This window comes from Leptidea sinapis, chromosome 2, assembly GCF_905404315.1.
Source record: "Leptidea sinapis chromosome 2, ilLepSina1.1, whole genome shotgun sequence".
Lineage (NCBI taxonomy): Eukaryota > Metazoa > Arthropoda > Insecta > Lepidoptera > Pieridae > Leptidea > Leptidea sinapis.
The window spans coordinates 25,634,470-25,922,827 of NC_066266.1; the positions used below are offsets into that span (position 1 = coordinate 25,634,470).

General features: G+C 36.0%; 5 protein-coding genes across 5 annotated transcripts; 3 read left to right on the forward strand and 2 right to left on the reverse strand.

Annotated features, from left to right (window-relative positions):
* Nucleotides 1–42,411: 42,411 nt before the first annotated feature.
* Nucleotides 42,412–56,359, reverse strand: LOC126974054 (uncharacterized). Its single transcript, XM_050821434.1, has 9 exons — nucleotides 56,306–56,359; nucleotides 52,816–52,890; nucleotides 48,678–48,776; nucleotides 47,475–47,573; nucleotides 47,086–47,230; nucleotides 45,546–45,637; nucleotides 44,461–44,975; nucleotides 44,295–44,353; nucleotides 42,412–42,770 (listed from the first exon to the last, which is right to left on the reverse strand). The coding sequence occupies exons 1-9, from the start codon at nucleotides 56,357–56,359 to the stop codon at nucleotides 42,709–42,711; spliced, it is 1,200 nt and encodes a 399-aa protein (XP_050677391.1). The 3' UTR covers nucleotides 42,412–42,708.
* Nucleotides 56,360–99,806: 43,447 nt separating this feature from the next.
* LOC126974059 (zinc finger protein ZFP2-like) lies at nucleotides 99,807–128,153 on the forward strand. The gene is made up of 7 exons (XM_050821447.1): nucleotides 99,807–100,096; nucleotides 111,131–111,334; nucleotides 113,447–113,548; nucleotides 114,050–114,145; nucleotides 115,468–115,621; nucleotides 119,263–119,270; nucleotides 120,889–128,153. The coding sequence occupies exons 1-7, from the start codon at nucleotides 99,929–99,931 to the stop codon at nucleotides 121,036–121,038; spliced, it is 882 nt and encodes a 293-aa protein (XP_050677404.1). The 5' UTR covers nucleotides 99,807–99,928; the 3' UTR covers nucleotides 121,039–128,153.
* Nucleotides 128,154–129,043: 890 nt separating this feature from the next.
* LOC126974068 (lachesin-like) lies at nucleotides 129,044–217,322 on the reverse strand. Its single transcript, XM_050821460.1, has 11 exons — nucleotides 217,305–217,322; nucleotides 213,034–213,088; nucleotides 163,415–163,504; nucleotides 161,534–161,661; nucleotides 146,975–147,169; nucleotides 143,164–143,305; nucleotides 138,639–138,736; nucleotides 137,525–137,646; nucleotides 135,381–135,561; nucleotides 134,171–134,338; nucleotides 129,044–132,671 (listed from the first exon to the last, which is right to left on the reverse strand). The coding sequence occupies exons 1-11, from the start codon at nucleotides 217,320–217,322 to the stop codon at nucleotides 132,507–132,509; spliced, it is 1,362 nt and encodes a 453-aa protein (XP_050677417.1). The 3' UTR covers nucleotides 129,044–132,506.
* Nucleotides 217,323–224,180: 6,858 nt separating this feature from the next.
* LOC126974165 (protein enabled homolog) lies at nucleotides 224,181–262,845 on the forward strand. The gene is made up of 2 exons (XM_050821603.1): nucleotides 224,181–224,226; nucleotides 261,305–262,845. Exons 1-2 carry the CDS (start codon nucleotides 224,181–224,183, stop codon nucleotides 261,985–261,987), a joined length of 729 nt encoding a protein of 242 aa, XP_050677560.1. The 3' UTR covers nucleotides 261,988–262,845.
* Nucleotides 262,846–273,944: 11,099 nt separating this feature from the next.
* LOC126974173 (uncharacterized) lies at nucleotides 273,945–277,912 on the forward strand (the record flags this gene model as incomplete). The annotated part of the gene is made up of 3 exons (XM_050821614.1): nucleotides 273,945–274,179; nucleotides 275,736–276,016; nucleotides 277,519–277,912. Coding segments are annotated over 3 exons (822 nt in total), but the record flags the coding sequence as incomplete, so codon positions are not given.
* Nucleotides 277,913–288,358: the final 10,446 nt, after the last annotated feature.

Sequence of the window (288,358 nt, forward strand, 5' to 3'; positions counted from 1 at the left end):
CGTTGTTATCACAACGCCGACTACAATGCGGTTTATGATGAATTATCAAAAATTTACTGGGTTGAAGAGCTCTCATCAGAAGATATAACATGTGCCGTAAGAAAATTTTATTTTATACTTAACCATATTATAGATCGAATTGTCCCTACAAAACTAGTGCATGAAAATGATAAGTTTCCGTCGTGGTACTCTAGATCTTTAATAAAGTTAATTAAGAAAAAACTGAAAGCTCATAAAAAATGGAAAATATACGGATGATCTAGTGACTATGCTAGGTTCTCGGAATTACGCCGTGAAACAAAACGTTTAGAAGCAGAATGCTATGATTTATTTATTGATAAGGCCGAAAATAATATTTATAACAATTCTAAAAAATTCTGGGCATTTGTAAAATCTAAGCGAAGTAGTAATTGTATTCCAGACTGTCTGTACTATGATGATGATACTGGATCAGACGGTCAAATGATAGCTAATATGTTTAACACATTCTTTAGCTCCGTTTTTACAGCCGATTCTAATACTAGATTTAGCCATGATAACTTACCATTAAGCTATACTCAAACTTTTGCGAGAACAATAGACATTACACGTGAAAAGGTAGAAAAGTACTTGTTAAAACTTGACCCATCCAAAGGAAGTGATCCCGATTATTTACACCCAATTTTACTGAAGGCTTGTAGTAGACAAATTTCAATACCTTTAGATATACTCTTTAGGAAATCATTACATTCAGGTAGTTTACCATAAATATGGAAAATGTCTTTAATTGTCCCCATTTTTAAAAGTGGTGACAGACATAATATTAAAAACTATCGTGGGATTTCAAAGATATCGGTCATCCCAAAATTATTTGATAAAATAATCTATGACACTTTATTTCCTTTATTACGACCACTAATTATTCCACAGCAACATGGATTTGTAAATAAACGCTCGACGGAAACTAACCTTTGCGAATTTCTAGATGAAGTAATGGATGCCTTAAACAATGGATTCCAGGTAGACACAATTTATACCGACTATTCAAAGGCGTTGGATAAAAATTCGCATGCCCGACTATTATTTAAACTTGAGCGTATCGGTATTCAAGGAGACCTTCTAAGATGGCTCGAGTCGTATCTCCGTAACAGAACACAAGCGGTAGCTGTTAAAGGATTTATTTCTAGTTTTGTCCCTGTTACATCTGGCGTTCCTCAGGGCTCTCACCTTGGCCCATTCTTATTTAACATATTTATTAATGATGTTTTGCAATCTTTTCAAAATTCTAATATTTTACTTTATGCGGATGACACCAAAATATTTAAAATAATAAAAGAAAAACAGGACTGTGTTGAACTAGCGAAGCGATTTAATTGAGTTAGGAAACTATTGTTCCGCTAATGACTTATACCTCAATGTTGACAAATGCTGTATGATAACATTTTCGAGGAAAAAAATGCAAATTTTATTCAAATATAAAATAAACAATGAAGCCCTTAAAAGGGTGTCAGAAATAAAAGACCTTGGGGTAACGCTAGATTCGGCTCTCTTATTTGAAAATCATATAGACAATATGACAGCAAAAGCTTATAAAATGCTTGGTTTTATATTCAGACAGGGAAATGACTTCAAAAATATTCATACTTTTAATCTTTTATATAATGCTTATGTCAGACCATATTTAGAATATGCCTCGACTGCTTGGAACCCACGTTATACAAAATATATAGATGCTATAGAAAGTGTACAAAATAAATTTATTAAAAGATTAAATTATAAGTTTCAAAATTGTAATACTCCTCAATTTAATTACCTATCTTTACAACAGCGTAGAGAATACAGAAATCAAGTTTTCCTTTTCAAAATATTACATGACTTAATTGATTCCAATCGTATTTTAAGTAACATTAAACTTAACTGTCCAAAACATTATACACGTTCTATAGATACATTCTTTATCCCTGTTCGTAGAACTAACTATACTAGCAATTGTTTTATTATAAGAGCATGCAACACTTATAATAATAATTATAGTCACTTAGACATTTTTCATAGCAGCTATCCAACTTTTACTAAAAAAATTAAAGAATATCTTAAACATTCTTAAATTATGTCCAACCGATAAATTTGATAAATTTTGTTTCATTTGTATTTTTGTGTACTTTTTTCGCCTTATGTTTAATCTTTATATATATATAATTCTTGTGTGCGTGTGTATGTCACTGAACTCCTCCTAGACGGCTGGACCGATTCTAATGAAACTTTCTGTGTGTATTCAGGTGGATTCGATTGGTTTAGATTCACAATTGAACTACCTCCTAAACGGCTGGACCGATTTTGATGATATTTTTGTGTGTTCCAGTGAATTTGTGATTGGTGTGTGTCTTCAGGTGGATTCGAAAATGGTTTAGATTCACAATTAAACTACCTCCTAAACGGCTGGACCAATTTTGATGATATTTTTGTTTGTTTCAGTGAATTTGAGATTGGTTTAGATTCTCAATTCCGTCCATATAATATAATTCTCCTGCTCATGTGTATGTAAGTGAACTCCTCCTAACGGCTGGACTGATTTTTCAAATTTAAGACGTGTGTACAGGACAACGTCTGTTGGGTCCACTAGTTGTATATAAAATCGTTATATTTTGTATTATATTCACTCTTACTTTGTTTATATTTAAGTGGAAACTTTATTGGCTGGTGTAATATAAATTATGTGTTACAATGTGTATATAACTTAAGCTGTTTGTTTTCCAATAAATAAATAAGTAAGATAACAAGAAAACACATAAATATCAATTAATAATTAGTCAATAATTCTTTTTCTTGAAATATTGACTTTGAAAAAACTCCCGTGGCTATATATTATGCTATATATATATATAGGCTATATATATTGTGTCTCATTCATGCATGGTTTTATTTAATTATTTGCCTGTCACATCCAGGCATACACTTGATCCTAGGTTTGTTCGACGACTTTTAAAGTTATATTTACGACGGATACTCACTAAGTATATATATTTTATTAATTATTTGGTGCCGACTGCCGATATTTCGATCCAATTACATGAATCGTGCTCGCGGCCGAACTGCGGAGGCGGTGAGAAACGCTTGACACATTGACACTAATGGCCGTTCCCAATATTCAGTCTATCTCTTACTTGAGATCAAAATCGTAACTATCGTTGACTTTTCTGTCCCAATAAACTTATCGACGGTAACTCACCTTATCCGTGCACGCTGTCTGTCAATCGGACGACGTATAGCTGACCAGCGATAGAAGTTTTTATGGATTTTGCAATTCACGCGTCCCAATATAAGGCGATAAGAATGACTTATCGGGTATATTGGGCCAGCTTTAGATTATTGACAGCTAATTACTGACAGTAGAATCTGTCCACGTGACGCCTAATTCGTTTTGGTCTTTGATTCCCTGATTCACGACACACACTACTGACGACGTCCATACTTTCGGGTCTTTTTGTTGCATTCGTACTGTAGAGTGAGACCACGGGATTCCATATTTGCGCTAGTCTAAAACCACGCTCCCTATTAAAATTGATATCAATCAATTTCGATAGCTTCTCTAACAAGCAGTGAATACTTAGTGTTTGCCTGCCATAAATCGCCGCCATATTCTACTGTGAGCACTGGCGTTTTCGAGGTACGGTACTCGCAGTATTTTGATCACGTGATCAGTCAAAACCACTCGAGTGCCTAACGTTTTATAAACAATACCTACAGTTTAATCCCAAATATTTTTAATTTGACAGTACTCCAACAACAGTTATCATTATATATAAAAATGAATTGCTGTTCGTTAGTCTCGCTAAAACTCGAGAACGGCTGGACCGATTTGGCAAATTTAGGTCTTGAATTATTTGTGGAAGTCCAGAGAAGGTTTAAAAGGTGAATAAATAGGAAAATGCTGCTTAATTAAATAAAAACAACAAATTTGTTTTTCCTTTGATGTGTCCATACATAATTTCTATGAGAGAATTTATTGACGCACGGTTTGACAGTTCTGCTGTGAAACAATTTCATTACGACAGCAGGGTGCATATTTTACGAAGTAATTTTTGATTTTATGATATATTATTGACAAATTCATATAAAAAAAAATATTTTATTTATTATATACAGAACAACGTCTGTCGGGTCAGCTAGTTTTTTAATAAACTAGAAAACTTTAATACACTCATTTGAATATTGCGTTCAAAAAATACGGCTGACAGTATACGGGATTGCGTTCCGTTTTAAATAGTAGCCAGTATAACTGGCTATAAAGGAACGGCTTCACAGTATACTAAATTGACGCCACACTGTACAGTGGTCGCAGTGAATATCGGAACAATACCATTAGTATCAATGTGTCAAGTGTTTCGCGCCGCCTCCGCAGTACCGCCGTCACCACGATTCATGCAATTTGATCGAAATATCGGCATCAAATTAATAAAATATGTATCGTGAGTACCTTTTAATAATAATATTTACAGTGTAGGTACTATTTGGTTGGTTACAGAATTATTCGCATTATATTCCGTGTGACTTGTGCGGAGTTAAGTTCAAAGACAGTGCCGCGCTCACACGTCATAAAGAGTTCGCGTTTGGCGGGAAATGTGACACTGCCATCAAGTGAGTATCTTAACACGGAGAATAATTCAAATACTTTTATTCAAAATAGGACATGATATCACTTATTGGAAGCCAAAAACTACCGCCCATTCCAAAACGAATGCCCTCAGACCTGAGAAGAATGGGCGCAACAAACGCATCGGGCTATTTTTTTTTTCTTAAAAAAATATGTTTTCAATGTAATATCGTACAATAAAATTATTATTGAATAGCTGTAGGGTAGTCGCTCCATTCCCAATCTGTGGTATCATTAAAAAAATCATTTATGTTATAGTAACCTTTACCTTTTTTAATAGGCTTAGGTCTGCAGCATATGCGGTTAATAAAATCAGACGGTTAACTGACATAGATACTGCGAGATTAGTATACTTTAGTTATTTTCATAGTATTATGTCCTATGGTATATTGTTACGGGGCAGTGCGGCCGATATTAATACTATCTTTGTGCTGCAGAAGAGGGCTATTCGCGCGATTTATAACCTAGGTCCTAAAGAATCATTAAGAGAAAAATTTAAAGAAATAAACATTTTGACTGTTGCTTCTCAATACATTTTTGATAATGTTTTGTATGTTCATAAGCACATTGAGGAATTTTCTAGAAACTGTGACATTCATAATGTTAACACGAGGAACAAACATAAACTTGTTATGACTACTAATCGGTTGGGTCGAGTTATTAAGTCTTTTGTTGGGCGATGTATATGCTTCTACAATATGATCCCAGAAAATGTATATGCTTCTACAATATGATCCCAGAAAATGTACAAAACAAATGTGTTACGAAATTTAAAAGAATTGTTAAAAAACGTTTGTGTGGGAAAGGTTATTATAGCATAAACGATTTTCTTAATGACACCACGGACTGGGATTAAAAGCGAACACCCTCAGGCTCTTTAATTATAAGTGTTTATTGTACGATATTACATTGTAATCCATATTTTATATAAAAAAAAAGCCCGCTGAGTTTCTTGCGCCCATTCTTCTCAAGTCTGAGGCAGTCTCTTTTGATTGGGTGGTAGATTTTGACGTTCAATAAGTGATTATAAATCCTATTTTGAATAAAAATATTTGAATTTGAATTTACCACACAAATGCTTTTTAACATTTTTTTTTTGAATTTTGTAATACATTTGTTTTAAACATTTTCTGGGACCTTGTTGTAAAAGCATACTTATACATCGCCCCACAAAAGACTTACTAACTCGAGGTGGACGTGGCGTCTAAAAGCAGATTCCCATCAACATCCGTCTGTACCACATACATACATACAATAACGCCTCTTTTCCGTAGGGGTAGGCAGAGACCACTTCTTTCCACTTGCTACGATCCTGTACCACACTCTCTCATTAATCGCACACACAAACACAATCAGCAAACAGCGACCTCAACATGTGGAGTGGGTCCCGGCATATCTACCGTACATGAGAGGAGTAACGGATCAAATTGGACACCTTTTAGATATTACTATGGCGTAACAGGGTATAGCATCAGGACAATTTTCCACCCCCTGAGACTTCTATTCTTTTTTTTTATGAAAATAAGGGCCGAGACAAGCAGGACGTTCAGCTGATGGTAATTGATGCGCCCTGCCCATTACAATGCAGTGCCGCTCAGGATTCTTGAAAAACCCCAATAATTCTGAGCGGCACTACATCTGCGCTCGACACCTTGACACATAAGGTGTTAAGTCTCATTTGCCCAGTAATTTCACTAGCTACGGCGCCCTTCAGACCGAAACACAGTAATGCTTACATATTACTGGTTCACGGTAGAAATTGGCGCCGTTGTGGTACCCATAATCTAGCTGGCATCCTGTGCTAAGGAGCCCCTGGTGAAGTTCTACGATCACTTAAGGATCGGGACCCTCTGGAGAGCCTGGGCGTCTAGGAAATTCCCTGCGAGTGCGGCAAAAGCTACATTTGTGAGCGAGTACATCCGCAGTGGCAGAGCATGCCCTAAATTCCGTCACCTCATTATATTAGGTTCGATAACGTGAAAGGAAGCCATAGAAAAAGACAAGGGTTGGGATCTGCCACCTACTTGGAAACCCGAGTTTTTGCGCATCTCGCAATTAGACCCATAGTACCGATGATCACGTAGTTGACATTGTGAGTACATTTTGTGCACCCGTGGACATTACACACGTTATGACGTTATTACGCACTTAGCCTCTCGATTGGGCCATTGTGCGTTTTTTAAAAATGTCTTCTTACTCCAACCAGCCCAGATCATTCCAGAAGTCTAGCAGTCTTTTTAAGTTTCTGCAGGCATCTGGAAGCGATGCTGGTGATTGGAGTATTTGTGCCCGTTGTTCGGCTACACTGCTGCACTCCATAAGCATGTGTTCTGGCGTTTCCTTTGCCTCCATGCATCCTCTGCACAAGGGGCTGTCTGTTACACCTATGATAGACAGATGCTTGTTCAAGGGATAGTGCCCGGTGACTACACCTACAATCATCAGGTTGCGGGCGAAGCTCTTTGGGGCCACCGGAACCGCATTCTTTGTTTGCCTGATACCTTTGCTGTTTCTCCATTTGTGGACACCAATAGTGACACAGTGTCAGTGATACCGTGCTCGTCATCACCACCGGCGTCTCCCGCCCTGTCCAGCCGCGCACTAAAATTAGGGGGCATTGAGATGGCGCAGATGGGGCGTGGGTAGATTAAAAAATATAGTCTAAAAAGGCAAAAAAATACACGAAAATACTCAAGAAAAAAACATATTCTCAAAGTGGGCGGTGAGCAAAATAAGGTTGAGAAATTATGCACTTCACTCACCCTGATGACGGAACTCGGAATGGTCCGAAACTAGAACTTAAGTAAAGTCGTGTTAATAAAAGGTATTGTTTCAGAGCTTGCAAAATCTGCGGCGGAGGCTTCCTATGTGAGCAAGAACTGAAGAAACACGCTCGCCAACATTCACCCACAAAAGTTCTCCCTTGCTTTGGTGTGAGTACCTTATGTTAATACCATAAGAACTAGATTATAACCACCGCGCGTTGATAATGGGACTGGCGGCCATGTTAGTGACGTCATATGTTCAATCGTTACGCAGATGTTATATTTTTATGATAAGAGTCAAAGTCACAAATATCTTTATTCACTGTAAAACTTTATCAGTTATTTAGTGCAAGTCAGGATGAAGTACAAAAGTTACAATAGCATTCAAATGAGTATAACAATATTCATTAACAAAATTTAGAACATTAATTCTAACTATCTTCAAATAATCTATCACATTATAATAGGCCTTAGATGTTAATTTATTTTTTACGATACATTTAAATTATTTAATAGGTAATATTTTAATTTCATCTGGGAGTTTATTATAAGATATAACACAATCCACTTTAAAAGATTTAGCAATTCTACGGAGCCTAGTAGATGGAATTGCGAGTATATGTTTGTTTCGAGTATTGACATTATGTACATCACTATTCTTTTTAAATGGGCTAATATTATGTTTTTGAGCGTATAGGAGGTTCTCGTATATGTACTGGCAGTGTACTGTCATAATATTTGTTTCACTAAACTTTTCTCTCAATGAATCCCTTGAACGCATTTTAGAGACAGCTCGAATTGCTCTTTTCTGCAGCACAAATATAAGTTACGAGACTAGCATGACGTTCACTTGCTGGTAAGTGATACGCCCTACCCATTACGATGCAGTGCTCGTCACTTTTTCATTGAACCCAAAAATCTGAGCGGCATTTCAATTGCGCTCGTCATTCTTGCACAATACAAGTACTAGAACAGTACCTACTGGTGTTGCGGAATTATTTAGACTGTATGCGGTGGTTGAAAATAAAAAAGTAGGTATTAAGTCACGGACTAGTAAAAAAAGAAGGATTCCGCGCCGTGATATTTTTTTTTATGGAATAGGAGGACAAACGAGCGTACGGGTCACCTGGTGTTAAGTGATCACCGCCGCCCACATTCTCTTGCAACACCAGAGGAATCACAAGAGCGTTGCCGGCCTTTAAGGTGTATGCGCTTTTTTTGAAGGTACCCATGTCGTATCGTCCCCGAAACACCGCACAAGGAAGCTCATTCCACAGCTTTGTAGTACGAGGGAGAAAGCTTCTTGAAAACCGCACTGTGGAGGACCGCCACACATCCAGATGGTGGGGATGATATCCTAACTTGTGGCGTGTCGTGCGATGGTGAAATTCGGCGGCAGGAATCAGGTTAAACAGCTCCTCGGAACACTCCCCGTGATAAATGCGGTAGAAGACACACAATGAAGCGACGTCTCTACGCAACGCCAAGTGATCCAGCCGTTCACAGAGCACTGAGTCCCCGACAATTCGAGCTGCTCTACGTTGCACGCGGTCAAATGGATCGAGCAGATACTGGGGTGCACCAGACCAGAGATGACAGCAATACTCCATGTGTGGCCGGACCTGCGCCTTGTAGAGCGCTAGAATGTGGGCCGGCTTGAAGTATTGCCGTGCTCTATTGATGACGCCCAGCTTCTTCGAAGCCAATTTGGCTTTGCCCTCCAGATGGCCATGGAATTGGCAATCGCTCGAGATTTCGAGACCCAGTATTCCGATACTAGGCGCGGCTTTAAGAGAAGTGTTCTCGAAGAGCGGTGATACGACAAATGGGGTTTTTTTAGTGGTAAACGCGCAAACTTGAGTCTTCTGGGGGTTAAATTGGACAAGGTTCAATTTACCCCATTCCGCGACCTTCTCGAGAGAGGACTCGACAGAAGACACAAGTTTCTCCCGGCACTGGTCGACGATTTCCCGAGAGAGACCTGCATGGCCCGTGTATACGGCATCACCAGTGCTGTCATCTGCATAGCAATGCATGTTGGAGGTGTCCAACATATCATTGATATGCAGAAGAAACAGCGTAGGAGATAGCACACAGCTTTGGGGCACTCCAGCATTCACGGGCTTCGGGTTCGAGCAATATCCGTCGACAACGACCTGTATGCTACGCCCAGTGAGGAAGCTGGAGGTCCACTTGCACAAGCTCTCGGGAAGCCCAAATGATGGAAGTTTTGAGAGGAGCGCCTTGTGCCATACACGATCAAAGGCCTTCGCTATATCCAGGCTAACTGCCAGGCCTTCCCCCTTGCTTTCAATAGCCGCCGCCCATCTATGTGTTAGGTATACCAGAAGATCACCTGCCGACCGTCCATGGTGAAACCCGTACTGTCGGTCGTTGATCAACTGGTGACCCTCTAGGTATACTAAAAGCTGGTGGCTAATTATGCTCTCCATGATTTTGGAGAGCAGGGAGGTGATAGCAATAGGCCTGTAGTTCGCCGGATCCGAACTGTCTCCTTTTTTTTGGATCGGATGGACAAGGGCTGACTTCCATGAGTCAGGGACTACGCCTTTGGAATAAGAGTGCCGGAATAAACGCGTTAGCACCGGCGTCAACTCAGGGGCACACGTTCTAAGCACGATTGGAGAAATGCCATCCGGCCCGCTCGACTTCCTGACGTCCAACGAAAACAGAGCTCGCCTAACAGTTTTCTGTCTGAACTGTACTTCAGGCATAGAGCTCTGACACCGCGGGATGGTCGGCGGTGTTTTTCCGTTGTCGTCAAGAGTCGAGTTGGAGGCGAAAAGAGCGCACAGGAGCTCGGCTTTCTCTTTTGCCGTATGGGCCAGGGTGTCATTCCTCATGTGCAACGGCGGCATGGACGGCTGGTTGAAGTTACCAAGAGCAGCTTTCGACAACGACCAGAACTTGCGTGTTCCGGTCGGGTAACTGGAAAGCTGCTCGCCGATTTTGACGACGTGCTTAGACTTCGCACGGGCGATTTGCCGCTTAAAAAATCTGGAGGCACGGTTATATTTCCTCTTAAGAACTTTGCAGTTCGGATCCTTTGTGCCCAGCGCCGCAACCCAAGTTCGATACGCCTGTTTTTTGCAGTCAGATGCTGCTTTAACTGACGCATCGAACCAGGGCTGTGATCTGCCACCGATCGGTACTACAGAGCTTGGTATAAAAATATCCATGCCCTGCAGTATCACATCGCCTACTGCAATGGCGCAGGCCCTAGGATCATCCGAAGAGAAACAAACCTTGCCCCAAGGGTAGGATGCAAAAAAGGAACGCATCCTATCCCAATCTGCTGACTTGTAGTGCCAAACGCGGCGGGTCGCTGGTGGTCTGCGACGTTGGCGTCGGATAGGCACTACACTCCTGACCAGGCAATGGTCGGACGTTCCAAGAGGGGCGTCGACAACGACCTGGTAACCATCGGGATGTGTAGTCAGCAGAAGATCTAATAAGGACGGCATGTGGCTATCCACATCCGGGAGCCGCGTTGGCGACTCAATCAATTGGGACAGACCATACGCCAATGCAAAATTATGCACAGATCGCCCTGCGTAGTCTGTGGTACGTGATCCAAGCCATTCGGCATTGTGCCCGTTGAAATCACCCAAGACCACGATTTCAGCGGAGGGGATCTGTGCAAGCACGACGTCAATTGCAGCTTGAACGCAGCCCATGAGATGATCGGTTTCTGCGTTACCACTATGGGACCTGTAGACACACGCATAGATACGGACGCGGTCGTCTAAATCTACGCGGAGCCAGAGAGTAGACAGGTCCCTACCCTCAAAATTGCCGAGACGGCGACAGCAGATATCCTCCCTAACGTACACACATACCCCGGCATGAGGCAAAAAGTTGTGCTCAATTTTGTACCCGGGGAACGTTAAATATGACGTATCGCTAGGTCGAGATATCTGCGTCTCCGTAAGGAAACACAAGGCCGGCTGCGCCGTCTCAAGGTGGTGGTGGACGGCGATTAAATTGGAGTGAATTCCCGTGATATTGCAAAAGTCCACGTTGAGCGTGGAGCGGGGTGCCGTGGTGTTACTGCCTCGTTTGTCCTCGGTCATGCGCGGTTCTGTGCCCACCCCAGAATACGAAGGGCGGCCCGAGCGAGAGTGCTCGGGGAGGGATTCTCCGGCTCTGGTAGAGCTGGTACCCTCCTGGGGTAATATCTTTTTACGGACCGCTCTCATAATTTGTGTGGGGGGGGGGAAGGAGGAGGGATGGCCTCCGGTCCTCGACACTAACCTATGCGAAACATAGCGGCACTAGGCCGCTACTTCACGCCGGTATTCTGTGCGAGTGTGGTAATTAACCCGGACGAGTCTGGCCCGATTGTGCTGACGTCATAAGACGGCAGCGTGACTCTCCCACTTCTAAAAAGCCCTTAGTCGCCTCTTACGACACCCATGGGCCTGGGACTCCCCTATTCTTTTTACGCCCCGGAGAAAGTACAGGGCATTAGCAAGTGAAGCACCTTTATGCTAGTGTGTGTGCGGTTACGGGGTATACCTGTTACACAATGTTTTTCTCTCTTAAATAATCATATATCAACAAATACTTTTATAGTATTGTTTATACTCTTTTTCACAACGCACGACGGCATTTTTAAAATATTTTATTGCGACGCAAACTGATCTGTCACAGACGATGGCAAATCTCATAATGGTGGCCGATCGGCTTTTATTAGTGTAAGTGTGTGCGTGGGGTTATGTATTTACACGTTTACCGGGTGTTGCCTCACTGTTATGTAAGGTGACACGGAGTCCCTTATTTTTTTACTCGTCTATTATGTCTATTATGCTTAAATCAGTTTTATATATGGGAAGGCAACGTACCTACCTTATTTGATGACCTCGTTCTTTCTTCTCCACCTGATCTCCAAGTAGGTAACACTATAACTAACACTTGATACACATACACAGGATTTTAATCTTAATATATATAAATTACGTGACACGTTGTTTGTCCGCGATGGACTCCTAAACTAATGAACGGATTTTAATGGGGATTACTTCATGGAGTGCAGTTTGGTCCAACTTGAGAGATAGGATATATTTTATTTCGATTTGGGAGACATAATTATTTTTATTTTCAATATTTGTTTTGTATAGACATATTTTCTATGAGAGAATTTAGTGACACACGGTTTGACAGTTCTGCTGTGAAACAGTTTAAATATAACAGCAAGGAGCATACGTTACGAAATAATTCTTAATGTTATGAAAAATTATTTAGAAATACATAAACAACAGTATTTTATTTATTATGTACAGTACAACGTCTGTCGGGTCAGCTTGTTATTTTATAAAATTAATGCGGTGATTACGCGAATCTCAATATATTATGGTAGTGGTCACTCAGCGGCACTTCGAAGGCAATAATAATGTCAGTCCTTCGATTCACCTCGAGTAATTATTAGCGTTTTTGAAGGCTTTTGCGAACGACTAGCGCCATCTCTGTGGCCTTGTATCCTGCCATTAGGAAATGGAATAATCTTAAGTATATAAGAGCAGTAAAGAAGATACTGAAGGAGGAGTAAGATAGTAGGAAATAAACGTACATAATAAAAATATATATGTCGCCGCAAAGTTCTCGAGGAATTCGTGCCTGGAAGGGATCCGGGAGCGATGCAGGGCACGCATCGCGCTGCAGAATGGCCGTGTCGCCGCGATATTCCGTCAAGAACTAACATTTAAGTTTAATATTGTGTTAGGATTTAATTTCAAATTACTTATCATCGTTTGCATTGGAAACCGTTGGAGTCGATCGATATGTCTATTGTTATTAGAATCAGCGCCACCTATCGGAGGTTTCATGTACTTCGAATTAATAATAGCGCCATCTGTATGATTACTTGTGCAACTGCAGGCATTGCTCCCACCGCCGGTAATTTTTCATGACTTAGCGTCCGGTGGTGGTGCAAGTGCTTGGGAAAGGTAGGGCTTTGAGACGGGGCGGCACTTTGGCTCGAGATTTTGGAGAGAGACGAAAAGAAAAACTAAAAACTGCAATTAATTTTATGAACTTGCTTTAAATTCACTATCTCAAAATGATAATGCGATTAACTTGTTAAACTAGCTGCTCGATACTTTAAGTTTAAAGCCTCTTAAATTATAATTTAAGCTCCCTAATTCAATTTCTATCCTAGATTATTTATTGATTACATAATCTGAGTAATAGTTAGTGCAGTACCCTCAGATCTCCGATATACATATTCCGCGCAACCTACTACGTCTGGGCGGAGCGCTAGGGTTGGTACAAACAATAATATTGACAGGTCACGTGTCCTGACGCGAGATTAACATTTTATACCCATCCAAAGAGAAGTGCTCAACGCCGCTAAAGAAATTTTCACTACAAAAAAATTAAACTGCCAATACTGTATTCAAAATCCCTTGTGAATCCCAAAAAGACATTGTGGCAATAGTTCCCAACTCAAACTCAACTTTTGCTGATAGACAGTTCATTGAGCGCTCTGCCAAATTATATCTAATATATAAAATTCTCGTGTCATGGTGTTAAACTTTGAACTCCTCCGAAACGGCTTGAGCGATTCTCATAAAATTTTGAGTGCATATTGGGTAGGTCTGAGAATCGGACAACATCTATCATCCCCCTAAATGTTAAGTGTTTTTAACGAATTTTTATTTTTTTGGCATTTTTTTAAGTTTGATTATGAGTCAGTATTTAAAAAATACATACAACTTCAAATTTTCACCCATCTACGATCAACAGTTACTTTTGTACAGCGATTTTAATATCGTCAATACAACGTTTGCTGGGTCAGCTAGTAATTTAATAAATAAAGAATTACAGATCTATTCAAAAAACATATATGAATGTAAAAAACTTGCATCTAACAGGCTAGAACCTAAATCCTATGTCTGGGTAGAACAGTTGCTGAGTAGCTATTTACGTATGCTATAAGTATATATATACACACACACGCACACGCACACACACCGACACACACACACACACACACACACTCACATGCTCATACACACACTCACACACAACACACACATTTCCCCCTTCTCTGATCATGTCTATTTTGTAAATAGTAGTAACGTAAAGTATAATGGTAGAAGAAGAAGAAGAGAAGAAGAAAGAATATTTTTAATAGTTAACTTTTACTTGTATAAATAACTCTTTAAGTATAATATAATCTTGTTTGTTATAAATAAAAGTATGGTATATGCCCTTTGGTGTCGAGACACTTGGCCCGTGGGGCCCAGAGGCGTGGAGAATGTTCAAAATACTATCTCCCGCTGGCAGCTATCTCGGTCAACGGATCAGCCTAGCTATCCAACGCGGAAATTCTGCCAGTATTCTTGGTACCCTTCCACGTAATGAAAGTTTTAATTTTATGTACTTAGTCGTAGTATTGTAAATATAGTTATAAGAATTGTTTTGTTTGAATAAAACTTTAAAGGCTACGCCGGCGGTGGTTCACGACAATTCCGCCGGTGGTTAGGACGACAGACTGAGGAACTTCCGCACGATGCCTGCCGTTCCCAAAACAGGTGCTTTCTGTAACTGACCCTTTATCCAGTTATTAAGTGAGAGCCTCTTAAGATGATGGTCGAAGCTCTTTGCTATAAGACCGTTAACATTATTAAACGGTATTATTATTATTATGAAACCGCAGTGCAACAAACGATTTCGGAACGAGCGCACGTACGCACGCCACGTTCAGCAAACGCACGGCACGGTCAAGAACTCGAAGTACGCGTCGCGAATCGCTCGTGGTGCCATCTGCGAGATCTGCGGTCTTAAGAGTCAGGTGAGTATTTATCCAATAACTACTAACCCCTAGTCTTTTTATTTTATGTTGAAAAGAAAACTCACAGCTTAATTTAAAGAAATAAGTCAATAAATACAGAAGAAGAATATAAGCTAATTACAAGTTTCCACAGATAGAATTTACGTATGAAAAAGAAAAAAAAAACACTCAACTGGGTGAAAGAAAAGTAATACAGGGGATATTGCAAAAAATAAACAAATAAATACAAAAGCTATTCAATTAGCGGTAATAAAAAAAAGAGTATGTGTACTTATGTTAGAAGTTATACTTCTTTGGCGTATGGAAAAATAAATCAAATTTTAATTAATAAATGGTATAAACACTCAGCATTTAAGGTTAATATAAACAAGTATAGAAAATTAATATTGTTTTTATTTATACATAAAATTTGTTAATATACCAGAAATAAAATAAAATGAAAAAATATTTTTTTAGATAATAATGTAATAATTTTTAATTAACGATGTAAATAAATTATACGTACCGACAATTAACCTCAAATCTATAAATGTACTCAAAAAAGTACACAATTGATTTAATAAAAACACCAAAATAATATTCATTTATTCACACTGTTTAATTGTACTGTTACTAAACACGTATTCTAAATATAATAATACTAGAATATACAACTTGAACATAGTTTTTCATGCCACCTAGAACTAACTTCACGATGTAGAATTCAGGTGTTGGTGTGCGCGCGCATCGTAAAAATTCACTCTCATCATTTTTCTCCATCGCGCCAAAAGAAGAATAACTTCAAAAAGCTAATACAAATAGTGGCAAACGAGTTTCTTAACAAGGTTAAGGAATTATTTTATAAGTGTTAAAGAATTCGTTTACCAGTATTTTACGAATGGCAGTGATGCAAAAAAGGTCAAAATTTTTATAAATCATAAAAAATTTATTCAAAGATAAGGCAGCTTAATGCATATGCTATGCTATTTGTTTGTGGAGAGGTGGAATATCAATTTACTTTTTTTGCTCTTAATAGTTTTTTTTAAAGCGGAGCGCGGAAGTAGTAGGCGGGTAGACGGACCTGTCGGCGATTGCGCTTGACTCGCGCACGAGTCGCACACTCGGCGGTGATTTGATCGCACTTCATTATTTATAGGGATATTTGTTCAAATATTTAATACTAAATTTGATTACATGATTTGAATCCAGAATTTAGTACAGATTCTCTTTAGTATCGTTGGTATCTCATAAGTCATGTTGTATTTATGTACTAGCTGATTTATATATATTTATATATATATTTATTTATATGGCAAACGTTGTTTTGTCATATAAATTATTTTTAGAGTTAGACCGTTTCTTGGACATTGCAACATTACTTTATTTTTCTAAAATAAAAGAATTTTTCTTTTTATTACATCAGCTACCTGCCAATAAAAATCCCGTCAAAATCGAAGCGGGCTCGCGTGGAATGGTGCTCACAGATGCTAATGAAGTACGACCACGGACATTCTAATGCTGTTTATGACATTGTAACAGGAGACGAAACGTGGATTTATTGTTTTGAACCCGAAAAAAAACAGCAATCTTGTGAATGGGTGTTTGAAAATGAGAACAGGCCATCAAAAGTGAGGCAGGCGTGAAACGTTGGTAAAAAAATGATCGCATTTTTTTTCTCAGCTTCGGGTCCCATGTGCACAATTCCACTTGAAGATCAAAAGAGTGTTAATGCCGACTGGTATTCTACCATTTGTCTACCTATGGTGTTAAAAAAATGACGAAAGACTACCAAAAAGCCGCGTTCTCCTACATCATGGCAACGTTTCTCGACACACGGCCAACAAAACTAAGTCATTTTTAGCTTCCGAAAAAGTACAACTCGTCATCCATCCTGCACATAGCCCCGACCTTGCACCCAGTGATTTCTGTATTTTCCCCAAAATCAAAGATTTGATGAGAGGTTTCACTTTTACCAATTCCGAAGAGGCTGTGATAGCGTTCAATCAGCATGTAGAATACATGCCTTCAGATCTGTGGTCCTCCTATTTATAAAAATGGCTCGATCGCATGAAATAATGTTAAAATGTAAATGAGGGTATTTTGAAAAGCAATAAACATAATATTCTGGTTATAAACAGGAGGACTCCACGCCGTGATATTAACAAGTGAAGCACCTTTAAGCTAGTGTGTGTGCAGTTACGGAGGATACCAGATAACACAAATTATGTCCCGTTATTAGTCATAGTATTATAGAGCCACATAATTTTAACTCCGAATTGCTAATTTCTGATAGTCAGATGGTTTCCTAAATTAACATCTTGAAAGTAAGGATTGCTGGTTTTATTTCTGTTATCATGTCTTGTTTGCAGTTATCTTTGTTTAAATGATTAAAATAACGTACTAACATTTCTTATTTTTAAAAATACCTACACAAAAATCATTCTTAAATTTCGTTTTTTGCCACTGACGAGGTATCAAATAAGTACACTTTTTAGAAAAAAAATAACTATGTGCTTTATAGTGATTTGGTTGCTAGGTAAATATACAAGCGATGGAAATTTTGACAGAGTACTGTATCCTCGACAATTCGGGTAGCTTTGCGTTGCACGCGATTTAATGTTTATAACTGATACTGGGATGCACCAGATCAAAGATGAAAACGATACTCGTATTGAAGTAGTGTTCCACAATACTTTAAAAAATATTGATTAAGACATACCTGTTATCATAAATTATGTACTTAGAACACCATTACATGGATTACCCAATATTTAGGGTAAGTCCCTGTTTATTTACCGGACACACTGGATGTCACTGTCCGTCACAGACGATGGCAGATGTTATAATGGCGGTAGATCGGCTTATATTAGTGTAAGTGTGTGCGTGGGGCTATGTATTTATACGTTAACTGGCTTGTTTTGATGCTTCACTGTTATGTAGGTGACATGAAGTCCTTATTTTATACTCGTCCGTGGTTATTATAACATGTTGTTTTTACACGCTTTATATTAGCTTCACTTGTATGTATGTATGTTTCTAACCGAGTCCTTTAGACGCGACTATGACCCACTTTAAATGGCCAGGTTTCATTCAAACTTCATAGATATAGCGAGGGCCGATGACAATACACTAATTTGATAAGATTATTCAATTTTCAAAATAAGATTTTTGCAATTTTATATGATTTTATAATAAATAAATCACTAATAAGCGCCATCTAGTAATTTATTGTAAACTACAAAGGAACCGCGCGACATGTCAAGACAGTTCCACAAAATTATAGTATCTAATTCGTTTAGAAGCAAATAGATGGCGGTGAATTTGTATTTCACGCCATCTAGCAGCACTTTAATAAACTCTTAAGACAATTATGAAATGACATCATGGAACGTACGCGTATTCAAATAATTCTGTAATGATGAAGTAATGTTTTTATTTACGAAAAGATGGCGCTGTTTAACTAATCTGTTTCCATTATAAATTATTAATGCGTGATTTAATTGAGCCAATTATTATAAGAGCTAGTTCGGTGATATCCGGCTAGCTGAATTAAGTGATCTTTTATTCAATCTAAAAAAATTAACTAAATGAAAATTAAATTATAGTTTAAAAAACCTAAAAAACACCCTTTATATAAAATTCTTTATAAAAACTATAACTTATACTAAATAGTCATTTTCATTATTAAACACTTGCAATAAGGGATTGCTTGTACCTAATTGAAGTACGCTTCATAAGATAGTGTTTAATTAATAATGTTTAAATGTTTACACTTTTATAATACAATCCCGGTCGCTGTTCAGGCATTATCTTTTTTATTTAAACTGGCTTAAAACTTTTATTAAATTGATTTGTATTTTATTTTTAAATTGTGGTTTGGACAGTCGGAAGCTGCTCTGAAGAATCACCTGAGGATTCACACTGGGGAGAAGCCGTTCGCGTGTCAACATTGCCCGAAGAAGTTTAGGGTACTAGTGAACTTAAAAGTGAGCATTCTTTACTTTATATTAGTCTGAGATTTATTATGTCTTGTTGACAGAATTAAAAAAGAAGAGGCTATGAAGTGTTTATTACTAAATTTGGATTTTTAAAATGAAACTTTTATGACATTGCCCCAAATTTTTTCGTACTATTTATCGCATGTTGCATTACAGTCGGCCGCGTAGTAGGGGTCAAAATTAATCATTTATTTTAACACCATGGTTCCGTCCGAGTGCTCTTACAATAGCATTTGCATTGCATAGATTTTATTTTAAATAATTTATTACATTGAGACGAGCGGCAGTGAGGTCCTTGGTACTTGTTCTCATCAAAGCTCAGCTGTTCCAAATGAAAGAAATAAAATCTGAAATATGTTCACAGATTCACGTGCGCACGCATACGGGAGAGACGCCGTACAAATGCGAGACGTGCGAGCGCGTTTTCAAAAACAAATACAATCTCAACAGACACTACCGGGTGAGTGGTATAGCGGGATATAGATAGCCCACTCAAAAATAAGTATGAGGCGGTAAGACGCAAACCAATAAGGTGAATGCATTCACCTGGTGTGAAGTGGTCACACCCCACAGTCTCTTGCAACACCAGAGGAATCACAATAGCGTTGCCGGCCTTTAAGGAAGGTGTACGCACTTGTTTTCGAAGGTGTCGTATATCGTATCGTCCCGGAAACACCGCACAGTGTAGCTCACTCCACAGCTTTGTAGTATGTGGAGGAAAACTGTGGAGATTGCCTCACATGCAGATGGTGGGATGATAACCTAATTTGTGGCGTGTCGTGTATGAAATTTGACGGCAGGAATCTGGAGTTGTACTGTCAGAATTGCGGCCATCTTCGTTTTTTACAACATTATAGCCGTCATCTGTCAATCTATCAATTATTGCACGTTACTACAATCTGATTTTTTCTTAGAGAGTTTCTTTTTCCTCATTGATTATTAAATCAGAAGCGGGATGATTATTTGCTACTTACATATTTACGTAATTCCACAATAATGTATGCTGAAATTATTTAATTGAAACACTGTTCTCTATGCGCCATCGCATCGCCAATACGCCATCTATGTTCTATTACGTGAATTGTTATTATTATCGTTTGAATATTAATCCGTGATATTTTGCTGTTTCTAATATAAGCAGATTGTTGCTCAATTTGGAGTATTTTTATTTAATAAATAATTGTGGAATTACCTAAACGATTTCATAAATTATCAATGTATAAAGCTTTTGTTTTTTTTATCTATTTTGTTTATTTTTTTTGTTCTATGATTCTTAGAACTAAAGGAGAATAAATATAGTTATATTATGCTTTATCTATAGTTTCTTACCCGAAAAATTTATATTGCATCAGGTACACACAGGACTTAAGCCGTTCCATTGCTATCATTGTGGCACTGACTTCACTCTAGCCAACTCGCTGAAGGTCCACATCAACACGGTGCATCTGAGACTTCCACAACCTCATAGAAAGAAGAGGAAAAATAAAAAAGTTTTGTCGTATACTGTTTTTTTATTTTATTCTTTGAATATGAACTGTCAATAGTTCCCGCGTGTTGCGATTGGACGCCATCTTATTGACGTAGTGACGTCATTTCTAATCAGGCACTTCGATCGCCAATCAAAAGTATCGCTTAAATAACGAATGCCTACTGACGTAAAACGTCAATTTTCCGTCCCAATTCTAACGCGAGGGGAATATGATATAAGTTCAATACATAATTGCAAATATAAATAACCTTACGATTTAAATCATCCCTATTATTTTTTATTATGTAAATATAAATCCATTTTATGAAAAACAAGGAATTACGATAGTAAATGATATTCATAATTTTTTTTAGTTAAAGGAATTCGATGATAACATTTCATTATATTACCAAATTTAATTCAGAAAAGGTATGAAAGAGAATAATTTGTTTTTCAAAATGTATCTATATCATAAAAAAGTTCCCAATGCTTTATATCTAAACTTAATAACAGTTTATCCAGGCTATTCGGATCCAAGCGGTTCCACTCATCAGTCGCAGTAATGTCTTTCATAGCCGTTGCAATCTTGATGTGTCATCCTAGTAATATGCACTTCTGAGTGTGAATTTCACACATTTTTTTTTGACCGAGAGCCAAGGAGCCGAAGGAAAGCATACAGACATTTCGCGAGATGTTATGCACTTAGAACTTACTGTAAATAATTTTTTGGTCTCTGCTAAAACAAAATAATCGAATGTCGATTTTCTAGGGTTATATATCGATTCATTACTGGATATCGATTTATAAAATCGACCTTTACAAACTTAAATTATCGATTCTTCGATCTCAGATCGCCATCCCATTGCCAAAGAGATTAATAATACTAGGCAAACTCTAAAAAAAAGCGATTGTATCAAACGTGAAGTCTTTGATAGATTGACATGACGACTGCATAAAACGGAAATAGCTGATATCCACTACGGTTTACAAAATTAGCCGGATTATACTTCGTCACCATAATTACTATTTCAAACTTATATCTAATCTCACTGCACGTTTCATCTTCAACAAAATTTCAATTTTTACGGCAGTCCAGCTGCCTTACGTAGTATTTACATCCTCTTTGATTTATAGGGAATTGACAATTAAATTTTCAATTGACCGTTTCGGCCTTATAAACTGTTCTACCTCTGAATTTCAAAACAAGAGACTTGGCTTTTAAAAATATGATCGGACTTGACATAATATTGCGAAGAAATTAAAAGAACAAAATCCGAATACATGGCTGTATGGGCTTGAAGCCTTTGCCTGTCCTAAGATTTTATGAATAAACTAAAAAAATGTATTTAAATTCTCTTTGTTAACCACGAACGTAGTGTATAAATTCTCTTTGTTTGACCATTGTCGATTTATAGACTGTGTTTTGTTTTGGTATACTATATATTTATGTTTATTAATTCCTACTGTTTTATTATATCATAAAATATAATATATGATGTATAAAACTTATAGGGTATTGTTTATAATAAATCATACATAATTTATGAAGCATAAAATTGTAACAGTTATTAACTGATAATAATGCTTAAATGCACATAAATGAAGTTGAAATGGATGATTTATTAGGTTGTAGAGTATGTTTAGCAACGGATGACGTTAAACTAATTAAGTTTTCTGCTAACGAACAAATCGAAGAATATTACGAAGTTCTGACTGGTTCAAAAGTAAGTGGAAACTCTTTAATCTTTTAATCTTCTACAAATCAGATCGAATTATAGTTTTAACGGTACTTAATCTCATGATTGGGCTATCGTGCAGGTTCGTACATCTTTTTCCGCAAAAAGCCTATATCGTTACAGAAGTGTAGCATTTTGGATAAGCATTTATACCTGTTGTTTGGCCACACTACTACACTATCTAAGAATCTGTTAAAGGGTTTCCTGTGCCTCCATGCATTCTCTGGATCAAGGCCTGTCTGTCACCCCTGTGGTAGATATTAAATAAATAAATAAAACTTTAATTTGGAACAATTTAACAAAGCTAATACAAACAAGTAAAAACGATGATAGCTGCAAAAGTATAAACTGCAGCGCAGCTAACAGTGCCGTTCTCCATTCTAAGGAATTCCAACAATTCCGTTCTAAGGAATGATGTTCCATGCACAAAGATCTAAATAGTAAACAGAGTATGGTAATTGATAACAAGACATTAAAAAATAGTACAGTACATGTGATTTGAAATATAATTTTTATTATAATATTATGTGTTTAGTTTTGGGTGAGTGTTAGAGATATGTATATAGTAATTGTGAAGTTTGTTACATTTGTGTTGTGTGTGGTTTTCAAAATCCAGCAAATTTAAGCATAAATTAATATATTAAATGGAAGGGTAACCAAAAGAAATCCTTTTACTAAGACTTCGCAGTCCGATCGTCTGTCCAGTCTGTTAGTCGGTAAGCTGCTGTATCTCATAGTCCCGTAAATTGAAAGATATAAAATATGTTGACAGAGTAAATTATATAACTATAACTACGAATATTAAAAACTAAAATGGCTAATTTAAAAGGTATAAAATAAATAAATAACGAAGTATTTAAAAAGTAGGTAATACTGAGAGCAGTGTATATCTTTTATTATATTTTTCTTCTTAATGAAAATAAGGGACAAGACGAGCAGGACGTTCAGCTGATGTTAATTAGTATGCCACACCTATTACTGCTTCACAGCAGAAATAGGCGCCATTGTGGTACCCATAATCTAGCTGGAATCCTGTGCAAAGTAGCCAAACTGGTAAATATGGTATATCTTTTATGGTGGTAGGTATGTAATCATTCATGTTATCAGTTGTTTTTATGTGATTTGCACATTTTAGTCTCTTTACAAGTTGAAAGTGATGAGCAATAAGCATGACATTCACCTAACGGTAAGCTCCCTATCCATTACAATGCAGTGCCACTCAGTATTATTATTATTATTCATGATTGAACCCAAAATCCTAAAAAAAAAATTTCGCTCATCACATTGTGACTTAAGTATCACTAACCCAATAATATTAGAGAATCGTAATCCTAATATATTTTTGTGTAGGTAAGTACTTTCTAAAGTAATTTAGATGGCAAGTAAACAAGAAAATTCTCTTATGTTATTAATGTTATTAAGTACTTGTAATTTAATTAATTAATTGCATGGAGAGTTAGCCCGTAAATGGTGTATATGATGTTAAATATAAGTAATCAATGTGTAAATATACCATAAGGCAACACATTGTATACAACTTGGGCTTCCTATTAAATAAATAAATCCTTCAAACTGAAACAATAATAATGCTTGCATATTACTGCTTGATCATATTAAAGCAATATCATTATTCTACCCAACTTACGACCAATTTTTGACATTAGATCAGTTTCATGAAGTGCTATTTTAAGGATAAATAAATACAATGTTCACTTCTTCAATGGTACATGATCATTACAACCCAATTTAATATATATTATACAAGCTGGTGTGTGCTTTGTTTTACTATATATATATAAATGAATTGCTGTTTGTTAGTCTCGCTAAAACTCGAGAACGGCTGGACCGATTTGGCAAATTTAGGTCTTGAATTATTTGTGGAAGTCCAGAGAAGGTTTAAAAGGTGAATAAATAGGAAAATGCTGCTAAGTTAAATAAAAACAACAAATTTGTTTTTCCTTTGATGTGTCCATACATAATTTCTATGAGAGAATTTATTGACGCACAGTTTGACAGTTCTGCTGTGAAACAATTTCATTACAACAGCAGGGTGCATATTTTACAAAGTAATTATTGATGCTATGATTATTGACAAATTCATATAAAAACATTATTTTATTTATTATATTCAGAACAACGTCTGTCGGGTCAGCTAGTACAAAATAACAATAAAATAATCTAAACAAATATAAAAAAATATTTTGTACAAGCATATATACAAAAATTTAAACAAAATTTAAAGTTTTTATTGTTTATTACGAAATTTGTAGAAGTACAATCATTAAAACAATAATTTTTCGTAAATATTTATCTCATACATTTATCCGTACAGAATTAAAGTTTAAAATATATTAAGTGGCATATTTATCCTATCCCAATCAAGTTTGACCAAACTGCAGACAGTGTGCTAAATTTAGAATTATGTAGAATCAGTAGTTTAGGAGTTCATCACTGACAAACAATGTGACACGAACATCTTTATAAATAAAATATTTGATAAACATAAATTTATTTGTTACAGATACTTACACATGATGGCCTTCCTCAATACATCTGTATGTACTGCTGTGCTACAGTCAAGAAGTTTATTTCGTTCAAAGAGAAATGCTGTAATTCACAGAATATACTAAAATTTACAATAGACACAAAGACTGAGGTAGTTTTATTATTCTTTTCTAAGGTATCCTACAGATAAAAGTGTGGTGAAGCCCTTATATCTGAAATTGACCAACCGGCTTTGGGCCTACAAGGGCTTGGACCCCGCATGTTCTCGTGCTATTTAGGCGCATAGTAGTTGTCGGATCTCAATCATATTGTCCGGAAAGAAAGTAGAAAGCCAACATAAGTCCAGATGATGGGGTTGATATCGTAATTTATGGGGCTTCGTGTAAAGGTGGTATTTTGCGGCAAGAAACAGTTCAAATGCTCTTCGTAACACTCGCCGTGATAAATGCCGTAGGAGTCGCACAATGAAGCCATGTCTCTACGCAAAGCCAAGTCATCTAGCCGTTCATAGAGTACTGGAACCCCGACAATTGTCAGCTTTGTGTTACATGCGGTCAAGTTTTCAAATGTTCGAGCTGATACCTGCTGGAGATATATATATATCTATATCTGATATTGGTTTGCATTATATTAATGGATTAACAACAAACAGCTTACTGAATCACATAATTACAACTCATTTTTATCAATCTTTCAGCTTAAACATACTGATCTGCATGATCTACGGAATACATTAAAATTAAAACAATACTCCATATCACACAATGAATCATTCATTGACATAGAATACAAAGAACCGGAGATAAAAGAGGAATTGATAGATGATGTCAAAGAAGAATCAAAAACAAGGAGTTGCAGAAGAAAAATTGAACCGACAGAGTACAAAACTGAAATTGATGATGACTTACTTGATGCAGATTACAAATTGGATTCAGATGATAGTGCTAGTATGGAAATAGAAAAGCCAAAACGCAGCAGAAGGGTGAAGAAAGTAAAAAAGGAGAATGTCTTAAAGAAGTCGATGGAATTTGAATATCACAAGAATTATGAGGCTATTGTGTTGTCAAAGGAAGAACAAATTGCTGAAATTGAAACTCGGAAGACCTCAAAGAATTATTTGAATGGTGTTTATAAATGTGAACAGTGTTACAAGGGTTTCTTGCTGCAGTCAACATATAATAATCATATGAAGCGACATGATCCAGTAAGTGTTGGTTATAAAATTAACAAGGTTTTTGAAGTAGTATAGTAGATTATTTATAGACAATAATGATGCATGGTTCTTGTCTTGTTCTGCTCAGTTCACCTACAATTGTTTAATCTTATATTAAATAGGCTAAGTTGTTATATGATTTAAAAGATTAGCTGGGAGTTTCTTCTCAGTTCTTCAGATCCCCATGGCATAGCCCCTTTACAAATTTATATACCATTATGACACTTACAGAGTATTATTGCAATATGTTATGTTATTGTCACTCCCTATAAATATTTCTATTTCTGTATTAGGCATGTCATCATTCCTCTTGATTTTGGCTGGGGTGCCTCAAGGTTCAGTATTGGGGCCTTTACTCTATACTATCTATACATGCAACCTCCCACAAATGGATTATATATATAGACTATACTTGCTTGTAGCAACTGTCCTATCGAAGCATCAAAGATCCTGCAAAATAATTTGAATTCGATTGAAATGTGGCTGACTAAATGGCTCATTAAAGCTAGTGTCTCATTATCCGTACAAGTTACATTTACCTTACGCAAAGGAACCTTTCCACCTGTCACCCTGTGCAACAGCCAGTTATCTCAAAACTACTTAGTCAAATACTTGGGCCTTCATTTGGATCGAAGAATAACATGGAACAATCACCTACAAGTCAAAAGAGATGAAATAAACTTAATATATAATGGACTCTATTGGTTTTTTCGTAAAAACTAAGCTCTCTCTGGAAAATAAGCTCTTAATAATTTAAATCAGTACTATAACCTATATGGAAAAAAACTGTGGAGATCAACATGTGACTCTAATTATAATTATATACTAGAAAAGAAATATAGGTACAATTCTCCATGGTTCATAAAAGTCAGGGAACTGAAAACCTAACTATCAGTACCAAATTTTTTGAGTGTTAATTCTGCCAATATCTGTCTTAAAACAGTTCGACACGCGTTTCGCCTCTACATGAGGCATCTTCGGGAGATATTAACGCGCCAAATTCTGGCATAAGACTGAATTGAATGAGCCGGAGCTGTTTTATATGCTCGTCGCATGAGTTGGCGTGCTGTGATTGGTCAGCTGTTGTGGCGTATTACCCCTGAAAGAGATACGTAACAATTTTGAAGAGACCAAATTTGTTTGTTCATTCAACAATGTAAACATGTTGTTATTGTGTTTTATTATTTCTTATTGTTTTAACACATTTAAGCGGAATCATTTTTCACATGTATATAAAATATTAAAATGCGTCTGGTGACCGGTGTCAATTAAATTTTTCGCGAAGTGTGAAAAACGTGTCGAATTGTTTGAAGACATATTGGCAGAATTAACCCTCAAATAAACTCAAAACATTTGGATAATTATGAAGTTCCGCAAAGTTACGCCTACTTCAATAAATTTCCTAAATATCAGTACAGTCAAGGAAGAAATTAGTCTCACTTATGTTAAATACAGAGCAAGACTTGAGTACAACTTACTGTTCCTGAGGCCATGAGAAAATTTAATAGAACTCCATTAATAATTGAAGAGTGTTTTTCCCATTGGGGATTCTAACCTAACTGCTAAATAACATTGAACACATCTGCTCATCCGTCACTGATTGCATGATAATTTATATTTAAAAAAATCTTTATCATTAGCGCAATACTTGTTTTACCAATAAATTAATCATTCGCCATAGATATGAGTCTATAGTTAGTGCTTAAGCTTTAGGGCTACTGAGAATTTTAAAATATGATTTAGAGAGATTTTATACAGTAACTTTTTTAACATAAGTATATACTTAATATTTAAAGTTTCAAATTTGAAAAGTGTTATTTATCTTAAATAAGTAAATTAGTATTTGTAAATAGACAAAACGTAGGTTTGTTCAAACCGTGGAATTTCTACATATAAATCTTCATCTTGAATAACTCTATCCATTGCTGCATTAAAATCTGTTGAGTAGTTTAAAAGCAACTTCATTTTATTCCATGTAAAGGTGTGCCTGTATCCGATAATTTAGTATCTTTAGTAGTCTAGTAGTTTTTTATGAAAATTACCGAAAGTTCTGGTATTTGATATGCCCTGCTATTTTACATATGTAGTGCCGCTCAGGATTCTTGAGCAGAAAAAATTCTAAGCGGCATTACAATGAAGAATGTTAATGGGTATGCGAAATCGCTTGAAACTTTGTTACAATAAAGTTTATATGTTTATAAATAGACTGGTCTCATTGGTGGTTTCATTTCAAAATACCAATTAGTATAGACTTTACACACATCAAAAGTTCCCATAAATATAAGCGGCTGTGTGACGTCATAGGTCAACACTTACTTCTTATTATCCTTATTTAGAGGTTTTTTTTTAATATTGACTATCTTGCAATCTGCCTAATCACTTGGCATTTGGCTAGAGGTTACACAGTTCAAATTAGTCTTGGAATGGTCCAGTAGTCCAGTGACCAATCTATTTTTTTTAATGCCAATATCTTATACAATATTGAGGTCTTGAGGGGCTTTTCTCTTTAGTCTGTTGAAACAAGTTTTACTCATCAAATTGCAGGCGAGTGCGTTTGGATGGGCTTTAATACGTTTTGCATAAGACTTGAGTTTATTAAGAATCTCCTGTTTGACCATTGGTACAAGGTCAGGTCGCGGTTCAGGTCGCGGTGAAGTTGGATGTTGGTGATATACCAAGGTGAATTTGTTATGATCCGCAGCATTTTAGACTAAAGCGTTGGAGTATTTCCAGGTTTGAATTTGATGCAGTTCTCCACAACTCAATTCTGTAGAACCACATAGGCTTTAAGATACTTTTATATAGGAGTAATTTATTACAGAGAGACAATTTTGAGTGCCGTGACATTAGCCAGTACATCTTTCTGAGTTGTATGCCAAGTGCTTTTCTTTTATTGAAAATATGTTTTTTCCATGTCAGTCTTCTGTCCATGAGTATACCCAAATATCGCACTTCCTCGCATTGGGGTATTTCAATGTTATTCAATTTTACTGGAGGGCATGAGCCATGTCTAAGTGTGAAGGTCATATGAGCAGATTTCCAAATATTTAGAGGTTGTGCTTTTACATTTAGGCACAACACATGACTTTCTTAAATTTCAATTAAACAATTTCAAGGCTGAAAAAGGCGCAGTTGTGGTACCCATATTCTAGTCGGCATCCTGTGCAACGAAGCCTTCCACTATTAGATGCCCTTAGTCGCCTCTTACGACAGCCTTGGGCCTGGGACTTCCCTATTTTTTTATGCCCCGCGGAAAGCACAGGAAAATTGCTTGAATAACTATGATATTGGTGCTCTCTGATGCAGAACAGCGGTCACCTTTCGTGTGAAGTCTGCCGCACCAGGTGGAAAGATGACGCTGCCCTGCGAGGCCACATAAAGCACACACACGAGAGGAAGTTCCTCTGCAAATTATGTGGATATACCTGCCCTTACGGGTGAGCTGCTTCTCGTATATAATTAAAAAGCGATTTTGATTTGATATCCCAAGAATGTATGAGCTATATCAGATGATTGTTATCTAAACTGTGTACGTTATTTTCAGGAATCGAGCCGAACATAGTAAATGGCACGACGGTGTTAAGTTTGACTGCAAAATATGTGGCATGTCCTTCTCGTAAGTGATATTATATATAATCATGTTTAAAAATATATGTTGTTCAGTAGCAGTTGCTCTTACCCGTTTGCCCCCACTTATACAGGGTGTAAAACAACTACACCCTAAAAGTGGGGGGTTGCAATTTGACCGTGATTCAATAAACCGTATGTAGGTTAGTCTATCGCTTTCGTATAAATTCAACTTACCATCTGTTTTTTTTCATTCTTTCACAGTGTGTTTCTCAAAGACCTTTCTTCAGAGAACAAATGAACTCATTTCACCGGGTCTACCAGGTAGCTGAAACATGGTCACCTGATAGGCTGGCAGCGCTCCTCTGCCGGTGTGGCAATAGATAAATTTTCCTTTTTATGGTTTTTCAGTAAACTGACAACCCAGTTGACACATTTACGCACGCGCCACCCCACAAGCCACACGTGTGACATTTGCGGGGAGTCTTTTCTGGGCGAGATTGGTCTCCGTTCTCATGTCAGAATGGCTCACGGTGATGACCAGGTGAACAACTTTTATTTTTACGTATTAGTTTATGTTCGAAATAACTACCCATATATATGAATCTTGCACATTTTTGGAGCGGGGGCTTATTTATATTATATATAATTGCTCTGTCAGTTTTGGAACGTAATTCTTTATCTCCGCTGCAAAATTGTTATCTAATTCACAAAGTGTTGAATTTTTCGTGAGTTTAAACAGCGTGTAGAATAACTTAACTTAAGAAAAGCAATACATAATTCACCTAAATAAATAAATTTTCCATAATATCATTTCGCAACACCCTGTAAGTTATCTGATTATAATTTTGTTTTTAAAAATATTATAATTATCAGTTGCCAGGGCATCCCGTTTATTTGAAAATTTGAAAGTTTCAAAAATTCTATTATTTTATTAAATTTCAGATTATTTTTTATAATTACCAGCGTAGCAGCTCTATCCAACTGTTAATTTACTGTACTACTACCACTACTTTATGTAAAATCGTTCTGTTACTTTTGGAACGTAATTCTTTATCTGTACTGCAAAATTGTTATCTAATTCACAAACATCCTATTTTTGAATAAAAAATATTTGAATTTGAATTGCAGTCTTGATTGTAACATATCGCCATGTTTCTTTAGGTAAGTTATATTCAAAACTCAATTACAACTGTCATTGCTGTCAATCACCCAAAACATTTCAATAAATGACGCTCAATACCTACGTGATGGTCGGAAGTAAAGGTTGCTGTAGCAATAAACAAAACGTAGTCATCTAGGTAAACACACAAAACAGTAATTCAGGACAAAATATATTGTTTTTATCGCATTGACATACTAAAAACAACTAGACTCACAAACGACCAGTAAAAGCCCGTCCAAAATGTTCGAGCGGCGTTGTATATACGTATACATTAACTTGTATAGATAACATTAAAACATTCATTCAAATTGACACCTTATTTGGTGGAAGTAATGTTCAAAGTCTATTGTATAAACTAATAATAAGCTCATTGATTATGGTGTGAAAAATCTGTGTGCTCATTTCGTCGGCAATGTATTTTTTTCAGCAATTGTGATTAAAGATATCCGGTTAGATACATAATATTGTTAATTTAAAAGGGCACTTACCTGAAATACGGCACTCCATCCTCTTAAGTTTGGATATGCTGTTTGTTGGACATTTTTTCACTTAACTCTTTCTTTGTCATTGAGAGGCGTTGTATTCAGTAACGGATTAAGCTTACGCGGGGCTAGTAGCAAATTCTTTCAATGAGTCCTAGGTATATATTGGAAATAGTCAGTTACCGAGTGTCTGACGTGGGTTGTCTCAGTAGGAAAAGTTGTAACGTTTCACGTTATTGCCACATCAAGAAATTCAATATCTTAATAAGTTTCTCTCAAAAAATAATGCTTAGGCAGAGATGAGTGGGACATGCGGAGCCCCATTTTGCACGGGACCCGTAGCAATTACTACACTTGCTATATGACTAATCCGGCACTAGTTGTATTCAAAGCGCTGTCAAAACACAACTGACCAAAAACTCTGCTAATAGACGCGTAGGCAGAGTTTTGCATCAGAGAATTTTTGAGCTTGATAATTAGTCTTACCCCCTTATTCATAATGGTCCGCTAACTTAAAACAGCCGCTAAGGAGTGTTTTTTCTCATTCTAACTTTGGTCAATAGAAGAAGATAGAGTGAGAATTAGCAATGCTTTAAGTTAGCAGACTATCATCAATAAGGGGCCTATTATTTATAGAACGTCAATGTGCTGAACTTTTTATTCCTAATAGTTTTTATATGTTGAGATCACATTCATGCACGGTATTTTTATTTACTTGACACATCTAGGCATAGACTTGACCCTAGGTTTGTTCTATAAAATATGCAGTTGTAGTATGAGGTACTTCTATCACTGATGCGTGTTTGAGATCTACGAACTACACCCTAGTAAGAACTGCGAGCATTGTACTATTTCGTTGGTTTCAGAACGGTTCGCATTATGTTCCGTGTGACTTGTGCGGAGTCAAGTTCAAGGATAGCGCCGCGGTCACACGCCATAAGGAGTACGCTTTCGACGGGAAATGCAACGCCACCCTCAAGTGAGTATCTTACCACGGTGAATAGTTTACTTATCTATAAATTATAAATACTAACCTCAAACATTGTTAAACAAATAATTTATTTTATATATTATATTAACTTTTAAGTGATATTCCTCATCTGGGATAAAATCTACAAATGTAATTTGTACCATAATTTATAGACAATACGGGAGTCGAACTCGCTTCTCTGGTTCCCTCTGAGCGCTCTTACCAACTGAGCCACTGTCCGCGTGACGCAACGACGCTAAATCTTGGTATGACTTGTTGACCTCTCAGGTTATATTTCAAATTCATATTTTTAATATCAAATAGCTGAAATATACATAACAAATTAGTTTGTAAGGTGATATACAGTATAGGAATCATGTTATCATAAAAAGGAATAAACAAGATACTGTATAAATATAAGTTATCAACCTTTGGAGCTTGAATTAATTATTTGTGTAAGGATGCTACGTTCTAGAGTGTAGAAGTGTGGCTACATAGCGAGCCAAACACCTGGGGTCACGAAGGACTCTCCCTGAGTCCATGGGTGTCATCAGACGTTCCATAGACCTTGAAGAGTTTGGATGGCAGGATTAGCACACTCCACCACGCAAAATACGCGCGCTGTAGTCGTCGAGTTGCGGATAGTAGCCCGTGATAACCTATTACTATACGGTCACATTATCTCTGGATCTCGTAGGAACGTGAAGCCCCCTCCCGATGCCCTTTTACCCCCTCACACTCGTACAGTTGCGACAGTACGGCTTACAGATTCATTATCGTTATGCACGTGTCGTGATATTTTCGTGCTATCACTGCTTTGTTTATGAAGTTTTCATTGTTACGGTTTGACTTTTGCTGTTAATAGTTCTGTGGTTTCTGTTGTTTAGGCGCTATAATAGTTCTATCCTAGATATAAATACTTTTTGTAGTATCCCAGATTCATTTAATGACTTTTCATCATTATAATAATAATCAGCATCAATCTTTACATCAATCAATAATACTGACTAAATAAATCTTTGCTTATTTACTAATAAGAATATCCTATTCACTCTTGTTTTGCGCACCGTACCCAAGCAACGATGTGACGTCAGCGACGTCAGGTCGTGATAGGTTCATGAACTTCGTGAACTAAGAGTGCTTGTATTGTTTCAGAGCTTGCAAAATCTGCGGCGTGAGCTTCATGAGTGACCAAGAGCTGAAGAAACACGCTCGCGAACATTCACCTACGAAAATTATCCCTTGCTTTGGTGTGAGTACCTTCTGTCAATGGAACAAGAACTAGATTATCACCACCGTGCGTTGAGAATACGACCGGCTGCCATATTAGTGACGTCATAGTGACGCTATGTCCAATCGTTAAACAGATGTAATTCTTTATGAGAAAAGTTACGAGACTAGCATGACGTTCACTTGCTGGTAAGTGATACGCCCTGCTAATTACGATAAATACCGAACAACCTAGCTGAATACCTAAGTGATCGGAGAACCTGGGACTAGATTATGATTATGTTGTAGCAATAACTATGACAGTAAGTACAATATTGTATATTTTATTAAAAAGAGCGCAGAAAAAAGAATGCTGGGTGAGTTTCTTGCGCCTCTTCTTCTCTCTCAGAGAGTCATTTATTTCCGAAACGGTGGTAGTGCTAGAAATGATTACAAAACTGATAGAGCTGAATTTCTTTTTAATTACTTTTATAGGTAAAAAGGGAAGAAATGACCAAAACGCTTGGGAATAATAAAACTTTATGAGCGTCGCAATAAATTTGGAAATAGATTATTTCAGGATTTTTAAAATAAAAACGTACATAATTTTACAAGTATGTCCCACCACCATATAGTTGAGTTAAAAGTAAAGGCGGGTACTGACTTGAGGGAGCAGCCTCGCGTGGAAGCCTCCGACGTTTGCCGTGCAACGATTGCCGCGAGGGGACTCCTCGGTCTGTATATTTATTTCATGAGGCAACCGAGCCATGAGCCAGCATAGAGCTATGTTTAACATGAAGTCGAACAGAGACTGCACTAGCCTAACGTGGCTTATATTATAGCTAGTTTTGCATGAGACCGTCTGGAAAGCAATGGCCAACACTGCCTTTATATTATTTCTTCGGCTTGTACAAAAACGACAACAAATTTCATCTGTCCAGTGCTCTTGCAGTGTGGAGAACGCCTTGTAACGTCTGTGTTCAGAATGTTGAGGAAACCCTGTTAAAACCAGAAAAAAATTCGGTCGTTCGGCTCGCACCGCGGCACGCTCGGGCGAGGCAACGCGTGCGGGCGACGTACGTCTTGACCGACCGAAGATTTTCCTCGCACGACTGCTTCGTGGAAATAGAGCTCGCGAGCCATAACCATCGCCAAACCGAACGCACAGCGCACTCCGGGCACCTTTGAGTGCGTTCCGTTCGCCGACAGTCGACGGCTCGAACCCGAGGCAGGTTCGGTTGAGGCAACTTACCCCTGAGCCACGTCCACACCGGCTGAGGCATTGGCCGGTGTTTGATCGGTCTGGACGCGGCTTATAAGGAGCTTTTACTCTAGAAATACTTAGCTTTCATTTAAACAATATGTCAATACTGTATCTAAATCGCAGTGCAACAAACGGTTTCGTAACGAGCGCACGTACGCACTCCACGTTCAACAAACTCACGGCACGGTCAAGAACTCCAAGTATGCGGCGCGAAACGGTCGTGGCGCCATCTGCGAGATTTGCGGTCTCAAATGTCAGGTGAGTATTTATACAATACATAATTACTCTACCACACTAGTTAATGTAGCCATCTCTGAAGCGATAACTTCTTTAGCTGCGTTGGGCACTTTTTGGAAAGTTGAGTCCTTGAAGACTTTTGGGAAAGTCTTATGTGTTCGCATCACCGACATGCTCATGACTGGCGCACGCGATAAATAAATAGTTAAAAAAATCAATATAAATAGTTAGACACTTTTGGATAGGTGAAATCTCGTGAGTTTGAGTCACCGAAATACTTATAGCAGTATATCTGTAGCTATACAGCTGACGTATTGTGCAATATTAGTGTTGTGTATATATTATAAGTGAAATTGAGTGGATTTAGTGAAAAGTTCAATCAATAATTATTATTGAACTTTTCACTAAATGAATTAACTATTATAATACTGTGCTTTATTGATATGGTGTTTTTGTTTCTCTTAATATTTTATTGAAAATAAGTTTTAAAAACAAATTGAAATTAATAATTTAATTCTTTTTTAACCATTATAAAACTTTAATACTTAAAGTTTTAAGTTTTCACTTCTTTCGGCAGACTCTTGAACTGTCATTTTTCTTTCGAGTAGAGGAAAATATATTTACCTTTTTGCTTTAAATAGTTGTTTTCATCACTATCACATATGAAATAAGGGATACCTTCTAACTAATTCTAGTAGGCTTCATAAGATATACCAGCATGACTGCTTTAAGGGTAAATTTGGACTTTAGTAAATAGCGACTGGGACTTTATAATAAAGTCCCAGTCAAATATAAATGTTTATTAAAAAATGGTTCCAAAATCGTAAATATGAATTAATACATTATTAAATTAATTTATAATAATTCTTTAAATTGTGGTTTGGATAGTCGGAAGCTGCTTTGCAGAATCACTTGAGGGTTCACACTGGCGAGAAGCCGTTCGCGTGTCAACATTGTCCGAAGAAGTTTAGGATTTTGCTCAACTTACAAGTGAGTATGAGTTTAACTTTAGATTGATCTGTGATTTATTATAGTATCTTGTTAACAGAATTTAAAAAAGTGATTATCAAGTGCTTATTAGCAGATTTCGAATTTTAAAGATATTTTTTGCAACGCCCGTTTTTTTTTCCATTTATCGCATGACACATTACAGCCAGACCGCGGAGTAAGGGTGAAGTTGAATCATTAAATTTAACTACTTGGTTACGCCATCTTTTTTTTTGTATAATTTAATAAAATGTAGATGCGATCACAATTCGTTCCCGCAACCATTTCCCCGCATCCTTAAAGGCATAAAAGGCATTGATTTTCTCAAAATTGATTCCTTTAGAATTCTTTTTGATGTCATTTCTTATACTACTAGATACTACTACCGAGAAGAAGCGGCGCAAGAAACTCTCCCAGCATTCTTTTTTGCGCTCTTTTCAATAAAAATATAGAAATATTGTACAGTCATTTCTATCGCTATAAAATAATCACAATCTAGTCCCAGGCTGTCCGATCACTTAGATATTCAGCAGTGGAGTAATAGGATTTACGACACGACACTTTCGACATGCCTACCAGTAATCTGCTGAGACTCGCCGCGTATGAACGTCGAATCGGGCCTGCTAGTTATTGTGCACACTCATTGTGCCAAACGGCTTACTTTAATACTTAATTATTGAACCACCAGTGAGTTGTGATTTTGCATGTGATTAATACTTTTCACGTCCAGATCGCATCTCTCTGTTTAGTTCTACAGGCGAATTACCAGCATCTTTCTATATACAGTCCACTTCATTTGAAATATTATTAAAACCGCTTTTCGCAAATTCGCCTAAATAAATGTTCATTTATCACCCAATGGGTTTAACTTTATATTGGTCTGAGATTTATTATATCTTAACACAATTAAAAAAATACGATATCAGGTGTTTATTAGGAGATTTGGAATTTTAAAGATTTTTTTTGCCATCGCCCCAAAATTTTTTCGTCCATTTATCGCATGTCGCATTACAGCCGGACGCGGAGTAGGGATGAAGTTGAATCATTAATTTTAACTACTTACTACTTCCAAGTCACGGTGGCCGAGTAGTCTAAGGCGCCGGATTTCAGTTCTGGTTCCCTAGACGGAGCGTCGCTTCAAACCTCACTCCTGACTCATTTAGTTGAACCGATTGAGTATTTTTCACTTGGCAAAGATTTTATTTAAAATAATTAGCAAAATGATGAATCGTCATGCGAAACTGACGGTAGGGAGTTCCTTCGCCCTTGTTCTCATTAAAGCTCAGATGTTCCCAAGTAATATATATAGTAAAACTAGCTGACCCAGCAAACGTTGTATTGCCGATATTAAAATCGCGATACAAAAGTAACTGTTGATCGTAGATGGGTGAAAATTTGAAGGTGTATGTATTTTTTAATGCTGACAAATAATCAAACAAATTTAAAAAAAATGTCTAAAAAAAATAAAAAAAAAAATTTGGCGTGGACTACCCTTAACATTTAGGGGGATGAAAAATATATGTTGTCCGATTCTCAGACCTACCCAATATGCACTCAAAATTTTAAGAGAATCGGTCAAGCCGTTTCGGAGGAGTTTAACTACAAACACCGCGACATGAGAATTTTATATATAGCCCCCTTATTCATAATGGTCCGCTAACTTTAAACAGCCGCTTAGGAGTGTTTTTTCTCATTCTGACTTAGGTCAATAGAAGAAGTCAGAATGAGAATTAGCAATGCTTTAAGTTAGCAGACTATTATGAACCTTAGGTGCCAACCTTAGGTGAATGTTTTGACAAAATTGGGATAAAAACTGAAAACATGTCCACAGATTCACGTGCGCACGCATACCGGAGAAACGCCATACAAATGTGAAACGTGCGAGCGCGCTTTCAAACACAAATACAATCTTAACAGACACTACCGGGTGAGTGGTATAGCGGGAAACAGATAGAATCTATAGTATATATATATATATATAGTAGGGTCGAAAGAATCAATTCCCGAGGTACTTAGACGGCTATAGTCCGAGTATGGATTGATTCTTTCGACCCGTGTTAAACACTTTACTTTTCATTTCGAATATGAGGAAAATAATACTAGTTGTTTATCTAAACTATTTATTGATAATATTAGTAGTACCTATTTAAAATTAATTGTCAAAAGTACAATTTGTGAAATGAATAGTTACATTTTTGTTTGGAATGTTTATGCTGTTTGATATATTATAACAAATTTCGTCTTTCTGGATATCTGTAAAAGTAGGCGATTGCTATTTCATCAGACGATGTATTCCATGGCGGATACTGCCTGGAAGTTGTCGGCTGAGGCGAATTGGGTGGTATTTTTATAGTTTCAGTTAATTTGGTTGAAATTTTTAATTTTATTTTGGACTGAATCCTCAATGTAGCCTTCGGTGGCTGTGCTGGATTTCCAGCCTCCAGTTTTCTTTACATAAAACTATTCACAGCTGACAGCAGTTCTATTTTTAAAGTTAATTCCGGCCCTTGGGTGGGAAGTAATTTGTATGAGTTTTTTCCCTCTCTACGGAGGGAAGCAGCATTTTCCACCCAATAGTCAGATCAAAACAATATTACTTTCCTAGTATGAGAAATGAAAAGTGTTTTTGTGCTTAAAAAGCGAATGCTATCAAAAACATTGCTTGTTAAAAAACCAAGTCTCGCAACTCAGTTCTTCTAAGGTTAAAAGTTGTGAGATCCGTGTAATATCAAGCCGTCAAATTTGGACGACGTGTGCGAGCTAGTTTAATATTTTATCTACACCCATGCTTTAAATCCTCTATTAAAGATTCTGAAACAGTTAGTTTATTTCCAACATTAAAACACCCAATGTCCTAATAACCATTACATCATCCAAACGGGTGTTGTAATGTTGTACTGAATTTCATTACAACATTCCTTTGATTTTTTTTCGATCCCTTCATGCGCAAAGAGTTTTCAACAGACAGCCACATTCTTATTGCTCGATGCGTGGTATCTGTATGAATTTCAAAAAAAGAACATTTTCGTTTACGAGCGTTCCTCACTACCAGAACGTCCCGCGCCGTAAAAAAAGTAGGTTATTCGAATCACCGCCATTTTTCTTCGATATTGTTATTGTTTGGTTACAATAAATGAGTGATTTAAGTTTTGACAGCACACCGCCAGATATTTTAAACGCTGCAATGTAAACTACTACTACAATAAATAATTATTTTATTAATACTAAGTTTATTTGTATATAATCACTAATGGATGATATTAGGTTACTACTACGACTGGCTGTTTTAATGTTAGCAGCAAGCTATCTGTTTCGGAATCTTATAGAGGATTCATATTATGGGTGTAGATAAAGTCTTGTATGCAACTGTTGATAATTAGTTTTTATAACACTCATGTGATACTATTATCACACTCAGTTTCGCCTCGGGTGATAATCCCACATTCGTGTTTTAACACCCCTTATTACACAACAGTTGCATAAATAACTATTAAAATACTAAGAAGCGTGGCTAACTGTTAACGACTTGTCGGTAACAGTGGCAATAAATTTACTTTACTTTTCTATCTCGCTGTTTTCGTTACAATTGTTATTTTCTCTCGCACGCTAGTTCGTTGTACGCTAGTATATTCATCTATGTTAATGTATAAAATTATTTTCATATAACTGTTTATTGTGTTTGCTGATTTTATTAAATAAATAACTAACTAACCCTGGACAGAAGGCCTACCACCAACTTTTGATGCGAATCCGATGCAGTTCAGTTTAGGTACCCAAACTGAATCACTAAAATTCGTACCATGAAGTGCCCTTTACTAAATGGATCGCTTATGAAGAATGAACGAAATAAAATTGCGTTTTGAAACCTAAAATGATATGATTTTAGCGTTTTTTTTTGCGTAAAAAATACTAAAAATATATTTTATAATTGCGCAATTGCGTCAAATTATAAACCATTAAGCCCTTTTTTACTAAATTAAATAATAGTAATATAAATAAATATAGTTCTTTGAATTACAAATTAAATGATTGCTTATGTGTTTTCGAAAAAATAACGAGTTATAAACGCATCTCAATTGATCATTCATTTTAGGTTGTCAATTGAATCGCAATAAGAGTTCAAGGTAAGCCCGCAGTTTGCCATCATAGTGATGATTTGTATACTGGCGACAATCAACTAACATCACGGAACTGTTAATATGTTCTGTTTAGGTACCTGTTCAAACGCGCCGGGATATTTTTAATAATATTTATTGGTGTTAATATTTCCAACATAATTATTATATAGTATTATTCTGAGAAATACACAGAACGTCAGAAGCTAACCCATTTAAGTACTATCTTACACTAGCCGCGTTGAATGGTGTAGTTACTGGAATGTGATTTTCAGAAGTGGGATGATAAATATTTGATAGGTACTTGCATATTTATAGTTACCAAAAACCGCCGAATATAATACAATTGTTCGGGACAATTTTGACGTTTTTCTCTTTGATTCTTAGATCAGAAGTGGGATATTATTTATGTTTTGCCAAAATAATGTCAACATCAAAGCTGCTTTTGTTCTATGATCCTTAGATCTAAAGTAGAATAAATATTCTTATATAATGGTTTATCTACAGTTTCTAACCCGAAAATTTTATTTTACACCAGGTACACACAGGACTTAAGCCGTTCCTGTGCCCTCATTGTGGCAATAATTTCACGCAAGCCAACTCGCTGAAGGTCCACATCAACACGGTGCATCTGAGACTCCCACCACCTCATAGAAAGAAGAGGAAAAATAAAAATGTTTTATCGTATACTGTGTTTTATTTATACTTAGAATTCGAATTGTCAATAGTTCCCGCGTGTTGGGATAGGACGCCATGTTTTTGAAGCAATAGTGACGTCACATCCGATCAGGCACGTCGAAGATCGCCAATCATATGTATCGCTTTTACAATGACTGCCTTCTGACTTAACATCGTATTAATATAACAAGGTTCCATCCCAATTTCAACGCGAGGGGACAATGACATAAATTCAATACAGAACCTTACGATATAAATCGTATTTAAAAATTGTCCTAACAGCCTAACTTGTCAGCGAGTATAGTTCCAATACCTTTGTAGATGGGTATTTTTTTATGGAAGATAAGGACAAAGTATGTGATCATCGAGGCATATACTCCACCTTCGCACGACACGCCACAAGTTAGGGTATCATCCCCACCATCTGGATGTGTGGCGGTCCTCCACAGTGCGGTTTTCAAGGAGCTTTCTTCCTCGTACTACTAAGCTGTGGAATGAGCTTCCTTGTGCGGTGTTTCCGCGACGATACGACATGGGTACCTTCAAAAAAAGCGCGTACACCTTCCTTAAAGGAAGGCAACGCTCTTGTGATTCCTCTGGTGTTGCAAGACAATATAGGCGGCGGTGATCTCTTAACACCAGGTAACCCGTAAGCTCGTTTGTCCTCCTATTCCATAAAAAAATACTCTCTTATAACGCCATAGGAATCACCGGAGCGATGCTCCTCTTCCTCCTCGCGTCGTATTTCTCATTGCTGAGTGTCGTGATTTCTCTGAGGATTCAACTTATTGACAATAGTTCGCCATCTGTGTCTGTCTTTGGCTGCGTCATGAAGTCCGGTATTCAGAGATCTGCGGATTCGGTTCAGACCATCTTATAAGGCTGCGACCTCTGGGGCGTCGTCCGTCTACCTTCCCAGTAACCATCAGTTATTCGAGGTTTTGGCCATCTTTTCTGGCGGTATGTCCAAAGAACTCTATGATTCTATGGAGGCAGATGGAACGATGCTAGGTACTTATATAATAGTATGCATTCGAAAACCGAAAACACTTTGTACGTGGCGAGCGATTTACGCCGTCAATGATTTTTCTTTTAAAGTCGTAAGTAGCGACGGGTTATTTTTATAATGTTACACTCGACATATTCACAGAAACTTTTAAGAAACATGTGTGTAGGTGGCGGAAGTTGCGCATATGTACTAGTAAAAATATATATTGTTGGTTGACAAAATGGCGGACATTGAAAATACTGGTAGTGTGTTCGTGAGGTTAGGTTATCATATGATCAAATTACTAAAGTTCATTTTATTTTATTTTGTTCACTTGCATAATTGTTCTTAAATAACAATCACTTATAACAATTACAATAACAATGATTATTTATAGTTTAAGATAAGTATTCAACTAGAATTAAAGGCGTAGGTACATAAATATAATGAAACTGACAAGTTCAGATGTATTTTAATGACAGTTGACATTCAACAAGTTGAAGCGATAAAAGTTGAGACGTTGAAAACTTTTATCGAACCAATTCTTGTTGCTTCGATTTTGTTGAGACGGTTCAAATCGCAATTTAGGAGTTTATAACTACTTTTTGTTCGCGATGAACAAAAGAAAGATTGATATATTCTTATAGATTTATATTTCGTCTAAAAAACAGGATTACATTAAATTGTTTTTGTGTAGTTCAGGTGTCGCGTGCAAGTAGTTGAAGTAGAAGTGTGAATGAATGAATGTTGTATTTGACAGATAGATGAAGGATGAAGTTTGATTGACAGAGTAGGTAATTAGAGTAATTGTTTGATAGGTTTAGGTGTATGACTCGATATAATAATTGTACGTTAATAATTTCATAATTTATTATACTTGTTTCAAAACGTTGTTATTGAATATCCAATACACGGATAAATACACCGTATCGTCTAGGAATGGTCGCACGAAAGAACGTATATAGGAGGCGGTGACAGCAGAAACACTGGAGTATCTGCAACAATGTAAAATGGACATGAAATTGTTAAAAGAAAGAAACTCCTTATTTGTTAAACTTAAAACGCTTCTGGAGGGTAGAGATTAAATAATAATAAGATTAAAACCAGTGGGAGGCTCCTTTGCACAGTAAGCCGGCTAGATTATGGGTACCACAACGGCGCCTATTTCTGGCGTGAAGCAGTAATGTGTAAACATTACCTACTGTGTTTCGGTATGAAGTAACTAGTGAAATTACTGGGCAAATGAGACTTAACATCTTGTCCCTCAAGGTGACGAGCGCAATTGTTGTGCCGCTCAGAATTTTAGGATTTTTCAAGAATCTTAAGCGGCACTGCATTGTAATGGGCAGGGCGTATCAATTACCATCAGCTGAACGTCCTGCTTGTCTCATCCCTTATTTTCATAAAATAAATTAAAAGTTTTAATTGAGGGCCCTACCGTCGCAAATGGGTAAATTTTAAATAGAGCGCCAAATTTAAATTATTCATGTATTATAAATAAATTAATGCAAACTTTTCATGAATTTTTATGTGATTACTTTGACAAATATAGTTGTTTATGAGTAATAAATAAAAAAATCCTTCTCAGCAAACTTCGTCAACAACGGCTAATTCGTTTCACACCCTCTTGCTACTCTAGCGCCATTATGGAGATATTTGGAACTATTATTTACTGCTTGCAGCAGGACATTAGCAACTGTTTCCCACAGAAACCATACAAGATAAATATTGATATAAATCAGCTATACAGGGCGTCCCAAAGTTATGGGACATGAAGGGAAAGTACCTTAAATATCGTAGATAGGGTATTTTACTGAAAGAAGACTTTATGTTATTTTTAAAAGTTAGTAATTCTGCATTCAGAGTTTTTTTTTAGATATCGCTACTTTTCGAACGTCGTCGTCGGCAATAAATAACATTCTTGAAAATGTACTCAAACATTTTACGTTGTTCCTTTCTTTTAAAATACAAGTATACTTAAGTTATTAATATTACTTATTAGTTATTGGCCATTCTTTTGATTGGCATCATAAAGTAGGGGTGTTTTTTTTACATTTATGTCGGTTCCGATTCCCAGACGAGGCAAGTAATTTTTAGAAAATATTTGAATGCAGAATTACTAACTTTTAAAAATAACATAAAGTCTTCTTTCAGTAAAATACCCTAACTACGATATTTAAGGTACATTCCCTTCATGTCCCATAACTTTGGGACGCCCTGTATAGGATAGGATGTTACTTTTTAGTTTTCAGTTCATTACATAGACGGTTTGAAACAAAATCAATTCAGTTTGAATTTTGCCACTGAACACTTCAAATTTTAGTTATATGTCCCTTTTCCGTTAGTTTGGAGCTGTCAGTAATTTTAAACTCCAAAGGTATGGTGTAATTTATGGCATGTTCCATTACTTCAGCGTTGTTTTATTACGCCGTGATTTGTCTATAGGTATGGGATGTAGGTGAGGTTATTAGTGTGACTGTTGTATAAAGACTGTAGATAAAATAAAACTGTTAACATACCACAAGACATATTTTTCACTAAATTGTCAACTGAGTTGCTGTGTTGCCCATTACTGCAACTGCAATAGGAATATTCATAAATAAAACTTTTCTGTATCACTTTTTAAATCTATCAAAATGATAAAACATGACATTTTATTTAAAGTAACTCATTTATGATACATACCTATGCTCATTAGAATTAATATTATTCATTGATTTTGACAGCTGACATGACTGCAGGTTCTGTAAGTCAGCTAAAGAACAGGCCTGCCTCAGCCGCGCGACCAATTTATGCTGTAGCATACATTTGCTTGAATCGTCTATCTCCAAATTAATCCTCGGAATTTCCATCGGACATTTGGCGCCATCTGTCAACTTCTGACAGTGACAGCTCTGCATCTGACAGCGTGTTTGATGCATGACGTCAGACGGGCCGTCAGTTTGACTGCACGAATCCGTCCGAATGTTATGACTTTGACCGTTGTGTGTTTTGAGGTTTGATTTCGTTTCCGTGCGTATCGTGTGTATGTTTGGATCCGAAGAGTATTTCTCGGCGTACTGTGTTCGTCTGTTCATCATAGACAGCTGGTACTGTCCTTTTCTGGTGGAAATTTGAGGACTTCTTGTGGTGTATGTTGAAAATTGACATTTTTTCGCCGGATCCTTTATTTCGTATTCTGCTGCGATCGCTTCGAATACCTGTAAATATTTTTTAAGTTCGATTGAAATTGAAAACTTTTGAAGTGAAGGTTTTTATAAGGTATACCCTAACGACTTGATCGTCAATATTTCGTGCTGCTCTTCCTAAGGCAGAGGTGTAACTGTCAAGTGTCAATAGACAATTAATGTGATGCCAAATATGTGGCTTTACAGTTGCACGCGGTGGCTTGAAGTAAAGCACTGTCTCGCCTCCCTTAGTTGTTTACAGACTAATTTGGTCTCTTTCTTTCAGATTCCAAGAGTTACGTCTTTTGCAATACTTCATTATGCACATCTTGTTTACCTAGTTTACGTTTTACATGCAATGTATGTATACTTTTTAATATTTCAGCCAGTTCATTAAATAATTTTTATCGAGTTTATCTTATCAAATTCAAATATAATTATTCAAAATAAGATTTAAAATCAATTGTTAACGTTCACAAGGAACGCAACAGGATTTTTTTTCGTATATTCCCTTACAATAAAATTTAATATTTAATGTTCCGGGGGCGATCCCTCTATTCCCAATCGGGGGTATCATCAGGATACTTATTTTATAACTCTTACTTGTTCAGCAACTAGATTTTTTGCGTAGGGCGAGTCCTTAGAAGGTAGTGGCTCTCTACACAGAGCGCATTTATCCAAACGACTCCAGCATCCTAAAAAAAAGGACACCAATTAAAGAAATAAATATAATGTTACCACTAGCTACACATGGACGAATCAAAATTGATCACGCCGGGCAGTTAGATCGTATATACTCTATAGGTTCCTATATTAGTATTGTAGCAAGGAGTTCTTATGCGTATATAAGAACTCCTTATTGTAATGTTAGTCGTGAAGTTAAAGAATATTTTATTTTAAATTTAAATATTGACGCGGATGAGAAAATAATTGAATAAGTCAGAATAGGTCGGCCCTCAGCCTAATATTTAGACGTTCCTGAGTTCCTGAATAACATTCCAATCCACAAAAATCACATTTTAAGGAATTTGTGTTTAAAGTTTAATAAATATTAGTGTATTCCATTCTTTATTTTATTTATTTTTAGTATTCTTCTTTTGGGTTGGGCTACTAAGTCATTTTAAGAGTGTCAGCAGGGCTGCCATTTTTTGTCAGTCCGTTAATATGAATCACGTGACTAGATTTGTCTTCTTAACTCAATTTCGACATGATTATGGTTTTTCTGGACAACGACCATTTAATATTCATAAAAATGTTTAATAGAAAGTGAAAGAATAAGAATATAGAAGTACCAAAGAATATAAGATTGTTTCTGTTGTCTCACGCGCTACAGTAGGTATATTTCTTTTTCTTTTTTTACGTGAGTACAGAACCAGCCATGACTTTCTAACAAATATTATTTATTATGACTGTAGGGTGTAGGTAAATGACATTTCAGTTTTATTGATAGTTCGTGGAAGAATGATCCTTCGTACAGCTACAAGTTGACACCCGTTCATGAGCGTGACATATGAACCCACCGTCGCTCACCTCGGCCAGGTATCGGAAGATGTATATTTTTTATGACAATAAGGGACGAGACAAGCAGGACGTTCACCTGATGGTAATTGATACGAACGAACATTACATTGCAGTGCCGCTCAGGATTCTTGAAAAACCCAAAAATTCTGAGCAGCACTACAATTGCGCTCGTCACTTTGAGACATAAAATGTTAAGTCTCATTTGCCCAGTAATTTCACTAGCTACGGCGCCCTTCAGACCGAAACACAGTAATGTTTACACGTTACCGCTTCTGGGTTGAATTCGCTATTATTTGGCAGGAGTTTGAGGGTGAAAGGTGTTGTATTTGGTTCCTGATTAATACAATACCACTGGTGTTGAAAGGTAATGGTTTCTGGAAAGTAATAAAAACCTATTTTAATCTCGAAATGGATAAAACAGAAAAACGAATGCATTATTATTGTGAGAACAGGATGTCATACATAATTTTGTTTAAGTGCCCCTATACTTTCCAAATGATTCTGAATTTTTACCCCGCTTCTCGGCAAAAAAAGGAGCCGTTGTGGTACCCATAATATAGCCAGCATCCTGTGCAAACGAGCCTCCCACTGGATGTTTTCAGCATGGACTTCTTGTACCCACCATCGCAGTAAAGATGTGATCTCGCACACGACAGGGCCCTGGTGGCCGTGGCAGCACAGACGCAGCAAGCAAGTGCCTTTACCACGCCTGATAAAGCTCTCCGGGCCCTCTCACCTCGGGCTCCGCCTCCACAACTCCAAAGCAACTTAAAAACAATAAAAAAATATCTAACTTTTCTACACTAAATACATTCAATGTTACTTATAAGATACACAGCACTAATGTTGAACAATAGGTCAGCTGTATAGCTACAGATATGCTGCTTTATGCATTTCGGTGACGCGAACCCTAAAAATTTTTCCTTACCAAAAAGTGCCGAATGCGGCTAAATAAGTTTTTACTTCAAAAAGTATTATGAAAATAAGTACTTATTCTAAGTTGGTGCGTACCTCTGGGTCATCACTCGGATCGACGCCACAGTTCCATACCATCAAAGACACCCCATGGCTGGCTCCGTCACCACGTATCATACCAGCAACTTGACCAACCTGAAATAAGTAAAATTACATCTATTGCCGTCTCTTTTACGCTCACTTTTAATGACAGTGACAAAATTCACTTGATACCTATAGGTTTTATAAAGATACAATATTGTTCTTACACTAAACACTCGTGTAGGTATGAAATCGTAAGTAAGCGCGGCGGCCTCTACAGAGTAGGCTAGCCAGTAGGGACTCACAATCGAGCAGTGACGCACGCGCGAGTTTTTTGTCACATACTTCACAGATCCAACCGATTTTTTAAAAATGGAGAAACTTAAATAATGCAAAGCATATTAAAGGTCATTTCGATCCAAATTTATATTTTTTAAGCTTCCTAAAGACGCTGAAACAATCTAATTTAAAGTGATTATTATTTAATGAAATTCACGAAAGCTACCTATTTATTTCCTAGTATGTGGGTTTGACTACACATACATTACTATCTGCAACTAATGTAGGTTTGACATCGAAAGAACACTGATTTAAAATTACGGTTACATACCTATTAATATTATCGAAAAACTGAGCTATTTTTATAAGATGACCTTATACTATGTACCTACATGTTTGGGTATTGAAGTCAACCCTAATGTCGTCAGAAGAGAGTCACGCGTTAGAAAGAGAGGTAACTTCTAGGTGAATAAAAATGTAGGTTAGTAGCGCTGTGCGATCTGAATTAAACCTAATTGTATGACCGCAAGAGTCTCTATTTCTTTAATTGCTTTTGCAGAGTGGGACATGCGTACTGGTACTATCTTTATATTCTTTGCACTAAACAATAACTAATTAATCTTAACGTGACAGCTATAATTTACAAATTTATTACAAAAAGTTACATGTACAGCTGTGAAGATACACGAATTTTTGGCACTAGTAATTAGCATAGTAAATAAACGAAAATTAAATCTATATAGAGTAATTATTGTAATGAGTTTAATTCCCAAATTTTCTCAAAATTTTATTGCTTTTCAATTCTTTTTGATCTGTTATATCACTACAAATTTAGAAATAAATGGCGTTCTGAGGCCAAAGAAAATAAATTAGTTTAAACTAAGCTTTTCGGTCTATAGACATATAGTAAGTAACCAGTAAGTTCATAGTCTTAGTTACCGGCATGCCTAATAAGTCCTTCCCCTCCGCCTGCAACAAACAGTCCCCTGTCTTCAACCCAGCAGCATCAGCTCTGGATCCTGGTGTCACATCATGCACCTGAAATATGTCAATGATGAACTAAAATACATTTAAATAAAACCCCTTTTAAAAGACGCAAACGCGAGTAAATATAGTAACTGTGTTTTTACGTTAGTTTTCGCTTAAAAGTTACATTTTTATTATTATTTTAGACTGCCCGACGATTCGTGACCATTCAGACTACGTTTTCAGGGGACCACTTAGAGTACCTTGATATATACTAGCAAAGAGGATGTAATACCTAATAAGAGGCGGTATGAATCGTGCAATGATTTGACATAAGTTTGAAAAAGTAGTAATTACAATAGGGCGATTGGCCACGAAGTATAATCCGGCTAAATTTAAAAGCGAACAGTTGCATAACGTATTGGATATCGGCTGTCTCCGTTTTTTACAAGATAATAGCCGTCATCTGTCAATCTATCAATGACTGCACGTTTCATACAATCGATTGAATCGCTTTTTTGTTAGTGAGTTTCGCTAGGCTGGGTATCAGAGGGCCTACCATCAACTTTTAATAAGCGATGCGATACCGATGCAGCTCAATTTAGGTACCTAAACTGAATCAGTAAAATTCGTACCATGAAGTGCCTTTTACTGAATGGTGTTTGGATCGCTTATGAAGAATGAACGAAATAAATTTGTCTGTGGTCCGCGGTGTGAGAAAGAGATCACGCTCTACAGTCGTTGCATAAGTTTGTCTCTCTTACTCGAACCATATGCGTTGCGTTTCGAAAACTAAAATGATATGATTTTAGCACGGACTAGTAATAAGGACTCCGTGTCACCTTACACAACAGTGTAGCACCAAAACAAGCCGATTAACGTGTAAATATATAGCCCCACGCACACACATACACTACTACAGGCCGATAGGCGGCCATTATGAGAATTATCATCGTCTGTGACAGGTCAGTTTGCGTCTCAATAAAATATTTTAAAAATGCCGTCATGTGAATGTGTAAAATCGATACTATATAAGTATTTATGACCATATATGATTATTTAAGGGAGAAAAAATTGTGTAACTAGTATCCCCGTAACCGCACACAAACTAACATAACGGTGCTTCACTTGCTAATATCACGGCGCGGAGTCCTTTTTTTACTCGTCCGTGGATTTTAGCGCGTTATTTGCGTAGAAAATACTAAAAACATATTTTAAAATTGCGATTTATAGCGTCAAATAATAAACCATTAAGCCCTTTTTTGTACTTATTAAATAAAAGTAATATAAATAAATATTGTTCTTTGAATTACAAATTAAATGTTTGCTTATGTGTTTTCGTAAAAATAATAAGTTACGAGGGCTGCACTAAAAGTATCGGGAATGGAATATTTCCACTGTTCCTGTTAAAATAAAATTGGAATTGACTAGAGAAAATTCTAGAGCGATGATTTATTATGACTTTCGAAGTGGTTTAACACAAAACAGTGTGTTGACCGGATGATTTCTGCATTTGGTGATGAAGTCCCATCCAAAACCACAATTTATCGCTGGTTTGCTGAATATCAACGTGGACGTGTCAAGCTCAGTGATGATCCCCGTCAAGGTCGTCCAAAAACTGCAGTCACTAAAGAAAACGTTGATGCTGTGCGTAAGCTGATTGAGGAAGATCGACATGTGACATACCGCGAAATTCAGGCAACTTTAGACATTGGCGTGATATGATTATGATTATGATACAAATAATCTTGCATGAACAATTATATTATATTCCACGCAGGATCCTTAAATGCTGTATACAACATTGTATCAGGTGACGAATCCTGGATATACGCGTACGAACCCGTAACAAAAAACCAGTCACGAGTTTGGGTGTGCGAAAATGAATTAAAGCCAACAAAAAATGTTCTTTTACGGAGTGTTGCGATAAAAATGGTGGCCACGTTTGTCTCCAAAACCGGATGGAATGGTATGTCACCATTTCGCTGTATAGTCTTAACAGAGTTATCAATGTCATTCCTCTACAATATATTTAACATATTAAAATCTATATATATAAGAGATTTCCACGTATATAGTCACTCATCACGATATCTCTGGAACCATTAGAGCTAGAGACTTGACATTTGGTAGGAATATTCTTTTCACCGAGTAGAGGTCAGCTAAGAACGGATTTTACGAAATTCCAAGTGTTTTTTTTTTATTATAAACAGAACAACGTCTGTCGGGTCAGCTAGTTTAATATAAAAAAACTTTTCATCGAATATTAAAAGATCCTTGAAAGTAATATCTTATAGGATCCTATTCTAATACAATATATATGTGCGAAGGGAACGTTGGCTGTTCCATGCTTCAACTCTTGATCGGGTGCTGCTTGTGGTGCCAGGTCGACCTGTTTTGCATTTGTTGGAAGCAATTACTAACTGTGACAGTAATCACGACCGTCATGTTTACGAAGCATCCTTACACAAACAATGAATTTAGGCTCTAAAGGTTGATGCATCCAACATACGATAATTTAGATTTATACAATTTATTCTTAATTACTTTTTATGAAATATCCCCCTTATTCATAATGGTCCGCTAACTTTAAACAGCCGCTAAGGAGTGTTTTTTCTCATTCTGACTTAGGACAATAGAAGAAGACAGAGTGAGAATTAGCAATGCTTTAAGTTAGCAGACTATTATGAATAAGGGGGTTAATGTTTAAAACGCTTTCAACTTTGAACATGATTCCTATATTAAATGAAGCACCTTACAAACAAATTTGTTATGTATATTATAGCCATTGTAAAATACTCTATTGATTGAAAAGAGTGGCCGTTGAGTTTCTTGTATGTTCTTCTAACAAGATAGACTTTTCACGAACATAATTTGGTAGGTTTAGTATCCTTGACAGTGACGGGCGTACTGCTGGCATGCAAACAAGGCGTCGCGTTTGGTTTATTAATATAAAATAATTCACAAAGCGAATTGATAAAACCCACGAGGAATATTTATAAATACTAATAAACTATCGAATAAAATAAGTTTTGTGTTTATAGCCATCATAGTTTTATCTTAATACTAGCTGACCCGGCAGACGTGGTTTTGCCATATAAAGTATAATTCATGCGATAGTTTTATAAGTAATAAAGTATTGCCTATATATATATTGTACATCATTTTGTTCTATTGTCAATAGTTTTTGCAATAGGTTTTCGATTTTACACCTTGTGTTACAAAATAGCAATTTTATTACGGATCCCTAATTTTGAAAAAAAAAACATAGCCTATAGCCTTCCTCGATAAATGGACTACCCAACACTGAAAGAATCATTTAAATCGGACCAGTAGTACCAGAGATTAGCGCGTTCAAACAAACAAACAAACACTGCAGCTTTATAATATTAGTATAGATTTAACAATTCATATAAAAAAGCCTATTTTTCCAAAAATAAATCTATTTAATTTTTTTTTCGTAATCGTGTTTTCTAAACTGCAATAATTTAGATAAAGAAATGAAGATAAACATGTAAAAAAATTGGAACCGTAGTATTTGTAGAAGTATTTTAAGTAGATTTTCAAAAATCTTACTTTTTAGGACTATAGCGCCTTAATAGAACTATTTATAGTGACGATTCAAAAGTGCTTATTTTAAGCCAAGGTAATTAAATAATCTTTATAATATTTGAATAACATTTTACATTGAATTTGATTGTATTGTATTTCACGAATTAAATATGAAAAAAATATTATGAACGATGCGGGACTCAAACCCGCGACCTCTCGCGTTCCTTGCGAGCGCTCTTTCCACTGAGCCAACTGTTCGAGTGACGTATCGTTGATAAAATCTTGTATACTTTGTTCGACTCTCAGATTGTGGCTTCATCTACAGGATATACTTTACAGTTGATAACCTGCTCAAATCCAATATTTGCATATTAGGAAATTGACTTGAGATGTTACTCTTTCAAATCTAAAACAATTTTTTTATTTTTTAATGTGATTATCCTGAATTCTGGACTTAATTACACAAATTAAATTTGAATATAAAATTAATAAGCGATGCGGAACTCGAACCCGCGACCCCGTGCGATTCGTGCTAGTGCTCTGTAATGTATAAACTTACCCAGGGATATGGATCCCATAGCGTTCTGGTCAAACGGAAGCCAAGACCTTCACCTTCATCTTCAGGTAGATTTAACTGAAACGTAAATAACAATAATTTAAGTAAGTAGTTAAAAATTAAATTGGCAATGGGCCGGACACATTTCCAGACTAACAGACGCTAGATGGACCATTCAGACCACAACATGGAAGGGACCTGCAGGAAAGAGAAATGTGGGCAGACCACATAAAAGGTGGACCGATGAGATTAGAGAGATTGGCGGAATTAATTGGCTCGAAAAAGGAAAAAATGAAAAGGAATGGAAAGCAATGGAAGAGGCCTTTACCCAACTGGGATCCATTTGAAAATGATGAAGAAAACTAAAATAAAAGTTAGTATTAAAATTATCATGTATGTCGACTAACCGTACTAACATACTAATACTAAAATGTAGAAAATTCAAATGGAAAATCATTAATTAAGTAGTTGAACTTAATGTTATTACATTCACACATTATATGATTAAGCCCCAAACTAGGCATTAGGCCTGAATCTTTTCCTAAAATAACTGTTTGAAACTGGCAACAAGATCACAGTGCCGCCATTCATACTAATAATATATAAAAAATCACCCATGTATATATTTTTTATTTGGGCCTTAATAATAATGGTATATCGTAATTAAAATTGTCACAAGATTATAAGGCTTACGGCCCGGTCGTTCCCAATATTCAGTCTATCTCTTACTTGAGATAAAAATCGTAGCTATCGTTGACTTTTCCGTCCCAATAAACTTATCGACGTTAACTCACCTTATCTGTACACGCTGTCTGTCAATGGGACGACGTATAGCTTACCAGCGATAGAAGTTTGTATGGAAAATGCAATTCACGCGTCCCAATATAAGGCGATAAGAATGACTTATCGGGTATATTGGGACAGCTTCAAATTATTGACAGCTAATTACTGACAGTAGAAGGTAGTAATTTATCTCTGTAGATAGTATATTGGGAACGGCCGTTAATCGTAGGTACCTACAAATATATCTAAACATTTTTCATTTTTGTCTTGAAGAAAAGATATTTGAAGATTAGAAAAAAAATTAAAACACTGTTTTTTTTTTAATATTTTTGAAGCTGTCAAAATTAGTTTAGCTGTAGAAGTTAAAATTTTACTATTTATCACCACTTCGAAAATGTTCTGCCACCCTTTGAAATAAAAAATTAGAGTATCATCACTTTACAAAATATTTATACAATCTAGAAAAATTATGCACTAAAAATACTCAAACGTAGAGCTACACTATTCAGCTTCAGCAAGAAGTGTGGATTCTGTATGCATCTTGCACCGCATTTATCGCATTCCAGCGACCGAATTCCACTACCGGACTTTACGTCAAAATGCTAAATACCTCCCACATCACGTTAACGTCTGGCATTCCACGGTCGCGCGTTTTGCAAGAAATTTCTTGCCTCGCACAGCACACTTTGTGGGATTAATTACCAGCTGCTGTTTTTCCGAACCGATACAACTTAGGGGACTTCAAGAAAAGAGCATTCAACCACCTTAAAGGCCGGAAATTCATCTGTTGACACCTGTTGTTGCGGATGTTCATGAGCGGTTGCCTCACCAATCCTCATCCCGTGAGCATCTTGCCTGTTTACCCCCTCTTATATGAAAATTATTTTGTAACGATATCTGAGTCTCTGGCGATCCACCTGTAGAACGTACTTGTAAGCATTTTTTCATACGATCGAACCATTTTTTAAAACAGGAGGAGCACAGACCTGAAGGCATGTTTTCTACGTGCTGATCGAACGCTATCGCTAGCCCCATCTATCGAATTTGGTAAAAGTGAAACCTCTTATCAAATCTTTGATTTTGGGGAAACTACAGAAATAAGTACACAGGTCGTGGCATGCTATGTGCATGATGCGTGACGAGTTGTTCTTTTTCGGAAGCTAAAAATGACTTAGTTTTGTTGACTGTGTGTGAAGAAACGTTGTCATGTAGGAGAACGCGGCTTTTTTGAACGTCTTTGGTAAACAAATGGTAGAATACCACTCAGCATTAACACTCTTTTGATCTTCAAGAGGAATTGTGTAGATGGGACCCGATGAGAAAAAAAATGCGATCATTTTTTTACCAACCTTTCTCGCCTGCCTCACTTTTGTTGGCCTGTTCTCATTTTCGAACACCCATTCACAAGATTGCTGTTTTTTTTTCGGGTTAAAAACAATAAATCCCTGTGACAATGTCATAAACAGCATTAGAATATCTGTGGTCGTACTTGATTAGCATCTGTGAGCACCATTCCACGCGAGCCCGCTTCTGCTCCGCTGTCAGTTCATAAGGTATCCAACGACAACAAAGTTTCCGAACTTTCAATTCTTCGTGTAAAATTTTCTGAATTTGGCTCATACCAATACCCAATAGTCCTCGAATTGTCTCATAGGTAATTTGCGGGTTTTCTTCACGGAGCCGCTTAACAGTAGCCACATTATTTTCGTTGACGGCAGTTGAAGGCCGCCCTTCACGAAATTCGTCATGTAAAGAAACCCGACCTCTCTCAAATTCAGCAAACCATCGCCTCGTGGTGCTCAAGCAAGGTGCTTCTCTCCCAAAAGCATTTTGAAGACAAGCGGCACAGTCTTGCGAAGAGAGAGAACTTTTAAAATCATAAAAAATCATCGCTCTAAAATATTTTCGACTTAATTTCATTCTCGTTGCGTACGTAGAACTTAGATGTGAGATAAAAAAAAATGACAAAAACAACTGATTTCTAGTCAGTTGTTTTCTTTTTATTACTAAGAAGGTTGCAACGTTTCAAAAAATATAACATTCGAAATTCAAATAGTTGCGATTAGCTAGAAGTCCAAAACTTTTAGTGTGCCCCATGTATAATACAAATTAAATTCGTTTCATGTTATGTATTAAGCTAAGACAGTGCAAATTACATAAATCAACTTCGCGGTTTATCAAATTCAGCTAAGTTTTATACTTATAACACGGACGAGTAAAAAAAGGACTCCGCGCCGTGATTAAGCAAGTGAAGCACCGTTATGCTAGTGTGTGTGCGGTTACGGGGGATACTAGTTACACAATTTTTTCTCCCTTAAATAATCATAATATATGGCCACAAATACTTGTATAGTATCGTTTTTACTCTTTTTCACAACGCATGATGGCATTTTTAAAATATTTTATTGAGACGCAAACTGATCTGTCACAGACGATGACAATTCTCATAATGGCCGCCTATCGGTCTGTAGTGTGTAAGTGTGTGGCATGGAGCTATGTAATTACACGTTAATCGGCTTGTTTTGGTGCTTCACTATTATGTAAGTACACGGAGTCCTTATTTTTTACTAGTCCGTGACTTATAAGTAAAATCTGAGGAAAGTCTACGTTTTATCGATATCAACCTAAGATTTTGTACCGAATTCCTTGCAGTATGAATCATAGAGGATCTGCTAGATAGAGTAGGTAAGCAAAACGTTCAAATACTTACAACAACTATACGAATACCCGCGACTGCGTCTTCACACGTCGAAGTAGACTCCATATTTTCTGTCCCTCGGTTTACTGCCACCAAAATATTAAAAATCACACACACCATAAATAATTAATATTAAAAAATATATTTAATAATAAATATATTGACACACTTTTACACAAATTCTTGCCCCAAATTAGGCATAGCCTGTGTTATGGGTTGCAAGACAACGATATATTTAATACAATATACATACTTAAACATACATAAATATATATAAACATCCATGACTCGGAAACAAACATCCATATTCATCATAAAAATGCTTGCACCTACCGGGATTCGAACCCGGGACCCCTAGCTTAGTAGGTAAGATCGCTAACCACTCCTCGGCTATAGAGGTCGTCTATATATATTTATAACCACAATATGTAAATGTTTTAAATAAGTAATGATATGCTCACAAATAAACCGAAAAATTTTTCAGTTTTATTTTTTTTATAGAAGACGAAGGCAGATGAGTAATCTATGCTGAGATAATAAACTAATGGTCGATCTTACCTTTTCTTACCCGATATATAAATACCTAACCCTTACCCCAAACACAAGTAACTTTGTTAAATGCTTCATCAATTTAATTAAAATATGAATAAGTAGTTAAACTAATATTTCATTCTCAATTACTGCAACACCATGGGTATGTTCCGATATGCACTGCGAGCATTGCACAGTGCTATCACTGTAGAAAAATTCGTTCTGTTATGAACTGCCAGTATACTGCCGCAGTACCCTAGGGAAATATATGACGTCATAAATCGCCGCCATATTCTACTGTGAGCACTGGCGTTTTCGAGGTAAGATACTCGCAGTACTTTGATCACGTGATCAGTCAAAACCACTCGAGTGCCTAACGTTTTATAAACAATACCTACAGTTTAATCCCAAATATTTATTATTTGACAGAAAGTACTCCAACAACAGTTTTTTTAATGAACTAGAAAACACTCATTTGAATGCTGCGTCAAAAAATGCGACTGACAGTATACGAGATTGCGTTCCGTTTTAAATAGGTTATAACTGGTTATAAAGGAACGGCTTTACAGTATACTAAATTGACGTCACACCGTACAGTGCATATCGGAACATACCCAATATAATGACAAAACTTAAACAGACTTAATACCAATGATATTATATACAACTAGCTGACCCGGCAAACGTTGTTTTGCCATATAAAGTATAATTCACGCGATAGTTTTATAAGTAATAAAATATTGCCTATATTATAGCCTGTACATCATTTTGTTCTATTGTCAATAGTTTTTGCAGCGCACGCAAAAATCGGTTTTGGATTTTACACCTTGTGTTACAAAATACCAATTTTATTACGGATCCCTAATTTTGAAAAAAAAAAACATAGCCTATAGCCTTCCTCGATAAATGGACTACCCAACACTGAAAGAATCATTCAAATCGGACCAGTAGTACCAGAGATTAGCGCGTTCAAACAAACAAACAAACACTGCAGCTTTATAATATTAGTATAGATAAAGAGGCTTAATACCTATCAATAGGTACCACATATAAATAATAATATTTTATTATTAAAAGTAAAGGTTTGCATAAGAGGTGTATTAAATAAAATTATTAGTTATTTGATACTTTTCAGTTTTTGAAGTCGGTTTTTTTTTAAACGTAGTTTATTTTTTGTTTTTTATCAATTTCAATGTAAAATAACACGTCGCGTATGTTACAAATATTTGAAAGATGCCATTGAGTATTAAGATGCCTAATAGTTGCCGTAATAAAAAAGCTATTGTTTAGTGCGGTATCTAGTTCGAGCGCAGCGGAGATCAATCCTCAATCTAAGGTTTGACAATTATAAATTTTGGATTTAGGTCAGATAATTTAAATACACTAACACAAATTAGCAATGTTGTATTTGGTAATAATTAACTGTTTAAGTAAAACAATATTTGGTAAGCATTTTATGCATTTTGGCCATCAAAATGAATATTTAAACAAAATTATTCTGATGTGTGTATATTTATTTTAATGAATTATTTTAATTATGTATGAACGGGACACACCCTTCGGGGTATAGACAAATAGAGCAAATGTATCTGGTATCCCAGAAACTTAAAAAGGAAACCGGGGGGACAATACAGGAGATGGTCAGACGAACTCAGGACGATAGCAGGCTAGACATGGTATAGGTTAGCTAAAGATAGAAAAGAGTGGAAAAAGTTGGAAGAGGCCTTTGTCAATAGACAACCAGATAGCGATAGATACTTAGTTAAGGATAGTTTGTGAGTATATATGTAAATGATACTATCTGAAAAAAGGCTTATATTATTAATATATTTATTTTAATATTTAAAACGTTTTACTTTAGAGACCTCGGTTTAGAGTGATAAAACTGAAAACACGATTATATCAACGATGCGAGACCAAGAGTGACATCTCAAGTAAATTTCCTAATATAACAAATATTGGAGTTATCAACTGTAAAGTAGATCCTGTAGATGAAGCCACAACCTGAGAGTTGAACAAAGCATACAGGATTTATCTACGATATGTCACTCAAACAGTAGGCTCAGTTGGAAAGAGCGCTAGTACGGAACGCGAGAGGTCGCGGGTTCGAGTCCCGCATCGTTCATAAAATTTTGTTCTAAGTTTTACTTGTGTAATTAAACCCAGAAGTGAGGGTTATCACTTTAAAAACACAACAATTTGTGTAGACTGGGTTTAATTACAATGAAGTTAATTTATTTTACTTGACCGTTGAAATTATTTTAGTGAGCACTTAAATAAATAGTACCCATTAAAAATTTATGAAATGTTTTGAGGGAATGGAAACGGGCTGTGTTTGTTTTACTTTCGTCACTTTTATAGATCGTCTTTTGAATTATCTTAGTCCTACGGTATACTATTAGGGGCATGGCATATTCACACGATGTGTTTTTTTATGAAAATAAGGGACGAGACGAGCAGGACGTTCAGCTGATGGTAATTGATACGCCCTACCCAGTACAATGCAGTGCCGCTCAGGAGTATTGAAAAACCCAAAAAGTGACTGAGCGGTACTACAACTGCGCTCGTCATTTTGAGACCTAAGATGTTAAGTCTCATTTGCCCAGTAATTTCAGACCGAAACACAGTAATGCTTACACATTACTGCTTCACGGCAGAAATAGGCGCCTAAGAAGTTGTGGTACCCATAATCTAGCCGGCTTCATGTGCAAAGGAGCCTCCCACTGGTGATCTGATCGTTTCGGTAAAGGACTAAATATCCGGTTACCGGATATCCGGCCAAACCACTATCCGTTTCATTCCTAATAGCAATTTATAAAAGCGTGTGTAAGTGCAGCAAGGCTCCTGTGATACCTCTGGTATTATAAAACAGTGTGGGTCGCGGTGATAACTTACCATTCAATTAACCTTGTTGGTCCCTGTAAGTACTACTCCATTAGATAAAGATAAATATTATTAAAAATATAAACTTACATATTATTCACTACACAACAACTTATAAACAACCTCCCGCACACATAACTGTTAACACTGTGTCAATATGTTAACGATATCAATAAATAGTGTTGTGCTTCATCGATTAAATTATATCGATATTACACAAATTAAATTTGAAAACAAAATCTTATGAACGATGTGGTACTCGAACTCACGACCTCTCGCGTTCCGTGCAAATGCTCTTCCAACTGAGATAACCGTTCGAGTAACGTATCGTCATAAAATCATGTATGCTTCCTTATCTTATTAATCTTGAGTCCCGCATCGTTCATCTGATTTTCTTTTCAAATTTTCTTTGTTTATTAAACCTAGAAATGAGGTTTATCACTTAAAAACAACAAATTGTTATTGATATTATTTTAATTTTTTTTTTATTTACTTTATTTGATAAGCCAAGGAGCGTTCTTTCAAGTACTACAAAGCTGTGGAATGAACTTCCTTGTGCGGTGTTTCCGGGACGATACGACATGGGTACCTTCAAAAATAGTGCGTACACCTTCCTTAAAGGTCGGCAACGCTCCTGTGATTCCTCTGGTGTTGCAAGAGATTATGGGCGGCGGTGATCACTTAACAACAGGTGACCCGTACGCTCGTTTATCCTCCTATTCCATAAAAAAAGGCAACAATATTCATGCACAAATGAAACAATATCAATAAGAAGACTTTATACTAAAAGACATAGCAAAAATATAAATAACTGGCATCTACAAAAGATTTAGAGATAATACATTTAATTGAATTCGCCAGTACCTATACCTACCTTCCAGTATATTATGTGTTTGTGGGGCGGGGATTTTTTTTATTAGATAAACTGATGTAGCGAACAAGACATTCTGAGCGGCACTGCAAAATCGCTCAGTTTGAGACAAGACCTCTTAAGCCCAGTAATTTCACTAAGTTTTTGTAAAATTGTATTAAAATCAATAAAATTGTATTAAAATCAATAAAATCCTCTTTTATTTCTATTATTGTAGCTATGTCTATTTCTTATACATAACTCACAATAAGTAATAATCTTTGATTATATATAATCAAAGGTATAAATAAATCTTAGACAATTTATACATCTTGATAGAGTATCTTGCTGTTCCCGAATAAGTAACCGATAAAAACAGGCCAGGAATATTAGTTTAGTGTGCGTGACAAGCTACGTCTTACACTCGCGATTTGTATGACATTTTTTGTTAGAATGCGTGAATTGCTCAAAATAAAGGTTAGTTCTAAAGTCATTTTATTCGGCGTTTTCACAGCTGTCATCTGTTAAATTTTGCTAATAATTGAAACAAAACTGCCAGGTGGCGTAGTAAAACTTTTTAAAACTAATACTACAAGAAATAAAAAGACACTGGGATCACATATTATGAGTACTTAGGTATTTTGAATTTTATAAATTTCAATGTAAAATAACACGAAGCGTTTATATAGTTATTTATGCAACTGTTGTGTAATAAAGGGTATTAAAACACGAACGACGAAATGCCTAATTATCAACAGTTGCATATAAGACTTTATATACAATGTATGATATTAGGTTACTACTAGGCCTGGCTGTTTTAATGTTAGCAGTAAGCTAACTATTTCAGAATCTTTAATAGAGGATTTAAAGCATGGGTGTACCTAGATAAAGAAAATTATAGGGTTGTAAAACTCCGTGACATAGCATTAAATATAATATAATATAATTGTATCCGCGTAAAAGTATTCATAATACATTTAGCAGACCTCTTATAAAATCAAATTTAGGACTGAATTCGCCAATTATCAGAGCTGGTGAACAATATAACATGCTTTTTAGAAAACACCCAAATATATATTCAATGACACTCATGGCTCACTTAAGAATAAAATACTAACATACTTTTAAGTCATTCTATAATCTAACCTAGTAACTAACTTAAATTAATTTTCACGTTTAATTTTATTTGTACTTAGTTATAAATCACCTGCTTTAAATTATTATTAGTCAATGCTGTGCATTTCTTTTATAGGTGTGCATATTAGAATCGTGAATAATGTTAAGTTTATATTTGTAAATAATTCTGTTGAAGTGCGTAATAAAAATAAATAAATGATAGCTAGTTCGATATAAATACGTGAGTCACATCACTACAGAAACACGTTGACCTTTCGTCAGGGCCGCTAATGTAGAATGCAATGTCGTAATTTTTGACTCTTGATCTGACCTTGAGTGATCAATGCATAGCTTTCACGACGTAACTATACCTATGTGTCACAGAAAACTTCACAACTTCAATGTCCCACATTAATGGCAAGTTTATTATTATTTACAAGTTTGGATATCACTCGATTGAGTAGATTGAGATTAAGCAGGAACCCTTTAATCCGAATTCCGAAAATATATCCTGGAGCGATGCAACATTTATTTAACTTTAAAAAATATCGAATATTATAGTTTGTCGGGAGGTATTTACTTATATAATATATAATTTATTAATAAATTTGTCTCGCAATTTACGTTATAAAAAGCATTCTGGTACAGGAATATATTTAGTGTCATGTCTTTAGTGAAGGGGTTCGGATTAAGGAGTTCCTTAATATTAATACTGATACACTTTTACACAAATTATCTTGCCCCAAATAAGGCATACAGCCTGTGTTATGGGTTGCAAGAACACGAAATATTTAATACAATATACTTACTTAAACATACATAAATACATTTAAACATCCATGACTTGGAAACAAACATCCATGTTCATCATATAAATGCTTGCACCTACCGCTTAGTAGGTAGGATCGGTAACCACTCGGCTATACAGGTCGTCGTCAGGTATTAATGGCAAGTTTATTTTTATTTTCAAGTTTGTATATCACTCGATTTTCGATTCTTATTTTATTCATTTCGATTTCGATCGCAAATTGAGATTTAGCAGGAGCCCTTTAATGCGAACTCCATTAAAATTTATATCTGGAGCGTTCGAATCTACAGATGATTTTATATATTTCATGTTACATCTAATAAACTTTTAAACAAATCGAAAATTTGTTTGTCGGTATTTATAATTTATTGTTAAATTATTATTTCTATTATTATTATTATGATTTGGGGATTTCAATGCACTAAAATCCTAGGATCTATTGTGCCCCCTTCTTGCGCTAGCGCGCCTGTTCTCAAACTTATAAGTTAAGGAGGAGAATCGACGCTACTAACTAGGAGAGTGTTACTGTGCCGAGATTTAAATTATATCCTCGATCCTCAGAGGATCCAGGCATGGCACGTCCTCTGCTTTGAATGAAGGTGTTTTAAGACACCCCAGCCTGATTCTGGCAATGGCTTCGCATTCCACAAGAATCTGTATGGGGTCTTCAGCGGCTTCGCAGCAGAATCTCTACAGGTTTGATTCACTGAGACGTATTCTGGCTAGGTGCCCATTTAGCTTGCAATGGCCGGATAGAACCCCGTGAGGGCTCTCAGTCGTGTTCTGTTCAAGCCTATGCATTTGTAATGTTAATGTTTAATTAATTTATTTCGCAATTTGCGTTATGAAAGCATTCTGGTACAGGAATGTCTAGGTATATTTAGTGTCATGTATTTAATGAGAAAGGGTTCGGATTAAGGACTTCCTTCTGTAAGTAGTCGTCGTTTAAATATTAAATACTTAAGTACGAGCGAATTCGACAGGCGTCGTTAAGTCTGATATTTATTAATAAGTTGTAATAATCTGGACGGTTTTGATAAAATGTTTTACAAAAAGTGTTATTACAACAATCGTGACCCAACTCAAGGTCATTTTTCTGCAGCCAGTGCAATTAGCTTGAATGCATACATTTTCTAACGCCCGTTCCCAATATTCAGTCTATCTCTTACTTGAGATAAAAATCGTAACTATCGTTGACTTTTCTGTCCCAATAAACTTATCGACGGTAACTCACCTTATCCGTACACGCTGTCTGTCAATGGGACGACGTATGGCTTACCAGCGATAGAATTTTAGTATGGAAATTGCAATTCACGCGTCCCAATATAAGGCGATAAGAATAACTTATAGGGTAGGTATAATGGGACAGCTTCAGATTATTGACAGCTAATTACTGACAGTAAAAGATACTAATTTATCTCTATCTGTCGATAGTATATTGGGAACGGCCAGAAGTCTGCAATTTTTTGAATAAGTTGTAACAATTTGGACGGTTTTGATATTTTTTTTTTATAAAAAGCGTTATTACAACATCTGGATGTCAATCGACATCTCGTGTTGGTACTTTCGACAAAATTGTATCGTGACCCAACTCAGTCATTTTTCTGTAGCCAGTAAAATTAGCTTGAACATACATTTTCTATGTAACTGTCATTATTTACCGACTTCAAAAAAGGAGTACGTTCTCAATTCGACTGCGTTTTTAACTAAGAAAACTGAATATTTTCGAAAATTCGGCAAGTTATTGGTATTACCTACACCGTTTTTCGAAAATCGAGTTTTTATCAGATCTCGACGTTTTAAGGTTCTAGGAAGCTTCTCTGACTACATTTCGAATGTTGTACATTTTCAAATTAAATTTGGCGTCCAAAATCTCAATCGATCGCTGTATCCGATGCTAAATTTACATTAAACCTCTAAACTGCATATGAAGTCCTGGTAGATTTTGGTAGGATAACTCAATATATTCAAACGCTATGAAAGATATTATTATCACTGCTACCATAATCATGTTCTCCTGGTGTCTATGTAGTAATACGTCAAGCGCATGACGTCATAATATATTAAGTTCTAATCATAAAACCAAATATATTACATTCACCACGCCAAATGTCAAAAATGTAGATGCGAATATTTTATTAAATGGAGAGGTGGTAAAACCAGTGGAATCTGCTACATTTCTTGGCATTACTCTTGATTCCAAATTGCAGTGGGGCCCCCATATTGAAGGATTGGCGAATAGGCTTAGTTCTGCAGCATATGCGGTTAAGAAAATTAGACGGTTAACTGACATAGATACGGCGAGATTAGTATACTTTAGTTATTTTCATAGTATTATGTCCTATGGTATATTGTTATGGGGCAGTGCGGCCGATATTAATACTATCTTTGTGCTGCAGAAGAGGGCTATTCGCGCGATTTATAACCTAGGTCCTAAAGAAGCATTAAGAGAAAAATTTAAAGAAATAAACATTTTGACTGTTGCTTCTCAATATATTTTTGATAATGTTCTGTATATTCATAAGCACATTGAGGAATTTTCTAGAAACTGTGACATTCATAATGTTAACACGAGGAACAAACATAAACTTGTTATGCCTACTACTCGGTTGGGTCGAGTTAGTAAGTCTTTTGTTGGGCGATGTATATGCTTCTACAATATGATCCCAGAAAATGTACAAAACAAATGTGTTACGAAATTTAAAAGAATTGTTAAAAAACGTTTGTGTGGGAAAGGTTATTATAGCATAAACGATTTTCTTAATGACACCAAGGACTGGGAATAAAGCGAACACCCTCAGGCTCTTTAATTATAAATGTTTATTGTACGATATTACATTGTAATCCATATTTTATATAAAAAAAAAGCCCGCTAAGTTTCTTGCGCCCATTCTTCTCAGGTCTGAGGCAGTCTCTTTTGAATGGGTGGTAGATTTTGACGTTCAATAAGTGATTTTAAATCCTATTTTGAATAAATATATTTGAATTTGAACTTATGGTAACTAAAGTATGAAATAAATACTTAGGTCTTAATATGGTCTATATATCGTTGAAATACTTCGTCAATTAATGTTTTTGGTACATTGCAACTTTTGCACATTTTCAAATTAAATTTGGCGTCCAAAATCTCAATCGATCGCTGTATCCGATGCTAAATTTACATTAAACCTCTAAACTGCATATGAAGTCCTGGTACATTTTGATAGGATGACACAATATATTCAAACGCAATGAAAGATATTAATTATTATCACTGCTACCATAATCATGTTCTCCTTGTGTCTATGTAGTAATACGTCGTGCGCATGACGTCATAATATATTAAGTTATATTCGCGTCATACATAAGACAATCTTTTCTTCAACTATGATCGCCTGGTACCAAAATACTGTATAATGCTTCTTATCTCATTATCTCGCCGGCTGAATCCTATATAATTTACCTATTTCTGTCTCTATCGCCTCGCTTTTACGTTTCATCAGTTTCAAATCCAAACGATTTTAAAGAAGTTTCACTTCAACAAAGTGTGCGAGGGAGAACATCTCTAATCTCTCTCTCTACAACAAGATAAGAAAAGGTAAGCGAGTTAATTGTGACTGTAAGCGACATTTATTACACTCCACTTAACTTAGTCGTCTAAATTCAGTAGCATCTTAAAAATTAAAGGCTTCTGAACACACTGTCCTAAATCTAGTTACTAAGTCACTAGCCACTTAAAGCGCGACAAGACCAACGTATCGTATACAAGGATGGCTCCAAACATCAAAAAATTCGCCTTTGCCTAGCCCTGGCCGTTCGCTCAAAATAGAAAAAAGAAAAAGAAGAACATGGAAGAGAGAATACTTACGCAAATATAAGATTCGAGATCGTTTGAAATATTATTCTATCTTATGACACCGTTTATTCAAAAGCAAGATACTATCCTAAGAGAAAGTATTAGTGCAAAAGAAAGATTAGTAGTAACAGTAAGATTTATTGTAACAGGAAATTCATGTCAAGATTTTAATTCAGTTATTTAATATCCCAACCCCTGACAATAATTATCCCTGAAACTTGTTGGGCTATTAGTATTATTCGGGAACACAAAACTTCATTGGTCAAAATAAAATAGCCAATAGCGACTGAAATCAGTAACTTAATGCGATTACACCTTCCTAAATGCGTTTCTAATTAGGCTTCTAAATGAATCAGTCAGTCAGCAACCATCCTTAATTCTGAATTTAGAATGCTAGCTTGCTGAATACGATTATACTTGTCTAAATTCAGTAACAACTGAATTCAGACGACTAAAATCAGTGAAGTGTAATAAGCGCTTTTGACGAGTTCTTACAATTTACGTCACTGCCATACGGCCGTTCCCAATATTCAGTCTATCTCTTACTTGAGATAAAAATCGTAACTATCGTTGACTTTTCTGTCCCAATAAACTTATCGACGGTAACTCACCTTATCCGTACACGCTGTCTGTCAGTGGGACTGTATATAGCTTACCAGCGATAGAAGTTTGTATGGAAATTGCAATTCACGCGTTCCAATATAGGCGATAAGAATGACTTATCCATATTCAGGGTATATTGGGACAGCTTCAGATTATTGACAGTAGAAGGTAGTAATTTATCTCTATCTGTAGATAGTATATTGGGAACGGCTGTAAGTTGGGTCCACTTTGCGTACAGTATTGGTGAGTTACTCCAACCAGCCCAGCTCCTTCCAGAAGTTAAGAGCAATCCTGGGGTGTTCGTACACTTCTTGCAGCGAACTTGTTTTAATTAAGGCTTTTCCCCGTTGCTGGGTCACCCCTGTACAATTCAGAATTACGTGAGTGATCGTTTCGTCAGTTTTTCAGAATTCTAAGTCTGATAATATCTATTCACATTTAGGTAATAAATAGTATACAAATGATTTGAGTTAGTCTCGCCAAAATCTGGCACGAGAGTCTCGTCAACAACACAACACGTCCTGAGGATGCCTCGTGTAGAGGCGAAGCACGTGTCGAATTGTTTAAAGACAAATATTGGCGGAATTAAGAAAAAAGAAAACTCAAATCATTTGTATAATTATGGATTTCCGCAAAGTAACGCCTACTTCAATATTTTTTTTAGTAAATAGTAGTTAAAAAAAACAAAAAAACACGCTTTTTATAGACAACTGATAGAAAAATTAGAAAATTTATTCTCAAATTTAAAATTAACATCAATTGCTGCCTTAAAAACGATAGATGAAAATTATATTAATAAACAAAAATCTTTTTTTTTTTGCAAATTGAAAACTGAAATAATTTTATCAAATTAATGTATTGTCATCGGTCCTCGATAAATCTTCGAAGTTTGAACGAAATCGGGCTGTTTAAAGTGAGTCATAATCGCGCCCAAATCAGTCGGTTACAAACAAACATACATACAGGTGAAGCTAATAAAAATCGCGTAAAAACACTTTTGCTTTAATGAAATAAAACAAATCAAATAGCGATGTATTTAATTAAATTTTCTTTCTATTCCTATACGGCGCCGGCATCTTGAGATGTACTGTGTTCACGTGGAGTTTCATCGAGTTGGATTGAGAGAATGCCTTACCGCACTGCGGGCAGACGTAGGGTTTGATTCCCGTGTGAACCTGATTAAATAAATATTATTATTGCAAATTACCACAGAGTAAATAATTATAATCGTACAACTGGACTTCTAATCGCTTATTAAAAGGTCGTCAAAAGATGTCTGAGCGGCGTTGTATATATATAATAAAAATAATATTATATTGACACACTTTTACACAAATTATCTTGCTCCAAAATAGGCATATATATATAGCCTGTGTTATAGGTTGCAAGACAACGATATATTTAATACAATATACTTACTTACACATACATAAATACATATAAACATCCATGACTCAGAAACAAACATCCATATTCATCATTTAAATGTTTGCACCTACCGGGATTCGAACCCGGGACCTCTAGCTTAGTAGTCAAGGTCACTAACCACTCGGCTATATAGGTTGTATACTATTACTATATATATAGACGTAGGTATACATTAATTTATACAGATAACATTTAAACATTAATTCAAATTAACACCTTATTTCGTGGAAATAATGTTCAAAGTATATTATAACGCGCGAGACGGACGAGAACACAAGGCAAGAAGATTTTTTTACTCAATAAAATATTTTAAAAATGCCGTCGTGCGTTGTGAAAAAGTGTATAAAAGGTTACTATATAAGTATTTGTGGCCATATATGATTATTTAAGGGCGAAAAAGAAAATTGAGTATCGAGTCCTTTAAAAAAAATACCGTTTTGCTCTACTAAAAAAGCAACTTGCTGCGGTGAAATTGAACCACTTTCACTGGAAATATCTTTCTCTAAAAGATTTTTTCTGTGTACGGACATAAACACACGCTCACACTCACGCACATACGCAAACACACACATACATACACTTGCAAGGGTAATCAGAAAACTTTTTTTTTCTAATATTACATTTTATAAAAAAAATATATCTTAAGTACGTAATCAGGGAGCCACAATACTTCCACTCCCGCTGAACACCTTAGGGAGGAGGGGATGACTGAAAAACAGCGCTGCATGGAAACATAAATCCATGATTCCATGTCAGGTGAAGCTGAGCCTTTTCTTTTGCCTTTTATTTCATCGCGTATCCTAATTGTTCATTTTATATTTGTAATGATTTGTATGGCAATAAAGAATTTATTATTATTAAAAAATTGTGTAACTAGTATCCCCCGTAACACACACTAGCATAACGGTGCTTCACTTGCTAATATCACGGCGCGGAGTCCTTCTTTTTTTAATATTATAAATGATTTAAGAAGTATACTAGTGTCTCACCCGGTGATGTCTGTTGAGGGCCGCCTTGTGCTTAAAAGCCTTCGGACAATGCTCACACTTGTACGGCGCTTCGCCGGTGTGCGTGCGAACGTGTATCTTAAATAATAAACATAAGCGAATTTAGTTCTTATGCAGTACCCTTACAGCATAATTTGGCAGGTGACAATAATCACGTTTCGAATTAATATTAAATGATATTCATTTGAATTTAGTTCTTATGCAGTGCTCATAGAGCATAATTTAGCAGGCGGCATAAATCGCGTATCGCATAAGTATTAAATAATGCTTTCCAGTTTTAAAATAGTAGGTTATCTTAATTTATATTATATTTCTTATGTGCGTCTGTTGTAACTGAACTCCTCCTAAACTGCTGGACCGATTTTAATGAAACTTTCTGTGTGTCTTCAGGTGGATTCGAGAATGGTTTAGATTCACTATTAAACTACCTCTTAAACGGCTGGACCGATTTTGATGATTATTTTGTGTGTTCCAGTGAATTTGAGATTGGTCTTTGTCTTCAGGTGGATTAGAGAATGGTTTAGATTCACAATTGAACTTCCTCCTAAACGGCTGGACCGATTTTGGCGATTTTTTGTGTGTTCCAGTGAATTGGTTTAGATTCTCAATTCCGTCCATATAATATAATACTCCTGCTCATGTGATAGTGAACGCCTCCACATCACATCTAAGCCTGGATCGATTATTCAAATTTAAGACGTGTGTACAGGACAACGTCTGTCGGGTCCACAAGTATGATTATCTTTATATATATAAACTACGTGACACGTTGTTTGTCCGCGATGGACTCCTAAACTAATCAACGGATTTTAATGGGGATTACTTCATGGAGTGCAGTTTGGTCCAACTTGAGAGATAGGGTAGTTTTTATTTAGATTTGGGACCCATAATTATTTTTTGTCCAATATTTGTTTTGTATTGACATATTTTCTATGAGAGAATTTATTGACGCACGGTTTGAAAGTTCCGCTGTGAAACAATTTCATTATAACAACAGGGAGCATTTTTTATGAAATAATTCGTGACGTTTTGAAATATTATTGGCATATTCCTTTAAAGCAGTATTTTTTTTTATCTACAGAACAACGTCTGTCGGGTCCACTAGTATGATTATAAATATATAATAGGTTATTTTATCAGCTATCTAACATAACGACCACCTCTACTTAATAATGATTGCTTTTTTGCACAGAATATCGGTTTAGAAACCACATATATAAAACATATAACTTTCGCCATGTTGTTTTTTATGAAAATAAGGGACGAGACAAGCAGGACGTTCAGTTGATGGTGATTGATACGCCCTGCCCGTTACAATGCAGTGCCTCAGGATTCTTGATGAACTCGAATTGTCGGAGACCCATTCCTCTGTGAATGGCTGGATCACTTGGCGTTGCGTGGAGACATCGCTTCATTGTGTGTCCTCTACCGCATTTATCATGAAGGAGAGAGGGGGTGTTCCGAAAAGCTTTTTCACCTGATTCCTGCCGTCGAATTCCACCTTCGCACGACACGCCTCAAGTTAAGATATCATCCCCACCATCTGGATGTGTGGTGGTCCTCGGAGGAGGAAGAGCTTTCTTCCTTATTTTTCTCTGCGGCGGTGATCACTTAACACCACGTGACCTGTACGCTGGTTTGTCCTCCTTTTCCATAAAAATAAAAGACTCAAAAATTCTGAGCGGCACCACAATAGCGCTCGTCACCTTGAGACATAAGATGTTAAGTCCCATTTGCCCAGTAATTTCACTAGCTACGGTGCCCTTCAGACCGAAACACAGCGATGCTTACACATTACTGCTTCATGGTAGTAATAGGCGCCGTTGTGGTTTGAAGTTACAATACAATTGCAAGAGAGCTGTTCGTGCTATATATCAGCTTGGTTATAGATAGTCTCTCAAAGAAAAATTCAAATAAATAAATATTATGACTGTTCATTGTGAAATTATGAAAATTTAATATACGTTCACAAAAATCGTCACCTTTTTGCTCTTAATAGTGATTTTCATTATTATAACACTAGAAATAAGGGATTGCTTGTAACTAATTCTAGTAGGCTTCATATTATGATACATAATAGCTTTAAGGGTAAATGTATACACTTTTATAATAAAATCCCAGCCACTGTTCAGGCATTACTTATCTATAAATAATGTTATGTTAAAAAAAAATAATATCTCAGTGATCGGACAGCCTGGGACTAGATTATGATTATTTTATAGCAACAGCAATGACAGTAGCAATATTGTATATTTTATTAAAAAGAGCGCAAAAAAATGATGCTGGGAGAGCTTCTTGCGCAGCTTCTTCTCTCTCAGAGCGCCATTTGTTTCCGAAGCGGTAGTAGTATCGGTACATTGCTATGCAGATGACAGCACTGGTGATGCCGTATACACGGGCCATGCAGGTCTCTCTCGTCGACCAGTGCCGGGAGAAACTTGTGTCTTCTATCGAGTCCTCTCTCGAGAAGGTCGCGGAATGGGCGTTTACCACTAAAAAAACCCCATTTGCCGTATCACCGCTCTTCGACAACACTTCCTTTAAAGCCTCGCCTAGTATCGGAATACTGGGTCTCGAAATCTCGAGCGATTGCCAATTCCGTGGCCATCTGGAGGGCAAAGCCAAATGTTTGGATGATGTAATGGCTACAAGGACTGCCGTTTTTAATGTTAGCAGTTAGCTAACTGTTTCAGAATCTTTTATAGAGGACTAATATTGTGGGTGTAGATAAAGTCTTGTATGCAACTGTTGGTAATAAGATATTAAAACATTTTCATTAAGGTTTTAATACCCCTTATTACACAACAGTTGCATAAATAACTAATTTAGTCACCTGTAATCGTTGCAAGACTCCGAATTTCTTAGGGCATTGTCCACATTGGTAGGGCTTCTCTCCTGTGTGAATTCTCTGGTGGTTAATTAAAGAAGATTTCGTCTGAAATAATACAATTCGTTATTTTATTATAGTGATAACCCTCACTTCTGGGATTAATTACTCAAATTTAATTTGAAAACATAATTTATGAACGATGCGAGACTCGAATACGCAACCTCTCGCGTTCCGTGCGAGCGCTCTTCTAATGAGCCAAGCGTTCGAGTAAAGTATCGTTGATAAATCTTGTATGTCTTGTTCAACTCTCAGGTTGTGGCTTCATCTACAGGATCTACTTTACAGTTGATAACCTGCTCAACCCCAATATGTGCATATTAGGAAATTAACGACTTGAGATGTCGCTCTTTCAAATATAAACAATTTGTTATTTTTTTTTAAGTAATAACCCTCACTTCTGGCATTAATAACACAAATGAAATTTAAAAACATATTATTGAACATTGAGCAATTCTTTTTTTTTTTCAAAATTTTGTTGCAATATAATATTTAGTATCGAGCACTAAAATTTATAATTAAATAGCCTGAGAGCGTTCGCTCCATTACCAAGTTGTAGTATCATTAAGAAAATCATTTATATTATAGTAACCTTTACCGCACAAACGTTTTTTAACAATTCTTTTGAATATCTATGATATAACAATGGTCTAAAAGCACAATCATCGCCTAATAAAAGACTTACTAACTTTGTCTTTAATCGAGATCAAGACTCACAATGGCTTAAGTAAAACTGAGTTTAATATAACTCAGTTTGAAGTGTCATTGGTGAAATCGCTTTGTCTTTAATCGTGATTAATACTCGCAATGGCTTAAGTAAAACTGAGTTTAATATAACTCAGTTTGAAGTGTCATTGGTGAAATCGCTTTGTCTGTAATCGAGATCAAGATTCGCAATGGCTTAAGTAAAACTGAGTTTTATAAACTCAGTTTTAGGTGTGATCAAGGATGGCTGGTCCATGCGTCAACTCGTGAACGGGTGCTGCTTTTGGTGCCAGGTCAACCTCTTATAGCAAATAAATCATTGAATTTGTTGGATGCAATTACTAATTATGACAGTAATCACGACAGTAATTACTCTATTTGACTGAAAAGAGTGGTCGTTGAGTTTCTTGTATGTTCTTCTCACGACCTCATTTTTTTACGAACATATGGTAAATTCAGTAATTTAAAAGTTTAATATAACTCAGTTTGAAGTGTCATTGGTGAAATAGCATTGTATTTAATCGTGATTAATATTCGCAATGGCTTAAGTAAAACTGAGTTTTATAAACTCCAGTTTCAGGTATCAGTTTCAGGTGTTATCAAGGATGGCTGGTCCATGCGTCAACTCGTGAACAGGTGCTGCTTTTGGTGCCAGGTCGACCTCTTATAATTAATAAATCATTGTATTTGTTGGATGCAATTACTAATTATTATGACAGTAATAACTCTATTTGATTGAAAAGAGTGGTCGTTGAGTTTCTTGTATGTTCTTCTTGCGACCTCAACGTTTTACGAACATATGTTAAATTCAGTAATTTAAAAGAAATATAATTAATATTTATAATATATATATTAATTAATAATTCAAAAGCGCTTAATTTTAGCCCAATTGAATAAAGTTTATTTGACTTTGAATTTGTATTGGTGAAATCGGGCCTCAGAATGAATACTCACATTGCATTCCTTCCCGCACACCTCGCAGATGACGTTCTCGATTTTGCGTTTGTTGGGTTTGAATGTCTGTTTCATTTTAATACCGAGGTGGACGCGTTGGACGTGAACTGTGTATGACCGTTCTGTTGTGAAACTCTTCTTGCACTGGACAAACGGAAATGTACAACGTTATATAAATAACGATTATAGTTATTTACGCAACTGTTGTGTAATAAGGGGTATTAAAACAGGAATGTGGGTTTCTTACAACGGCGCCTATTACTGCCGTGAAGCAGTAATGTGTAAGCATTAGTGTGTTACGGTCTGAAAGTCGTCGTAGTTAGTGAAATTACTGGCCAAATGAGATTTTATTTTTACAAAGTGTTAACCCTCACTTCTGGGATTAATAACACAAATTAAATTTTAAAAAAATTTATTGAACATTGAGCAATTCTTTTTTTTTCTAAATTTTGTAGCAATATAATATTTAGAATCGAGCACTAAAATTTATAATTAAATAGCCTGAGAGCGTTCGCTCCATTACCAAGTTGTGGTATCATTAAGAAAATCATTTATATTATAGAAACCTTTACCGCACAAACGTTTTTTAACAATTCCTTTGAATATCTATGATATGACAATGGTCTAAAAGCATATACATCGCCTAATAAAACACTTACTAACTTTGTCTTTAATCGAGATCAAGATTCGCAATGGCTTTCGTAAAACTGAGTTTAATAATTAACATCTTATGTCTCAAGGTGACCAGCGCTGTTGTAGTGCCGCTCAGAATTTTTGGGGTTTTTCAAGAATTCTGAACGGCACTGCATTGTAATGGGCAGGGCGTATCAATTACCATTAGCTGCACGTCCAGCGCGTCTCGTCCCTTATTGTCATAAAAAAAAACTTAAAACCGTGTGTATTTATGTTTGCACGTAAGAAGTCATATTTCTCTGGCGTAACAAAACAGTAAGTAATCCTTATTTTTTTTTATTCTTCGTGCTATTTTACGTCTGTAGAAAGAACAATTGCGCTCATCACCTTGAGACTCACCATGTTAAGTCTCATTTGCCCAGTAAATTCACTGGCTACGCCCTTCAGACTGAAACACAATAATGCTTACACATTACTGCTTCACGGCAGAAATAGGCGCCATTGTGGTACCCACAATCTAGCCGGCATCCTGTACAAAACAGCCTCCCACTGGTAAGTAATAAAAAAAAATCTGTTTATTTCAGACTGCTTGCCCATAAGTGTTAGTATTAGAAAGTATGTTAGTACATAATATTTCACAATAAAAACCAGTTTATTTGTTTTACAATAACGGCGTATAGCGGCGCAAGTCTGTGCGGTGATAGCACCGCACAGACTTGCGTAGGCGGCACGCGAACTATGGAGTAGACTCGGTTAGATTCGGTTATTTTAGTTAATGAGCGAAGTTAGCAACCTCTCAATGCAGAGAAATAAGTATTTATCCATTATAATTTGCCTTTAGTGCAGTATGAGTACTAATTAATTAATTTTTTTCTATTACATTCATCAACTAAAACTAATTATATTTCTTAAGTGATACTAAAACTAACTAAATAAAGCAAATAATTGCTTAAAAATATATTTTTTATACAGATTTTTTTTAATTCAGCCTGATGCCTATCCGGCCGAATAGTAGTAGGCTGTTATCCGGTATTCGGCCGGATAGTATTAAGGCCGCCGGATAGGCCGGATAGTTACCGGATATCCGTTTCATCTCTAGTGTATAGTGTAAATAATACATACCTCGAAACAGGATGTCAATGAATGTTCTTTTTTTATATGCTTCGTGAGAGAATCTTCAGTGTCGCAGTTAATACCGCAATGCGCACAGGCCCTAAAAAACATTTATTATTTCATAAAAAATCTCAACTAATCAAAATCGACCAGTGCCATTTGCCACTAGATCTTTCATATACACCAAAATCGGAAGTGCCGTTTGGCACACTTCGCCCTCACCAAGTTCTGACTCTCATTTTGTTTAAAAGATTTTTTATGTTACATGGTGTTATGAATTTGTCAATAATATTTCATAACACCAAGAATTATTTCGTAAAATATGCTTCCTGTTGTTCTAATGAAATTTTTTCACAGCAGAACTATCAAACCATGCGTCATCAAATTCTCTCATAGAACATATGTCCATACAAAACAAATATTGGTAATAAAATTAATCTTTCGTCTCAAATCGTAATAAAAACTATCCTATCTCTCAAGTTGCACTAAACTTCACTCGATGAAGTAATCCCCATTAAAATCTGTTCAATAGTTTAAGAGTCTATCGCGGACAAACAACGTGTCACGTAATTTATATATATTAAGATTATATTATATTATATCTTAGTATTATTATTAGCAGGTATAATAAGCAATTCAACAGTACTGAACTTTTTAATAACAGTAAAGGCTTTAAAAGGAGTGTTAGTAAAAATCTAAAGGAAGGTTAAATTTAGAGTAATTCACAAACACACACATACACATACAAACACGCACACACATGCACACACACAGACGCACGCACACACACACACACACACGCACTCTCACCAAACGAGACGCAAAACTATCATGTCTTAGTATAAATATTGTAAATCCGTTATTAGATGTAAGTCCTACAAAATAGTATTATTATAACCTAATTTAATTTCTGCGGATTTTGTGATGTTTTAAATAAATAATAATAATAATAATTAGTTCTTACATTGTTAAAATTAAAAAATAATGTATGTTTTACTTGCAGGTGGCCGTTGACTGTAAGTGCAATAACACTTATACTTAATTAGAATCATATTTAATGTAATTAGTGATTATTGTGTTGGCGATGCTAATAAATAAATTGTATATACAAAAATGAATTGCTGTTCGTTAGTCTCGCTAAAACTCGCGAATGGCTGGACCGATTTGGCTAATTTTGGTCTTGAATTATTTGTGGAAGTACAGGGAAGGTCTAAAAGTTGAAAAAATAGAAAAATGCTCGGAATTAAATAAAAATAACAAATTTGTTTATCCTTTGATGCGTACCCCGTCGAATTTATTGACGCAATGGTTTGACAGTTATGCTGTGAAACAATTTTATTACAACAACAGGGTGCATTTTTACGAAGCAATTCTTGATTTTGTGATACTATTGACAAATTCATAAAAAAACATTATTTTATTTATTATATACAGAACAACGTCTGTCGGGTCAGCTAGTAAATAAATAAATAAATTCATTTTATGCCCCGGGGAAGCACAGCATCTGGCCTGTGGAACATTAAAGGACCACATTCAGAGAGGATATACAACGAGGTTTCATTTGCACTAAACTATATTTTAGGGCAAATTATTCTTACCTACAGCTTGCGTTGCATGTGCCGTCGGCCGCCTCATCTAAATGACGCTTTATCGCATCCTTATTCTTAAAGCTGGAACCACAGCCGTCGCATATAATTAATGTTGAACTTTTCATGGGCTGAAATGAAAATACAACGAGTGAGAGTGATCATCTCCTAAGGGAGACACAGCAAGAAAGAAAAGGAAAGCGTACCGTACATTAAAATGTCGTGAGGCATGCTCAGATGTTGACTCGCAAAATTCTAGCACGAGACCGAATTGAATGAGACGGTAACCACTCTTTTATACCCTCGTCCCATGATTAGGCGCGCTGTGATTGGTCGGCTATAGTGACGTATAGTGGAATTACCGGAAGAGATACGTAACAATGGTGAAGAGACCAAGTCTAGAATTTGGCGAGTCAACATCTCCTGAGTATATCTCTTGTAAAGGCGAAACACGTGTCACATTGATAATTATAAAATTCCGGAAAAAGACGCCTAATTCAATAAATTATCTTAAGTCATTAACAGTCAACAATTCGAAAATAACTCACATCCATACGAAAATAAGAGAGTGGATCAATTTAAATACCTAGGGTATGTGGTAACCCAGGAGTGCTCAAATGGTCGATCTCGAGAAAAAAAAACCGCTATAGAACTACTCACAGATTTCGTTTTAGTAACTAAAATCGGTAATTATTTACCATCTTATAAAAAGTATGCTCAGGACATATAAAAGAGCGGCAATGAGTTTCTTGCTACTTCTTCTCATTAGCTCAACCCTTTACGAAGTAGCGGTAGATTCAATAAGAAAAATATTTTTTTTTGACATTCATAAGTGTCATTTTCTTGACCTACATGAATAAAGTTATTTTGATTTGAATTGATTTTGATTTGACATGCAGATTCAACATACTAAGTCACTCTTTAGTTAAGTTTAGAACTTTAGACAATAGAACGCGTTTGTTTTGTAAGAACGAATAAACTCGCAATTTTGAATAATTAAGAGTTTTTTCATTGACATTTCAGAGCAGATCTACCTTGAGTAAAACCGCATATTATTGTGCGCAAAATTAATATCTATGTCGTCGTGACACCCTACCAAGACGACAACCCTTCATCACACATACTTGAAGCCTCTCAGAGTCGATCGATCGTAGTCTAACAATTTTGAGGTAGATCGCCAGCAGTTCATGCTTGAGCACCCAGGTGGCACCTTTGACCTGATACAAGACTATAATAGCTCAGATGGGACATTGGGTGATCCGGAAAGCAGAAGACCCCGGTTCAAATCCAGGTGTCCTATTAGTCTTTTTTTGTTCAAATTTTGTACACTATTAAAATCCAAGCAAGGCTATTAAATGGCTATATATCGTCCGGATATTATATTGTTAAACATCCAAAATCGGCGCTCATGTTTAGGCTTCACAGCGTTAAGTTTGTGTTGGTGAAACGTGAACTGAATCTGTAAACTCGTTTACAGGCGGAAACTACCAGTGGGAGGCTCCTTTGCACAGGATGCCGGCTAGATAATGGGTACCACAACGGCGCCTATATCTGTCGTGAAGCAGTAATGTGTAAGCATTACTGTGTTTCGGTCTGAAGGGCGCCGTAGCTAGTGAAATTAACGGTCAAATGAGACTTAACATCTTATGTCTCAAGGTGACGAGCGCAGTTGTAGTGCCGCTCAGAATTTTTGGGTTTTTCAAGAATCCTGAGCGGCACTGCATTGTAATGGGCAGGGCTTATCAATTACCATCAGCTGAACGTCCTGCTCGTCTCTTCCCTTATTTTCATTAAAAAAAAACTTAGTTAAGTTTTCTAATCACGTTCTACTTCGATGGTGAAATCGGCCCTTAGCAAACTCACCTTAGCATCAATATGAGCCTTCTTCTTGTGCATTCGAAGCCCAAATTCACCCAGAAACGATTCCCCACAGATCTCACATGAGTTATCTGTTGGGTGTTGTAACCTCATGTGTGTGAGATGACTCGTGGATTTCCTGAAATTAATATCGCATCTTATATGTTTTTTCTCACAAGATGGCAGCACATGTTCTGTAGCACGCGTTATCGATTTTTTTCTATTGTCATCATGCAGGATAATTTGCAGTTAGTACTTGATACGATCACCTGACTACATAAAACGCATGAGATTGAAAGTCTACGTTTTAGAACTGGTTGTCAGCGACTAGAAATGGTCGATATTAGATAACCATCGATGTTAACATCGAATCAAAAGTATCGATGTACGATAAATATCGATTGAAAAACATCGATATGTCGGAAAACATCAATGTTTTTGGTAACATATAAAACTATCTATTATATGTATTGAGGAAATGTGTTTGTTATTATAGAAATTCAAAAGGTTAAGAAGAAAATTAACAATCCCAATAACGAACTTGATGGTCAGCTAATGACTATGTAACTTGATAGCTGAACCTAGTACATCTGATGCATACCCTGATGGCACAGGATAGATAGATGATCGATTCTTAAAAAATCGATGTGCCGATTATATCGACGTCAACATATCGATATCAAAATTTATTCACCATCGATGAATATCGATCATCCCTAGGCGCGACAAATGTTTGTGTATTTCTCTCAGAAGATGGCAGCACATGTTGCATTGCACGCACTATCAATTTATTTTTATATTTGCATCATAACAAAATAAATTAGTTAACCATAGGTACCGAGTATCCAATTATAAGTGTTTAAACTTCTAGGAGACTAAATGACATTGAAGCAATAAAATCGATTCAACAATTAAAATTTAGCAGCATTCAACTCTTGAAAGTTGAAACCAGAGGTTAGTCATTGAAGGTTTTTAAATTAAATTAATTTAACTGTTTTTTGTCAATGGTCAATGGTCAAGGTTGAAAAACTGTTAAATCGTCAACGGGTTTTTGAAAAATCGGTTAATGCATTTATTAATAATTTAGGTTTTTATTAGGTTTTTGTTTCGTCAATATAATATCAAGTCAAACTTTTTTGTTCGCAAATTTGTCAACTGTTTTGAATTAAGCTGTTTTAGTGAGGCATTCAATTTCTTCATTTATTGCGAGTTACGGGTGAAGACGTTGATTGAATTTATTAGCTTATTATGTTCAACAGGCTTTTTCGTTGAAGAAAAACAGTTAATTCGTTAACGAATACAAAACTGTTGATAAAAACAGTTTATTGATTTAACGACCACCTCTACTGCATGAACGTTAAAGTTAAAATATAGTTAAGTTAGTGTTATAATTTCTGGTAGTTTTTAACATTCAATAAATGGTTTTAATCTGTTATAAATAAGCTCAAAAATTAAACACAAAAACCAACTCACGCGAATCTTGCACCGCAAATTTTGCAATCGAATGTCGCTCCATTATGCCACTTATTGTGTTCTCTAGCTCTATGTCTGCAAAAGCCACATTTTCACATTAAAATATATATAGTAATAAACAATATTACTAGTAAGTGTAGTTTTATGGCTTATGGGGAAGGAAACGAAATCATTTAAGTAATGGTAGATTTGGGGCTTGAAGTAAAGGAAACAAAGAATTTTTCGAGTATTTCCGACTTTGAAGGTTGAAGGAAAGGGAACAAAAAAATACATTTTTTTGAGTGATGGTGGTTTTGGATCTTGAAGAGGACAAATTTTTGAGTATAATGGTTTTAAGGCTTGATTGGAACAAGTATCTTTTTAAGTAAAGTAGTAATGAGGCTTCAACGGAACATACAACTTTTTGAGTAAAGTCGTTTCGAGGCTTCAATAGAACAAAAATATTTGAGTAAAGTGGTTTTAAGGCTAGAATGGAACAAACGACTTTTAGAGTTAAGTCGTTTTGAGGCTTGGAGGGAACAAACAGATTTTTCAGTTGGTTATATCGCTTGCATGAAAGGGAACGAAACATATTTTGAGTAATGATGGTCTTAGGGGGTTGAAGGGAAAGTTACAAAACATTTTTTTTAGCAGTAATAATTTTGGGGCATAAAGGGAAGAAAAAAACCAATTTTTCGAGTTTTGGCGATTTTCAATTACGCTCGAGAATTACAAGTGTGGAACTAGTAATAACTTCACTATGTGAAGTATAAAACCTGTTCACAGATAACATAAAATTTCAATTTTAGAGTATGGTAGATTAGTCTTTACTCGGATGCAGGCTAGATTATGGGTACCACAACGGCGCCCATTTCTGCCGTGAAGCAGCAATGTGTAACCATTACTGTGTTAAGGTCTGAAAGGCGCCGTAGTTAGTGAAATTACTGGGCAAATGAGACTTAACGTCTTATGTCTCAAGGTGACGAGCGCAGTTGTAGTGCCGCTTAGAAATTTTGGGCTTTTTCAAGAATCCTGAGCGGCACTGCTGTGTAATGGGCAGCGCGTATCAATTACCACCAGCTGAACGTCTTGCTCGTCTCCTCCCTTATTTTCATAAAAAAAAAACGATTCATCATCATCAGCCGGAAGACGTCCACTGCTGGACAAAGGCCTCCCCCAAAGATTTCCACGACGATCGCTCCTGCGCTGCCCTCATCCAACGTATTCCAACGATCTTGACCGATCGTCGGTCCGCACTAAGTCTTCCGTTACATGGTCACCATTCGAGGACTTTACTGTCCCAACGGCCATCTGTCCGCCGAACTATGTGCCATGTCCACTGCCACTTCAGTTTCGCAATCGTTTGGACTATGTTAGTAACTTTGGTTCTCCCACGGATCTCCTAAAAAAAACCACTAGCCTAACTTAATTACTGAGATAAAAAATATACTTACATAGATCGCGAAACAAAGTCACACAGTTTGCAGGTATATTTCCTCTCATGAGTGTTAGCTACATGCGCGCGAAGAGATCTTGAATCAGGCCATCGAGATTTGCACACCTCACATTCATAAGCACCTTTTGCCTGAAATGCATAACAGAATATCTTCATTTGCATGGCTTTATTACGGCCGCTCCCAATATACCTATCTACAGATACAAAACTATCTTCTACTGTCAGTAATCTGAAGCTATCCCAATATACCCGATAAGTCATTCTTATCGCCTTATATTGAGACGCGTGAATTGCAATTTCCATACAAACTTCTATCGCTGGTAAGCTATACGTCCACCATACCATTGACAGACAGCGTGTACGGATAAGGTGTGTTACCGTCGATAAGATTATTGGGACAGATAATTCAACAATAGTTACTATTTTTATCTCAAGTAGGCCACAAACGGAGATAGACTGAATATTGGGAACGGTCGGAAGATTCATTTTCCACATAAATGGTGACCCAAATAGCCCAGTAGAATTTTAAATGAAAATGTTTTCTCATACTTAAAAAAAGTACGTGTAAAAAAACCGCCTTCAAAACCTTAGAAGTATAAAATAACTTAAACTTTAATTTAATACACATCTTATTTCTTATGCAAACCTGTACCTTTAACATTAAGAAAAGATATTGATAGGTTTCATATAAATTTCAACGACCGTCTTACGAATTTTCGATCAGGCCACGTGTCCTGACGCGAGTTCAATATTTTATACCCATCCCAAGAAAATTGCTCAGCGCTGCTGAAAGAGTTTTCACAAACCAAATAATAAGTAACACAGAAATACAAGTATAACTATCGCCTTAGCGAGAGCCTTCGCTAACGACAAAGCTTAAAAACCATATAATTAAACTGTAAAAATATGGACGTTTTGAGAAAAGGAGAGGTCCGAAGCACCCGCAACCGGCGAGCATGTATGAAAAGAGTAATGAATGTAGAGGAAGCGCGTGATGTTTGTAAGGATAGAAGCAAATGGCATTCTATTGTCTCTGCCTACCCCGACGGGAACAAGGCGTGAGTGTGTATGTGTGTAAAAATATTTCACGACTGAGATTCGATCCATCGACCTCGCGGTGTTTCGGCCTCGCAATCAAAATGATTCAACCATTGGTCCAATCATTAGGTTGAAATATCCGCACTATAATTAGTTAGAAGCAACTGTCCATTTTGGATGCTCGAGGAATTATGGCTCGGCCTGGCTCGCGAGGTTCGCCTCGGTGTTTCTAGGCAAACTACCGAGACTGCCTCGCGAGGTCGAGGCGTTCGCAACAAAACACAAAACCAAAAAATATATATAACATCGCGCCAGCCACCCCATATTACCTAGTATTAGAACCAACTATGGTAAACATAATATAACATTTGCAGGAGAACAGCTATACAATAAGCTACCGAAAACTATCAGAGAAGCGACTTCGCTCAACATCTTTAAAAATAGGCTGCTTTATCATATACAAGCCAGTGAATAAAAAAACATCATAATAATATAATAATAATAAACCATATCTTGTAACTTGGACCATCGCCTTAAAAACCGGAAAGCAGCAATGAGCAAATTCGCCTCTCATTCACTGATTTTATGTTCTCATGTAAGAGACGACTGTCTTAAGTTATTGAAACCGAAGAGGCAAGTCGAAATTCGACTATAATTCATTTAATTTTTAACTACATAAGAGTTTATTTGTCAAAGATCTCTATAATGTAGGCATTCAAGCAGTAGTGTGTAATATTTATTTGTATCAATTAAATGTACCTAAGGCATTTTATATAAAAAATAAGTTCATGGACTTTTTCTCCATACAAACTTTCGCAGTGGTTAATTTCACGCTCTTTGTACATGATCCAATTAGTTTATGGGTACTACAACGACGTCTATATCTGCCGTGAAACAGTAATGTGTAAACATCATTGTGTTACGGTCTCAAGGGCGCCTTAACCAGTGAAATTGCTGGGCAAATGACACTAAACATCTTATGTCTCGAGATGACAAGCGCAATTGTGGCGCCGATCATAATTTTTGGGTTTTTCAATAATTTCATATTTATTCACCTTTTAAACCTTCTCTGGACCTCCACAAATAATTTAAGACCATATAGATTGTCAAAGACTATATTCTTTGACAAATAAACCCAATAACCTCTATAATGTATGTGTGGGTCATTCAAACAGGGTGTAATATTTATTTTAATCAATTAAATGTAAGGCATTTTATATAAAAAATAAGTTCATGGACTTATTCTCCATACAAACTTACCAGTGGGAGGCTCCTTTGCACAGGATGCCGGCTAGATTATGGGTACCACAACGGCGTCTATTTCTGCCGTGAAGCAGTAATGTGTGTAACCATTACTATGTTTCGGTCTGAAGGGCCGTAGTAGTGAAATTACTGGGCAAATGAGACTTAACATCTTATGTCTCAAGGTGACGAGCGCAGTTGTAGCGCCACTCAGAAATCTTGGGATTTTCAAGAATCCTGAGCGCCACAACATTGTAATAGGCAGGGCGATTCAATTACCATCAGCTGAACGCCCTGCTCGTCTCGTTCCTTATTGTCATTAAAAAAACTAATTAACAATATCCGGCTTATATTAACATGAAACATATTAATAATTAAAGATAACTTAACCCCATCAGAAACTATTTACAACGAAACGAAACTATTGAACATTACTCAACTTTACACCTACTACACATGCACACTTATATATAAGATAACTCATAGACTCATTCACTAAAATACAACATTCACAACAAAACCCAAAACCAACACACACATATATATAAATTCGCGCCAGCCACCTCATATTACCTAGTATTAGAACCAACTAAATCAAATGGTAAAAATAATATAACATTTGCAGGAGCACAGCTATACAATAAGCCACCGAAAACTATCAGAGAAGCGCCTTCGCTCAACATCTTTAAAAATAGGCTGCTATATCATATACAAACCAATGAATAAAAAAATATCATATTAATATAATAACAATAAATCATATCTTATAACTTGGACCATCGCCTTAAAACCGTAATGCAGCAATGAGAAAATTCGCCTGTCATTCACTGATTCTATGTTCTCGTGTAAGTGACGACTGTCTTAATGAGAAATAAAGTTATTGAAACCGAAGAGATAAGTCGAAATTCCACCATAATTCATTTAATTTTTAAGTTTTAACTTATTTTTATTTTTTACTAGCTGACCCAGCAAACGTTGTATTGCCATATAAAGTAATGAGAAAAAATCAATAATTAAATTAAAGTTTGTTATTTTACCTCCTGAGAAAGTTAGAAAGATGTAAAGATTCTAATTAGTTATTCATTTTAAACTATTCTTTCAATTTGATTTCTGAACGACAGGGGACAAAAAAACAAAGTTGTGGTTTTTATTTAATTTCGAGCATTTTCATATTTATTCACCTTTTAAACCTTCTCAGGACCTCCACAAATAATTTAAGACCATATAGATTGTCAAAGACTATATTCTTTGACAAATAAACCCAATAACCTCTATAATGTATGTGTGGGTCATTCAAACAGGGTGTAATATTTATTTTAATCAATTAAATGTAAGGCATTTTATATAAAAAATAAGTTCATGGACTTATTCTCCATACAAACTTACCAGTGGGAGGCTCCTTTGCACAGGATGCCGGCTAGATTATGGGTACCACAACGGCGTCTATTTCTGCCGTGAAGCAGTAATGTGTGTAACCATTACTATGTTTCGGTCTGAAGGGCCGTAGTAGTAAAATTACTGGGCAAATGAGACTTAACATCTTATGTCTCAAGGTGACTAGCGCAGTTGTAGCGCCACTCAGAAATCTTGGGATTTTCAAGAATCCTGAGCATCACTGCATTGTAATGGGCAGGGCGTATCAATTACCATCAGCTGAACGTCTTGCTCGTCTCGTCCCTAATTTTCATAAAAAAAATAAAATATTCCGCATTGGTTAATTTCACGCTCTTTGCACATGATCCAATTAGATTATGGGTACTAAAACGACGCCTATATCTGCCGTGAAGCAGTAATGTGTAAACATTCTTGTGTTTTGGTCTGAAGGACGCCGTTAAGTGAAATTACTGGGCAAATGAGACTTAACATCTCATGTCTTATGGAGACGAGTGCAATTGTAGTTTCGCTCAGAAACTTTGTGTTTTTTAATAATCCCAAGCGGCACTGCATTGACATTACATTGGCAGGGCTTATCAATTACCATCAGCTGAACATCTCGTCCTTTTTTGTCATGAAAAAAAAAACAAATGATTTAAGTTTTCTTTAGTGTGCGCCAATATTTGTTTTTAAACAATTCGACACGGGTTTCACCTCTACACGAGGCATCCTCAGCACGTGTTGTTTTTAAATTAACACTAAAGAAAACCTAAATCATTTGTATAATTATGGATTTCCGCAAAGTGACGCCTATTTCAATAAATTTTATGAAAAGTTAACAATTTTAAAATCAGTTAAAACGCAACTTACCGGGTCGTGTTTATTCATATGATTCTTATAAGTGGCCGCTGTTATAAATCCTTTGTAGCATCGATCACATTTATAGCTACTATTCAAATAATTATATGTATCTCTTCTCGCCTCAATCTCCTCAATCTGCTGTTTCTTCGTCAGAACAACAACTTCGACATCCAACTCACTTATATCATATTTAACTTCTTCAGTATTGCTTCCAATAGATTCAAGATCATATTCTGCATCTATTTCAGTTCTATATTCATCTTTCACATCTACATCAAACACATTATTCAGTTCTTCTTTTATCTCTGCTTCCTCTCTTTCTTCTGCTATTTCTTCTTTGATTGTTATGTCTATGTTCACGTTTTTTATTATACTCAAGGGGTGTAGGTTGAGATGTTGTTTTACATTTTGTATATCATTTATTGTTAGCTGTGGATGAAAAAATATTATGGTGAGCAACAGAAAATTGTGTTCAGAAATATATAAAACAAGCTGACCCGACAGACGTTACGTCTGTAGGTAAAAAAAAACATGCTGTGTTCATCAAGAATTATTTCGCAAAAAATGCTCTCTATTGTTATAATGAAATTGTTTCACAGTGGAACTGTCAAACAGTGCATCACGAAATTCTCTCATAAAAAATATGTCCATACAAAACAATTATTGAAAATAATAATAATTATGGGTCCCAAATCGAAATGAAAACTATCCTATCTCTCAAGATGGACTAAACTGCACTCCATGAAGTAATCCCCATTAAAATCCGTTCATTAGTTAGGAGTCCATCGCGGACAAACAACGTGTCACGTAATATATATATTAAGATTTGAAAACAAAATGAACTATACGGAACTCGAAACCGTTCGTGTGACGTATCGTTGATAAATCTTGTATGCTTTGTTCAACTCTCAGATTGCGGCTTTATCTACAGGATCTACTTTACAGTTGATAATTTGTGCAAGCCCAATATTTGCATATTAGGAAATTGACTTGAGATGTCGCTCTTGCAAATCTAAACAATCTATGTTTATGTAGAAGTGAGGGTAGTGACTTTAAAACATAAGAAATTGTTCAGAAATAAACTTAAAGAAAAAATATAGATATCTTAAAGTCCACGACACAACTAGGATTTTATACTGTCACTTTAAATTACAACATTAGATCATATGTGAATCTATATAAACTGTATAGCCGAGTGGTTAGCGATCCTACCTACTAAGCTAGAGGTCCCGGGTTCGAATCCCGGTAGGTGCAAGCATATATATGATGAATATGGATGTTTGTTTCCGAGTCATGGATGTTTAAATGTATTTATGTATGTTTAAGTAAGTTTATTCAAATTCAAATATTTTTATTCAAAATAGGATTTAAAATCACTTATTGAACGTCAAAAACTACCACCCATTCAAAGGAGACTGTCTCAGATTGTATTCAATACATCGTTGTCTTGCAACCCATAACACAGGCTATATATGCTTAATTTGGGGCACGATAATTTGTGTAAAAAGTGTGTCAATATTATTATTATTATTATATATATGTGAAAACGTCGAATAAAATTGAGGACGACAGTTCACCTCTATTTTGAGCAATGAACGCGCACTTACACAAAGTGTCATACGAATGGCACACACAAAAGTTGTAAACCTGGCCTGTTTTCGTCGGTTGTCTAGCAGTAAGAAGCTCTATCTAGGCTTACAACTATCACATCTACCTAATTGAGGTTTTATTATGGTGAGATTATATGATATAGAAGCAAGCATATAAATCAAAATGTACTGATCAAAGTTCATCCACAGTAGATAGTATTACAAAAGTCAAAGTCAAAAATATTTTATTGACATAAAAATCGAAAGATTGCTCGTCAATGTTAATCACTAAATATACAATTCAGATACAAACATGTAGTGTACTGACATCTAGTCTTAACAGAGTATGTGTTAACTATCATTGTCACTGTCACGACATCGACAGTGACATTAACCGTGTGACGTTGAATGCTCTATAAGGAATGCACAGTATAGCGGAAGGCCATCCCAGGGGAAACTCCATAGGGAGTGCCGCTTGCGCCTCTCTCTCCCCAAGAGAAGGTCGCCTTCGATGTAGGCTTAGAGGGCACCTGCCCAAAGCCAACTGCAGGTGGTGTTTAGTGGGTAGGCACCTAGGTTTTCACGTGAGTCCCACATAACCAACGCAGACTTAGGCTGCGTTGGTATGCATGAGCATTCACCACCTCCCTCCCGTCGTTATCCCGGAGGGTAGCCCATTCCCTTGCTTGGGCGCAAAAAAAAAAAAAAAAAAAGCGGAAGGCCAGTTCTAATCGACTATTGGTTGCGTGTGGACGTATCCGGGTGTACATAGTAAAGATTAGTTGTTTCACTCGTGAGCAAACGATGAACATTACAATACATATTAATTACACAAAAGATTAAACTTAATATACATATCTTTAAAATAATTCAATCCAGTAAAACAATACAAGGCTGAACCATAAAATCCATAAAAAAACAACTATTCAATTCCATATTGTAATATCGTTTACATAATCTTCAATACTGTAATAAGCCTTCGACATAAGTCTGTGTTTAATAAAAGATTTAAATTTATTTATTGATAATTCAGATACACTTTTTAGTGATTTATTGTAAAAGAGAACGGCAGCTGGGGGTTTATATTTTCCCAACTTTAGTATTTCGCAACTGGCTCTTTTTTCAGTTTTTCAAATATTTTTTTTAAAGTAGGGGGAAGAAAATAATTAAATAAAACACAATTTACAAACAGAAACGGACGCCATTTTTTAAATTATTTTACAACCTTTTTCGGGGATGCCCATTTCGATTGTTTTAAATCTTGAAAGCCAAAAAAAGAACAATTTTGTCATGTCAAAGTGAAAATCAGGGTATTTGAATTTCACATTTACAAAAACGTGAAACTCTATTTACTATCTGTTTTATGTCGTGTACTGTGTGTTTTTTGAAACATTGGCTTTTTTATTACTACATCTTTTCCCAACGACGTTGAGTTGAGTTTGTGCTCCTTCATTCAAAAAACTGTACAGTTTGCGAAAGGACGCTTATTACGTTGTTTTGATTTTGCGAAAAGGACGCTGTGTTGTGTTAATACGTCTTATTTTGTGCTGTGATTGTGGAGTCGAATATGAACTATTGTAGAAAAAATGCCGATCGTGCGTGTGGCAGAAAGCAAGTGGCAGCAAAAAAATCAATTGTTGCAGATGGTACTCTTGGGGACCCTGATCTTCCGTCAGAGCAAAAACCAGCCATTACAATCACAGACGCAACATACTTATACACTCAGAAGAGTTCCAATTATATGCTTCAAACTATGGCCGACTTGATTCTTTTTGCTTGTGGCACCTATCAAATAAAGCAGGCGCATTCATATGTCGGTGAACATTTCAGGTTTCACGGTATTTACACATTAGAAGTGAGCCGTGACCAAATACAATCCAGGTATTTGGGCAGGGAATAAATCCAATGCTGCTTCGAGCAAATATAAAGTCTCGCCACTCTTCAGGAAAAACTTACTTTGTTTTTATTGTAACTGAAGTAGGTAATCGTGGCAGAGAAGCAATGGGCAGGCTGAGAACTGTGGGGTGTTGCTCCCATGTGATGAGTATCATCTGGTACCTGGGCTATGCTCGCCATGAGGGAGTGACGCGACCAGCTAACTTCTTGGATGACGTTATTTTAAGAGTGTAGTTGAAAAGGCGCCGCTATCCATACGTTTCTATACTACATGTAGATAAGATATGTCTCAATAAAGACCATTTAATGAAAAGTTGTTTTTGTTATTCAAAATTTACAAGACTTAGTATATTATGTAGTAGTAGTAGACTGCCTGGTGGGAGTTCTAAAGTATACAAGAACATGAGAAAATTGTGGTTTTACACGAAGAAAACCGCTGTTGCTAGTTTTGCAGTAGGTAGCATTTAACAGACTTCAAAAAAGGTTTTTTTTTTATGGAATAGGAGGACAAACGAGCGTACGGGTCACCTGGTGTTAAGTGATCACCGCCGCCCACATTCTCTTGCAACACCAGAAGAATCACAAGAGCGTTGCCCGCCTTTAAAGAAGGTGTACGCGCGTTTTTTGAAGGTACCCATCTCGTATCGTCCCGAAAACATCGCACAAGGAAGCTTCTCAATTCGACGCGTATAATATATATTTTAGTTCAGTCATGTTTCTTGCTTTTTTATCTGATTTTGTTTCAATTATTTGTGTAGGTATTGTTCTCTAAAAGTCAAGCAAACGGGGTCGTAACATAACCCCAAAACTTCTTAAAAAAAACAAACTTAACTTATGACTCCCAGCTTTATAAAAAAAAGAAAATTAATACCACATATTCTTATACAATGATCTACTAAATGTAAATATTTCATGTTTCAACGCGACTTTTTTTTTGGTGTACGAGACTTCCACCTGCCTCCGAAACCTGCCATTCGCCTTTAATACCATCGCATGCAAAAGAATCGTTTATTTTACAGAGCCTAGTAAGAGGCACTACTATAAGCTTGTAGTTATTTCTAGTGTTTAAATAATGTTTGTCGCTTATTTTACTGTATAAATTATAATGTTTATGTACGTGCAGGAGATAGTTATAAATATATTGACCGTACATGGTCATAATATGAATATCTTTTTATTTTTCCCTTAGAGATTCTTGTGGGCTCATTTGGTATATGGCATGTACAGCTCTTTTTTGAAGTATGAAGATATTCAAATAAAATTTGAAAAACAAAATTTTATCAACGTTGCGGGATTCGAACTCACGATCTCCGGCGATTGTAAATCTAAACAATACAAGAGCGACATCTCAGGTCAATTTCCTAATATGTAGATATTGGGGTTGAGCAGGTTATCAACTGTAAAGTAGATCCTGCAGATGAAGCCACAACCTGAGAGTTGAACAAAGCAAACAGAATTTTATAAGGAGGCGGTACTCGAACGGTTAGCTCAGTTGGTTAGAGCACCGGCACGGAACGCCGTAGGTCGTGGGTTGGAATCCCGCATCGTTCATAAAATTTTGTTTTTCAAATTTTATTTGTGTATTTATCCTAGAAGTGAGGGTTATCACTTTAAAAACATAACATATTGTTATGAAGATATTATTTACTTCCGCTGCACTGCCCCATAGTATAATGCCATACGACATAACGCTATGAAAATAGCTAAAATAGAAATTTTTTGCTTAATAATATAGCTACCGTTTCCAAAGTTTATATTTGGAGTAAATATAATTTTGTAGTAGTTATTAAATTGCTTAATAGTGATTTTCATTATTATAACACTAGAAACAAGGGATTGTTTGTAACCATTTCTAGTAGGCTTCATAAAATACACAATAGCTTTAAGGATAAATGTATACAATTTAAAATAAAGTCGCAGTCACTGTTCAGGCATTATCTATAAATAAATTTAAATGTTTTATTAAAAAATCGCTCTGTCCTAAATCCTACTACTCCACACCTGAATATCTAAGTGATCCGAAAGCCTGGGACTAGATTATGATTATTTTATAGCAATAGCAATGACGTTTCAATATTGTATATTTTATTAAAAAGAGCGCGAAAAAAAGAATGATGGGAGAATTTCTTGCGCGGCTTCTTCTTCAACAGAGCGCACTTTGTTTCCGAAGCGGTAGTAGCAATATACTAGATATTAGAAATTAATTCAAAAGGAAATCAATTTTGAGAAAATAAATGCCTTTTATGCCTTTTTAAATTAACATGCTGCATATTATACTTAAACATAAATAGACAGTCAGCTTGGAAAAAGCCTTTAATATGCTAAGATAGCCATTCGCACAGATAAATTCAAATTTAAATATTTTTATTCAAAATAGGATGTGACATCACTTATTGAAAGTCAAGAGACCACCTATTCCAAAATGAATGCCTCAGACCTGAGAAGAATGGGCGCAACAAACACAGCGGTCTTTTTTTTTCATCAAAAAAATATGTTTACAAAGTAAAATTGTACTATTATTAAACTTATTATTTAATAGTCTGAGGGTGGTCGTTCCGTTTCCAATCTGTGGTATCATTAAGAAAGTCATTTATGTTATATTAACCTTTACCACACAAACGTTTTTACACGCTTTATATCATATATAGCTTCACTAGTAAGTTTGTATGTTTGTAACCTACTTCTTTGGGCGCGATTTTGACCCACTTTAAACGGCTAGATTTCGTTCAAACTTTGTAGATTTATCGAGGACCGATGACATTACACTAATTTGATAAAATTATTCGATTTTTCAATTGCAAAATTTGATTTTTGTTAATTTATATAATTTTTAAATAAATAAATCACTAATAAGCGCCATCTAGTAATTTATTGCAAACTACAAAGGAAATGTGCGACATGTCAAAACAGTTCCACAAAATTAAAGTATCTAATTCGTTTAGAAGCGAATAGATGGCGGTGAATTTATATTTCCATTATAAATTATTAATGCGTGATTTAACTGAGCTAATTATTATAATAGCTAGTTCGGGGATCTCGGGCTAGCTGAATTAAGTGATCATTCAATATAACTAAAATATTTTTACTCGCAAATATTAAAATCCTTTCAATCTAAAAAAATTAACTAAAAAATGAAAAATAAATAATAGTTTTAAAAAAAACTAAAGAACACGCTTTATATAAAACTAGCTGACCCGGCAAACGTTGTTTTGCCATATAAAGTATAATTCACGCGATAGTTTTATAAGTAATTAAATATTGCCTATATTATAGCCTGTACATCATTTTGTTCTATTGTCAATAGTATTTGCAGCGCACGCAAAAATAGGTTTTCGATTTTACACCTTGTGTTACAAAATAGCAATTTTATTACGGATCCCTAATTTTGAAAAAAAAAACATAGCCTATAGCCTTCCTCGATAAATGGACTACCCAACACTGAAAGAATCATTCAAATCGGACCAGTAGTACCAGAGATTAGCGCGTTCAAACAAACACTGCAGCTTTATAATATTAAGTATAGATTCAAAATTTTATTCAAAATTAAAAGCGTGGGGTGCCCCACGCTTTTAAATTTCTTTTCTATTTTTTAGTTGAATTTTATATAAAGCGTGTTCTTTAGTTTTTTTTTAAACTATTATTTATTTATCAACTCTTTTAAATAGCTTTTGTTTTGAACATTTTCTGGGATCATGTTGTAAAAGCATATACATCGCCCCACAAGAGACTTATTAACTTGACTTAGCCGAGTAGTAGGCATTATTAGCTTATGTGTGATCCTGCTGTTAACATTATGGTTATGACAGTTTCTCGCAAATTCACTTATGTACCTATGAACAAACGTTACATTATCAAGTCTAAAATGAGTATCGAGTCCTATAAAAAAAAATACCGTTTTGCTCTACTAAAAAAGCAACTTGCTGCGGAGAAATTGAACCACTTCCACTGGAAATATCTTTCTCTAAAAGATTTTTTCTGTGTACGGACATAAACACACGCTCACACTCACGCACATACGCAAACACACACATACATACACTTGCAAGCCACAATACATCCACTCCCGCTGAACACCTTAGGGAGGAGGGGATGGCTGAAAAACAGCGCTGCATGGAAACATAAATCCATGATTCCATGTCAGGTGAAGCTGAGCCTTTTCTTTTGCCTTTTATTTCATCGCGTATCCTAATTGTTCATTTTATATTTGTAATGATTTGTATGGCAATAAAGAATTTATTATTATTATTATTATTAAGAACTAGCCGACCCAGCAAACGTTGTATTGCCATATAAAGTAATAAGAAAAAATCAATTATTAAATTAAAGTTTGCTTTTACCTCCTGAGAAAGTTAGAAAGATGCAAAGATTCTAATTAGTTATTCATTTTAAACTATTCTTTCAATTTGATTTCTGAACGACAGGGACTGATCAAAGGAAATACAAAGTTGTTGTTTTTATTTAATTTCGAGCATTTTCATATTTATTCACCTTTTAAACCTTTTATGGACTTCCACAAATAATTCAAGACCAAAATTAGCTAAATCTGTCCATCCGTTCTCGAGTTTTAGCGAGACTAACGAACAGCAATTAATTTATATATATATATAGTTAATAATATAGTATCGGTGTTGACATACTGACCAATATATTTTGCTCCAGCATATATCTAAGCACCTCCTGAGCGTGGCAACATTTATCTCTAAACGACTTGTATTTCATTAGCATGGCAGCACAGTAACTACAGATGTGTTGTGGTAAGCCGTCCAACGGTTTGATCTGAAAACCAAAAATACATATATCACAAGTATGACTCTATTTAAAATACCCATTTATTCAACTGTATTTGATTGCAATGTTGTAATTATTTTGCCAAACTCACTCTCAATCTATACATATAAATCAAATTAGGGTGTCTGTTTGTAATATTGAAATAACCGTTTTTAACTACATTTATATGAATATATATACAATACATACACCAAAATAACATTGACCCTGAAATGGCTGGACCAATTTTGACGGGACTTTTATTGGTAGGTAGCTGATGTAATAAGTAGTAACTTAGGCTATGTTTGTTTTAGAAAAAAATCTTTTGGTTTAGAAAAAAAAAGTAACGTTACATGTTATAATGTCCAAGAAACGGTGTAACTCTAAAAGTAATTAATATGGCAAAACAACGTTTGCAGGGTCAGCTAGTTACACAATAAAATTTGAAAACAAAATTTAAGGGCGATGCGGAACTCGAACCCGCGAACCAAAAGTTCGAGTGATGTATCGTTGATAAATCTTGTATGCTTCACAACTCTCAGGTTGTGGCTTCAGCTTATCAACTGTAAATTAGATCCTGTAGATGAAGCCACATTTTTTGTGTTATTAATCCCAAAAGCGAGGGTTATCACTTTAAAAAACATAATTAGTTTAGATTTGCAAGGGTGACATCTCAAGTCAATTTCCTAATATGCAAATATTGGGGTTGAGCAGGTTATCAACTGTAAAGAGGATCCTGTAGAAGGTTATCACTTTATAAAACATAACAAATTGCTCACTCTCATCATGTTGAGTTAATGGGTATTATGACAAATAAAAGCTGCCCTATAGCTTACTTTTAAAGTAATTACATACTCACTTGTCGGATTTAAATATACAAAATTTAATATGTGCCAAAACGTATGGCATGGTGAGTTTAGAACCCAAAAAAGATAGATCAATTAAGATACAGGGCCTGAACATCTCAACACATTTATATGATGAATATTGTTTCCGAGTCATGGATGTTTAAATGTATTTATGTATGTTTATATGTATGTTATATGAATTAATGTAACCCATGTCTGTATGTAATGTCTTGTAACCCATAACACAGGCTATATATGCTTAACTTGGGGCAAGATAATTTGTGTGAAAAGTGTGTCAATATTATTATTATTATTTGGCTATGAATGTGTTCAAGTAATGAACTACATTCGAAGCTTAATCGTTTCTGTTCCGAGGAACTCAGATCAGGCAGTTTGTTTTCTCAGATCGGCATGAATTTGGCGCTCAATTTCGTTCTGTTAATGCTTATTATTTTATGTGTATTAATAGATTGCTTATAATTAGGATAATTTGAGTAAATGTATATGAAAGCTCTTGAAACGAGTCAAGACTAAGACAATGCAAATAAATCATCTTATAAGCAAAAAAAGGGTAAAAACTTGGTAGGGGAATAGTGTGCTATATGGCACTCTCGGCTTTGGTGTATCTCAAAAATCTTGTGTCGTAGGGAACTGCTGATTTTGGAAGGTTAAAATTACTTTTGGTACAATTTTATTGTAAATTATAATAAAATTGTAATGTTTTTACTAGTATAGGGCCCATTGAGTCCCTCAATAGGTTCTGTTGCTAAGGTCACCGGCACAGAAGCAGGCGTTTCTGAATACACTGTACGTATCAGAATCGTAATGATAGCTACCTATATATTACATATACTAAGAAGGTTTATTTGTTGTTTTGAAAGTTGTTTCTTATGGTAAATATTATACAAAATCATATCTGGCTTTCTTCATAGTTCTGTTCAAGCTCATACATACTTAACAACATATTTAAAAGCGAAATTTCCAGTAAAAATATTGCAATCTATATTGCATTTGTTCGCCGTATTTTGGAGTATTGTTCTGTACTATGGAGTCCTCAATGCCAAAATTACAATAGTAGATTAGAAAAAAACTCAAAAAAGTTTTATATTGAATTTTTCTTATCTAATCTAATCTATTTGACAACTATTTGGTATAAACTGCAGAAATTGATATGTTGCTAGACAGGAAATTAATTTTTTGTTCAACAAAAATTATTCATTTTCTTTATAGATTTTTTTTTTATATAATTGTATTGTATTTTATATGGTATCTTAGTATTAGTTCTTATCTTGTACAATTAAAATTTAAAAATTGTGTATGGGTATGTTATACTTGCATGAGGTTGTTGCCTGTAAGTGCACACTTAGATTTAGACTTATTTAGAATCATGTTTATTGTAATTAATTAGTGATTATTGTGTTGGTGATGCTAATAAATAAATAAATAGTTCCTACTTATTGAAGTAAAATGAACAACTTACACTATGTTGTAGTCTTCCAACACATAAATTACTATCTACAACGAATGTAGGTTCGTCAACAAATTACAAAGCCTTTTATGCCTTTTAATTACAATTACATACCTTTTCATATACATAAAAACCTGAGCTATTTTTATAAGTTTATACTAGGTACGAGCACATACACCTTCCTTAAAGGCCGGCAACACTCTTGTGATTCCTCATATGTTGCAGGAGGATGAAGGGGGCAGTGATCACATAACACCAGGTGGGGTCACCTGGGTATGAGCGTACGGATGTACACTTGTGTGTCCTCCTATTCCATAAAAAAAAGGTAGGTACAGTTTTAGGTAAAGCAGTCATCAGAAAAGTAAAGAGTCATGCGATAGAAAGATTGCCAATTCTACATGAATTTTGATGTTGGTAAAAAGGGCTGTGTGATCTGAATTGCACCTTATTGTTATGCCACAAGAGTTACTATTTCTTTCATTGATTTTGCGGAGTGAGCCCATTTTACTTGTACTATTACATATTCTTTGGTATAGGGCTCATTGGTTCAAGATGCAGCAAAGAAGGGTCTGTTAAGAGGGATGCCGTTCCAAGGATGAGCAAAATAAGAAAGCAGAATATCCCTTGGCAAGATTACTAGCAAATATTAAAAAATAGAAATTGTTACTTTTACTCATACATAGAAAATACAACAATAACATTTGATGTAGCTGAACTGAAGAGATTGAAACAAAATAATGTCCCAAATTCTCAGCGCATTACAGAATAAAAATTAAAATCAATAAATAAAAATTCTTAAAATGCATATAATTTTGTCTGTTTTTTCGTATAATAAATAAAACATGTGTAGTGTTAATAGCTTACCTTCGTTCCCGTAATTAATTCATAGCCAGTCAGAAGGTTAGAATTAATAATTCTACACAACTTTACGTTTTCTGTCGCTAAACAAACTCGGCATACGCTTAAATGATTCATTTTGAGCTTAAAAGTAATTCCAGGAATTAAATACAATCATATTATAATATACTACTCTCTAAGTATCTAGCGAGAGATACTGTTTACATCTAAATTGTTACATAGATAAACTGCAAAACCAAATTACTGTAAAAACTAAAAACTCTAATCAGCTAAACTGAAAACAAAACAATACAGAGCAATCCAATATAGAGTTTATTTATTATTGATAAAATAGTATTCTATTCCTTCGTTTCATCCTTGCTTATTACACTATATTACATAGTGTTTAAATTCTCTTTGCTATATTTTATACAAAGATGAAAGAATATAGTGCATAGAACAATATAGTGACTCTAACGCGCAAGCATTTTTTCTATATTCTATAGTCTACGGCTGTAATCAGATAATAAATCAATAATCATCATCGTCATCATTTCAGCCGGAAGACGTCCACTGCTGGACAAAGGCTTCCCCCAAAGATCGCAATGACGATCGGTCCTGCGCTGCCCTCATCAAACCTATTCCGGTGATCTTGACCAGGATCGTCGGTCCATCTTGTAGGAGGCCTGCCAACACGACGCCTTCGGGTTCGTGGTCGCCATTCGAGGACCTTACTGCTCCAACGGCCATCTGTCCGTCGAGCTATGTGCACCGCCCACTGCCACTTCAGTTTCGCAATCATTTGGGCTATGTCGGTGTCTTTGGTTCTCCTACGAATCTGCTTATTTCTGATTCGATCTCGTAGGGGAGCATAGCCTTCTCCATTTCCTGCTGAGCAACAATATGCTTCCTCATAGACCACGAGACGCGACCACGTCTGCGTTCTGTGTGTCATCACTGGCAGCACACATTGGTTAAAAACCTTCGTCTTCAGACACCGGTCTTTCGGACGAGAAGATTTTACGGAGCTTCCCGAATAATTAACTATTGATCTAGATCGAGTTTTGTTATACTATACTGAATAAATACAAATATGCTAAATATTTATGATGTTAAATTTATTTTAAATGTTTGATTTAGTCTCGGCCAATGTAGGTTTGGTATAGTTCTTGGTGGAACGTCAGTGCTTTCAACAAGCACTACTAAAATTGTCCTAAGTCACACACAATTATCGTATTTTTATCTCATCATATGTAACAATAATTTGGTTGTAGAAGTGAAGTATCTTTAAAAAAACTCAAAAGAGTAATGAGTGCAGTAGTTGTATCAATTGGTATACACTGTAAATAAGTAAAAGTATTATGCGAACAATTATATTCACGACCATGACGCATGGACTAATCATCGATTCCCTCGCACATATCTTAGTGAATGTAACGTCCCGACTCGATACAACTCTAAGTAGTGCCATTTAAGCGAGCTTACTAGCCCTGCCTCGGGAACTGAACTAAAAACACCTAACAGATGTGTGATATATTTGCTCACTTAATACCTGACTCTATATATAATATTATACGTACTAAAAGCTTAGTTGATTGTGTTGGTATATAAGAAATATAGTAGGTAGCGTTAAATTTGATATGCTGCGTACCCTCTGTGTTCTCAAAAATATCGATATATTGAATAAATTATCGTTTGAACACTGTAATTATTTTATATCTAAAACTATTTCTTATTTAAACTTTCGATAAGTATCGCATGGTTGTGAACGCTGCGGAACGTCAATGCTAATATTTAAGTAGACAGATATAAATCTGCGATAGTGATACGTGTTTTTGACACGTCACAAAAAGGTAGGCATAACCATCCCTACTCTGTGGTAGCGGAAAGCGGGCTGAAGGATCGTTAAATCAGCAGCCACAGATATTGTCATGGCGTCTGCGTTGCATAGAAAAATATAAAATTATCATCATCAAGTCTATCAAGTTCAAGTAATCTGTGGCGATAAAATATGAATAGCGGCAAAGATCCCAATACAGTTTATTGTTCATTTGTAAGCATACACTATATTATCTGTGAATGCGGTGAAACATTTCCAACAGAAGAAGCCTTGAAGGAACACTTGGAAACAGATCATAACAATGATATGATCACTGAAAATGAATATGTCTGTGGCACGGTATGTTGTAAATAAAAAAATAATTGTTACAAATAATAGTCTGTTTGCTTACGTACGTAATTTATCACAATTATAATTTTGAATTTATTATGAAATTATCTGAATAAATCTAACTAGATATCCCCAGGCACTTCACAAACACTGATGCTTGCTACTACATAGATTTTTATCTAATGTTGACTTCTTTAAATAACTTTATAATTCATTGCTAAGCTTTCTTTACTTTTTCGACACATGAGGAAAAAATAAAAAAAAAGTAAAAAGTCCATTGTAATCGATATACTAATATGAAAAACAAAAATTTGTTGACACCAGCAAAACAATTCAAACCTTGTTCTCTTCTATAATAGTTATCTAAGTCACGTATTTAACTATTATTTTTTATAAAAATATGAGCTTTGTATAGTTTGAAATAATCTGTGTAGTTTGGAACCATGGACTAGTAGAAAAATAAGGACTCGGTGTCATCTTACATAACAGTTTACACCAAAACAAGCCGATTAACGTGTAAATACATAGCCCCACACACACACTTACACTACTACAGGCCGATAGGCAGCCATTATGAGAATTGTCATCTTCTGTGACAGATCAGTTTGCGTCTCAATTAAATATTTTAAAAATGCCATTGTGTGTTGTGAAAAAGTGTAAAAACGATAGTATATAAGTATTTGTGGCCATATATGATTGTTTAAGGGAGAAAAAATTGTGTAACTGTAGTAACACATTAGCATAACGGTGCTTCACTTGCTAATATCATGGTTCGGCATCCTTCTTTGTTTACTCATCCATGTTTGGAACATAGTTATTAGAGAAGTGCTGTGAGATGTTCTAGAAGGAACATTAAGTTGTATAGACTGAGGGTAGTTTAAATGCATATGTGACATTTCTGTACAGTTTGTCCGTATACAATTTTATACCTCCTCAAATTCCCAGTCCTACATCCTTTAATTATCTCCTTTCCCTGTTTTTTACTCCATTTGTAAATATATATTATTAATATTGTCACAAGAGTGGGTCAGGGATTGGAAAGTAATACACAGCTTAAAGGAACAAGTCGTTCACTTCCACGGTCTTGCACTTAGAACAAGTACTAACAGCTTATATACACCCAGGTCTATCTGTTCTATTTCCAAAATGATTCTCTTTTATATTTAAATTGTACTATGAATTTTAGTTAACACTTTTCCGCTGAGCTACTGTATTGTTGACGGAGCTGTCAAAATTTTCAATGCTTTGAAGTTTGACAACTCTCCTCATAAACTAATAAATAGATACTAGCTGACTCAGCAAATTTGTATTGCCATAGAAAGTAATAAAAAAATTCGATAATTAATATTTTTAGGGTATAAAAATAGATGACGACTGATTCTCAGACCTACCAAGTATATCGTACAAAAATTTAACGAACTACAATAGTCATTATACTCGATTGCCATATTGCAGCTCTATTGCGTTTCTATGGATGGATTAGAATAATATTAAAATTGCAATACAAAACTATGTGTTGATCGTAGATGGGTGAAAATTTGAAGTTGTATGTATTTTTAATGCTGAATCATAATTAATAACAAACTAAAAAAAAATGTCAAAAAAATAAAATTTTGGACTACCCTCAACATTTAGGGGGATGAAAAATAGATGTTGTCCGATTCTCCGCCCTAGCCGATATGCACGTTAAGATTCACGAAAATGCCAACATGCATTGCTATGCAGACGACAGCACTGGTGATGCCGTATACACAGGCCATGCAGGTCTCTCTCGGGAAAACGTCGACCAGTGCCGGGAGAAACTTGTGTCTTCTATCGAGTCCTCTCTCGATAAGGTCGCGGAATTGGGTAATTTGAACCTTGTCCAATTTAACCCCCAGAAGACTCAAGTTTGCGCGTTTACCACTAAAAAATCCCCATTTGCCGTATCACCGCTCTTCGAGAACACCTTAAAGCCTCGCCTAGTATCGGAATACTGGGTCTCGAAATCTCGAGCAATTGCCAATTCCGTGGCCATCTGGAGGGTAAAACCAAACTGGCTTCAATGAAACTGGGCGTCATAAATAGAGCACGGCAATACTTCAAGCCGGCCCACATTCTAGCGCTCTACAAAGCGCAGGTCCGGCCTCACATGGAGTATTGCTGTCATCTCTGGTCTGGCGCACCCCAGTATCAGCTCGATCCATTTGACCGCGTGCAACGCAGAGCAGCTCGAATTGTCGGGGACCCAGTACTCTGTGAACGGCTGGATCACTTGGCGTTGCGTAGAGACGTCGCTTCATTGTGTGTCTTCTACCGCATTTATCACGGGGAGTGTTCCGAAGAGCTGTTCAACCTGATTCCTGCCGCCGAATTTCACCTTCGCACGACACGCCACAAGTTACGATATCATCCCCACCATCTGGATGTGTGGCGGTCCTCCACAGTGCGGTTGTCAAGGAGCTTTCTTCCTCGTACCACGAAGCTGTGGAATGAGCTTCCTTGTGCGGTGTTTCCGGGACGATACGACATGGGTACCTTCAAGAAAAGCGCGTACACCTTCCTTAAAGGCCGGCAACGCTCTTGTGATTCCTCTGGTGTTGCAGGAGAGTGTGGGCGGCGGTGATCACTTAACACCAGGTGACCCGTACGCTCGTTTGTCCTCCTATTCCATAAAAAAAAAAAACAGTCTAAACGTTTCGGAGGAGTACAATTACGTACACTGTGACACGAGAATTTTATATATTAGATTTCTTTCAGAATTTATAGTAAAATAATAAGACTTGTAAATTGACATTGATCATTACAGTTAAAACTGGAATGCTCTTTAATACAATATATTATTCTCATTACTTAGTAGCCTACATCAACCTGACATTAGATAAATTGTGGTGGCCCATAGAATAAAATACTTTCTTCCCATAACTGTCACATGAACATTGTTTTGAAATTGCAGTGTTTCCAAACAGATAATAATAATAATAATATTGACACACTTTACACAAATTATCTTGCCCCAAGTTAAGCATATATATTATAAATCCTGTGTTATGGGTTACAAGACAATGATATATTTATACAATATAGTTGCTTAAACATACATAAATTCATATAAACATACATAAATATATTTAAATCATATAAATGTTTGCACCTACCGGGATTCGAACCCGGGACCTCTAGCTAACTAGGTAGGATCGCTAACCACTTGGCTATACAGGTTGTAATTTTTCCAAATTTTTATTTTATTTCCAAACAGATATAGCATAGATACCATAAAAAACCACATAGACTCACATAAACAGCTACATTATTATTAATTCCTCAAGTGTAGCAAAAGCATGTTTTCTTTTTGGCGGAAAATTGGGGTAGTAATAGGTATTTACAGTTTATTTGCAGGAATTTGATGTCGCCTGGGCCTTTTTTGTGAAAACAGTCCTGTGTTCAAACCCTTCTAGTGCTGCAGTTTATACCATGCTATTTATTTATTTATAGGACAACCAGTAGTTGTTACATTGGTATTGGTATTGGTAAAGGGCTCTTGTTTCCGCAATTAGACCGCTTAATTGGGTCCATTTTGCGTGCAGTGTTGGCCAGACATTCCTACGAGCCCAGCTCCTTCCAGAAGTTCAGAACACTCCTGGGGTGTTCGCAGACTTCCTGGAGCGACCTTGTATTTACTAAGGTTTGTGCCCGTCTGTTGGCCACCCCAGCACATTCCAGGATTACGTGAGTGACCGTTTCATCTTCGGTTAGACAGCCCCTGCACTTAGGACTGTCCGTAACGCTGATTGTAAATAGGTGTTTGTTCAGTGATGTGTGACCCGTTAGGGTGCCGACCATAATTCGGATGTCATGTCTGTTTAGGCTAATAAGTCGACGTGTCAGTTTGGGCGATAGTGTAGGAATCGCCTCTTTCGACTGTCTGCAGCCTGAGACATTTATCCATCGGGTTCCATGTAGGTTGTTGGTGAGAGAGCGTATCCATGACCGCATTTGGCTGAAGGGTAGCGGCAGGACTGGCCCTGGGCCAGCCACTTGCGTTTCCGACCCCCGCCTTGCAAGTTCATCCGCTGCATCGTTCCCCAACGAACCGCTGTGTCCTTTGATCCATTGCAGAGTTACCCAGTTGTTAGAGGCAGCTCGTTCTAAGGATCGGTGACACTCGTATATCAGCGCTGAGTTATAGGTGTTGCTCCCCAGCGCAGTCAGTACTGCCATACTATCGGATAGAATACGGATATAATATCCGTGTATTTTCCTTCTTAGTATCGCGTCTGCAGCTTCCTTGATGGCTATGCATTCGCATTGGAATATGGAGCTGTGTATGCCTAAGGGTATAGAGGTGTGTATATTCAGTTCCTGTGAGAAGATGCCAGCTCCAGTTCCGGCTGCCATTTTGGAGCCGTCTGTGTAAATTCTGAGTTCATTTACACCTGACTGGTCTGCTCCCACTTCGAACAGTTGAATACGGTAATTCTTTTGAAAGATGTGTGTTTTGGGTATTCTATCACAGGGTGCCTCACAGAGTGGGAAATCCTTCCTTACTCTGTTCCAGAGGTTTCCTGTGAGGCAGTCGTCATTCTTGCATACACCCATCAGCTTCAGGCGGAGAGCCGACATTGTCGCCTCATGTTGGATATGTATGTCAAGCGGTGTGAGCCCTAGAATGGTTTCTAGGGCAGATGTTGGCGTAGTGCGCATGCAACCAGTTATGGCTGTGCAGGCCAGCCGTTGGAATCGCTGCAGCTTGGTTTGTACTGTTGTTAGCTCTGTCCTGGGCCACCAAGCTATTGCTCCGTAGGTGATAATTGGTCTAATAACTGCTGTATATAGCCATTTACATATCTTTGGAGCAAGACCCCAGGTTCTCCCTATGAGTCTTCTACACTGCCAAAATATTATACATGCTTTTTCCAGCTTGTGGTCTATGTGTTTATTCCAAATTTTATTTGTTATATGTTTATTCAAAATTCCAGTAGTTGTTACATTCTAATATGCTTAAAATATATCAAATATTAACAAATAATGAGTTGAATGTACAACAAATTAAGGTGTCACAACATGCACAGTCTTTGCTTCCGTGACACCAAGAAAACAATTATATAAAATAAAGCAAAAATTATAAAATCAAGATATGAATTTGAAAAGAAGAAGAAGAATATTAATCATATTTTGGCGCCTAACAATCTAGTAATATTTTTTTTAAAAGCAGGTAAAGAATCTTTAAAAATATCTACTTCACCACAGATGGAGTTATAAGTTCTTGATAGACGTGGTATGGGAGAAAATTGCTTAAGGTTAGTTTTGGCTATGCTGTGCACTAGAGTCACTCAAAGAAAAATTTAAAGAAAAAAATAGTGTGACTTCATTGTCAAGGACGGTGGGCGATTATGAGATATACTAATGAAATCATCTAATATATAAAATTCTCATGTCGCGGTGTTTGTAGTTAAACACCTTCAGAACGGCTTGACGGATTCTCATGAAATTTTGAGTGCATATTGGGTAGGTCTGAGAATCGGATAACATCTATTTTTCATCCCCCTAAATGTTAAGGGTGGTCCACGCCCAATTTTTTTTTTTCCAAATTTGTTTATGAGTCAGCACTACAAAATACATACAACTTCAAATTTTCACCCGTCTACGATCAACAGTTACTTTTGTATCGCGATTTTAATATCGGCAATACAATGTTTGCTGGGTCAGCTAGTTTGATTATAAAAATGTCTCGAGATATCTCGATTATAAAAATTAGTAGTTACTGATTAAGTAGGTAAGTGTGTCTGTGAGTCCACACTGATACAACTAAATAATTTAAAAGGTACAAATTGTCTTTATTATTAAAAATACCACAAACGCAACGCTGAGAGAGAAGAAGCGGTGCAAGAAACTCTCCCAGCATTCTTTTTTTGCACTCCTTTCAATAAAAATATACAATATTGTACAGTCATTTCTATCACTATAAAATAATCACAATCTAGTCCCAGGCTGTCCGATGATTTAGATATTCAGCAGTGGATTTATGACAGAGCCATTTTTTTTATAAAACATTTAAATTTATTTATAGATAATGCCTGAACAGTGGCTGGGACTTTATTATAAAAGTGTATACATTTACCCTTAAAGCTATTATGTATCTTATGAAGCTGTCAGCAACTCTAGACTTCGAGTCCCTCTAACTCTAGTTATTACAACAGGATTAGTAATACTAATTAGTAACGTCATTCGATTATGAAAATAAGTTTGTTACCCACCGCTGATTGTCAGTACATTTATGAAAATTTAACACACATTCACAAAAATCGTCACCTTTTTGCTCATAATATTGATTTTCACTATTATAACACTAGAAATAAGGGATTGCTTGTAACTAATTCTACTAGGCTTCATACGATACATAAATAGCTTTAAGTGTAAATGTATACGCTACACACATATACACATACCACACTAAAACAATACTGGGATACTTTCTTGCGCCTCTTCTTCTCTCTCAGAGTGCCATTCCGAAGTGGTGATAGTATTAGAAATGACATCAAAAATAATTCCAAAGGAATCAATTTTGAGAAAATAAATGCCTTTTATGCCTAAACTCAAACACCTGGTGCCACATTTACACTCTACTTTTGAATTTCTTCACAATTGTGGTGTTGGTATCCTCAATTTTTTTTTCTATCATTGAGCATCCGATAAACATAATAATAATAATAATATAAGCCTTTATTGAGACAAGTTATACAAAGTGTTTTACTTAACCTAGAATATTTATATTTAAAATGAAATTTAAACTCCCTCGACAACCTCGTCTGTTTGCCTATTGTTGGCAAAGACCTCCTCTAATTTCCTCCATAAATTTCTATGCCCCGCAGTTCTAGTCCATGTGCCTTCTGCCACAGTTCTTATTTGGTCCATCCATCTTTGGAAAGGTCTACCCCTTTTTCTTTTCATGTGACCTGTGTACCAATTCATTAATGTTTTACTCCATTTTGCCTGTCCTCTGATTGTATGCCCTGCCCACTTCCATTTAAGTTTCTTAATTGTTATAGATACGTCTTTCGTTCCTGTGTGCTTTTGTATGGTTGATATCTTTAATCTATCTAAAAGTTTATTCTACCCTCCAAATCCAATAATCATACATACATTAAAAAAGATGTGGTGTCGTGGGACACCAGGTAGGAACGAAGTTCCTTCGGCTAATGCAGAATCGACACAATTTGTAAAAAAAAAATCGTGTTCAATTTTATGTAGGTTTTCTTGATTTTTCTCCTAAATTTTGCAGATTAGTTTTTATTTAGGAAATTCAGTATTTTAGGTAATAATAAGTTACGTAAAAAAAAAGAATCGTAATCCAAATTATCAATTAAAAAAACAAAATGCTTATGACTCTTTATTTTTATTTGACAACATAAAATTACACAGAAATAGAAATAATTAAAAAAATATACACTACTTGCTTGTGTATGCGACTGTCGCGCCTGCGCACGTCTCATTTAACGGTTTTATTCCACGGACTTTTTCTTACGGTTTTACTATCACATTTTTTTCAGTTCAGTCCCGCAGCAAAATCCCTATCTCCTCCAAGTCTGCCGTAAGGAACTTCGTTCTAAAAAAAACAAAAGTAGCACAAAACTGGCCTTTGGGAGGAATCAAAAACTGGCACCTCTCAGAAGAGAAGCAATGGTTCTTATCGTTGTGACCCTCTTAGGCCTACATTATTTTATTTAATTAACTAAAAAACAATACAATACATTTTTTAAAAACTTACATTAATAAAAATAATTAAAAAGAAACAAAAAATAATTAAAACAACTGAAAAATAATACAATTAAAATACAAAATGAACTATTACATATAATCAACACCTCCTATAAAGCCTCGCCTAGTATCGAAATACCAGGTCTCGAAATCTCGAGTGAATGCGTATTCCACGGTCATCTGGAAGGCAAAGCCAAATTGGATTCGAAGAAGCTGGGCATTATAACTAGACCTCGGCAATACTTCAAACAACAGGTCCAGCCACATATAATATTATAATAATAATATTGACACACATTTCACACAAATTATCTTGCCCCAAGTTAAGCATATATAGCCTGTGTTATGGGTTACAAGACAATGATATTATATTTAATACAATATACTTACTTAAACATACATATATTCATATAAACATACATAAATACATTTAAACATCCATGACTCGGAAACAAACATCCATATTCATCATATAAATGCTTGCACCTACCGGGACTCGAACCCGGGACCTCTAGCTTAGTAGGTAGGATCGCTAACCACTCGGCTATACAGGTCGTCAACATATAAAGTAATGCTGTCATCTCTGGTCTGGCGCACCCCAGCATCAGCTTGAACCATTTGACCGGCTGCAACACAGGACTGCTTGAATTGGCGGGGACCCAGTGCTCTGTGAAAAGCTCGATCACCTGTCGTTGCGTAGTAACGTAGTTTCATTGTTTGAAGAGAGCTCAGATGATCTGTAGATAAATCTCCATGCGAAGAAAACAGGCGTCAAGTTCTATGTTGTCGCGTTTCGATTGGTCAGTGAGAGTCCTGGAGGCCCACTCCCTTTACCTCCACCACAGTCCCGTAGGTCCACTCTGCTTCCCTTTCCACACCTTTTCCTGAAAAGCCAGTAACGCATCTGCAAGCCCTCCGGTAGTGCAGTTTTCCAAGGATGGCTGTGATCACTTTCCATCAAGAAAACCTCATGCCCGTTTGCCCTCCTTTTCATATATATATTTTAAAATAGACCTCTATTTTAAGAAATACTTAATTCAAATCTCAACAAATCAATAAATATATTCAGCAATATAATAGTATACAATTTTTTTAACCTAATCATATTTAAGTTGATATTATTGGGAAAAAATTATTACTAAAACTAAAAGTTGCTTAATTCATAGTTCTGGTTTTGACATCTTGCAGTAAACCGGACGATACGACATGGGTACCTTCAAAAAAAGCGCGTACACCTACCTTAAAGGCCGGCAACGCTTTTGTGATTCCTCTGGTGTTGCAAGAGAATGTGGGCGGCGGTGATCACTTAACACCAGGTGACCCGTACGCTCGTTTGTCCTCATATTCCATAAAAAAAAACCGACGATTTGTTTGATGAAGATACCACATGTAAGAAGTGTGCTATACTTTTTGGTAGGTCTAGCTTAGATTCTTCAAGATTAAGAGGTTAATAAGGGTTATAAAACAGCTCCCATAATGCTTACATTCCTAAAATAATTGATAAAAACCAATTTTCTCCAAATGTCTCCTTTGCCGGCTAGATTATGGGTACCACAATGGCGCCTATTTCTGCCGTGAAGCAGTAAAGTGTAGGCTGTATATTACTGTGTTTCGATCAGAATGTCGCAGTAGCTAGTGAAATGACTGGGCAAATGAGACTTGACATCTATCGTCTCAAGGTGACGAGCGCAGTTGTAGTGCAGGTCAGACTTCCTGGGTTAATCAAGAATCCTGAGCGGCACTGCATTCTATTGGGCAGGGTGTATCAGTTACCATCAGCTGAACGTCCTGCGCGTCTCGTCTCATAACTTAATATATATAAATTACGTGACACGTTGATTGTTCGAGATGGACTCCTAAACTAATCAACGAATTTTAATGGGGATTACTTCATCGAGTGCTGCTTAGTCCAACTTGAGAGATAGGATAGTTTTTATTTCGATTTAGGACTCATAATTATTTTTATCTACACCCATGCTCTATTAAAAATTCTGAAACAGTCAGCTTATTGCCAACATTAAAACACCCAATGTTCTAATAACCATTACATCACCCAAAAGAGTGTTGTAATGTTGTACTGAATTTCATAACAACACTCCTATGATTTTTTATCCCTTCATGCGCAAAGAGTTTCAACATACAGCCACATTCTTATTGCTCGATGCGTGGTATCTGTATGAATTTCAAAAAAAGAACATTTTCGTTTACGCGCGCTCCACAATCCCAGAACGTCGCGCGCCGTAAAAAAAAGTAGGTTATTCGAAGCCCCGCCATTTTTCTTCGATATTTTTATTGTTTTGCTTACAAAAATGAACGATTCATTTTAAACGCTGCAAAAGAACATTATATTCGAGTGAATTTTAATTATTGCACTATACAAAATGTAAATTACGACTAAAATAAATAATTGTTTCATTAATACTTATTTTATTTGTATATAATCAGTAATGAATGATATTAGGTTACTACTAGGACTGGTGTTTTAATGTTAGCAGCAAGCTAACTGTTCCAGAATCTTTTAGAGGATTCATATTATGGGTGTAGATAAAGTCTTGTATGCAACTGTTGGAAATTAGGTATTAAAACACTCATGTGATACTAATATCACACTCGGCTTCGCCTTGTGAGATAAATCCATATTCGTGTTTTAATACCCCTTATTACACAACAGTTGCATAAATAACTATTATTTCCAATATTTTTTGTATGGACAAATTTTCTATGAGAGAATTTATTGACGCACGGTTTGACAGTTCTGCTGTGAAACAATTTTATTATAGTTAACAACAGGGAGCAATGACACGTTATACACTACTAGCTGACCCGGCAAACGTTGTTTTGCCATATAAATTGTATTGATCTTGTGCTTGCTAGTTGATAAGAGATGGCGCTAGTTGTATTCATTAGTAACAATCACACTTCTTTTATATTTTGTATAATACACACTATAGTTTTATAAATTATAGCCTATTTGTTATTCTGGCATGTAAGCTATATTATTGTAAAGTTTCATCGAGATCTATTCAGTAGATTTTGCGTTAAAGAAGTTCAAACATACATCCAGACATACAAACTTTCACATTTATAATATTAGTAGGATATAGGACGTCATTGAGAGGGAGAGTATTTTACAAAATAATTCTTGGTATTATGAAATATTACTGACAAATTCATAAAAAAACAGTATTTTATTTATTATTTGCACAGAACAACGTCTGTCGGGTCAGCAGGTTGTCATATAAAATAAAAATTTACAACCAGTTCTAATCCTAACTTGGTACTATATTTTGATGTTTGATTTTTCAGTGTGAAAAGGTGTTTAGTTCCGAGAAAGCATGCAGTCTGCACCTACAGGTCCACATACAGCCTAAGCCTGAACCATTACCCGAGCCAAAGATCGAGCCAAATCCCCAGTTGATGTATGAACCTCAACATATTACTCGACGCATGAGGAAGAGATACCAGAACACCAAGAATATTGTTTGTGAAGTATGTGGAAAGAGATATGCGGTAAGTAACCAGTTCCAGGCTCCACTGCACAGGATGCCGGCTAGATTATGGGTACCACAACGGCGCCTATTTCTGCCGTGAAGCAGTAATGTGGAAGCATTATTGTATTTCGGTCTGAAGGGCGCCGTAGCTAGTGTAATTACTGGACAAATGAGACTTAACATCTTATGTCTCAAGGTGACGAGCGCAAGTGTAGTGCCGCTCGGAATTATTGGCTTTATCAAACTTACATTCATTTACATTTATAATATTACTTGGGATACAGATTACGCACGAGTTGAATGCAGAGTACAGAAATGCGATAGTGTTGTGACCTTATTATAATTGATGACGATAATCACGAGTGTGTCGATAAATTTAAACAATGCTTCAAAGTTATACCATTTTAACCTAATAATTAAATCTCATATTTTTGTTACGCCTACCTTCAACACACATGTCTAAACATTTTTTAACCTGAATGTGACGACGGATATATATATGAACTCCCGACGAATAAACTCCCAAATGATATTAAAATATTACCAATTTTTTTTTAAATGTAACGTAAAAAGTAAATGAACACCTAAGGCCTATTATAACGTGAAAGATTATTTGAATGATAAATATAGTTGGAATTAATGTTTCTAAATTTTGTTAGTGAATATTGTTATACTAGTGAAATTACTGGGCAGATGAGACTTAACATCTTATGTCTCAAGGTGACGCGAGCAATTGTAGTGCCACTCGGAATTTTTGGGTTTTTCAAGAATCCTGAGCGGCACTGCATTGTAATGGGCAGTGCATATCAATTACCATCTGTTGAACGTCCTAGTCTCGTCCCTTCCCTATGATAGTCCCGCTGATAGGCGTAAAAAAAGGTAAATTTCACTCAGCTAAACTTACTGACTGAGCTAGCAGGCTGCGAAGCTGAGACGGCCGAAGAATCCGCGCGAAGTAAATCCTCGGTCCGTCAAATGTGCCTCGCAAGCGGTGCCTTGCCTGAATCGAACGTTATCGGTTTTTGTCCATGCTCAAAAGCGCCTTAAAAGGCATAAAAGGCATTTATTATCTGAAAATTCATTCCTTAAGAATTCTTTTTGATATCATTTCTAATATACTAGATACTACTACCGCTTCGGAAACAAATGGCACTCTGAGAGAGGAAGCGGCGCAAGAAACTATCCTGCACCTCTTCATAAAAAATAATTCCGCTGTTCTCTAACTTTATATTCCCCTATAATTCCTCTGATTTCACCTGCAAAGTTAAACCACATTATAATTAATAGAACTTTCTATGCACTTTTTAAGGCATAAAAGGCATTTATTTTCTCAAAAATGATTACTTTAGAATTCTTTTTATGTCATTTCTAATATACTAGATACTACTACCGCTTCGGAAACAAATGGCGCTCTGAGAGAGAAGAAGCGGCGCAAGAAACTCTCCCAGCATTCTTTTTTTCCCCGTACGCTCGTTTGTTCTCTCATCCAAAAAAAAAGCACAGAGCGCAAAAATAAAAGTGTGTATGTACTTATATATGCACGCAAGAAGTTATACTTCTTTCGCCTAACAAAGCAAAAATCCTTAAAATGATTTCATGCTATTCTACGGTTGTAGAAAAAACAATATTGTAAAAATATTGCAACGATAGCTTTGACAATTAATTATTAAATAACGAATACGGCTGTACGGGCTTGAACCCTTTGCCTATCGACGACCCATATAGCCGAATGGTTAGTGACCCTGACTACTAAGCTAGAGGTCCCGGATTCGAATCCCGGTAGGTGCAATATGGATATTTGTTTCCGAGTCATGGATGTTTATATGTATTTATGTATGTTTAAGTAAGTATATTGTATTAAATATATCGTTGTCTTGTACCTATAGTACAGGCTATGCCTAATTTGTGTAAGAGTGTGTCAATATTATTAATAATATTATCCTAATAAGGGACGAAGAAACTAAAAAAAAAATAACGAACGCAAACGTCAGGAAATTTTAGGAACCAACTTCACCCGGTTACTTTAGTGTTACGTTGATGCGCGCGCATCTTAAAATTTCACTCTCATCATTTTTTCATAACGTGCCTAAAGATGTATAACTAAAATAATATATTAAGTGGTTTATTCCAGTCAAATGCAGCACTCCGTTATCATCAGAGAGTCCACACTGGCGAAAGACCATACTCTTGTCCACTCTGCCCAAAGACATTCACAATGCCACTGTTTCTGCAGGTAAGGAACTACTTAATGAACACATAACTTGTGAGTTGTGATATCGCCTTGTAGAGATTAACAGCCTTACAAATAAACAGGCTTTCCGCACTCGTAACGAAATATACTATTATTTATTTATTTATTGGTAAAATTGCCGAAAGACGAACCCCTTTACCAATACAATCATATCCTGTTATGAATAAAAGTATTTGACAAATAAAATTTGAAAGACAAAATTTTATCTAACAGTTCGAGTACGTGAGAGTTGAAAAAAGCAAACAGAATTTTATAAAGAGGCGGTACTCGAACGGTTAGCTCAGTTGGTTGGAGCACCGGCACGGAACGCCGGAGGTCGTGGGTTCGAATCCCGCATCGTTCATAAAATTATGTTTTTCAAATTTTATTTGTGTATTAATCCTAGAAGTGAGGGTTATCACTTTAATAAAAAAACATAACATATTGTTTAAAAGTAATTGAATTTCAATCTAACAGTACCATATCATTGTATGTTTATTTCAGATACACGTGCGAACACACACTGGTGAAAAGCCTTACCAATGTTCAGTATGCCCCAAAGCGTTTGGAAACAGAGCCGCGTTGTTGAGGCACGATCGGGTGAGTTTGTACAACAGGCATATAAGGCATTTATTTTCTCAAAATTGATTCCTTTAGAATTCTTTTTGATGTCATTTCTAATGTACTAGATACTACTACCACTTCGGAAACAAACGGCGCTCTGAGAGAGAAAAGTGGCGCAAGAAACTCTCGCAGCATAGTTCTTTTTGAGCTCTTTTCAATAAAAATATACAAATTGTACAATCATTTGTATCGCTATATAAAAATCATAATCTTGTCCCAGGCTGTCCGATCACTAAGATATTCAGTTGTGGATTAATAGGATTTACGGCAGAGCTATTTTTTAATAAAACAGACCTAAAAGAAAACCTGAACAGTGGCTGGGAGTTTATTATAAAAGTGTATACATTTACCCTTAAAGCTATTATGTATCCTTTGAAGCCTACTAGAATTAGTTACAAGCAATCACTTATTTCTAGTGTTATATTTCAAATTTAAGTAATTTACAATCACATATGACACTTCTAGTAAATTTAGATAATCTGTGTTAGGAGAGAATCGTTCGCACGCGAAATTAGTCATTAATTGAATGTGGATTGGGCACATATTAGTATTGTGCTGGCCGTAGGTATTCAGCCGGAGGACCACATAAACATGGGAATTGGGACTCATGTAGGTGCGACAGTTTTTTTATGATATATTAAAGGAATTGGTTATTTACCAGAGGATTTGCCAACTTTTATTGAGTGTGTAGTCTTTTTTATTTGAATCTTAATAATTGTCATATAACATACAATATTTTTTTGATGAAAATAAGGGACGAGACGAGCAGGACGTTCAGCTGATGGTAATAGATACGCCCTGCCCATTACAATACAGTGCCACTCAGGATTCTTGGAAGACCCCAAAAATTCTGAGCGGCACTACAACTGCGCTTGTCACCTTGAGACATAAGATGTTAAGTCTCATTTGCCCAGTTATTCCAGACCGAAACACAGTAACGCTTACACATTACTGCTTCACGGCAGAACTAGGCGCCGTTGTGGTACCCATAATCTAGCCGGCATCCTGTGCAAAGGAGCCTCCCTCTGGTAATTGGAAAATTAAACTGATTACACAAATAAAACTGAAAACAAAATTTTACGAACGACGACCTCTCGCATTCCGTGCGAGCGCTCTTTCCAACCGCGCCAACCGTTCGAGCGACGAATTGTTTATAAAATCTTGTATGCTTTAATCAACTCTCAGGTTGTGGCTTCATCTTTTTTTATTTGTGTAATTAATCCCAAAAGTGAGCGTTATCACTTTTAAACATAACAAATTATTTAAACAGATTTTTATTATTAATTGTTGCTCGGTAGGTTCACACCGGAGAAAAGCCATACCCATGCCCTCGCTGTGGAAAAAGTTTCACACAGTCCAACTCCATGAAACTACATGTCAAGACTGTTCACCTGAAGCAGCCAGCACCATACAAGAGCAAGGCTCGGAGACTGAAAGAGGCGCAGAGAAAAGGTATACAACCGTTCATTAACTTATCTGCCATCAGCATTGACGACAACAACTAAACTCACAATCACGCTCAAAAATGTCTGAAGCTTAAGTCCACCGACGCGTCTATTAGGCAGAGTTTTCGTTCAGTTGTGTAGCGACCGCGCTTTGAATGCAACGCCACGCAATGTTAGTGTTGAGTGAAAAACTGTCCAAATAACGGCATATCGAAACTTAAAAAGGATTGAGTGTCGTATTTCAGGTAAGTGCCCCTTTAAATTAACAAAATTGTGGAACTTACTTGACATTTTTAATCATTTTGCCAAATAATTACATTACAATTGCTAAAACAATTTGTTTTTGCCTCGTGTTCGCGTGCGAGCTTCTAATGAGCTTATACAATTGACTTTGAACATTATCTGCCACGAAATAAGGTGTTGATTTGAATGAATGTAAGTTATCTATATAAGTTAATGTAGATATGCGTAATACGTCGAGAATAATATGCCTGTGCTGGCTCGATGATGACGAAACAGTGTTAATCACATGCATTGGACCAATCATATCCAATTGCAATGGGGCCCGCATATTGAAGGATGGACGAATAGGCTTAGATCTGCAGTATATGCGGTTAAGAAAATTAGACGGTTAACGAGCGATTTATAACCTAGGTCCTAAAGAATCATTAAGAGAAAAATTTAAAGAAATAAACATTTTGACTGTTGCTTCACAATATATTTTTGATAATGTTCTGTATGTTCATAAGCACATTGAGGAATTTTCTAGAAACTGTGACATTAATAATGTTAACACTAGGAACAAACATAAACTTGTTATGCCTACTACTCGGTTGGGTCGACTTAGTAAGTCTTTTGTTGGGCGATGTATATGCTTCTACAATATGATCCCAGAAAATGTACAAAACAAATGTGTTACGAAATTTAAAAGAATTTTTAAAAAACGTTTGTGTGGAAAAGTTACTATAGCATAAACGATTTTCTTAATGACACCACAGACTGGGAATGAAGCGAACACCCTCAGGCTCTTTAATTATAAATGTTTGTTGTATGATATCACCTAGTAATCCATATTTTTATATAAAAAAGCCCGCTGAGTTTCTTGCGCCCATTCTTCTCAGGTCTGAGGCAGTGTTTTTTGAATGGGTGGTAGTTTTTGACGTTCAATAAGTGATTTTGAATCCTATTTTGAATAAAAATATTTGAATTTGAATCAAATGTGGTTCAAATAATTAAGTATTAAAGTAAAAATAAGCAGGCTTGATTCGACCTTCATTCGATTAATGTAGGCATGTCGAAGAACGCGGGGATAGGTGGGGGACGCGGGAGAATATAGAGGTGTGATCGCATCGGTACTCATATTAAAAAAAGAGATAGATTAAGGGTATGTTCCGATATGCACTGCGACCACTGTACAGTGTGACGTCAATTTAGTATACTGTGAAGCCGTTCCTTTATAGCCAGTTATACTGGTTACTGGTTTCAAACGGAACGCAATCCCGTATACTGTTAGCCGCATTTTTCGACGCATTCAAAGGAGTGTATTAAAGTTTTCTAGTTCATTAAAAAAAAACTGTTGTTGGAGTACTGTCAAATTAAAAATAGTTGGGATTAAACTGTTGGTATTGTTTATAAAACGTTAGGCACTCGAGTGGTTTTGACTGATCACGTGATCAAAGTACTGCGAGTACCTTACCTCGAAAACGCCAGTGCTCACAGTAGAATATGGCGGCGATTTATGACGTCATATATTTCCCTAGGGTACTGCGGCAGTATACTGGCAGTCCATAACAGAACGAATTTTTCTACAGTGATAGCACTGTGCAGTGCTCGCAGTGCATATCGGAACATACCCTTAGAAATAGAATAAAAATAATTAAAGAAGTTTTGTTAACGCCTGTCAAAGTCACTTGTACTTACTTAGGTACTCTGTGGTAATCATAAGTATTGTAATGTGAAATGTTGATACTCTTTGATACAATATATTCCTACCTACTCTCGAGATTAAACTATCCAGGTCAATTAAAATAGTTGTTTTATTTAATTAATTGATCTCATTATGTTCACAATCCCAATAAATCCGAAAGCAATTTAAGATCCACAGAGTATGTAAGTAAAAGTGACTTTGACAGGCGTTTACAAGTTTGTTATGTTTTTAAAGTGATAACCCTCACTTCTAGGATGAACACACAAATAAAATTTGAAAAACAAAAAATTTATGCTCGATGCGGGATTCGAACCTACGACCTCCGGCGTCCGTGCCGGTGCTCTAACCAACTGAGCCAACCGTACGAGTGACGTATCGTCATAAAATCTTGTATGCTTTGTTCAACTCCCAGGTTGTGGCTTCATCTACAGGATCTACTTTACAGTTGATCCCAATATTTGCATATTAGGAATTTGACTTGAGATGTCGCTCTTGTATATCTAAACAATTTGTTAAGTTTTTAAAGTGATAACTCTCACTTCTGGGATTAATACACAAATCAAATTTGAAAAACAAAATTTTATGAACGATGCGGGACTCGAACCCCAATTTTATTTGTGTGTTAACAAGTTTTGTTTATACTTTTCAGCTATGAATGCAGCCTTAAATACGGGAGGTCATTTTGAAACGGATTTAAGTGACCTAAGTTCAAACATTACCGTGAAGTGTGAACCATCAATCGTATACGACGCAGAGTTGGAAATTGAGCCTATACCTGAGGAGGTAACGTACAACTTAAATATTATATGTTTTTATAATTAATGAAACGAAAAAGCGACACTAAAAAGAGACAGACACATAAATTCATAAGATCTAACGTGGGAGAAAATGAGATAGGAAGTATTATATAGTGTTTTGGTACCAGGCGATCATAGCTGAAGAAGAGATTGTCTTATGTATGACGCGAGTATACCTTAATATATTCTGACGTCATGCGCACGACGTATTAGTACATAGACACCAGGAGAACATAGATATGGTAGCGGTGATGGTAATGTCTTTCATGGCGGTTGAAGTCATGTGTCATCCTAGCAACATGTACCAGGACTTCATATACAGTCTAGAGGTTCATGCACAATGCAGATTTCACTTCTGACATGTGTTCTTTGTACGCACGCATTTTTTTTTCAATAGAGCGATAATGAGATCATATCTTCTGTAAACGACAGAGGTTTTCTTAGTATACTTTTTTTTAAATTTGTTTTTAGTCCGGTCAATTTAGACATCCGAATATCTTATATCGTAGTTGTATCATAGATGGCGTGAAAACGTGTGCATATTATGACGATAACAACTTTTATAACTTTTTGAATCGTTATATCTCAGAAACGGTGGTTCGTAAGAATAAAAGTATTTACACATTTTTTATAGATAATTTTATGATCTAAAATTTTTGTCCGAGGTACTTTTATGATAAAACTTACCGTTTTGCTGAAAATCGCGAAAATCTCGAATAATTTTTTTTCCATACACGGGAATGATGTTTTAAACATTGTTTATGATTATGTTTTGAACAATTTCACTGATTTTCAGCTTGTTGGGACTTTGTGTAACTTCACTCTCATTTTTTGGTCTAAATTGACCGGACTATTTGCTTTAAAACCGTTTTTTAAGGCAACATTTAATAAAACATTTCGTTGTCAAACTTACATTAATTTCAGATAGTAATGTATCTATGTGTTGGAAGACCACAACATTGTCAAAATAGTTATTTTTTTTTACTAGGAACTATTTAAATGAATTGAATGAATTGAACCCGAATGTCCCCTTAGATTTTTTATTATTTTTCAATCGATAAATAAAATACCTAAACTTTTGTATAAAATAAACTTAAAACAAATAAAAGGAATCCTTTTTTTATGTGTTGTAAGGAAGTTTATTTTATACCTCCTGAGAAAGTTAGAAAGATATAAAAATTCTAATTAGTTCATTTTAAACTATTATTTTTTTTTTGATTTCTGAACGACAGGGGAGACTTCCGAGGAAAATAAAAATTCTTGTTTTTATTTTAATTATTAATTAAATTCAAACCTTTAAAAACCTTCCCTGGACTTCCACAAATAATTCATGATCAAAATTAGCCAAATCGGTTCAATCGTTCTCGAGTTTTAGCGAGACTAACGAACAGCAATCCAGTTTTATATATATAGATAATAATTTTTATTGCGGTTGGCATTTAGTAATGGTAATAACTATGTAGCTATCATGAAATACCAATCATATTAATAATATTCATTTTAAATTAGATTTTTGCAGCGTGTTTAGGAAACTTAATAAATTTACTCTCTAAAGTGCTGCTTTTGGTGTCAGGGCGACCTGTTAATAAATCATTGTATGTGTTAGATGCAATTACTAATTGTGACAGTAATCACGACCATCATGTTCACTAATGCTTAGTTCCTTACACAAACAATGAATTCAAGCTCTTAAGGTTGATGCCACGGATGAGTTAAAAAGGAAGGACTCTGCGCCGTGATATTAGCAAGTGAAGCACCATTATGCTAGTGTGTGTGCGGTTACGGGGGATACTAGTTACACAATTTGTTTCTCCCTTAAATAATCATATATGGCCACAAATACTTATATAGTATCGTTTTTACACTTTTTCACACGCACGACGGCATTTTTAAAATATTTTATTGCGACGCAAACTGATCTGTCACAGACGATGTCAGTTCTCATAATTCTTGTATGTTCTTCTCACAAGCTCAACTTTTTCTGAATGTTACATCAATATTAAAGGTACTTCTCCTCATGTGGCATAGCCCTGGGTGAGATAGTGATTTTCATTATTATAACACGAGAAATAAGGGATTGCTTGTAACTAATTCTAGTAGGCTTCATAAGATACATAATAGCTTTAAGGCTAAATGTATACACTTCTATAATAAAGTCCCAGCCACTGTTCAGGCATTATCTATAAATAAATTTAAATGTTTTATAAAAAATGGCTCTGTCGTAAATCCTATTACTACACTGCTGAATATCTAAATGATGGGACAGCCTGGGACTAGATTGTGTTTATTTTATAGCGATAGAAATGACTGTACAATATTGTATATTTTTTATTGAAAAGAGCGCAAAAAAAAGAATGCTGGTAGAGTTTCTTGTGCCGCTTCTTCTCTCTCAGAGCGCCATTTGTTTCCGAAGCGGTTGTAGTATCTTGTATATTAGAAATGACATGAAAAAGAATTCTGAAGTAATCATTTTTGAGAAAATTAATGCCTTTTATGCCTTAAAAAGTGCATAGAAAGTTCTATTAATTATAATGTGGTTTAACTTTGCAGGTGAAATCAGAGGAATTATATGGGAAAATAAAGTTAGAGAACAGCGGAATTATTTTTTATGAAGAGGTGCAGGACTCTGAAGTGGTGTATGAAGAGGTCTACGAGATGGATGGAGTGAGACTAGAAGATTTCATGCAACCAGAGAATTAATTGTTATCAGAAAATCAAATACATTATCGGCCGTTCCCAATATTCAGTCTATATCTTACTTGAGATAAAAATCGTTTCTGTCCCAATAAATTTGGGAGGCACCTTTGCACAGAAAGCCGGCTAGATTATGAGTACCGCAACGGCGCTTATTTAGCTAGCTAGTGAAATTACTGGGCAAATGAGACTTAACATCTTATGTCTGACGCAATTGTAGTACCGCTCAGAACTTTTGGGTTTTTCATGAATCCTGAGCGGCACTGCATTGTACTGGGTGGGGCGTATCAATTACCATCAGCTTAAAAAATAAACTTATCGACGGTAACTCACCTTATCCGTACACGCTGTCTGTCAATGGGACGACATATAGCTTACCAGCGATAGAAGTTTGCATGGAAATTGCAATTCACGCGTCCCAATATAAAGCGATAAGAACGACTTATCGGGTATGTTGGGACAGCTTCAGATAATTGACAGATAATTACTGACAGTAGAAGGTAGTAATTTATCTCTATCTGTAGATAGTATATTGGGAACGGCCGTTAAAGAGATAAACCTTAAAACAATTGGCTTGCGCTTAACAGAAAGGAACCAGTCCACAAAATCATAAAAAAATTACTGTTTGACACCCCGAACAAAACTTATCCGATATTTCTAATTCAAAAAGGAAGCAGTTCACTTCTCGTATTTGTAGCAAAGATATTGAACACAAAAATAAAATTTGAAAAACAAAATTTTATGAACGATGCGAGATTCGAACCCACGACCTCCGGCGTTCCGTGCCGGTGCTCTAACCAACTGAGCTAACCGTTCGAGTACCGCCTCGTTATAAAACTCTGTTTGCTTTGTTCAACTCTCAGGTTGTGGCTTCATCTACAGCATTTACTTTACAGTTGATAACCTGCTCAAAATCAATATTTGCATATTAGGAAATTGACCTGAGATGTCGCTCATGTAAATCTAACTAAATTTTATTTGTGTATTAATCCTAGAAGTGAGGGTTATCACATTAAAAACATAACATATTGTTTAGATATTGAACACATCCACAAAAAATATACTTAAAGTCCCAAAACAAAATCTATCCTATGAGTTTGGACCTCAAATACTCAGCCTAGTTTGCATGTGGACTGGTTCCATTCTGCTAAACTCTAGCCAATTACTTGGTCGCTAATATTTCCTCTTGTACAGCAATCAAGTGACATCTACTTACAAAATTATGTTTTATATCAATTCAGTCGGCATTCAGACCCAGAACTTGCAACAAAACAACAAAAATGCCAAATTGTACCATTTTGTGGTGAGAAATACGAACAGTAGTTCTAAACCTTGTTCTGTGCTTCCCCGGGGCATAAAAAGAATAGGCCCAAGGGTGTGGTGAGAAGCAGCTACCAGTGGAAAGCTTCTTTGTACAGGATACCGGCTAGATTATGGGTACCACAACGGTACCTTTTTCTGCCGTGAAGCAGTAATGTGTAAGCATTATTGTGTTTTGCTTTAAGGGCGCTGTAGCTAGTGAAAATGAGACTTAACATCTTATGTCTCAAGGTGACGAGCGCAATTGTAGTGCCGAGTTTTTCAAGAATCCTGAGCGGCACTGCGTTGTAATAGGCAGGGCGTATCAAGCACCAGCTGACCGTCCCGCTCATCTCGTCCCTTATAATCATAAAAAGTACCAAAGCTCACTGTAACATTACCTGTCAATGTTGAGTACATTTGACTTAGAAAATTACTTACTAAGGAGTAAGTAATTTTCTTTTTTAAATGTGAATAAGGGGCAAGACGAGCAGGACGTTCAGCTAATGGTAATTGATACGTCCTGCCCATTTCAATGCAGTGCCGCTCTGGATTCTTGAAAAACCCAAAAATTCTGAGCGGCACTACAATTGCGCTCGTCACCGTGAGACATAGGATGTTAAGTCTCATCTGCCCAGTAATTTCACCAGCTACGGCGCCCCTCTGACCGAAACACAGTAATGATTATACATTATTGCTTCACGGCAGAAATAGGCGCCGTTGTGGTACCCATAATCTAGCCGGCATCCTGTGCAAAGGTGCCTCCCACTGGTGAATATAAATATGTTATTGTGTATAATTCTAAGAAATCATCAGAGCTATTGCTGCAACACAATTATGATTGAATTTAGTAAGGTCATACATACCACTTATGGCGGGAAGCGATGTGATTGGCTAATTTTGGACGCCACGCCCATATCCCAAACAACGAGTAACCTTTATAAATGTCTTTGTAGAAAATAGTGAAAGTATTTTATTGTACAGTGCAGTGGTCTTTAGTGATAAATTATTTGTGAGTTTATGAGTTTTTTTTATTTGCAACGAGTAATTGGTGAGGATTTTAATGAAATTATAGATATTCATTAAGCTTATAACCCATGAACGGCTTATAAAGCTCGAAAATTTTATTGCTTCATTTGCTTGGAACGGCTCCAATTATAAAAAAATCAAAACAATATATGAAATCACTTATTGAAAATCAAAATGAGTGGTAGACTCATTCGAAAATGAATGCCTCAGACCTGAGATGAACGGGCGGTAATCAAATTTATAATTTAAAACAGTTTCTAGAAAACTCCATTCTAAATGGTTTGGTTTAAATATTTTGAGTTTATTTACACTGATGTTATATATACACTAATGCTTACTCAGCTTTGGCTCAACACCAAAAAAAAACTTACTTTTACCAACTAGTGGTAATTGATAGAAATAAATTTTTTACATCACATATCTATCATGTATATGGAGCACAATCAGTTTCTACCGGTGGGCGGCTCCTTTCCACAGGATAGATTATGGGTACCACAACGGCGCCTATTTCTGCCGTGAAGCAGTAATGTGTAAGCATTACTGTGTTTCGGTCTGAAGGGCGCCGTGGCTAGTGAAATCACTGGGCAAATGAGACATCTTTTGTCTCAAGATGACGATCGCAATTGTAGTGCCGTTCAGAATTTTTCCGTTTTCAAGAATCCTGAGCGGCACTGCATTGTAATGGGCGGGGCGTATCAATTAGCTACAGCTGAACGTCCTGCTTGTCTCACATATTATGTTTAGATAATTTAGTAGTATTTAAATTTTATGTGGGAAAGACTTGATGTGCAAATAAAGTTTTTTTTTGCTAACGGTACTTTTCAAGTGTACTTGCCAGACGTGCGTATTTGAATTGTATAATAGCAAAATATTTCTGTGGCAAGAGAAAGCAAACGCATGCAACAAAGTTTTATATACGGGACACGCCTAACACGAGTACCGATGCGCAGATGAATAAATCGTATCGCTCCCCCACTCTTTCGCTGTCTAGTGGCCGAGTGGCAGTCACTCTTTGTATTTATTACACATTGTATAGTATTTAAGAATGGCATAATATTAGAAAATATTATTTTTAAGTTAGTTACCAACACTACTTACTAATACATGCATAATTCACAAATTAAATTTTAATCAATATTTATCTCGTATTGTAAATAAATTTTGGTATGAATGTGTACTACAACGCGTCATTATCTCTGGACTTCGTTGGGACGTGAAGCCCCCTCCCGTTGCCCTTTCAACCCCCCGCGCTCGTCCTGTTGCGTCAGTACGGTTTGCAGTTTCATTACCGTTAGGAACATCTCGTGATATTTTCGTGCTATAACTGCTTTGTGTTTGAAGTTTTCATTGTAACGTTTTGACATCTTGTTGTCAACATTTCTGTAGTTTGTGTCGTTCTGTGTCGCTATTATAACCATAATTGACACCTGTATAGCCGAGTGGTTAGCGTTCCTACCTACTAAGCTAGAGGTCCCGGGTTCGAATCCCGGTAGGTGCAAGCATTTATATGATGAATATAGATGTTTGTTTCCGAGTCATGGATGTTTAAACGTATTTATGTATGTTTAAGGAAGTATATTGTATTAAATATATCATTGTCTTGTACCCATAGTACAGGCTATATATATATGCTTAACTTGGGGCAAGATAATTTGTGTAAAAAGTGTGTCAATATTATTATTATTATTATAGTACTGCCAGAAAAATATTTTTTTTCTTCATTATAATAATAATATTTTTACATCAATCTATAATACTGACAGAGTAAATTGTAGTTTATTTATTAATAATAATATCCTAGTAATGCTTGTTTTGCGCACCGTACCCAAGCAACGATGTGACGTCATCGTCGTCAGGTTATGAGATAATATGACCGGGCAATAATGGTAGTCTTGGAAATCTAAATAAGAAGTGACATAGACGCATTAAATATGTGGATTCATTGGTGGTAGTGATTTTGTATTCATTGGAACGGCGGATGTGGAAAAACGCGGAAACTCGACCAGCAGTTACACGAATTAAAATATTATTACATTTTATCGGTCTTTTATAACTTAGCTAGCTGACTCGACAGACATTGTTCTGTACTTAATAAGTAAAATACTGTTTTTTTATGAATTTGTCAATATTTTATAACATCAAGAATTATTTCGTAGATATGCTCTCTGTTGTTATTATGAAATGTTTCACAGCAGAACTGTTAAACTGTGCAAAACAAATATTGGAAATAATCATTATTTTGGGTCCCAAATCGAAATAAAAACTATCCTATTTCTCAAGTTGGACTAAACTGCACTCCATGAACTAATCCCCATTAAAATCCGTTCATTTGTTTAGGAGTTAATTGGAAACAAACATCAGGACACCGGATTTATATACATTAAGATAATGATTTTGGACTATTTTGTTGTAGTACCCTCATTTTACTACATTTCACGCCATAGCTGCTTAAATCCCTCAATATCTGGAGCGTTGTAAGCAGTAATTTAATTTATGTATATACTAGCTGATGCCCGCCACCTCGTTGTCGTAGATAAACAAAGGGTTCTTAAAAATAATAAGCAAGTTTTGAATTGAAGATTATCTCATGTTCTATTTCAGTTCCGGTTCCCGTTTTCGCTCCCGCTCTCAACATATTATATGAATCTTATTTCGGGGAAGATTGCTATGGCAAACTAAACCTACTATTGGTATAGTCATAGCTCATTGACAGCACATCCCATAAAATGTAGCCTATGTCCTTTCCCGTCGTATAGCCTAGTCTATCTCTGTACCAAATTTGATCAAAATCAGTTCAGTAGCTCCGGCGTAGAAGCGTGACCAACAAACTTACATTCACATTTATAATGTTAGTTGGGATACAGATTACGCACGATTTGAATGCAGAGTACAGAAATGCGATAGTGTTGTAATCATGAGTGTGTCGATAAATTTAAACAATGCTTTAAGTTTTTATCATTTTAACCTAATAATTAAATCTCATATTTTTGTTCTGCCTTTCTTCAACACACATGTCTAAACATTTTTAACCTGAATGTGACGACGGATATAATAAACTCCCAAATTATATTAAAATATTACCAATTAAAAAATTTAAATGTAACGTAAAAAATAAATGAACAACTAAAGCCCATTATAATGTGAAAGATTATTTGAATTATAAATATAGTCGGAATTAATGTTGCTAAATTTTGTTAATGAATATTGTTATACTATTGAAATTATTGGGCAAATGAGACTTAACATCTTATGGCTCAAGGTGACGAGCGCAATTGTAGTGCCGCTCAGAATTTTTGGGGTTTTACAAGAATCCTGAGTGGCACTGCATTATAATAGGCAGGGCGTATCAATTACCATCAGCTGAACGTCCTGCTCGTCTCAAACAAAAATTCATTTGAATGCTATTGTAACTTTTGTACTTCAACCTGACTTGCACTAAATAACTTATAGTTTTAAAGTTAAAAAAAAAAATGAAAAGGGAACCTAATGGCCTGGGAGCAGTCATTATTAAAATAAAAAAAATGACGTGGTGTCGTGGGACACCAGGTAGGAACGAAGTTCCTTCGGCTAATGTAGAATCGACACAAATTGCAAAAAAAATCGTGCTCAATTAGGTATTATTACACTACTCGCTTGTGTATGCGACTGTCGCGCCTGCGCACGTCTCATTTAACGGTTTTATTCCACGCACTTTTCCACGTACATTTGTCCACGGATTTTTTCTCACGGTTTTACTATCACATTACTTACTCCAAGCCTGCCGTAAGGAACTTCGTTCCAAAATAAAAACACTGGGTCACAACTTTAGTTTTAACGCGATAACACCGTAATCGTCGACTACGTTACAACACTACACCGTAGTCGCGCGAGACGAGGCATGCGGACAGCGGGGAGAGATGCTCGCGTTCTTTACCTCAGGTCCCGACTGCATTCAACTCACGCGATAACTGTTACTATACTCTATATAATGTAGGTGTACTCCATAATCTACTATGATGCTGCAGTCGCTCGTCGAACCCCTTCGCTGCGGCGTAAGTATATTTGAGCGAATCGAGGTAAACTAAGTCTGTGTACAAAACAGTTCAAATGATAGCAGTGTTACGATTAAAACTCATTGTGATTTGATCAATCAGCTCAATTTTAAATAAATATAAATAGCGCGTGCTAATTTAGAATAATTTGTAAATCATGTTTGATTTTAATTATAATTTTTGAATCAAGTCGAAATTCAAAATTCTGTAAAAAAAGCTTTCTATGAGTTCATTTGTTTTTAAATCGGTCCATAATTGGCCGAGAAACAATTTAACACAGAAATCAATTGGAGTCACCCGGTAGGAGCTCTGCTCAGCTTCGCTTCGCTCAATAACACCAACAGAGTATGATAAAATACTCTTTTTAACACCATTCCTTTAAAAACCATAAATATTTGTAGAAGTACATTTTTTTTAATATAAAATAAATTATAGTATTTTTGGTAGTCCGTTCTCTTTAGTTACCACCTATGAATTCAGATACACACTTTAATCTAATAAAAGTTGACAACCATATCTGTAGGTCATTCATCCAGGAAGTAATTAGCACTTATATAACCTTCTTAATTAGATTTCCATACTAAGAATATATCACTTATTGAGTGAGCGATGTGACTGTTTAATTTTTTATTAAAATCAAGAAGTAGAATTTGAAAAACTATGTATTTATCAAGATAATTAACTATCTACATGTAATGGTCTTTAACTGTATCAACTGTTGGACTAGTCTTACAACAGGGAAATAAAAATATTTAGAGTATACCTTTGAGTTCTTATTTTAGTTGTAATAATATATATTCTCTCTGAAGATTGCAGCACCAATGATGGCAAGAATGGCGGATTGAATGACATTTAGACAAATTACTTGTTATAATTGCAATGACGTTCTGTACACATGATCATCAGCCGGAAGACGTCCATTGCTGGATATAGGCCTCCCCAAAGATTTCCTCGACGATCTTGTGGGGGGCCTACCAACACTGCGTCTTCCGGTACGTGGTCGCCATTCGCGGAATTTACTGCCCCAACGGCCATCTGTCCGTCGAACTATGTGCCCTGCCCACCGCCACTTCAGTTTCGCAATCGTTTGGACTATGTCGATAACTTTGGTTCTTCTACGGATCTCCTCATTTCTGATTCGATCTCGCAGGGAAACTCCGAGGATAGCCCTCTCCATTGCCCTCTGAGCGACCATGACCTTTCTCATAAGGCCTATAGTTAGCGACCATTTCTGCGTACCGTAACTCATCACTGGCAACAACTCGTATTCAGATACTGTGGTATTTGGGACGAGAACTTTACACATATAAGGACATATTCGCGTTTGCGAACGAGGAAGGAAGGACATATCAGACTTAATAGCTGAACGACAAAAGTGTGATTAAAGACAATGTAAGCACACTTTTCTCGTTGGTCGTGTGTCTGTCACTGTCCGAATCAAATCTGAACTGAATAAATGTTTTAAATTACTGCGTATTGAATAAGAATATTTTAAACAACTGGAGTAAATGCGGCAATGTATCGACGTAGATGGCCTCTTTTTAATACACACAATAAATCAAAACTTACGTCATCTACATTCGCCCGGATAATATGCACACAATTTTAGTTTATAAAGGTATCTTAGCACTAAATCTAAAATAAAACACAAATTACATAGAGTTACACGTTTATTTTTCTACGGGTCGGTGTTTTATGGAAAAAAATGTCAAAAATGGTAACCTACGGCGAGTTTTTACAATTTCATACTTATTGACTAATTAACTAAGTACAGCGGTTTTAGAGATTCACATGAGATTTTAGCAGCAGAAATAATTAGTTGTAACTGTCAAAGACTATCTCTAGCCCATACACATTTCAGAATTCAAATGAGTACGGATGAAAAGGAAATGGCCAACTTCGTTTGTAACCTACCTTTTTCAATTGCCCACATTCAGTTGCTGTACACTAGATAATTGTGATAACATTTAAATTTAATTTAGGTAACCCACTTATAAAAAAAAAATTGATAGTAAAAATGCTCCACTAAACGTTCAACACTAAGTATTCAAACGAAAATAATTTGAGTTTATACCAGTCAGAATTACGGACATCTAATGTAAAGAGGTTACTTTGTTAAATTTTAATAGGAAATAATATTCAATAAAGCCATATTAAACTCCGAGGTTATTTGAGATTTTTATCATAGCGGTAGTAATAGTATCTAGTATATTAGAAATGGCATCAAAAATAATTCTAAAGGAATCAATTTTGAGAAAACAAATGCCTTTTGCCATAGGCTGAGATAATAACGAAGAGTTTTTAATATGACAATCGCAGCATTTGATCACTGAATGCAAAAATATATCATCAGCGAATTTCTAGTTGTTAAAGCACGGTTTTCTCTATATGAGGACACTAGTGTCCTAATGTAACTAGTTACATTCTGGTAAACGTGATCTGAGCGACCGCATTAGAGAGTTCACTGAAATAAAAGCAAAATGGTGTCATCTCAATAATTGGAATGAATGCGACACAGTTAAGATTTGTAGATGTATAAGATGCAGAAGACGTATTGAAGTTGACTATAAAAGATTATAAATATCTAGATGGCTGGACTTAACGGATCAGTTGATTGTGCTTTTACAAACACTACTTGGACGTTGGACTCGCATTATGTGTAAACCAAAATTCGAGTACGTACTATAATCTTATGAGTGTTCTACGTCCAAGAATGCCCGTAGGGTAAAAATCGTGCTTAAACCTTCAATTGGATCTTAATTTGTCACTATTCTCATAATTACATAAAACTATCTGTAAGACATGCACATATTTTGTAATGAATATAATAAACCCAGTAGCTCTCACATCAAAACTCTTCGTAAAAACATACAGATTTGAGATTAGCTTTCGATATACTTAATCAAAATATTGCACTTAATTTAATCCACTCCTAGACAAAACCATCATTTTCATATAAAATTTAACTTAAAATCTACGAAACAAAATTTGTTTATTTACATTATAAATATATTAAAGAGCTTGCAAAAGAGTATTAAGTCTAAATAGCCATATTATCACTAACACAATTTATTGCTTATTATTAAATATTACTAAGTAATTACTTATTATAAATTCATTTAAGTATATGGATGCGGTAAAATGGTTTTAATCTTTACACAATCATTTGTGTGGTCACAGATCAACATTATCAAGGGTCACGCAAGGTACAACTCTGGGGTCACTAAATTTTCTTACATACACAATGACAGGCACAATTTACATTACACATTTCAGTAATGTATAGAAGGTGATGATAAATTTGTCCACAATATATCTGGGTTGGAAATCAACATTTAAGACTTTAATTTGATTTTATTGAAGTCCTGTATAGACCTGTTATTGTTATACTAAAAAAAAGCTTATATCTTGTTGCCCCTTCGTACTATTATATTAGTTACGAGTTTCTACCACCTCGTAATTGATCAAAATTACTTGAAATCTAAACTAGTATCGATCTGATACTGCTATTTTGTTGCAACTACAATTTAGTTTTCTATTAATTTCGTTTTTAGGTTCAGATTAATTATCAAAGATCTAGAGGCATTATGTCTAATATTACTAGTAGATACTTTAGTTGTTACAACACTATCTTATCTATTTTTGGTGTTATAATATCGTTTGACGATAGTATTTATGGTAATATAGTAGACAAATTCTACTCAAGTAAACTTTTACAAGCGTTACTTAACACGTCACCTACATGTGCTGGTAACGTCAAAGTGTTCATCTGACGTCGAGACTTTAAAGAAAATAACTCATTCTTGATTATGTATGGCAAAATTTTCTGCCAAATCTAAAAATATTCAGTTATTTTTAATTTTTACATACACATATCCATTTAATTGGAAAATTTTGGGGCCAATTTGCATAGCTAATAACTAATGAAATAATGATAACCCATGCCTTATGATTATAGTTTATTGCAATTACGTTATTTAAAGGGGAAATCAAATGAAATATGGTTAAACCCAGCTCATACATATTAACTGCATAATCATTAGGAGTATTTTTGGTCTGCGAAGTTAAAACAGCAATTCGTAATATGTAGCTCTGTTTAACTCTGTGGTTGACAGTCTGTACTAACTGTCATAAATTTAGCTTAGATTTTAAAATCTAACGTATTTGTTTTCTTGGTTTCGATGGTGACTTGTATCATTAAATTGGAAGGGTTTTTGCAATTGTCAATGTCAACCGTAGTGGTTTTTATAAATTTACCTCCAATCCTACATATTTCAACTCGTCTGACATGGTTAGATTATAGAACGTCAAAGGGCATATATGCGTTGATTGCATATTAGAAATTCATGATTTCAGACACAAAATTGTGGACCAAAAACAGTCTAATATCAGAGCTAGTTTTTGAAGTGAAAACTTCTATAGCATCGTTGTGATTTGAAAGTCGATGAAACGAAAACGCGCGATACTATAAAACGAGAGCCACATAAATTCAAAAGAATTAACGTGGGATAAAATGAGATAGGAAGCATTGTACAGTGTGTTGGTTCCAGGCGATCATAATTGATGAAGTATTTGTCTTATGTATGACGCGAGTATACCTATATTCTGACGTCTAGCGCACGACGTATTAGTACATAGACACCAGAAGAACATAAATATAGAAGCGGTGATAGTAATGTCTTTCATAGCGGTTGAAATCATGTGTCATCCTAGCAACACGTACCAGGACTTCATATGCAGTTTAGAGGTTCATGCACAATGCAAGTTTCATTTCTGACATGTGTACTATGTACGCACGCAATTTTTGTTCAGTAGAGCGATAGTGAGATGATTTCTGATGAACTGATGTTTACAGGTTTACAGGTATTCATTTAAAAAAATACACACAACCATGGATAAACTTCCGTTAGGATTTTAAAATTAGAACGATTCTTTTCTTACATAATACAACAGTATTCTTAAAAATGATTAGCTCAATTTTGAATTGTTTTAATTTCTCTGGAAAAAACAATACATAAAAAGACCTCAATCTGTGAACCATAAATTAAATTATGAATTCCAAAGATATCAATGGCATGTACCTAAAACCATTTAAAAAAAGTCAATTATTTAAACTTAGAACACATATGGCAGCTCCAATTTTAAAACGAAACATGCCATGATGATTAAAGACAAGTCTGTCAGTTGATGTTTGGACGCCGACGAGAACAGTGGTGTTAGTTCATTGGCGTACGCCGTGTGCGCACCGCCCAGAGTGTGGAATTGAAATATGTCGCTGACCTGAAAATAAAGTTAAAAGATGAATAATGAAACCAAAAACCCAGTACTATAAACGTGCTGCCAAATTGTCTAAAGCAAAACTCTGCCCACGCGCCTATAAGGCAGAGTTTTCGTTCAGTTATGTTTTGACAGCGCTCACACAACGCCAATCAATGACAAAGGGTTCAGTGAAAAACTATACAAATAACAGCATATCCAAATTTAAAATGGATGGAGTGTCGTATTTTAGGTAAGTGCTTTTTAAAGCTAAATTAAAATTATGTTAATAACTTGACGTTTTTAATGATTTTGCTAAATAATAACATTTCGATTGCTAAAACAAAATCGACGCCCGTGTCTTCGAGCATAACTGGTCACCACATAAGGTATAAATTTGAATGAATGTTTCAATGTTATCTGTATAAGTTAATGACATACGTATAACAATGCCGCTCGGACATTTTTGACGATCTTTTCTTAGGCGTTTGTGGGTCTATTTGATTACAGTACATCAATGGTGGAGAGCAATAGCTATATCGTATTGCATCGACACAACATAATACAACAGGTTATTGACAGTTTTTCAGTATTCCCTAGAAATGTTCTTACACAAGAAATTTTATTTATTTAAGTTGCAAAGAGTCTACAGAATACACGCAAGTTGAATGCAGAGTCAGACTGAATGTCAGGAATGCGATAGTGTTGTGCCCTTATTTATAATTGATGACGATAATCATGAGTGTGTCGATAAATTTAAACAATGCTTTAACGGCCGTTCCCAATAGTCAGTCGCTTACTTGAGATAAAAATCGTATTTAACGTTGACTTTTCTGTCCCAATAAACTTATCGACGGTAACGTATAGCTTACCAGCGATAGTAGTTTGTATGGAAATTGCAATTCACGCGTCCCAATATAAGGCGATAAGAATGACTTATCGGGTATATTGGGACAGCTTCAGATTATTGACATCTAATTACTCACAGTAGAAGGTACTAACATATCTCTATCTGTAGATAGTATATTGGGAACGGCCGTAAGTTTACCGTTTGTAACCTACAACACACATGTCTGAAACATTTTTCACCATTTTTTGTGCTTGGTGATGGATAAAAGTTCGTTCTTGGAACGGAACCCGATGGACTCGGATCAGTCACTATTTAATTCAAAAATTATACGGGATTAGAACTTCAGTATTAACGTTTGAAGCGTACGATAACCGTCAAGGACGGCACAGTACTACACTGCAGGCGCGCGAGGCGAGGTGTGCGGACAACAGGGGGAAATTTTTCCGCTCTTTATCTCAGGCCCCGACTGCATTCAACTCCCGCGCTATCATATTCTGCTCAATCAGCTAAATGAATTTTGGCTGCATGTAATTTAGGGCTAGATCCTAAATAGGAATGTATTGTATTGTATATAATCTAATTTATAAGTTTTTAATCTCTTAAATGTTTTAGCTAGACTTAAATATAGTCTATATTATAGCTGTCAGCCACCCATAAGTAACTATAATTTAACCTCATTCCAGCCGTATCTGTTTTTAGCCTGGACGATGGCCTCGTAGACTGCTCCTGACTCCAGCCCTCGCAGTTCATGGGTCACTCTGTGCGTCAGAGATCCTGTCGGCTCCGGAGCAGGAATAACCACGTCATGCCACCGCCCTGGCTGCTGGAAAGACTCGTTTATCTGGAATGGAAAATGTATAATTTAGAAGTTTAACCTATAGTGTATTTTACCAGTGAGAGCTCCGTTTGCCACAACAGCGCCTTTTTTTACCATTATTGTGTTTCGGTCTGAAGGGCACCGTAGCTAGTGAAATTACTGTGCAAATGAGACTTAACATTTTATGTCTCAAGGAGAGGAGCGCAATTGTTGTGCCGCTCAGAATTCTTCAAGAATCATTTTCGCAGAATTCTTCAAGAATCCTGAGCGGTACTACATTGTAATGGACAGGGAGTATCAATTACCATCAGCTGAACGTCCTGTTCGTCTCATCTCCTATGTCATAAAAAGTAAAAGTACTAGATATATACACATATCAAATCAAATCAAAATCACTTTATTCATGTAGGTCAAGGAAATGACACTTTTAAATGTCAAAGTTTTCTTTTATTTCTATTTTTACCGCTTCACAAGGGGTTGAGCTTTGAACGCCTGATATCGGATATAGCAATCTCCGTTTATATTTAAGAATGAGTGTGGTTACATAATACGACATACAGCCAACTGCCGACACAGCAATCTAATCTAATCTCACCAAGAGGGAGATAAAAGCTATATATGTATATCTAGGTAATCTATAGGTGCAAAGTCCATAGAATGAGGGAAGTTATTAAATTTAATTGAGTCATACTCACAGCCAACTGCTGATACAGAAATCTAATCTCATCTAGCGGAGGGTAGCAGCTCGTGGGCACCGTTTAGGCCCGAAGTGCTTAAAAATGAGGGTAGTTACAAAATTCAAATAAGTCTACTCACAGACAACAGGCAATACAGCAATCTCATCTCTCTAAGAGGAAGGTAGCAGCTATATATTATGTAGGTACTGTTTAGGGCCAAAGTGTTTAAGAATGAGGGTAATTACATAATTCAAATGAGTCATACTCACAGGCAACTGCCGATACCTACAGTAATCTTATCTCACCAAGAGGAAGATAGCAGCTATATATATGTGGGTACCGTTTACGCCCGAATGAGGAATTACAAAATTCGAATGAGTCATACTTACAGCTAATTGCCGATACAATAATCTCAACTCGTCAAGCGGGGGATAACTGTCAACCGCGAACGCGAGTGTGTACGCGTGAGCTGAGCGCGCCAGCGGGGGTGAGGTGAAGCGGGCGGGGCCGGGTCGCCCAGACACCTCCACGTGTTGCCGAGCGCGACCAAGGCTGTTGTCCGACACGCATCTGAAAGTTAAACATTTGATACAAGATGTGATACAAGAGGCTTATGGTCACTAAAGTATGAAATAAATACTTTGGTTTTAATATGCTCAATACATCTTTGAAGTACTGCGTCAATTACTGTTTTTGATCTTTTTGTTGATTCAGTGCGACTGCTGCACATGTTCAAATTAAATTTGGCGTCCAAAAACTCAATCAACTAAATCGCTGTATCCGATGTAAAATTTACATTGAACCTCTAAACTGCATATGAAGTCCTGGTACATGTGGCTAGGATGACACATGATTTCAACCGCTATGAAAGACATTACTATCACTGCTACCATACTTATGTTCTCCTGTTGTCCTCGCGTCATAGGTATTTATAATAAGACAATATTATGGTTCTTCAGCTATGATCGCCTGGTACTAAAACACTGTATAATGCATCCTATCTCATTATCCCACGAAATCTTATGAATTTATGTGTCTTTTTACTATCTCGAATTTTCGTTTCATTGACTTTCAAATCACAACAATTTCAAAAACAGCGGTGTCAGCGCACCCCAGTACCAGCTCTAAAGATATGGCGTTGCATAGAGACGTCACTTCATTGTGTCTTCAACGGCATCTACCACGGGGAGTGTTCCGAAGACGTGTTTGACCTGATTCCTGCCGCCAAATTCCACCTTCATACGACACGCCACATATTAGAATATCATTCCCACCATCTGGTAGTCTGGCGCTCCTCTACAGGAAGGTTTTCAAGGAACTTTTTTCCATTCACAACCAAATTGTGGAATGGGCTTGTGGTGAAACAGACTGTGATAGTGTGCGTTACTATCACGTTTGTTCCAGCAACTCTGTATTGTATTTGTCCAGTCAAATCCACATCCCTCATAATTTGTAAACGCATGACTTTGGTAAGAAAAACATTTATAAATAATTAAATGTAGTTTAATATTTACCCTCCACACCCAGCAACAAAGTTAATACAGCGCTTTAAGCTACTTTTGTGATATTTCGCAAAAAAAAGCGAACACTTTCCTTAAGGCTGGGGACCGAGGCAACGGACTTGAGGAATCGAGCGGAGCTAGGTTACCTCTCTCGCACAAGATCGCCATTGTTTTAATTCAGAATTAGAAGCATTTTTAATTTATTCCAAACAGTACAATTTTCTTTACAAAATTATGTCAAGTTAAATAGTATTGGTGTCTTAATACTTATAATACTTAATAAATTGGACGAAGTTAAGCAGAAAGGACTCAAACCGTATAAAGGTGCTTTTGAGTTATAAGTATTGGAATTTTCAGCTCTAAATAATCTTCCACATAAATATAAAAGAAAAACAGTTTCCGTGTACATTTTATAAACAGGCATTTCACTACATGACAGATTCGACCTTCAGAAGTACGATGGCGTACTAAACTCTATTTTGACAAAAGTGTGGTTTGAGTCCTTTCTGCTTATTCACGTCCATTATTTTCGTACAATTTTTTATCTAGATTGAATGATTAGCATGGCTCCAACTGTAAAATTTAGGGGTATTTTGGTGATATTTTTTCGCACTGTCTAAAAAAATTTAAATGTAATGAAAAACATGAATTTTCTTCTCATATTGTGTAGATATATAAGTATTTTTTGTAAAATATAAGCTTTATATAACATTATATAATTGGCGATTTCTTGAGTTGTATATTTTTATTGAAAAGAGCGCAAAACACAGAATGCTGGGAGAGTTTCTTGCGCCGCTTCTTCTCTCTCAGAGCGCCATTTGTTTCCCAAGCGTTAGTAGTATCTAGTATATTAGAAATGACAGCAGAAAGAATTCTAAAGGAATAAATTTTTAATAAAATAAATGGCATAATAGGCTTATGCATTTTAAAATCGTTTCAGTAGATCCAGAGATTACTCCTCTAAGACGTCACAAGCCTTATCTCTTTATAATATTAGTAAAGATGGTTGAATTTATCTTCTGAATACTCACGTGTAGTTGCCGAAGTCTTCAGGCTGAACGTTAGCAATAAGCAGGGTGTGATTGTTACCACGAACTGACATGGTGACACGGTCTGAAGCGCTGAGAGGGAAAGAGTTCTGGTACCACAGCACCTGGGGATTTCAAGCGAGTCATCATCATCATATCAGCCGGAAGAAATCCACAGCTGGACAAAAGCTTAAAGATTATTTTTATGAAAATAATGGACGAGACGAGCAGGACGTTCAGCTGATGGCAATTGATATACCCTGCCCATTAGAATGCAGTGCCGCTCAAGGTTATTGAAAAACGCCAAATATTCTGAGCGGCACTACAACTGCGCTGGTCACCGACATAATTCTTTACACCATAATCATTTCGAAACAGTAAAGTATTCGAATGGCAACCACGTACCGGAAGACGCAGTGTGGGTAGGCCTCACTCAGGATAGACCAACGAGCACCAGAATACGTTGATGGATAAGGGCAGCGCAGGAACATCATCATGGAGTTCTTTACCAGTGGGAGGCTCCTTTGCACCGTATGCCGGCTAGATAATGGGTACACAACGGCGCAGATTTCTGTCGTGAAGCAATAATGTGTAAGTATTAGTCGGTCTGAAGGGCACCGTAGCTAGTAAAATTACTGGGCAAATGAGACTTAACATCTTATGTCTCAAAGTGACGCAATTGTAATTTTCCTTTAAGTTTTTGACATTTGAGTATTTTGTTGCGTCACTTTGTATATATTGTAATTGAAATGAATTGTAAAACAATTAAAATGTAAATCTTGACTTAAAAGAGTGGCAATGAGTTTCTTGCTACTTCTTCTCATTAGCTCTCAACCCTTTACGAAGTAGCGGTAAATTCAATAAGAAAAAAATTTTTTTTTTTTTGACATTCATAAGTGTCATTTCCGTGACCTACATGAGTAAAGTGTTTTTTGAATTTGAATTTGTAGTGCCTATCAGAATTTTTGGGTTTCTCAAAAATCCTTAGCGGCACTGCATTGTAAGGCAGCAATCAGGCAGGGCGTATCAATTACCATCAGCTGAACGTCCTGCTCATCTCGTCCCTTATTGTCATTAATAAACCACCCTCGACCAATGTACCAAGTACTATACTTACCTCAGCAGGTGGATCTGCCAGTACTGTACACAGCAGTTCGGCTCGGAACCCTTCTCCAGTGTGCACCCAAGACCTCTCCACTGTGATCTCTGGAGGGACTGGAAGGAAATAAATACATATAAAAAAAAACTATCTGCAATGCAATTCACACGTGGTAGAAGTGAATCCTTCAGAAATGTTGGCTTCAAGAAGCACAGCACTTGTATAATCATTTTAAGATGTGCATTTTGCATGAACCTCTAAGCTGCATATGAAGTCCTGGTACATGTTGCTAGGATGACACATGATTTCAACCGCTATAAAAGACATTACTATCACCGCTATAATAATATGTTCTCCTGGTGTCTATGTAGTAATACGTCGTGCACATAATGTCAGAATATATAAGGTACAGTCGCGTCACGACAATCTCTTCTTTAACTATGATCGCCTGGTACCAAAACATTGTATAATACTTCCTATCGCAATCTCTCGCTGGATGAATATTATTATAATTTACCTGTTTGGATTTCTATCGTGTAATAATCTTACAAGACACAAAATAAATACCATTTCCAACTTTTCAAGTTTTTCTTTTTTTTTTTAATATTTTGACATTGCCCGATATGTATATATTTGATTCGTGTAAATTTGTAAAACAAAATCATTTATTTAAAAGTGCCATAGAATTGAAAACTCATTCCACCAGATTTCCGGATAGACTGGTTTATGGCCACTGTCCCAGAACAACATTATACCTAAATAGTAGCTACGCAATGTGTATAAAATTATTTAATCATGAAATAAGAAACTCACCACAGAAACGATTTACTGGACTCCTGTTTAAATGGTTAATTGACAAAAAAAATTATAGTGTAAAGCAGGGGTGCTCAAGCTTGCTGCGATCAAACTGCTGGCGATCTACCTCAAAATTGTTAGACTACGATCGATCGACTCTGAGAGGCTTCAAGTATGTGTGATGAAGGATTGTCGTCTAGGTAGTGTCACGATGTCATAGATATTAGTTTTGCGCAAAATATGCATTTTTTTAGTCAAGGTAAGTGTAGGTCTGCTCTTAAATGTCAATGAAAAAACTCATAATTATTATTCAAAATTTCGAGTTTATTGGTTCTTACAAAACAAACGCGTTCTAAGCTTAACTAAATAGTGACTTTGGATGTTGAAGCGTGACACTGCATGTCCTGAGCATACTTTTCATAAGATGGTACGTAATTACCGATTTTAGTTTAATATACCGGATTTTTTTCCAGAGATCGACTCAAAAAGCACTCGCGACCGACCTGTCGATCCCGATCGACCGTTTGAGCACCCCTGGTGTAAAGGATTTTTTTAATTTTAAGTAAACTTTTTGCATGTTAATTTAAATTAGCCGATTAGAAGACACTACAATAAATTTAAGATCTATAATGTATACTGTATCCGACACAATAAATAAATTTCTATTCATTTCAGTTCCCAGATTCCAACGGCGCAAGTGCCAAGCAATTTCAGTCACATCCAAACTATATTACGATCTTCCAGCGGTGCTATTCACATAATTTCAAAATCGTTGAAGTAAAATTCCGATCCATTTGACCCGGATTCGTATTCTCCTATCACTTACTTAGAACATTTTTGAACCATAATGGATCGGAGTCGCGCGTTAAGGCGAAGAGTAAGCAGAAAACACGCAAACATGGTATTTTTAGACAAATTTTGTGGTGAAAGTATAGCATTTCGAGCTATGAACACTACTTAATCCTGTTACACATACCCCTAAGTCTTATTTGTAGGTTGCTAATGCTTGCTGTTGGTTATAGTTAACACTGCCGAGCCTTTTTGAACTACCACTTTTCTTTGAAGTTAAACAAGTTTTTTGGCATGGCGTGACGGATAAGGTGAGTTACCGTATTGGGACAGAAAAGTCAACGATAGTTACGATTTTTATCTTAAGTAGGCCACAACCGGAGATAAACTGAATATTGGGAACGGCCGTTAGCGAAACTCTCTATATATAAAAGAGCGATTCAATCAATTGTGTGAAACGTACATTGATATATTGACAGATAACGGCTATAATCTAGTAAAAAACGGAGATAGCTGAAACCCACTACGTTATAAGCAACTGTTCGGTTTCAGACTAAGTCGGATTATACTTCGCCGCCCAATTATAATTACTATTTCAAACTTATGTCGAAACTGCACGTTTCATACTAAACTAAATTTCAATTAAACTAAGCATATGCAGATGTGGTAACTTATTAGCATCACGAATTTGTAAGCATTAGTTTTTATAAGCAATATTATTTTCATTATTATAACACTAGAAATAAGGTATTGCTTGTAACTAATTCTAGTAGGCTTCATAAGATACATAATAGCTTTAAGGGTAAATGTTTACTCTTTTATAATAAAGTCCCAGCCACTGTTCAGGCATTATCTATAAATAAATTTAAATGTTTTAGTAAAAAATGGCTCTGTCGTAAATCCTATTACTCCACAGCTGAATATCTAATTAGATATTAATTAGAATTAGATTAGATTATTATTATTTTATAGGAATAGCAATGACAGTACAATATTGTATATTATTATTAAAAAGAGCGCAATAAAATAATGCTGGGTTAGTTTCTTGCGCCGCTTCTTCTCTCTCAGAGCGCCATTTGTTTCCTAAGCGGTTGTAGTATCTAGTATATTAGAAATGACATCAAAAAGAATTGTAAAGGAATCAATTTTCAGAAAATAAATGCCTTTTATGCCTTTTTTAAAGCAAAAATTATTAAAATGATTTATTCCTCGTGCTATTATGCATTTTTAGAATCAAAGCCATCATGCAAAGTCGGCTTTGACAATTAATCATTAAATAGTGAATACGGCTGTATGGGCTTGAACCCTTTGCCTGTCCTAATAATGGACGAAGAAACCAAAAAAAATAACGAATGACGCCTTTTATTATCATCATTGGGTTGTTAAGAAATACTGTATCTGTGTACGATTTATAAGGAACAATTTAATTGTATTATTAATTAATAAAGAGGCGTACGGTGTGGTACTCTAAGGTTTTGTCCTACCAAGATGGCGCCGGCCGTATAAGGCTAGGGTTACTATGGATGCGAGTTCTGACGAAAATTTGTTCTGACGAGTACGTCCGAAATCCTCGTCAGAACAAGGCGTTTACACTGTCCGCGTTTTCTGTTATTCTGATAGTCAGTTCGTTTCTGCCGTCCAGCGAAGATGGACGAATTTGATGAATATGATTTGACATCGATAAAGCAGGTCTTACTTCCGTTGATATTCCCGAGGTGGACATTGATTGCCTACACAATGTGCTAGTTTCACGGAGATATAATCACTACGGAAGAAGCGCGAATGAGACTAGAGGAACCTTGAAAAATTATTTTGTTAGTCCAGCAGGTGAAATTCCGTTTCAATACAACCTACTGTAATAATCTATAGCTCTACAAGTCATGTTCTTGATACATAAAATATAAACATTAATTATTATTACTCATGTACCTAATTAATGTAAGCCCCACATCAAAATAAGAATTGTACTTACTGCTAGTGTTGAGTTCTGTAGCAACTTTCCCCACTTTTACCGAGAAATATCTCTGTTGTGATAATTTTTATCTCTCACATCCCACAAAGACCTGTTCTCGTACACGAGACTGATCAATTTATCGTTATCCATGGTGGAAACCAAATCACTCGAAATTCGCAGACGCAGGTCGTGCGAAAAAATCAAACTCGTTTGAACGCTCGAGTGGTTCTGATGACGTCGTGCATGTTCTGACGCGAGCGTCGTTGCCAGTGTAAACACTGTCATTGGATACCAGGTGTTTGTTTCTTCAGACGAATCCGTCAGAACTCGTCAGAACAAATTTTCGTCAGAACTCGCATCCATAGTAACCCTAGCCTAAGCCGTGTGTACAAGACACTACTTTATTGTATGTATTGTGACATCAATTAATTAATAATGTTAGTTTTCCCAAATGCTGAAAATTAAAATAGAATAAACAATAAAATCTCGAAAAAATATCATATAATTATGGGAGACTACCCTTAATAACCTATCATACGTATGTTGAGTCAACACTTAGATAATTGGTGTCATATTGTGCGAAAACAGTTCAAAAATAAAGAAAGCATATATTACACGGAAAAAGTGCATCCGATCAGACCGGCGTTCCCCAAGGATCTCATATAGGTCCTATATTATTCTATGTTCTTATAAATATAATATATCAGAATATAAAAAAATTGTAACCACTTGATGATTTCAAATATGTTAAACATTCTTAACTTTATCAATAAACTGATACTATCTCATAAAGTAATATTTGTCGTGGTAGCATCATAGTAATATTAGAAGATCATCCTAGTTTCATAGTAATATTCCAAGTATGACAGCAGTGAACCGTTTTCATATAACTAAATTACGGTATATCCTTCGGGATTACCGTTAGCAATCTTACTGGTACATTTATAATCTCCAGAAGATGTGAGAGTTATCAGAAATAATTACAACTTCATTAAGGATACTCACAGAGTACTTGTAGCTGGAACTCCGTAACAATGGGAGGTCCAACACCATTATCCACTGTACAGGCATATCTTCCACTGTGCTGCCTCTCCAGACGAGACAGCTGTAGTTGGGGTCCCTCACCCAGACGCACTGACGAGTCGTTCTGTTGGTATACCGGAAACAGGAGACATATTATTATATATTTTTTATGACAATAAGGGACGAGACGAGCAGGACGTTCTGCTGATGGTAATTAATACGCCCTGCCCATTACGATGCGAAAATACTTATAAGTATTGTCTGGTGCCCTATGTGCGAAAATGCATCGAAAAGTGCATTAGATAAAGTATTTTTTCTTGTTCCAAGAGACTGAACTATTCGAGCAAAGTGGTGTAAATCAATGAAAAGAGATAAAGTATTTCCAATAACTTGTTTATATTGTTAAGGAGAATATTTTGATGTGAGTTTAAATTATATGTTATTTTTTATTATGTGGTTTATATTGATATTTTTTTAGTTTTGTTAGTTATTATTTGATACAATAGAACGCGATTAGAGCACTGAGCTAAGCTTACGACTGTCAACGAATTTACAGATTCAATTCGGATTTCACCAACACAAACTAAACATGTTTAAATGCTGACCTGATCAAAGAGGATGTAAATACTACGTAATAAGAGGTGGGACTGCCTAAGTAATAAATGAAATTTAGCCTAGTATGAAACGTGCAGTCATTTGACATAAGTTTGAAATAATAATAATTGCAGTATGTTGATTGGCGGCGAAGTATAATCCGGCTAAGTTTGAAAGCGAACAGTCGCTTAAAACGTAGTGGATTTCAGCTATCTCTGTTGTTCACAAGATTATATCCATCATCTGTCAATATGTCGATGACTGCATGTTTCATACAATCGGCTGAATCGCTTTTGTCTTAGAGAGTTTCGCTAGGCTGGGCCTGATGGAGAATTTTAAACTTCAACATATTTGATAGCGCTCAAGAGCTGTCACTGTTGTTCTATTAATAGCAACATTAACATTTAACAATTTTAATTTAGTCCGTTCTTATCTATGACAGTTATTTGATACATCCTATTTATGGAGGGTAGAGTATATAGTATCATCTCTTAAGAGAGAAAAGTTGAAAAAATGTCCAGCTTATGTAGTAAATAACAGTTCAAAAAGCTTCCAAAATGGCGCTGGTGTAGGCACATGGTATATGGTATGAAGTATGGCGAATGTAGCCCTTTTAAACGAACTGAAGTATGCCGAGTTAAAAAAAATTATAGTATTGTCGACTAAAGTAGATAATTATTGAAAATTTCAACAGCTTAAGTTGTACAAAATAATGTAGTAAATATAGCCTTAAATAATAATTTATAGGGAAACGTGCATCTAAAGTGATTAGTATTATTTTATATTTGACTTTAAGTTTTATCCTGATGCGACTGTAGCGCCACCCTAATTTAATGCAATTTGACGGACACTTTTTCATATACACAGATCAGGAGTATCTGTGTATATGAAAAAGTGTATCTACCCCAAAGAGTATAATAATATACAGGGAAAAGAGAGCCTAAATTATAAAATTCATTTTTAATGTTGTGACGCAATTAAATAACTAACTCTACTTTTTAATGTAGGTATTGCAATTTTTGTTATAATAAATGTTGAATTTGCGTGTAGAGTTAGTTATTTAATTTTGTCACAACATAGAACATAAAGGATAGATTTGGAGTGTAAGTATGCTAAATGGAACACAAGAGCTACATACATGCGCAAACGCTAGAAGTAGCCGCCATTTTATGACCAGTGGGCAGTGACACAACTAAAGAAAAGTTGAAAGGTTTCAAAGCGAGTGACGGCTGACAAAGCTTTCATTTTCGGGCCAACTAACAGATGGCACTACAGTCTTCTGAAAACGTCACTATAAGACGTCTGTCCCACCCCTGCTCTACCCTCCATAGTTCTATTATGACATGTAAACTCAGCTTACGTCGACACGTTCAAAAGGTATTGGTGAAATCACTTTGTATTTAATCGAGATCAAGACTGGCATTTGAAAATCGATTGCATAAACTGAGTTATATTTTTATTTTATTTAATTATTAGAAGACAAACAGCTTAAGTTATATATACACATTGTAACACATAATATACAGGGTAGACCAAAAGTCCGTTTATAATTGGAATGATGATTTAAAAAAAACTAATTACAATAGATCAAAATTGTTAATTGTTTTCGATAGTAATTAGTCTTTTCGATATCACTTTTGACCAAAAATGTCTCGAGATGCTAACGAGTCATTACATATATGACAAGTGTCTCCATCCTGCTGAAACCATGAGCGTTGATTAAAACCAACAAAATCCTGTAGCACGGGAGTGAAAAAGTTTTGTAACATGGTGATATACTCGGAATTCATTGTAACCACACGTCCTCTTGAGTCTTCAAAAAGTATGGACCAATAATGCCTCTTGCTGATAAAGCAGCCCATGCTGTGACTTTGGGTGAATGCAGGGGTTTTTGATGCTTTAATTTCGGATTAGTGTCACTCCAATAACGACAATTTTGCCCATTTAGGTGGAAGTGTGCCTCGTCTGAGAAAAAAATGTTTGTAAAACTGGTGAATCGCTCTACCATTTCGTTCGCAAACTGCAACCTAGTGGCATTGTCCTGAGGCCTTAATTCCTTTTTTAAAGCGCCATTTGGATTTTATAGGGATGTAGACTTAAATCTTTCTTGAGAATGCGGTTTAATGATGTTCTTAGCACGATAAGGACAGCAGACCGCTTTCGAGTTGAAAGTCCAGGTTGGTCACGAACAAACCATTTTACTGGCTCCACGTTTTCGGGGTCCCTCGACGTTCTAGGCCGGCCAGATTGAGGTAAATCCATTGTTGAACCCGTCTTCTCAAACTTGAGCACCCATTTTTTAATTAAAACACCTGATGGAGCTGGATTTTTGTGTCGTATCTTGTAATGATTGCAAAACTTTCGTTGAGCTAAGGTCGCAGAATCGTTGTTTCGATAGTACTCGCGTACACAAAACGCACGTTGACTACCGCTTAACGACGCCATGGTACTAAATTGGCCGCTCTTACAATGCGTAACCCCTCCACCCCCTCCGCCGCCGCTGCTAGACGCGGCAACCAATTCAAATGTTAACGGACTTTTGGTCCACCCTGTATATAACACAAGACATAACGATTTGATATACAATTAAACATAAGGCGAAAAAAGTACACAAAAATACAAATGAAACAAAATTTATCGATTGGACATATTTTAATGATGCTTAAGATATTCTTTAATTTTATTAGCAAATGTTCGATAGCTGATATGGAAAATGTCTAAATCAATAAAATTATTATTATAAGTGTTGCATACTCTTATAATAAAACAATGGCTAGTTTGTAGTGTTATTGGTGAAACTGGGTGTTAAGGCGCGGACTAACTAGGATTGTAAACGATACAACCGACCCTACAATATTTGTGTTGATCATGTGGCTAAGCTGCAAATGGGCATTTATTTTACTGATTTTCTTTTGTTTCTTCAAAATTTACATATAAAATTGAAAAATTGTTCGGTTTAAGTTTTAGAGAAGTACTAATTCTATTCAATTCTTTAAAAAAAGAATGTTGTTATCGATGAAAATTCGGAGATTTTTGACTCCAAAGTTTATTTCTGGGAAGCAAGTTCCAAATTTTTTATAGGATATTTTAAAATATATATAAATATTCTATTCGGTTAAAAATTTTCTTTAGATCCTAATCAATTTTTGTGGATATTGAGGTAAGACCGCGCCTTAATCTATCAATATTTGGTACTCACAAGTTTATGCCACACGACAGAAGGCACGGGGTTTCCCGAAGCCCTACACTCCAGCACTGCAGCCCCACCTCGCCTGGCAGCGGCGTGTCTCGACTCCGGCGAGGGTCTTACGCTCGGAGGTACCAATACCTCCACGGTATGAACCTGGTCCCGAGCCACACGATCAGATATCTGGCACACATAATCCCCAGCATCCTAGAAAAACAAAAGATGGCTTAATATCATCTGTCTGTCTACTAATAGCCATTCAATTTTCGGATTTGGTATGACCGGACCAAAAGAATAATATAGACGTATGTGTGCTTTGGGTGTGTGTGTTTTTTTAATGAAAATAAGGGACGAGTCGGGCAGGATGTTCAGCTGATAGTAATTGGTAAGACATGCCCATTACAATACAGTACCGTCCAGAATTTTTAAAAAAACCCAAAAATTCTGAGCGGCATTACAATAACGCTCGTCACCTTGAGATATAAGATGTCTCATTTGCCCAGTAATTTCACTAGCTACGGCGCCCTTCAGACTTAAACACAGTAATGCTTACACATTACTGCTTCACGACCGAAATAGGCGCCGTTGTAATCTAGCCGGCATCCTGAGCAAAGGAGTCTCCCAATGGTAAATAAGTAAGGTGTGTGGGAAGTGTGTGAGTGAGTGTGTATGTGTGATTTAATGAATGAAAGTTATAATATGTGTATTGTTTGTGAGTGTATATTAATATGTTTGTATACAAAAGTTGTTCAGTCTCTATATACCTGAGTTGAATTTATCCATAATACCTAGTGTTACCACATATACAATATGCAGTGTTACCACACTGAAAATGTTTAGAAAATGAAAAACGGCTTAATGTAGAAAGTTGCCAATAGTTTTATTGTTTTTCGAAGAAATCTCTGTTCCTCTTTAAACATCGTCGTATTCGATGGAACCACTGAGTAAAACAGTGGGCCCATTCTTCCTTAGGGGTCTCTTTTATGGCATTTTCGTACGCTTTCACCGCATCTTCAGGGCTCGTAAAACGAATACCTCGAATTTTATCTTTAATTCTTGGGAATAAATAAAAATCGCAGGGCGCCAGGTCAGGACTGTATAGCGGATCACTCATTATCTCGACACCTGCCATAGTCAAATATTCAATAGCCCGTTTTATGGAGTGCGCTGAAGCATTGTCGTGGTGAAGGAGAATCCTACTTCGAGGGCGCTTCTGTCGATTTTTTTCCAAGACAACAGGCAAACAGCGACTGACATACCAGTCAGCAGTAACTGTCCTTCTATCTTCTAGCACAACTGTCGCGAAATGACCTTTCCGACTAAAGAATAAGGCAATAATCTATTTTTCCTTGACTTCTTCCTTTCTTTAGGTTCGTAGCAATATATTCAGCTTTCACCACCTGACACGATGTCAAATACAGCATTTGAGTCACACCGTTGAACTTATCTAACATTTGGCGACATCAGTTCATGCGAAGATGTTTCTGGTCGTCGGTTAAAGTATTGGGAATCCATCAGGTACAAAGCTTCCTGACGCCTAAATATTCGTGTAATATTTTTTGAACTTGACTCATACCAATGCCTAGGCTTGCCCGTATCTGCTAATAGGTCACTCTCTTATCTTCCGCTATCATGCGTCGCACATAACTGATGATATCTTCAGTAGTCGCTGTTAAAAACGTCCCTCACGCGGATCATCATTAAGATTGCTACGTCCACGCTTAAACTCGTTAAACCAATTGTAAATAGTGGCACGAGATGGGGCCTCATTAAGAAATGATAATCGCGGCCTATCATAGCTTTGTTATTGACTAAGCCCACAACGAAAGTAATAATAAATCAATCATCAAAGTTTCTTTCGTTAAGTTCATTTTCACGAATAACAAGAGTTTTAGATTTGCCGCCAATTCACAAAAAAAAATGACAAATGAATGCAATATACTATATTAGGTTACCAAAGAGTTCTAAATTTGAAATTCTGAAATGTTTCTAACTGCCCAGTTCTAAACATATTCAGTGCTACCCACGTTCGAGTAATAGCTATTTTTTTTACATTTTTAAAGTTGTTTTGAAAATATTTCTTCTACAAAAGTATTAAAGAAATCGTGTGCGTCTCGGGACGCTCGACAGAAATGATAACTTAAACTAATCTAAGTTGAACTATATAATATTGATATTAACTTGAGATTAGCTTAGGTTATGTATATTAATCTTATGCATATTCATATGATAATGTAAGGAAATTGGTTATTTATTAATAAAATACTTTATTGATAAATAATAAGATATATTTTATTCTTAGTTACAATTCTAGAATATTGGAAATTTAATGGAATATTCTGGTAAGTTCAGGATCAAATCAAACAGAAAAAAAGGGATAGAAAATGTGTAAGCAGGATAAAAATAGTTAAAAGAATTTCTAGTACAATTTAAATTAAAAGATGGAATGGGAGAATCATTTTGAAAATAGAACAGATCCGGGGGTATATAAGCCGTACTAAGCGTGGCCTACGGCAGTTCTAGTTCTGACTCAAAAGTGTAAGAAAGAAGAAGAAGAAAAGTAGAAGTAGTTATAAGTGGAAGTGTTCCAGGAGGAAGAAGATAGAAGAGACTTAGTGTTCGGTGCGGTGTGACGCGTTAAAGGTATGAAAGGACAGCGGCAGAGCGGCGAAGTGCACGTTCAGAAAAGTGAACGCAAATCTCGTTTCTATAAGCGGAGTATTATTTCCAATCACTGACCCACTCCCGTGTCAATGTGTACATTAGAATGATGTGTATCATTATTTAATTCTATAAAAGTAACAATTGGTTAGAGTGAGAGAGAAGGAGCCTGCATACCGCTACCTTGTTCGTGAGAGAAAGGGATGCGAGACAGACAGGCGCCGTAACGCGTTACGCTACGAAGCAGGTTACCCCCATAACAAGTTATCACTTTATTTATTTATTACAACAGATACATAATTTAAAAAAACTATCAGCTAAATACAAGATAGGCTGCAACTCCACGAGAGTGGTTTTATTAATGAAAATAAGGGGCGGGACGAGCAGGACTTTTAGCTGATGGTAATTGATACGCCCTGCTCATTACAATGCAGGGCCGCTCAGGATTCTTGAAAAACCCATAAATTCTGAGCAGCACTACAATTGCGCTCGTCTCCTTGAGACTTAAGATGTTAAGTCTCATTTGCCCAGTAATTCCCGCCGTTGTTCTAGCCATAACCTAGCCGGCATCCTCTGCAAAGGAGTCTCCTACTGATGTGGGGCAGTGGGTGTGTACACACAATGTTAAAACACATGAAAGAAATGAATAACTATTGAAATAAAATAATAATAGTGATTTTAAAGCTAGTTTTAGCTAATGTAATATTGATAAAAGAAAAAGAGAGAAAAATATATTTGGACAAATAGACGTGAATAATATGTTAGAGAGTAAAATCCAGTCTTTTCATAGTAATGAGACACAAAATTTATTCCATGATGTTGTTGGGGATGTCTCTATTAAAAACCTAAGTCCAAATAAAAAATCTGTATGTTAAATTACTAGTATTAAAAAATTAAGAAAGTATAGTAGGATTAATAGACAAATAAAAAAACTTAAAGAAAATTTACAAACAAACAATAATAAAAAGCAGATGTCGCAGACTAATACAAAATTAGATAAAGAAAGAGAGGAACTACTTTCTGAAATTCAAAACTACAGTATCCAATTAGAGGCTAGTGATAGAGATATAAATCAGCTAAAAGCCCAAATTGATTACCTGCAATTTAAACTAACACAAACGACCCTTCAGTATGAGAGAGAAACTCATGAATATATAGTTAAATATGATGAAATCTTAAAAATGAGTAGAGATAATCTTAGTCAAGTTCAGGCCTTATCCAATTATAAACTGTGTACTGAGTGCACAAAAATATTGTCACCAGCCTGCGAGGATCAGGTTTTAGATATTGCAGATAACCCAATTAATTGCTCTACCAAGACAAATTTAATAAATCGTAATGATATCTGTGATGGCATAAAGACTTATATTTTCTCATGTGTTGAAGAACGATCGGGAAATCTTAGTTGAATATCGGACAAGAGGGTAGTAGAAATAATGCCATATTTTGAAAAAAGGTGTTAGGTTAGATTAATCATTAACGTCAAAAGAACATTACATAATGTACGATGACACGGAACTAGGGATGATCAATATTCATCGATGGCGAATAAATATCAATGCTTAGCTGGAAAACATCGATGTTTTTATATCGATATATTGACTTCGATATAATCGACACATAGATTTTATAAGAATAAAATATCGATACGTCAATTATTCTTTAGGGGGCCATCAGGGTGTGCATCGGACACTAGGTTCAACTATTAAATTACATAGTCATTAGCTATAACTATCGAGTTCAACTATTTTCCACAAGATGAGACTATTCAGACAACTGTCAAAGTTATTTTTTTTACAGACTGTGCCCAAAATAATGGGAATCTTATTTTTTTCTTTACCTTTTTAATTTCTATAACAATAAGCACATTTCCTCAGTATGATAGACATTTTTATTTGTTACCGAAAACATCGATGTTTTTAGACATATCGATGTTTTTCAATCCATATTTACTCGACATCTTATAAATGACCAGAGATTGGAACTTGTGGACACTACGGTCTTCTTGGGTATCACGTTAGATAAAAAGCTAAAGTAGGGGTCCACATATTGTTTATCTAGCAGATAGACTCAGCTCTGCGGCATATGCAGTTAGAAAGATTAGAGAGTACACGAATGTTGCGATCGCTAGATTAGTGTACTTCAGTTATTTTCACAGCATCATGACGTACGGTATTTTACTGTGGGGTCATGCTGCTGACATTGATATAGTGTTTGCACTGCAAAAGAGAGCTGTTCGTGCTATATATCAGCTTGGTTATAGACAGTCTCTCAAAGAATTTAAAGAAATAAATATTATGACTGTTCATCGTCAGTACAAATATGAAAATTTAGAAATAAGGGATTGCGTGTAACTAATTCTAGTAGGCTTCATAAGATACATAATAGCTTTAAGGGTAAATGTATACACTAAATAATAAAGTCCCAGTCACTGTTCAGGCATTATCTATAAATAAATTTAAATGTTTTATATAAAAAATGGCTCTGTCGTAAATCCTATTACTCCACTGCTGAATATCTAAATGATCGGACAGCCTGGGACTAGATTGTGATTATTTTATAGCGATAGAAACGACAATACAAATACAATATTGTATATTTTTATTGAAAAGAGTGCAAAAAAAGAATGCTGGGAGAGTTTCTTGCGCCGCTTCTTCTCTCTCAGAGCGCCATTTGTTTCCGAAGCGGTAGTAGTATCTAGTAGTATAAGAAATGACATCAAAAAGAATTCTAAAGGAATCAATTTTGAGATAATAAATGAATTTTTATGCCTTTTTTTCAGCGATACTTTTGATTCGATGTTAACATCGATATAATCATCGATGGTTTTCTAATAACGACCATCCCTACACGGAACCGTACTAAACGCAAATCGCTTTTGGCCAGTTTTAAATATAAACCTAATATCATTACTCTAACGCCTACGTAAATCATAATTACATTAAGAGTTTCCTCGACTCGAGGACTGTTAACATAATTAAGTGGTATTTCGATTCAATTTACAAAGATCTCATTTAACGATAACACCCTGATCTTCCATTTGGCATTAAAGATGAGATAGGTGAATTTTGATATTCTTGGGTGAGGAACAATTGGTTTTAATAATTTACTGGTTCACCCACTCAAGTGCTCTTCAAGGGTAATATCGGTAATAGCGGGAGTAGTAATAGTAGCGGGATTCGAACCCACGACCTCCGGCGTTCCGTGCCGGTGCTCTAACCAACTGAGCTAACCGTTCGAGTACCGCCTCGTTATAAAATTCCGTTTGCTTTGTTCAACTCTCAGGTTGTGGCTTCATTCGATCTACTATTATTTATCTAATCCCGCATCGTTCATAAAATTTTGTTTTTCAAATTTTATTTGTGTATTAATCCTAGAAGTGAGGGTTATCACTTTAAAAACATAACTTATTGTTTATATTATTATTACATTAATAAATTTTTTGTAGATAAGTATTCTTAGTTACATTAGTGTAATTTAAGATGGGAAAAGCTGAAATACAGCGCTGCATGAAAATATTTCAAACATGATATGATATGAATAATTTGATCTATAATTATATTATTACGATGATTTTATGAAAGTACCTATTTACCTACCTACCTATTTAATTTATTGATAAATAAAGTCGATTTTATTATTTTACAACTTTATTTGTTAGTAACACGTTTGAAAACAACCATTGCTTTTGGCAAAATGAGTCAAATTCAAATACAAATATTTTTATAAACTATAAACTCAGCAGGCTTTTTTTTATATATAAAAATATGGCTTACAATGTGATATCGTACAAAAAACATTTATAATTAAAGAGCCTGAGGGTGTTTGCTTTATTCCCAGTCCGTGGTGTCATTAAGAAAATCGTTAATGCTGTAGTAACCTTTCTCACACAAAAGTTTTTTAACAATTCTTTTAAATTTCGTAACACATTTGTTTTGTACATTTTCTGGGATCATATTGTAGAAGGATTTACATCGCCCAACAAAAGACTTACTAACTCGACCCAACCGAGTAGTAGGCATAACAAGTTTATGTTTGTTCCTCATGTTAACATTATGAATGTCACAGTTTCTAGAAAATTCCTCAATGTGCTTATGAACATAAAGAACCATTACCAATATAGAACCTATAGAATATTATCAATAGCGCAAATAGCCCTTTTGTGCAGCAAAAATATGCTATTAATATCGGCCGCAATGCCCCATACTGTCCCAAAGAGTTAAAAGCTCAATTTCCTTACAAAGGACTCTCTCGAATTAAAGGAATACTCTTCGAATAAAAACGGTCTAAAATCGAGTACATTGCTGGTATAAGGCTACAAACATACAAAAAAAACATACACTCAAATGGAGAACCGGTTTGAAATCGCAAAAAATTAAATACAATTTTTCGAAGTTTACCAAGATAAAATTGTGGGTAGTAACAAATCGTTGTAAATATATCTAAAAGAGTTTGCTTTTAAATGAACAGTGAGAGAAGTGAATTTGAAATAGAATCCTTTTAGATTGATTGAATCGTCGTTCGTCGTTCCACTTTTCGTTTTAAGAACTGAAGTGAAACTTTTAAGAACATTATCATAAATGTATTGAGAAGCAACAGTCAAAATGTTTATTTCTTTAAAAGATGCATCAAATGTAACCAATGACGTTCTATAGAACGTCATTGAATGTAACTCAAACAAAAACCTACTATGTGTAGAATCATAAAATGTCGTAAACAGTACCTAGAAAATAGAGCGACGTGTCATCGCACAGACTACAGAGGTCTGATAGATGACAGTTGACAGGTGTCAAGTTGACGCTGTCAAATGTCAAATGTCAAAATGTCAACACAGTGAACACCGTGCCGTGTGCCGGCAAACAGCAACATTTCTAAATTGTAATCAATTTGTGAATTCTGATCCATTTGTGTTTGTTTACTGGTATTTTCTAGATTTCCAACAACGAATAACTATTTTAGACACGTCCTTGTGGTTCTATGAAACAACATATTTTATTTGGTAACAATAAATCAGATCTTGCGATGTCTAAAAGTATTTATTACCTACTGATATCATAATTGGCTGTATTTCCATAGAGAATAAAAATAATAGGCGCGAAACCATCTTGTATTTATTTTTTACGTACTAACGTACGTCTAAATCGATGAACGCCGGCTGTACGTACGATTAAGGGTATGTTCCGATATGCACTGCGACCACTATACAGTGTGACGTCAATTTAGTATACTGTGAAGCCGTTCCTTTATAGCCAGTTATAGTGGTTACTATTTAAAACGGAACGCAATCCCGTATACTGTCAGCGGTATTTTTTGACGCAGCATTCAAATGAGTGTATTAAAGTTTTCTAGTTCATTAAAAAAATTGTTGTTGGAGTACTTTCTGTCAAATAAAAAATATTTGGGATTAAACTGTAGGTATTGTTTATAAATCGTTAGGCACTCGAGTGGTTTTGACTGATCACGTGATCAAAGTACTGCGAGTACCTTACCTCGAAAACACCAGTGCTCACAGTAGAATATGGCGGCGATTTATGACGTCATATATTTCCCTAGGGTACTGCGTCAGTATACTGGCAGTTCATAACGGAATAAATTTTTCAACAGTGATAGCACTGTGCAGTGCTCGCAGTGCATATCGGAACATACCCTAAGTGTCACCATCCGTGTGTGCCCAGCATGCAAGCGAGAGATAGGAACAAGCGATACACAAAGAGGATGTCTATGCTACGATAAGATAAGTATGAAACGTGCAGTCATTTGACATAAGTTTGAAATAGTATTAATTACAGTATGGTGATTGGCAACGAAGTATAATCCGGCTAAGTGTGAAAGCGAACAGTTGCTTAAAACGTAGTGGATTTCGGCTATGTCTGTTTTTTACAAGATCATGACCGATTATTATTATTATCTGTTACCGTACAAAGGTTATGTTAAGTTACAATATTGATTAAAAAATATTATGACTCATGTAGGCGATCGTATAAAAAGATGTTTTCTTATGACGTTATAACGTAAAGTTATCGACCGTAAACCGACGTTAAAGACCACCATTTTTTTGTGGAATTATCGAGATTACGAACTGTTTAGTGCATATAAACCAGGTGATAACCCTTAATAAAACAAGACGAGCGTTACTTAATCTTTATTTTTATGGAATAGGAGGACAACGAGCGTACATGTCACCAGGGTGTTAAGTGATCACCGCTGCCCTCATTCTCTTGCAACACCAAAGGAATCACAGGAGCGTTGCCGGACCTTAAGGAGGGTGTACGCGCTTTGTTTTGAAAGTACCCATGTCGTATCGCCCCGGAAACACCGCAGAAGCTCATTCCACAAATTTGTGGTACGTCAAAGAATGCTCCTTGAAAACCGCACTGTGGAAGACCGCCACACATCCAGATGGTGGGGATGATGTCCTAACTTGTGGCGAGTAGTGCTAAGGTGGAATTCGGCGGCAGGAATCAGATGAAACAGCTCTTCGGAACACTCCCCGTGATAAATGCGGTAGAAAACACATGATGAAGCGACGTCTCTACCTAACGCCAAGTGATCCCCGACAATTCGAGCTGTTTTGCGTTATACGCGGTGCAATGGATCGAGCTGATACTGGGGTGCACCAGACTAGAGATGACAGCTACACTCCATTTGTGGCCGGACATGCGCTTTGTAGAGCGCTAGAATAATCGTTAGTAATTTCCTAGAAACTTTTCAGTTTCATCTTCCCAACTGGCTGTCTTTCTTGTAGAAAATCTGTTGAAGTAGGCGTTACTTTGCGGAAATCCATAATTATACAAATGATTTGAGTTTTCTTTAGTGTATTAACCCTAAAAGCGGAATTATCCGCCAGTATTTGTCTTTTAACAATTCGACGCGTGTTTCGCCTCTACACGAGGCATCCTCAGGACGTGTTGTCTCGCCAAAATCTGGCGCGAGACTGATTCTCAGTGATCAGACAAATATTGGCGGAATTAAGACTAAAGAAAACTCAAATCATTTGTCTTTCTTGTATCATCAGATTTGTTTCTAGATAGGATAACAATATCTCTACACGCGTCTCGCGCTAAACCTGTGTGAATGAAACTAAGTAGGGAAGATGTTCTACTTACCGGGTCGATCCAAGGATTTTATTAATACTACAAATTCTCAGTGGTATATATTTGATGGGCTTAGTTCTTAGCCTAGCAAAACTCTCTAAGAAAAAGCGATTCACTCGATTGTATGAAACGTGCAGTGATCACGGACGAGAAAAAAAAAGGACTCCGCGCCGTGATATTAGCAAGTGAAGCACCGTTATGCTAGTGTGTGTGAGGTTACGGGGGATACTAGTTGCACAATTTTTTCTCCCTTAAATAATCATAATATATGGCCTCATATAGTATCGTTTCTTCACCTTTTCACAACGCACGACGGCATTTTTAAAATATTTCATTGAGACGCAAATTGATCTGTCACAGACGATGACAATTCTCATAATGGCTGCCTATCGGCCTGTAGTACGCAATGTATTTAAACGTTAATCGGCTTGTTTTGGTGCTACACTGTAATGTAAGGTGACACGGAGTCCTTATTTTTTACTAGTCCGTGGCAGTGATTGACAGATTGACAGATGACGGCTATAATCTTGTGAAAAACGGAGACAGCCGAAACCCACTACGTTTAAAGCAACTGTTCGCTTTCAAACTTAGGCGGATTATACTTCGTCGCCATACTGTTATTACTATTTCAAACTTATATGTCTAATTACTGCACGTTTAATACAAAACTAAATTTAAATGTTTACTTATACGTACTCTTATTACGTAGTATTTACATCCTCTGTCTTTGTCATTTTTCTAACAAATAAAGTCAATATACCATAGACTAAAAAAATACGGTTCGCATTGTTTCATTACCTGTGCATCGTAAAAAATAACGAGGTACCATAGAGTAGGTTTATATGCCAATTACTATCCCCATGTTTTAGGAACTTCTGCTATTTTATTACCCTGTTTTTGCCAATTCAAGCAGTTTATGATTAGAGTATTAAAGGATAATAGCATTCAAATTATTGCACATTACTCGAATTTAGAATTGCGTTGGCTTGGAATAAAATTATAATTTTTCAGAAGACTCACGGCCGTCCCTAATATTCAGTCTATCTCTTGCTTGAGATAAAAATCGTAACTATCGTTGACTTTTCTGTCCCAGTAAACTTATCGACTGTAACTCACCTTATCCTTGCACGCTGTCTGTCAATGGGACGACTTATAGCTTACCAGCGTTATAAAGTTTGTATGGAAATTGCAATTAGACTTAACGGCTATACTGGGACAGCTTCAGATTATTGACAGCTAATTACTGACAGTAGAAGGTAGTAATTTATCTCTATCTGTAGATAGTATATTGGGAACGGCCGTCAGGCAATTCATACCGGGTGAAACCTTCACGTACAACCTCCGAATCAAAGAGTATGTAAATATTGCGTAATAAGAGACGGGACTGCATAAGTAACAATTGAAATTTAGTTAAGGCGAAGAGTAAGCAGAAAACACGCAAACATGGTGTTTTTAGACAAATTTCGTGGTGAAAGTATAGCATTTGGAGCTATGAACACTACTTAATCCTGTTACACAGATCCTTAAGTCTTATTTGTAGGTTGCTAATGCTTGCTGTTGGTTATAGTTAACACTGCCGAGCCTTTTTGAACTACCACTTTTCTTTGAAGTTAAACAAATTTTTTGGCATGGCGTGACGCATTTTTTTGGTACTTCTCTCAGAAAAGTTATTCTTATAGCTTGTACTTTTTTGTGTAGGTTCATTTATTCAGATTAGTAGTGAATAACGAGGATTGTAAGCATATAAACTGTTTTCCACCCAAGAATTTTGAAAATATTGGCTTTGTTACATAGATGGCGGGCCGGCAGCCGTGAACTCATATCGCTCAAGGTCGCTGGCATTTATTGTCTTAGTGTATGAAACGCGCAGTGATTTGACATAAGTGTGAAATAGTAATTACAATATGGCGACGAAGTATAATCCGGCTAAGTTTGAAAGCGAACAGTCGCTTAAAACGTATTGGATTTCGGCTATCTCCGTTTTTTAAAGGATTATAGCCGTCATCTGTCAATCTATCAATGACTGGACGTTTCATACAATCGCTTTTTCGAGTTTTTTCTTAGTGAGTTTCATTAGGCTGCTCCAAATACGAAATGGTTCAGTAGAGCTCCCTATAACTGAGTGATTGCTATTGGCATTTTAGCAAGAAAGGTCTGTAGTTGCAGAAAAAAGAATAATTTTTTTTCGAATTTTTTAGCCAGCAATGTAGTGGAGTACAGTACCTTAGTAATAAGGTTTAATGGCACTAATTGTGCAACGTTTTTAATGCTGTCAACTGTAGCGGCAAAATTTCTGCTTTTTGATTATTTGCAATCTTAGATTATGGATTGGTCTCCGCTGCGCTCCGTGCACGTGCCACGTGTTCTGTTAAACTTTGCTAATAATTGAAACTAAAATGCCGGGTTGTACCTTTGTAAATATAATACTACAAGAAATAAGAAAGACACTGGGGTCACATATCATGAGTAAGTATTTTGTATTTTATTAATTTCAATATAAAATAACATGAAGCGTATGTTACAAAATTTTATAGATACCATTGAGTGTCAAGATACCACGCACACAACTTTATAGTTGCCGTAATAAAAAAGCTATTGTTCTTAGATAGTGCGAAATCCTTAATCTAAGTTTTAAATTTTAATGGAGATAATTAGTTAGTTAGGATTATAGAAATGAATAAATGACTTAATCGAATAATTGATTTTTCTTTCTGTCTTTCTATATCTGATTATTTATTATTTAAAGAAATAAATATTATGACTGTTCATTGTCAATACATTTATGAAAATTTAATAAACGTTCAGAAAAATCGTCAATCTTTTTCAAATAGGCAGATATACAATTTTTTTTTGTGTGATAAGTTTTTAATATTGTGTAATGTTATTAATGTATTTTGTTTTTTAAATATTGTGTAATTAATTAATTTTTGCTTTCCTTGTGCAAGCTTATTCTCTCCGTAGAGGGTGGGTGTGGCGATTGCATCCACATAAGTTGGCAACTAGAGGTGATCGTAAAATAAATAAACTGTTTTTATTAACAGTTTCATATTCGTTAACGAATTAACTGTTTTTATTCAACAAAAAGCTGTTGAACATAATAAGCTAATAAAATCAATCAACGTCTTCGCCTGTAACTCGCAATAAATGAAGAAATTGAATGCCTCACTAAAACAGCTTAATTCAAAACAGTTGACGCATTACGAACGAAAACGTTGACATGATATTATATTGACAAAACAAAAACTTAAACTATTAATAAATGCATTACTTAACCGTTTTTTTCAAAACCCGTTGACCCGTTTTTTCAACCTGTTGACCATTGACAAAAAACAGTTAAGTAAATTAAATTAATTTAATAACCTTCAATGACACACCTCTATTGGCAACCTAGTATTGTTTGGAGTGCTAACTGATCACATAAGAGAGAGGGAGACAGATATAGACGCCAGACACTTGACAACAATGGACGCGTGTGGCGGAGAGAGACGCTCACTTTTATACCCGCGAGTGTCATAGGCTTGCATTATATAAATTATAACTAACTAGCTGACCCGACAGACGTTGTTCCGTACATAATGAATATTTAAAAAAAAAACAATGTTTAAAAAACCGTCTCCAAAAACTCAATAGTATAAAAATAAAAAAGATTTATTGTAATACACATCTTATATACCTTCAATATTAATAAAATAGTATTATTGTATGTGCTACCTATTGATAGGGTTTAAGTATATAATATATATAGAAAAAGTTACAAATATATATAAAAAATCAAATTAGTTATTCATTTTAAACTATTATTTCAATATGATATCTGAACGACGACACATCAAAGGAAAAACACAATTGTTGTTTTTATTTAATTTCGAGCATTTTCATATTTATTCACCTTTTAGACCTTCTCTGGACTTCCACAAATAATTCATGACCAAAATTAGCCAAATCGGTTCAATCGTTCTCGAGTTTTAGCGAGACTAACGAACAGCAATTCATTTTTATATATATAGATAAGTCACCTAGATAAACTTATTTCTGTTAATATTCACGAGTGCAAACATATAACAAAAATAACGATCGATTCGGTGGTTTCATTTACAAGCTCCCCGACACGACACCCTTAATAGTGATTTTCATTATTATTACACTAGAAATAAAGGATTATACATGATAGCTTTAAGGGTAAATGTATACACTTTTATAATAAAGTCCTGGCCACTGTTCAGGTATTATCTATAAATAAATTTAAATGTTTGATTAAAAAATGGCTCAGTCGTCAATCCTACTACTCCACAGCTGAATATCTAAGTGATCGGACAGCCTGGGACTAGATTATGATTGTTTATAGCGATTAAAGTGACTGTACAATATTGTATATTTTTATTGAAAAGAGCGCAAAAAAAGAATGATGGGAGAGTTTCTTGCGCCGCTTCTTCTTTCTCAGAGCGCCATTTGTTTCCGAAGCGTTAGTAGTACCTATCTAGTATATTAGAAATGACGTCAAAAAGAATTCTAAAGGAATCAATTTTGAGAAAATAACTGCCTTTTATGCCTTTTTATTTTAGTATGATTGTAATGTAAATGTGTTAAAAATACGGCTTGAGAACCCAAATAATTGAAAACTTCAGAAACAAAGCAGTGATCGCATGAAAATATCACGACATGTACCTAAGGCTAATGAAACTGAAAACCGTTCTGACGCAACAGGACAAGCATGTGGGAGTGTAAGGGGCTTCGCGTTCCAGCGAGTTCCAGAGATGGGGCAGTGAAGTACATCAATTTATTTTTACAGAACTTTAACATGGATATAGCGCCTCACCTGTGGTCCAACATCAGTAATCTGAAGGTTGTATCCATCCACCAAGCGGAATCTCTCGTCCCTGGTCACCATCAGACTTGCTGCGGTCAACACGGCTGGTCCCCGTCTCCATAGCAGGACCAGAGAACCTGAAAATATTTTTGTTATGAAAATAGGAAAGAGATAAGTAGGACGTTCAGCTAATAGTCATTGACTCGCTCTGTCCATTAAAATGTAGTGCCGCTCAGGATTATTGAAAAACATAAAAATTCTGAGCGTCACTATGATTGCGATCGTCACCTTGAGCCATAAGATGGTAAGTCTCATTTGCCCAGTAATCTCCCGTTCTGATCGAAACACGTAATGCTAACACATTACTGCTTCACGGCAGAAAAAGGCGCCGTTATGGTACTCATACTTTCGTCGACATCCTGTGCCTCCCTCCTTTACGACACCCTTGGGCCTGGGACTTCGATATTCTTTATAATATGTCCCAGAGAAGGACAGGGCATAATAAATAATAATATATATGGAATTGACCGACGATCTGGTCAAGATCGCCGGAAAGGATTGGATGAGGTCTTAGTCTAGCAGTTGACGTCTTTCGGTCAAAATGAAGAAAGATAATTACCAGAAATGGAGTTGGAGTGAAGACATCGCAGTTCAACAGAAAAGTAGAGCAAAATAGTTACTATTTGCTATCCCAAAGATGGCATTAGAAGGCAGGCAAGACCAAAGGTGAGATGGGAGGTTGATATACGCCTAACTTTAGGGCCATATTCGACAAGGGTTGCGAATGATAGAGCTCAATAAGGACAGTTTTTTTTAATGTAATGGAGGACAAACGAGCATACTTTTTTGAAGGTACCCATGTCGTATCGTCCCGGAAACACTGTACAAGGAACCTCATTCCACAGCTTTGTAGTACGTGGACGAGTTTTCCTTGAAAATCGCGCTGTGGAGGAACTCCGGACATCCAGATGGTGGGGATGATATCCTTATTGGTGGTGTGTCGTGCGATGGTGGATGTCGGCGTCAGGAATCAGGTGAAACAGCCCTTCGGCACACTCCCCGTGATAAATGCGGTAGAGGACACACAATGAAGCGATGTCTCTACGCAACGCCAAGTGATCCAGCCGTTCACAGAGCACTGGGATAACGACAATTAGAGCTGCTCTGCGTAGCACGCGGTCAAATGGATCGGGCTGATACTGGGATACGCCAGACAGTTGGGGTAGGCTTGTGCCAAATGGCAAATCGCCGTGAGGGACATTCTACAAAAAGAGAAGAAACTTTTGATGAGATTAATTTATTCTTGTTTTGCATTTAATATATAACTAATACTGTTTTTACAATGACCATCAATCGAGCAGCCGATCGAAGCGCGCTGGAGATGTAAATCCGCCTTGACGTACACCGTACTTCAATCCATACTCATCTGAAAGTGTATTTTTTCATTCGGCCTGTTTAGTCTGATGTTCATACCAATATTTAAAAATATTAATTACTTCCTGTGCTAAGCCAGCCTCACTTTATTTATACCGTAGGTGGTCGTATCTAACCGGGTCAAATATATTCGACAGGTCAAGGAAAGCCGCGTACACAAGGGGTACTCCTGTCTGTAGGCTTGAGACAGGATCGCAATTTCCGTAGATAGACCCGGTGGAAACCCAAATTGTGCATCATGAAAAATGAGTTGCTAAAAGAGGTGATGCTCCAACAAACCGTCAAGTAGTTTTGCATTAAAAGTAGCTAATGAGATCGGTCGGTAGATCTCTTTGTCCGTTATGTCCCTAGTTTTTAGTTATAGGTACGGAGACCGTTCTCACTAACTCGCCAGGTAGACAGGAGTGCCTGATACATATGGTGAAAAGCAAAGTCATAATAAAATGAATGATATACCTAAGTTTTGTACTTGACACGGCAGCAGCAATGTGTCTCCAACCACCGTCCTGAACGAATGACCCCGAGACAGAAATCTTGGGCCATCATCTGAAAACAGGTATACATTAAATTTGTTATTTTTAGGGTGTCATTTACGAGACAGTGTGCTAGGACTCAATGAGTACAAATTAAAGCCTTCTTTGTCAAAGAAGTCGTACTATACTATAGTATTATGTTCTATGGTATATTGTTATGGGGCAGTGCGGCCGATATTAATACCATCTTTGTGCTGCAGAAGGGGGCTATTCGCGCGATTTATAACCTACGTTCTAAATAATCATTAAGGGAATAATTTAAAGAAATAAACATTTTGACTGTTGCTTCTCAATATATTTTAGATGTTGTTCCGTATGTTCGTTTCTAGAAACTGTGACATTCATAATGTTAACACGAGGAACAAACATAAACTTTTTATGCCTACTACTCGGTTGGATCAAGTTAGTAAGTCTTTTGTTGGGCAATGTATATGCTTCTACAATATGGTACCAGAAAATGTACAAAACAAATGTGTTACGTGATTTAAAATAATTATTAAAACCGTTTGTGTGGGAAAGGTTACTATATCATACACGATTTTCTTAATGACACTACAGACTGGGAATGAAGCGAACACCCTCAGGCTCTTTAATTGTAAATGTTTATTGTACGATATCACATTGATAATCCGTACTTTTATAAAAAAAATAGCCCGCTAAGTTTCTTGCGCCCATTCTTATCAGGTCTGAGGCAGTCTTTTTTGAATGGGTGGTAGTTTTTGACGTTCAATAAGTGAGTTTTGAATCCGATTTTGAATAAAAATATTTTAATTTGAATAGTAGATTATTCAAAAAATGCATATTTCTTGTCTGGTTCGACGCAGGCGACCTTAAATTATATAACTAGCTGACCCAGCTAACGTTGTATTGCCGATATTAAAATCGCGATACAAAAGTAACTGTTGATCGTAGATTGGTGAAAATTTGAAGTTGTATGTATTTTTTAATGCTGACTCATAATCAAATAAATTTAAAAAAAAATGTCAAAAAAATTTGGTGCGGACCACCCTCAACATTTAGGGGGTGAAAAATAGATGTTGTCCGATTCTCAGACCTACCCAATATGCACTCAAAATTTCATGAGAATCGGTTAAGCCGTTTCGAAGGAGTTTAACTACAAACACCGCGACATGAGAATTTTATATATTAGACTAGTTGACCCAACAGACGTTGTTCTATATACAATATATAAAATAATGTTTTTTATGAATTTGTCAGTAATATATCATAACATCAAGAATTATTTCGTAAAATATGCACCCTGTTGTTTTAATGAAATTGTTTTACAACAGAACTGTGAAACCGTGAGTCAATAAATTCTCTCATAGAAAATATGTCCACACAAAACAAATATCGGACGACGGGGGACACATCAAAGGAAAAACAAAATTGTTGTTTTTATTTAATTCCGAAAGCTTTCATATTTATTCCTTTTAAACCTTCCCTGGACTTCCACAAATAATTCAAGACCAATATTAGCCAAATCGGTCCAGCCGTTCTCGAGTTTTAGCGAGACTAAAGAACAGCAATTCATTTTTATATATACATAGATATATAGATATTATGTAGGACAAGTTGTTACATGGTTTAAAAGATGGGCTGGGACTTTCTTATCATTTCCTCTTCCCATGCCGAAGCCCTTTACAAACTGATGTCGCTTCATCACGTTTGCCAAGTGTTGTTGTATTTTTGTAACTATGGTGTATTTTTAGGGTTCCGTAGCCAAATAGCACAAAAAAAGCAATAGATTTTGGAGGCTTCCCACTGACCTCTGCTATATACCACTGGACTGGCGGCTGTCAAAGTGCCTTTGAGCCTGTTTGATATTCGCCATTTTGGCGCTGTTGGCCATGTAGCGAGAGTCTGCGGTACTAAAACTATTGATGACAACCTCAGCAAACATCGACGGATGGTGGAAAACTATTTACAAAAAAAATTGTGTACTTTATTACGTTGATTCTTGAAGTATAAATAACATGGAAAACGAACGAAATTAATTCAAAATGCAAAAATACTTCAGAGTATTGTACGTTCCTTCGCAGCCATTTGTATTATACGTCATAATTAGTTCTCTGGACGCTCGCGAGTGGCGCTTCAAATACCCACAAAAAAATTGCTGTCAAATATATATTGAACAACCTGTCCAGTGGTATTTATATTCAGGTAAGTGGGATTTCACCATACTAAGAACTGAAACTTAAAAATTTATTTTTCATCAAACCCATACAACATATAAAATATTTATAGATACGTTTTCAAAAATGATATTGGGGATCCAGATGTTAGGGATGATATCCTAATTTGTGGCGTGTGCGAAGGTGGGATTCGGCGGCAGGAATCAGGTTAAACATCTCTTCGGAACACTCCTCGTGATAGATGTGGTAGAAACACTCAATGAAGCGACGTCAAATGATCCAGCTGTTCTCAGAGCACTGGGTCCCCGACAATTCAAGCTGCTCTGCGTTGCACGCGGTCAAATGGATCGAGCTGATACTGGGGTGCGCCAGACCAGAGATGACAGCAATACTTGATATGTGGCCGGACCTGCGCTTTGTAGAGCGCTAGAATATGGGCCGGCTTGAAGTATTGCCGTGCTCTATTAATGATGCCCAGATTCTTCGAAGCCAATTTGTCTGTGCCCTCCAGATGACCACGAAATCGGCAATCACTCGAGATTTAAAGACCCAGTATTCCAATACCAGGTGAGGCTTTAAGGGAAGTGTTGTCGAAGAGCGGTGATACGACAAATAGGGTTATTTTAGTGGTAAACACGCAAACTTCAGTCTTCAGGGGCTTAAATTCGACAAGGTTAAATTTACCCCAATCCGCGACCTTCCAGAGAAGACTCGATAGAAGACATAAGTTTCTCCTGGCACTGGTCAACGATTTCCCGAGAGAGACCTACATGGCCCGTGTATACGGCATCTCCAGTGCTCTCGTCTGCATAGCAATGTATGTTGGAGGTGTCCAACATATCATTGATATGCAGAAGAAATAGAGTGTAGGACAGAGGTCCACACAGCCTTGGGGCACTCCAGCGTTCACGGGCACGGTTAGTTAAGGTTTAAGTAAAATTGAAGGTTTACAATAACGCTGACTTTAACATAGACTGCACAATGTGTTGCACCATTGTATTCCTTGATATCGTTAAAGTTAAAAAGTGCCATAAAATCATAGTACATACAAGATCTCACCGCTCGATTCTGCAGAATCTGTTTTTGTGATAAAACTAATTTTATATGAGCGTTTACTGAGTTTGCGACTAGCTGACCCGGCAGACGTTGTTTTGCCATATAAATTATTTTTAGAGTTAGACCGTTTCTTGGAAACATTACTTTATTTTTAGAAAATAAAAAAAAATCTAAAATAAAAGTAGCTTGAGTTACTCCTTATTACCTCAGCTACCTGCCACTAAAAGTCACATCAAAATCGATCCAGCCATTTCAGAGATTAGCCGGAACAAACAGACAGACAAAAATTGTAAAAAAAAAATATTTTGGTGTATGTATTGTATATATATTCATATAAATGTAGTTAAAAACGTTTATATCAATATTACAAACAGACACTCCAATTTTATTTATATGTATAGATAGGGTGCCAAAAAAAATTGCCGAAATAACCTGTAATTAGATAGTTTCTGATATATGGTTATCGTTTGTAAACCATCACCATATATCAGAAATTTCTGATATAACTTTGAACTATGTGTATTTTAAAAATAAAATTTACGTTATTTTCATGGAAATTATGTAAGTAATTGAAAAAAAATATGGTTTCCAGCTCTCAGTCAGCCGTAGGGTTGCCAGTTGTAAACTGCAGGCTATTATTGTTGATTACTTACAGTCACCTGTTTTTTAATTTCATTTAATTGACGACCTGTATAGCCGAGTGGTTAGCGATCCTACCTACTAAGCTAGAGGTCCCGGATTCGAATCCCGGTAGGTGCAAGCAATTTATATGATGAATATGGATGTTTGTTTCCGAGACACGGATGTTTATGTATATTAAAGGCATAAAAGGCATTTATTTTCTCAAAATTGATTCTGATTGATAGATGATGTCATTTCTAATAACAACTAGATATTACTACCGCTTCGGAAACAAATGGCGCTCTGAGAGATAAGAAGCGGCGCAAGAAACTCTCCCAGCATTCTTTTTTTGCGCTCTTTTCAATTACAATATTGTACAGTCATTTCTATCGCTATAAAATAATCACAATCTAGTCCCAGGCTGTCCCATCATTTAGATATTCAGCAGTGGAGTAATAGGCTGTACGACAGAGCGATTTTTTTTATAAAACATTTAAATTTATTTTTAGATAATGCCTGAACAGTGGCTGGGACTTTATTATAAAAGTGTATACATTTACCCTTAAAGCTATTATGTATTATATGAAGCCTACTAGAATTAGTTACAAGCCATCACTTATTTCTAGTGTTATAATATTTTTTTTATTGGTATATATTGTTAATGTATGTTTATATGTATTTATGTATGTTTAAGTAAGTATATTGTATTAAATATATCATTGTCTTGTAACCCATAACACAGGCTATATATGCTCAACTTGGGGCAAGATAATCTGTGTAAAATGTGTGTCAATATTATATTTAAATATTTATTTGAAACTTTTGACTGGTCGATGTTTAACATTAACAATTAGTTTGACCGTTTGATTGGAAAGTTACGATTAACAGTTAAAGGTAGTCTTTCAGTAATATAGACTGATTATGCTTAAGTATTTTTCCTATTACAAAAACTGTCAAATAAAGGCATATCTATTGTCTTAGACCAAATTAGATTTAACCGAATATTAATCCTACTAATATTATGATTGCGAAAGTTTATGAGTGTATGTGTATATTTGTTACGTCTTCACGCAAAAACTACTGAATGGATTTTAACGAAACTTTACAATAATAGAGCTTACATATCAGAATAACACATAGGCTAAAATTTATAAAGATATAGTGTGTATTCTCTAAAATATAACGATAAGTATCAAGAAGTACGAAAAAAGCGACAATTTGCGAGCTATTCATGTTTGCTCTGCAAAGCTCGCAGGAGTTACAAAAATACATATGGTAAATTCAGTAATTTAAAAGAAATATTTATAGTTTGATTCAGAACCATTTAGTTTTAGCCTATTTGAATAAAGTTTTATGATACTTTGACTTTGACTGTTACCAATAGACACATTTATGTGATTGTCAATATTAACCCGAAAGATAATAGTAGATTGGTAACCGAGGGTCGAAAGAATCAATTTCCGAGGTATTTAGACGCCCGAGCGCAGCAAGGGCGCCTATAGTCCGAGTAGAATTGATTATTTTACCCGTGTTAAACACTCTACTTTTCATTTCGAATATGAGGAAAATAAAACTAATTGCTATCGATAATATATATAATATTATATGATAATATATATACGAGTAATATTAGTAGTACCTATTTAAAATGACTTGTCAAAATAGGACAATTTATGTCGACTTTTTAAATTTTAAATATGGAACTCACCGCGTAATTGTTGCGGCTCTAAGAAGTTTTTGCTAAGTTCACACTGGCTGTTTAGAAAGTCTCATGGCCGCAGCATTTATTTTAATTAGTTGTTTTTTACATAAAACTTCAAAGCTAGTTTTATTTTCAAAGTTCATTCCGGCCCTTAGGTGGGAAGTAATTTGTATGAGTTTTTCCCTCTCTATGGAGGGAAGCAGCATTTTCTACCCAATAATCAGATCAAAACAACATTACTTTCCGAGTATGAGAAATGAAAAAAATAAATAAAAAGTAAGCTGTAGAAAAAACGGACGGACACTAAAAATACTTTATTTGGCAAAACAACGTTCTCCGGGTCAGCTAGTTATTGTTTAAAAACGAAATGACACCTGATTTAAACCATAAACAATATAAACAGTAGATTTACCCTGATAATTACATTAGACCGTACTGTAGTGGCCATTTGTAAAAATAATTCTGACAACGAAATCTAAATTTATCTTCCATTACATTAATTCCGCCAATCCAAAGTAATCAAGCCAATAAAATTAAGAAAGCTAATGTTCAAATATTTTGACATTTACACAATATACGGCCAGACTAATTCGCTCGAAACCATTATCATCGAGAAAAATATAAATAAAAGCGAGCACCGCCAATAATGGCGGTGTTTCCGACGTAAGTTATCGTCGGACGGCGGCCGGAAGCGAGCAGAAACGCTACGTCATTTCCTGTGTCGTTTAGTGCCTTTATTGTAGATTTGGAATTTGGCGGGAAATAAAATAGGGAATGGTTTTGACTTTTCAATTGGCTGAAACGGCTATAATTTATTGAATAATGTAATAATATTTTATAGGATTGTTACATTATCAAAACACTTATATTTTACGAAAAAAGTGTATGCATATGTATGCATGCAAGAAGTTTAGTACGTAAGTACTTTTTTTTTTATGAAAATACGGGACGATACGAGCAGGACGTTCATATTATGATGGTAATTGATAGTCCCTGTCCATTACAATGCAGTGCCGGTCAGGATTTTTGAAAACCCCAAAAACTCTGAGCGGCACTACAATTGCGCTCGTCACCTTGAGACATAAGATGTTAAGTCTCATTTGCCCAGTAATTTCACTAGCTACGGCGCTCTTCAGACCGAAACACAGTAATGTTTATACATTACTGCTTCACGGCAGAAATAGGTGCCGTTGTACCCATGATCTAGCTGGCATCCCGTGCAAAGGAGCCTCCCACTGGTAACTTCTTTGGCCTGACAAAGCAAAAATCATTAAAATGATCTATCCGTCGTGCTATTCTAAGTTTTTAAATCTTGCAAAGATGGCTTTGACAATTAATTATTAAATAATGAATACGGCTGTATGGGCTTGAACCCTTTGCCTGTCCTAGTAATGGACGAAGAAACAAAAAAAAAACGAATGACGCAATCGTCAGACAATTTTAGGAACCAACTTCATCTGTCTGTCCGTCCGTATATCACAGCCACTTTTTTACGAAACTATCAGAACTAAATAAATAGTAGTAGCAGTAGTAAGTAAATGTATTCTGTGAACACCCATACTTACAACTGAAACTCAAATTTTTTTTTCATCAAACCCGCAATAGCCACGCTATGGATAGGTCTTCAAAAATAATGTTGAGGTTTCTAATATAATTTTTTCTAAGCTGAATAGTTTGCGCGAGAGACACTTCCAAAGTCCTGGAACTTCTAAAATAAGATGATGAGAATGATAAAACTAAAAAACATATATGATATACATTACCATGCAAACCTCACCGAAAATTGGTTTGAACGAGATTTACCCCCTTATTCATAATGGACCGCTGACTTTAAACAGCCGCTAAGGAGTGCTTTTTCTCATTCTGACTTAGGTCAATAGAAGAAGACAGACTGAGAATTATCAATGCAATAACTTAGCAGACTATTATGAATAAGGGGGCTAGTATTTAGTTTTTTTAATACGTATAAATGATGAGAACTCATTTGCACTGTATGATATTGTGCAAGGATTTTTTGGCTTTTCCATTTAAATAATTTAATATATTTTCCTTTATTAACGAGTCCGACTCGCACTTGGCCGCTTTTTTATGAGTGCTATTTGTCATAATGGTGATGGGCTGGCCATGTTGGGAGATACGATGACAATCGATGGACAATTTACACCACAAAATAGAAAGGACCGCAAGGCCTGAGAAGTAGAGGTCGCCCGGGCGCCCGGTGGCAAGACGAGATTGTATCCAAGACTGGATGACCATTGCTCAAGATAGAGAAAAATGGGATTCTTTGGAAGAGGCTTTTACCATGAGGGGGTCCACATTAGAAGGAGATTAAATTGTTACCATCAGTAGTAGATTTATTAAAGTTAATTAGTAATATAATACACAAATAAAATTTGAAAAACAAAATTTTATGAACGATGCGGGATTTGAACCCACGACCTCCGGCGTTCAGTGCCGGTGCTCTAACCAACTGATTTTATTTGTGTATTAATCCTAGAAGTGAGGGTTATCACTTTAAAAACATAACATATTGTTTAGATTTACAAGAGAGACATCTCAAGTCAATTTCCTGATATGCAAATATTGGGATTGAGCAGGTTATCAACTGTAAAGTAGATCCTGTAGATGATGCCACAACCTGAGAGTTGAACAAAGCAAACAGAATTTTGTAACGAGGCGGTACTCGAACGGTTAGCTCAGGTGGTTAGAGCACCGGCATGGAACGCCGGAGGTCGTGGGTTCGAATCCCGCATCGTTCATAAAATTTTGTTTTTCAAATTTTATTTGTGTATTAATCCTAGAAGTGAGGGTTATAACTTTAAAAACATAACATATTGTTTAGTAATATAATTATAATATATCAAACTAAGTAATTTTGTGCAACTTTTTATGTAGCTATTGTGGAATTAAATAATCCAATTTTATTATTATTATTTATATTGGTCATATATTAATGTTAGTATTAGTAAAGTGTTATAGTTTACATAGACCAGCGGGCCTACCATAAACTCTTATTGCGATTCAATTGACAACCTAAAATGAACTGCTTTGCTATTTCGTACCACGACGTGATTAGAGCTATCTAATTTAGGTTGACGTCAAATCAACTGGTTAAATCGCAAAGATGCCAATTGAATGTCAAAAATGATATCAACTGAATCGCAAACTGATTTAGTTCGTTCATTCATTCGTACCATGAGGTAATATTTCAACTGTAGAGCGTCATCTCTTTCTCACACCGCGGAATACAGACATATTTATTTCGTTCATTCCAAAGAGTATATATAGGGAAAACAGAGACCTCTCTACGCATTATGAGCTGTCTATTTGAAAGCTGGCGTCATCTGGAAAATAACTATATATAAGCTCGAAATTATAAAATTCATTTTTAATGTTCTGACGCAATTAAATAACTAACTCTACTTTTTAATGTAGGTATTGCAATTTTTTACCATGTTGAAATTGCGCGTAGAGTTGGTTATTTAATTTTGTCACAACATAGAACATAAAGGATAGATTTAGTAGAGTAAATATGCAAAATGGAACACGAGAGCTACATACATGTGCGTTTGCACATGTATGTAGCTCTCGCGTAGGCGTAGCCGCCATTGTATGACCAGTGAAGGGCACCACAAAAGTTGAAAGGTTTCAAAGCGAGTGACAGCTGACAAAGCTTTCATTTTCAGGCCAACTAACAGATGGCACTACAGCCTTCTTAAAACGTCAATTTAAGGCGTCTGTCCTACCCCTGATTCATTCTTTATAAGCTATCCAAACGTCATTCAGTAAAAGGCACTTCATGGTACAAATTTTAGTGATTCAGTTTAGGTACTTAACTGAACTGCATCGGAATCGCATCGCTTATTAAAAGTTGATGGTAGGCTCTCAGAAGAGCAAAAAGCTTAAACGATTCTCAAATAATTCAAACAATGTCAACATTCTTTTCTTGAATGACAGATGAGAAAATCCACTAGGTATTATAAGATTAAGGATTAATATCTGTGGTGGATGAAATAATAAAAAAAATCTTAATATCTCAATGATTTATGGTCGGTCGACTTACGACGTAGTTTCTTTAAGCTCTATTGCTTTATTTGGATTTTTACCCGTGGTTGGTTTTTAATTAACTTAAATAGGGTTCGGTATTACTGATTCCACTTTTAAAATAATATTCACTTATCTTTTATGAAAATAAGGTTCGAAACGAGATAAGATAGTCAGAGAGATAAGATGTCAAGTCTCGTTTGCCCAGTAATTTCACTAGCTACGGCGCCCTTCAGACCGAAACACAGTAATGCTTACACATTACTGCTTCGCGGCAGAAATAGCCACAGGTGTGGTACTCAAAATCTAGCCGGCATTCTGTGCAAAGGAGACTCCCACTGGTGGAGTAAGAGAGAGCCAACGATTGGGTCTAATAATGGTGCGAAATAAACTGCGGTGGTCACATTAAGCTACGTTCGGCGTTTGCAGACGAGATGCAAACTCTCAATTTCAGCAAGAACAATTATTGTATTTAGAAATTCCAGAAATCAAGTTTGGTGGCCACCAAAGGAGACAGAATTTTTTGTTCGACGATTAGGCCCACCTCGAAATTTGGTGTATAGTGTTGAAACATATATTGATTTATTCCTTATAATCTCTAGATTACAACGGTATATTTAGTTAGAAATTGTCTAACCGGAATACTGAGAAATACGACAAAAATGTGAACGTCAAAATAACATAAAAATCATATAGAAATGTTAATAATAAGCTATTATGTAATATCTTGAGAAAACAGAAACGGCGATAATTAAGTAGGGGTAGTACTATCTGATATCAAAATAAACAGATGCTGTAGGAAGAGTAAGGATACAGCTGATAAAAGATGGTTTACAATGATGCACAGAACAAAAATGTTCATCACACAAGTATATTAATATAGTACAGTATTAGGGTGTACCCTAATACTGTACTGTAAGCAGTCAGGGCACTAACCATAACCACTAACAATCCAAAAGTAATGTTATCTTTAAGATAAACGACGCAATGGTTATCGAAAGTACACAGCATTCCGTTCCGTAAAAGTAGATAGATTTATTTCAAAAGCATAATAGACAAAACTTTTTCTCGCGGAATCTTTTAAGAGCTTTTAAACAAAGCTAAGGATCCGAGTTCCGGAAAGTTTTGAAGATCTGTCCGACGCAATGAATTGATAACCATAGTTTTATTATAAATTTCTTTGTGGAAGTTTGTGCAATAGAATTCGATCCGTAGACATTTTAATTAGACGTGCTGTTTTGTTCAAAGAAGACGTAAAAACAACGTAATAAGAGCCAAGACTGATTGATTAAAAATTGAAGTTTAGTTTAGTACGAAACGTGCAGTAATTTGATATAAGTTTGAAATTATAGTAATACAGTATGCCGATAGGCGACGAAATATAATCCGGCTAAGTTTGAAAGCGAACAGTTGCTTAAAACGCTGTGGATTTCGGCTATCTCCGTGTTTTACAAGATTATAGCCGTCATCTGTCAATCTATCAGTGACTGCACGTTTCATACAATTGAGTGAATCGCTTTTTTAATAGAGAGTTTTGTTAGGAAGGCATTGTTATTGAAAAATTAGTTTGTGTGAGTACGCACATCAAGGTTAAATTATGATACATTTAGGGCTGATTTCACCAATAGAGTAGAACGCGATTAGTTAGTTTGAATTTAGTTTACAAATCTAAGCGAGCTTACAGATTCAATTCAGATTTCACCAACACAAACTAAACATAGTTTTAGCCTAAGGCTGCCTAATATTGGACGGTTAACGTATTTGCTCTAGATAGTTAGTTTGTTTTATTTACGGCAATTCCCAATACTCAGTCTATCTCCGGTTGTGGCCTACTTGAGATAATAATCGTAACTATCGTTGAATTTTCTGTCCCAATAAACTTATCGACGGTAACTCACCTTATCCGTACACGCTCTATGTCAATGGGATGACGTATAGCGTACCAGCGATAGAAGTTTGTATGGAAATTGCAATTCACTCGTCCCAATATAAGGCGATGAGAATGACTTATCGGGTATATTGGGACAGCTTCAGATTATTGACAGCTAATTACTGAGAGTAGTTTATTGGGAACTGCCGTTAGAGCATTGGTAACAAGACCATCAGCTCAAACCAAAATACAGTAAAAGAAAAATATATTTAAGAATTTTTTTCAATTTACTCCATTACAAGAAAAATCCCCGTTAGGTAAATAATATGCAAAAAAAGTTAGGTCCGTTAAAACTACACATGTCAGAACTGAAGTCTCTCGACATGAAAAAAACTGCTGATATATGGGGCATTTCTGTTAAAATAATAAGTTCAATAATTGATGTCATGGCACCATATCTTGCAACAGTATTTAATAATTGTATTAATCGTGGCGTGTTTTCTGACCTTCTGAAACATAGTAAAATTACACCAATATTTAAGTCGGGATGCTCTTCTGACCCGAACAACTATCATCCTGTGTCGGTTTTGCCGACCCTTAGTAAAATTTTGGAAAAAATAATTTTAAGCCAAATGCTTACTTACTTTAACTCTCATAAGGTACTTCATATTTTGAAACAATTTGGCTTTACTAGGGGACGTTCAACAACGGATGCAGGTGTTGAGCTGATGAAGAATATTTTTGATGCCTGGGAGGAATCGCAGAATGCACTTGGCATCTTCCGTGATTTATCTAAGGCTTTTGATTGTGTTCAACATTCAACGCTGGTCAGGAAGCTATACCACTATGGCATAAAAGGAACTGCACTCGATCTTCTGACTTCATATCTAAACAATAGAATTCAGAGGGTCACCGTGAATGGCAGGAGATCTCCTGGGACTCCTCTCAGTATGGGGGTACCACAAGGGTCTATTCTTGGACCGTTCCTCTTCCTTATCTATATAAATGATCTTCCTTATCTTATAGAGAAAAAACAAAAGGTAGTATTGTTTGCGGACGACACTTCACTGATTTTCAAATTGAAAAGAAACCATGCTATGTATGACGAAGTGAACGATATTTTATCTGACATCGTGTGCTGGTTTAGCGCTAATAACCTATTGTTAAATAGCAAGAAAACTAAATACATTAAATTTACCGTACCAAATGTCAAAAATGTAAATACAAATGTATTGTTAAACGGAGAGGTGATAGAACCGGTGGAATCTGCTATATTTCTTGGCATAACCAAATAACATAACATATTCCAAATTACAATGGGGCCCCCATATTGAAGGATTGGCGAACAGTTAACTGACATAGATACGGCGCGACTAGTATACTTTAGTTATTTCCATAGTATTATGTCCTATGGTATATTGCTATGGGGCAACGCTGCCGATATTAATACAATATTTGTGCTGCAGAAGAGGGCTATTCGCGCTATTTATAACCTAGGTCCTAGAGAATCATTGAGAGCAAAATTCAAAGAAATTAACATCTTGACTGTTGCTTCTCAATATATTCTTGATAATGTAATATAATTATGTTCATAGGCACACATTTGCCAGAAACTGTCATAACCATAATGTTAACACCAGGAACAGACATAAACTGATGGGATAGGTTGGGTCGAGTTAGTAAGTCTTTTGTGGGGCGATGTATATGCTTTTACAACAAGATCCCAGAAAATGTTCAAAACAAAAGTATTACGTTATTCAAAAGAATTGTTAAAAAACGTTTGTGTGGTAAAGGTTACTATAACATAAATTGTAGTTAAATGACTTTCTTAATGATACCACAGATTGGGAATGGAGCGACCGCCCTCAGGCTATTAAATAATAAGTTTAATTGTACAATGTTACTTTGTAATGTTACTAATTGTAAAACATATTTTTGATGAAAAAAAAGCCCGCTGAGTTTGTTGCGCCCATTCTTCGCAGGCCTGAGGCATTCATTTTGGAATGGGTGGTAGTTTTTTTGACTGTAATAATAAGTGATTTCACATCCTATTTTGAATAAAAATATTTGAATTTGAATTTTAATTTGAAACCTGCATTGTGCATGAACCTCTAAACTGCATATGAAGTCCTGGTACATGTTAACCGCTATGAAAAACATTTCTATCACCGCTACCATATTAATGTTCTCTTGGTGCCTATGTAGTAATACGTCGTGCGCATGACGTCATAATATATTAATGTCATACATAAGACAATCTTTTCTTCAACTATGATCGCCTGGTACCAAACCACTGTATAATAGTTCCTATCACATTTTCTTCCACGTTAGATCTTATGAATTTATGCGTCTGTCCCTTTCTTTACCGTCTCGCTTTTTCGTTTCATCGACTTTTAAATCACAACGATGCTACAGAAGTTTTCACTTCAAAAATCTTGATTTAAGTTAGACCAGCACACTAACTTAAAGTGTCATACAAATCGCGAGTGTAAGACGTAGCTTGTCACGCACACTAAACTAAATGTTCCTGGCCTGTTTTTAGTCGGTTGTCTTGACTAAGCTATTATTATATGATATCATCGGATATAGTGTTTATATGTTTGAATGAGTGTGTGTGTTTTTGTATATGTGCGTGTGTATATGAACCTTTTTTTATGATAATAAGGGATGAGATGAGTAGGACGTTCAGCTGATGGTAATTGATACGCCATGCCCATTACAATGTAGTGCCGCTCAGGATTCTCAAAAAACTGAGCGGCACTACAATTGCCCTCGTCACCTTGAGACATAAGATGTTAAGCCTCATTTGCCCAGTAATTTCACTAGCTACGGCGCCCTTCAGACCGAAACACAGTAATGCTTACACATTACTGCTTCACGGCAGAAATAGGCGCCGTTGTGGTACCCATAATCTAACCGGCTTCCTGTGCAAAGGAGCCTCCCACTGGTTCCTATTTATTTGTTTAAAAACTGCTTTGGTAACTTCTTTCGTATCTTCTATATTCATTAATATTCAACAACTTTTATGACAATAAAGGACCATCAATATTAACAATTCCCTATTCTTTTTGAAAGCACAGGGCACACTCGATAAAATTCATTGTAATTCACACACAACCTTCATTAATTTATACTATAGTGCTGCAAAATTATCATGAATAATATAATAGTTTATAAAAAATAAAAAAACACGCTGAGCAGCACATAATTCGCTTTGGTATTCGAAAATTTCCTAAATATTAGATAAATCGGTTAAAGATAAATAATAACATATAAAAATTATTTTATAAAAATAACAAAATTATTATTGTGTTCTTTTTTGCGTAATACGTAAATGTATTTTCCTCCTCTCGGAAAAAAAAAACAAACTAACTAAGAAATTTTAAATAAATTTATTAATTCTAAATTCCCATCCACAAATATAGAACAAAGAATAACATTATTATATATCGCATTAAGCATTAAGCATTAATTCAATATCGCAATTCGCCATATGCAATCAATACGGTCTGCAACAATAGACTAAAGAGTATAAACATAATGAACGCCATCTAGCGATGGTAATCGGTACCTACGTTACGAAGCAAATTATTTTTGATATTATAAATATCGCAGCGCAAAAAACATCATTGGCTCACCTATCTCTGGTAAATAGTGTATAATTATCTTTAGTTTAGTTGTATAAGCGATAGATTCTTACTTCTGTTCTGGGCGTAGACCGCTGCAAATAACACAGCAATAAACCAAGCGGATTCCATCGTGGCTTATTTATTCGTCTCGCTTACACAAAGCCATCTGAAACAAAACAATGATATTTAAAAGTATAGATAGGTTACCTAGACAACATTCGGTGTTTGTAAATGATACACAAACGCACACATGAATAATTTAACATTGCAATAGCACACTACATTACGATTACACGTCAAAGAAGGATAGTAAATGCAATTATCGCAAGCGAAAAAGAGATAAATCTAATTTGCAAATTGCTTCGTATTTGTATAGATAAATATAAAATAATTCATCAGATATGATTTTTTACCGTACACCATGATTTATGCCTAAAATACGATTCATTCGTGAGTTCATGGCTCGGCTTGGCGGCGATCGGTGATGTCATGGCGTCATATTTATTTTGTTAGAGAAATAATGAAATCAAATAAAATTTTATAATTCATGATTTCCTAACTGTGGTATGTAATTCTATGAATTTTTTTATTTACTTTCGTAATTAGTGCATCTTCCAAAACACAAGACGGCATTTTAATGTTGTACCTATATCAAATTGTTAGCAATTCTGTCAACAACAAACGCGTGCGTACCGTTTTCGTATCTAGAGAGCGACTACGACCAAATGGACCAATTGTCTCCATTTAGGCGATGAATTTTCTGCGCCCTAGTGACATATCTACCTCTTTTAATACTATAATATCATTGACACAAAAGTGATAATATACTATCTTAATATATATAAATCCAGTGTCCTGATGTTTGTTTCCAGTGTCTCTCTCCTAAAGTAATGAACGGATTTTAATGGGGATTACTTCATGGAGTGCAGTTTACTCCAACTTGAGACATAGGAGAGTTATTTTTTCGATATGGGACCTATAATTATTGTCATTTCAAATATTGCACGCCTCGACCGCGAATCCGCGATGTTGTGCTTTATAACCGACCTGTCAATGTCACACGATTTGCACTCTTTAAACTACATTTTTTTTCGATTACCCTTACACATTATAAAAAGCACTTCAATATAAAGCTAAGATACTAATGAATAATCCTGATACTTTTTTTAATTTGTCGAATAAGTATTAATATAAAAAAAAGTTCATTAAACAATTTATCGTGGACGTCCATTAGTCTGTGGGTCAAAAAAACGGCGTGGTACGGATATCTCGAGAACAACTTGATGAAATGACTTAACTTTTTTTTTCACAATTTTCAGATATAAGCAGAGAAGGTTCCTTTCGAAAATCAGTACTTCTACTGTAGGCCTTCTCGTTTTTTTTAAATAGAGCACGAGCGTTCGAGGTAATTTTTTATTTGTTTTGTATTTACAATTTTCTATGAGACAATTTATTGACGCACGGTTTGACAGTTCTGCAGTGAAACAATTTCATTATAACAACAGGGAGCATATTTTACGAAATAGTTCGTGATGTTATGAATTATTATTGACAAATTCATAAAAAAACTGTATCCAACGTTGATTGAAAATCCGCTTGTAGCCTCAGTAGAAGTTGCTACGAATAATGACATAAGAGTGGATAGACGGTAAACAGTAGTATACTTCTTCACAGTCGTTCCCTCATTGCTGAGGATCGTGACTCCGCTAAAGTTTGTGTACAGCTTTCCTTCATCTGTTTCAGTCTGTCGCATGGTGAAGTGCGATGCTAATGGGCTGGTTAGTCTGCTCGAATATTCTTATATATATCTTGGTCTCTTCCCCTCAATTTTCCCGGTGACCATCAGACGTTCCAGGTTATCAGCACCGCGTCGTGCAATGTGGCCAAAGTATCTCATGATCCGCTGCAGACATGCGGATAGACGTGGACTGCTCCCTATTTTTAGCTGATTAAGGATCGAGGCGTTAGTGCGGTAAGCTGTCCATGGCATCCTTAGTATGCGGCGCCAGCACCACATCTCAAATGCGTCAATCCGTTGTCTGTCAGTCGAATTCAGGGTCCAAGTTTAAACACGGTCCATGTTAGTTTTAAGTTAAGTTAAAGAATCATTGAGAGAAAAAATTTAAAGAAATAAACATCTTGACTATTGCATCTCAATATATTATTGATAATGTTATGTATGTACATAGGCACTTGTTAGAAACTGTCATAACTATAATGTTAACACCAGGAACAAACATAAACTTATTACTACCCGGCTAAGTTACGGCCGTTGTCAATAACGTATCTATCCTTAGTTTAACTTGCTAGTGGTAGACAAATATATCGTTAGTTACATTTCAATAAGCTATCGACACAAAGCATTGGACTATAACTATATTGGACATAACTATGGATAATTGGATAGAAAAGATCTTGTTAGCAATGTATCCGTAACTAGAGATAGGTTATTGAAAACGGCCGTTAGTAAATCTTTTGTGGGGCGATGTCAACAAGATGCCAGAAACTGTTCAAAACAATAGTATTACATAATTCAAAATAATTGTTAAAAAACATTTTTGTGGTAAAGGTTACTATAACATAAATGACTTTTTTAATAGTATCAGAGATTGGGAATGAAGCGACCCTCAGGCTATTAAATAATATATTTTATTGTACGATATTATTTATATGAAATAATAAGTTTGTTGCGCTCGTTTTTCTCAGGTCTGAGGGATACTTTTTGAAATGGGTGGTAGTTTTTGACTTTCAATAATTATCGATATCATATTCTACTTTGAGTAAGATTATTTGAATATGAAAGTTGTGTGCCGCGGTGCACAATGGCCGGGGTTATGCGAGCCGTACAGCTGCGATAGGGAAATAACTTTACGTTAAAGTCTCAACGAATTCTTAGAATATACTAGCCGTTACAGCCCGCTTCGCTTGGCGAATTTTTAAAGGAAATAAATTAAATTTTATTCATCTTATTATAAACACAATAAAAAAAAATAAGTAGCCATAAACCATCTAGGATAAATTTCGAATCGAATGGTGGTAGTTTCATGTCGATACGATCAGTGGTTTAGGCGTGTTTGAGCCTCAAACAAAGACCATTTTCATGATATACATACTAGCTGTACCCCCTCTCTCCTCTCACTAAATTCTCTCATAGAAAATATGTCCATACAAAACAAATTTTGATAATAAAAATAATTACGGGTCCCAAATCGAAATAAAAACTATCCTATCTCTCAAGTTGGACCAAACTGCACTCCATGAAGTAATCCCCATTAAAATCCGTTCATTAGTTTAGGAGTCCATCGCGGACAAACAACGTGTCACGTAATTTATATAATACTAGCTGCCCCGACAGACGTTGTTCTGTAGATAGTAAAAAAAACAACTGTTTTATATTTCAAAACATCAAAAATTATTTCGTAAATATGCTCGCTGTTGTTATAATGAAATTGTTTCACAGCAGAACTGTCAAACCGTGCGTCACTAATTTCTCTCATAGAAAATATGTCCATACAAAACAAATATTGATAATAAAAATAATTATGGATCCCAAATCGAAATAAAAACTATCCTATCTCTCAAGTTGGACCAAACTGCAATCCATGAAGTAATCCCCATTAAAATCCGTTCATTAGTTTAGGAGTCCATCACGGACAAACAACGTGTCACGTAATTTATATAATATATTAAGATTTCACCGGTGTATAGCCGTTGTTTTACTATTAAATTTAAACATCGAATTAACGGTAGTGCTTAGCATTCTACTCCGAATACTTACTTTCCCCCGACTTAATAAAAACACGTAAATATTTATTATCTTTTATAATATATCTTCTCAAAATTGATTCCTTTTGATGTCATTTCTTATATTCTAGATACTACTACCGCTTCGCAAACAAATGGCGCTCTGAGAGAGAAGAAGTGGCGCAAGAAATTCTCGCATTCTTTATAGGGCGTTACATTTTTAGCTAAAGTAGATCTGAACGAAGTCGGGGCGAAGGGCCTAGTATTTCAATTATTATTTGAATGATTATAAAAAACAGCGGCAAACAATTCGCTCCCCTCAAACTTTCCGAATGACTGACCTCCCTTCGGAGGGACCCAGGTACGAAGGGTTAGTAGTTTAGGGATTATTAATTTAAATTCCTTACTATTATCGAACTCAATAACTTCCTGGCATCTGAACGGCTCGATCCTTTAGGTTCTGAACGATGAAAAGAAAAAAACGGCCAAGTGAGAGTCGGATTCACGCTAAGGGTTCCGCAACATTATCTAGGTGTTTAAAAACCTTAGAAAATTTATACGTCTAAATAGAGCCTCTTGCTTCTAGACAACCAATTAAAACAGGCCATGAATATTAGTTTAGAGTGTTATCTCAATTTGTGTTAGGGTGCGTGAGTTTTCAAAATAGAGGTTAACAGTTACCCTCAATTTTTTTTTCGATGTTTTCACAGCTGTCTAGACGTATAAATGATCTGAAATTAAAACAGCATCTATAAAACCGTTAGTTGTATGGGAGTCCCATTAAATATTTATTTTATATCTGTTTCTGTATTTATTGTTATAGCTTCGACAGAAATACATCATCTGTGAAAATTTCAACTGAGTAACTAACTCGGTTCATGAGATACAGACTGGTGACAGAAGGACAGACAGACATACGCTCGAACAGCGAGTGCTGGTAATAGGGTTCCATTTTTACTCATCTGTATGCCGCTCAGAATTTTAGGTTTTTCAAAAACCTTGAGCGGCACTGCATTGTAATGGGCAGGGCGTATCAATTACCATCAGCTGAACGTACTGCTCGTCTCGTGCCTTATTTCGTATAGAAAAAACAGAGAAGAATATCTCTAACGAAGACAGAATGAGAATGAACCATTCCTTCAGCTCATAGGACTTCGTTCATCTTGTACATTGTAGTAAAGCACCGACTCCGCTCCGACCAACCGATCCGACTGATTAATGCAACGGTGAACGAGATGAATGGATGAGAGACACGAAGCTTAGGACATGGGAGTGAGTACGACAACTATAACTTCCGCGGTCCTCTCGCCCTCTCTTTCGTCCTCTCTTCTATTTATCAGGGATTTGGAGGTACAGAATTTAAGATAGAAAAGGTATGGAGAGTAGTGGCTAGGAGAATGTTCTGTGTATGAAAAAGTGTCCGTCAAAATGTATTAAATTAGGGTGGCGCTGCAGTCGCATCAGGGTAAATCTTAAATGAATCGCCAAATATAAAATCACTTAAATGCAGGTTTCCCTATAATAATTCTTTAAGGATATATTTATTGCATTATTTTGTACAACGTAAATTGTTAAAATTTTCATAAATTAAATACATTAGTCGACACCGTTCACGTCGACACAGCGCCATTGTGGAAGATTTTTGAACTGTTAATTACTACATAAGCTGGACACTTTTTCAACTTTTCTCCTTTAAGATATGATACTTTTTGAATCTACCCTCCGTAAGAAAAGGTAAGCAGAACTATTGCTACTGTAAACGATTTTAATTTGACAAGTCATAGACAGTCAGCCGCGCTTGGCATTAGCTCCATAGTATTAAAAAAAAATAACGGGTTCCACTCCTTGAGTGCCGGCAGAAGTGAAAACTTGAACATTAAAGTTGTGGATTTTTGAATATTTTTGAATGGCTAGGGAATAATTTTGCTATAATATTTGTTATTATATAATATATATTTTATAATTGTCACAAAAGACTCATGTCCCTCCGTCTTACGAATTTTCGATCAGGCCACGTGTCCTGACGCGAGTTTAACATTTTATACCCATCCCCACGGACTAGTAAAAAAATAAGGAGTCCGTGTCACCTTACATAACAGTGTAGCACCAAAACAAGCCGATTAACGTGTAAATACATAGCCCCACGCACACACTTACACTACTACAGGTCGATAGGCGGCCATTATGAGAATTGTCATCGTCTGTGACAGATCAGTTTGCGTCCCAATAAAATATTTTTAAAATGCCGTTGTGATAAAGTGTAAAAACGATACTATTTAAGTGTTTGTGGCCATATATGATTATTTAAGGGAGAAAATATTTTGTAACTAGTATCCCCCGTAACCGCACACACACTAGCATAACGGTGCTTCACTTGCTAATATCACGGCGCGGAGTCCTTCTTTTTTTACTCGTCTGTGATTTTTGGTATCATTATTACAATATGACTACACATAATTTGAATATACAATTTCTCAATATCATTTCAATTAAATATCATTACTTACTTACAATTTAATAACATTTATACTAGCAAAGAAATATTGTAATGATATCATGTATTTACGCCGTTTGTCAAGTAAATGATTGATCAAGGGGCGTTCCCCAAAATTAGGGAAAACATATTACACTCCTAAGTGCTTTTACCAATTGTGGGGTAGTTTTTATTTGATATTTGCCGGTTTATTTTATTATTGTGATTGATGTTGCGTAATAAATATTGAAAATGGTGTAGTGGAAGTCATAAAATATGAATTTCGATACTATAAATATATATTTGAGGCAATCATAAACTATAATATACAATATTTTTGAAGTTATTGTCGAATCAAATAAAAATTACCGTAAAAAAAAGGGTAGGTTATTCGAAACCCCGCCATTTTTCTTGAAAAAATGGGCGATTCAAGTTTTGACAGCACACCACCGGATATTTTAAACGCTACAAAAGAACATAATATTCAAGTGAATTTTAATAATTGCACTATAGAAAATGTAAATTGCTACTAAAATAAAGAATTCTTTCATTATTACTTAGTTTATTTGTATATATAATCAGAAATGGATGATATTAGGTTATTACTAGGACTGGCTGTTTTAATGTTAGCAGTAAGCTAACTGTTTCAGAATCTTTTAGAGGATTCATAATCTGGGTGTAGATAAAGTCTTGTATGCAACTGTTGATAATTAGGTATTAAAACACTCATGTGATACTATTGTCACACTCGGCTTCGCCTCGTTTGATAAACCCACATTGCTGTTTTAATACCCCTTATTACACAACAGTTGCATAAATAACAATTTTATTTTGTTTTAGTTAGCCCGACGTTCGGAGACGTTTCCAGATTACATTTTTAGGGGGACTTCAGTTGAAATGAGTCAAGATAGCATTTGTAATAGTTGTCATTATGAAGTTTAGCGCCATTTATTACCGCGTAGGCGGTATTTACTGTAGACAGATGGTTGTTGACAAAATTTATTGACAGTGTTCTCTTCGTTTTTGGTATGTGTAGTTTTGGGTTTTAATTAATAGTTTATTGGATCCCAGGTGTTAGATAATTAGAATTAAATCTATTCAGTTGTTTTTTCGTATTGCCCGGACATACATACAGACAAAAATTCCGTAAAGTACTTCGGTTTTGATTATAGAACATACAGCAAGCATTCTCTTACAAAATACTCAATGTTTTTACTTTGTGACTTTCTTATTATGTGTTTAAAATTAAGGTTTAGTCTCCGCTGCGCTCCAACTAGATATCCTAGGTAGGTCGTTCCCGCACGAGCGAAGCGAGTTTAGATTTAGTTTAGAAACTTTGCAGTGGCGACGACATGGGACGGGTATCCCCTTCCCTAAAATATGCTTGAGGGAGGTGATGGCTGGCTCATGCGTCATGCTCGCGAACGGGCGCTGCTTGTGGTGGCAGGATGACCCTGTTGCCGGAGACTCGGCTTCACATTCTTAAAAGTTATTGTGTGTACTTATGTATGGACATATACATATTTATTTATTTATAATCGCTTATAAAATGCTCACAGAATACCCTTATTTATTTATGGTGTATATGGATGATGCAGCTACTGTACTCAATAACTTTTGTATTAATTTACATTTACTTTTTTTGACTTACTCGTGATGAAATCGTCTTAAATGATCTGTGATTAGATGTACTTAAATGTAAATCTTGATATAAAAGAGTGGCAATGAGTTTCTTGCTACTTCTTCTCATTAGCTCAACCCTTTACGAAGTAGCGGTAAATTCAATGTTCAATATTCAATTTTGACATTCATAAGTGTCATTTCCGTGACCTACGTGAATAAACTGATTTTGATTTGATTTGCGCACTTGTATCGTAATGTACTATTCTATTTAAGACATTATCTGTCATCACTGTAAACACAACATAACAATAAAGTATTCCTTGTCCATAGAACAGCGATACAATATATGTACAATTCAGTCCTTTTTGGCTAGATTATCATTGATAGATAAATAGTTATTGTGAGTGATTTAAGAAGTGAAATCTTTTTTAGCCGCATTGGGCACCTTTAGGTCGGGGAAAATCTTATGAGTTCGCGTCACCGACATGCTCACGACTGACGCACGCGATAAATCAATAATTAAAAAAAATATATATATAGACACTTTTTAGATGGGTAAAATCTCATGAGTTCACGTCACCAAAATGCTTATAGCAGTGTATCTGTAGCTATACAGCTGACGTATTGTGTAACATTAATGCTGTGTATATCTTATAAGTGAAATTGATTTTTTTTCTTTATTAAGGGGCTTTTATACGTATGTACATGTCAGCCCCATTATAATCTAAGTACATTAAAAAGACAAAAGAAAAACGAAATTCTTAACTTAACAAACTTAAAACAAGTTAGAAAATAAAAGCAAGTTATATCTATAGTGTTCAACAAATAAATGACTTATGGATTCAAACAGACTTATGGCATCCTTAGATGCAGGACGGGCAAGAAAATTTACAAACATGCCCGTACCCCCAACTCTGTTCAAAGCCATAAGTCTTACAATTTTGTCTCTACTAGACTGAAATGAAATTGAATTTGAAGTCCAGTATATGTGCATTGTTGAAATTGTGTATTAAAGTGAAACTTTTATTACATCGTCTCAAACTTTTTCGGCTGTGTGTTGCATGTCGTGTGACGGTCGGGCGGCGTCTATAGTTCGCAGCAGCTGACCGTGTAGTGTATAGACTATTACTCATTTGTGCCAGTGCTCCACGCTATTTTGTTTATTTCCCATTATCATTCCAATTTTCCAAGAATAAAATTAAGATTCATAAAGCGATTTTTATACCCCTAATGGAATATTATTACAAAAGTTATTAGTTAAATGTCTGTAATGTGAAAAAAAGTCCTTTTGTTTTTATATTATTGAAATAAAGTTTTAAGAATAAATTGAAATTTCTAATTTCATAGTTTGTGAACATTATGAAATTTCAAATTTTAATAGTACTAAGAGTTCAAAGTTTTCAATTCTATTGGCTAATTTTATTTGTGTGTGGCCTTAAATTAGTCTTCATAAAACGGAATTCTTACGGCCGCTCTGCACTTAGTCCGCGAACCACAGCGCGATTTCGCAGCGCGAATACGCCGCTATTTTCCGTTAAGTAAACAAGACTCGACACTCGCAATGGTTCGCGGTACTTTCACAGTAAAGTTCGCAACGTCATATGAGATGGACGTCGATTTATTATCATTTTTTTATCATTTATGGTTTAAGACATTTATTGTTCCATAAAGGAATTTCCACTTAAATGGAACTTACAGGCTTTTTTATAAAAAGTGGGTAACAAAATTGCATCTTAAAGCGTACAGGAAATTATAAAGTAATTAAAATAGGCTAATTAGTTAAGTATAGCTTATATACATTTCTAATTTCTAATACAAATATTAAATAAAAATTATAATACAAATATTTTATAAAAATTATAATACTAGTGGGTAGTTTTAAAACACCATCGCTTCAAAATCATACCGACCCGGGCCGGTCGACGTCAACAGTCGACGCGAGCCACGGTTGAGTCACAACTGACTACACAAGATTACATTTGGAACCCAAAATATGGGCTTGGCTTGGTAATATTCTAAAAACACCATTTCTAGCTCATTTGTCCAGACATTCATTGTTTTTGTAAATATATCGCTCTATACGCACGACAATTAACCAATACAGCGGCTCAGTCGACACTGAGCGGAGCGTGAGTGTGGAGTCTAAACGGGTTCGCGCCACGTGCACGCTTCGCGGTCCCTTTGACGCGGGACAAAAAACCGACAAAAATCGGGGAACAAAGAGCGAAGCCGCGAAGAATATTCGAAACGGCTCCATATTATTACGGTAAACGTACAGATATATGGTAACCTATGTATTTAATAATATAGACATATTAAGACAGACCCCCAAGATAAAAATTGGATTACTTAAGAAAAAGCTTGAGAATGTATTATTAGACAATATTAGGTAATAAATATAGAAATATAATATATTATAATAATATAGTTATTCGCAGCTTGCATTGTTATACTTTAATTTTAGAACCATTTTATGTTATGTTTGTATATGATTAGGTTATTAGTAGGTTATGTATAAAATTAATGAGCGCATCTCGCCGATAAACATAACGTTTGGCGAGTAAATAAATGTAAGTTGATATATGTTAATAAATAAAATAAAAAAAATCGATTCGCGCCCTGTCGCAGGTTCGCGCTCAATTCGCGGACTAAGTGTAGAGCGGGCATTACAATGGCTATTTCATGTTAGGGGCAACCCATAAATTACGTGAAGGGGGAAGAGGATATTGAAATCTGACAATGTGTGACAAGAGACAGACCGGATCAAAAGCGTTGTGACTTCACATTTTAAAATATAAAAATCTCAAGAGTTACAAGTGAACAAAAAAAAAAATTTTTTTTTATTAAAATAAACGACGAGACGATCAGGAAGTTCAGCTGATGGTAATTGATACGCCCTACCCATTACAATGCAGTGTCGCTCAGAATTCTTGAAAAGCCCAATAATTCTGAGCGGCACTACAATAATTGCGCTCGTCACCTTGAGACATAAGATGTTAAGTCTCAATTGCCCAGTAATTTCAATAGCTACGGCGCCCTTCAGGCCGAAACACAGTAATGTTTACACATTACCTACTGCTTCACGGCAGAAATAGGCGCCGTTGTGGTACCCATAATCTCGCTGGCTTCCTATGCTAAGGAGCCTCCCACTGGTTATTATCTTTATTGATAAGGCTTATGAAGGTATAATACGCTCACTGAAGAAAAAAACTGTTGTTTTAATGTGGATAAGTACTTTACATCATTGATGCGTCTAGGTAGATTGTTACAGCTGTAAACGTCGAAAAAAATAGAGGTAAACAGTTGACCTCTATTTTGAGAAATGTTAACCTCTATTTGAGAAACACTAATACAAAGTGACACACAAATCGCGCGTGTAAGACATAGTATGTCACGCACACTATAGTAATATGCCTGGCCTGTTTTTATCGGTTGTCTAGCAGTAAGAGACTGTATCTAGACGGTAAATAATTAAAAAAAAAATTAATAATATGTGACATCACCACCAGTGACTCTCACCATGGGAAAACCGGTTCGATGCTCACTCGACACGTACCGATATCTTTTCGGTATTCGAATTCATATTAAATGTATTCGACAAAACAATTATTATAAAATTACTAGCTGACCCAGCAAACGTTGTATTGCCGATATTAAAATCGCGATACAAAAGTAACTGTTGATCGTAGATGGGTGAAAATTTGAAGTTGTATGTATTTTTTAATGCTGACTCATAATCAAACAAATTTTTAAAAAACACTTAAAAAACACTTAGGGGGATGAAAAATAGATGTTGTCCGATTCTCAGACCTACCCAATATGCACTCAAAATTTAAAGAGAATCGGTCAAGCCGTTTCGAAGGAGTTTAACTACAAACACCGCGACATGAGAATTTTATATATTTGATATAGTTACTATCTGACAATTAATTACTTAACTAACTAAATATAGGTTAATATAGTCAATCTCAAATTTTTTAAATATTACTAGCTGACCCAACAGATGTTACATTGTAAATAAAATACCGTTAATGAATTTGCCAATAATATTTCATAACATAAAGAATTATTTTGTAAAATATGCTCCCTGTTGTTATAATGAAATAGTTTCACAGCATAACTTTTAAACTGTGCGTCAATAAATTCTCTCACAGAAAATATGTCCATACAAAACAAATATTGGAAATAAAAATAATTACGGATCCCAAAAATATATGTTATTTATTGCACATTAAATATAATATATATATATAATATATTTGAACGTTTGAAATAATTCTTATAATGTTATAAAACAAATCTTATAACAATATTTACAATACTACGACTACATAAAATTAAAACTATCATTACGTGGAAGCGTACCAAGAGTACTGGCAGCATTACCTCGTTGGATAGCAAGGCTGATCCGTTGACCGAAATAGCTGCCAGCGCTTGGGTTTCCAGTAGCCATGTTATAAATATATGAAAAAAAAATCTCAAAGTGAAGCCTTTTTTGTTTGAATTTTTGTAACTACCTCTAAACGGCATTGAATTTCAGTATTTTTTTTCGCATAAATATTTGACATGATTTTTATCACAACACACACATGATTTTATTACAAGTGTACGATTGGCGACTCAATATAATGCCTCTATTTATTTACGGTATGTGTGGATTGATACATCTACTATACTCAATAACTCCTGTGTTTATAAGTATTAATTTTCTTTTTTTTCTTTTTTGACTTACTCGTTTCGACTTCGCCTTTAAGTTTTTGACTTTTGAGTATTTTTTGTTGCGTCACTTTGCACATTGGTAATTGAATTGATTTGTAAAACAATTAAAATGTAAATCTTGACTGAAAAGAGTGGCAATGCGTTTCTTGCTACTTCTTCTCATTAGCTCAACCCTTTACGAAGTAGCGGTGAATTCAATAAGAAACAATATTTTTATTTTTATGACATTCATAAGTGTCATTTCCGTGATCTACATGAATAAAGTGTTTTTGAATTTGAATATTTATATCACTACATAATATTATAAAATAAACTTCTCTGCCGCGTCTGTCCGTCTGTCTGTTCGCGATAAACTCAATAATAACTGCATCGATTTTCATGCAGTTTTCACCAATGGATAGCGTGGTTCTCGTGGAAGGTTTTAGTATATAATTTGTTAAGTTTTTATATACATAAATGATATTTATTGGAGGTGGCTTTCAACGAAAACACTGTCTTAACCGTTTGAGATATAACTAAATAGTGTATGGTTGGAGTTGTGTATCTTATACAGGTATACATAAAAGTTCGCGACCGCATATGTCTATCTCTTAAGGATAACATATTATCTATATACTAATATATAAAGCTGCAGTGTTTGTTTGTTTGTTTGAACGCGCTAATCTCTGGTACTACTGGTCCGATTTGAATGATTCTTTCAGTGTTGGGTAGTCCATTTATCGAGGAAGGCTATAGGCTTTGTTTTTTTTTCAAAAAACAACACAAGGTGTAAAATCGAAAACCTATTTTTGCGTGCGCTGCAAAACTATTGACAATAGAACAAAATGATGAAAATCGCGTGAATTATACTTTATATGGCAAAACAACGTTTGCCGGGTCAGCTAGTCTATTATATAAAATTCTCGTGTCGCGGTGTTTGTATTTTTTTTAAATTTTTTCGTAAAACACTACTTATTGTACTATCAAGAAGGTATACCTAAAATTTACTCCGCATCGTTAAATAGTTCTTCCATTTCCACATAACTCATGGATTTTAAACTTTCTATTACTACGAATAGTTTTCACTTTTCAAGTTTCACTTTAAATTCGATCGGAGATTCTGTTTGTAGATGCGAAGCCGACATCCGTAGAAACGTCTCGCGGAAAGCCTGTTTGAATCAATTCAATTTACCACTTGGAGGCTCCTTTGCACAGGAAGCCGGCTAGATTATGGGTACTAAAATGGCGCCTATTTCTGCACCTTGAGACACTTATGTCTCAAGGTGCAGAAATAGACATTACTGTGTTTCGGTCTGAAGGGCGCCGTAGCTAGTGAAATTACTGGGCAAATGAGACTTAACATCTTATGTCTCAAGGTGACGCAGTGCGGCTCAAAATTTTTGTGATTTTCAAGAATCCTGAGTGCCACTGCATTGTAATGGGCAGGGCGTATCAATTACCATCAGCTGAACGTCCTGCTCGTCTCGTTCCTTATTTTCATTAAAAAAAATCAATGCTAGCAGGGAGGATGATCTACTTTTTTGGGGCCGCGCTCTACTTTGCATAGGGCGGGTCGTTACCATATATAAATAATTAATAAAATAAAATTATGGCTTTCCCACGGCGCTATGGGATTATTTCTGAGCAAAATCGGGTCTAATATAGGATTTGCTCTATGTTGCCATTTGTGATAATTTCCTGCTGGGGTTGATACATAGATAGGGCTACCCTCTCGTAATTTGAAAAGTCCGTACAGAAAGTCTGATATGTCGATAAAATACTTATTTGATATTAGTATATATATGTAGTTTTATTACTATAATCCATCTAATTAAAAGTATTCGGACAAGTGAAAAAGCCGGACAATTTTTTTTATATAATAATAATAACATTGACACACTCTTACACAAATTATCTTGCCCCAAACTAGGCATAGCCTGTACTATGGGTGCAAGACAAAGACAGGATGTCTTTGTCTACTAATATTATAAATGTGAAAGTTTGTATGTCTGGATGTATGTTTGAACTTCTTTGACACAAAATCTACTGAATAGGTTTTGATGAAACTTTACAATAATATAGCTTACATACCAGAATAACAAATACGCTATAATTTATAAAACTATCGTGTGAATTATACAAAATATAAAAGAAGTGTGATTGTTACTAATGAATACAACTAGCGCCATCTCTTATCAACTAGCAAGGAAAACATAAATACAATTTATATGGCAAAACAACGTTTGCTAGTATTTAATACAATATACTTACTTAAACATACATAAATACAAATAAACATCTATGACTCGGAAACAAACATTCATATTCATCATATAAATAATTGCACCTATCGGGTTTCACTGCCTAAACAAGCACCTCAGTGTGGTCGGCATCAAAAATGATAAAACCTGCAGATTCTGCCTTGAGGCTGATGAAACACCTCTTCATCTACTCTGCGATTGCGGCCTACTAATGCATAAGCGTCAAGAAGTTACTGTGGTTCGTAAAGGCTTCAGGTCTTGACGACGAGCTATAGTATGAGTAGCGAACACAATTGTTCCATTACTAAACTAGCTCAATATCCACCCTCTTCAAATAATAATAATACTGGGTTTCGAACCCGGGACCTCTAACTTAGTAGGCAGGGTCGCTAATCACTAATATAAAAGGGGGCAAACGGACAAGAGGCTCACTGGATGGGGAGAGGTGAGGCAACCGTTCATAGACATGAGTGTATGCTCTTTTTTGAAGGTCTTTAAGTCGTATCAGTTCGGGAAAACCACAGCCGGTAATTGATTCCACAAAGTGTCTGTGCGAGGCAAGAAATATCTTGAAAAACGCGCGGTTGCGGAATGCCGGACGTCAACGTGATGCGGGAGATATGTTGTATTTTGACGTAAAGTCTGGTGGTGGAATTCGGTTGCTGGAATCAACCCGAACAGCTCCTCTGAGCATGTGATAAATGCGTTAGAAGATGCAGAGAGAACCCACGTCGATGATTCGAGCCGCTCTTCGTTGCATGCGGTCAAATGGAAGAAGGGAGTGGATCGGGTTTTCGAAAAATTGTTTTTTTTTGTGATAAATGGAAAGAAAATATATAAGTTTTATAACAAAACTATTTTTTTTTCGCAATAATTCAAAAGTTATTTCACAATAAAAATTAATTTTTGTATCCAGTACCGAAGTAAGGAGATTTGCGACTAAGTATAATCCGGCTAAGATTAAAAGCGAATAGTTACTAGCGAAATCTCCTTTGTTTGCTAGATTATAGCCGTCATCTGTCAATGTGTCAACAACTGCACGTTTCATACAATCGAGTGAATCGCTTTATTCCTTAGAGTTTCGCTAAGTTGTAGTAGAATATTTGTATCCATCAACCGTAAAAGGCATAAAAGGCATTTATTTTCTCAACAAATGGGTAACCGAATTCATAAGTATTGTTAATAAGCATTTGATGTGTGATTTACGTTACTATAACATTAATGAATTTCTTAATGATACAACAGGCTATTTAATTATAAGTTTTATTTTACTTTATTTATGACAGACTTTGTTCTGTATATAATAAATAAAATAATGTTTTTATATGAATTTGTCAATAATATATCATAACATCAAAAATTACTTCGTAAAATATGCACCCTGCTGTCGTAATGAAATTGTTTCACAGTAGAACTGTCAAACCGTGCGTCAATAAATTCTCTCATAGAAATTATGTATGGACACATCAAAGGAAAAACAAATTTGTTTTTTTTTTTATATAATTTCGAGCATTTTCATATTTATTCACCTTTTAAACCTTCTCTGGACTTCCACAAATATTTTAAGACCAAAATTAGCCAAATCGGTCCAGCCGTTCTCGATTTTTGCGAGACTAACGAACAGCAATTCATTTTTATATATATAGATAACTCAGAAAAAAAAAGCCCATTGAGTTTCGTGCCACCGTTCTTCTCAGATCTGTCACCTGAGGCATACTATTTCGAATTGTAGTTTTTGACGTTCAGTATGTGATTATAAATAAAAATATCTGAATTTGAATTCGAATTCGAAACGAGAACACAAAAATATCTTATTGACCGTCGTTTACCACCCATTTGAAATTCGAATAGTTTAATTGCAAATAGGATTTTAAAATATCTCTATGACAATTACAATCTTCCATACCATTCGAAATTTAAATTTAAATTCAAGTAGATATTATTATTCATTCCAAATAGTATTCTGAAATCACTTATCGAATGTAAAACTCTTTCTACGAGTATATGATCTCCATCACACGCGCAACAAACTCAGCCGGATTAAAAAAAAAGTAATACATACAGAAAATATTTACCTTAATTAAGAAGCCTCATACATAAGTGGCTTAAGCTTCATTTTCAATGATGTAGCATCGGATATTAATAACCATCTCATTAATTTGAACTTCGGTAAAAACATACTTAACTAGTAGGTAATTGAGAAACTCGGTTGAACATACATTATGAAACATATACGGACTTACAAATGTACTTGGTATATAGTTATACATTACATTAGGGATTGATCTCCGCTGCGCTCCAACTAGATACCGCACTACCTAAGAACAATAGCTTTTTTATTACACGCAACTATTAAACACTTGTGTCGTGACAACTTGACACTCACGCCCTTATTCATAATAGTCTGCTAACTTAAAGCATTGCTAATTCTCACTCTGTCTTCTTCTATTGACCTATGTTTTGCCCTGTACTTTCCCCGGGGCGTAAAAAGAATAGGGGAGTCCCAGGCCCATGGGTGTCGTAAGAGGCGACTAAGGGCTTTTTAGAAGTGGGAGAGTCACGCTGCCGTCTTATGACGTCAGCACAATCGGGCCAGACTCGTCCGGGCTAATTACCACACTCGCACAGAATACCGGCGTAAAGTAGCGGCCTAGTGCCGCTATGTTTCGCATAGGTTAGTGTCGAGGACCGGAGGCCATCCCTTCCCCCCCCCCCTCCCCCCAACAAAATATGAGAGCGGTCTGTAAAAAGATATTACCCCAGGAGGGTACCGGCTCTACCAGAGCCGGAGAATCCCTCCCCGAGCACTCTCGCTCGGGCTGCCCTTCGTATTCTGGGGTGGGCACAGAACCGCGCATGACCGAGGACAAACGAGGCAGTATCACCACGGCACCCCGCTCCACGCTCATCGTGGACTTTTGCAATATCAGGGGAATTCACACCAATTTAAACGCCGTCCACCACCACCTTGAGACGGCGCAGCCGGCCTTGTGTTTCCTTACGGAGACACAGATATCTCGACCTAGCGATACGTCATATTTAACGTACCCCGGGTACAAAATCGAGCTCAATTTTTTGCCTCATGCCGGGGTATGTGTGTACGTTAGGGAGGATATCTGCTCTCGCCGTCTCGGCAATTTTGAGGGTAGGGACCTGTCTACTCTCTGGCTCCGCGTAGATTTACACGACCGCGTCCGTATTTATGCGTGTGGCTACAGGTCCCTTAGTGGTAACGCAGAAACCAATCATCTCATGGGCTGCGTTCAAGCGGAAATTGACGACGTGCTTGCACAGATCCCCTCCGCTGAAATCGTAGTCTTGGGTGATTTCAACGGGCACAATGCCGAATGGCTTGGATCACGTACCACAGACTACGCAGGGCGATCTGTTTCATGTAGTATTATTTTTACAAAGATCTACTACGCAAACCGGCATTTAAGTTTCAATTATTAGCAAAGTTTAACAGAACATTTGGCACGTCAACACATTGTTCGATACTGGCTCGAGTACGCCCACTTGGGCGTAGTATTAATTGCCGCACTTACCGAATACGCATGCGGTATCTGGTTGGAGCGCAGCGGAGACCAATCCTTAATCTAAGAGTAATACCAGAGAATAAACTATATAGCTGACAAGACTGTCAATACAATGATAATTCTGAAGTTTTCCGAATGTCAGGCAGCCTTGCAAATTCACCAGGCTCCTTTGCACAGGAAGCCGGCTAGATTATGGGTACCACAACGGCGCCTATTTCTGCACCAGTGGGAGGCTCCTTTGCACAGGAAGCCGGCTAGATTATGGGTACCACAACGGCGCCTATTTCTGCACCAGTGGGAGGCTCCTTTGCACAGGAAGCCGGCTAGATTATGGGTACCACAACGGCGCCTATTTCTGCACCAGTGGGAGGCTCCTTTGCACAGGAAGCCGGCTAGATTATGGGTACCACAACAGCGCCTATTTCTGCACCAGAGGGAGGCTCCTTTGCACAGGAAGCCGGCTAGATTATGGGTACCACAACGGCGCCTATTTCTGCACCAGCGGGAGGCTCCTTTGCATAGGAAGCCGGCTAGATTATGGGTACCACAACGGCGCCTATTTCTGCACCAGTGGGAGGCTCCTTTGCACAGGAAGCCGGCTAGATTATGGGTACCACAACGGCGCCTATTTCTGCACCAGTGGGAGGCTCCTTTGCACAGGAAGCCGGCTAGATTATGGGTACCACAACGGCGCCTATTTCTGCCGTGAAGCAGTAATGTGTAAACATTACTGTGTTTCGGTGTGAAGGGCGCCGTAGCTAGTGAAATTACTGGGCAAATGAGACTGAACATCTTATGTCTCAAGGTGACGAGCGCAAATGTAGTGCTGCTCAGAATTTTTGGGTTGTTCAAGTATCCTGAATAGCACTGCATTGTAATGGGTAGGGCGTATCAATTACCATTAGCTGAACGTCCTGCTCGTCTCGTCTCTTATTTTCATAAAAAATAAACGCGGGAAACGTTATACATCCGAATAAAGGACACTATCCGTAGTGGGAATAATTTAATAAAAGTAATAATAATCTAGATTTATTTTACCAACAATGGTAGTCTCTTAAATTGGTATCTAGATGTTATGTATTGAAAATAGTGGCGGGTACTTGTAACTTAAGGCGAAGAGTAAGCAGAAAACCCGTATACACGGTGTTTTTAGACAAGTTTTGTGGTGAAAGTATAGCATTTCGAGCTATGAACACTACTTAAACCTGTAACACATATCCTTAAGTCTTATTTGTAGGTTGCTAATGCTTGCTGTTGGTTATAGTTAACATTGCCGAGCCTTTTTGAACTACCACATTTCTTTGAAGTCAAACAAGTTTTTTGGCATGGCGTGACGCATTTTTTTGGTACTTCTCTCAGAAAATTTATTCTTATAGCTTGTACTTTTTTGTGTAGGTTCATTTATTCAGATTAGTAGTGAATAACGAGGATTGTAAGCATTTAAACTGTTTTCCACCCAAGAATTTTGAAAATATTGGCTTTGTTACATAGATGGCGGGCCGGCAGCCGTGAACTCATATCTCTCATGTCGCTGGCATTTAGTGTCGCCTTAATAATAACTGCAAAACGTATTATTTTCAGTTTCTATGTATCTGTATAATATTTGGTTGCGCGGAATATATGTATTTATATTATACAAAATGCTCACAGAATACCTTTATTTATTTATGGTGTATGTGGATGATGCAGCAACTGTACTCAATAACTTTTGTATTAATTAACATTTACTTAATTGACTTACTCGTGTAAGACATCGACTATTTGACGTTTGAGTGTGTTTGTTGCATCATTTTGCATTTTACATATTATATTGTAATTGAAATGATCTGTAAATCTTGATATAAAAGAGTGGCAATGAGTTTCTTGCTACTTCTTCTCATTAGCTCAACCCTTTACGAAGTAGCGGTAGATTCAATAAGAAAAATATTTAATTTTTTTTGACATTCATAAGTGTCATTTCCGTGACCAACTTGAATAAACTGATTTTGATTTGATTTGATTTGATTTGATTTGATTTGATTTATATTTATATCCTATTATCCTACTCCTCCTTCAGTATCCTCTTTACCGCTTCTATATTCCATTTCTTAATGGCAGCGTACAAGGCCACAGAGATGGCGCTAGTCGTTCACAAAAGCCTTCAACACCGCTAATTACACGAATTGAATCGAAGGACGGACGTTATTGCTTTCGAAGTGCCGCTGAGTGCCCACTACCATAACATATTGAGATTCGCGTAATCACCGCAATAATTTTATAAAATAATAAAATACCTGTGTATGTGTATCAAGTTTTACACATAGTGTTACCTACTTGGAGATCAGCTGGAGACAGAACGAGCTCATCAAACAAGGTAGGTACGTTGCCTTCCTTCTGCCATATTACAATATAATCCTAATTTAAGTATATACTTATTTCCTACTTCCTTAATTTGAACCAGCGCATACAGTCCACAAAATTCCGCAACACCAATATTTACATCATCATTTAAATTAAGTTACAAATGTGACCTACATTTTTGTACAGTTTTTTTAGTAGACTAGTTTAATTATTACTTTTATTAAGAAACCTAGTCCAATTGTCCTTCTGACGTTTGAAAGTAATCTGTACGTCCGGTTCGACCAACCAAAGGTTTTAGTAAAAGAGAATTGATATCTCCCAAGACTGCTACGTGAAGCCATCGAAATTAAAAAACACCCAAATTTCAATAGAGAAGATGGTCTAAAATTATCTAACACCTGGGATCCAATAAGCACTTAATTAAAACCCATGACTACACATACCAAAAAAGAAGAGGACACTGTCAGTAAATTTTGCCAAAAACCATCTGTGTACAGCAAATACCACCTCCGAGGAAATAAATGGCGCTAAACTTTATAATGACAACTATGACAAATATTATCTTTGACTCACTACATCTGCAGTCCCCCTGAAAAAAAGATTTTTAAAGGTCTTGAAACGTCGGGTTAAACACCTAATGTAAAACCGTTACAATTACACGCGTTTTAATCCTTTAAAAGTGTTTTATTTAAAAGTAATCTGCGAATTGATTGCGTACATCAAAAGCTACAGAATTTGCATTACCCCCTTGACGTCGCAGATTGTTCAATCGTACAGGATTATTTTCCGCGAACCTTGTAGATTCTCCGCGTCTTATAAAATTATACAAAATACGTTGTTAGAACAATCTTTTCCGCATACTCGGGCTTTAAATGTAAACGTCTATTATAAATTCGAAATTTATGACTTAAAATTCCAAAAACATTTTCTACTACTCGTTGAGCTCGACAAAGACGATAATTAAATTGGCGTTTCGTATGATCAGTAATTGATTGTTGTGATGGATAAGGTCTTAGCAAATTATTTCTTAAGGCGAAGGGTAAACAGAAAACCTGCAAACAAGGTATTTTAAGACAAGTTTTGTGGTGAAAATATAGGATTTATAGCTATGAACACTACTTTATCCTGTTACACATACCCTTAAGTCTTACTTGTAGGTTGCTAATGCTTATTGTTGGTTAAAGTTAGCACTCCAGAGCTATTATGAACTACCAGTTTTCTTTGCAGTTAAACAAGTTTTTTCTCGGCATCATGCATTTGTTTAGTACACTACTATCATAAAAGTTGTTCTTATAGATTTTACTTTTTTATGTAGGTACATTTTTTAGGTAGGTTATTCAGATTAGTAATCAATAATGAGGATTGTAAGCAGTTTACGCCTGTTAAAATGTTACATTTTCGACCCAAGTATTTTGAAAATATTGGCTTGGTTACATAGGAGCCGTGAACTCATATCGCTCAAGGTCGCCGGCATTTAGTGTGGCCTTAAAGGGAAAGCTTCGTCTCCTAATATATATTACACATGGCATCTTTACAGTCGATCCAGGAAGATATTTATCACCAGGAAGCTGGAATTTATATTTTAATATCGCTTTTCCCATTTTTGATTTCAACAATACATCGCCATCACTATCTTTACCAAAAGCGCCCACGTTAACGGCAACGAAGTTATAATTCGCAAAGCCAAATGAACAATGGAAAATGTTTTTTTATTATTAAAATACAGGGAACCACTATTTGGAGGTGCTACAATCGCGACATGTTTCCGGTCAAGAGCACCGCAGCAATTAGGAAAATTCCACTTATTCCAAAATTCTTCAATATTTTTTTCCCATTGTTCTATTGACGACCTGTATAGCCGAGTGGTTAGCGATCCTACCTACTAAGCTAGAGGTCCCGGGTTCGAATCCCGGTAGGTGCAAGCATTTATATGATGAATATGGATGTTTGTTTCCGAGTCATGGATGTTTAAATGTATTTATGTATGTTTATATGAATTTATGTATGTTTTTAAGTAAGTATATTGTATTAAATATATCATTGTCTTGTAACCCAGAACACAGGCTATATATGCTTAAATTGGGGCAAGATAATTTGTGTAAAAAGTGTGTCAATATTATTATGTGTCAATATTATTGTAGGTGTGGCAAAAAATATCCGTAACATTGTATTTATTATAGCATCACAAACATCAGTAACTGCTCGTTTCACGGAGCTTAGTCCCATACGAAAACTAAAAGCTATCGAAGTAAAGGAATCGACAGTCGCTAAGTAGCTATAATGAAGAATGTAATAATTAATCCAATGTAATGCGATAGTGTCATTCATAATCGTATCAGCCTATTTTCAGCGGTGGACAGCAATATACTCTCCCAATCCCCAATCAATTACCAACGCGATCGGTCCAATGCGACGATAATGACATTAATTAATTAAAATTTCATTTTACAGCTATTGCTTGTCAACAACGATGGCAATCTCTTATAGACGCATACAGGTGGGCTTTAAATAAAAGGCGTATTTTTAAAACTATTAAGTTCTTTAACATCAATTCCTGCCTTATCGACTATAGATGAAAATTATATAAATTAACAAAAATCATATTTTGCAAATTGATAAATTGAATAATTTTATCAAATTAGTGTAATGTCATCGGTCCTCGATAAATCTACAAAGTTTGAACGAAATCTAGCCGTTTAAAGTGGGTCAAAATCGCGCCCAAAGAAGTCGGTTACAAACATACAAACATACAGGTGAAGCTAATATAAAGCGTATAAAAAGGGAAAAGTATACAAGCAGCCAAAAAGATTAATCCATGGAAAAATGAAAAGGCTTTTGTGGCTCCCTTTTTCATGGACAGAAAAACTCAAGATACCATTGAACTTACAAGCGATGATGAACAGTCTGACAATGCCGCTGAAAACCATGTTACAGAACCCACCGTTTCGGAAAAGCCCAACGCGGACATTGAGATTGATGATACTACTGCTAATAGTAGTGATTTATCAGACAAATTTTCTAATGAGTCACAACAAATAAAAAAATCCGTTAAGCTAAAAGCCATAAAGAGAAAAGCCGGTCAGAGCCATCAGCATCTGCTATATTAATGGCAAAATTGCTCGATGACTAACACAAACTTGAGCCACTCCAAAGACACGACGAATTAGATCGCTTTTTTTAATATTTCTGATACTGTTAAGAAGTTCCACTTTCGCACGACACGCCACAAATTAGGATATCATCCCCACCATCTGGATGTGTGGCGGTCCTCCACAGAGTGGTTTTCAAGGAGCTTTCTTCCTCGTACTACTAAGTTTCCTTGTGCGTTGTTTCCGGGACGATACGACATGGGTACCTTCAAAAAAAGCGCGTACAACTTCCTTAAAGGCCGGCAACGCTCTTGTGATTCCTCTGGTGCTGCAAGAGAATGTGGGTGGCGGTGATCACTTAACACCACCAAAAAGAAACAAAAAAGAAGTTTTCACTGTATGTCAAGCTCTGGCAAAAAATAAAATATTTTCTCTTGTACCTTCAATGGAACTACAACAACTTGCCCCATCAAGCTCAACTCCACACACTTTTAATGCGGATGCATTCAGCAGTCAACAAGTACTAGTGCAACGCCAATGCCGACGAGTCCTGACTCCTGGGATGACCAGACAAGCCAGCCAATGCCGACAAATTACTTTTACCATAAATACAATTCAATACACACTGCGACAGACGAGTAGATACACTGCGAGTTTTTCTCTAGGTGTTAAACTTTCTCTAAATGTTTCTTCCAGTGATGGTGTTTTCAATCTGTTTTAACAGTTCATTAAATTGAAATGACGTCAAACGAAAATACATATAAAATTTTCTTCGTCATCAACTGAGTGACGAAATAACATCCAGTATTCTCCCTCGACTTTTCGTTTTTTTAAAGCGGCGAGAACCCAGTATCGTCTGTTATTTTCTTTTTCTTCCTCGTCTAAAGCAATGGCTATCATTGCCAATTCCCTCATTGTCAATTTTCTAACTGCCATCGTATCGTATTAATGCGAAGAGTAAGCAGAAAACACGCAAACATGGTGTTTTTAGACAAGTGTGGTGAAAGTATACCATTTCAAGCTATGAACACTACTTAATCCTGTTACCCATATCCTTAAGTCTTATTTGTAGGTTGCTAATGCTTGCCGTTGGTTATAGTTAACGCTACCGAGCCTTTTTGAACTACCACTTTTCTTTGAAGTGGAACAAGTTTTTTGCCATGGCGTGAGGCATTTTTTTGGTACTTCTCTCAAAAAAGTTATTCTTACAGCTTGTACTTTTTTGTGTAGGTCCATTTATTCAGATTAGTAGTGAATAATGAGAATTGTAAGCATATAAACTGTTGTCCACCCAAGAATTTTGAAAATATTGGCTTTGTTGAATAGATGGCGGGCCGCCAGCCGTGAACTCATATCGCTCAAGGTCGCTGGCATTTAGTGTCGCCTTAATCCTCTCAAAAGATCTGCGACGCGTCTGCCTCACACGGAATCAGGTGAATTACTACAAAAGCGACAACAGCACACAGGGACCGCTCGGATATGGCACTCGGATGATACGAAGATGATATGCGGACCCTCCCGTCACTAAAATCGTTACGCACGGGCATGTCACGCGGATGATAATGAGATGATATGCTGACGCTCCGGTCATTAAAGCCGATACATACGACTTTGATACGTAATTGATACGCGTTGCTTGTCGTGTCTGATACGTTCATAGCACGGCCATGGTATGTTGTAGTGGGTAGAGTCCTTAAACCAATCAAATAAAATGTCCATTAGCAAACATTTTGAATATTCTTGGTTTATTCTCAGGTATAAGTTTATACGAAGTTTATTTCACAAATAAAATTCGAAAACAAAATTTTGTTATTTTAAACTATCTAAAATTAATTTATTTATTATTTAAAATTTTATTATTAAATCTAAACAATGTGTTATGTTTTTAAAGTGATAACCCTTCTAGGATTAATACACAAATAAAATTTGAAATTTTTTTTTATGAACGATGCGGAAATCGAACCCACGACCTTTGGCGTTCCGTGCCAGTACACTACCAACTGAGCTAACCGTTTGAGCTTTCTTCAACTCTCAGGTTGTGACTTCATCATTTCATTTGTGTATTCATTCTAAAAGTGAGGGTTATCACTTTAAAAACATAAAAAATCGCGATGTTTATTTGTAAGTCCGTAAGATTGATAACTTAAACTGCCTTTCAAATTGTGCAAGTCACTCTTATATGGGAACTTAAAATACATTAAGGGTGTATTGTTGACCCCAGAAACTAATTGTTCAGAATTTATCCCCTGTTATCAGCCCGAGGGAGCAGCTAACTAGGAACGGCATCAGTTTCGCATCCGGCGGACACGTGCTTATCATAAATCACTTAATAGTTATAGTAAGGTGACCATAAATCACTTAATATATTTAGTAATTTGGAGAAAATAAATATATTTCTTGGATAGAGACTAAAGAATACCGCAGTGTCTGAAGACGAAGGTTTATAACCAGTGTGTTTTTTTTTTATGAAAATAAGGGACAAGACGAGCAGGACATTCAGCTGATGGTAATTGATACGCCCTGCCCATTACAATGCAGTGCCGGATTCTTGAAAAATCCCAAAATTTCTAAATGACAATACAATTGCGCTCGTCACTTTGAGACATAAGATGTTAAGTGATTTGCCAAGTGATATCACTAGCTACGGCGCCCTTCGGACCGAAACACAGTAATGCTTACACATAACTGCTTCACGGCAGAAATACACGCTGTTGTGGTACTCATAATCTAGCCGGTATCTTGTGCAAAGGAGCCTCCCACTGGTGTGTTTTGCCAGTGATGACTTACGGTACGCAGACGTCGTCGCTACCAATTGGCCCTAAGAAAAAGCTCATGGTCGCACAGAGAGATGTTTGGAGTATCCCAGCGAGATCGAATCAGAAATGAGGGGATCCGTAGGAGAACCAAAGTCACCCACAAAGCCCAAATGACTGTGAAACTTAAGTGGCAGTAGGCAGGGCACATAGATCGGTGGCAGTAAAGTTCTTGAATGGCGACAACGTACCGAAAGACGCAGTGTTGATAGGTAGACAAGATGCACCGACGATCTGGTCAAGATTGCCGGAATACGTTGGATAAGGGCAGCGCAGGACCGATCGTCCTAGAGACTTTTGAGGGAAGCCTTTGTCCAGCAGTGAATGCCTTTCAGCTGTCGATGATGCTGATGATAATAGAGACTAAATTCGTAATAATTCATTCCAGAATGTGGCAAGACAACATCTTTTGAGGATGCCTCGTGTAGAGGCAAAACACGTGTCGATTTGATTGAAGACAAATCTTAGCGGAATTTACTCTCAAGAAGGCTCATAACATTTGAAAAATTATGGATTTTAGCTGTAAAAATTCCGTGTTTTTAGTATTCCGTTTTTCGTGTGAAGACTAATTTACGTACAGACACCAAAAATCTATTTTTTTTTTTGGGGTATGTTATACAGCGTTACTTCGGTTCTTAATTATGATGAATGGACTCGTTATAAGGCCCCATTTAACCTCCTTTCAGCTTTACGGTTAGTTTTGCAATAACTTGTATATAATGAAAATGTAACATTTACGTAAAAAATACAAAAACACAGAAATGGAGGACCACTAAATATCCAGATGTTGGTGATGACATCTAATGGAATTCACCGTGGTGGCCAGGACCAGCCTTTCCTTACCTCGCCATTTTTATAATTCCATATGTATATGTATATATATATATACCACTGGACTGGCGGCTGTCAAAGTGCTTTTGTGCATGTTTGAAATTCGCCATTTTGTTGGCCATAGCAAGAGTCTGCGGTACTAAAACTAGTGATGACAACCTCAGCAAACATCGATAGATGTTGGGAAACTATTCACCAATAATTGTGTACTTTATTAAGTTGATTCTTGAAACATAAATCACACGGAAAACGAACGAAATTAATTCAAAATGCAAAAATTCTTCAGAGTATTGTACGTTCATTCGCAGCCATTTGTATTATACATCAAAATTAGTTCTCTTGACGCTCGCGAGTGGCGCTTCAAATAGGCACAAAAAATTTGCTGTCTAACATATGGAACAGCCTGTCCAGTAGTATTTATACACGTCAGGCTTAGTATATTAAGAGTCTGGGAACTATCGGACCCTGAGACTGCATATGCTGGAGATACAATAAATCCACGGATTAAAGTGCTACCCTAATCCCTAAACATAATAATAATGCTTCCCTTAGTAGCAACACAATTTCACATTTCTTGCCGATTACAGTTTAAAAATCTCCTAAAAAAAACAAATCATATGCACCCTTGCCTTTTGATCTGCGAACACGCGTCGACCCGGCACGTGTCGGTATCGTGTCGTGTCGCGTGTTCAACCGGTCGTGAGATAGTCAATTATTTGTAGCTTTGGGGTGGAATTTATCTAACTGTAAATCCAAGAGATGTTAAGTTGCCTACGACCCTGTTACTCGATGAACACATATTGGCTTTTAAGATGTACTTAAGTTGACGCTTCAGACCCACCATGATATAGTTAATATGATCTCTATTATATTCGAGATATCGAAAAATTCTAGTAGTGTACAAAAAGTAATTTATTCAGAAATATCAGTGAAATGTTGTTGGTCCATCTACAGGATCTACTTTACAGTTGATAACTTGCTCAACCCCAATAATATCTAGCAAACCGAAACTTGAGATGTCGCTCTTTAAAATTTAAACAATTTGTTATATTTTTAAAGTGATAACCCTCACTTCTGGGATCAGTAGAATTTAGTTTGTATGAAATGTAATAGTAATAACTATATTTTTTTACATTTCGTTGTTTTAAAAAAAATTATTGGTATTTTGTTATGAAAATATTTTCATATATTTGACGCTCGCCTTTTTATAACATATCTCGATAACAGAATGTAATCAAATTATTTTTACGTAACGAAATAAACCAACAGTGCCAGAACAAACAATTTTAATCAATTAAATTGTTTTTCAGACTCGAATGTACAAACCGAACCGGTGAACAGAACGGTTCGTTTATTATAAACGAATTTGCAGTTGCAATGGAATTTAACATATTTCTGTACATTATTCATATGAATAAAATGGAACAGGATACGATTTTCGATTCGCTCCAATCATAGACCAAGTATGGCTCCAATGCTCCAAAGGAGCTAATAATGTTTGTTGAGAAACGTTTCTAAAATGACAGCTGTCAATTGGATTTGATTGGACATTGACATTGACAAGAATGATTGAAGGCTTAGTAGCATTTATTTTTCCCAAAATTGATTCCTCTATATATTTATATATTTGAAGTCACTTCTAACACTACCACCGTTTTGGAAACTTTGCGAGCATTCTTTTTTGCGCACTTTTTAATAAAATAATATACAACATTGTACTGTCATTGTTAGTGCTATAAAATAATCATAATTTAGTCCCAGGCTGTCCGCACACTTTGATATTCAGCTGTGGAGTAGTAGGATTTACGACAGACATTTTTTATTAATCTATTTAAATTTATTTATAGATAATACCTGAACCTTATATTTAGAATTGGTCTCCACTGCGCTCCAACTACTGTAAGTAATACTTCAAAATATATATTACAGTAAATAATATACAGACCTATGTTCAATTCTTAGTCTAAGGTTTCAAGCATGAACATGATTCCTCAATTAAGTTTTGACAGTTAACTATTGACAGGTTAATTTGGCGGCAAAACAATATGTCAGTGTCAAACACCGTGAACGTATGATTGGAGCTACTAATAATGGTTATATAACGATGTGGGTACTTAGGGTACGGGATTAATTACTATAAACAATAAATTTTTAAGGATTCTATTTAATAATTATGTTAAATTCGTTAACGATTTCCTTGTAAACATAAAAAAGTACATTGTTTACCAAGGGAGATTGTATTTTTTTATGAAAATAAGGGACGAGACGAGCAGGACATTCAGCTATTGATAATTGATACGCCCTGCCTATTACAATGCAGTGCCGCTTAGGATTATTGAAAAAACCCAAAAATTATCAGCGGCACTACAATAGCGCTCGTCATTAAGTTGTCAAATCCCATTTGCCCAGTGATTTCACTAGCTACAACGCCCTCATACCGAAACACAGTAATGCTTTAACATTACTGCTTCACGGCAGAATTAGGCGCCGTTGTGGTACTAATAATCTAGCTGACATCCGGTGAAAAGGTGCCTCCCACAGGTAAAAATAAATATTATGTTTTTATTTAAGAGGGAACAAGCGGGCTCATGAGTACAAATAATTTGGATAAGTATAATTTTCCGCTGCATCTGCATTAAATGTAACTCATTATTATTATGCAGACTATTATAACCAAGAGTATGTTTCGTGCCGCCATTTCAATAAAAACGCATAAAATGGCGGCAAAACCACATGTCAAACTCATGTTGACGTGCCGTTGAGAACATTTCGTTGCAGCTAATAGTGTGGTGGTTTAACGATGTGCTTGGTGAGTATTCAATCGCCAGAAGAATTTAATTATGTGAGAGTTTACTACAAGTTTTATGTTTTGGTCATTATTCTGTGTGTCTATAAACTTTACGACAATTTTATTAGTGTCTTGACGTTGGATCTTTCCAGAATATATTTTAGATAAAATAGTCGAGATAGGACTTGTAGCTCACTTCAAAATACTTAAAAAAAGACTCGCATACACTTGAACCATTGACCTTCAATAAACAATTAGACTCAAAAAATTTCTGTAGCAACTCTGCCTACGCGTCTATTAAATAATTATAATAATAAATTCTTTATTACCATACAAATCATTACAAATATAAAATGAACAATTAGGATACGCGATGAAATAAAAGGCAAAAGAAAAGTCTCAGCTTCACCTGACATGGAATCATGGATTTATGTTTCCATGCAGCGCTGTTTTTCAGCCATCCCCTCCTCCCTAAGGTGTTGAGCGGGTGTGGATGTATTGTGGCTGCCCGATTACTTAAGCTATCTTTTTTTTATAAAATGTAATATTAGAAAAAAAATAAGTGTTATGATTACCCTTGCAAGTGTATGTAAGTGTGTGTGTGTGTGTATGTATGTGTGTATTTGCGCATGTGCGTGAGTGTGAGCGTGTGTTTATGTCCGTACACAGAAAAAATCTTTTTGAGAAAGATATTTCCAGTGGAAGTGGTTCAATTTCTCCGCAGCAAGTTGCTTTTTTAGTAGAGCAAAACGGTATTTTTTTTAAAGGACTCGATACTCACTTTTATATATTACATATTACTACGATATTATATATTACTACGATATTACTATTGAGCAGTGTTTTTGTTCAGTCGTGTTTCGACCGCGCTTTGAATACAACGCCACGCAATGACAAAGTTTTCAGTGAAAACCTGTCCATATAACAGTATGGCCAAATTTAAAAAGGATGGAATATCAGGTCGTATTTCAGGTAATAAAGCCCCTTTATACTAACAATATTATGTAACTTGTAATTAACTTGATATTTTTAATAATTTTGCGTAATAATTCTGCGTGATATTTCAATTGCTTAAACAAAATACATCGCTAACGAAATGTGCGAAAGAGAAGTCCTTCTCTTTCCCACATTTCGCACCATAATCAGCTCTGAACATTAATCCTCTCTAGGTATACCAAGAGCTGGCGGTTAATTATGCCTATCTCCATGATTTTGGAGAGCAGGGGCCTGTACTTTACCGGATCCGAACTGTCTCCTTTTTTTTGGATCGGATGGACAAGAGCTGACTTCCATGAGTCAGGGACTTTTTTGTATGAGTGCCGGAATAAACGCGTTAGCACCGGCGTCAACTCAGGGAAAATTGGTGAAAGCAGCATGATAATCGGTGCTGTAGTTTTTGAGTTTATCGCGAACAGACCGACATACAGACTCTGCGGAGGACTTTGTTTAATAAAATGTAGTGATAAGTAATAAATAATAGTTATGAAGCGGAGACGTGGACACTGAAAATGGCCGACAGAGACCGAATAGTCGTCTTTGAAATGTGGTGCTCGAGAAAAATGCTACAGATTCCATGGACCGCCCTTCGCACCAACGTGTCTATTCTAAGAGCACTTAACGTCAAAACTAGACTTTCCACAATATGCCGAAGTAGGATGCTGGAATTCTTTGAACATATTGCTCCTAAAGAGGGTCATAATCTGGAACAGCTGATGGTGACAGGCACGGTAGATGGCAGGCGTCCCAGAGGACGCAGTCCCACGAGACGGTCGGACCAAATACGATCTGCTCTAAACTTCTAATTCCATGATGCCCTTCATAAGGCTAAGGATCGCAGCAGATGGAGGGGAATCGTACGGGAGAAACTGATGCAATGGGGAAGTCACAACCTTCAGTAATGAGGAAAACGACGCGAGGAAGAGGAGAAGTGATAAATAAACAACGAATTATTATATCTGTATTATTGATTGATACAAAGGTGTTGTGTTTTGATTCTGATTATTATTAAGATTATAAATATTAAGTAAAAAAACCGTGTGGTGTCGTGCGACACCGGATAGGAACGAAGTTTCTTATTATAAAAATATAAAATTTACTGATTTAATAAAAAATATGGGCAGTTTTCACTGAATTCCACTGTCTCAAATAAAAAAAAATGTGTGTGTATATGTAACTTATGCATGCACGCAAGAAGTTATAATTCTTTGGCGTAACAAAACAAATCCTTAAAAATATTTATTTGTCGTACTATTCTACGTTTGTAGAAAGAACATTATTGTAAAAATCGTGAAATAAATTATTGAATATTACCATATACGGCTGTATTGGCTTGAACCCTTTGCCTGTCCTAATAATGGACGAAGAAACCAAAAAAAATAATTATTGTCGCAAACGTCTGAAAACTTTTATTTATAGATGTCGTTGAGCGCGTGCAACGTAATAGTCACAGAAGTTTATCTTCAATGACAACAAAAAGGTTTTACAGTACCTCATTACGTTTTGCTTCCTTAAAAAGGTAAAAATCCAATTACTCTCTAAAAATATAACATATCCGACATCTTAAGTGCGTCTCCGTTCCGTTCAATACTCAAAGGATTGCTCTCAGTTTTGACATAAATTTAGCACAGGTAAAGAGTTATCCGAACGTTTAAGATTCCTGAACGCTTGATTTATTGGTCTAAGAATAGCAAAGTTATTTCATTTCGAACGAATTCCGAGATATATTGGATTTTGAGTCGCTTCCTATCGTGTCTACTTATCTATATAAATATCGGAAGTTATTGCCTTAAAATATTAAACGAAGGGAGACGATTTTCTGCATTTGATGCGCGAAAAATCTGTGGTCTATATTTTATAAAAAAGAAGTAAATGATTCTTCTTCTTAGAAGACCTCATAGCCTAATCATTAGCAACCCTTATGTCTGAATCATTGAGAGAAAAATTTACAGAAATTATTAACATCTTGACTGTTGCTTCTCAATATATTTTTGATAATGTAATGTATGTTCATAGGCACATAAGTGAATTTGCTAGAAACTGTCATAACCATAATGTTAATACCAGGAACATACATAAGCTTATAATGCCTACTACTCGGCTAAGTCGACTTAGTAAGTCTTTTGTGTGGCGATGTATATGCTTTTACAACAAGATCCCAGAAAATGTTCAAAACAAAAGTATTACGATATTCAAAAGAATTATTGTTAAAAATCGTTTGGGTGGTAAAGTTACTTTAAAATAAACGACTTTCTTAATTATAACACAGATTGGGAATGGAGCGACCGCCCTCAGGCTACTAAATAATAAGTTTAATTGTACGATATTTCTTTGTAACTATGCAACCATTTTTAAAAAAAAAAGCCGCTGAGTTATTTGCGCCCGTTCTTCTCAGGTCTGAGGCATTCTTTTCGAATGGGTGGTAGATTTTTGCTTTCGATACGTAATTTTGTATCCTATTTTGATAAAAATATTAGAAATTGAATTTGTCTAAGCTAACGGTCCCAGTAAATGGGATTATTTGCATCATGAATATGATATGCAACGGGCATAACTTCGGTTTGGTCCAGTGTAGGAAAAAGATAAATATATATTTGAGATGTGCTAATAGTCCCGGACTCGATGGTATACCTACCTTGGTACCAGATGTCTTAGGCCTCGTGCCGCACTCAATTAATATAATTTTAATTGAAACGGCACGAAGCGGAACCAAGCTAAAAACGTCCCGTACTCCACCTGACCTCATACCGCATTATTTGCCCTATTTCAGTATGTTACGAGGTGAATAAGATCCCATATTTTGTGTTGCCTATAACTCCAAAACTAGCTAGCAGATCCCAGGACTACTGTTGGTTAGGGTTCATTAATTCATTGTCTATATTAATAAAGACCAACATTCTTATTTATATTTGATTTCGCGCCAAAAATGGAGTTTAGTCTGTTGAGGGAGGTGGGGTCTAATAGACCGCGTGTTGCCCCAACGTCTGGTCACGGTGCGTGCCGCAGGAACAGAAAGTATGCAAAAATTTGTGCTGTTCAAGAAATAAGAAAGACACTGGGACACATATCATCAGTAAGTATTTTGTATTTTATTAATTTCAATGTAAAATAACACGAAGCGTATGTTACAAAATTTTAAAGATGCCATTGAGTGTCAAGATGCCACGCACACAAGCATCTAATAGTTGCCGTAATAAAAAAGCTATTATTCTTATGTAGTGTGGTATCTAGTTGGAGCGCAGCCGAGACCAAATCTTAATGGAAGAATAAAGCTAATAATAATTTTGACTTACCTCTTTTATTCAAAGAAGTGTCTACAAGAACTGCAAGGCTATGCTGCAAACTGTTCTGAAACAATAATAAAAAATGTGTTATATCAATGTTATACATAACCTATAGATTTACTATTCATGAAGCAAATTGGAATATTTTTTATATTCAAAAAAATTTTAACAAAAAAAAATTTGGAAGGCGTGTCATCTTTACGCGCGATTTAAGTAAAACTTAATTATAATTAACTTAAGTAATAATTAACACATACATAATGTATATACTTTTTTTGCTTATCTGAAAGCTCATAGACAAAATATGTTATTTTCGTTTGCCCTTGTTTGTCCCACCTATTCTAGGACATCCAGTATAGAACAAATATTCTTAAAAAGTTGAAAGACAAGAAGATTTAATTTATAACATTAAATATATACTTACATTAATTAAAGCCGTGTTATTAATAAATGATTGAATAAAAATAATTAAATTATTAATATCACACATATCAATATAACGTTGTTATTGAATATTTACGAATATGGCTGTATGGGCTCGGACCTTTTGCCTGTCCGATGGATGAAGAATAATTAACGAATGTCGCAAACGTCAGACTGAGAACTTTTATTTATTATTTATTACAATGTACACATAATAATGAACAAATACACTTGGAGATTTTCAGATATTATTAATTTTATTTATTAAAATTTTAAACCATTAATTTATAATGTTTAAAAAAACGTTAAGTTACCCCCAAGTCACTCCTAAAGAAGTTATACTTCAAAAACAACCGACTTCTTGGCTCCTTGCGTCGCGCGTGCGACTCAAGCACATCTCACCTACAACTATGACAAGTAACAAACCTACCATGGCTGACACCGACTTCAAAGATAACATTTATTGATTTGGAATAGATTTTTGCATTCGTTTGATTTATTGTTAATTTTTTGATTTTTGTGAATCTGAAGAATACCACCACCAATAAACGTAAGCACATTGCAATTTGATTACATACAGCAGATATTCTGCCACAGATCGTACACTTACTGTAAGTCCTTAAGGAGTTCCATTGATCATCATATTCGACTACGACAATTACTTGACCATAAATATGTGACGGTAGGTGACTTAAATGTCCAGATAGCATAAAAAAGATTCGGCCGAGTATCGTTAACTTGCTCCTAAGAATTGAAGATTTCCGTTACTTTGTCTTGGTTCGCATCACCAGAACCTAACCAAACTCTCACCAAACTACCTTTGTAGTATATCCTTTCCAATAAAAAAAGAATCATCCTAATCGGTTGGCGCGATATTTATAATTTATCGCGCACATATTTACAGCAAATTAAAGACTTTTATGGTTTTCGCATGGTTGCCAGATCTGGACCACACGGGAAGCACCAGTTTTCAAATAAAACAAGAATTATCAAAATCGGTTAACCCAGTCGAAAGTTCTGAGGTAACAAACATAAAAAAACAAACCGACGAATTGAGAACCTCCTCCTTTTTTGAAGTCAGTTAAAAATAGGATTTGATATCGCTTATAGAACGTCACAAACAAGCACCCATTCGAAAAAGTATATGAATATGGATTACAATGTTAATCGCTCCATTCCCAGTCTGTGGTATAATTAATAAAATCTTTTATGTTATAGTAACCTTTACTACACAATCGTTTTTTAACAATTATTTTGAATTTCGTAACACATTTGTTTTGTACATTGTCTGGCATATTACCGCCGAATTCACAACCACTAACGAGGGGTATGTTCCGATATGCACTGGGTGCGCTGTACATTATACTGTGAAGCCGATCCTTTATAGTTAGTTATATTGGTTACTATTTAAAATGGAACGCAATCCCGTATACTGTCAGCCGCATTTTTTGACGCAGCACTCAAATGAGTGTATTAAAGTTTCCTAGTTCATTAAAAAAACTGTTGTTGGAGTAGTGTCAAATTAAAAATATTTGGGATTAAATTGTAGGTATTTTTTATATAACGTAAGGCACTCGAGTGGTTTTGACTGATCAGGTGATCAAAATACTGCGAGTACCTTACCTCGAAAACGCCAGTGCTCACAGTAGAATATGGCGGCGATTTATGACGTCATATATTTCTACAGTGATAGCACTGTGCAGTGCTCGCAGTGCATATCGGAACATACCCTGGATTCTAGATGTCTGGCGTTTCTCTACAGTGCGGTTTTCAAAGGAACTTTCTACCACAGACAACCAAACTTTGGAATGAGCTTAGTTGAGAGCTGTTGAAGACGATACGACAAGAGTACATACAACCTAGCGAAACTCTCTAAAAAGAACGTGTAGTCATTGACAGATTGATAGATGACGGCTAAAATCTTATAAAAATGTTTTTTTTTTAAATGAAAGTAAGGGAGGAGAGGAGCAAGACGTTCAGATGATGGGAAACCCTAATCTTATAATGTAATGCCGCTCAGGATTCTTGAAAAATTCAAAAATTCTGAGCGGCACTGCAATTGTGCTCGTCACCTTGAGACATGAAATGTTAAGTCTCATTAGCCCAGTAATTTCACTAGCTACGGTGCCTTTCAGATCGAAACACATTAATGTTTACACATTACTGCTTCACGGTAGAAATAGGCGTCGTTGTGGTACCCATAATCTAGCCTGCATACTGTGCAAAGGAGCCTCCCATTGGAGATAGCCGAAAACCACTACGTTTTAAGCAACTGTACTGCTTTCATAACTGCTTTCAAACTTAGCCGGATTATACTTCGTCGCCATATTGTCATAAATGTATCAAACTTATGTCATAGCACTGCACGTTTTATACTAAACTAAATTTCAATTACTTTGGCAGTCCCGCGTCTTATTATTATTACATCCTCTTTGGTATTTATAAGCCTTCCTAAAAGACCGGTGACCACTTAACACCAGATAGAAGAATAGATATTTAATATTAGCATTATCTTTGCGGAAACAGAACCATCCCTTATGATGGTGGCTAAGCTCTCAAACTAGCTTTGTTTAATCACCGTATTCGCTATGTTGACAACACAAAATATAATTGTACTAATATTAAACTTTAATAGTAAATTTCAACTAAAACCTACGCTCGTATGTTTTCGTCTTCCTTAAAAAACAGCTATTGCAGTGATTTCCTTTAGTTTTATTTTTATATTGTTCCTATCACAGAGTAGGAATGGATACTTGGTTCCAAGTATAAGTTATGTTTATGATTAACAATAAACCCTTTAACTTGGCAGTCATCATTTGGCATGGCGCTGGTCTTTCATTGGTCTACGACAAAAAAGAAAAAAAGAAAACCAAATATAAATTATGTTATGATATTAACTATATTTCATTTAAGCCCTACTGATTCCTGTAAACCATATTTTGATAAATTTAAAATACTTGCTTTCCCGTGCCTATATATATATATATATATATATAAAGTGCTAGTATTCAGTAGAACAAATGATCAACTATTTAGTTACTCTGATAGTAAACGCAGAAGAAATAAAATATGTTTCACGCAGCATACAACGGCACTTTTTGGTAATAGTATTTTTAATATGGCTCCTCAGCTATATAATAAACTACCAGCATCATTAGCGGACCAAAACTTAAACATTAACTCTTTTAAAAATAAAATTAAGGAATTTTTAATGGCGAAGAAATATTATTCAGTTAAAGAGTATTTAACAGACATGAATCTATAGTCATTAGAATAAGTTAATTCAGATATTTCAAATTAACATTTTTAGTAAGCAATTTTTATTTTTCACATTTTTATAATATTATGGTGGATAGACTTTTATGAATAATTTGGTTTTTATATTGTATGTTTTTAACGGTAAACTTAGTGTAAGAATTGTAAAATATTATTTTTGCATGCCTACCCGGCATATTGTTAGCACCTATGATTATAATGTAACACCAATGTACCCACTCAATCTATGCAATTAAATGACTTGATTTGATTTGATTTGATATTTCATCCATAAGTAAGTATATTCCTGTAGCAAGTTTAGCTCAAATTTAATTGATTGCAATAAATGCAAAAACAAATTCAAAACATTTAAAATCGTCAAGTTAAAGAACAAACTTTCTAAATAGAAAATAAATATGAAAGCGATTCAGTGTTGCCATTTAGAATCGCGCAAAACATTTAAAAGCGGCCACCTTAAGTTTTTAATTAAAAAGTTTCTGTTAAAATGTAACGAACCTCCACGGAGTTTACAAAATACTTTTTAAATCTGAGGACTGGCTTGCTGCGCTATCAATGTACTCTTTGGTTTAACAATATTTGACCCATTTAGGTTTCTTCATAGATATTATAGAGAATATGTTGAGCAAAAACCACACAAAATTGACAAATCTTTTTTATATTTGTTACTAGTTGACCCGACAGACGTTGTTCTGTATATAATAAATAAAAAACTGTTTTTTTATGAATTTGTCAATAACAATATCATAACATCAAGAATTATTTCGTAAAATATGCTCCCTGTTGTTGTAATGAAATTGTTTTACAGCAGAACTGTCAAACCGTGCGTCAATAAATTCTCCATACAAAAGAAAGAAAATATGTCCATACAAAACAAATATCGGACGACGGGGGACACATCAAAGGAAAAAACAAAATTGTTGTTTTTATTTAATTCGGAACACTTTCATATTTATTCACCTTTTAAACCTTTCCTGGACTTCCACAAATAATTCAAGACCAAAATTTGCCAAATCGGTCCAGCCGTTCTCGAGTTTTAGCGAGACTAACGAACAGCAATTCATTTTTTATATATATAGATTAGCTCTATGTTTCGTAAAAAACAAAGTTTAAAATCAAGTCAGAAAATAAAATAAGATGTACTGGGACAGTATAAAGAGTTATAATAAGTAAGTTCACCAGTGGGAGGCTCCTTTGCACGGATGAAGGCTAGATTATATGTACCACCACGGCGCCTATTTCTGCCGTGAAGCAGTAATATGTAAGCATTATTTTATTTCGGCTTGAAGGGCGCCATAGCTAGTGGAATTACTGGGCAAATGAGACGAAACATCTTATGTCTCAATGTGACGAGCGCAGTTGTAGTGCCGCTAAAAACTTTTGGGTTTTTCAAGAATCTTAAACGGAACTGCATTGTATTGCTGAACGTCCTGCTCGTCTCGTCCCTTATTTTCATAAAAAAAAGTAACGGTACTGGTTAAAACCACACGCGCGTGTAACTGTGCGTTTGAAAACCGTAAAAGTGTTGTATGCTTTTCTACCTCCAGGTTTCCGCGCGCTCATAGATTCATTTTCGTACCAAAAGCGTATCGTTCGCTTGACGAATATAATAAAATATACACAAAAGTAAACCAAAAAACCATAAATTGGTCAGTTTATTCTAAAAATTAAGTATTATTAGGTTTTTTTATTTAAATTGGCTTTGGGTACTTCGGTGTTGGTACCGACTAGTTTTTAGCCGAAAACTTTCAGTGCTACCGTTCTCGTCAACAACGCCGGACCGATACTTAAGTATAGGTTAAAATGGTATAATTGAATCAATATTTAAATTTATCGACACACTCATGATTATCGTCATCAATTATAACTAGGTCACATCACTATCGCATTACTGAACTCTGCATTCATCTCGCGCGCTATCTGTAGTTTACCATCAAAAGTAATTTTCATTACATTTATACTTGAATAAGTGAAAGTGGGGTATAAGAAAACTAATAACAGTGAGTACACACATGTCATTGAACACAATATGTATAAAGAAAAAACAATTATGATAATGAAAGAAATTTCGAGAACTTTCTGATTAGTTCTATATAACTTTTATCATCATGTTTTATAGATATTACCAGGAAATTAATATATTTTTATTATTGATTATGGGGCGTTGTATTATACTTCTATTAAAAGGGTCCTATACTTTCCCAGGCCTGTCGCTCTCCCCGTGTAGGTATCGATATCGTAAGTACGTGCGGCGGCCTCTACAGAGTAGGCCAGCAAGTAGGGACTCACGAGCGAGCCTTGTTTTCACCTACTTCACAGATCCGACCGTCTATACAGTTGATAACCTGCTCAACCCCAATATTTACATATTAGGAAATCGACTTGAGATGTCACTCTTGTAAATCTAAACAATTTGTTAAATTTTTAAAGTGATAACCCTCACTTCTAGGATTAATACACAAATAAAATTTTATTTGATTTGGTACGTCACTCCAACGGTTAGCTCAGTTGGTTAGAGGACTGGCACGGAAAGCCATAGGTCGTGGGTTCGAGTCCCGCATCGTATTATATACGTGAATATGACGGCCTTTATCAATATTAATTGTCATAGGGATTGTCTAAAAGCAAAATACTACACACTTCACTAACACATCTGTAAAACTATCACACATGAACATTTTAAATTTATTCTCGCCGTAATGAGGAGAGTGTTTGTCTATTACGCTAGTACGCTAAGTTTATGGTTGCGACTTCGCCGTACAATTTAAAAAGTGAATAATATAAAACCTTGTTTACGAATAGCAAAACTTTATGAATGAAAGACCCGTTTACCACGAATGAGTTGATTCGACGTTTGAATGAATTCTCTCACAATGTCAGTTAATAGTTAGGAATTGAATTGAACAATGTCGCAATTTCGCAGCACACTTTACGTACAGAGGTTGCTTTATTTGCAAACTTAAATTTGGAACAGAATAGTGTCGTCAGCTTTATAAGATTACTTTTTGTTAGTATTTTGACTAACGCTCAAAGGAGATTTATTAGAGTGGTGCCTGGTCGTTCTTGTCTTCGGGGATTTTTATATTATGTTACTTGGAGGTAACTACGACGAATATTTTTCTGACGGAAATAACGTTAGTACTTCCGGCAGAAAAAAGTCAATTGAAACAATTATTAATCATTATAATTTAATGGATTAAAAATTTGTTTCAAATTACTCAGTAATATTTTCTGAAAATCTCCAAGTGTATTTGTTCATTTATGAGTACTTTACTTTAATAATTTAATAAATAAAAGTTCTCAGTCTGACGTTTGCGACATTCGTTAATTTTTCTTCGTCCATCGGACAGGCAAAAAGTCCGAGCCATAGAGCCATACTCGTTAATATTCAATAACAACGTTATATTGATATGAGTGATATTAATAATTAAATATTATTAATAACTTGGCTTTAATTAATGTAAGTATATATTTAATGGTATAAATAAAACCTTCTTGTCTTTCAATATTTAAGAATATTTGTTATATACTGGATGTACGTGGGACAAACAAGTATAAACGAACTTCAATCTTCAATAGATTTTATAGTATTTATTTATAATTAAAAATAAACAAAATATTACATTTGAATTTGGAATCTGTCATTTTTATTTGATTGTTTTCATTGGTTTTGGTACCAATACATTGTACAATATTTTGAGATATTAAAATGGAGTGGGGTGATAAAAAGAACGGAATCGCTATGATTGCACAACACAAAGTACTTTTTTTTTTACAATTGAGCAGCATTTTAACAAACAAAATGACCGTATTTATGCCCAAAGCTTTAAGGAAGCATCCAGATTAGTCGACAGAGTGCAACGTGGGCACTATCCGACTTCAGTGATGGTTTGGTGGAGTATTACCTATGAAGGAGTGACTGAGCCATACTTTTGTAAAAAAGGTATCAAAACATCGGTACAAGTGTATCAAGATACCATTCTTGAGAAGGTAGTGAGGCTCCTTAACAATACCATGTTCAATAACCAAGAATGGTCCTTCCAGCAAGATTCGGCGCCCGGTCATAAAGCTGATTGAAAATGTCACATCCGGCATATTCGATCTTGAAATAGGTGTCATATTAATTGTAATTGACACTCCCGAAAATCTCGAAAATGATACTCAATTTGATTTTATTGTAAAAGTCACATCCGCCATCTTGGATCTCAAAATAGATGTCATGTTCGTTATTGACACTCACAAAAACAATGATTGACCCGTCTAGACATGTTCGTGGGGTGACTGCAGGGAAGAGTTTCATAAGACTGTGGTAGAAGTGAAACTTCAACGGACAAAGCTTGTAAACACATATTTCAAAGATTCCCGTCAATATTTCACATAAAATATCCCAACGAAACTAAAAAAAAATCCAAAAATAATATTACAATAAAACGTTGTTTAAAAACATTACATAACAGTCATCATGTGGACTATAATATTGCATTATACACTGTATAACTATCATACATACACTATACATTAAATCATACGCTTTTTACTTTTTTACGCTTCGTAACGCCCCATAAGGTAATTCGTTTCAAAACTCCTTTTTTAAAGTTAGAAAAATAACCTGACAACCCTATTGCTTCAATAGAGTGTAGGCACATGTAGGTATTTTATCAACAAGGCTTAGTTTCCATACTGATACATATGTCTACTGTGTCTGTGGGTATGTTCCGATATGCACTGCGACCACTGTATAGTGTGACGTCAATTTAGTATACTGTGAAGCCGTTCTTTTATAGCCAGTTATACTGGTTACTATTTAAAACGGAACGTAATCCCGTATTTTTAGAACCTACTAGACTTACATCTTTTTCAGCAACATTTTTACAGATTGTAATACAATAACTAATAAGTATATTATAAGTAAGCTTACTTCTGAAAAAATCCCTGGAGAAATTTGCAAACTACAATTAAAAAGTTTAAAATATTTGTTAAACAGAAACTTTTAAAAAAAGCTTATTATACCATTAAAGATTATGTAACAGATAAAAGTGCATGGGATTAAAGCAATGTAAATAATTTAAGGTGTGCATTTTAATTTATAAGCAGTTGGACTGTCTTATTCTATTATTTGTATATTTTCTTGACTTCAAAAAGTGATGCGGTTATCCTATTTTGAGAAATAAACTATTTGAATTTGATATGAATTTGTATACTTTCAGCCGCATTTTTTGACGCAGCATTCAAATGAATGTATTATAGTATTTTACTCGTAGTTCATTAAAAAAAACTTTTGTTGAAGTGCTGTAATTTTTTTTATTTTTATTAATATTTTAGGCACTCGAGTGGTTTTGACTGATCACGTGATCAAAGTACTGGGAGTACCATACCTCGAAAACTCCAGTGCTCACAGTAGAATATGTCGGCGATTTATGACGTCATATATTTCCCTAGAGTACTGCGGAAGTATACTGGCAGTCCATAAGGTACGGACAGACGTGCTCATTACTAGCACGAAAGCATGCTTTTATTGAGCATGTGCTCATTAGTAGCACGTGTGTACTGTAATGAGCATACTTATTTAGAGCGTGCTTAAAAATCAGACGACGTTTGATTTTCGAGCATGCTACCTGAGGCGCGGGTAGAAGGGGACGTGCTCCGAGCGCGTCTGAACAGATTTGCTTATTAGCATGCTATTATCGATTTGATCTCGATCCGCGGCGGGTGACTATAATTATTTTATTGAGTTCTGTATGGATATCACTGTCACTATATCTTTGTACATCCATTTTGTCCAAGAGCCTGGTGCCAAATAGCAGCACGTCTGTCCGGTACGTTTGTTTTGAGCATGCTTTTTTATGAGTATGCTTAAGCAAGCATGCTTATTGCTGGCAAATGTGAACAGTTGCATGAGCATGCTCACTTTAAGCATACTTAAAAGCACGCTTTTTTTGAGCACGTCTGTCCGTACCTTAACGGAACGAATTTTTCTACAGTGATAGCACTGTGCAGTGCTCGTAGTGCATATCGGAACATACCCTTGATATATAAATACACTGGTCTTTGTTTCATTTCAAAATACCAATTAGTTTGGATTTAGACACATGCCAGTTACAGTTCCATTTCTCGGAAACTAATTGATATATCGGAATAATTTTTACACAGAATTTTCATATTTCTTTTATATTATGTATAGATATAAATAAAATTGGAGAGTCTGTAATATTGAAATAACCGTTTCTTACTACATGTAAATGAATATATTATATACGGCTGAAATGGCTGGACCGATTTTGACTGGAATTTTATTGGCAGGTAGCTTATGTAATTAGGAGTACGGTCTACGTTTATTTTAGGAAAATACTTTTATTTTAGATAAAAGAAGTAATGTTGCAATATCCAAGAAACGGCTTAACTCAAAAAATAATTTATATGGCAAAACAACGTTTGCCGGGTCAACTAGTATTGTATATTATAGAGAATATTTATAGCAAAAAATGAGTGAACCTTGCCTTTCCACCTACATTCATTTACATATTAATAAATTTAACTATAGTTTTTAGATTGATTTTTCAAATATCTCATAGAAAAATTATTAACACAATACATAAATAGAACAAGTACTTCAACTTCGTGTTTAAGTACTTGTACTGTTAAATATTAACTGCATTATTCATAATGAAACGCTTTTCAAAGGTATAAAGCTATATTAGATAAAAAGTGTTTTAAGCTTAGCTAACGTTCGATAAAATTCCTTATAAATCTTCCATATCTAATACGTCTCTATAGTATGCAATGTTGCCATTTCGTGCAAAAAAACATGATGTTAACCAATTTAATGAGGAACTGTTAATGGAAACAGACCGCTTTTCAATGTCAATGGTTTGTCAGTTGTCAAAAGTCCATGTCAAAATAATTTCAAACTTCAAAAATCAAAATTTTGAAGTCTGTCTGTTGTTAATCTATGACGGATATCCAACTACTTTGAGCGGGAAGTTATTAATCACATTATTTAACGAACAGCTGATCGATGTCGGCCATGTTTTTTTGCGTTCGAGTGCTTAAAATAGGTTTATAGAAGGGTCCTAGCTACTATAAGTCACGTCAGCTTTATCGAAGACATAGTTAGCGTTTTAGCTCTAATATGCAATTTTTTTTCCAATTTTTCCCAAGCGTATATTAGCGACGTTTTAAATCTCCGCTAAGTCATTATGAGTAAGACAGTAATTATTAAAACCATTAAGACAAAAGTTTTTAATACGTGTATACGTCCTTGCATGACTTATGGGTGCCAAACTTGGTCTCTCACAAATAAAAATTTAAACAAATTAAAAGTGTGCCAACATGGGATGAAGAAGTAAACAAGATAAATGGACAAAATACATTATAGAGTGGTATCCAAGATATGGAAAAAGAAATAGAGGGAGACAAACGATACGATAGGAAGATGATTTCAAAAAGATCGCTGGACCAACATGGAGAAGAACAACTTACGAGAGGAAAATGTGGAAAGATCTGGAGGTGGCCTTTGACGGAGGACAAGCGAGCGATGATTAACATAAGATATAGCATATATTAGGTGAAATATAATTATAGTCAATGAGTATATTAAGTTGTAGCATAAGTTAAAAATGTACCTATTTAGTTTGCCTGCAATAAAGGCTTCATTCATTCATTCATTGTTAGATATTCTTTGCTAGATCGCCCGAATCGCGGCACGCACACATACACATGACTTACACGGAGTTTTAGAATACTTCGGTCACATCACAAGGAAGGACGATGGAAACCTTGAGAGCCTCATTGTGGTCGGCAAAATAGATGGGACGAGGCCTTGTGGACGCAGTCCAACACGATGGTCCGACCAGGTCCGCCAGAAACAGGAATAGATGGAGAGCGATCAGAGAGCGCCCTTCAGAGAGGTCTAAAGGGCGCCGTAGCTAGTGAAATTACTTGGCAAATGTCTCAAGCTAATGAGTCGCTCAGAATATTTGGGGTTTTTCAAGAATCCTGAGTGGCACTGCATTGTAATGGGCAGGGCGTATCAATAACCGTATGATGACCTGTATAGCCGAGTGGTTAGCGATCCTACCTACTAAGCTAGAGGTCCCGGCTTCGAATTCCGGTAGGTGCAAGCATTTATATGATGAATATGGATGTTTGTTTCCGAGTCATGGATGTTTAAATGTATTTATGTATGTTTATATGAATTTATGTATGTTTAAGTAAGTATATTGTATTAAATATATCATTGTCTTGTAACCCATAACACAGGCTATATATTATGCTTAACTTGGGGCAAGATAATTTGTGTAAAAAGTGTGTTAATATTATTATTATTATTATAACCATCAGCTGAACGTCCTGCTCGTCTCGTCCCTTATTATCATTAAAAAATGTAAAAACACTAGCGCTTCGCCCAGACGTAGGTATAAATTTCAAGGAGATTAGTTTTTTTTTTCAGATGAGTTAAACAACTGTATTGTGTTTTAACTCATCATTATAATTATATTAACTAATGTAATATTATGGATAATTTATCAAATCAAAACTGCTAAAGTATCACTCTATTCTATCCTCCTTATTCATAATGGTCCTCTAACTTAAAACAGCCGCGAAGGAGTATTTTTTCTCATTCTGACTTAGGTCAATAGAATAAGACAGAGTGAGAATTAGCAATGCTTTAAGTTAGCAGACTATTATGAATAAGGGGGTAAGTATTCTATAGACTTTAACTGCCCCGACAGGCGTTGTTCTGTACATAATAAATAAAATATTGTTTTTATGAATTTGTCAATAATATTTCATAATATCAAGAATTATTTTGCAAAATATGCTCCCTGATGTTATAATGAAATTGTTTCACAGCATAACTGTTAAACTGTGCGTCAATAAATTCTCTAATAATATAAACAAATGATGGAAACAAAAAGAATTATGGGTTCTAAATCGAAATAACAACTATCCTATCTCTGAAGTTGGACTAAACTGCACTCCATGAATCCCCAATTAAATCCGTTCATTAGTTCAAGAGTTCACTAGAAACAAACATCAGGACACTGAATTTATATATATTAAGACTACGATCAGGTGAAACATACCCTCATTTGTCCTACTCTTTCATAAAAGAAAACAATTTCATAACATTCTTTCAATTGTAAAAATCGCAACATTTAGACAATGATTTTATAATATGTTTCACATAAGAATTCCATTTTAATCTAGACTCTATGTGTAAGTTTCTTTTGTGTCAAGAATACCCATTGTCCGTACATTCCGCATCAAAAAGATTATTACAGCGTTTAAAAATTCATTTTAGCAAGAACTAAAACGTATTGTGAAGTGTTCTCTAAAGTAAATACTATTAGATTCATTTTTCATTGTCTCATGTCGTCTTAGCTTTTAATTAATTTACTTTTGTCGTTCTTTAAATGTGCACTGTATTTTTATGAATGCCTCGTGAGTTGGTAACATATTCTTAATTCTGTGTGTCTATTTTACTGTAGTTGTTTAGAAATCTAATACGTTGAGAACATGGACTAGTAAAAAAATAGGGACTCCGTGTCGCCTTACATAACAGTGTAGCACCAAAACAAGCCGATTAACGTGTAAATACATAGCCCCACGCACACACTTACACTACTACAGGCCGATAGGCGGCCATTATGAGAATTGTCATCGCCTGTGACAGATCAGTTTGTGTCTCAGTAAAATATTTTAAAAATGCCGTCGTGCGTTGTGGAAAAGTGTAAAAACGATACTTTATAAGTATTTGTGGCCATATATGATTATCCAAGGAAGACAAAATTGTGTAACTAGTGTCCCCCGTAACTTCTATATTAAGAAAACTGAAATTGATCGAAATAATATTTATACCATAAAATTCAGAGTCTTTTGAAGAAGGTTTTGGTATATGATATGTTGGTGATTACAGTACCCTACCCACTGCCACTTTTATGTTTTATGAAAGAAGGAGGACAAAAGCGTACGGGTCACCTAGTGCTAAGTGATCACCGCCGCCCACATTCTCTTGCAACACCAGAGGAATCACAGGAGCGGAAAAAAAAGCGTACAAGCTTTTTTTGAAGGTGCCCATGTCGTATCGACCCGGAAACACCGCCCAAGGAAGTTCATTCCATAGCTTTGTAGTACGAGGAAGAAAGCTCCTTGAAAACCGCACTGTGGTGGACCGCCACACATCAAGATGGTGGGGATGATATCCTAACTGCGTGTCGTGCGAAGGTGGAATTCGGCGGCAGGAATCAGGTGAAACAACTCTTCGGAACACTCCCCATGATAAATGCGGTAGAGGACTTTTCAGTTAAGCAACTGAATCACAATTGACTTTAAAAAAAAATGCACAGTCTATATTAATAGAAGTGTGTTTTTTTTATGATAATAAGGGACGAGACGAGCAGGACGTTCAGCTAATGGTAATTCATGATTCTTCAAAAACCCAAAAATTCTGAGCAGCACTACAATTGCGCTCGACACCTTAAGACATAAGATGTTAAGTCTCCTATGCCCAGTAATTTCACTAGCTATGGCGCCCTTCAGACCGAAACACACAACAATGCTTACACATTACTGCTTCACGGCAGAAATAGGCGCCGTAGTGGTACCCATAATCTAGCCGGCATCCTGTGTAAAGGAGCCTCCAATGTAATGATGAAATATTGAATTTTCTTCTTATATTCTGTAGATAGATAAAAACCTTTAATAAATGGTTTCAATTAAATCAAATCAAATCAAAATCAGTTTATTCACGTAGGTCACGGCAATGACACTTATGAATGTCCAAAAAAATTTTTTCTTATTGAATCTACCACTACTTCGTAAAGGGTTGAGCTAATGAGAAGAAGTAGCAAGAAACTCATTGCCACTCTTTTATATCAAGATTTACATTTCCATCGATTTACAAATCATTTCAATTACAATATAATATGTAAATGATATTTTGGCGATTAATTGCATATACGAGCATTTATCGTATTAATTGTAATGTATCGAAATGATGAAATTATAATTTTGTTCGAAGTTTCAAAAGCATAGAAATACGAACCAATGAGCGCTTTGTCGCATCATCGCCCGTTTCTAATCGACCAATGAAAAATGTGCTCACTATTGCCGCTGTATCATCGCCCCATAGACCAAGTATAGTAACTAGACATCGGTTTGGCGTGGCCAACATGAGACAGATAATATCTTATATATACAGTTACAATATGTATGTACCTATATATATATATATTGTTAAGGTAACAATTAGTATTTATTTAATCAAAACAAATCTTATAACAATATTTACAATACTACGACTACATAAAATTAAAACTATCATTACGTGGAAGCGTACCAAGAATACTGGCAGCATTACCGCGTTGGATAGAAAGGCTGATCCGTTGACCGAAATAGCTGCCAGCGCTTGGGTTTCCAGTAGCCTTATTGAGGCCGGAAGATAGTATTTTGAACATTCTCCGCGCCTCTGGGCCCCACGGGCCAAGTGTCTCGACACCAAACGGCACAAAGATGTATGACTCACTGAGACCAACATATTTGCGACGCTTGCTGTCTTCGGCAGTCGAAGCAGCAGCCCCAGCACCAACTGACGTAACTTGGACATGAGAAGGAGCCAGAGTGTCGACGCAAGTAGCGTCCCACATCAGCGCCCTTCCCAATGCCCAAGCCACCAGCGTCATTCTTGCCATCGCGGCGGGTAATACCATTTGGCTCTAAAACAGCTGGTATATTAAGAGCGGCAAATATCGTGCGGATGACTTCATTAATGCTGGCGTGACGACTGATACGGCCTGCCGATTTTAGGCAGGATAACCCGTGGCGTCCAAGAGCATCTACCTGAACGCCACATCTACATTGATGTGGTTCATTCAGTTTTATACCTAGCCGGAGTGATACGCATATTGACAATGTCATATTGTCAAGTAGCGTTCCAATCGGCGCAGAAGGCAAGGCTTGTAACCAAAATCCCGAAAAAATTATATATATAACACAAGTGTCCTTGCACTACACAACATCGCAATATATTTATTTCACACGTTTCACAATAATAATAGCTATAAAAATAGCTCGCCAATAAAAGTAAACAAAATATCTGTGCAACGCTGTCAAGTTTGTTTAGCACACCGGGTGTGCTGACCTTGAAAATACCGGCACGCATGGCGAAACACAAATCTAATCTCATTTATTTACATAAGACTCGCATAAGTTTTTCTTTCTCTAGTGAGAGCGAGACGGAAGCAATCATCAATTAGTCTAGTTACTATACTTGGTCTATGCATCGCCCACTTCTAAAAGACCAATGAAAAATGTGCTCACTACTGTCGGTCTAATTCAAAGACTGTATTCAGTCCCGTCCGACAGCTCTAAGCCCTGCATAAAATGCTAACAAATAGTTCTTAAAACGAAAAGTGGAACGACGAACGACGATTCAATCAATCTAAAAGGATTCTGTTTCAAATTCACTTCTCTCACTGTTCATTTAAAAGCAAACTCTTTTAGATATATTTACAACGATTTGTTACTACCCACAATTTTATCTTGGTAAGCTTGCAAAAATTGTATTTCATTTTTTGCGATTTCAAACCGGTTCTTAATTTGAGTGTATGTTTTTTTTTTTGTATGTTTGTAGCCTTATACCAATAGCAATGTACTCGATTTTAGACCGTTTTATTCGAAAAGTATTCCCATAATTCGAGAGAGTCCTTTGTAAAGAAATTGAGCTTTTTACTCTTTGGGGCAGTATGGGGCATTGCAGCCGATATTAATAGCATATTTTTGCTGCACAAAAGGGCTATTTGCGCTATTGATATTATTCTATATGTTCTTTATGTTCATAAGCACATTGAGGAATTTGCTAGAAACTGTGACATTCATAATGTTAACACGAGGAACAAACATAAACTACTATGCCTACTACTCGGTTAAGTCGAGGTAGTAAGTCTTTTATTCGGCGATGTATATGCTTCCCAGAAAATGTACAAAACGTGTTACGAAATTTAACTGAATTGTTAAAAAATGTTTGAGTGGGAAAGGTTATTATAGCATTAACGATTTTGTTAATGACACCACAGACCTGGGAATGAAGCGAACACCCTCAGGCTCTTTAATTATAAATGTTTATTGTACGGTATCACATTGTAATCCATATTTTTATATAAAAAAAGCCCGCTGAGTTTCTTGCCCCGTTCTTCTCAGGTCTGAGGCAGTATTTTGAATGGATGGTGGTTTTTGACGTTCAATAAGTGATTTTGAATCCTATTTTGAATAAAATTATTTGAATTTGAATTTGCGCAGTTCCATAATTATGTAAAATTTCGAGGAACGTAATTTGGATATGACATATGGAACAATGACGAAACCACACGACCTCGTTCGATTTGTTGCCTAATTTTCTTATTTGAAATTGCTTTTTTACTGTGAACTTATAATAAAACAATATTCCGTTAAATTCTGTACTGGTGGCATACAAAAGTTCAGTTTTTTTCTGGTTTTTTATGATAATAAGGGACAAGACGAGCAGGACGTTCAACTGATGGTAATTGATACGCCCTGCCCATTACAATGCAGTGACGCTCAGGATTCAAATGAAAATCCCCAAAAATTCTGAACGGCACTATAACTGTGCTCTTCATCTTGAGACATAAGATGGTTAAGTCTCATTTGCCCAGTAATTTCACTAGCTACGGCGCACTTCAGACCAAAACACCCCAATGCTTACACATTACTGCTTCACGGCAGAAATAGGCGCCATTGTAGTACCCATAATCTAGCCGGCATCCTGTGTAAAGGAGCCTCCCACTAGTAGGTCTCACAGCTCACATCTCCTCTCCGCTTTGGTTATTGACGGATTGTTAATTTTTTTCTATCATTTATTATTTGTATAAAAAATTATAATGATTGTGGTCCAAATATGATCTAAAGGCGATTAGTATGCATAAATCGCTTTCGCTTCTAAAATTGGCCAAAAGGTAAGCAAAATATTCAGAAGAAAACTCGTATTTTTATAGTTCCCGCGCTTTGTACACTTTTGCTTGTTACCGACACAAAATGGCCGCCCTTTCAACGATGGTGAAAAGAGTTATGCAAAACTCTTATTTGGTTTGTATCTTGATGTTTACTTTAGTACTAAAAGATGTTTTAATATTTTATAAAAACGCTGAGGTATTTGAGCTCGTGTTAAAAAATTCTGCATTTAATTTGATGAAATATTTATCGCAAGGTTTCTCACAGCATGCGGCAGACACAGCTGTTGTGGACACTTCGGTCTATAGTCTATACAATAACATTAGATGAAGCAATTGTGTGGTTTTATGAAACCAAGATGCAAGTGAAACAGTTATTCACAAAATAGCACATTAATCGAGAGAAAAAGTGTGTGTACTTATGTATGCACGCAAGAAATTTTACTTCTTTGGCCTAACAAAGCAAAAACCCTTAAAATATTTATTCCTCGTGCTGTTCTACGTTTGTAGAAAGAACAATATTGAAAAAATCCTGCAACGATGGTTTTGATAGTTAATTATTAAAAAACGAATATGGCTGAATGGACATGAACCCTTTGCCTATCCTAATAATGGACGAAGGAACTAAAAAAGAAAATTACGAATGTTGCAAATATCAGAAAATTTTAGGACCCACCTTCACCCTGTTACTTTTGTGTTACAGTGATGCGCGAGCATCCACAGACAAAGATCCAAGTAGATACGATATATAGATATATAGTACGCAAATCCCTCCGTCTGTATGAAAAACCAAGCGTGCCCTTTTATTTGTACCTACTGTGACGTCGTTAAAAATGTCAGTGCATCGAGCCTAACGTTTAGCCACTCACCTCATCATTAGTTGGCGTTTTCAGTACATCAATAGTGGGTATTGGTTTTTGCTAAAATCGGCAATGTATTATATATCATAATAAAAAATAAAATAAAAGCGTCAATGTAATTGCTCCTCTTTTTGACACGCTTTTTCATAACGCGCCTAAATAAGTATGACTTGAAAAAAAAAAAAAATTATGCTTTACTTATTCATAAGAACCTTTGTTAGGTGGTTACCTTTGACTAATCGGCTAGCTAAAATTAATAGTCCAACTGTGTTTTGTGGTCTCGTCTAAGTTTTACCTAAGTAAAGTCTGAGCAACGTCTAAGTACGCTGTATAGATAAGCTTAGACCCGATTTCACCATGACACTTTGTTTAGTAAATAGTATGTATTTTATAAAAATCGTTAATTTTATAACTATATTTACAATACTTTGACTACATAAAATTAAAACTATCATTAGGTGGAAGTGTACCACAAATACTGGCAGCTTTTCCGCGTTGGATAGCTAGGCTGATCCGTTGGCCGAGCCGTTGCCAGCGCTTGGGTTTCCAGTAGCCTTATTGAGGCGCGAAGATAGTATTTTGAACATTCTCTGCGCCTCTGGGCCCCACGGGCCAAGTATCTCGACACCAAACGCCACAAAGGTGTATGACTCACTGAGACCAACATATTTGCGACGCTTGCCGTCTTCGGCAGTCGAAGCAGCAGCCCCAGCACCAACTGACATAACTTGGACATGAATTAAATAGTTAAATAAAACTGAGTTTTACTTGTAAGTTTAAATGCCAGTTATGTATTTATTTATATAATTTAATTATTTAAGACTTTATAATTAATGACAAATCGATTTCACCAAAATATTTTAACTGCGTTTACTAAAACTGAGTTTAAATGTCACATAAACATAAAAGCCAAGAATACTTTATAAAACGTATGGAACTTCTTAAATCGCGTTAAAAAGAAAACAAACCCTAAGCTACATGAATTTGAACAGAATATTCTTATATTCAATTGCAAAGTTTTCTTCCAAACAAGAGATAAGCCAAAGCCAGAATCCACACGAAGGTTTAAGTCTATTTTAGTTTGACAGTTCTCAACTTCCGATCTCGAATTGCGAGAATGTTTGAATTTTGAATAGATTCAGAAAATTCTCATGCAATTTGTTTTGATATTGGGACTCAATTGATAGCAGGGAATCCGGACATTGGATTGGCATTAGAGGCATATATTTTCTCAAAATTGATTCCTTTAGAATTCTTTTTGATGTCGTTTTTAACACTACCACCGCTTCGGAAACAAAAGGCGCTCTGAGAGAGAGGAATCGGCGCAAGAAACTCTACCAGCATTCTTATTTTGCGCTCTTTTTAATAAAATATACAATAACTGTAATTGCTACTGCTATAAAATAATCATAATCTAGACCCAGGCAGTCCAATCACTTAGATATTCAGCTGTGGAGTAGTAGGGTTTACGACAAAGACATTTTTTAATAAAACATTTAATTTTATTTATAGATAATACTTGAACAGTGGCTACTGAACCCTTAAAGCTATTATGTATCTTATATTGTAATGTATCTTGTATTGTAGCGACGTAAGTGCTTAAACAGGATTTTTTTTTTTTTAATTTTTGGGACTACCGTAGAATGCAGAATGGCATGTGTTGTAATGCCATGTTAAGTATAAAGAAATAGAGTCGAAAAAACAAACATTTTTTGGCAAAGAACCGTAGCGGGTGTTTCTAGAACACTCTATCAAAGCTTCACCACAATCCGGTTTGGCAACGAGTTTTTAAAACGACGAAAAAACGAACGTTTTTTTCCGGCACTATAATTTACAGTTTACACCACTTTCTTCCATAATTTATAGAATTTTCACTTAACTTTATAAAAGTACAATAATAAATTAATTTCAATAGTATAATAAACATTCAAAATACAAGAAAAGAAAAATGATGTTTGCTATCCGTATCACTGCAATACAACTAATATAGAGACCGAGCGTCTAGACTGTCACGCCAACTGAAAAGTGAAAGGTGACTATACCATTTGATGAGTATGTTTTACGCTCCATATTTTTCTCATACCGGGCGCCTTATATGAAAATCGATTCTTAAGGAGTAAACCCCAAAAAAATCTAAAAAACACGCTGTTTCAAAACACTATACTAAAAATTTTAATTAAGCATTAACTACGAATGGTGTGATGATGTAACGACAAAATGTATTTTATCGTAAAAAAGCATGGGGTGTAATATATATATTCAAATATATTCAAAATGACTCTATCAATATCTGGCAATAAAACATTTATATAGCAAATTGACATCAAGCATCCCATGCTTTTCACAATAAAATTATTGCTTATTGAAAATTATTTTCGACTTTTTAGTTTGGTTTTCAAGAAAAGCGTGTTTTGTACTCTTTTCATACATGCTCGCCGGTTGCGGGTGCTTCGGACCCCTCCTTTTCTCAAAACGTCCCCAATATGGTCGACGAATGTTCTACGAGGTCTCCCGCGACTGACTTGCCCACACACACTTGCCTTATATATTTGATGTAAAGACTACGCAACAACAGTCGCCTTAGGAGACGCCCCGCGACTGTTGTTGCGTAGTCTTTGCGGCCTCCACGGCCCACATCCTACTTCGCTGTGAAAGCCAGGGCTGCTAACAGCACAGAGGAGGTTTTAGTCGGTATGGGGCGTCCGCTTTCGCGGAAACTCGAGTCCGACATATTACGCCCCGTTCCGGGGCGTAAATACGTAACTGTATTTCCTCCTCTCAAAAAAAAAAAAAAAATTTGATGTGTCATTCTATCTTGAATAATTCGATCCACGTGTCCAAACCATTTCAGCATTTCTTTTTCAGTCCTTGTCACAACATCCTCTTTCAAATATCTTTGATATTATATTATATTGAACGTTAAACTTTATTCAAACAAAACAAATTTTATAACTATATTTACAATACTATGACTACATAAAATTAAAACTATCATTACGTGGAAGCGTACCAAGAATACTGGCAGCATTACTGCGTTGGATAGCAAGGCTGATCCGTTGACCGAAATAGCTCCCAGCGCTTGGGTTTCCAGTGTGTTATTGTGGCGCGAAGATAGTATTTTGAACATTCTCCGCGCCTCAGGGCCCCACGGGCCAAGTGTCTCGACACCAAACGGCACAAAGATGTATGACTCACTGACATCAACATATTTGCGACGCTTGCTGTCTTCGGCTGTCGAAGCAGCAGCCCCAGCACCAACTGCCAACCAACCAACTTTTACGTTTTGGATGAATTTATTTTTGGTTAGATAGAAAATATCTAACTGTTAACTTACATTTCGGCCATTTTGAAAAACACCATCTTAGTTTTATTATATTATGTTAATATATCACCAATCCTAAGAGAAACTGTCAAACTTTCAACTAACGATATTGCGGTTTATGCTAGTCCAGTGACTAAAGACGACCCTTAGTAGTTCTCTTTCATAAGTTATCCTTCAGGTGGGGAACTCTAAGCCAATTGATGTTGAACGTGATTAGAATACTTTGAACTAAGCTTACGAATGTAAGCGAGCTTACAGATTTCACCAATGACACTTGAAACTGAGTTTAATAAAAAATAGTTTTCTTAAACGAGTTTCAATGCAAGTCTTGATCTCGATTAGAGACAATGCGATTTCACCAATATATTTTGAGTGTTTTGACGTAAACTGAGTGTAAACTGAGTGTAGATGTCATCAACAATAGAATGTATCGAATGCCTGTCAAAACTGCCATCGATAAGTATGAACAAAATCAAAATTGTTAAATGTCAATGTATTTATTATGGTGACGACCAGCCAAGCGAAACTTTCTAAAAATAAACCGATTCACTCGATTGTATGAAACGTGCAGTAGATTGAAAGATGACGGCTATAATCTTGTAAGAACGGAGATAGCCGAAATCCACTACGTTTCAAACTTAGACGGATTATACTTCGTCGCTAATCACCACACTGTTATTACTAATATTTCAAACTTATGTCAAATGATTGCACGTGTCATCATCATCAGCCGGAAGACGTCCATTGTTGGACAAAGGCCTCCCCCAAAGATTTCCAAGACGATAGTTACTACGCTGCCCTCATCCAACGTATTCCGGCGATCTTGACCAGATCGTCGATCCATCTTATGGGGGGCCTACCAACAATGCGTCTTCCGGTACGTGGTCGCCATTCGAGTACTTAACTGCCCCAACGGCCGTCTGTCCGCCGAACTATTTACCCTGCCACTTCAGTTTCGCAATCATTTTGACTATGTCTCACCTCTTATTACGTAGTATTTACATCCTCTTTAATAATGACAGTGACAGCTCTTGAATGCGATCAAATATATTGAACGTTCAAAATTCAGCTTTAACTGTGTATAGTATGTGTTGGTGGAATGCGAATTGAATCTATAAACTCGTTTACAGGCGTGAGCTTTAGTTCTAATCGCGTTCTACTCAATGGTGAAATCAGGGCTAAGAGTCTGTTATCTCTGCTTAAAGCGTTAATCATGTGGATAAGCTGCAAATGGGCATTTATTTAACTGATTTTCTTTTGTTTATTCAATATTTACACATTAAGTTGAATAATTTTTCGGTTTAAGTTTTAGAAAAGTACTAATTCTATAAAGTTCTTTATAAAAATAATTTTCTTATCGCTGAAAATTGAGACATTTTTTACTCCAAAGTTTATTTTTGGGAAGCAACTTATAATTTTTTATTGGATTATTCAAATTATATATAAATATTCTATTCGGTTCAAAAATTTTTTTAAATCCTTCTTTGTGCACTGTATTTTTTTCGTCGGTGTATTTTCATTGCGTTATGTTGTAATAGACTCATTAACAAACCAATTTTTGTGAATATTGAGGTATGACCACGCTTTATCCCACAGACAGGCGTGTAGTACCTACGTAACTATGTATCAGTGAAACGCAATATAACCTCGAAATTGCACGCGCAAAAGTATATAACTAAAACAAATGAAAACCATGAAATTCTAATCTAATATTTACATTAATTGACCATTAATATTTAAAACATAATATAATGTTATTACAGTAACGCTTGTTAAGGCATGAGTATAAATATATGAACGTTTTTGAACATTTAACATTTGCGTTCAAAGTATACCGAAAACTCACAGCAATGATTTCTTTATACTCTTTTACTGTTTTCCTAGCACTGCTTGGTAAGTATATATTTATTTATAGTAAATGCCTTAATGATAATGCCTTCAGGGTGCCTACTGGGGTAGCCTCGATTCTGTAGTGCATCGGGAATGTTCGCGACAGCGCGAGTAGATTGTTTTTGCGCAACGATGCGCAAAAGGTGACTGGTGCGCAGAATGAGGGGCAGCACCAATGGTATCCTGAAGATGATTGGTAGCAGGTTAGACTGCAAATATATGAGTCACTATTGCTCTCTAATGGTATGGAGAAATAGTGACTCAAATAATAGTAATAAGTACTTAATTTTAGTTAAGATTATGTTTTAGTACTAAGCTAGTTTTTAAGTCTAACCAACATTATTTTGAGTCAGTAGTTACTTTGAAATTAAGTTTTATTATTATTATTAATAGTTCATTCTTAGATCTATTATATGTCTAGAATCTATTTTAGTGACAGTAGTGAAAACGTCGAAAAAAATCGAGTTTGACAATTAACACAAAGTGACATATTATGACGTAGGACGTAGCTAGTCACGCACACTAAAGAAATAAATCTGGCCTGTTTTCATCGGTAGTCTAGCAGCAAGAAGCTATCTAGACGTATAAATTATTTAAGAGTTCTCTTAATACATTTACGTACTCATAACAAGTCTTTTCTACGTTTCTGTTGTACATAACCTCCCGCACATAGCCTCCAAATGCACGAAGGAGCATTTAAATCAAAAAGTCGTGAGTACTATTTTTTGTATCAATATGTCGCAGGGATATTATAAAAAAAGTGATTTAGTCAAATCTCGGAAAATGTTGAAATAACAACACGATTTTATCATTTCTCTACGCAAATTTTGTGATTTGACCAAATGACAGAGTTGGTTCCGTGAAATGACAAAAAGTATTTCCTTTGGTATTTATAAGGTTTATTTGGTAAGACTTAGATATCATTTGCTAAGAATTTAGTATCGTGTCGCAGGTGGAGGGGGTTAGGGGTGGTTAGATGGGAAGTGGGAGGGAGGGAGGTGTCCCCTGGCTCACTCTCCCACTCCCATGAAAAGGTCACGCACCAGTCTCTTCAAAATCAAATTAATGTAACCTAACCTCAAAACAGATAAAAGTTTCTCTAAAGACCAAGTAGAAGCCCGCTTCGCGGGGTCGATATTATTAAAACAAAAACAACGGGCCATGCCTAATAAAATAACGGCTCAAGTCTAATGCTCGCTTCGCTCGCTTTTACATCCTAAGTTCTTCTAGTCATGTCACTCATTGTTATTTCACGGAACCTACCCATTCATTTGATCACATTACTAGATTTCTTTAGAGAAATGATAAAATAGTGTTGTTCTTTAAACATTCTCCGTGATTTAATCAAATCAATTAGGGAATTGACCAAATCTCTGTTATTATCATTTCCCTGCGACAAATATACTATTTTGCAGCGTAAATAACAATAAAATAAATTAATTAAAAAGTATAATGTAAGTTAATAAATAAATAAAATAAAATAAAATTGAATATAAATAAATTACTGTCATTGTAATATCTGAACGCATTGAATCTGTTGCCTGTCATGTCCTCTAAAAAAAGGAACTTATTTCCATGAAATAAACATGTCTAGCATATTTTATGATTGAAATGTGAAGAAATAATTACTTATTGTAATGTAATTGTAATGAAATAGTACATTACGATACAAGTGCGTAAAGTAGGTCGTTAGTCGTACGATGACCTACGTGCGCACGAGTGTCGTATACTATTTTTCCTAATACATTGCGCAAAGTTCAACCACTATAATTATTTTCAAACATTCCCGCACGCTCACCACATTCCCTCACGCTCAGCTACATTCCCGCAAGCTCAGCTAAATTTGGGCACGCTCTTGTCAACGAGTGGGAAAGTGGTACTTTGCGAACGCAAATGCATGCGCAAAATCGAACTTTGCGCACGATAATAGGAAAATAATATTATATTTTTTCGCAAAAGAGTTTAAAATATTCTATGCGCGTGCGGGTGTCTGTTCCACTCGACCCTATTGTGAACGAACCGGAACTCGTGAAGAAATGACATAGGTACTGCACTTGTATCGAAATGTACTATTGACGTGAATACTTCTGCGGGCGCGATCGTCTTTTTATTATTCTCAGACATATCTTTATAAGGCTGTTTTCAATATCCTAGCTATCCTTAGTTCTACTTACAAGAGAAGCCGTTCCTTTATAGCCAGTTATATTGGTTACTATTTAAAACGGAACGCAATCCCGTATACTGTCAGCCGCATTTTTTGACGCAGCATTCAAATGAGTGTATTAAAGTTTTCTAGTTCATTAATAAAAAACTGTTATTAGAGTACTGTTAAATTAAAAATATTTGAGATAAAACTGTAGGTATTGTTTATAAAACGTTAGGCACTCGAGTGGTTTTGACTGATCACGTGATCAAAGTACAGCGAGTACCTAACCTCGAAAACGCCAGTGCTCACTGTAGAATATGGCGGCGATTTATGACGTCATATATTTCTCTAGGGTACTACGGCAGTATACTGGCAGTCCATAACGGAACGAATTTTTCTACAGTGATAGCAATGTGCAGTGCTAGCAGCGCATATCGGATCATACCCTATAATCATTCTTACTCAGTTGATAATATAAATGTTCATGACTTTAATTATCTTTCAGCAGTGATGGTGCTTCCAGCCTTGGCTCAACTAAATCCACCATGGGACAATGATGCAGGAGTATACAATCGTGCAATCTACCAACCAGCCTCAAACCATGCTGAAAACCATCCACACTCCTATCCACACAACCATGGGCATAACTAAATGTTGGTGAATACCAGAAATAAAATATTGATGAATTAAATTATTCTTTCATTTATGCATCAGAATACAGTACAAACCAAAAAGTGTGCTCAATCATATTTTTAATATACTAAGGCCAGCGAGAGGAGATAAAGAATGTAAACAAACGGACCGTTACTGAGTTTATTGCGATAGCGAGTGATTATTATCTCTGTCCATATCACTCGTACACAGTAATGGCGTCAGTTGGTTGATGATATCTGTCGTTGCGTATTTCGTGGTACAGGAAAGCAATCAGTACAGAAGTTGTCAACATTTGGCCCGCCATTTTGTGAACGATTTCATTCCTGTTTGGAATGCGTTCGAAGCACTGACCTCTACTATATACCACTGGACTGGCGGCTGTCAAAGTGCTTTTGTGCCTGTTTGATATTCGCTATTTTGGCACTGTTGGCCATGTAGCGAGAGTCTTCGGTACATGTTTTAGTGCCGGGAAACTATTTACAAAAAAATGTGTACTTAATTACATTGATTCTCGAAGTATAAATTACACTGAAAACTAACGAAATTAATTCAAAATGCAAAAATACTTCAGAGTTTTGTACGTTCCTTCGCAACCATTTGTATTATATGTCAAAATTAATTCTCTGGACGCTCGAGAGCGGTGCTTCAAATAGGCACAAAAAATTGATGTCAAAAAATTGAAACAGCCAGTCCAGTGGTATTTATAGAGGTCAGTGGTTCAAAGTGATATGTCATTATTTGTTAAGTATTTACGTTGTTTTTTAACCGACTTCAAAAAGTGATGATTGAGATTACACTGAGATTTATGAACCGATTTACGTGATTCTTCTTTTTTTTTGATGCGGAGTAGTTGCCTTTTTGTAAAATAAAAGTTTCGCACAGTTTGGCCTAGTAGTTTTCATTTAATGACATTTATTATTTTTATGAATATTCATGTAATTTGATTTTGTGTACAGCTCTTTTAGGAATTTTCGGAAAGGACTTAAAAATCTATCAATAGGTAGCACATACAAATAATAGTATTTTATTAATATTTATTTATTAATTGGTAATCAACATCAATAAACAATAATATAAAACAATAATTCTAAAGGCCATTATAGATTACTCATATTGACAATATTATTTTACAATAGTTGTACAACAAGTTGTATTACAGAACAACTGCCTCTTGTGTTTCTTATTTACTGTGTGTATGTTTGTGTGTGGGTGTGTAATCGTATTTGTGTGGTTAGTAGATAATAATAAGTATATATTTTAAACAAATGAGTAAGGCATTAAGTTTGCATAAGAGGTGTATTAAATTAAATCTTTATTAATATATTTCATACTTTTTAATTTTTGAAGTCGGTTTTTGAAGTGAAACTTCTTTAGAATCGTTGTGATTTTAAACCGGATGCAACGGAAAAAACGACAGGTAAGAGACCTGTGATTTGAAAGTCGATGAAACGAAAAAGCGACAGTAAAAAGAGCAGTCACGTACGTCAATTCATAATATTAACATGGGATAATGAGATAGGAAGCATAATACAATGTTTTGGTACCAGGCGATCATAGTTCTAGAAGAGATTGTCTTAAGTATGGCGCGAGTATACCTTGATATATTCTGACTCCAAGCGCACGACGTATACTATAAAGACACCAGAAGAACATATTGTTATATATATTAGTGGTGGTAGGAATGTCTTTCATAGCGGTTGAAATCATGTGTCATCCTAGCAACACGTACCAGGAATTCATATGCGGTTTAGAGGTTCATGCACCATGCAGGTTTCACTTCTGACATGTGTACTTTATACACACGCAATGTTTTTTTAAACGTAGTTTTTTTTATTATTAATTCGTTATTGTTAATTATTTCTTGTTTATTTTGCTGTTATTGGAAGTAGTTGTAGATTAAAATTATGGAATAACAGTTGGCAGCTCTAGATAACCTCAGAAATGTATCAATTATTTTCAATATTTAAAAATTTCGATGAAACTGTTTAGAACCCCTGAAACCTTGTTTACAATCTTTATCTCGTCTTTTTGGCCTTACTCTTAGTAACGAAAACTAGTAACTTAAAAAATCCCCGCACCCACTTTTTCCCCCGCTCAGTGCTTCAAAGAGCGCAGCGGCGACCAATACTTAATTTTTAGTATTATAACTTCAAAATGTCAACCACTGTGTGCATTCAATAAAACCTGAGCGAATTTGGTTAAAACATAAACATTTCAAAACATGAGAAGGAATTAAACACTTAATATAAAAACTACTTCAACGATTATGAAGGCTTGAAGTCAAAACATGTGGAAATGCCTCGGGAGCTTGCGATATAATCTTTTCTGTATTACGCTTAACAAATTCGAAACTTGTTTAAAATTTTCACGTTCCCCAAAAACCATTTCTGCATATTCCTACGGGAGTTAAAAGTAGTGAGCTTAAGTCGAAGTTAAAATACATTCATTTAGTTCAGTGTTTCCCAGCCTTTTTTAGGCCATGCCCCACATTAATATTTCTAAAATATTTATGCCTCCCATACACAGCAGCGTGCATACCATATAGGCATTAAGGCAGTCCCTACCTTGTTAAGAATCTACATAAATATAGCAGTTTAAGTGTTAAAGTTACTAGTGTTATAGCTGATTAGGTTTAATTTGGTTCTTGTTTCATTCATTCATACACTCACGCCTTGTTCCCGTCGGGGTAGGCAGAGACAATAGAATGCCACTTCGCCACTTCTATCCTTGCAAACCTCATGCGCTTCCTCTACATTCATTACTCTGCATACATGCTCGCCGGTTGCTTCGGACCTTATCTTTTTTCAGAACGTCCCCAATTTGGTCGACGAATGTTCTACGAGGTCTCCCGCGACCGACTTGCCCACACACACTTGCTTTATTTATCTGATACGTCATTCTTTCCGTAATTCTATAATCAAACTTTTAAACGTCAACTCATAAAGTTTTTCCTTACGCTAGAACCCAACAACGCACTATACAACGTGCGTAAATTAAATTTCACCCGAGTATTCATCTACATAGATTTTGCTAGTGCGTTCGATAAAGTGAATCACAACAACCTCATCAATAAAATATACCTGTTTGGGGTAACTTGATAACTAAACAGTTGATTTCAGTCTTATATAGCAAAAGGACTGGATTGTGTCGATAAATGGTTACAATCCGCAGCATTACTTTGTTATCTCTGGTGTTCACCAAGGTTCACCTTGGTCCTATTTTATTTTTATGTTTTGGTAACGATACTGCCTCTATAGAGAGGATGTATATAGATACATCATTTCAAATGCTACGGAAAACGGTTATCGGGTAAAGGTTACTAAAACATAAATGACTTTCTTAAATTATTCACAGACTGGGAATGAAGCCATCGCGCCGCCCTCAAGCTATATAATAAATTTTGTTGCAACATTAGTTTAATACCTTCTTTATTTTCAACATATTCTTTTTGTGTGTATTCTCGTTTAACGCAAATGTTTCAATTTAGATTAATCGATATTAAGATAATAGAATATCAAAAAGCAAAAAAAATGTTTAACAAAAAAAACAACCGCCTTCAAAAACACTATTCCAAAACAATAGATATAATATGCACTAAAAAGTATAAAAATAATTGCGTATTTTTATACAATCTAATTAATTAATCTTATTCTAGTTACGATTATTGTAATTTTTGGAATCGGTGTCCTTCCGCCGCAACCCGCTCTCGCCTCTCGCCTCATCACGACTCAAGCACATCTCACCTATAACTATGTATGTAGTAACAAACCTATTTTGGATGACACCGACTCCAAAAATTACAATTATCATCATATTACAATGGGACCACTCGGGAAGCACAAGCTTGCAAATAAAAAAGAATTATCAAAATCGGTTCACGCAGTCGAAAGCTTTGAGGTAACAAACATAAAAAAAAATAACGACAAATTGAGAACCTCCTCCTTTTTTGAAGTCGGTTAAAATACAAAATTAGATCCAAATAATTATTAATGCCATTCCTGAGATACACAACGAATAATAATTTATGTGTACTATAAGAGTTACTCGTTCAACACTCATACGGCCGTTCTCAATATTCAGTCTCAATTAGAATGAATATTGAGAACGGCCGTATTGAGATAAAAATCGTAACTATCGTTGACTTTTCTGTCCCAATAATCGACGGTAACCATATCCGTACACTCTGTCTGTCAATGGGAAGACGTATAGATTACCAGCGATAGAAGTTGGAAATTGCAATTCACGCGTCCCAATATAAGGCGATAAGAATGACTTATCGGGTATATTGCGACAGCATCAGATTATTGACAGCTAATTACTGACATTAAATGGTAGTAATTTATTATCTGTAGATAGTATATTGGGTACGGCCGTTAGATATATCAAACCAATTTAATATGTGCCATAGCTATATTTTTGGCCACAGACTCTCTGGCCGCTAAGTTCGGAAGTTGCATAAACTTCTCAAGTACTTTTTCTCAGCGACAATACAATATTGTAATGAAAAGTTTATTGGAACATAAATCTATTGCGTTCTTGCCAGTAAGATTTCTATAAAACTTATAAATTTTCGTGTTTCTTTTGAGCGATATCTACCGCGCGTTAAATATAAGCTACGCACATGACTATCACAAATTTATACTTGTACTTTTCAAATTGGTCATATAATATGGTTTCATATAATATTAATATGCTCCATCTGAAGTGGACTCAACGACTGAATGATGATCTTAGGATCATCATTTTCGACACAGTCAAACAACATTACTCAAGGATAAACAGAATTAGACTTCTTCATATAACATTCGAATAGATATCAATCAGGTAAAATTTCCATATTTAAAATGTTGTCTCTATTTTGAAAATAGTTTTGAGTTTTATTACCTACTAGCTGTCCCGACAGACGTTGTTCTGTAGATAATAAAAAAAAAACTGTTTTATAGGAATTTGCCAATAATATTTCAAAACATCAAGAATAAAGGCTCCCTGCTGTTATAATGAAATGGTTTCACAGTGGAACTGTCAAACCGTGCGTCACTAAATTCTCTCATAGAAAATATGTCCATACAAAACAAATATTGAAAATAAAAATAATTATGGGTCCCAAATCGAATAAAAAACTATCCTATCTCTCAAGTTGAACCAAACTGCACTCCATGAAGTAATCCCCATTTAAATCCGTTCATTAGTTTAGGAGTCCATCGCGGACAAACAACGTGTCATGTAATTTATATGTATTAAGATATACTATTTTCAAAATAGAGAAAACATTTTAAATATCATATTCATTAACATAAGCAAATCGGCACTCTCTGAACCGCGAGGCGCGATTTTGACACTCGCGCAGCGTTCTGTCAATGCACATTATTTTACGAGTAGCAATAGATTGCTTATAGTAAGGATGATTTGAGTGAATGTATCTGAAAGCTATTGAAACAAGCTATAAGAACATGCAAAATAAACCATCTTGTATCTTCTAGCTGACCTGGCAAACGTTGTTTTACCATATAAATTACATATGTAAACCTTCCTTGAGCTTCAACGAATCTATTACAAAAGATTTCATTGAGATCGGTCGAATAGTTTAGGAGTTATTAGGGAACATACAAACATACATTCTCTTTTATATATATAATATTTAATAAAATTTGATTACAGCATAAAACTATATAGAAATCTACAGGTTATAGGAGGAGACTACACAATTTCAACTCTATAGCTGCAATAATGTAAATACGGAATACTAGTTATGAGAGTAATCACATCATGTTTACGAAGCATCCTTACACAAACAACAAATTCAATCTCTAAAGGTTGATGCATCCAACGTGCAGAACTTTATATTTGTACAGTTTAATCCTTAATTACTCTCTATGAAATATTAAACATATGAAACACTTTTAACTTTGACCATCATTCAGATTATATTTACACAGTTACTATTTGTTTTACTTGATTGCGTTTTGTTAAATATTTGATATTTTAAACGTTTTTAACTTTGCACATGATTCATAATTTGGATGTAGTAGCTTACAATATAATTTTGTTATTTATTAAAGCCATGGTAAAGTATTCTGTTTGATTTAAAAGCGTTTCTTGACCAATTTAACAAATACAAGTTACCACATAGTTAATCTTTTTTTTTTTGGAATAGGAGGACAAACGAGCGTACGGATCACCTGGTGTTAAGTGATCACCGCCGCCCACATTCTCTTGCAACACCAGATGAATCACAAGAGCGTTGCCGGCCTTTAAGGAAGGTGTACGTGCTTTTTTTGAAGGTACCCATGTCGTATTGTCTCGGAAACACCGCACAAGGAAGCTCATTCCATAGCTTTGTAGTACGAGGGAGAAAGCTCCTTGAAAACCGCACTGTAGAGGACCGCCACACATCTAGATGGTGGGGATGAAATCCTAACTTGTGGCGTGTCGTGCGAAGGTGGAATTCGGCGGCAGAAATCAGGTTAAACAGATTGATAATCTTTAATTGATATTATAATATGTCTGAACAAACCCAAAATATGTGCGAAATTCCAGAATAAAATCGTTATAAAGGCGCTGAACTTCATAACAAATTTGCGTTTTTTCTAAAGCAGACTTCAAAAAGGCATTTGACAAGGTTGACCACACATTGTTAATTGGAGAAATAAAAATTCAACTAGACAGTTAGCAAGTTAGTAATTCGACTAATTATAGTCTACTTACTTACTAAAGTAAGTGGTAAGTTAGAAGAAATATTATTAAAGGTTTCATCTTTTCAAAAGTTAACGTAGTGCTAGGTACACTCAAGGTTATTTACTCGGCCCCATTGTTTTACACATTGTTTATTAATGACAACACTGTTTTAAATTTTGTATATTTTTGTTAAAGGTAGATGACCTGTAATTGTATTCCCATATTGTTGATAATTCTATTGATATGTTTATAATGCAGGAGGATTGGAATAGGTTAGGTTATTGCGAACTTAATAAATTATTTATAGGTTACAATAATTATAAGCACATCTCCTTTACGAGAATCGAAATTAAAATTACAACGAGGTTTATCATATTCATTAACATAAGCAAATCGGCGCTCTCTGAACCGCGCGGCGCAATTTTGACACTCGCGCAGCGTTCGGTCAATGCATATTATTTTACGTGTAGCAATAGATTGCGTATAATAAGAATTATTTGAGGGAATGTCTCTGAAAGCTATTGAAACAAGCTATAAGAACATGCAAAATAAACCATCTTGTAAACAAAATAAGGGTCACAACTTGGTGAGGGAGTAGGGTGCCATACGGCACTTTCGGTTTTGGTGTATTTGAGGAATCTAGTGCCCTGGGGCACTGCCGATTTGCGACGGTTCTCTTTTTTGTGGTAGTGATAGTAAGTTTTAGATAAAACTAGCTGACCCGACAGACGTTGTTCTGTCAATAAACGGTTCGAGAGATATGGTAAATGCGTGGGTGAGTGCGTGGGTGGGATCGTGACACGACAAACTATATATGTAAACCTTCCTTGAACTTCATCGAATCTATTACAAAAGATTTCATTGAGATAGGTCGAATAGTTAAGGAGTTATTAGGGAACATACAAACATACATTCTCTTTTATATATATATAGATAGACTAGATTATGATTTTCTATAGCGATAGAAATGACTGTACATTATTGTATATTTTTATTGAAAAGAGCGCAAAAAAAAGAATGCTGGGAGAGTTTCTTGCGCCGCTTCTTATCTCTCAGAGCGCAATTTATTTCCGAAGCGGTAGTATCTAGTATAGTAGAAATGACATCAAAAATGATTATAAAGGAATCAATTTTGCAAAATGCGTATTCCTCATATTCGATGAAGTCAGTATTGAAAGATCGTGTATGACCAAGTCACGTGTAAAATTGTACGTTACGTTCCGATTTAAAACCCGACGTGCATTTGATAAAATGTTCGAAAACATTTCGGTATTTTACAGTTATATCCGGACGACCAAGCCTTGCTCGGATTTTTAAAACTAATAGGACATCTGGATTATAACCGGGGTCTTCTGCTTTCCGGATCACACAATGTCCCATCTGAGCTATTATAGTCTTGTATATAGTAGCGAAGTTTACCTTTGTATTCTAATGTTATTGTAGCCATTTCTCATTTAAACACCGCTAAAACTACATTTTTTTAAATTGAATCCTAGGTACATCGATTTATCGCCTTTACTATTTTGAAAATCGTGCAGCCGTTTCCGATATTCAGATTATATGTATTTATACAAGAATTGCTCGTTCAAAGATAATATAAGATCGATTATAAATCAACTTCTTGCAAAGATGGATTTTATCATGTTGCAAATACAGAGCAAAATTGCGAACATAACTATTTGGTCTAGCTGACCCGACAGACGTTGTTCCGTCAATAAACGGTTCGAGAGATATGGTAAATGCGTGGGTGAGTGCCTGGGTGGGATCGTGACACGACAATCTATATAAGTAAACCTTCCTTGAGCTTCAACGAATCTATTACAAAAGATTTCATTGAGATCGGTCGCTATTCGACCGAGTTAGGAGTTATTAGGGAACATACAAACATACATTCTCTTTTATATATATATATTATTTAATAAATTTAGATTACAGCCTACAACAGTATTTAGAAATCTACAGATTATAGAAGGAGACTTAACAATTTCAACTTTATAGCTGCAATAATGTAAATACGGAAAACTAGTTATGAGAGTAATAACATCATGTTTACGAAGCATCCTTATACAAACAACGAATTCAATCTCTAAAGGTTGATGCATCCAACGTGCAGAACTTTATATTTGTACAGTTTAATCGTTAATTACTCTCTGTGAAATATTTAACATATGAAACACTTTTAACTTTGACCATCATTCACATTATATTTACACAGTTCCTATTTGATTTACTTGATTGCGTTTTATGAAATATTTGATATTTTAAACGTTTTTAACTTTGCACATGATTCATAATTTGGATGTAGTAGCTTACAATATAATTTGTTATTTATTAAAGCCATGGCAAAATATTCTATTTGATTTAAAAGCGTTTCTTGACCAATTTGACAAATACAAGTTACCACATAGTTAATCTTTAATTGATATTATAATATGTCTGAACAAACCCAAAATATGTGCGGAATTCTAGAATAAAATCGTAATAAAGGTGCTGAACTTCATAACAAATTTGCGTTTTTTCTAAAGCAGACTTCAAAAAGGCATTTGACAAAGTTGACCACAGTTTTAATTAGATAAATAATAATTCAACTTGACAGTTAGCAAGTTAGTAATTCGACTAACTATAGTCTACTTACTTACTAAAGTAAGTAGACTAACTATAGTCTACTTACTTACTAAAGTAAGTGGTAAGTTAGAAGAAATATTATTAAAGGTTTCATCTGTTCAAAAGTTAACGTAGTGCTAGGTACACTCAAGGTTATTTACTCGGCCCCATTGTTTTACACATTGTTTATTAATGACATCACTGTTTTAAATTTTGTATATTTTTGTTAAAGGTAGATGACCTGTAATTGTATTCCCATATTGTTGATAATTCTATTGATATGTTTATTATGCAGGAGGATTGGAATAGGTTAGGTTATTGCGAACTTAATAAATTATTTATAGGTTACAATAATTATAAGCACATCTCCTTTACAAGAAACGAAATTAAAATTACAACGAGGTTTATCATATTCATTAACATAAACAAATCGGCGCTCTCTGAACCGCGCGGCGCAATTTCTGACACTCGCGCAGCGTTCGGTCAATGCATATTATTTTACGTGTAGCAATAGATTGCGTATAATTAGAATGATTTGAGTGAATGTCTCTGAAAGCTATTGAAACAAGCTATAAGAACATGCAAAATAAACCATCTTGTAAACAAAATAAGGGTCACAACTTGGTGAGGGAGTAGGGTGCCGTACGGTACTTTCGGTTTTGGTGTATCTCGAAGGTTTTCTTTTTTGTGGTAGTGATAGTAAGTTTTATATAAAACTAGCTGACCCGACAGACGTTGTTCTGTCAATAAACGGTTCGAGAGATATGGTAAATGCGTGGATGAGGGATCATGACACGACAAACTATATTTGTAAGCCTTCCTTAAGCTTCAACGAATCTATTACAAAAGATTTAATTGAGGTCGGTCGAATAGTTTTGGAGTTATTAGGAAACATACAAACATACATTCTCTTATATATACAGGGCGTCCGAAAGTTATGGGACATGAAGGGAAAGTACCTTAAATATCGTAGATAGGGTTTTTTTTAACGGACTCATTAAAAGATTGGCGATTTGCGTAAGACAGGAGGGATCACATTTCGGGCATTTAATTAATTAATTTACATACAAATACCCACTTAATTGACTACTTTCTCATATCTACATATCATAAAAGTAGGGGTGTTTTTTTTTACATTTAAGTCGGTTCGAGTCCCAGACGAGGCAAGTAATTTTTAGAAAATCTTTGAATGCAGAATTACTAACTTTTAAAAATAACATAAAGTCTTCTTTCAGTAAAATACCCTATCTAAGATATTTAAGGTACTTTCCCTTCATTCCCATAACTTTGGGAGACCCTGTATAGATTATAATTGTAAGCACATCTACACCATAGTTAAGTCCAAAATTGCATCTTATTTGTAATTATGTCGAATAAATTATGTCTATAGTTTAAAGAATACAGTGTATCTCAGGTGTTTAAATTTATATTTACCTACTATAGATAGATGTATTTAGGCAGGTCTGTCTCACTCGCCGTGTAGGTATCGAAATGGTAAGAATATTGATTTTAAATTACGATTACATACCTATTTATATTATAGAAAACACTCAGCAATTTTTATAACAAGCCCTTATACTAGGCAGGTACCAATACTTTCAGGTAAAGAAGTCAACCCTAATGTCGTCAGAAGAGGTAAGAGTCATGCGATAGAAAGAGAGGCAACTTCTAGGTGAATAAAAAGGTAGGTTGGTTGCGCTGTGCGATCTGAAATACACCTTATTGTATGGTCGCAAGAGTCCCTTTTTTTTTAATTCATTTCGCGGAGTGAGACTTCCGTACTTGTAATTATATTATACTCGTATATTCTATGATTAAGGTTATAAAATAAAAATATATAATTATTTTTCGTTTTATTTTTGAATTTCCATTTGCCTCATAAAATTTCAATATTGTTACAAATTAAATTTCCAAATTATGCCACCACTGCTATTAATATTTGTTATAAATATTCATCTTAATATAGGCATGGTGAGGGACAAGGCGGAGGGAAGTTGTAAGGTTCCGGGCATGGGGGCATGCAGGGGCAGGGTGGGGGGCATGGGTTGCAAGGTGGGGGGCAAGGGTTGCATGGTGATGGTGGACATGGGCATCGCGGTGGAGTGTAGATCGTCGCTGGTCCAGTGCAGGGGGGCATAGCCCTCCCGACGTTAATTGTTGGGGGGCATATGATTGGCTGGCCGCAATCCCCAATGCAGATGGTGCCACAGTCCGGAGTGCGATAGCAGCGCCACGGTGCGGCGGCAGCTGTACTCAGTAATGCTGCAAAAACGTTACGGTGAAAGAACTTAAAATATTATTGTTTGATTTACGTGAATAAATTATGACGTATCTGATGCGCGGGGCCTTCTGCTAACTTGAAATTGAATTTACAAATGACAAAAGGATCACCAAAACCACTAAGGTTCGACTTATGAGGTTTGTGTTTCCAATCTTGCTCTACGGGGCTGAAACCTAGTCCCCTAGACTGCAAGACCGCCGCAAAAACGATACCTTAGAGATGTGGTGTTGGAGGCGACTCCTTAAGATTCCTTGACTTTCCGAACCAACAATTTCATCTTGAAAGAAGTCCTCCACCTGGCCCTACGTACCTAAATTACTTCCCCACCAAAAGGAGCGAGAGGATGCTCATCCACGTGATGGACGGATCTGATCAAAGCAGTGACCCAGCCAACTGTGGTGGAGTGCTCCCGCAATGCTACAAACTGTCAAAAGTGGACGCATCGCGCGGGAGGCAGTACGACCCAAAACTAAGGATACCAACGACGACTAATGTCACACGATCTTAGCGGGAGATCATGATTGAGAAAAAAAATAATGCTCTAAGCCTGTTGTAAAATACCAGACGTTAACATTATACGGCTGAGATTAAAATTAATTAATTTAAACAGCTAACGATTTGAGCGCGTTCAAACAAAACAAAATAAAAATCTTCTCAGATTTATACCAGTGGCTCTTTTACACAGGATGCCAGCTAGATTATTGGTACCACAACGGCGCCTTTTTATGCCATGAAGCAGTAATGTGCAACATTATTGTATTTCAGTCTGAAGGTCGCCGTAGCTAGTGAAATTACTGGGCAAATGAGACTCAACATCTTATGTCTCAAGGTGACGAGCGCTATTATAGAAGCGCTCAGAATTTTTGGGCACTACATTGTAATGGCATAAAAAAGGCATAAAATGCATTTATTTTCTCAAAATTGATTCCCTTAGAATTCTTTTTGATGTCATTTCTAATATACTAGATACTACTATCGCTTCGGAAACAAATGGCGCTCTGAGAGAAACTCTCCCACCATTCCTTTTTTTGCGCTTTTTCAATAAAAATATACAATATTGCACATTCATTTCTATCGCTATATAATTATCATAATCTAGTCCCAGGCTGTCCGATCACTTAGATATTCAGTTGTGGAGTAATAGGATTTACGATAGAGCCATTCTTTAATAAAACATTTAAATTTATTCATAGATAATGCCTGAACAGTGGCTGGGACTTTATTATAAAAGTGTATTTATATTTTATGATGGGCAGGCGGTATCAATAACCATCATCATTTTCAGATTAATAATAGCTGTAAGTATAAAATATTTGAAAATAAAACCGTCTACTTTAGACATAGATAAGTATAGCTTCCAAACATCCAATTAAGTGAAGTTTGCAGTTCGAGTTAACTTTGAAATTCGATTTCCGTTACCTTGTACCAAGTTGCTACCCGTAAGTAACCGCAAATTAAGTTGGAACTCAAGTTTAAGTACAGACATGATACGCCAAGTTTGTTTTCCTGTTAACTTCGTCAAAAGATTGATATAATTTTATTAGGTCTTCTAATATGATTGACAGGCTTCAGAAAAAGGCATTAGGCCCGGTTTCCACCAAAGCGGAGAGGGGAGTAGATGAGAGGAGATTAGACGCGAAGTGGTCAAGTTATTTAAACCAAAGCGGAGAGTAGATTACCCGCGAAGTGGTAAGGTTATTTAAACTAAAGCGGAGAGGAGTGGAGACGAGAGATTAGCCGCGAAGTGGTAATGTTATTTCCACCAAAGCGGAGACGAGAGGGGACGAGTGGAGATTAGCCGCGAAGCGGTCAGGTTATTTCAACCAAAGCGGAGAGGAGATGTGAGCTCTGCATAGCGGAGATGTGAGCAGTGAAAGCTTGAATCAGAAGAGCGCAATTGTAGTGCCGCTCAGAATTTTTCGGCCTTTCAAGAATCCTGAGCGACACTGCATTGTAATAATCAATTGCCATCAGCTGAACGTCCTACTCGTTATTTCCATAAAAAAAGTAGCTGAACTCAGTGGTTTCCGTGTAATTCAAACCAATCACACAAGCTAGATGCTTGTGTGATAGTTGCCGTAATAAAAAAGCTATTGTTCTTAAGTAGTGCGATATCTAATTGGACCAATCCTTAATCTAAGGTAATAACTATTGAATATCGTAATACTTACCAATAAGAACCAAACCGGAGAAAGCCATGTCAGTAAATGAAGTATGATCTTAAATTATTCTTTTATATCGACGCGATGAGTTATATTGTATCATTTCACACTCAGTTGGGTGTGGCGTAAACATACGTTAATTTAAACATTACCGAGTACATACTTTTGTCTTTTTGTAGCTGAATTAAAAGAATTGTTAATAAACGTTTGTGTGGTAAAGGTTACTATAAGATAAATGACTTTCATAATGATACCACTGATTGGGAATGGAGCGACCGCCCTCAGGCTAATAAATAATAAGTATTTATGTACAATATTACTTTGTTTGATGAAAAAAAGCTCGCTGACTTTGCGCCCGTTCTTATCAGGTCTGGGCGTTCTTTTTGGAATGGGTGGTAGTATTTGACTTTCAATAAGTGAATACATCCTATTTTTATTAAAATATTTGAATTTTAATTTACATTTTTTGTACTCCTTTACTTTTATCTGTCATTTATTCAGCCACGATCATTAATATTGGTAGGTACATACTTCTATATAGCTATCTTATTCGTTCCCGAAGTCATTGCGATAAGTGATCATCGCCTTTTACTGAATGGCGTTTGGATCGCATAGAAGAATGAACGAAATAAAATTGCGTTTCGAAACCTAAAATGATATGATTTTAGCGGTGATTTTAAAATCGCTTTATAGCGCCAAATTATAAACCATTAAGCCCTTTTTTGTACTTATTAAATAATAGTAATATAAATAAATATAGTTCTTTGAATTACAAATTAAATGTTTGCTTATGTGTTTTCGTAAAAATAACGAGTTAGCAACGCACCTCCATTGATGTTTGATTTGACAGGACCACAGAGTACATTTTTTTTAAATTCGTACTGCGAATAGGCTTATAGCCCGGGCCCTTACTGCCTCGTTTTTAGTATTTTCATTTTTGGTATTTATTTTCAGTATTTTGTTTTACAAAAAAGTCCAATAAAGTATTCTCATCTCATCTTTCATCATTAAAATTCGTTTTCTGTATGTTTTCTCTATTTATTAAAAATTATTAACAACATGATTCACTTTCCTCTAAGGAAGTAGCAAGTTTTTTCGAATCGCTTACTTTGACAAATAAGCTATCCAGTTTAGGTTGAAATAACACCTCATGGTACGAATGAATGAACAAACTAAATCAGTTTGCGATTCAGTTGATATCATTTTTGACATTCAATTGACATCATTGCGATTTAATCAGTTGATTTGACGTCAACCTAAATTAGATTGCTCTAATCACGTCGTGGTACGAAATAGCAAAGCAGGTTGTCAATTGAATCGCAATAAGAGTTCATGGTAGGCCCCCTAGAGGTCCTCTCGCAAAATCGACAACGATATATTCGGTACGATAAGATAATAACCCGAATATACCTACCCTACTCTAACAAATGTTCTTATACCATATCGTTTATCGTAACCATATTGATTTTTTTACGATGTTAGAGTGAGTGAATTATACGCAAACTATGTATAATCTGTGCTTTTTCGCTGTTAAGTGTCAAAAGTCAAAACATAGCTTAGGCGCTTAGGACCATGCCAGACTCTGACACCACCAATTTGCATCATTTACATAAAATGATAATATTCAAAATTATGTAATGAATATAATATGACAATTTAAAATTGAATAAACAATACAAAACTCGCGGATAATAAAATGTAAAAAAAGTTACTCAACCCTTCGCGTCGACTTCCTATTTCTCAGTCATTACTTTCTACGCATAAACGATCAACAAAATGACTTAAATTTCTTGGTAGTATAAAAATCCTGTTGAATAGTAAATCGCACATAATTATTTTAATTTTATTTATTAAGTATGTATATTGTATGGCAAATATATCTATCCGTCTTGAAACGATAATAGCAACGACAGCCTAGAAGGTGTCGTTGAGATTATCGTAAAAGTGACGTTTGATTGTTTGTCAAATTGGAATATTCGTTTCTGACATTTTCAACTTACAGTAGGGTTAGGACAGATAATATCGAAAAATCTTTCGTTTGTTCAACCATCGTTTCGACATTTAATACGATGTAACTAAGAGTAGGATTCGACACGACTAATGCCACGATATATCGAATATCGATTTTAGGAGTAGGCCCCCTGATTCGGGTCGCATGTCAATTAAGTCAAAAATGACGAAACCCGATTCGGGTCCGTCAGCGAAATAGCGGACACATTATTTTGTTCGTTTAATTTTTGCTAAAAATTACCAAGTCGTACAAAAAAAAGAAAGATTCGTTGCGATGCTCAACTCATGGCAATCGTGATTTTATGACCCTCTTTATACAACTGTTACATAAAATTCCACCTTCGCACGACTCGCTACAAGTTAAAATATCATCCACACCATCTGGATGTGTGGCGGTCCTCCACAGTGCGGTTTTCAAGGAGCTTTCTTCCGCGTACTACAATGCTGTGGAATGAGCTTCCTTGTGCGGTGTTTCCGACACGATACGACATGGGTACCTTCAAAAAAAGCGCGTACACCTTCCTTAAAGGCCGGCAACGCTCTTGTGATTCCTCTGGTGTTGCAAGAGAATGTGGGCGGTGGTGATCACTTAACTCCAGGTGACCCGTACGCTCGTTTGTCCTCCTATTCCATAAAAAAAAACTATTATGGTCTTTTTTTATTAAAATAAGGGACGAGACGATTATGGACGTTCAGCTGATGGTAATTGATACATCTTGCTCATTACAATGCAGTGCCGCTCAGGATTCTTGAAAACCCTAAAAATACTGAGCGGCACGTTATGTTAAGAGCGACATGTTAAGTTTACATTGTGTTAGTGTGCGTGTACTGCTCAAAATAGACGTTAATTCTAAACTTAAATACCACTGGACGGTGGTTGAAAATTTTTTGTGCCTATTTGAAGCGCCACTCGCGAGCATCGAGAGAACTAATTTTGACGTATAATAAAAAATGACTGCGAAGGAACCTACAAACCTCTGACGTATTTTGGCATATTTAATTAATTTCATTCGTTTTCTGTGTGTTATTTATACTTCAAGAATCAACGTAATAAAGTACACAATTTTATTTTGTAAATAGTTTCCCACCGCCCCATGTTTGCTGAGGTTGTCATCACTTGTTTTAGTACCGCAGACTCTCGCTACATGGCCAACACAAAAGCACTTTGACTGCAGCCAGTCCAGTGGTTTAAAGTAGAGTTCAGTGCGTAAAAATGATCTAAGATGAACCAACCAACCTAAAAGACCCGCCATGTCGTCGACACAGTTTCATGTCCATTTTTTTTTAAGTGAAACTTTTATTACATTGTCTCTAACTTTGTCGTTTGTGTGTTGCATGTCGCGTGACTGTCGGGCGGCGCCTATAGTTCGCAGCAGCTGACCGTGTAGTGTATAGACTATTACTCATTTGTGCCAGTGCTCCACGCTATTTTGTTTGTTTTTGTCAGTGTTTGATATAAATGTTGTTTGTCAGTGTTTAATGTAATCCCTTTCAATCAATATTTTTAACCAGGGCTAAGACACAGAGTTCAATAAAAATATTAGTTGGAGACTTAGTCTACTTTTATTAAAGTGAAACTTTTATTACATCGTCTCATACTTTTTCGTCTGTGTGTTGCATGTCGCGTGACGGTCGGGCGGCGCCTATAGTCGCATATTGGATGCAATTGCGTTCGGGTGGAAGACTAGGTTCGAACCCCACACACTTGATAAAGTTTTTATTATTTTATGAAAATGTAAAGCATAATGTATAAATTTGTTTTTTTTTCTATCCTGATATAATTATTTCGTGAAAAAAGTTTCACTTGCATCGTGGTTTCATAAAACCACACAAATGCTTTTTTTTATTAATGATTCTTTAATCTTTTTGGTCATGCCAAATCCAATGTTAATGTTAGTTAAAACGTAAATCATCCGTACATGTATATAAATGGTCTAAGTAACGCGTTACTAATTAACATTATGTCAAACATTCTAGAAGCATATAAAAAGCCGCCTATTTGGCAGTCTGTAGGTCTTGGAAAAATGGGGCGTTTGACAGCAGTAGGATTGTTAGGTGAGTTAAAATTATCTTTAATGCTTTGACGTATTATTTTATTTTATTTTAAACAATTTGTTATGTTTTTAAAGTGATAACCCTCACTTCCAAGGATTAATACACAAATAAAATTTGAATATGCAAATATTGGGGTTGAGCAGGTTATCAACTGTAAAGTAGATCCTGTAGATGAAGCCACAACCCGAGACTTGAACAAAGCATACAAGATTTTATAACGAGACGTCACTGGAACGGTTAGCTCAGTTGGTTAGAGCGCCGGCACGGAACGCCGGAGGTCGTGGGCTCGAGTCCCGCATCGTTCATAAAATTTTGTTTTCAAATTTTATTTGTGTTTTTTTATTTTGGCAGCAAACAGTGATGAAAAATTGTCTTAATCTAATTCTTAATAGAATAATAATTAAAGTAAATATTCAGGAAGTATTTGGAAATTAACAATAGCATAACGCAAACACAAAAAGAAAACAATAAAGAGAAAAAATACAAACATTAATTGCTTTTTGTAAATAAATCGTTAATTAATGATTTTTAAAGATTCTTATATTAGTCAAATCAAATCAAATCAAAATCAGTTTATTCACGTAGGTCACGGAAATGACACTTATGAATGTCAAAATTGAATATTGAATTTACCGCTACTTCGTAAAGGGTTGAGCTAATGAGAAGAAGTAGCAAGAAACTCATTGCCACTCTTTTATATCAAGATTTACATTTACATCGATTTACAAATCATTTCAATTACAATATAATATGTAAAATGTAAAATGATGCAACAAACACACTCAAACGTCAAATAGTCAATGTCTTACACGAGTAAGTCAAAAAAGTAAATGTAAATTGATACAAAAGTTATTGAGTACAGTAGCTGCATCATCCACATACACCATAAATAAATAAAGGTATGCTGTGAGCATTTTATAAGCGATTATAAATAAATAAATATGTATATATCCATAAATCCAAGTGAGACCTTTGATTATTGTATAGTTTCAAACAGCGGTAAAGAAAGCATTTTAAGCAAAATTCGATTTAATTTTTTTGACAGTGAATAAATTGTTTGTTCTACGAACACATTTAGTCGGGACTCTGATTTTGATCTTTTCTACAAGGTTAGGATACTTACTGATGATATATTGTGATTTCAGCGTTTTTCATGTTTCTTGTAGTATTATTTGTACAAAGTTTAACTACGCAACCAAGGCATTTTAGTTTCAATTATTAGCAAAGTTTAATAGAACATGTCAACGTCAGACATTGTTCGAGACTGGCTCGAGTACGCCCACTTGTATTGGGTGTAGTATTAGTTGCCGCACTTTGCGACTACGCCTGCGGTATCTAGTTGGAGCACAGCGGAGGCCAATCCTTAATCTAAGACGTACCTAAACATTACTTATACAGATAACATTAAAACATTCATTACCACCTTATTTCGTGGCAGTAATGTTCAAAGTCTATTTGAGGGACGGCCGGCTCTTTCGCACATTTTGTCTATGATGTATTTTTAACCGACTTCGAAAAGGAGGAGGTTCTCAAATCGATTCAATTTTATGTATGTAGACCGATAACTCTGGTATTTATGAATCGAATTACGTGATTCTTCTTTAGTTCGATGCGGAATAGATGCCATTTGGTCCCATAAAAATTTCACGTAGTTCGGCCCAGTAGTTTTCATTTTATGTTACATTTTTGTTTACGTGGATGATGTAATTTTAGTTTGTCCGGACCTAAATTGAAATGACTCTTGCTTTGCTGTTAGACAACCGATGAAAACAGGCCAGGTTTATTAGTTTAGTGTGCGTGTGCAAGCTACGACTCACACTCACGATTTGTATGATACTTTGTGTTAGTGTGCGTGCATTGCCCAACATAGAGGTTAACATTCAACCTCAATTTTTTTCGACGTTTTCACAGTTGTCACAGTTTATCTATAAATATGACCTAAGGATTAAGGCACTAGCACACTAAGTACATACAGCCTAATATTAGATAACCTCTTAAACAGGCTCTAAATAATAGATCAACTATACGTCTAAATAGACTAAAAAGACAGTTGTGAAAACGTCCAATAAAATAGACATTAGAACTAACCTCTATTTTGACCAACTCACGCACACTAACACTAAGTGTCATACAAATCGCGAGTGTAACACGTGGGCTTGTCACGTACACCTAACTAATATTCCTGGCCTGTTTTTATCGGTTGTCTAACAGCAAGAGACTAACTGGACGTATTAATTATCTTAGCTCTAAATATATTACAATATTAAAATATAATTATTAATTTTACAAAACTGACAGGTAGATCCAGAGATTATTGTGTTCAAACAAACAAGAAACACTTTCTTTTATAATATTAGTAAGCTTTCTACTCATGTTATTTCATTATTTTATTTCCAGGTTTAATCGCTAGCACTTTAGCGGCACCTGCACCACAAAATATACGCTTATCTATACCGGCGCCATGTTTCATGCCGCCTCCTTGCCCCCCACCATGCGATCCTTGCCCCCCACCATGCGATCCTTGTCCCCCACCATGCGATCCTTGCCCACCACCATGCGACCCATGCGCCCCACCATGCGACCCTTGCGCCCCACCATGCGACCCTTGCGCTCCACCATGCGACCCTTGTGAGCCGCCGTGCCTTCAACCATACATACAACCGCCATGCGAAAGACCGCCTAGTAAGTATTAAATGATTTTGAAATTTTGTCAATTTGCTTAACCAGAGTCTCTGAAGCAACGCTTCTTAGCCTATGGGTGGTACCGCTCAGTCTATCACCAGGACTAGTAATAAACAGAGGTGTGGATCGAATGATCCGGCTCGAAGGACCATTTATGCGGAAACTTTAGAATAAAACTAGCGGACTGTAAACACTAGTTGTAACGCAAAATGGTAAATTGATAGCAGAAATGCGCGTGCGCAGTTTGGCGATAAGTAAGGTGAGTGCAGGCTCCCCCGGCTCACGTATGTCATTAACATCATAAAAAATATGCGCGTAGCCGAGTGCCGGCGGAGACGCCCGAACATTAACCGATTCCATACCATTTTTGGACAAATCCCACACGGTAAACTTTCGTACAAAATATAAAAGAAATGACACTTAAATTATTTCTAAATGTGAATATGTGACAGAAAGACCAGAAGGCCCTCCTGATTTATGATTTGTTGTATCTCAATCATATAATACAACCCCAATCATATTTTACCACTCTTAGGAGTTAGAGAAAAAAGTAAGAAAAAACAGTACCCTAAAATGATCACTTTGTTGTCAGTCCGTGAAGAGCCTTTATCTCGGGAACGTGTGAATTTGAAAAAAAAAATATACTCAGGTAAACCGGAGTCTGATAAAGCAGTGAAAGAAGTTTTAAATTAACGTTAAAACAAGACACGAGTGTTTTTGCCGAAAAAACGTATATTTCAACACTCTCAAGGGAGTAAAAATTTATAGGGTATTTTCCATTGACCAAGAACTCTAAAATTTAGCAAGTAATACTGTTTTATACTACAAGTATAGGGAAAAAAATAAAAATAAAATGTACGGAAGGCGCGTTCGACACACACTTGGCCCGTTTCTTCAATAATCAAATCGTTTTATCGTTTGTAGGTCAAGTTAAGACTTTAACGGCCGTTCCCAATATACTATCTACTGATAGAGATAAATTTCTAGTGTTAGTAATTACCTGTCCCAATATACCCGATAAGTCATTCTTATCGCTTTCTATTGGGACGCGTGAATTGCAATTTCCATACAAACTTCTATCGCTGGTAAGCTATACGTCGTCCTATTGAGAGACAACGTGTACGGATGAGGTGAGTTACCATCGATAAGTTGAGTGGGAGAGAAAAGTCAACGTTAGATACGATTTTTATCTCAAGTAAGAGATAGACTGAATATTGGGAACGGCCGTAAGACGTACATCGAGACGTCACTGTATTGTGTGAAATTGACTCTTAAGAAATAAAAATACTCAATCAGTCGTTTCTTAAAATTAGTTTTAGTATAAATGTTCAAACATTATTTTCTAATTCATACGTTTTTCCAGCTACATGTGGTAACGGAGTAGCCAAGATTCAAATCCAAAGAACCGGAACCAGTGCAAAACTACAATCCATGGGATTCCAATCCATAAACGTACCCGGAGGAATCCTGTTCATCAAACCCAAGCCAGACCTGGTGATAACACCACCTCCGATCCTAGTCAGACCACCTCGTCTTAACCCAATCACACCCCCAGCAATTACTGTACAACCACCACAACTTCCTCCAATTACCCCGCCACCAATTTGGGTCAGACCTGCACCTTTGCCACCCATAACACCACCACCTATCTGCGTCAGACCTTCCCCATTGCCACCAATTCAACCGCCAACCATCATAGTCCAACCACCACGACCAAGTCCGATTCAACCCGCTCCAATTACAATTAGACAGCCTGCACAAGCCCCTATTAATCCACCACCAATTGTGGTAAGACCACACGCCCCAGCTACTATTCAGCCACCAACCATCAGCTTCAGAACTTCCGTGATTTCTAGAGGTAGTTCTGGATGTGAAGGAAGTGGTGCTGGAGACAACAGCTATGGTGGTGAGGTTGGTCGTATACCACCATGCCCGTCCAATCCATGCTCTCAATACTGAAAAAACAGCCTAACTGCTAACATTACACCTTATTAGCAAAGGAACTCTACCTGTGAATGCTAGGAATACAGAAACAGAATAACCCGATTAATTATAATCCTATCAGAACTCAAAGCGAATGATGGAACGCTCACATTGAAGCAGAAATAAGAAGAAATGAAGAGTGTTAAAGATATATAAAAACTTTTTTCAAGTGTCGTAAATAATAATGACGTATTTTATACTACCAGATTAAATTGACTTACTTTAGAAGACAGGAAAATATCTCGCATTAAGATTGATGGTTTTTTCTAAAATGCATCCAGATATGAGCTACTATTTTAGCCTCTAAATAAAAATAATTAACCTTTCCCTGCAACTAAAATTACAGACAGTCCCAGAAGTTTTTGTAGAAATTGTAACTGAGGAAATCATTGCTTTTGAGATACTTGGCTCTAAAAGGGTTCTCCGTTTTTATTTGGAGATGGTTTTGAGATGATCCATTTGGATAGCCATGAGATAATTAGGATATAATTATTGAGTTCTCGAGTATTATTGCCACTTCCTTATCAGGAGAAAATTGAAAACTTTAAAACAAATTTTACATCATTCTTACTCATAACACAGCTACTACTGCAGGTATATTGTGATGTTAATTCCATCTTCGATCTCGGCTTAAGTCAGATTCGAACCTAAGTCGGATTCTGTTTCTTTAAAGAATTTTGTTAGCAGATTTTTTGTAAATATCTGAACTTCAATGAATGGCTTTCCCTAACGGACAATGTGTATTTAGAATACCCGTTATAGTTTTAATTGTATGAATGTTTGCAAATATAGCTTTATTGTAATTATATTTTGTTGAATAAAATTATGCAATTACATTATCGTTTTACTTTTTTGTATCCTGTTAAGTTTTTATCTCATTTACTACATAGATATCTGCTATTTTTAACCGACTTAACAAAAGATTCTTAATTCGTCGATATTTTTTTTTACGTTTGTTACCGCAGAACTTTCGTTTCTTTCGAGCCGGTGTCAGCCTTGGTGAGATGTGCTTGTGGGACCGCGGCAAAATGACACTGATTCGAAAACAACAATAATTGCAACCAGAATTAGATTTTTTTTAGATTGTATAAGAATACGCAGTTCTTTTTTTACTATTTAGTGCATATTATATCTATTGCTTTTGTTTAGTTTTTTTGGAGTCGGTTGTTTATTACTGTTAAAATTTTTTATTATATATATATGTAAAATAACGAGAAGATACAACGCAGATTACAGCATGCAGTGTAGTGTCACTTAGTTTTCTTGAGAACCGGAAAATTCTGACGGGCATCTGAATCGCTTCACACATTGAGACATAAAATGTTAGGATCATCTAAAATCTAAATCGCTTGACACATTGAGACATAAAATGTTAGATCTGATAAACTCAGGAAACAATATCAACAATAATTAATCCCCCATTACGGACGAGTATAAAAAGAAGGACTCCGCGCTGTGATATTAGCAAGTAAAGCACCGTTATGCTAGTGTGTGTGCGGGTTACGGCGTATACTAGTAACACAATTTTTTCTCCCTTAAATAATCATATATGGCCACAAATATTTATATATAGTATCGTTTTTACACTTTTTCACAACTCACAACGGCATTTTTAAAATATTTTATTGAGACGCAAACTGATCTGTCACAGACTATGAGAATTCTGTATAAATAATTAGTAATTATCTATAATGGCCTCCTATCGGCCTGTATTAGTGTAAGTGTGTGCGTGAGGCTATGTATTTACACGTTAATCGGCTTGTTTTGGTGCTACACTGTTATGTAAGGTGGACACCCGTACCAACATAACATTATTATTAATACAAGGAAAAAATTACGACGAATAATATCAAACGCCTCTTTAAAAACGATACGTTAAAATTATAACTCATTGTTACAGACAGAGATACACTGCAGTAGTTTAATAAAATTAATTTACTTATAAGTTTACTTTATTAGCTCACAAGCTAAAATAAATTTTTCTTTCTTTTTACATAACTTCAGTATCTGAGACTTATTCAAGATATTTTAAAATTTTCCTTCAAATTGCGCGCATAAAATCTAAACTATTCCGTTCATATTTACAGAAGCGTTGGCAGCCATCTTGTTTTTCGCTCACCTTTTTTATTCGTAGACGACGCCGTAAATTCCCAGCACAGTTTATCTGAAAATATGATAAAATCACATTATTAATTATCTTCTTATTGTTTAAAAATCTTCATCGGAATCTTTTGTTTCATATTTCATTCTATGTTTATAGTCTGGCACTTTATATAAGAAATAATGTGGCAAAAAACCCTAATCTCATCCCATAGTTGGCAAGGAAGTTACTAAAAGTGAAAGCCTATATTTTTTTTGAATTTTCCTTGGTAACGGTAAGTTTTATCAAAAATATAGCCCATACATAAATTGAAGATGTAAAAAACGACGTATCTGTCATTTACTTTTGAGTACTTTGGAGTACATGACAGATACGTCGAACACTCTTGATATATCAGTCACTTAGTCTTAGCGTGCGTTGCTGAAAATATAACCAAACCAAATATAGCCAACAGTTCAGTCTATCTAGACGTATAAATGATCTAAGATTGTTCTAATGGTGCTATCAGATGTGTCCTGTCAAAATAAAAATAATATGTTTTTGTTTGTCACAACTAGGTCTGAAAATCGTTTAGCAAAGAGTATTGATTTTGGGTCTTTTTAAACGGCTTAAAAAAGGAGGAGGTTAGCAATTCGATCGATAGTTTTTTTTTATGTATGTATACCGATTACTCGGAGATTTATGATCCGATTTACGTAATTTTAATAGTTCGATGCAAAATAGATGCCATTTGGTCCCAGAAAAATTTTACATAGTTTGGCCCAGTAGTTTTTATTTTATGAACATTTTTTATGAAAATTTTTATTTATTACGATGATATAATTGTTTTTTGTGTACGGCTTTTTTAGGAATTTTCATTCAGATTATTTATAAATTATAATTAGTAACTGACACTAAAATGTAAAAAATAAAAAAAAAACCGACTTCCAAAACTGAAAAGTATCAAATAAATAAAAATTTAATTTAATACACGTTTACCTTTAATATTAATAAAATACTACTATTTGTATGTCCTACATATTGACAGCTTTGAAGTCGGTGCCAAGCTAAATGTAATAGAGCGGGATAGCTTCGTCTAGAACAAAACAACCCAAGCGGACAGTCACGCGTGGCCAGACAACCTTAATAATTACAGTAAGTAAGCTGTTTATAATATTAAGTTTTTATTTGTTTAGGGCTTGGCACCGACTTAAAACCTATTAATAGGTAGCACATATAAATAATAGTATTTTATGAATATTAAAGGTAAAGGAGTATGAAATGAAATTTTTAGTCATTTGATACTTTTCAGTTTTTGAAGTCAGTTTCAGAATTCACCCGTGTATTAAAGGATGGAAGAAATTTTACGTATATATAATATACTAGCAATGCCCCGTGGGTTCACTCGCTTGCATACCGATCTCGTGATAGTGGTAAGTCTAGAAAGTCACCCTTTAGACTAAGACTTATAAATTATCTAAGAGTAAAATAATAAAATTCACCTTCTTTTTTAATATTACTATAGTTTCCTAACCCGGAAATATTAAATTCCATACACGTCAATAAAACTAATCGAGCAAACACGGCTCCGAAAAAAAACTATCGCCTCAACAATGTTACAGAGAAAGTAAATATATAAATATTTGAGTCACGTCGCCACTTCGTTAGTTCGTTACTCTGTGTTTAGATAGTTTGTGACTTTCCTTTTGTGATAATATGCTTGAGTAAGAGTTATTAACAAGGAGCTTAACTCTGCCACGCTTAACTAAGTCCCATTACTTATAAAATAAGTTGAAAGTAATTAATATGTATCACGTCGTGTGAGCACATGAGTAAAAAAAGGTACAGAGACTAAGCTTCATACAACACATAATGGTGGCACTACTATAATGACACGGGGCAGTGAGTGTCCACTGGTGGCTTGTTGCTTACGCGGCGAAACACCATATAACCGGTTAACGATCACACAGACAGTGGACAATCTTGGAAACTTTAATATTTTAACATAAAAAGTGGTATTATGTTTTTAATATAGTTGTTTACTGTACTGTATGCATGAATAATACGAGAAAAAATAAATATGTATCATATCTTATAACTATCTCATGGACTATAATAGGTAAGCTTACCAGAGGGAGGCTCCTTTGCACAGGAAGCCGGCTAGCATATGGGTACCACAACGGCGCCTATTTCTGCCGTGAAGCAGTAATGTGTAAACATTACTGTGTTTCGGTCTGAAGGGCGCCGTAACTAGTAAAATTACTAGGCAAATGAGACTTAACATCTCATGTCTCTAGGTGACGAGCGCAATTGTAGTGCCGCTCAGAATTTTTGGGTTTTTCAAGAATCCTGAGCGGTACTGCATTGTAATTGGTAGGGCGTATCAATTACCATCAGCTGAACGTATGCTCGTCTCGTTCCTTATTTTCATAAAAAAAATATTATAAAAGTAAATATTTGATAATATTTGTATTTGTATGATCCTTTGGTATGTATTCATCATTTTATTATTATTGCAAGGTTTTACTAAACACTTGTTTGTGGGATGGTTAGTATATAACTATGTAGATATTTCTTTAAGTTTAAATACTGCAAGTAACGTTTATAACAATTCCCAGTATCTGGTTCAGCTAAAACTTTGTACACCTGCATAGCTTCGGTGGCAAAACAATAATATGATATTTTACATGATCTAATGCTGCATCCAGGATTCTCTTCAACGGAACTCTTCAACGGTTAGTATCACGGTCACAAAATTACGTATGTAAGTTTAGTTTTGATATATAATCACGTTTTTACTACAAACTGCTGCTGCAGTGATGATTGTCACCTTACGAGGGACCTTCTTATTAGTTCGTAACAAGGACGCAAAATATTGTAAACATGTAAATTTAACTTTGTTTTAAAAATAGTAAAAACACGTGTTTCGCCTCTACACGAGGCATCTTCAGGAGCTGTTGACTCGCAAAATAATTCTATTAATTTTCTAAATTACGTTTGCCAAACATGATCTTCATCATGAACTGCAGCTGCAGATAGGACTGTCTCCTCATGACAGAACTCCTCAACGGCTAGTAACATGAACACGAAAATTTTAATATTTGTTTAAACTTAAGTTAAAAAAACATTTTTAATTAATGTTTAAAAATTAGCTTTCTAGTCAGTCTATCTTAAGATGAAATAATTATTTAAAACTAATCTTTCAAATACCTAAACTAGAATATAAGATATAATTTATATCAATAGATGTTTATAATATTATTGCAGACTTTAACTGTAATTTTTGTATGAAATCTTGCATCTAAGTTTATTTAATATCGATGATCAAACCCAATTAAAAAGCTGATAAATATGTTTTGTTTAATTTCTCTTTACTTTTGTGACAACCCTACCAAAATAGGTAACAAATTTGACCGCTCTTAATATGCTTAGGCTGAGATCTATTATTTTTTATGGAAAAGGAGGACAAACTACCGTACGGGTCACCTGGTGTAAAGTGATCACCGCCGCCTACATTCTGTTGCAACACAAGAGGAATCACAGGAGCGTTGTCGGCCTTTAACAAAGGGGACGCGCTTTTTATGAAGGTACCCATGTTGTATCGTCCCGGAAGCACCGCACAAGGAAGCTCATTCCACAGCTTTGTAGTACATAGCTGAGTGTGATAATACGCGTGTTTGACTTTTGCATTGGTCTTAGCTTAATAATAATGTCTATAAAAATAAAATCAAAGATTTTGCTAAGTTGACACTCAGCAGGGTTTTACATAAGTAAAGTCTGAGCAAAGTCTAAGTACGCTCTATAGATCCCAGCCTTAGTGTCTGTACCGTTTTATTTACTCATGTGATGTGACTCTCCCTCGGATATTGTTGCGCCTTCTCATGGCGTTTGTTATAGTGCCGCCCAGGACTCATGAAAATCCCAATAATTCTGTCGGCACTACAATTACCCTCGTCTCCTTGTCACATAAGACGTTAAGTCTCATCTTGCCAGTAATTTCACTAGCTACTGCGCCCCTCAGACCGAAACACAATAATGCTTACACATTACTGCTTCACGGCTGAATAAGCGCCGTTGTGTTACCCATAATTTAGCCGGCATACTATTGCCGGAATTTGTTGGATGATGGCAGCGTAGGGCCGATCGTATGATAATCGTCGTGGAGATCTTTCGGGGAGGCCTTTGTCCAGCTGTGGATGTCTTCCGGCTGATGATGATGATGCAATATCTACGTAGATACTCTATATTCACTAAATGTATCACTCGAGAGAAAGTGCGATTCTCTTACTCGTGTGTAGGTATTGAGGGATTAAAATTCAAACATTTTTATTCAAAATAGGGTATAAAATCACATATTGCAAGTCAAAAACTACCACCCATTCCAAAAGGCTTCAGACATGAGATGAACGGGCACAACAAACTCAGCGGGCTTCTTTTTTATATGAAATATGTCACAATGTAAAATCGTACAATAAAATTTATTATTTAATAGCCTGTGGGCGGTCGCTCTAATCCCTATTGTTATAGTAACCTTAACCACACAAACCTTTTTTAACAATTCTTTTGAATTGCGTAATAGATTTGTTTTGAACATTATCTGGGATCTTGTTGTAAAATCATATACAACGCCCCACAAAAGACTTACTAACTCGATTCGAGAGTAGTAGGCATTATAAGCTTATATTTGTTCCTAGTGTTAACATTATGATTATGACAGTTTCTAGCAAATTCACTTATGTCTATGAGCATACATTACAAGAATATATTAAGAGACAACAGTCAAGATGTTAATTTATTTAAATTTTGCTCTCAATGATTCTTAAGGTTTATTTATGATTTCTTTCATCTATAGTCAGAGCCCTTATCCTCAGATACTTCGGACATATCACGCGACGTGGAGAGCATGCCATAGAGAGACTTGTTGTTCAGGGAATGGTCAACGGCAGTACGTCAAGAGGACGCTCCCCTATACGCTGGACAGACCAGATCAAAGCCCTAACCAATACTCCCCTTAACACATGTGCCAGAGAAGCAACAGCCAGGGATAACTGGCGTAGAATCGTTCGTCGTACGACGTGACCACGACTGCTCTGTCAAGAGTAATCGAACGAAGAAGAAGAAGATTCTTTAGGACCTAGATTATAAATAGCGCGAATAGCCCTCTTCTGTAGCACAAAGATAGTAATTGAGATTGATGATGGGCAGCATTGCCCCATAACATTATGGGGATGTCAACTTCGCCTCGTGTCGAATCGCTAACTTTCTCCTTCCTAATTCAATAACAATGTACCATTGTTACATTCTTACTTGCAAAGATTAATCAATTTTACAGATGCATTCGTAAAGCATATATGAATATAAAGTTATTCTCTCCGTTAACATGAAAAGTTTCAATAAAATTTCTCATAAAAGCTTTTATCGGTTGGAGAAAATTATATTTGAATCTCAAATGTAAACTTGAATGAAACAGATTGTACACATTGTTAGTTATATGCATCAAGTGTTTTCAAATAGGGATAACCGTATTGCAATAAGACGTGGTCAACTTCATGAAGCTATGTCAGTTCGTAAAGGGGATTTGTGATGGGGAAAATAAATGACAAGAAACTTCCAGCCCATCTTTTAAATCATACAACTTAGCCTACTTAATGTAATAATACACACAAGGTGTCCTGACAGGCAGAACCAGACAAGAACCGTGCATCATTATCTTCTATATAATCTACTATCTATAGTAAGCCTTCTTTGTCAAATAATTTTTAATATATTTCTTGAATTTGTGATATATAATTCAGATTAAGGATTCCTCTCCGCTGCACTCCAACTAGATACTGCAGGCGTAGTCGCAAAGTGCGGTAACGAACTAACTAACGCCCATGTGGGCGTACTCGAGCGAGTCTCGAAAAATGTGTAACGTTAACATGGCACATGTTCTGTCAAACTTTGCTAATAATTAAAACTAAAATTCCGTTTCGCGTAGTAAGACTTTGTAATAATTATACAACAAGAAATAAGAAAGACACTGGGATCACATATCATCAGTAATTAATTTGTATTTTATTAAATTCAATGTAAAATAACACGAAGAGTATGTTACAAAATTTGAAAGATGTCATTGAGTGTCAAGATGGCACGCACACAAGCATCTAATAGTTGCTTTAATAAAGAAACTATTAAGAGCACAGTGCAGACGAATCCATAATTACACACACACACCTTTTTTATTTTATTTAAGTATTAAAGAAATGTATGTTATATTTATTCAACCTAAAACAAATCTTACAACTATATTTACAATACTATGATTACATAAAATTAAAACTATCATTACGTGGAAGCGTACCAAGAGTACTGGCAGCATTTCCGCGTTGGATAGCTAGGCTGATCCGTTGACCGAAATAGCAAGGCTCTGGCTCCTTCTCATGTCCAAGTTACGTCAGTTGGTGCTGGGGTTGCTGCTTCGACTGCCGAAGACGGCAATTGTCGCAGGTCGCAGTGAGTCATACATCTTTGTGCCGTTTGGTGTCGAGACACTTGGCCCGTGGGGCCCAGAGGCGCGGAGAATGTTCAAAATAATATCTTCGCGCCTCAATAAGGCTACTTTAAACCCAAGCGCTAGCAGCTATCTCGGTCAACGGATCAGCCTATATCCAACGCGGAAATGCTGCCAGTATTCTTGGAATGTATGTTGCACCTAATTATTGTACTTTTCGCCAATTATCAATATATAAAATAAATAAAAAACATAATATGTGAAGCATATCCGTGTAAAATCAAATGTATATAACTACAATTGAAGCGTTGAAAGTTGTGATTCGGACGCGATCTTTAGTAAAATATTTAAAACTGTTTTGATATATAAGAGGGTTGTTAGAGTTTTATTCATCAGGCGACCATGACGTGGGTAGCAGTGAAGTGGTTTTCTGGTAAATATTTTTATTATATATCTGAAGTTATACTTCTTTAGGCGCGTTATGAAAAAATAATGATGAGAGTGAAATTTTAAGATGCGCGCGCATCACTACAACACAAAAGTGAAGTTGGTTCCTAAAATTTTCTGACGTTTCCGTCATTCGTTATTTTTTGGTTTCCTTGTCCATTATTAGGACAAATAAATATTGTCGGTAGAAAAATCACCATAAAAGACTGGTTGGAGGATCCTTTGCACAGGATGCGGGCTAGATTATGGGTACCACAACGGCGGCTTTTTCTTTAAAAAGAGCGCCGTAGCTAGTGAAACTACTGGGCAAATGAGACTTAAAATCTTATGTCTCAAGATGTCGAGTGCAGTTGTAGCACCACTCAGAATTTTTGAGTTTTTCAGGAATCTTGAGCGGCACTGTATTGAATGGGCAGGGCGTATCAATTACCATCAGATGAACGTCCTGCTCGTCTCGTCCCTTATTGTCATAAAAAAAGCTTATAATTAAGTTTGGCAGACAGATTCTGTATTTTACTGAAACGACACCAGCTATAAGAAACTACTCGATTTTTGGATGGTTTTCCGCAGTAGCTATTTTTTTGGTTGGTATTGAGTTGAAAGGGTTTACCACGCGATTAAACCATACCCATATTATTCAATAAATTGCGTGTAAATATCCATAATTGTCAAGTTCAATCATAGATAATTTATACGCTAGACAGAGTATCTTCCTGTTGGACGACTGATAAAAACAGGCCATGACCAACCGAGTGCGCGATACTATGGTGCGGTCCGGCGGTGGGCAAACTGCACTGAATTGATTTAAATCAAATTTGCATTATTAACAATAGGTCGGGATAACATAATAATATAGGCTTCAAATTATCAAGCTAGCTGCAGGCATAATATATATTGCTTCATAACATCCACGCGGGCGACACGCACGCAACAGCTAGTATTAATATAAACTTAATATTAGTTATTAAAATACTTATGTGAAAGATGTTATTTAATAATAATAAGGATTTAACCCACTCGTAAATTATAAGCATAGATTTTCGGTTACCTCAGTTGGATTGCTTAACAATCACGCCTCATTCTTTTATATTAGTCTAACCAGTGGGAGGCTCCTTTACACAGGAAGCCGGCTAGATTATGGGTACCACAATGGCGACTATTTCTGCAGTGAAGCAGTAATGTGTAAGCATTACAGTGTTTCGGTCTGAAGGGCGCCGTAACTAGTAAAATTACTGGGCAAAAGAGACTTAACATTTTATGTCTCAAGGTGACGAGCGCAATTGTAGTACCGCTCAGAATTTTAGGGTTTTTCAAGAATCCTGACGGCACTATATTATAATGGGTAGGGCGTATCAATTATCATCAGCTGAACTTCCTGCTCGTTTCATTTTCATAAAAAAATCATTCCTCTGTTGAAATAAAGATAAAATTAGTAAATACATCATTGCTAACAAATTGTATTCATGTAATACATCGCCTGTGTCTACCTTAATTCCACAGATAATACAACGTACGGATTATATGATATTATACTCGAACAATTCGGCTTTAAGTCGCAAAGTACTTCACATAAGCTCTTTAAAAGCAGCATTTAGTATGACACCATTTGGGTGCGGGCCAAGTTCACTGTATTGACGGCGTTCTTAGCATCCATATTGACTCTAAGCTCGTGCCAGATTTTAAGATTTAAATTGTTCTGTCTTTATTTCGTATGTTAATGCTTTGACAATTCTTTGCGTAGACTATTTTTCTCTTTATTTTTGTGAACATTACATGTTAAGTTCGATCATCATCATCATCATCAGCTGGTCTACTCCCCCAAAGATTTCCGCGACGTTCGGTCCTGCGCAGCCCTCATCCAACGTATTCCGGCGATTTTGACCAGATCGTCGGTCCATCTTGTGGGGGCCTACCAACACTGCGTCTTCCGGTACGTGATCGCCATTCGAGGACTTTTACTGCCCCATCTGTCCGTCGAACTATGTGCTCTGGCCACTGCCACTTCACTTTCACAATCATTTGGACTATGCCGGTAACTTTGGTTCTCCCATGGATCTCCTCATTTCTGATTTGATCTCGCAGGGAACTCCGAGATAGCCCTCTCCATTGCCTTCGAGCGACCATGAGCTTTCTCATAAGGCCCATAGTTAGATTGCCCAAAATTTTCTCGGATAGAGTTAATTCGAATCGAGCTCGGCAATTATTCTTCAAGCTGGCCCACATTCTAGCGCTCTACAAAGCGCAGTTCCGGCCACACATGGAGTATTGCTGTCATCTCTGGTCTGGCGCACCCCAGTATTAGCTCGAACCATTTGACCGAGTGCAAAGCAAAGGTGCTCCAATTATCTCTCTATGCCCCGGGGAAGCACAAGCTTTATTTGAGTTCAAATTTATTACCCAACTTATAGCGGGGTGCTCAAACGGTCGATCGGGATCGACAGGTCGATCGCGAGTGCTTTTTGAGTCGATCTCTAGAAAAAAATCCGGCATAATAAACTAAAATCGGTAATTACGTACCATCTTATGAAAAGTATACTCAGGACATGCAGTATCACGTTTCAACATCCAAAGTCACTATTTAGTTAAGCTTAGAACTTTAGAACGCGTTTGTTTTGTAAGAACCAATAAACTCGCAATTTTGAATAATATTTATGAGTTTTTTCATAGACATTAAGGAGCAGACCTACACTTACCTTGACTAAAAAAAAGGAATATTTTGTGCAAAACGAATATTTATGTCATCGTGACACTACCTAGACCACAATCCTTCATCACACATACTCGAAGCCTCTCAGAGTCGATCGATCGTAGTCTAACAATTTTGAGGTAGATCGCCAGCAGTTCAAGCTTGAGCACTCCTGACTTATAGTTATATACAAGTATGGAAAAACAAAGACACTCTAAACTTTTCTAAACTCTGTTTCAGTTCTCCTCCTAGGCACAGTTCTGGCTCAACCAGTGCCAGAACCTCAATATCCTTGTGGACCACCGTGCGAGCCTCCTCCATGTGACCCATGTTCTCAACCAGAACCAGAACCATGCTCTTTATCAGACCCTCGTCAGACAGCCGACCAGGAAGTTGTGACCATCAGACCGTGTAACCCAAATGAACCTAGCATCAACTACGTCTATGGACAAGCTCCGTATGGTAAGTCCCTATTTTATTAATAGTTGGTAACGAAATCTTTTTATCTAATATATAAAATTCTCGTGTCACGGTGCACGTAATTGAACTCCTCCGAAACGGCTCGGCCGATTTTCGTGAATCTTAGCGTGCATATCGGCTAGGGTAAAGAATCGGACAAAATTTATTCTTCATCCCCCTAAATATTAAGGGTTTTTTTTTTGACATTTTTTTTTATATGATTCAGCATTAAAAATACATACACCTTCAAATTTTCACCCATCTACGATCAACACTTACTTTTGTATCGCGATTTTAATATTATTCTAATCCATCCACAGACACGCAATAGAGTTGCAATATGGCAATCGAATATCATGATTATTGTAGTACAATAAATTTTATCTACGATATATGGATGGTCGTCGTCTATTTTTTATACCCCAAAATTTTTTTTATTACTTTATATGGCAATACAGCGTTTGCTGGGTCAGCTAGTTTTAGTATAATTTTATAAGTACCTATAGATGCGATCATACCGCCATAATACCGCGTTTCCCGCACCCTTTCCCCGCGTCCTTCCACATGCCTACAGTAATCATGTTAATGTCACCCCGAAAGGTCAAATCAAGCCTGCTAATCGCGCACACACATTGTGCCTAAACCGCTTATTTAATATTTTAATACTTAATTTTTAAGACAATATAACCACCAGTGAGTGACTGTGATTGGTTTAATGCTTGCGATTTACACTGTTTCGACATCATTGAGCCAGAACAGCAGGAGACCATCTTACAGCTGTAAAGGTCAGGTATTTCTTCCTAATTCCGCAATCACTGATCGCATCTATCCGTTTGGTTCTACAGGCGAATTACAAGCCTCATTCTACATACAATCCACTTAAATTCAAATATTATAATAACAAAAAAAAAAATAACAAAGAGACCTCAATGATTTGGTATCAGATGAATCTAAATAAAGAATTCGAAATTCTTGTCATTGGATATTACGGCCAGAATTGAAGAATAAAATATTGAGCATCACGTTGAAATATTTCTTTTATCCAAATATTTTCAGTTTTCTTTAGTGTTTAGCGCGTAGATAGTACTTTGTACATTATCCGCGCCTCTGGGCCTCACAGGCCAAGAAACAATGATTGTGTATCATTCCAATAAGAGATTCACCAGTGCAAAGGAGCCCTTTGCGCCGAATGGCGGCTTGATTATGGGTACCACAACAGCGCCTATTTCTGCCGTGAACCAATAATGTGTAAGCATTACTGTGTTTCGGTCTGAAAGGCGCCGTAGCTAGTGAAATTACTAGGCAAATGAGACTTGACATCTTATGTCTCAAGGAGACAAGCGCAGTTGTAGTTCCGCTCAGAATTTATGGGTTTTTTAATAATCTTGAGCGGCCCTGCATTGTAATGGGCAGGGCGTATCAATTACCACCAGCTGAACGTCCTGCTCGTCTCATCCTTTATTTTCATAAAAAAAAAGATCTGGATGAAGCTTGTCTTGTCTCATATTCAGAGCTTCTAGTATAACAGTTATTTAATCATTCGTTATTTCTGCTTCTAGATTCGGTACTAGTAAGGCCAGGTCAAATCCGCTTCCCAACACCTCCGCCAATAGTCGTCAGGCCAGGAACCATCAAGCTACCAACACCCCCTCCCATCATCGTGAAACCAGGACCAGTTCAGCCTCCAACCCCAGCTCCTATCCACGTCAAGCCGAACCCAGTCCAACCTCCAACCCCACCACCCATTCAAGTTAGACCACCTCCGGTTTACCCACCTCAGCCACGACCGATTATTGTAAGACCACCCGCTATTACCCCGCCTAGGGGTCCTCCAATCAGGGTAAGTCATTCGAGTAATTTATTTCATCATATTGTTAGTATCGAAGTGGTATCCCTCAATTCTGAGATTAACAAATTTAATTTGTACCAAAATTGATTGACGATACGGGACCCGAAATCGCGTCTCTCATGTCCCCACCGACCGATCTGACCAACTGAGCTAACCATCGGAGTGACGCATTGATCGTAAATTTTGGTTGGCTTGTTCAGGTAATTTAATCCCAGAAGTGACGGTTACCGTTTAAAAAATAACAAACAGTTTAGATTTGAAAGAGCGACATCTCAAGTCATTTTCCTAATATGTTATTGGGGTTGAGTAATCAAATGTAAAATAGATCCTGTAGATTGAGCCACAAGCGAACCTAGCAATGTGTTACCTACATTATACAATTGTATAATTTTTTTATCTAAATCATCATCTTATTAAGATTTTTATTTTCTCAACGTGGGAATAACTTGGAATATCATATCAAAATTTATGGCTAAGGTGATCGAGCTACAACTGCCTACCTGCATCATAAGGACTTAGCGGAGCGATAACTAAATATTGGTGCAAATATAAATTTGGATATCCAATTATTCTTGTATGTAGAAGTCGAGGAAAAATGAGCGTGCTAATTACTTGATGGTAACTAATAACCACTGCCCAGTATGGAAACACCAGTGGAATCACAGGAGCATTGTTGGCTTTTATAGTGTGTAACATCTATTGGAGCACTTTGGCTGTAAAATTGACCAGAATCCCCGCATGCCGCAATGCCCTGCGTCTGTCCTAATTTTTTGTTGGTTTTTGGTTAGAATATCACTGAGATGTTTCACATTTGCCGGGCATCCCGTATAGGTAAATTTCTTTAAGATGCCCATGTCGTTAGGCCTAAATAACCGCGCCAGGACTCTCATTCTACAATTTGGTCTAGAAGAACGTTCCTAGAAAACTGTATTCTACAAACAGTAAAACTGCAAAATAATTTTTTGCCGTGGCCTTAGAGCGAACTTGCCTTGACTTGTCTTACATAAATCTTCACTGAGTGTAAGCTTAGCATAGTCTTTGATTTCGTTTTTATAGTCATTTAGCAGTTAAAATTTATGTTGAGCTTAAGCTAAGCTAAGGTAGCTTTTTTTTCGAACCACCAACAGAAGTACACATATAAAAAATTTACATTATTTAAGTAATAGGCAGCTACAACACGCAAATTTAGACAAATAGGTCATGCGACAGAACTTAAGGATAAAATTAAAGGGTATAAAAATGAACATTAAAAAGAAAAGATTAATAGTGAACATCTAAATACACAATATTTACACTTCTAAGAAGTTAGTGCTTGACATCTCTGACTTGAGACTCAAGTGATTTTACAAGTTTTATTTTAAAATTTTCCAAATTATTAAAATTATCCAAATTAAACATACAGCTAAGTTTAATCTCAGTCAAAGTCTAAGCCCCCTTTATAGATCTTAGCCAATATTCAATCTTATAGAAGTTAATGAATTTTTTTATTACAGGTTCAACCGCAACCAATCCACCCTCCTCTTCCAGCAACCCTGGTCGTCCAACCCCCTAGACTTATCGTCCCTCAACCTCCAATAATTTGCTTCAAGCCCAACCCGACAACTGGCATCCGGACATACGGCTGTGCAAGAATTTCTCTCTACAATCGATGCCCAAACCCTTGCCCTTGCCCAGAACCATGTCCCTGCCCAGAACCATGCCCCTGCCCAGAACCAAACCCCTGCCCAGAACCATGCCCCTGTCCGGAACCATGCCCCTCTCCATGCCCAGAACCATGCTTCTCACCACCATGCTACTGAGGGCTAAGTAATTGTATTTTTAAATTAGAGCTATGTTTGTAAATGTGATATGCGATTGAAATAAATAGCGGGTATTTTTGCAAGTTAATTTGTGTTTTAATAACCAAAATTTTTTGTATAAGAGGGCAAACGGGCAAGAGACTCACGGGATGGGGAATGAGGCTATGGACATCCGCAACAACAAGTGTCAAAAGATGCGTTGCCGGCCTAAAGGCCGGAGTGGTGGGAATATGCTGTTTTCTTGAAGGTTCGGAATTGATTGTGTGAGGCAAGAAATTTCTTGCAAAACGCGCGGTTATAGAATGCTAGACGTCAACGTGATGCAGGTGATTTTGATATAATGTCCGGTGGTGGCAGCGGCTGGAATCAACCCGAACCCTGTGAGCACTTCCCATGATAAATGAGGTAGAAGCTGCAGAGAGAGCTCTCGGAGATGACTCGATCGATGCGTAGAGTAGAGAAAGAGATAGAAAGCCAGCCACGCACACTGACATAAGTGAAAGTGAGTCAGAAGGCCACGAACAATGAAGTGGGGAGCGCGCACCAACTTCCACTCTGTATACCAATATATATCGTGTAACGGTAGTAAATCTGACGCTTAGCACGTATAGATTACCAGCCTAGCTAAATCCTAACAAAAAGCGATTCACTCGATTGTGTGAAACATGCAGTTATTGATAGATGATGGCTTGTATGATGATGGCGTAATCTTGTAATAAACGGAGATAGTCGAAATTCACTACGTTTTAAGCAAGAGTTCGCTTTCAAACTTAGCCGGATTATACTTCGTCGCCAAACGGAATACTGTAATTACTTCCATTTCAAACTAATGTCAAATGACTGCACGTTTTATACTAAACCAAATTTGAATTTTTACTTAGGCAGTCCTGCCTCTTATTACGTAGTATTTACATCTTTTTTGACATTCAGTGACAGTGAACATCAAATTTCGAGAAAGAGGCTCATCAGAGTATCAGCAATATAAATTTAATTCTGGCTATCAAGTGGATAGCACTTTCATATGGTTCTAAGTAGGAACAGGTTCTGCAGAGTTTAGCTAAAATTCTATAGTATTATATATATAAGTAGGCGAAGCAATTTTGTTATTGTATGATTTAAAAGATGGGCTGAGAGTTTCCCGTTCTTCTCCCTATATCAAAGACCCTTTACGCACTTTATGTAGCTTCATAACAATTCAAATTCAAATATTTTTATTCAAAACAGGATTTAAAATCACTTATTGAAAGTAAAAAACTACCACCCATTCAAAGGTATGCCTCACATCTGAGAAATAAAATCTTACAATAGAATTTATTATTCTAATAGCCTGTGGGCGGTCGCTCTATTCCACATAAGAGGTATCATTAAGAAAGTATTTTATGTTATTAAGTAACCTTTACCATACAGTCGCTTCTTAACAATTCTTTTGAATTTCATAATACATTTGTTTTGAACATTATCTGGGATCTTGTTGTAAAGGCATATTACAACGCCCCACAAAAGACTTATTAACTCGATGCATTACTGTTCTATTCTAAGTAGAATCGATTGAATTAGAGGAGACTATTAAATAAAAGAAACTTTTTAATAGATATTTCATTTAATGCAAAAATACATATGGAACTTTAATACCAATATATATAATTTTTTTTTTGTGTCCAGGTGCCACTTTTAAATGTTTTGGAGATTTCATTTAACTTGACAGATTTCTACTTTGGTTACACCGATTAATTGTAAAGCAATTTAAATATACAAATGTAAAATTTCTTCCCATTCTTATAAATTTTTTCCTCCTGTTTACTTGCTATTCATTGCTTTTGCTTATCTTCCACTTCTTCTTCATTACTTCGAAATATTACTATAGTGTCAATATGACTTGCTTAAGTTTCAAAATTATTTCTCAATTTTAAATGTGATTCAAAAGTAAATAAAACAATAATCCTTAACTCTTCAAAATTTTTAAATTTAGTAAGCTAAAGAGCATAGTAGTTTTGAATATGTGACACCTGTACATTTTGTATTGCTGAACCTTAATATTTATACTTTTAATTCATGGGATCCATTTTAACAATACTGCATAACCATTGGATTAACCAGATTATTCAATGGGTACATAGAAGATGGCATCATGCCTAACTGAGAAGGATATAGTGTTGTTGTTGGAGAAGATTCGCAAACAGTCGCTGTAGCAGCGTAAGGCAAATGATTGACTAAAGATCCAGGGTTTAAGGAATTAACTGAAAGACTTAAAGGTGTGCTGCCTATGTTGTAGGATGAAAGAGGCATGTATGGATAGGGGTTTTGTGTACTTTCACATACAGTTGTCGTAGCTGCGCTGTTTAAAGGATTTACGGGATTTAAAGACATGCCAGCAATGTTGTAGGGTGAACGGGATAAGTGAGGATATGAGTTTTGCGTGCTTTCGCAAATGGTTGTAGTAGATCCTGAGTTTAATGAATTTAAAGGCATGCTATCAACGTTGTAAGGTGAAAGAGTCATGTAGGGACAGGGATTTTGTGTAGTTTCACATACAGTAGTCGTAGCTGCGCTGTTTAAAGGATTTAAGGGGTTTAAAGACATGCCAGCAATGTTGTAGGGTGAACGGGATAAGTGAGGATATGCATTTTGTGTGCTCTCGCAAATGGTTGTTGTAGATCCTGAGTGTAAGGGATTTAATGGCATGTTGTCAACGTTGTAAGGTGAAAGAGTCATGTAGGGATAAGGGGTTTGTGTGCTCTCGCAAATGGTAGTAGTAGGTCCAGTGGTTAAAGAATTTAAAAGCATGCTGTCAACGTTGTATGGTGAAAGTGGCATATAGGGATAAGGGGTTTGTGTGCTCTCGCAAATGGTGGTGGTAGCACCAGTGTTTAAAGGTAAGCTGGCAGTATTCCATGGTAAGTAGCTGGAGAATGATGAATAGGGTGAGATGTACTGTGGAAACTGGTACGGCTGTGGGTTTGTTGTTTCACAAATGGTCGTCGTTGGCTTTTGCAGGAATGGCAGGCCAGATAAAACGTTTTGGCTTTCGCATATCGTCTGCGCCAAAGGTTTGCATTGAGCCCCTACGAAAAGTGCTGAAAAATAATTGTTTATGTCAATCTAAATATATATCACATAAAGACGGCGTTGGTATTTTTATTTGACAGCAACCAAAATAGGTGCAGATTTGCATTATATTTCGTTGGAAAGATTTTGTTGAGAAAAGCTTAGATAGTTTTGGTTTCTAGGTGGTATGGTATGGTAAAGGTATTCAGGTTCATAGAGTTAGAATGCAATTGACCAGTGGCTGCTTTGCATATGAGGCCGGCTAGATTATGGGTACCACAACGGCGCCTTTTTCTGCCGTGAAGCAGTAATGTGTAAGCATTACTATTTTCGGTCTGAAGGGCGCCGTAGCTAGTGAAATTACTGGGCAAATGAGACTTAATATCTTATGTCTCAAGGTGAGGAGCGCAGTTGTAGTGCCGCTCAGAATTTTTGGGGTTTCTCAAAATTGATTCCTTTACAATTATTTTTGATGTCATTTCTAATATACTAGATACTACTACCGCTTCGGAAACAAATGGCGCTCTGAGAGAGAAGAGCAGCGCATGAAACTCTCCCAGCATTATTTTTTTGCGATCTTTTTAATAAAATATACAATATTGTACTGTAATTACTATTGCTATGAAATAATCATTATAAACAGTACAGTTAACACACAAATAAAATTTGAAAACAAAATTTTATGAACGATGCGGGGCCCGAACCCACGACCTCTGGCGTTCCGTGCCTAGTTCTCTCCTAACTAAGCTACACCGGTCGAGTGACGTATCGTCATAAAATCTTGTATGCTTTGTTCAACTCTCAGGTTGTGGCTTCATCTACAGGATCTACTTTACAGTTGATAACCTGCTCAACCCCAATATTTGCATATTAGGAAATTGACCTGAGATGTCGCTCTTCTAAATCTAAACAATTTGTTGTTTCTGAAGTGATAACCCTCAATTCTAGGATTAATACACAAATAAAATTTGAAAACAAAATTTATGAAGGATGTGGGGCTCGAACCCTCCCATGGTTCATAAAATTTTCTTTTCAAATTTTATTTGTGTATTAATCCTAGAATTGAGGGTTATCACTTTAAAAACTTAACAAACAGTACACTTAAATAGTGATAACTGATTTAAATTGGTACTTACCAGCAAATAAAAGTATTACTTTAGCCGCCATATTCCTTTTGCTCACCGTGCCGTTTGTGAAGTAATAGAAAGATGGTGCGACTTTTATATTGAATAGATTCAATATGTTTATGAATTTACGGTTCACGGAGTTTCGAGAAATTTCTATTAATTAAAAGATGTTTAATCAAATTTCATTAATGTTTATAAACTTTTATCAATTAGGCATGTTATCGATCCTTTTAATGGAAAATTATGAATGAAATGAAGGACAAATGCGCGTACGTACAAACTGGTCTTATACATTCACTTGCAACACAAGAGGTAGAATATGAGCGTGTGTACGCGCTTTTAGTGTGGTAGAAGATACACACAGAAGACACCCAGAGATGCGACATCTACGCAAAGCCGAAGAATATATTAGTACAAGTACAGAAGTCTCATTCTCATCAATTAAACAAATAGGAACTCTTGCGACCACACAATAAGGTGCAATTCAGATTGCACAGCGCTACTAACCTACATTTTTATTCACATAGAAGTTGCCTCTCTTTCTATCGCATGACTGTTATCTCTTCTGACTACATCAGGGTTGACTTCTTTGCCTAAAACTGTTCCTACCTAGTATCTTATAAAAATAGCTCAGTTTTTTCTTTTTAATATAAATTGGTTTGTAATCGTAATTGCTTCATTTGTGTTTTTAAAATATCGGTCGGATCTGTGAAGTTGGTGACATCAAAAGCTCGCGCGTTAGTCCCTACTGGATAGCCACAATGGAGTGGTCGCCACGCGTACTTTCGATTTCGGTACCTGCACGAGGAGTGAAATAGGCCTGGCAGTGCCAACTGATGACGAAGGGGGCCTACTCCTAAAATCGATATTCAATATATCGTGGCATTAGTCGTGTCGAATCCTACTCTTAGTAACATCGTATTCAATGTCGAAACGATGATTGAATGAACGATACCTTTTTCGATATTATCGCTCCTAACCCTACTCTTAGTTGAAAATGTCAGAGACGAAACACACGAGGGTACCAGGTCACCCATTGTTAAGTGATCACCGACGTCCATATATAGTACCACCGATAGTTGTGGAGTCAATATAATGTAATCTGTATTTTTTCAGTTGTTAGCTATTACCAGAGGCCGGATTATATGCTACAAAATATGCCCAAAATATGCACGAAAATTCTTAAAAAGTGCCAAAATATGCATAAAATTAAACAGGAAAAAATAAAAAGTCATATTTTTATTCAATTTTATAAAGGCTTGTACTGACAATAGTATTTGTGAAAGAAACTATTACAAGATATACATACTTAGGTGACAATGAAATTTAAGATTTACCTTTAAAAATATATACTACTGAGTACTGTTCTAAATGTTCTGTAGACAAATTGTGTCTATGATCACTTGATAAATTTTTGTAAGCGAAAAAGGAGGTTACTGGGCAGAATTTTTTGAGTGCAATGTTTGGGCGTACTATGAAAAGCATCGAACGATGAGCGAGATCGAGCGTAAATATGCATAATAATTATTTTTTTTTTTCTAAAATATGCAACTACCGCTGAAAAGGTACTAAAAATGGAAAAGCATATGCAATATGCATTTGCATATAATCCGGTATCTGGCTATTACCAATAAACGAAAAGGAATTCACAGATTGCAACATATTTGCGGACAATATTACCAATATCACGGGCATGAACTCGTTTAGTATTAATATTAAATCTTTCAGTAATATTAAGACATTGTTTCAATATTTTTATCAAAGCATAATTTCAGTCAGAAAGAATTTATGGTCGACAGATTTCTATATAAACATTATTCATATAACATATTATACCATGAAAATTATGTTTTAGTACTTTGAAACTCTTCAATATTATTGGTAATGTTTTATTAATATTTTCCTGTCTTTGTTTAACTTACAGTCTTAGATTAGGGATTGGTCTCCGTTGCGCTCCAACTAGATACCGCACTACCTAAGAACAATAGCTTTTTTATCACGGCAACTAATAGATGCTTGTGTGCGTGGCATCTTGACACTCAATGGCATCTTTAAATTTTTGTAACATACGCTTCGTGTTATTTTAGTAATTAATAAAATACAAAATACTTACTGATGATATGTGATCCCAGTGTCTTTCTTATTTCTTGTAGTATTATTTTTACAAAGTTTACTACGCAACACGGCATTTTAGTTTCAATTATTAGCAAAGTTATTAAACTTTGTACGTTACACGTGTACTTAATAGTACACGTGGCACGTCAACGACATTGTTCGAGACTGGCTCGAGTACGCCCACTTGGGCGTAGTATTAGGAGACCAATCCTCAATCTAAGAATTGTGCATAACCTTAAAATCAAATAGATCTGAAAACATTTTCAAAACATACTATTATCTACTTTTTTATTACATGTAACGCAAAACTGTTATATTTTAACCATACCTATTCGAAAATCATTGCACATATTACAATATTATTAAATGCTACAATTATTACTTTTTCCTATTATCGTGTGCAAAGTTCGATTTTGCGCATGAATTTGCGTTCGCAAAGCACCACTTTCCCACACGTTGACACGAGCATACGGGAACGTGGTGAGCGTGCGAGAAATGTTTGAAAATAATTATAGTGATCAAACTTTGCGCAACTTAATAGGAAAAATAGTATACGATACTCGTGCGCACGTAAGTAATGTACTATTTTTGCTAAGCCTAATTAAATCGTTTTAATTTCAGGTAATATAATACAACTACATAAATGAATGTAATATATTTTTTGATTTTACTATTCAGTAAGTATTGTAATTTTACACTGAATACAACTGCGAATAATTTTTATACTGAAAACAAAACAATTTGCGAACGATGCGGGACTCGAACCCGCGACCTCTGGCGTTCCTTGCCAGTGCTCACCCAACTGAGCTAACCGTTCGAGTGACGTATCGTCAAAAAATCTTGTATGCTTTGTTCAACTCTCAGGTTGTGGCTTCATCTACAGCGTCTTCTTTACAATATTGATCTATCTAGCTTCATATGTAGAGCTACTAAAGAATTCAAGTCAGCAAATAGTTAAATGTTACTCTATAAGTCGCTAATCCTGAGCCAACTCGAGTACGCGTCCGTTGTCTGGACACCTCAATATAGTACATATACTGATATTCAAAGACGTCTTCTACGCGTCTTGGCGGTTAGGTTTGGTCTAAAAAGGGAGCTGACTACATATGAGGAAAGGCTAACTTACTTCAAGTTACTAAGCCTTGAGAGTCGTCGCAAATTGCACGACTTTATTCAAAATACTAGATAGCACGAGTTCCCAATCGGTCTTCCAGACATGAACAGCCTTTTACCATTCCGTTCTGTAATAATAACGTGTCCTTCCATAATATCTGTAGATAGGGCTACAGAATTTGTCGTCAATACAATGCTCTACTACTAGAAAATAGTGAAGTACCTGACATCCACAGTTCATCTGTTTGTAAATGGAAATCTAGTTTAAATAAATTCCTTAATTAGTTGAAATTATTTAAAAAAATCGTAATATTCCCTTACCATAATATTATACATGTCTATTTGACCAAATATATATTTTCTCTGTCTTTTTCTTTTATAATAATAATAGATTACCAAAAGCTAGTTTAAAAATTGTTATTATTATTGCATTTTAATAGTTATTAATTTATGCTAAACATGCTGTGTATACACCCTAGTGGAGTTGCAGCCTATTTTGTTTTTAGCTGATAGTTTTTTTGTTAATTATGTATTTGTTGTAATTCTGTTGTGTGTACCTATTAAATAAGTAAATAAATCAACTTTTAGAGCTTGAATTCATCGTTTGTAAGGATGCTTCGTGAACTTGATTGTCGTGATTACTGTCTTAATTAGTAATTGCATCTTTGCTTAAGTAATTTAATATCAATTGTAATATTTCAGGTTTTATATTGACGACAGAATGCACCATAGGCATTGCAATAGATCCGCGGAAAAAAGAGGTCACAATAAAATACAGAGTATTGCCCAAAATTCTTAGTTCATGTGTTCTTAGTGTCTGCGAACGATTCGAGGATTACAATGATGATTAAATATATGTTGTTTTATTGTTACCCGCCACGTATCAAGCGCCTTTATGGAATGAGCCTGGTTTGTTACGGCACGGGGAAGGGCGCTGGTGTGGGACGCGAATTGCTTCGACACTCTGGCTCCTTCTCATGTCCAAGTTACGTCAGTTGGTGCTGGGGCTGCTGCTTCGACTGCCGAAGACGGCAAACGTCGCAAATATGTCGGACTTAGTAAGTCCTACATCTTTGTGCCGTTTGGTGTCAAATACTTGGCCTATGTGGCCCAGAAGCGTGGAGAATGTACAAAGTACTCCTCCGCACCTCAATAGGGCAGCTGGCAGATATTTCGGTCAACGGATCAACCTAGCTATCCAACGCGGAAATGCTGTCAGTTTTCTTGGTACACTTCCCCGTAATGATAGTTTTAATTTAATCGTAGTATTGTACCAGTGGGAGGCTACTTTGCACAGGAAGCCGGCTAGATTATGGGTACCACAACGGCGCCTATTTCTGCCGTGAAGCAGTCATGTGTAAATGTTACTGTGTTTCGGTCTGAAGGGCGCCGTAGCTAGTGAAATTACTGGGCAAATGAGACTTAACATCTTATGTCTCAAGGTGACGAGCGCAGTTGTAGCGCCGCTCAGAATTTTGAGTTTTTCAAGAATTCTTACCAGCACTGCATTGTAATGGGCAATGCGTATCAATTACCATCAACTGAACATCCTGCTCGTGAGTCCGTTATTTTCATAAATTAAAAAAAAGTTGTAATGATTTCTTTTGTTTTATAAAATAATGTCGAAAACTGAAACCTCATACCATTTTTACAGTCGAATTATTATGAACTTAGCTGCAGTTACAAATGAGCCTATTACCAATTGCTTTTTTTTTATGAAAATAAGGGACGAAACGAGTAGGACATTCAGCTGATGGTAATTGATACACCCTGCCCATTACAATGTAGTAATCAGGATTATTGAAAAACCCAATAATTCTGAGCGGCACTACAATTGCGCTCGTCACCTTGAGACATAAGATGTTAAATCTCATTTGCCCAGTAATTTCACTAGCTACGGCGCTCTTCAGCCCGAAACACAGTAATATTTACACATTACTGCGTCATGGCAGAAATAGGTGCCGTCGTGGTACCCATAATCTAGCTGGCATCCTGTGTAAAGGAGCCTCGAACTGGTAAATTGCTTACGGCATCAAGTTTTGGGGGCCACGTATAAACAATACCCAAAAAGAATCTTATACGCAAATTCAACGAGGGACTATGGAAATCCCAAAAAAAAAAACAAAAATGAAAAAGGAATGAAATCATATCTTTTTTAAAGTCTATATAAAATGTATCTGCTTAAGTATTACAATACTTAATAGCAGTGTTTGCACAACTTTCAAAATAGACCCACAAATATTTGACATCAAAAGGTATACAAAATGCATTTATTTTCTCAAAATTGATTCCTTTAGAATTCTTTTTGATGTCATTTCTAATAACTACTAGATACTACTATCTCTGAAAGAGAACATATAGATAAATAAATATTCTTTTTTGCGCTCTTTTTAATAAAAATATACAATATTGTACTGTCATTGCTATTGCTATAAAATACTCATAATCTAGTCCCACGCTGTCCGATCAATTAGATAGGTATTCAGCTGTGGAGTAATAGGATTTACGACAGAGCCATTTTTTATTCGGCTATTTTACTCAGAAATGAGAATATGTGCGATTTCAATGAACTTTCTTCCACATACTCCTGCGCTGTGGAATTAGGTTCCTTGTTTTCGGGACGATACGACATGGCTACCTTCAAAAAATGCGCGTACATTTTTCTTAAGGCAAAGATTAAGCAGAAAACACGCAAAGATGGTGTTTTTAGACAAGTTTTGTGGTAAAAGTATAGCATTTCGAGTTATGAACACTACTTAATCCTGTTACACATACCCTTAAGTCTTATTTGTATGTTGCTAATGATTGCTGTTGGTTATAGTTAACACTGCCGAGCCTTTTTGAACTACCACTTTTCTTTGAAGTTAAACAAGTTTTTTGGCATGGCGTGACGCATTTTTTGGTACTTCTCTCAGAAAAGTTATTCTTATAGCTTGTACTTTTTTGTGTAGGTTCATTTATTCAGATAAGTAGTGAATAACGAAGATTGTAAGCATATAAACTGTTTTCCACGCAAGAATATTGAAAATATTGACTTTGTTACATAGATGGCGGGCCGGTAGCCGTGAACTCATATCGCTCAAGGTCGCTGGCATTTAGTGTCGCCTTAAGGGCCGGCAGCACTCCTGAGATTC

Bases quoted from the DNA above. Each gene is read 5' to 3' on its own strand.
- LOC126974068 (XM_050821460.1), bottom strand. The intron at 143,306-146,974 runs GTGAGTACCAAA...GTATACCAACAG, and splicing joins CTGTCGTGTGGCATAAACTT to AACGACTCGTCAGTGCGTCT. The intron at 132,672-134,170 runs GTTAAATTATAG...CTTTATTTTCAG, and splicing joins ACAGATACGGCTGGAATGAG to GTCAGCGACATATTTCAATT.
- LOC126974165 (XM_050821603.1), top strand. From the start codon at position 224,181: ATGGAGAAGAACAACTTACGAGAGGAAAATGTGGAAAGATCTGGAG. The intron at 224,227-261,304 runs GTGGCCTTTGAC...TTGACTCTTAAG, and splicing joins AAATGTGGAAAGATCTGGAG to AAATAAAAATACTCAATCAG.
- LOC126974059 (XM_050821447.1), top strand. From the start codon at position 99,929: ATGAATAGCGGCAAAGATCCCAATACAGTTTATTGTTCATTTGTAAGC. The intron at 111,335-113,446 runs GTAAGTAACCAG...GGTTTATTCCAG, and splicing joins TATGTGGAAAGAGATATGCG to TCAAATGCAGCACTCCGTTA. The intron at 113,549-114,049 runs GTAAGGAACTAC...TGTTTATTTCAG, and splicing joins CAATGCCACTGTTTCTGCAG to ATACACGTGCGAACACACAC.
- LOC126974054 (XM_050821434.1), bottom strand. From the start codon at position 56,359: ATGGAGTCTACTTCGACGTGTGAAGACGCAGTCGCGGGTATTCGTATA. The intron at 52,891-56,305 runs GTAAGTATTTGA...TTTACGTTTCAG, and splicing joins CGGGTATTCGTATAGTTGTT to TTAAATCTACCTGAAGATGA. The intron at 42,771-44,294 runs GTATGTTAACAG...ACATTGTTGCAG, and splicing joins AGTGAAAAATATGTCTTGTG to ATACTCCAGTGTTTCTGCTG.